The sequence below is a fragment of the Bicyclus anynana genome, chromosome 21, assembly GCF_947172395.1.
Source record: "Bicyclus anynana chromosome 21, ilBicAnyn1.1, whole genome shotgun sequence".
Lineage (NCBI taxonomy): Eukaryota > Metazoa > Arthropoda > Insecta > Lepidoptera > Nymphalidae > Bicyclus > Bicyclus anynana.
The window spans coordinates 2,563,767-2,852,124 of NC_069103.1; the positions used below are offsets into that span (position 1 = coordinate 2,563,767).

Genomic DNA, 288,358 nt, shown 5'->3' on the forward strand with positions numbered 1-288,358 from the left:
GTATGGAGTGTGATCCAGTCACCCCACACCAGTAATAAAGGGTTAAAGCCATAAAACCCTGCTCTAAAAACTCAACGAGTATTAAATTCGAAGCAAATTGAGTACAATAAAGCTACAATGCAATCGAACGGTTCTATGTGAAAAAAAATCTGGGTGACCGGAACGCCGGTAGCGGGGGAATAATAAATCTTAATTTGCCGTGTCGACACTATTCTTAAAAATAAATAAATAAATAGACTTTTAAGTCGCGGGTGTTAGGGACCCCACACCAGTAATAAAGGGTTAAAGTCATAAAACCCTGCTCTAGAAACTCAACGAGTATTAAATTCGAAGCAAATTGAGTACAATAAAGCTACAATGCAATCGAACGGTTCTATGTGAAAAAAAATCTGGGTGACCGGAACGCCGGTAGCGGGGGAATAATAAATCTTAATTTGCCGTGTCGACACTATTCTTAAAAATAAATAAATAAATAAATAAATAGACTTTTAAGTCGCGGGTGTTAGGGACCCCACACCAGTAATAAAGGGTTAAAGCCATAAAACCCTGCTCTAAAAGCTCAACGAGTATTAAATTCGAAGCAAATTGAGTACAATAAAGCTACAATGCAATCGAACGGTTCTATGCGAAAAAAAATCTGGGTGACCGGAACGCCGGTAGCGGGGGAATAATAAATCTTAATTTGCCGTGTCGACACATCCGAGTCGCTCGGCCAATCAGTTACCCGACTGACACCTCGTGTTCGCTCGGATTTCTGTGACGCTCCGTGTTTTATACATTCTGTAAGTAGATTGCTTCAGACAAAGTATATTATCTGTTTTATAGTAAAACTAGAGGACGACGACTTCGTCAGCGTGGAATTTAGTTTTTCACAATTCCTTTGGGAACCATGGATTTTTCCGGGATGAAAAGTAGCCTATGTGTTCATCCAGAGTAAAATCTATTTCCATTCCAAATTTCAGCTAAATCGCTTCAGTAGCTGCAGCGTAAAAGAAGAACAAACATACATACGAACTTACACACAAACTTTCGCCTTTATAATATTAGTGTGATAGTGTGATTAACAGACCCGGCAGACATTGTTCTGCTATTTAATTTTCTTTCATAATGTAAATTTGGCCGCATCCGTGGCGCAGTGGTATGCGCGGTGGATTTACAAAGCGGAGGTCCTGGGTTCGATCTCCGGCTGGGCAGATTGAGGTTTTCTTAATTAGTCCAGGTCTGGGTGGTGGGAGGCTTCGGACGTGGCTAGTAACCACCCTACCGGCAAAGACGTACCGCCAAGCGATTTAGCGTCCCGGTACGATGCCGTGTAGAAACCAAAAGGGGTGTGGATTTTCATCCTCCTTTTAACAATTTAGCCCGCTTCCATCTTAGACTGCATCATCACTTACCAGCAGGTGAGGTTGTAGTCAAGGGGTAACCTGTAAAGAATAAAAAAAAACCCTACCGGCAAAGGCGTACCGCTAACCGATTTAGCGTTTCGGTACAATGTCGTGTAGAAACTGAAAGGATCGTGGGTTTTCATCATACTCCTCAAAAAAATTCTTAATTATCAATATGGGGTGTAGAAGAGTGACAAAAACTTGATGACCTGTTCTTATGTAGGTATATATAAAAGAATCATACTAAAAATACGACTAGGTAAGTAGATACACATATTTTGCAAGATATTTTTAGTTCCAATCGTACGGGTTCCAACATAAAATTCTCCAAGTTGAGAAATCAGTGAGAGCACACAAACACTGTCAGTCAAAAACAACATTTATATCGTAACAGACAAACATACTCGTAAACCTAACCCTAAACCCGCTAATCATCATTGCAACTGTGCGGTAGGCCTAATCTCCAATACCCCTTTCCCATAAAAACATAACCGTTGGCCATTATCATGATAATTCCAAGTTGCAATATAGTGTTAAATTTTAGATTTGCTAAATAATATAATTCTGTGTTATATTCCTGAAATAACTCCACAAAGCGCAGCTTAACTCGCTTTGACAACATCAGCGAATTCGTAGCGATCCAGAGTGAAATTAGTTTGAATACAGGTAAGGCTAGATTTAGATGGCCGAACAAACGGTGCGATTGGCAAATATATAATCACACTAATATTATAAAGGCGAAAATTTTTGTGTAAGTATGTTTGTTACTCCTTTACTCTGGAAATACAACACTGATTTTGCTGAATTTTGGAATGCAAAATATATTTTGCCCTGGCAACCTCATGGTTCTCGCAGGATTTGTTAGAACAGAATGTCACGCGAACAAAATCGAGGGCGTCTGCTAGTTAAGCTAGAACTTTCGCCTTTATTGCGATAATAAAGGCGAAAGTTTTCTGTGTATGTAAATGTCTATGTTTGCTATTCCTAAGCCATTTTTTCCTGGAAAAATGTATCCATAAACCTTATTATTCTAGAGGTGATATTTAGCTTCTGATTCGATCGCGCAGGGAAACTCCAAGCATAGCTCGCTCCATCGCCCGCTGAGTGACTTTGAGCCTTCTAATAAGGCCTATTAGTTAGCGACCAAGTCTCGGATCACTTCTCTGCGTGATCGAATCAGAAATGAGGAGATCCGCTGACGGACCAAAGTCACTGACATAGCGCAGCGAGTCGCGAAGCTGAAGTGGCAATGGGCGGGCCACATAATTCGAAGAGGCGATGGACGTTGGGGTCTCAAGGTGCTGGAATGGCGACCCCGCACCGGAAATCGCAGTGTTGGTCGACCCCCACTAGGTGGACCGAAGACATCAAGTGGGTTGCAGGGAGCCGCTGGATGCTGGCGGCTCGAGACCGTTTTGTTTGGAAGAGAAGTCCATGCAAGAGGCCTATGTCCAGCAGTGAACGTCCATCGGCTGATAATGATGATGATGATGATGATTTAGCTTACGACCGACGACCACGCTGCTCCAAAGTGGATTGAGAAGACTTAGGGTGATAACGTTAAATTTCTTTAACGACTCCCGTCACGTGTTATTTTTTAGCTATTTGTTATTTTGTTTGATAATGACCGGGAACAATGCATAGTTTATCTCCATCACCTTCACTTTTAGCTGAGAATTTTACTAAAATTCGTCATCATTAACAACCCATTTTCAGCTCACTGTTGAGTACGAGTCTCATCTCAGAATAAGAGGGGTTAGGCCAATAGTCCACCACGCTGGCCGAATGCGGATTAGCATAATACACATTTGTACAAAATTAAAAATTCTCAGGTATGCAGGTCACGATGTTTTCCTTCACCATTTGAGACACGTGATATTTAATTTCTTAAAATGCACGTAACTGAAAAGTTGGAGGTGCATACCCTGGACCGGATCGAACCTACGCCCTCCAGATCGGGTCATATCCACTGGAATATCACTTAAAAGAAATGTAAGCTCGAAGCTCAAGAACTCATGATCCTACATAGGTCGACGACTAGACCAACAAGGCTATTTCTTTACTGCAAATTTTTGCGCGATATCGCAAGTACATGTACACCTAGCCGTAAACGCAATCCGAATGTAGGTAAGCGTGGATATCGAAATAATACCTGTCTGAACTCAGCGTCGTGGCAATCGCTTTCCTATTCCGCTATCGACTGCAGTAATAAATATCTCTGACCAACAAATTTGTTAAAGGCCGTACCACACACGACACTTTTAGCATTAGAGCGATTTCAGATTAGCGTTTTTCTGTACGTCATTTCGGCGTACGCGTTAGTTGACGCGGTTATAAGCTCGTCAGAATGCATGTTGATTCTGACTCATATTAACTGATGCGAGCGTACATGCCTAGAGCCTTAAGTATGGACGCGAGTCGGTTGATGGCTTCATCGAGTACATACGCGATTGTACGTATGATTGATTGATTCTGACTCATATTAACTGGCGAATATGCCAGAGTACGTACGTATGTATGTAAGCGAGTCGGCACATAGGCTCTGGCATGTTCGCTAGCACCAGTTCATATACTCTTATATCTCAGAATCAACATGGATTCTGACGAGCTTAAACGCGTGGGAGCTTCGCGTTTGGCGAGCGCATAGACAAGCTTTCATAAACGAGCTTATTTACAATCAAATTAAATGGTTGCCATTATAGTCTATAATCCATATTAGAAACCTTCACCCGTCTGTTTTTTGATGAAAAGAGTTTTATTATCAAAAGTACTTTAAAAATATATTGCGAGTAGGTTGTCTCAAAACTTCTGGCCAAACTATCATTAATCAATGTTTACTTGGCGACTGAGTAAATGATTTCTTATGATATCCCGTAGACCATAAAAAACAAATACGTTTTATGCTTGGACAACTGAGGGTCTGGAACCTCGAAATCTCCCTCTGCCTTAGTAGTGGGACAATAGACCAGTGACGCCAACATGCGATCATGTCAAGAGAAATAGACAAAATATCGTCCAATGGCGATGGAATTGCCTCAGCCCCATCTTATTCGTACCAACGCAATCAAAGAGATAGGCGTTATTTACGATTGTACCGATTTTTTTCTATTTCTCTGTGAGGCTGACTTGTTATAAGTACTAAAGTAGTCACTCTAACTAGATTATCAACTTGAGGAAGATGGTTTATCTAATCTTTCTATCATGACTATTTTTGACGGCCTCCGTGGCGCAGTGGTATGCGCGGTGGATTTACAAGACGGAAGTCCTGGGTTCGATCCCCGGCTGGGCAGATTGAGATTTTCTTAATTTGTCCAGGTCTGGCTGGTGGGAGGCTTCGGCCGTGGCTAGTTACCACCCTACCGGCAAAGACGTACCGCCAAGCGATTTAGCGTTCCGGTACGATGCCGTGTAGAAACCGAAAGGGGTGTGGATTTTCATCCTCCTCCTAACAAGTTAGCCCGCTTCCATCTTAGACTGCATCATCACTTACCATCAGGTGAGATTGTAGTCAAGGGCTAACTTGTAAAGAATAAAAAAAAAAATTCTTCGAATCATCATTTTAATCAAAACATTTTTAATTTTACCAGTTTACATCAATTGTTTCCCTTCACTATGAAATCCAGTATTCACATAAAAAGTGTTATATGAAATGGAAATTTTTAATACTTATTTTCCAGTATAATCCAATCTCACCAACGTGCAGTCCTTGCTAACAGAAAACGGATATAGGTGACCTCAGCGGAAATAAGAGTGAGCGAGCGAAGTATCAAGTGAGTTACTGATTGGGTGTTGCCGACCGGCTGTGCGGACACGGCAAATTAAGGTTTATTATTCCCCCGGTAGGTCAAGTACTTATCCGCTTTACTAGGTTCTTTATGTCTATACTAGCAAACGCCTTCTCTTCTTTAAGCCCAACAACCAGCATTGAAGGAGTGCGGTGGGTCTCCACTCTTAAGGTCAATATCTATAGGTACTAATATTATAAAGCTGAAGAGTTTGTTTGTTTGATTGAACGCGCTAATCTCAGGAACTACTGGTACGATTTGAAAAATTCTTTCAGTGTTAGATATTAGATAGCCCATATATCGAAGAAGGCTATAGGCTATAAATTATCCCCGTATTCTTACGGGAACGGAAACCACGCGAGTGAAACCGCGCGGCGTAAGCTAGTACCTCATATAAGAAGAGAGTGATGCTCTAAAGATACCTATAGTGCCTATAGTACACCTATCATATATATCTACGAGTAAATAGATAGATAATTTCAATAGACTTGTAATCGGATAGTAATATATGTTAGATTGTGGCTGTTAATGTTTAATTACCTTAATTTACTGTCAACAATTAGTATTTCGATTGGTTCTAGCTTTCATTCTGAATTATACTGTAAATTAGCGGACGCCCACTACTTCATCCGCGTGGAATTCAGTTTGTTCACAAATCCCGCGGGAGCCATGGATTTTTTTGGGATGAAATGTAACCTATGTATTAATCCAGAGTCAAGTCTATTTCCTTTCAAAATTTCAGTCAAATCGCTTCAGTAGCCGCAGCGTAAAGGAAGAACAAACATACTAACACATCAATTTCGTATGTCAACTAACGTCAAAGTTAGTCAATTAGCGTAAATTTTGACGACTATGTGGCGCAGAGAGTAGCAACACTGACTTCGGCATCCAAAGGCGTAGGTTCGATTCCACAACTAGAAAATAATATGTCAATACCCAAAATCAGAGTCCTAATTCTATCTATTCCAATCCATTTTATATCTGTACGGCAGGGGTATTTTGACGGCATCCGTGGCGCCGTGGTATGTGCAGTGCATTTACAAGACGGAGGTCCTGGGTTCGACCCCCAGCTGGGCCTATTAAGGGTTTCTTATTGGTCCAGGTCTGGCTGGTAGGAGGCTTCAGCCGTGGTTAGTTACCACCCTACTTCATTATTTATTCGTATTTAGTCCGTAGGTGAGATTTTAGTCAAGAACAAAAAAAAAAGTTTTCATACTTTGATGCCCATTGTCTTTTGATAGCTTATTTGTTGCTGCAGATTCAAAAACAGGCTAAGCCAATGACCCTGGATTGCGCGCCTTAATGCGATCGATCGATTAACGGATTAAGTAGGTTTCGCCGTTTATTGCCCCAGAACAGGATTATAGAGCCGAGAAGGAAATAAGCGATGCGGTTTGTTTGAAAAACGGTGTACGGCTTACCTAAGTTATAGTAGACTAAGAGAGGAGTCTGTGAATTTATTCTGAGCCGTGATAGCTAAGTGGGTATGAATTCGTCAAGGAATTCCTTAACCCTAAATCTAGTAGTCACAAGTCCTGGACTTTGCTTGGTGTTTTTCTCTCTACCACGCGATGGACCCGGCTCTTGCACGGTGAATCCATGGAATGCTAAGATATTCGTCTCTCTGCCACCGATTCCGGAGAGTGTGGGTTCGAATACCGCCCGGGGCATATACCTCCAACTTTCAGTTATGTGCATTTTAGGAAATTAAATATCACGTGTAACAAACGGTGAAGGAAAAACATCGTGAGGAAATGTTCATACCAGAGAATTTTCTTAATTATCTGTGTGTGTAAAGTCTGCCAATCCGCATTGGGCCAGCGTGGTGGACTATTGGCTTAACCCCTCTCACTCTAAGAGGAGACTCGAGGCAGCAGTGAGCCGAATATGGGTTGATAATGATGATGTAAATGCCAGACATACCTCATACAAATATTACCTTACTAGCGGACGCCCGCTACTTCGCCCGCGTGGATTTCAATTTCACAAATCCCGCGGGAACTGTCGCGAACTTTTTAAGAATAGGTACTCCTAATTTTAAAAAACTGTCATCATCCCTATTACACGTAATACATAAATTAGTACGTATGTTTATCAAAGTGGATGACCCAGTTTTACCCAATCAATTCATCACATAGTAGTGTTGGATGTAAATAAAATTTATATCCAACAACGTTATTGACCCCTGGCCGGCGTAATAAGCTCATTCGCAGTTAAATTGTTACAAAATCAGCTGCGATTTGTTTGCCCTGGCCGGTTGGGTGCATTATTCGATACTGTTCTCGTGAATAATTTTGTTGGCGCTTTAATTCACAAGCCATTTTCGCTGTGTTAATTAATTTCTAGCTGCAACCGCTGGAAGGTCATCATCAAATGACGGCAGGGCTTGGGGACGAGAACTAATTAAAACTATTGGAACTAAAACCACATAATGCATAATAGTACAAGCTAAAATGCGAATCAACACCCTCCGGATTCCCAAAGGCCCAGAGGAGGTCATATCCACTGGGCTATCACGGCTCATCTTTGTTGGTATGTCGTAATCATATTTTCACTGTATGTTACGATAGTTGCCTTGAAAACCTTCAGTAAGGGTCGCCGCACAATGTCCGGTGGCGGCCATAAATCTTCATTTGCCGTTCACGCATCTATCTATACCAAACTCTGGTTACGATGTTATATAATATTTTATATACTCTCATATTATAAAACAACAACTTTATGATGAGTGGGAGACCTTTATTGGGTCAGTGCGCTTTTTTATATATGTCGGCGAGTGAGTTATTTGATCGGTTAGCAAAATCCACGTAAATTATTATGATAATATTAGAATCAGGTTTTCATGTAATTGGGATTTAATTATTTACTGATTAAATTAATAAGACTGTAAAAGGTTGATCACGCGACTTTCGTGCAATAGCAGCGCGTCGGTAGCCGCGAAAATAGCGCGTAGCTGGTACGCTTGACATAGTGAGGGCACCCTGCCCCCACTGTAGTCTGCTAGTTGAGCAGTTGAGTTGTAATTGCGTCTTTGAAATGGATAGTCGTCTTCCATTTATTAAGAATAGTGAAATGGTGATAGATATGTATATAAAAACTACTTAAAACTTGAGCTTTTACATTAAGTCCATACTTAATGTAAAAGCTTGAGTTTTAATTTAATAATTAAATAAAAATAATTCTTTTTTTTTCTTTTAATGCTTTAATTATGAAATTGAAAAATAAAAAAGAAATTTACGAGAGCCTAAAATTAGAGAGTTGTTTGATTAAGTAGTTGAAAATAAATGGTAATTCAAGGTCGTTATGCATTAGGAGCAGCCTTAAATCACATTCCCGCTAACGCGTGTGTCGCGCTTGTTGCCTTGAAAACTTCCAGTAAGGGTCGCCGCACAATATCCGGTGGCGGCAATAAATCCTCATTTGCCGTCCACGCATCCGATCCACTACACCCAATTAGTTGCCGTCTGACAATCCGCTGTATTGTGTCGGATTTCTGCCACTATATGATTACATCATAAGCATAATTTATTAAATATTATGTAACTCAGGTTACGATGTTACATAATATTTAATAAATTATGGTTATATATATTTATTTTATTCTTTACAAGTTAGCCCTTGACTATCATCATCCTTTGACCATCTCATCTGAAGGTAAGTGCTGATGCAAACTAAGATGGAAGATATTAGTGGGATAAAGGAATAATTTCTGTTTGGATGGTTAGCCTGGAGTCAAGGGAATATTGAACTTTTTGATTGTGATTGAGTCGGACATTTTTACCCCCAGCCTGCTGCTTGGTCTGAGTCCCCTTACATATGAGGACCTTTCTCCTCATATGTAAGGGGACTCAGGCCCTAGTAGATAACTTTCAAATGGGTAAAAATAGCATAAATATAATAAAAATTTCGTAAAATTGCGTAATAAATTTCTTTTAAGGTTACATTTCGTAGGCTTAGACCACAAATCCTACGCGAAAGCTTGTATGGTTGTTACTCTTTAACGCCGCAACTACTGAACCGATTAGGCTGAAATTTAAAACGAAGATAGATAATATAATGCATTAACATATAGTTTACTTTTCATCCGTAAAAAATCCATGGTTCCAGCGGGAATTGTGAAAAACTGAATTCTACGCGGACGAAGTCGCAAGCGTCCGGTAGTAGACAATAATTTATATTCTTCCTTTTATCGAAATATGTGACTTAAATGATCGCTTTAAGTGCAAAAAATATTCTCAGAAGTATTCTAATTCCCTTACCCTCAATTCCATTACTTAACAATGCAGCCCCACAAGAGTGTGAGAGGCGTGAGTGTCGGCCATTAAAGCGAAATCCCCCGAGGAATTTAACAGTGTCTCCAGAACAAAGCATTCAATAAGAAAATGACTGCGGAAGAGTGTTTCACGGGCCACAAATTTTCCCGTGAAAACAATCGTAAAACTGGTTTTTATTACTGAAACATTCGCCATTGATTCTAACCCCCCCACCGTTTGAACAATAAAAATTCTGACTCAATCAACTCGGGGTACTTTATGACTTTATAGGTGAGCAAATTTATTGTGTGCCTACCCCCGTTATAATAATGTTTCATTTACACCTTAATAGAGAACGTTCTAAATCTTATAATGACCTATTTGAAGATTGTTGTGTGTATTGCTACATAACTTGGTATTTGGTTCGATTTTCAATATTGTGTGTTACTATCACAATAATCACACTAATTAATATGTTAAATACGGGCGTCCGCTAGTATTTTATAGATTTGCTGAAGTGTGAAAAGCTTTCGGTTGACTCTATCAGAAAAGTCGCCTGGATATTTAGCGTTCTGGTACAATGCTATGGAGAGACCAGTCAGAGATACATATTTTTTTACTTTTTAACCTGTTTTGTCACTGTCCTATGAGCACGACATGTCTTAATATTTGTGATAACCTACGTTATACCTATTTTATAGTTATATAGATATTAATACAATCATGCCTGATAGAAAGCAATGATGAGGTCTAGTACGATTCTTTTCATCATAAGTAGATGATCACAAATGTAATAAATCGAATCAAGAAAGTTCTTTGAACAAACGATCAAAACATGTTTGACAAATTTGCTTTTTGTTATAATTTGCAGTTTTGTTTTGTGAAATCTTAATTTGATATTGCTTGAAATATTTGTCAATCATAAATCTATGAAAAATCAAGTTTGACAAGTTGTTTGCTCTTTTTGTCAAATGAAACGAGTTTGTCAAATACACGTTTAGTAGTGGTAGTAGTAGTATAATAACAACCCATAATCGGTTCACTGTCAAAAGCGGATTGGCAGACTTCATGCACATAGAGAATTAAGAAAATTCTCTGGTACACAGGGTTTCTCATGAACCTTATTCCTTCTCCATTTAAATTACGTGATATTTAATTTCTTAAAATGCACATAACTGAAAAGTTGCGGAGGTACATAACCCAAAACGTATTCCAATCTATGCTTTCCGAATCGAAGTTAAAGATCATATCCACTAGGCTATCAAATCAAATACTCGTTTAATTTGACAAAAAGTTTGATCGTTTACAAGTCGCTTAAGAAGCCCATAATAAACATTGCTTGTAACTTTCACCATCTCACAAATAGAGCATAAAGCCGACAAACGTTTTGATCTCTCTACATTCCATTCGCAACGACTACATAAACATTGCGACATACGCAGTATAACAGCGACTGTCCTTCCCCAGTGTTGTTCATTTCTCTCCTCTTTCAAGGGGCCGACGTTAAAGAGAAACTTAATTGGGGGCTTTCCGAGACTCGGGCTCAATGAAAAATTACGAGCCAAACGAGCAAACGCCCGGGAATGTGGGGCTCATTCGGAGAGAGGAAATTCTTTTGAGTGCGTCACTAAAACTTACAAATGTGTACACACGAGTGTCACTGTTACGGGAGTTTACTTCATTAAAAATATATGTCACTCTCTCGTGACTATTGTTACTATAGTAAATTACTTTGGAAGCCGAAAATATAGCGAGATGAGGCTGAGTGTGAATTCTTCTACTTTCTCGCTACACTCTTTTTTTTTTTTTATATATTCTTTACAAGTTAGCCCTTGACTACAATCTCACCTGATGGTAAGTGATGATGTAATCTATGATGGAAGCGGGCTAACTTGTTAGGAGGAGGATGAAAGTCCACGCTCTTTTCGGTTTCTACACGACATCGTACCGGAACGCTAAATCACTTGGCGATACGTCTTTGTCGGTAACTAGCCACGGCCGAAGCCTCCCACCAGCCAGACCTGGACCAATTAAGAAAACATCAATCGGCCCGGCCGGGGATCGAACCCGAATCCGTCATTAAATCCACCGCGCATGCCACTGCGCTACGGAGCGTCTAAATATATATACTTCATTAAAAATATATGTCACACTCTCGTGGCTATTGTTACTATAGTAAATTACTATAGTAAATTTTGACGGCCTCCGTGGCGCAGTGGTTTGCGCGGTGGATTTACAAGACGGAGGTCATGGGTTCGATCCCCGGCTGGGCAGATTGAGATTTTCTTAATTTGTCCAGGTCTGGCTGGTGGGAGGCTTCAGCCGTGGCTAGTTACCACCCTACCGGCAAAGACGTACCGCCGAGCGATTTAGCGTTCCGGTACGATGCCGTGTAGAAACCGAAAGGGGTGTGGATTTTCATCCTTCTCCTAAAAAGTTAGCCCGCTTCCATCTTAGACTGCATCTCTTACCATCAGGTGAGATTGTAGTCAAGGGCTAACATGTAAAGAATAAAAAAAAATATTAAAAAAATAACTTTGGAAGCCGAAATATAGCGAGATGAGGCTGAGTGTGAATTCTTCTACTTTCTCGCTACACTCTTGGTCATGGTCGTGGTTAGGTGTAGTGGCCTTACTATCCGTCGTTATTTCTCCCGTAGTGTAGTTCTCCTAACACAGTTGTGAAGCGAAACATGGAGGGAGGTTTGCGCTGGACTGACCAAGTGAAAACAGTGACTTGCCACGTGTTCTTGTGCCTTCAATCTTTCTTCACACACAAGTCTCTCTATAAGTGTGTATAGGAAGTGATTTTATTAGAACTTGATCAAATGGGACGATACAGAGAGACGATAGAATATATTCAATATATCTCGTTGTCATTGCGTGCTATTTAGGTCTACCAGTGATAATAATCAATCAACCTGAGGTACATAGTATTGTGATGCCAATTCTTCGTCATTTAATAAGAGCTGAAAGTTCGTCAGTGTTCCTACCATATGTATGATTATGGGCTTGATAGTGGCTTTAGACCCTAAATCTTATCATTATGAACCCATATTCGGCTCACTGCTGAGATGAGAGGGGTTAGGTCATTGCGCACCACGCTGGCCCAATGTGGATTGGCAGCCTTTACACACGCAGAGAATTAAGAAAAAATTCTGGTATGCAGGTTTCCTCACAATGTTTATCCTTCACCGTATATGACACGTTAATTTCTTGAAATGCACACAACTAAAAAGTTGGAGTTGCATGCACCAGATTCGAACCCACACCTTCCAAAATAGGAGGCAGATGTCATATACACTGGGTTATTATGGCTCAATTTTAAAAAATCTTATTTTAATTAATATTTCTTTCGAACCTAGACGTCGGACTATTAAAAAACTTGACATCTCCTGCTAAGTAGGTATAATATAAGAGCTAAGTTCTGCGATATCTTTCATAGTCAAAGCTATATTGCTTACCTTACTTCGTTCGTTTGTTTAGTTTCTTTCTTTTTTTATCTTGCGGAAGAGTTCTACTACAAATGAATAGTTAATAGTGCCGCAAATTCGATTATAGAGCATTGTTAATGCAAGCACAAAGCCTTGGGTGTTTATTAAAAAACCAAGTTTCCCCCTACGTAAATTGATTATGAGCTTTGGAGTGGTGGTAATTGTTTAACTGGTCTGGGATTAGGCAAGCCGTTATAGCGCTTTCGGTCCCTCCCTTAGGGCAGCCTGCATAACTTATGACGGCGATTAGCCTAGATGCATTAAACTGTTATGCACACTTAGGTACAATTACAAACTATATTGTACACTAGCTGATGCCGCGCGGTTTTACCCACGTGGTTTACGTTCCCGTAGGAATATGGGGATAACATATAGCCTATAGCATTCCATGATAAATGGGCTATCTAACACTGAATTAATTTTTCAAATCGGACCAGTATTTCCTGAGATTAGCGCGTTCAATCAAACAAACAAACGAATAAACAAACTCTTCAGCTTTATAATATTAGCATAGATAGAAGTTCATACCGTCCCTGTAGAGCGAAAAGTCATTAACTCGAAAATCACTGTTTTATTAACATTTAAAGTTTTTGAAAATTAAAATACTTATAACTTTTTGGCTATTAAATGTCTTTATGTACATGGCCTTAATTAAAAGTTACTATATCAGATTTTGTTTTATACTAGCAATATAAAACAAAAAAACGTTTAATAACTGAGGAAAGCAAAAATATATTTATTTATAAATTAATTGTTGACCAAAGTCAGTTAATTGTTGACAAAAGTTAGTGATTTTTTCACTCTTAAGTAAAGAAAACAGCTACTGGTTTACCTAGTTTTGAACTGACTGTTATATTTACGAAATTTGTTTGACCTATTAAATAATACTACTAATATTTGTTATAAATTACCTACTCGAAGATGAATTAGGTAAATAAAAAAATTAAAAGCAAATCAAATCAATTTTTATTCTCTTCCATCATTTACATTATTTACAACAATTTTATCACAATATTCACAGTCAATACATAGAATTTATTCTTAAAACTATTTAAAAAAATTCTCCTAAATTCTTCTAAGGGTCTCTTCACACTGGCGGCGTAACGCGACAATTTGATAATACATTTATTATTTACAACGACATTCAATGCATAATTTTTCATACAATATCAGTATAGTTCAGATTTTCGTGTTTCAAATTGTCTATAACTCGTGTCATTAATGTAAAAAGATACAGGCAAATGGACAAGATAACCTACAGCCTTATTATGTTTCTCAGTGTACCATTCAAACAATGAGTCACTACATCGATTTTTGCCATATTTTCGTTTTTGTGATCATCCACTATAGTTATTTCTATGAAATCACCTTGAATATGTAATTTTACATCAAGTGGCAAGATGTTTTGTTTTAACAATCGTCTAACATGAATACTTCAACAAAATTACGTAAATTTTCGTTAAAATTACGTTACCTGCTATACCACTATTAGACAAATATTACGTAAAATGACGTTTAGTGTGTCATTTCGTTGAAAACACAATGTTAGATGATTGCAAAAACAAAAATACGATGAAAAACGATGTAGTGACTGATTACTTGAGTGGTACACTGAGTTACACAATAACCCTGCTGTTCTTTAGTGATGATAACTACATGATCGAATCGAAGCAACAAACAATACCAACACTATAATAAGAATTACCTAACATACCGGCTTTTTAATAGATCAGACACCTTTTTTTACATTGCTAATTCCATGCATTCCCAAATTAACAAACAAACAGTATTGTCAGTTAAAAGCTTATAAATGTTTTTTTTTCACAAATTTGGTTTTAAATCAAACTTTGTTTTTTTTTTTTTAATTTTTATCTTTGCCTTGTCGCGTTATACCGCTTTTGTACACAGTATCCACCGTAAGTGAAGCTAAGCTACATCCGCTGAATTAGCATGATTTATTATTTACAGACTTATGTAGGTAAATAGGAGTTCTATACACTAGTAGTGAAGCCTGCGAATTCGTATGCATTTTCGTTGTTTTCTCTAAGAAAATATTTTTTTACGACCGTTTTCAGAAAAACAATCTTAAGCCTACTTAAGCTTAGATTAATTTTGAAATACATAAAAATCGGTCCAATCTAATAGCCAAGACTTGCCTAGCTTCCATTAGAACATTGAATATTGAAAAAACAACTTGTATTTTACATGAAAAAATATTGCACTACAAGAAAACAATGCATTGCAATGATTAGTTAAATTTTTGCGGAGAAACAAAATAAACTTATTCCCATAGAATTTGGCAAAGTAAAACTATTTTTAAGCGACTTCCAAAAAGGTTCTACGTTCGGCTGTATGTATGTTTCTTTTTTTGTTCAAATGCTTCGCTTCACGGTGGATATTGCCACATTACTCTGTGACGTAACCCGAAATTTAACTAACTATTCTATACACAACTCTCTGGTCCAGGAATCTCCTCAGCTATGAGGTGTTCTCTTCTACTTAACGCGGTAGTACTCACTGTTATTGGCTTACTTGAGATGTTACTTGTTGATGATATTGACTGCAAAGAAGAGAAGAGATTAATTAACTTACCTGTAAACACATTGTAGGGTAGGGGTAGGGTATATATATACTACTACTATATATATTACTAGCTGATAAGGAGGATTAATACAGGGATAATAAGCCTTCCTCGATAAATGGGCTATCTAACACTGAAAGAATTTTTAAAATCGGACCAGTAGTTCCTGAGATTAGCGCGTTCAATCAATCAAACAATCAAACAAACAAACAAACTCTACAGATTTATAATATTTGTATAGATACTAACTCGCCGCTCGTCAGACCAATCGCCCCTTGTGTGAAGAGGTCTTATTAGTAACTTTATCTACCTTAGAAATTATACCAAAAAAAGTAAATACTAATGAAAGACAAACAAAAATTAAACTAAAAAACGAAACACAACTTTAATTAACAACTGGAAAAAAATTACAAATAAAACTAAGTAGATACTATATCTTCACATTACTGTGCAAAACTAAAATGGACATTTCATTGACGCCCAGCCGTGCTCTGTCAGTATTTTCCGCGCTTCTAGTGATATTTGACGTTATACCTTAAAAATCTAAAAAAATATGCTGAAAGACAAACTAACGCCAAATCACAAACGAAATAATGAAAAGAAATAGACAAAATTCAACTAAGAACCAGACCAGAATTAAAAAAAACATGTACCACTTTAACCACTACATTAGCTCGCCACTCCTCGGACCACTCGTCAATTGTGTGAAGAGACCCATTTTTGACAGGCCGCACTATTTTTGAATACAGGGATAAAATATAACAGTTACCCCCTGATGATATAGCTTTGTATTGTTGAAAGAATTTTTCAAATAGGACCAGTTATAGTTTTTGAGTTTATTCGTTATATATAGTGTAGATTACTACTACGTTAAACTTTATAAATCAAACAAAATGCTACTAAAAAAAAGTAAAACTAAAACACCAATTAACTACAACTTGAATACAAAATGGAAATAAATAGACAAAATAAAACTAAGAGACTAGAATTTAAAAAAAATACGTACAGGCCCTACAGTTATTGAATACACGGATAAAATATAGCCCACCCCCCAATAGACCCCAATCTTTTCGATTGTTAATTATTATTTTATTTCCCCCTTAGAAGTTATACTTTAAAATACAAATGCTTTTGAATTATTAATTGATTATGAAATACGGCTAGAACTCACGTGACATTAGGTCGGAATATGCCCGACTAGTTTCGATCCCATACGATATTACGCGCTATTGAATTAACTAAAACTAAGCCTACAAACAAAAACAGAAATAAAAGACAAGCTAGAATAAATAAAATAGACAAAAATCAACTAAGAGACAGACTAGAATTAAAAAAAAAACACGTACCACTTTATCCACTATACTAGCTCGCCGCTCGTCCGACCACTCGTCACTTGTGTGAAGAGGCCCATTTTTGACAGGCCCCGCTCTTTTCGCTGGAGGGCTCCCGTCTAAAAGCGTATTGATATTTTTTAAACGTTTTTTACATTCATTCAGTTCTGCGAACGCTTTTATATTTTTTTAAAATGCTGCGAAAATGCATTTCAGTTGAGTTTCAGTCAAACTTTGTATTGACTTTATTAAATTTTTAGTTACAGTCAGTTTGCAGCGGATTAAATAGGCCGGGAGTCAGTGGACAGGGTTTTTCTCAGTGTTTAACAATGCATGAACTTTTTTAAAAAATATATAGAATAGTATTCTGTTATTTTCTTTTGAACTACATTGTATGAGTACGTAAGTTTAGTTTTTTTATACGATTTGGGTAATAGTAAACTTTAGACTTTATTCTTTACTAGGTTTATTAATTGCTTCATTTCTAAATGTATCAAAGGACGTTTAAAATTGTGTAATTTGGGTTCTACACAAAAACCAGAGACATAAGGTATTTTGAAGTCTTTTTTTAAAATATTATTTAGGCTCAGTATTAAACTTTTGATTTTAACTGCCATCCATTAAGTAGTAACATGACTTGGCGTTTCAAAAATAATCTAAGACTAAAAATCAATTAATTTAGACTTGAACTCTTGACTTTGACTTTAATGCTAGTGATAAATGACCGAGTTTGACGGCTTACCGTGATTTTTGAGGCACTGGGTGTAACACCATTACAATCACCACTTTCCTACAACGGGTTGCAAGATTTTACTAAACATTTCTTGGAAGAACATTACTTCATAGCCCAACCCAGGGTCTAGTAATTAAAAGCCACATAGACTAACCACTAGGCCAACGAGGCAGTATAAAACTCAAACGAATTATATAGGGAGCTGCCTCGCTCGATTTTACCCTTCTGTCAAAGTATAAGATCAACGATCTAACGAATTTATGAAAACTGTTTCTGTAAGAATTGATGTTTCATTGATGTAATCGTTTTGGTCGTGTAAAGAGCTCCCTAAACAGCCGGTTTGTGTATATATATAGTTGAATAGCTAATCAAACGTGTAGTTTACAAAAAGATGAAGGTACATTTAGATATGTATTTCCAACTTATCTATATCAAATCTGTAATAAAAACAATATGTAAAAAGAATCGATTCATCAGCCGGAACAGCAAAACATTGATCGTGTTTATTGGTCTATGTATAGCTTTTTGTATTGCGAATTAAATTTATTTGTGTGTAGTATAAGGACACAAAATATATTTTCGATGTGTGAGTACAAAAAACGGCAGACAATGTAGTTGGTTATTTTGGGTGCGATGCAACTCCATAAAAAGACATACCAGGCGGAGGGTTCAGTACAATGTCCGGCTGCGCTTGCTTGTGCGGCTTGAGCGTGTAGGCAACGACGTACTGTCCGTCGCCCGCGTTCAACTGCAGCTCGGACGCGTGCTGTTTGCTTGTTGATCGGGTTCTGTTGGGACAAAAGAATGGATATTTGTATTTTAAATGCAGTGTGTTGGTTTTTATGTTTTCATGGATAGAGTACTAGGCCGATTTTAACAATTCTTTCACCAATGGAATGCTACATTATCAACAAGTATGCTATGTTTTATCTTTATTTATCCACGGGAACGGGAACTAAAAGGGTGAAACCGCGGGACGTCCAACAGTTACAAATAAAATTAATAATTACCAACTAAATCCTAAAAAACTAACCCAGGATTTCAGAATATTTTCATTTTATTTATATCGGATTTTATGATGATACGAGTAATGTTAATTTGTATAAAATTACTTTTTTTATAAGAGAATGAGGTTGTATCAAATACCTACCGAAAAATGTCGACCAGCTCTCGGAATATAGGAAGATCGATGACATCAAGCAGAAAACAGGTATCCGTGGGATGCAGAAAACTCAACAGTTATGAAGTTTAAAGGTCCTATAAGGATACATAAACCAGCATCGATTGTTGCTCAGCAAATAATTTTTTTTTTTTTTTATAGGTTATGACAATTAAAATTGAGTTTTACAAAACATGGATTAGTCGAGTTGTTGTGTCATAGACCCACTTATAGGTTACCTCAACATGCCACGGAGGCGTAATTTACTCGAATAGATACATTAAAAGACTAATTAGGGAAAAAACTGATTTAGATTTGCGTTTATAAATATAGATATAGATCTATCACACAATTACATTATGAACAGAATTAAACTAAAATAAAATAAACATAAAAACACAGTATAAACTAAAAATAAAAAAAAACATTTAAGAGTTATCCCTTTTGTACTGGGCTAAAAATTATTTTTCTAGTTTATTTTTGAAAATAGGCAATGTGTCACCGGCTATATCATGATGGTAACAGAGCTACATCATATAATTTTTTTTTTTTTTTATTTTTTACAAGTTAGCCCTTGACTACAATCTCACCTGATGGTAAGTGATGATGCAGTCTATAATGGAAGCGGGCTAACTTGTTAGGAGGAGGATGAAAATCCACACCCCTTGAATGATGATGATGACAGAGATTCAGTTAATGTCTCACCTCCTTCTTCTCAAAACTAGCGCCGTCATCAAAGCTATGCTCATACAAAGAGAAATTGTCAACACGATCGCCCAGAACGCTGCACTCGACATGCCCGCCATCAGGTTATGGCTCCCATCTGAGAAAATAAAGAAAAAATAAGCCAAACTGTTATTAAAAACAAACAAAGAGCCGTGATAGCCCAGTGGATATGACCTCTACCTCCAATTCCGGAGGGCGTGGGTTCGGGGACCTCCAACTTTTCAGTTGTGTGCATTTTAAGAAATTAAATACCACGTGTCTCAAACAGTGATTCGGAGGGTGTAGGTTCGAATCCGGCCCGGGGCATGCACCTCCAACTTTTCAGTTAGGTATGTGCATTTTAAGAAATTAAATATCACGTGTCTCAAACGGTGAAAAAAAATCGTGAGGAAACCTGCATACCTGAAAATTTTCTTCATTCTCTACGTGTGTGAAGTGTGTCAATCCGCATTGGGCCAGCCAATAAATCCAACGCTAAATAAGCCTCCGTGGCGCAGTGATATGCGCGTTGGATTTACAAAACGGAGGTCCTAGATTCGATCCCCGGCCAAGATTGAGATTTTCTTAATTGGTCCAGGTCTGGCTGGTAGCAGGAGGCTTCGGCCGTAGCTAGTTACCACCCTACCAGTAACGACGTACCGGCAAGCGATTTAGCGTTCCAGTACGATACCTTGTAGAAACCCAAAAGGGGTGTAGATTTTCATCCTCCTCCTAACAAGTTAGCCCGTTTCCATTTCAGACTACATCATCACTTACCATCAGGTGAGATTGTCTAAGAGTCGAGGGCTAACTTGTAAACAATAAAAAAACAGACTTCCCAAAATGTAATATCTAAACCACATAAAAATTATATTTTATCTGATCACCACAAACCATCACAGTTTATAAAAATAAAAGATATTTATCGATGCGTTTATTGTTATAAAATTGACAACTGAGCTAAAAATAAAATCGGCCTTTGGAGTACCATTAATAACGATGAAATCTAACTAATTTTAGAATACAATACCAAATAAATTGGATCCGAAAATATTCAATAGAAATATTCGATAGTCCATGCAATGTACTAGGGTAACATAACAATACAAGAATAAATTGTTATGGACTAATGGCCTGGAGTGGTCACACTTACACCATTTTGAAAAGCAGAAATATTTCAGTAAATGCTTCTACCTATAGGTACGTATGGTAGGCAATTATAGAGGTTGGACCATGATGGCTTTTGCGAGGTAGGAAGTTTTAACATATGAACTAGATTACTCTTAAAACAGTACGTAATAGCAGATAGCAACATCATTGGCAAATTAATTGCAGAATATTTAAAAGGACAATTCAGTTATCCATATTTTTGCATTTTATCTATTTAACACATCGATCTCCTATTAAAAGTGGATGCACAAAAAACGTCCCCACTCAATGAGTGACAAACACAACTTCTTGGCACTCAATTCAAGTAGTCAGATGCAAATTCAACCTTAAACTCAATCCTTAATGTTGAATTTGCTCTTAATTTGGGATTTTATTGAATATCTCTACTACATAAAAATAAGTCGGGTTTTTCTTCCTGACGCTATACCTCCAGAACGCACGAACCGATTTCCACGGTTTTGCATTCGTTGGAAAGGTCTCGGGCTCCGTGAGGTTTATAGCAAATAAAATTCAGGAAAAGGTAAGGGTAGGGTAAGAGTAAGGTAGAATTGGGTAGGGGTAGTTGAAAGTTTACATCGAGTTTCACGCGGACGAAGTCGCAGGCGTCCGCTAGTTGGATTATATTTAAAGGCCTTTAGGTATAATTTTCTTTACCAATAATTCTAAAACTGTCAAAGTAAAATTGGCCAGTTTTTAAGTGAAATTTTCTACATGATTGTGCGTCCTTTTATTATAAGAGGTCAATGGTTTAACTATAATATTTTAACTGTAAGCGCACGCAGCGAAAGATCTCATGCTGACTAGGGTAAATTTTTGCTGACTAGGGACATAATTTCGCACAATATTCTCAATAAAATATAAAAAGAATTAGTACTTGGACGATTGAGGGTCCCTAAAAGACTGTTACCTCTGAAAATCACCACGGTCCACAGTCCATACTAAGCCTTACCTATACCTTTCTATAGTAGGAAAATAAACTGACAAAACTTTCCCCAATAAATGACAAAGATCTAGCTACCCCTGCCTCCCAAACTATTTTACTAAACAAGTTAAATTCATACGAGGAAGGAGGCATTATTAGCTATTAATACACACATAATACGTTCCCCATACAATGAATACGGCCGATATGAACTAGATTATGCAATATGGGGGAAGAACGTTAAATTGATTTCTCATTAGCCCCATTGCGCTGACTGGCAAATAGGGCCGAGACTCAGCTAAAGCTTTATCGTTCTATTATGATATAAAGCGGGCTTCGAACGCGGATAGAGGGAAACGAATGAGCAATAAGAATTGCTCCATAAGTGATTTGTTATCGGGGAAACTCTACTTAATATAGTAATTAATCCATGTTTAATATCGTAATTAATCCATACCTACTTAATATTGTAAATGCGAATATGAATTTGTTTCTTAGTTATTCATCATTCTAACCTAGTAGATACAGTCTACTATCATCTTGTAGGTATAGCGGTAAGCCCATGTGCCTTTGGTAGGTATGTAAAGTATTAAGAATATTATAAAATGTACATATTGAACATACTGCGGTATAATAAGTAAAATATGATGAAATTTTTATTGTGAATTGTCACTTCAAAAATGTAAATAAAAATGTAAATAAGTTATTAGGAATAATATTGTAAAAAAAAATCGCAAACTATTATATATACTAATTCAATGTCTAGATAGTTCAATAATTTTAAAATCGTTCCATGTTCCACATTCTAGCAAATAAACAATGATTTGGCTTGATTTGATTTAGATCTGAAGATCTTTAAGTTAAGCGGTGGAGAGGTAAAATACTGAGATTATATTAAAAAAAATCAAGAAGTCATTTGCAGCACAGAGAGAGGCTGTTGGTGTTACAGAACGATGTTGATAGTAACAGAGTTTATCATTATCCTAAGCCCTACAACCCGCTTGGGAGCCGCATATGGACTAAGCTCCGTTTCTGTAACCCTCCTATACCCGCTTTTATTAGAAGGGAGGCCTGGTTAACCTTCCTTCAACCTCTAGACTAATTACATAAGGACCAGTATTTTCATAACATATATAGTCATTTTGTGAGGAAAACGAGCATAGATTAGGTCTACTTATACTAAACCAGAAGTTGTTGATGATTTTTTACACCATTCAGCTACACAATAATGTATGTTTACGGAGCTCTTTTATCCACGAACACGATTACAACTATGAAACATCGATACTATAGAAACAGTTTTTATAATCGCAATAGATCGTTGATCATTACTTTGACAGAAAAGTAACGTCTAGCTAGGCAGGTTTTTACGTAATTAGTCTAAGTAAAACCTTGTATAACCACCATAGTCTAAACTCCATAATTGGCTACTGTGCTAACTCGTAAGAGCCAGATCTGACAAACTTTCAATGTTCACAAACTTTCAATGTTTTCAAAATTTCAATGTTCACAAAATGAGGTAGATCTAGCTATCACAGTCTCTGACTCCACAATGTAACTGTGTCACAATTTTATAACTAAACTTTATAGTGAGAATAATTTACTTTACCTCAGTTCCCAACTTCGCGTTCCGCTATCATAAATAACTATTACCCTATATACCGGCGATACAAACGTTGATTACAAACATAACTAGCAGACATAAATAATGGTTAAACAACAATTTAATTGCACACTGCCAGCGTAATATCATGAGGTTTAATTGGTTAATTATTACGCCCATAAACCACCGGTTAACGTTAACCTATCGATCAAAATTAACTACTTAAATGATAAGCATTCTCGTCGAGTTTGGCTTTAGTTTAATGCTACAAAATTTTATTCAAAAAAGTTCAACCGACTTGTCACTCAAAAATTAACCTAAACTAAAATGCATAAAATAACATCTTACCTATGTGCTACCTTCTGATCATTTTGAAGGCGGTGCCAAGCCAGTAATGTTTTAATTCAAGCCGTTCAAATTACGATTCTATGGTTCTTTCAGAAACGGCTTTAATTAAAACACGACACTGGATTGGCACCGCCTTCAACCTCCTCCTTTTTGGAACTCGGTTAAAAAGTGTCTGACTTAACCTGCAGCTCGATTACACTTTACCTGTTCTTCTTTCAGGGTCCTGGTAAGAGAGTGCCTGGATGACGATCTTCTCCGAAGAACCCTTGTCGTTCCTGGAGTACACGCTCAAGCGAAGAGCACCTCCACCCGTCCATAACACGTCGGCTGGCACGAGGAACACTGCTAGCCCATCTAGGATGACAGATGTTTGATTAACACTTTGATCAATCAGATAGGTCTTAAGATAGGTCTTAAGATAGATCTTTTACCAATATTTTAATATAGTTTTTTTTCAGATAGGATGGGTACGGTGACAGTTCGTTTCACTCGTGAAAGTTTGCTGCGATTCACGATAATAGTACGTAATAAGAACGTCATAAGGCAACTGTCACATGCTATCTGAAAAACACTTTAGAGTCAAGTGTCCCCACTTTCTACTTGCTAAACGGTTGTCTATGGATACTGGAAAAATTCACGAGAGTAGGATTTATAATGAAATTACAAGAAAAACTATCACAGCTAACTAGCAATTACTTACTATTTAAGGCGTAATAGTCGATCAACTTAAAAAACGTAGTTGGAAATCGAAAATTGCATACGAATCCCGCTGTTAATTAAAAATTGTCAGTAAGATAACTCAGAGTCTGTGAAAACTAGAAAGATGAAATTTGACGTGGGTATATGTATATTAATTTCTTCCTCAAAATAGTAAAAAGAAAATTAAAAAAAAATAAAGTTTTTGGGGTTCCTTCCCTACAAAATGAGAATATTTTTTTAACGTTTATCCCATGGTGGGTTGGTTATCAGTATTTTTGTATTTATAAGAGACTAGCAGACGCCTCCCGGTATCACCCGCGTGGTTCCCGTTCCCGTAGGAAAACGGGGATAATATTTAACCTATAGCCTTCCTCGATAAATAAGCTATCTAACACTGAAAGAATTTTTCAAATCGTTTCAGTAGTTCCTGAGATTAGCGCGTTCAATGAAACAAACAAATTCTTCAGCTTTATAAATATTAGTATTAGTATGTTAGTATTAGGATTAGTATTAGTATTTATAAATATTATTATTCGTATATTAGTATTAGTATTCGTATTATTATTAGTATTAGTATTAGTATAGATTAAAGTGCTAACTTAGTCTACGAAACTGCTACGCGCAGTGTAGCGCGTAGCCTGAAACGCACTTACAATAATAAACACATTGCCATTTGGTTTAAAGTAACTTGTGTTATGTTTTTTACTAAGATTTGAAGTTTATTATTGGATTCAAGTATAAACTTTATATTCTCCTAACGGGCGCCCGCGAATTCGTCCGCCCATAGACCTCCTTTTTCGTTCCTATCGCAAAATCCGGTCTTAGCGTATACATTCGAACTATAAACTACCTCCCTGCCTTATTTCATTTCGTATTTATACGCGTATTATAAGATAGTTGACTACAGTACTTGTTATATGGTAGGATCATAGACTAACATTGGTTTACAAAATGATATATTTTTGTCTGTCGTGGGCTCTTTGTCTATATAGAAAAAATAGTAATAGGCTACGAGCATATAAAAATAATTCACATGCTTTAATGTAGTTATTGACCTCAAATTACTATTTTTGAATTAAATTAATTTCATCCAGTTTGGCTAAATAGGTTACAATTGAATTTGGCTAGTATCTAGCAAATGGGTTTCATAATAATTTAAATTAATTAATAGATACTAAAACAATATTCGGAATGGAATTTAATTTTATTGTAAATTGTACTATTTATATTCGTTATCAACCCAGTCACTGCTCACTGTTGAGCTCGAGTCTCCTCTCAGAATGAGAGGGGTTAGGCCAATAGTCCACCACGCTGGCCCAATGCGGATTGGCAGACTTGACACACGCAGAGAATTAAGAAAATTCTCTGGTATGCAGGTTTTCCTCACGATGTTTTTCCTTCACCGTTTGGAACACTTGATATTTATTTTTTTTAAATGCACACAACTGAAAAGTTGGAGGTGCATGCCCCGGACCGGATTCGAGCCCACACCCTCCGGAATCGGAGGCAGAGGTCATATCCACTCACGGCTCTATCTAAATTGACTATTATCGCATACAAAATTTAAAATAACATGAATTTAATCGTAATTATACAAAACAACTAGTCATTACGCAATAATAGTAATTGGCGCGCTGTCGCCGGAACTAAAGCGTGTTGTTTTAATTGCGAATGACCTTTGTGCTAACATTTATTGCATTTTGACACGCATTTCCGTTCGGTTACACTTTTATGCTTATTTGATAACACTGAAAAAAAAAAACCAACACTAAATATTGTATTCTGTCTCTATTAATTAGTACAAGATCCGGCATAATAAATATATACCCTCATCTGTTATTTATTTGGAATTAAAAATATTCACATTGACACAATCATTGCAAATACGTTGCCTAGTAAAATTGCCGGATAGTGGTAAATGTTTGTATTTATTTAATCTATTTCCCCTGGAGCCATGTAGTACCTCGATCCTATTTCTACGATCGCAAACGCTTCGACAATCTATACTAATATTATAAAGTTGAAGAGTTTGTTTGTTTGATTGAACGCGCTAATCTCAGGAACTACTAGTCCGATTTGAAAAATTCTTTCAGTGTTAGATAGCCCATTTATCGAGGAAGGCTATAGGCTATATATTATATTATAATTCTTACGGGAACGGGAACCACGTGGGTAAAACTGCGCGGCGTCAGCTAGTTAATAAATATTTATGGGAATGAAATTAAATAATGATAAATAAAATGTCAAACGTAGCTTATCATGATAGTAGGGTTTTTCTTCCAAGCTATCGCAAAGTTATGTCTGGCAAACGACTGCCATATAGCTACTCTAGGCTTGTAGCCATGTGGCACGTCGATTCTCTTTTTACAAACGCTAAAGCTTCGAAAATAAATAAATGTATGGGAATGACATTTGCTATCGACAGATCACTTGGTCAAGTTATCGAACAGATCTGTCATTCTCATACAAGTTATCGCCGCGTTGGCCGCTTTTAAATTAACGTGTTTTTAATAAATAGTGTAGGAAATAGTAGTGTGTGACGGATATGGCGTCGCTTGATCTCGTGTTGGCTTCAGTGTGCTCGTGGCGTTCGAGCCGTCCACATCTCTTGTTGTGTAATTCTTTATGGTTTACATAAGATAGGCGGGGAGAGTGACTTGAGTTGAAAAGGGGAGTGTTAGTATACAGTCAAAAGTACCTTTAACCCTACACACATCGTTCACAAGTACGTGACTTCACTCGAGGTCATTCTCTGCCATTGTAGGGTCTTATTTTGGTTACGGTTTGATTTGTTAATTAAGTTGTCCTGACAAGTGTTGTAAATCATAACCTTTGTTCGACATTAGTTTTCTTATATTTGTAATCACTTTTGAGTCCTATAATATACATTCTTTTAATTTTCGAACCTTCAGCGTTTGTAGAAAGAGACACGACGTTTCTCATGGCTAAAGGCACAGAATTCAACGCGACAATTTAGATATAGATTGCATGTTAGTTTTTATACAATCAGTGCCCGTAATTATGAAAGTTAAAAATACCTTGTTGTAGGTCATTAGGCGTAGAATACAATTTGCTTCAACGGACCTCATTGGAGTAATTACTACCAACTCTGTAATTAATTATATTGGAGCGACTCGGCGTAAGGGAGGTGTTTCACGACGTGTGAATGTGCGAATGAAAGCCTCAGTAGGTACAAAGATATTTTATAATATAGATATGCTTCGTGCCTACAAAATCACTGCAAAAAGTAATTCGAACTTAGCTACTCCACTGAGTGCACACATACATAATTTTGTATTTACTTACATTATATATGTAAACTAGCTGACGCCGTGTGGTTTTACTCGCGTGGCTCCCGTTCCCGCAAAAATATATAGCCTATAGCCTTTCTCGATAAATGGGCTATCTAACACTGAAAGAATTTTTCAAATCGGACCAGTAGTTCCTGAGATTAGCGCGTTCAATCAAACAAACAAACTCTTCAGCTTTATAATATTAGTATAGATATGTATAATTTTTACACTTTCTGAACAGACAACTTGACGTTGTAGACAATATTTAAGTATTATTTGTTTAAATAACTTTCGATGTATATTATGCGACTAAATGAAATTAGGACAATTATGCACATTATGTCCGCCTCAGTTTTGACGCGCTAGTCTATCTGTAGTATAAAATATCGTTGCCTCATATGCTTCCATAGTTTAAAGTTTAAAGTTTAAAAGTTTTTTATTTGAGCAGTTTAAAAAGTACATAAAAACAAAAAGGTGACGGTGATCCCACAAAAGTTATAACTGTGTTGTGGTAATCAACGCCCTTCTACAGAGGTACATGACATGCATACTCGTACAAGCTTTGTTATAAAACATATTTTTTTATACAATTTGTGAAAAAGTGGTACGTGATTGAGTGTGTTAGTGTATGCGTGTATGTGTTTTGTGTGTGTGTGTCTATGTGTGCGTGTATGTGTGTGTGTTCGTGCGTGTGGGTGTGGTGTACAGAACCAGTGTAGTTTACGGAGATCATGATTGTGTGAAAGAAAGGTTACTTGTAGGACCTTAAAAGTTCCTCTGTTTCGTCATAGGAAAGACATTTAATCCACGATTTACATTTGTTTTTACAATTGGAAAAAGTCAAAGGGTAGATGTTGAGTAACTTATTAATTTTATTATAAAGGTTGCTACTTAAGTGGACATAATGACGGCTGGCGATAGCCGTACGGTGTGGTTTAATAGGACAAACATTATAAGTTCTGGCACTGCGAATGGATCTAAGAGTATTTGGGTTATATGACAGTTCTGTGTGCTTACGAAGTACTGTTTGAAGTATAAACAATTGGCGAACAGTAAGTAACTGACAATACTTGAATAATTCGGTAGTAGGATAAAGGATTGGTTTCTTTAGCATAACCTTCAGGACGGCTCTTTGAGCTCTTTCGGCATTAATCATGTGTGTTTTTGCGGAACCACCCCAGGAGGTTATACAGTACGCTAGAATTGACTGAGCAAGGGCGAGATAAACTGTTATAAGACACTCGAAGTCGACTACGTTTCTAATATTTTTAAAAACAAACATCAACTTTCTGACACGAGACGAGACAGTTGAGATATGCTGTTTCCAGGTCAATGAGCTATCAAGTAGTACACCGAGGTACTTAATGCAAGGGGTTCGATTAAGGGAATCGCAAGAGCATGAAAGTTCTGAGCCATGACATTTGTGGGCCCGGATAGTTAAAGATTCTGGGGCTTGAGAGAGTGAGTTAGAGGCAAACGTGACGAACATGGTTTTGTCAATATTTAGTGTAAGAAGGTTAACTTGCTGGACTCAAGAGAGGTTATGGGTTCGAACCCCGCCCACTGAACTATTATCCAAATCCAAACTAGAGACTAGACATAATCCTAGACCTTATAAATAATTGGTGTGGAGGTGTCGATGACACTTCCATGATATGCGGGCGACGAGAGGGGAAGGACTGTGCGGGTATGAAATCGTGCGCGCGGGGCATCGTTACCCCGCGGTCCAACGCGAATGTTACGAACGAATTTGCCAAACTATAACTCAGACACTATTGAAATAATTAAAGGAGAGATTTGTCATTTAACCTAGTGAGAAAGTGCCTTAATATAGCTTTAGAAATTAATTTGGTACACGATTAATTACTATTGATTGGTGTGAACTGTGAAAATATAAATTAACAGATCCCATGATGGATAACTTCCTGTTTATATTTAATACATAATCAATGAATATTAACTTAGTCCGGGAGAGAAGCTCAAAGTATCTATACGTGATTGAATCAGAATCGAGGAGATCCGTAAACGAACCAAACTTATCGATTTATGAGTATAACTCACGAAGTTGAAGGCTTCGGCCGTGGCTAGTTACCACCCTACCGACAAAGACGTACCGCCAAACGATTTAGCGTTCCGGTACGATATCGTGTAGAAACCGAAAAGGGGTGTGAAAAAAGTGTGTATGTTTAAAGGTGTGGATTTTCATTCTCCTCCTAACAAGTTAGCCCGCTTGCATCTTAGACTGCATCATCACTTACCATCAGGTGAAATTGTAGTCAAGGTATACTTGTAACTAATAAAAAAAAGAGTCCCATTTTTAATCGCAATTTTAGTAGATATTTAGAAATGTTAGTCAACCAGCTAGCTTCTATACTTATATTCTAAGAGGTAAAGTTTGCAAGTATGTTAGTTTGTTATGTTGTAGGGGGTAATCACTGGTTCTACCGAAACGATTTTGATCGAATGAATACCAATAGAACGCCACGTTATTTGCGAGTGTCATAGGCTATATTTTATCCCCGGGAACGGCGGCTAAGTGGGTGAAATTGTGGGGAGTTTGCTAGTCTTTAGATGAATCGTTATAGATAAATCTTAAGAATTTAATCGCTATCAAGTAGTTACATCAAGAGTTACACAAATTGAAGAGATTCAATTCGGAGTGCGCGCAAATATTTGATCGAATTGGCGCCAATATTTGCTCCAGTAAGTAACGTGTTTGTCACGGTGTTAGCGTATTGTGTCACTACTCGCTATTGAAGGGAAACACCGGCTTTTGGCAGATTTTCGAGGACATACGATGCTATGCTAATATTATTTGCTAAAATATTTTTTACCGTAACATCATCATCATCATCATCATCATATCAGCCGATGGACGTCCACTGGACATAGAGGCCTTTTATAGGAACTTCCAAACAGCACGATACTGAGCCGCCTGCATACAGCGAATCCCTGCGAGCTGCGACTCGCTTGATGTCGTCAGTCCACCTGGTGGGGTGTCGACCAACACCGCGCTTACTAGTTCGGAGTCGCCATTCCAGCACTTTGGGACCCCAACGTCCATCGGCTCTTCGAACTAAGTGAACTCGTTGAGCTATGTCGGTGACTTTGGTTCTTCTGCGGATCTCTTCATTTCTGATTCGATCACGCAGAGATACTCCTAACATAGCTCGTTCTATCGCCCGCTGTGTGACTCTGAGCCTTCTTATGAGGCCCATAATTAGCGACCAAGTCCATAGGCCCATAGTTTTACCATATAGTTGAAGCTAATTGAGAATTTATACAATAATAAAAGATATTATAGGTAAAGAGGTAAAATTTGATTTTTTTGTTCGTTATGGACAAGCTCTGAAACTATTCGAACGTATTTTTAAACTTTTAACCGACTTCCAAAAAGGACTCCTCCTTTTTGGAAGTCGGTTAAAAGTTTAAAAATACGTTCTACGTTCTGCTGTGTGTATGTTTTTTAAGAATGAAAAGCTACATTGCCAGAAAGTAGCATTAGCTATATTTAAAGCCCGTAAACCCAGGGGAATGAAAAATACACGGTTGAAATCACGAGGGTCTATTAGGTTTAGATATAATATTTTCAGGTAAAAAATCGGTTTTAAAAATATTTATATTAATTGAGAATGAATGAAAATAATGTATTTGTCACTGTGAGTGTATTGTGTCACTTCCTGCTATTGAAGGGAAACACCGGCTTTTGGCAGATTTTCGAGGACATACGATGCTATGCTAATATTATTTGCTAAAATATTTTCACCGTATAGTTGATACTAATTGAGAATTTATACAATAATAAAAGATATTATAGGTAAAGAGGTAAAATTTGATTTTTTTATTCGTTGTGAACAACGTATTCATAAACTTTTTAACCGCCTTCCAAAAAGGAGGAGGTTCTACGTTTGGCTGTATGTAGGTATGTTTGTTTTAACAATGAAAAGCTACATTTTCTCTCGCAAAATCCATTCTTAGCCGGCCTATACTAATTATGAACTACCTTTCTTCAATTGTTCAACTTCGTAGGTCAAGCAATTTTTGAGATATCTCGATGTTTCGCTTTTATATACTCAGAGGCACAATTATCCGTCTACTTTAATTTACGTGAGACACGAGATATTAAAGTGGGTGGATAATTGTGCCCCTGAGTATAATACGTGAGACGCGAGGTATTTAAGTGGGTGGATAATTGTGCCTCTGAGTATATATTTAGATTAAAACACTCTGTTAAAATATCGACCTAATTTTATTTTAGCTATCACTGATTCTTAATTGATGAAAATTACGGATACATTATTTTTGAGTCACTCGGTAAATATATATAGTACCTACTATAGATACGTACTCATACCTAATGTTACAAGTACCTACTTGGTAGTATTTATGAAAACCAGTTAATTACTAAAGAAACAGTAACTTACTTGTCTCATTCGCAGTGACATTGAACCTTATCCTCCCAGTAATAGAGTCCAAAGCTTCTAGGACCACCAATTGCGGTAGACCTCCGTCGTATCCAGCCACACAGCGGACCTCCAGGTAGTCATTGACCTCTTCCTTTGCTGAGTCATCAATCCAGGAGGAATCGTTGCCGGTGAAAACTGTGCAGTTGCGCGGTGGAGAAGGGCGAGCTATGACAAATCAATACATATCTTATCTTCTATACTTATAATAAAAGTGGACAAATTCTATACATTACTTCGCAATTTGAGATTTTATTTATACCATTTGTAACACCAAACGTTACCGTGGCATAACGTTCTACTAGCGCCATCTAGAACTTATAATAAAACTGTAAAAGGTCAAATTCTGTACATTGAAGCTATTTTGAAAACTTTTGTTGGGGGCCGTTATATAATACTAAAAATATTTATTTCGATTTTTTGTTTGTCTGTCTGTCTGTGTTATTTTTTTTGTTTTTCGGGCATCACGTTTAAACTACTAAATGAATTCAAATGAAACTTGGCACGGTTTAAGATTATAATACAGAGAAGGTTATAGGATATTTTTTATTGCGAAAATAAGATCAAAAGGGGGTGAAACAAGGGTTGAAAGTTTGTATGGAAAAACCTCCAATTTTAGAGTTAAAAAAATAGGAAATGTAATATGATTCAAGAATTTTTAAAATTTAACCCCTACAGTGGTGAAATAGGGCTTGAAAGTTTACATAGATTTCCACGCGGACGAAGTCGCGGGCGTCCGCTAGTACTTAAATAAAAGTGTCTGTCTGTGATTACACAATTGTGATCCTACAAACAATAGACATTTTAATCGACTTCTAAAAAGGAGTTTTTACGTTTTACTAGAGGACGCCTGCGAGTTCATCCGCGTGGAGTTTTTCACAAATCCCGCGGAAACCATGGATTTTTCCGGGATAAAAAGTATGTGTTAATTCAGACTATAATTAATATTATTTATAATTAATGTAGAATTGAGTTATGTCACACATCGCACGATATTGTCCTGACGATTATAATAACAAAAAAAGTCAAAGTTTAACATTTTTTATTAAAAGTAGATATTTGTTGACGGTTTAAATACAACGGTAAAGTTATCTGTACTAATATTATAAAGCTGAAGAATTTGTTTGATTGAACGCGCTAATCTCAGGAACTACTAGCCCGATTTGAAAAATTCTTTCAGTGTTAGATGGCCCATTTATCGAGGAAGGCTATAGTCTCTATTTTATCCCCGTATTATTCCCCTACGGGAACGGGAACCACGCGGGTGAAACCGCGTGGCGTCAGCTAGTACTTTCTATTCTCTCCTGCACGACCTGGTATTTTATTTTCAAATACGTGCGATACTTATGTCGTCGTAACGTTTTTAGTAGGTCGGCATCTGTCGATGTCGGTGATTTTTGAGGATTTTTGGGGGGCGGATATTATAGAGGCGTTAATCTATACTTATATCTGGTTCATATCATGGGCGTACCAATGGGTAGTAGAACTGTATGAAAAAAATACAACCGCCATGCTTATATCTATCGCCAAAAGACTGTGTTCCGATCCAAAAGGCATAGTTTTCGGTTAAAATCAGGCCAAGGAGGCATATCTACGTCACCTATAACCACTTGACTCCTAAATGGACGACCGGTCGCCCATCGTATCCGTTACGTGACATGTAAAAAAATATAAAGTAAACTAAGGGCAATAGGCGAGCACAGTATCGTGATCCGCGCGATAGAGGTATATAAAGATTTTTTAAATGGCTCACAACGGTAGATTAAAACCGCATTCTCTGACTGTCGTCTTCTTCAACGCAGACGGGCTTTTCGATAAAATACTTGCGGGCAGTGAATGGATGAAGAAAAAAAAACGCGTCATAAATGGTCCATTCGTTTACAAGATACAATGCCACTTACAGATATACATACCAACACATTACACTGACACCGCTCTTGAAAACTAACTCTTTCCCAATTAGTCAACCTAGTCAAATTGCCAACAATATTCTTTAAATTAAATTACAAATCGACAAGGATCGTTTCGAAAGTACAAGGTTCTAATAATAATAAAGCTGTTATACCTAATTATTGATCGAACTATTGTTGACCTTCGAGACTCGTGAAAGGTTCTGACCTATATAATTTAATAACACTTAAAGGTTAGAGGCTAAAATTTAAGAGGAATATAAATTCCCTTTGGTATTTTACTGATTAGTAAAACCATTTGTTTTAGTAATAACTTCAATATTTTGCTAAGCCTAAAATACTAAGATTCAATAATAAGAAAAGTAAACTCCAATAATTTAATAGTAATAATAAAACATACTTTCAGTAGAACCTTTGGAAATCGGTTAATGAACTTTTTGTAAAATATTTATCACCTTTATAACTCAAAAATGATGTGTTTGCTATACGGAACCAGTGAAGAAAAGTCGTGTTTGCTCACTAAGTGAAATAAAAATATTCAACTCCTTTTGTTTTTGTCCATAGATAAGCGCTAGAGATTTCAATGTCAAGTTGTTTGAAGAAGGTCTGCCGATCCGCATTGGGCCAGCGTGGTGCACTATTAGCCTAGCCCCTTTCATTCTCATAGAAGACTCGTACTCAACAGTAAGCCGAAAAAGGGTTGTTCATGATGATGATATTTATAATTTACACTTATATATTTATAATTTACACTTACACACACACACACACACACACACAAACACACACACACACACACACACACACACACACACACAAACATTTATTTTTTAATGTTAATATAGGTACCCGAAATTGTATTGTAGCCTTGTATAATATGTATATTCTTGTAATCTTTGTGGCCTTAGTTTTAAGCCTATGTAATCTAATAATTATGTACCTACTGTTACGCTGTTGATTACAAATAAATCTATAAAATTAAATAAAATAAAATAAAATAAAATGATGAAACAGTGAGGAATCTCACCTGCCGGCACGATCTGAAAGATACAGGGATGCGATTGCTGGCCGACGGTGTTAGTTCCTCGACAGGTGAGCGCGCCGTAGTCTCTCTCGCTGGCCGGCGTGTACCGCAGCTCGCTCGTACTGCCGTTTAGTGTAGCTGGTAACAGATTGATCTGAGTATCATATCAGTATTATAGATTCGCAGTTTGGATCGTGATGCAAGAACCAGCTCATGACTAAGGGCCCCGTATGGGTTTGAAACTAGTCGGGCATACTCCGACCTAATACCACGTGAGTTTTAGCCGTTTCTTATAATCAATTAATAGGCTTATAGATGTTTATTCTCAAAAGAAACAGCCACGTAGTGAGATTTTTGACGGCCTCCGCGGCGCAGTGATATGTGCGGTGGATTTATAAAACGGAGGTCCTGGGTTTTCTTAATTGGTCCAGGTCTGGCTGGTGGCTTCAGCTAGTTACCACTCTACCGACAAAGACGTGCCGTCAAGTGATTTAGCGTTCCGGTACGATGTCGTGTAGAAACCGAAAGGAGTGTGGATTTTCATCTTCCTCCTAAAAGTTTTCATCTTAGATTACATCATCACTTACCATCAGGTGAGGTTGTATATATATATATCAAAATATTAATACACAAGTATAGGAGCGGTTTTTACACCAGTGTAAAATCAGCTTAAGGTCAGTGTGCACGGAGCAGTGAACATGCAGTAACTTATCAAACCCCGTTTTTTTGCTGGAATGCTGCAGCAAAGTTCTATATTTGATAATTGCGCCTATTATTACATCTCGCAGAGAAACGTTGAAACTCTCGCCACTGTTGTAGTACTGCAAAAGGGGCGTGACGTCACCAGGATCGGCATGCATAGAGCAGCGTACGTTTGCAGTGACTCGTGGAGCACCGCATCGAACATATGAGATGATGTCACACCAGTATGTTCTATATTTGAAAATTGTCCTAATTACCGTATCTCGCAGGAGAAACCTCGAAACTATCGCCACTTGCTAAAATGCCAAAGCAACGTGACGTCACCTGGGTCCGCGTGCACGGAGCAGCGAATATGCAGCGACTTATGGAGCACCAAGTATCTATTACCACGTCATACCACAGCACATTCTATATTTGAAATATGCTCTAATTACCGTATCTCGCTGGAGAATTTTCGAAGCTCTCGCCACTGATGTTGAACTGCCAAAGGAACGAGATGTCACCAGGATCCGCGTGCACGGAGCAGCGAATATGCAGCAACTCACGGAGCGCCAAGTATCTATTACCACGTCATACCACTGCAAGTTCTATATTTGAAATATGCTCCAATTACCGTATCTCGCTGGAGAAACGTCGAAACTCTCGCCGCTGTTGTTGAACTGCCAAAGCAACGTGACATCACCAGGGATCGCGTGCACGGAGCAGCAAACATGCATCGACTCATCAAGCCCCAATTATTTCTTACTACGTCATACCACAGCAAGTACTATATTTGAAATACACCAGCTACCGTATCTCGCTGGAGAAACGTCGACACTCTCGCCACTGTTGATGGAGTACCTAAGTAACGTGACGTCACCTGGGTCCGCGTGTACGGAGCAGCGACTTGTCGAGCTCCAATCATCTGTTACTACGTCATACCACAGCACATTCTATATTTGAAAAATGCTTTAATTACCGTATCTGGCTGGAGAAACGTCGAAACTCTCGCCGCTGTTGTTGAACTGCCAAAGGAACGTGACGTCACCAGGATCCGCGTGCACGGAGCAGCGAACATGCAGCGACTCGTCTAGCGCCGCGCCGACCACCTGCGGTGACGTCATGCCGCATACCGGCGCGTCTGTATGGCAAATAAATAATGACCCGCGTTTAGCCGCTAACAAACGTTCGGGGATTATGTGAAATTGCTTTTTGTTTTATTAACTAGCTTTTATACATGGCTTTGTTTGTGTTTATTTGATTTTCAGGGTTCGAGACTTCAGAATTAAAACGGATATAAGGTAAGAAGATTACTTTGGTGACCGTCTTTCTGTCTGTTCCTTTAAACCTACTCAGATCTACAGTACCTTGAAGCTGTGACAAAAACAAACTAAATAGATACGGCCTTTTATACCACAAAAATAGTTATGTAATAAGGATTGTAGCATGAGTAGTTTTTGTGCAATGAGGCGAAACCAGCACAATAGATAGCACGAATGCTACAATGTCTAATTACGTGCAGTGGCATACAATACTTTCTCTACATGATAAAAGAAATTGTAACAGTGTAGTACGATTTACCCGTGTGGTAAATTGTCATTGCCACCAGACGGCCTGTAGTAATGCATAGTTTTGTGATACTGTTTGAGGTTTTATATTGAGGAGATTATGAAATGGGAGTAGATTTTGACACTCATCAATCAACGGAATCAAAATTCATAAGTTACTTCCCGGTAACCTAGAACGTTGATGAATGAATGAAAGATGAATGGGAGCGGCAACAAAGGAACGACAACCCCTTCCCGAAGTCATGTTCACATCGGTACCGGGACGGTCGGTGAAGCCGGACATCGTAATCCAGGCTTCCCTGATGTCATCCATAAGGATTTCATCCTACAGTAAAAAAAAACTTAGAACTTTAACCTTGAAAGCGGGTAACAGGGGCATGCTGGATGCAGGCGACTAAATATCATGGTTCAGAAGTCCTTACAAGAGGAGGAGGTAGATTTTGAAAGCCATAACATCAAAAAACAAAACAACAAAGGCAATCTAACAACAAACAACTAAATAATAGCATTTCAACAATGAACCATCCCGTGCGATTCTACAGCGGAAGCGCGCAATTTACCTTGGCCAGATTATATGCACCTCACACGATAGCGTTTGGGATTTTGAAAAGGAAATTTATTCGTACCCGCGAACTATAAAGCAAAGCTCTATGAATTAAGTTGATGCCGCAAAACAACAGATTGCGGAGGTAATCCACACAATCAGAATAGGCCAAGAGATGGGACGTTTTTCCCAAAGCGAAAAAATATTCAAGATTAAAATAAAATAAATAAATAAATAAAATTTTTATTAACCAAAAATACAAAAAACCATAAGATTGCCTGTGGTCTCCACACTAGATTCTAAAAATAAGTTTAATCCAAAGAGTATAAATAATCGTATCCAAGGAAAAATAGTTTAATCTTCAGTTAAAAACGCGAATGTCACTCATCACGAAATATCGAAAATCACTTGACGAACAAAGATGAAATTTGGCTGGGAGGTACTGTAAAGTTAGTAAATTCCGTTAAGAACGGGTTTTGCGAGAGGGCCGGATTAAAGAGATTTAATAGCGGGCGAAGTCACGGACGTCCGCAATACGTCTTGTTTGTTATACATTGTACTTCTCCGAAAAAGCTGAACCGCTTTTTATGAATTTTGTGTGCATAATAATTATGATAGGTCTGAGAATGGGCTAATATCTTTTTTTCATACCCCTAAATGATAATATTGTACCTACCCAAAAATTATTCTAACCATGATTTATTAATTTCTCGCAAGACTAACTACTAACCTACCGAAATTTTTTTTTATCTATAAAAATAATTAATATAATCAAAAAATATTTTTAAAGAAAATTAATACGCTTATCGTAAATCGTTCACCAGCTCCTGCACTACAGTAATATTAGACAATAATTTCGGTGATTTACTGTTGGCACCGGCTTCCTCAGCGGCAATTACTATGCGGCCGGTCCGCAGGAAGGAAACGGTACGTCGATCCGAACCGCAATCATTTGAATACCTACTTGTAGACATGTCGGTATTTATTGCTCTGTAACTCATACGCCGCTTGTAAAGGGACATTTTATTATAATGTCCCGTCTACACTTCGTGATTTCAATCCCGACTTGAAAATGTTTTCTATATTGTCCGCTCTGCCATAAGTGATTCAACCTCGGACTTTTTTGTATTGATCAGGATATTTCACTGATTACTCTATTGGCATTAAATAAACAAAATAATTTTGATAATTTTCTGTTGGCACCACCGGCATCGGCAATTACTATGCGGCTAGTCTGAAGCCAAGATAAAGGTACAGTTTTGATGCACTAGTGTCTTATCTTTAGTATTAAATATCATTGGTTCCAAGTTTCATGATACCAAACCCAATTTTCGTTCTATAATACCCGCTCCACACTTTGTGATTAAACTCCCGACTTCTCAGAAACACGACTTTATTTACTGAATTTTGATCATAACATTTCAATAATTATAAGTAAAAATTATATCTTCATGAAATATACTGTTAACGGGAGCCGTGATAGCCCAGTGGATCTGACCTCTGCCTCCGATTCCGGAGGGTGTGGGTTCGAATCCGGTCCGGGGCATGCACCTCCATCTTTTCAGTTGTGTGGATTTTAAGAAATTAAATATCACGTGTCTCAAACGGTGTCCTGCAAACCAGAGAATTTTCTCAATTATCTGCGTGTGAACTCTGCCAATCTGCATTGGGCCAGCTTGGTGGACTATTGGCCTAACCCCTCTCACTCTGAGAGGAGACTCGAGCTCAGTAGTGAGCCGAACATGGATTGATAATAATGATACTGTTAACACTGCTTTCCCTGCGGCAATTACTATGCGGCTAGTCTGCAGCGAATGGAATCGTACGTCGATTCGAACCGCAATAATTTGAATACCTACTTGTAGACATGTCGGTATTTACAGCCGTTGTAACTCATATATAATGTTCCGTCTACACTTTGTGATTTCAACCCCAACTTGAAAATGTTTTCTTGCACGTTGTACGTTGTAAACTGTGTAATTTGACTCCCGACTTTCCAAAAACACAATTTCATTTACTGAACTCAGTATCATAACCATTGGCGTGGACTTCATAGATTCAAAAATGCTCTGCCTACAACAGAATACAAAGTTGGACAAGGAATTTTCCAATTTTCACTTACAGCGCATACCCTAGTTAAAAACCTTATACACGCCACTGACCATTACATTACATTGATTTATAATATATTTCTTTAATGCCCATTCTACAATTTCTACTTCGGACTTAAAACACGTGAGTTTATTTTCTGAATTTGTCAAACATTTCACTGATTTATTCATGTAAAATAATTTCGATTACTGTCGGCACCGCCTTTCTAACGGCAATTACTATGCTGCTGGTATGGTTTACTGAACTTTAATCATGACATTTCACTGATTTATCTGTTAACATTACTAAATTTAAATTTTTGCTTTGTTTTACTGCTAACACTGCTTTCCTTGCAGCAATTACTATGCGGCTAGTCTGCAGCAAAGAGAATCGTACCTCGATCTAAACTGCAATAATTTGAATACAATCCTGTCACCGGGCTATCAGGATACGACTGTCTTTGAGAAGTGTAGATACTCCACTTGTTATTTGGATTCTAGTTGTTATTTGGAAAAACTTATTGTCTCGACTACACTTTAAATTAATGTCTCGAATTGTAACCTTGTTACGCGACTTCACTTGAGATTTAATAGAAAGAAAGAAGAAAGAAAAAACATTTATTTAAAAAATTGTGCCATACACCATAATGCCTAACTAAGCACTAATTGTTGTGTCTGATGCTTCAACCACCTGATCAATTGAAAATCAAAACTAAAGTAGTTGAAGCATCAAAAACCACTTCGTCATGTTTGGCACAACCTTGAAAATCGAAATATTTCACTGATTTATCTATTTAATGACATTGCTAAGTAATTAGAACAATGGATTAATTATGGGGTAACTGAACAGACGTGAAAAAAGATTTTATTAAACAAAAGGCATGTATGAGGTCAGTGTTTCAAGCCAATCCTTTAGAAGTAATCATCTATTCAAAAACAATAAAATCAAACTGCCATTTATATGTATATTTGAAATGTTGCTATTCGTAAAAAATAATCCAACTCCATTTTCTAACCATAACAATTTATTCTGATTGCAACAATTTCAATGATTTACTATTGGCACGGCACCCCTTTGTGACAATTACTTACTTACTAAGCGGTCGATCGTACCGACAGTAGTTAAACGTGTTGATCTCCTACCGCAATTATTTGAATACCTACTTGTAGACGCATTGGTATTTATTGCTTTATTAACTTACTAGCGGACGCCCACGACTTCGTCCGCGTATTTCACCACATTAAGGATTGAATTTGAACAATTCTGTATTTTTTATTTACTAACTGACGCCGCGCGGTTTCATCTGCGTGATTCCTTTTCCCGTAGGAATAAGGGAATAATATATAGTTTATAACCTTTCTCAATAAATGGGCTATCTAACACTGAAATAATTTATCAAATCGGACCAGTAGTTCCTGAGATTAGCGCGTTCAAACAAATAATCTATTCAGTTTCAACTTTTCAATCAACTTTTCTATTAGAATAGATACTTTGCTTCGACAGTTTACTATAATGTCCCCTTTACACTTCACGATTTAAGTCGGAGTTGGAACTTTAAAACAAATTATTAACTGAACCTCTGTCGAAACTTATGCAAGTGTTCCGATTATGATTGCTAAAAACTTGTTCAAAAATTTTATGTTAATATAATTTAATAGGGAAGTTAAATAGTTTTAATCACTAGTAATTTATTATTCATTATTATAAGTATTTTCCTACTAATATTATATACGCGAAAGTTTGTATGGATGTTTGGATGTATGTTTGGACTCTTTTGTTTGTTACTTTTTAACGCCGCAACTACTGAACTGAATTGACTTAAATTTGGAATGGAAATAGGTTTTACTCTGAATTAACACATAGGTTACTTTGATTCCCGAGATTTGGGAAAACCTGATGATTTTGATGGTATGAATGTTTGTTACTCTTTCACGCCTCGGCTACTGAACCGAATAGCATAGCATTTTTATATTTTATTATTGATTAAAATCTCAAATTGAAACAACAAATACTGACTAGATATACCTACATTTAAATACTGCTGAGTCAGTTCAACGAGTTACATCTCAATAACACCTGTGTAGCTATTTCTTAACAATCTGGAATGATAAATGGATAGGACCGCAGAGGAAGGAAACGGGTACGTCGAACCCGAGCCACAATCATTTGAATACCTTTACGTACATCGCTATATAGCAACTATAGTCGTTACTTTGCTGTATCATGACATTTTTAGAAGCTTATAAATTGTCCTATTTTGTATTTAAAATTTTAAAAATAAATTAGAACTACTTCTTTCTCTCGATTTGATTCAAATAATGAAAGTTAGAACAAAATACTTTACAGAAAATGCATTGATTTCTATTCATTAAAAAATACTTTTTATTACATGCATTTATTGTTAAAATAGGAGGGGTGGAGGCTAAAATCGGTTTTCCAATTTAAGTTTTCTGTAACAGTATAGTATACTGATAAACGGTTTCATTTTAATTTAACCCTTAAAAGCTACAAGGGTGTTTTTACACCCATGTGACTTAGTTTTGTGTCTATAACTTTTTTCGCTTTTAACGCGGTGCCTTGAGATTTCGTATATTCTCCTAAGCCGACAATGACCCTATAACACGCGGTAAAAGAAGTTTTGCACTAGCCCTGGTTTAGAGATATACTCACAACCCGGTGTTTTACACCCATTGTAGTCATAGTGGGGTATTGACTTACAGTGTAAGTAATGTCAATAGTCAATAGTCAATGTCAATTTCAATTAGGCTTAGTTTACAAGCACTTTTGAAAGGTCAGGTATATTTATTGTTGATTCTTGTATTATAAGAAATGGTGATAATAATTAGTCGAAAACTTAAAATGAAATGTACATGGGAGTCATGGGAGCCCACAACAAACTCAGCCAGGTTTTTTCTTTTTTAGTTTATCACCATTTAAAAATAGGTGTAGCCAGTCATGTAATACATTTAATTTCTAAGCTTTTTTGTTGTTTATATATTCATTAACACTATAATAATATACGACTTTTATATAAGCTTGGTTTTAAAACTTTCAAATGAATGAAATGAATGAATTTTTAGTATTTGTGATTCAAACAACACATATCATAATAATTGTTATATTAAATATATATTGTTATTAACGTGTAAAGGGGCCATTATAAGTCGTATCCGACATTGGATATGCAAATAAGGATATGTGCTGATTACACAGGATATGTTATGGGCTATGTTTTATGAGATAACAATTTAACAAGTTAGACGTAAATCTTGATAGAGGCAAGTTGAAATGTACAACTTTATTCGCTTATGTACAGGGGGATTTTATTTTCTTACAAGTTTAAATTTAAATCTTTTATTATTTTGCAAGTAGATAGCGCAAAGTTGCCTGACTATACTCGATTAGTTGACCTACCTACAGTTTTATAATGTAGGTACCTAATTTTTACTCAACTAAGTTTTAGCGAAAAGAAAGATTTGTGATGCTAGAAACTCATTTCAAACTAATTGGGATTTGATTTATGTACATTGTTTGCACCCACGTGCGTCTATGACTTTATGAAATGGTTTGTCGTTGTTTATTGGCAGATCTCATTGTGCCATTTTTTTGTTATAGCCCTCAATCACACGACAGTTTTTTTAACGGAGGTTTTAAAAGCGTTCAAATATAGTATGTAGGTAAATGAAGGTATATTTCCAACGCCCAAAATTGAAAATGCAACACTGCTCGAAAAAAAGCGTCGTATTTTAAAAACGCTGTCGTGTGAACTTTACTTTACTTGGGAATGCATTTGTTGTGTTTGAACGCTTTTTAACGTCCGTTGAAAAAATTCTCGTGCGAATGAGGGCTTATGGGTCGGAAATGCACTTTCGAATTCAGTTAGTCATAAACGTTACAACTTATCCATAGACATACATTAGACTTTTACATTATATAATTAGTATTCATATGTACTATTTATATGCATATTATAAAATCAGCTATCTTAAAAAGTACAACATAACATGGACATTACTTTGGGGTTAGATAGTGATGCGTGTATTGTTTAAGTGTATTTATTTAGATTAAATTTCACAGTACCCCATACATGAAACACCCTGTATATAGAAACGCGATTGCTGAAAAATAAATTTACATGTAATCCCATAGGCGTTAACTGTGCCGCTTGATATTAAAGTCGTAAATACAAATACACGCCCATACAGCCGTTGTTTTGCTTAGCTGTTGATTATATAGATTGTAACGAATGTAAGGCGTTGTAATATATTACATTTAAGCGTATAGCTGGCATATAATTATAGATGCATACAATTAGTTGTCAGGCTTTTTAAACGGTACCATCACCATAAAACCGCATTGGAGTATATTATCTAGCTCCATATCTCCGTACCTATATAAAAGGCTTAGCCTATAGTCATCATTATCAAGCCATATTCGGCTTACTACTGAGCTCGTGTCTCCTCTCAGAATGAGAGGGGTTAGAACAATAAATAGTCCACCACGTTGGCCAATGCGGATTGGCAGACTTCACACACGCTGATAATAATTAAGAAAATTTTCTGGTATGTAGGTTTTCCTCATGACGTTTTCCTTCACCGTTTGAGACACGTGATAAAATGCACACAACTGAAAAGTTGGAGGTGCATGCCCAGACCGGATTCGATCCCACACTCTCCGGAATCGGAGGCAGAGGTCATATTCACTGGGCTATCACGACTTATAGCGAACAATAGGCTGATAATGATAATAGTGATGAGCAAATAAATTCAGGGTACTTATAACTGTAACTATATTTTTCATGTGCAACAAAGAATTTGTCTATCTATACTTAATTAAAGGTTGAATAAAATATTCTTTTAATATCGCATTATCATTATTTTAAACCCAATTGCATGTGTGTTTTAAGAACTATCACAGGAAATGACGGTGTAAATCCCAAGAGAATAGATAAGCTGACACTGAATTGCAACGAATTACACTTCTCTACTATATCGCTTCCTATGTTAGTGTACACTTACACTAACATAGGAAGCAATATACTAATATTATAAATGCTCTCAATAAAAGTAAAGGCGGATTTATATTTGTCTGACGTGTCGTGTCGTGACGCATCAGAACAGAATCGGTATTGTACATTTTGTATGACAACGTTTACACTTATTGTGACATGTCGTGATGGCTTCTGATGTGTCATACAAAATGTATGAAACCTATTCTATTCTGATACGTCACGACACGACATGTCAGACAAATATGATTCCGCCTTAAGTCTGTTTGACTATCAGTATGTCTGTTATCGCGTCAGACCAATTACCATAGGACCTGCTTTGCTAGACGTTACCCCTCTGTCCAAAGTATATGATCATGATCTAACGTCTGCGTCTATAGAATCATCGTGTTAAAATTATACTTGTGTGTATTGTGATTTAAATTTATAGTTGTGTGTAGTGTATGGATGTTCCGTCACTTTGAAGCGTGTCTCACACAATCTATTTCATCTACCAAAATAAATAAAAGGTGGATCAGATTATTGCTTTCATTGCCAATAACTTCCACTAACAGTTCACAGAAAAATCGCAACACGGTCCTTATTCGACGAAAAATAGTCCGAACTTAGCCAACCCTACCTTGTTTATTTGTGTTTAATATTTTCAATGTGTGAGTTAATAAATAATAAAGTAAACCTGGTCATCCTCAAAAAACGACAGACAATTTTGTTGGTAAAGAGTGCGATACAAGTCCTAAGGTAATTGGTCTGAGATTACCGCTTAGCGCTTCACTACTGAACCGTTTTGATTAAAAACGGTAGGATTAAATGGGACCTTGGAGCAGAACATAGGCTACGTTTTATATCTTTCTACTCTCTACTCACATTGCACCCGTAAAGTGACGCTGTCACTTGACGTTTCACCCCGCGCGTTCGCAGCGCGACACGCGTACCGGCCCGCTTCTTGGCGCGTCACACCTTGCATCACTAGTGACCTCGTGCTGACGATTATACCCGACGTCATGTTCTGCGTCACGGCTCTGTCCTACAAAAATGACACTATTAATTTTATTTTTAAAAAGTATACCATTAAATGAATGTTTTTTTTATCTTAAAGGAATACCTACTGGGTATATCTCATCATAGCCAAAGTTGTTAATATTACTTTTTAAAATACACAATGTGGTTTTTATTGATAGAGGGTAAATTCAAAAGAAGATTTAATTTTAGAACTGAGCCCACGCAGACAGTTACAGGCGTTCGCTAGTTTTTAACCAACTTCAAAAAAAGGAGGAGATTTCTCAATTGGAGCGTACTTATATATATTTTTTATGTGTCTTCGCACATAACTTCATCGTTTATGAATCGAATCTCTTGATTCTTTTTTTTATTAGAAAGGAAATATTTCGAAGATGGTACCATGATAAGGAAACCAGAATCTGATGATGGGATCCTGGAGAAAAAGTGGTCAACTTTTGAAAATCCTAGGGGCGGGCAGTGCGTTTCCTAATTTTTTCATAAAATATTTTAAAGAACTAAAATTTCTTGTAGGACTGGGGTCGATCTGATGATGGAGCCGAATCACAGACAAGGAAACTCGTCAACGGCTTACAGCAGTTATCTTGTCTTATCTAACGGTCTAATACGAGTATAATATTTATTTCACACTACATTGTAGCAATGTGGTTAGACCCACCACTCTCAATAAACATCCCCTCTATTATAAGAAGGGAGGTCTAGCTATGTAGGGGGCGGTAAAATAATAATAATATTTCTCATAATACTCGTTTTTTGATTGATGTCAATTGACAACTGACAAGTTTTTACCTTTAATATGTGTCATAGAACAATGCAATTATATCAGCAATGCCTCAATTGAACTATTAACAGAATTACTCGTACTTCAGCACAATGATCGATTAGCACTCACATTATTGCCGCACTGTAGCGGTATTACGCCCTTGGGATTAAACTCATTTGTTACCTTTGTACGACGTTATATTGTTACAGCTATTTTTTAAGCGAACCCTCTCAGATATGAAAGAAAGAAAAATTGCTTTTATGGTTATCGTTTTGATAGTAAAAGCTGAAACTAACTTAAATTGTTTATATATAACATACATATCTTGAATTGTTTATATAACAATATTTTACTATTTTGAATTTGAACAATCTTTTAGCTCATTTACTGTTAAAGAGCCTCTTTACTGTTAAAGAGCAGGTCATTTCAATTTGGTACAGTCATTAATCATCATAATCATTAGCCTATTTAAATAGCCCCACTACAAGGCCAGATCTCTCTCCTAAAAAAGAGAATTTAGAGCTTTTAGATTAAACTCAGCATGCTGCTCCAATTTAGGTTGCTAAGCTTAGAATGATGTCGTTCGGGTTGAGCGAGCTGAGAGTCAGCATCACTAACGGACTGTATGGGGGGACGAGTTCATTACTCACATTGTGGTACCAAGAGATCCTGTGTTCCCGCGGGTTGGCACGCACGCTGCACTCGAAGTACACGTCGTCGCCCTCCTTGATGTCGTGGGGGTTAAGCGTGCTGCCGAGGGTCAGCATCACCAACGGACTGTCTGGGGGACGAGTTCATTAATAGACTCTTACACTATAATATTTACATATGTATACGAACATCATTATTAGTGCCAATATGCGTTGTCTAATGTTATCATAACAATAGTGAAGTGAACTGAAGTTCTGTTCACCTTTTTAGTGAAAACCCATGGCCTAAAGCGAGGCAGCGCTAAACAAAGTATATTCAGTTAGAAGAATGCCCTATCCTTCGGCTGTCAAACCGAGATATCTATACTAATATTATAAAGAGGAAAACTTTGTTTGTATGTTTGTTTGTAATGAATAGGCTCAAAAACTACTGGACCGATTTTAAAAATTCTTTCACCATTCGAAAGCTACATTATCCACAAGTAACATAGGCTAAATTTCATTTTGGAAAAAATAGGGTTCCGTAAGATATTTGGGTTTTTCGGACACAAGGTGTAAAAAATCAACCAGAAAAGTTACTTATTTTGCGTACGCTGCCTAAACTATAAAAGATAGAACCATAAAATGTTCTAATTAATTGTAGATCTTAAAAATATCTACAAAAAAGTTCGTGACACACTATATATGTCGAGTGAGGCACAACAACCATTTTTTATTTAAAAATTTTGAATTTTTTTTGGACTACATTTAAAAGCATTTATTTTACTTATGCTATTAACCCTTATCAAAATAAATGATTTCATCACTAAGTACAGTTTATGTAGTTAATATTTGGTCTTTGAATTATTAAAATTAGACGTTCGGTTTTGAAGTTAGGGCGATATTAAAATATTACGATTTCTGCTGCATGGCCCGTTGCGAAATAGTGATAGTAGTAGTAGAAAGCTCACATCGAGTTTCACGCAGACGGAGTCGCGGGCGTCCCCTAGTAATGTATAAGCCTGATGTGCCGGAATTTTACCAGAACTGTAATTTATAGTCTATATACAAATACACCGAAATACACCGATTTTTGGCTGTAGCTTGACAAGCATAGTAAAGTATAGAGAACGAGATCTATCAGAAAGAGCATAAAGACATTATTTTTCCTATTCGCATACCTTTTTAATCTAAAGCTAGTATATCCTACACGAGCATACCAAGAATGTAAATCGTTTGGCTCTACATATATGCCACTACCGAAGCCGCAGTAGACAAAGCCCGCTCATAACAGTCTCCTTTATATCTCCAACCGCAAGCATGCAGTATCGGCCAGTAGACACTGACTCGGGCGTGTAATGCCGTGCGCTTCGCCGCCGACGACAATTACGACCGCATGTAGGGTTGCTACACATTTAAAAAGCACGATAATAAATAATGCATATCTACTGTTTGCTTTAATGCTATTACCATAGATTTCTACCAAGCATTACAATTCTTCAGGGCTGCATCTGTGCCAGTACCGAAGTCGCAGTAGACAAAACCCGCTCATAACAGTCTCCTTAATAATCTCCAGCTGCAATTATGCAGTATCCGTCAGTAGACACTGACTCGAGCGCGTAATGCCGTGCGCTTTGCCGCCGACGACAATTACGACCAAATGTAGTTTTAATGCTAACACCATATATTTCTACCATGAATATAAATAGTTCGGCGCTACATATATGCCACTATTGAAGCCGCAGTAGACAAAGCCCGCTCATAACAGTCTCCTTTATATCTCCAACCGCAAGCATGCAGTATCGGCCAGTAGACACTGACTCGGGCGTGTAATGCCGTGCGCTTCGCCGCCGACGACAATTACGACCACATGTAGGGTTGCTACACATTTAAAAAGCACGATAATAAATAATGCATATCTACTGTTTGCTTTAATGCTATTACCATAGATTTCTACCAAGCATTACAATCCTTCAGGGCTGCATCTATGCCAGTACCGAAGTCGCAGTAGACAAAACCCGCTCATAAAAGTCTCCTTAATAATCTCCAGCTGCAATTATGCAGTATTGGCCAGTAGACACTGACTCGAGCGTGTGATGCCGTGCGCTTCGCCGCCGACGACAATTACGACCAAATGTAGGGTTGCTACACATTTTAAAAAGCCGATGATACCTGCTATTTGTTTTAATGCTAACACCCTATATTTCTACCATGAATATAAATAGTTCGGCGCTACATATATGCCACTATGGAAGTCGCAGTAGACAAAGCCCGCTCATAACAGCCTCCTTTATTTCTCCAACCGCAAGCATGCAGTATCGGCCAGTAGACACTGACTCGAGCGTGTGATGCCGTGCGCTTCGCCGCCGACGACAATTACGACCAAATGTAGGGTTGCTACACATTTAAAAAAGCCGATGATACCTGCTATTTGTTTTAATGCTAACACCATAGATTTCTACCAAGCATTTCAATCCTTTAGGGCTGCATCTGTGCCAGTATTGAAGTCGCAGTAGACAAAACCCGCTCATAACAGTCTCCTTAATAATCTCCAGCTGCAATTATGCAGTATCGGCCAGTAGACACTGACTCGAGCGTGTAATGCCGTGCGCTTCGCCGCCGACAATTACGACCGCATGTAGGGTTGCTTACTCGTTTTACAATTATTCGTTATTCAATGACATGCTAGCCCTTTAATGCGTTATCATCTAAGGTCTAAGATGGAAGCGGGCTAATTTAGAAGAAGCACAAGCTTATTTTATCCATACCTCTGACGATTTCTACGCGGCATCGTACCGGAACGCTAATACGAGTTTGTCAGTAGAGTGGCAACTAGCCATAATATAATTCTCTAAACTGACGCGAGCTTGAAATCGAATACAGGACCTTTCAGATGAAAACCACAGCAATACCAACAGCGCCAGAGAGTCGTTAAATTGAGGACATTTTGAATTTGGTTCTCAAACAGTGTCGATCCTTATGCTTTAGCATAAGACAGATTTAAGCAAAACAGCATGCAATATACTCCTTTCTACCTTCACGTTTAATTCCATCCGTGATAGCTTCACTAACACAATTTATTCAGACATCTGCAGCGAGATTTGTCCATATTATCGGGGTGGCAACCCTACCAGTGGCTCGCGTTTGACGTCCGTCTCTTTGATCGCACCGATTGCAGCTCTTGATCCGAATAAATTGAATCTCACATAGCGACGCTCCATGTACTGTTTTCTAGTTGACTAGAATCTATCAGTCAAAGGGATGCGACGGAGAACAAGTGCCACTTAACGCTAACGAAATGTGGACACTTGTTGAGAGAGTTGAGGGTAGATGCAAAAAGCTCAATGCAGTTGGACGGTGAAATGTCAACCGTCCACTAAAAGCGCGCACGATAAGTTCGTGGCCAAAAACGGAACTAATCAAAAGAGCCGCCTCTTGTCGTCTATCTCTATCTATCTCTTGGCGGGTAAAAGAGATCACTGAAGCTGGCAACATTTGCGCTGCCAGTTGCGCGTACACATATGCTGCGCGCACTCTATATAAGAAATGGTTCAATTTGAGAATGACTCGTCAAAAATCCTAACTCAAAATATTTAATGTTCTATACAAAATGTTGGTTAGTGGTTATTAATTTCAAGCACTATCCCCGGGGAATATTGAATAGCTTAGTTATATAACAAAAGTTATACAAGTATAGTATAGTATAGTAGCCGGGGTTATAATACGGGGTTAAAATATATAGCCTATGACATTCACAAATAACGTGGCTTTCTAGTGGTAAAAGAATAGTCAATATTCATTTATTTCAATAAGGCTTTGTTTACAAGCACCTTGGAAACGTCAAGTATTAATATTATAAGATAATGGTGATAATAAATAGTCAAAAACTTGATAGCGTCATAGTCCAGTGGAATGACCTCTGCCTCAGACTTCGGAGGGTGTAGGTTCGAATCCGGTCCGGGACATGCACCTCCAACTTTTCAGTTGTGTGCATTTTAAAAATTAAATATCACGAGTCTCAAAACGGTGGAGGAAAACATCGTGACGAACCCTGCATACCAAAGAATTTTCTTAATTCTCTGCGTGTGTGAAGTTTGCCAATCCGCATTTGGCCACCGTGATGGCCTAACTCCTTTCATTCTGAGACTCGAGCTCTCTCTCTCTCTCTCGAACTCGAGATTAATGATGATGAAAACGTGAATTTCAACTACTTTAAGCGACTTAACGTTTTGACACGATATGAAAAGACTGATGGAAGTGGGCTTCTTTAGAACAGGCACAACCTTTTCACCTGTTCCAAAGAAACCCACTTCCATCTTAGACTGCATCGTTACTTACCATCTGGTGAGATCAAAGCTAACCTGTAATAAATGAAAAAAAAAACGAAAAAACTTAAGGACCCAAAGTAATGTTTAATAAAAGGAGTACTAACATACTACATTCAGCTTGAGCTGATCGTCGATCACTTTCCCGGGGAGAGCGGTGTTGGATGCCACGCACTTGACAGTCACGCCGTGGTCTTCCGGCGATGGACTGAAGACCAGGGTACTGACTGACCAGGTCTCGTTTGAGTGGTCAGTTACCTGTGGGTAGATATATTCATCATTATCAGCCTATTGAATGGCATACTGCAGGGTAAGCTCTACATCCTTCTAAATAAGTAAATTACCAGACCAACAAGGCAGTTATAGCTTGGCTAGTTCGATGACACTCCCGTGATATGCGGGGGACGGGAGGGGAAGGACTGCGCTGGTATGAAATTGTGCGCGCACGGGACAGAGAGAAGGACTAGGCGGGTATAAAGTCGTGCGCGCGGGGCTAGCTACCCGCTCCCGGCCCCCGCGGACCATCGGGAGTGTTATGAATGAATTTGCCAAGCTGTAGTCTTGTAGTTATAATATAATTATTTTAACTGCCTCATTGGTTTGGTTTCAAACTACGAGATCCAGGGTTCAACGCCTGGGTCGACCTATGAAATAGAGCATTTTCTTCTTCCGAGGAATGTTCAGTAAATTATTAGCTCTTGGGAAGTGTCACCCATGCCTCGGAGAGCAAATTAATCCAATGCCAGTTAATGAATTTTATTATAACTGACAAACTTGGGTGCCAAGATTTTGATTTTGTTTAAAATTTATTTTGATTTGACGCTGTGTCCTGTTGATTAATCCTATTGCTTGGATAAGAAATCAAAAGTGCCAATAAAAACTCTTTGACTCATATTTCCCCGTAAGTATGTTGTGTTTTAAAAGTTCTTGCCAATTCTGATTTTGCACTGAATTACCCCGCACCAGAAAGCGCAGTGTTGGTCGACCCCCGCCAGGTGGACTGACGACATCAAGCGAGTCGCAGGTATTCGCTGGATGCAGGCGGCTCAGTATCGTGATGTTTGGAAGTCCCTACAAAAGGCCTATGTCCTGCAATGGACGTCCATCGGCTGATATGATTATGATGACTGAACTACGCAGATATTTCGAAGCAGCAATCAATCAATCAATTTATTTATTTGCAGATATATGCATTATATATACACAGGTGGTCGATGTAGATGATAAATGTATCTTGCCATGCAAATTATTTATTAAGTATTTAATGATTCAAATGACAATTTCACCATTTAAAATTTACATCTTTACAATAATTTTATAAGTAAACATTTTATAATTATATTACTAAAAATAGTTAGTGTGAAAATTTTAAATATGTAATATTCAATTATAATATGAAAAGATTAAACATGTGACAAAAAAAAATATTGTATATGTACCTAACCTATATATAAGAAAAAATTAAAATATGTATGAAAATAAAAATAATATCAACTTAAATATTCATTTACACTGTAGAATGCAAAATAAATCAATTCAACATCAAGTACTTACTTTGTCTTTCTCGAAGCTTCTATTGTCTTTGTACCAGGATATCTGCGCTGGAGGCCGGCTGCCTTCAGCGATGCACCGCAGCGTCGCCGCTGAGCCAGCTAGCAGTTGCTGCGGTCGACTCACCAGCGATATTGACAGAGGTGCCACTGATGGGAACATAACACAGAGTTATAACACATAACATAACAATAACAACAACAAAAATGGAATGTTGAGTCAACTATTAATAGTCGTTTTAGTCAATGGTCTGATAGCGAAAAGCTTTGACCAACACCTTGAGAAGCTAGCATAACAATAACTCTGTGTTTCCTGACACGTACAATTTGAGCACCTTCAAGGAAAGTATGAATAGGCATCTTCTAGGCAAGCGTGCTTTATCTTAGGCCTGTTGCTTTTCATCAGGCATGATTGTAGTCAAGCGCAAGAATATACAACTTACACAAAACTACGCAGAACAATTGAATATTGAGTCAACTATTTCATGTTCCGATAGTCATTTCAGTCAATGGTCTAATAGCGAAAAGCTTTGTTGACCAACACATCTGCTGGATTAAGGGTCGGTTTTAGAAGGTAGTGATTCTTGAGACGGCGCGTATTGTGAGGAGGTTTTTCACTCTGGAGCCCTGACCACCGGTTGCTTGGGCACTAAAATGCCCCGCAGCGGAAGGGTTAATTTTTTTTTATAATTTTTAATAGTGTTCTGTATTACTTATTTTTTGTATTTTATCAATATTGTTTAAAATTATAAAAAGAACAAAAAAATAAATGCAAGAAAAAAAATTACACAACAATATTATGGCACATAAAAACGCACTCATAGTTCAGCAGAACAACATATAACTCTGTATTAAATGTTCTGGCAAAAATCTTAAAGAGAAAATGAAATTCATAGAACCAGATCCTACAATTCCAAATTAATTGCTCTATGTGAATCTAAAGTATCTAAAAACTTCGCAAAGACAAACAAAAAGAACATCAAAATTGGTTCAGTAGTATAGGAGGTATGTGATATAGGTACACCTATTCTAATTATTAAATATTTAAAGAACTATGACACCTCCTTAGATAATATCGAAGTTGTAATTGATAATTGTTGTATCAAAACCCAGACAGCGGAGTATTATAGTATAGCGCCTGTAATAAGTTATACTCGGTTACAATCGTAAACCCGAGCGGCCTCTCCGATCGGCGGGCGAGCGTCTCTATCTGCATGTCGACGCCCGCCGCCCGCCGCCTCTACCCTTCAGCATACCTACCATCAACTATAATAGCGACTCAACTGCAGACCTAAACTGAACTGCTTCGATTTTTCGTACCACGAAGTCCTTTATCCGACCAATTGACGCTGTACCGAAAAATAACCTAAACTGAGTCGCTAACGGAATCCATTCATACGCCTTCTCGTACTATGAAGTCATCTTGTAACCTAAACTGAATCGTTAAGCTGTCAAACTGAGCCGACCAAATAAAGTTACTTATATTGTGGCTGGAACTGAATCGTTTTCACGTATTTTACTTATAATTGATTAAAAATTAATAAATTAGTATTAGTATTAGTACATAAATAATTTCTGGAAGCTTGTAGTGATGTTTGATAAATAATACTTTTCGATTTTATGAAAAACGAGTGAAATAAATAGTAAGTACGCGTAAACAAAGACGACGCTTCATTTGGGAACAAAAGGATCCTTTGTTCGATTTATAGTAGATGTCTATAGAAATGGTGCTAATTTTATATGCCGTATGTGCGTAAACAAAAAAGTGCGTAATGTGATGCAGTGTATTTAGTAAAGTAATTAAAATGCAATGCGTGCAGCAGGTAAGTGCAGTGTATTAATAAAAAATAGGTACATTGTGCTTTCTGTGCCAGACAAAAGTTTCATAAAATAATATATTTAAACAACTTTTTGACAAAATATTAGGGTCATTTGAAGCCAAATGTTCTGGCTTGAGAAGTGTAAACATAGATGTGGCGAACTACCTCTAAGTCTCGTGTTTCTCTAAAAAAAATACCACTTAAAATTCTTGTATTGAAATGGATGGTAGGTACTTATGTTTGTCCACCTACACTGCTTAATAAATCGTAACTAATATTATACTAACAGCATACATTGTTTGTTAAGTAATTTAACTATAATATTTAAGATAAACTAACAATTTAAAGTTAAAACCAAAATAAATTCAAACTTCGCGCTTTTCTTTTGACTTTTTGTAGCGTTGTCTCTCTCAAACATATTGCTATTCAACCGCAGATCAGAGACAAATGTCGATCATTCATTCAATATAGACGATTCAAATGCTATTCAGTTTAGGAGATGTCATGGTACGAATTAAAAACGATTCAATATAGGCACCGAAGTTGAATAGCGTCGGATTTGGATCGCTAGGATAAAGTTGATAGTAGCCCTCCAGTGCGTTCCGAACCATCGAGCTATGCGTGTGCGCGGTTATGCTTGCTCCCTTACGTACTCGGGAAAGTCCGTAGCGTTTGTTTCTCGCATATGTTTACCTCTGTTGTAAATGTTCGGTTTTATATGTTCAATATCGTGTAATAGTGGGTTTTATTTGACATTAAACGTCTGTTTGTTTTAAAGAACTGATTTTCTTTGTTTAAAACCCGCCATAATAGGTTACTTCTTCTCGTAAATACATACTTACATAATTTTGAAAACTTAACCCTTAATTGGTAGTTAGGTAAAAATTTTTTCATCATTTCGTTAGCTTAAGTTCAAATTGAATTTTTCATGCAATTTTTACTTGATCCATCGAGAAAACTACACCTACATTTTATAATGTTTCATTTGGAACATTTTTTAATTGTTCTTCGTTCGTATTTGCAATTCTAGCGAATGGACGCAATCCGCTTAAAAAGTCTCATCCACCCAAAAAGCTCGTACACACAAAAAAAGGTAGGAAACTTTTCCGTTTTGTTGTCTACGGTTTTAAGGTTTTATTACGAAACAATGTATTTTAATTGCGGTTTCCTTGTTTTTTCGACAATTAATAATAATTGTTTCACTTTCAAAATAAAAAGTCAGACATGTGTTTTTGACCCGTATGTAGATCATTATGTAAGTATGTGCCTTCGTATATATTAGTTCCAGGGTTCGACTACTGGGTCGGGCTACGAAGTACTAAGGCTTTTATATGTATATAGAAATTTTCATTAATAATCCTCAGTCCGAAGTTGGAAAATTGGTGGTGTTATAGCTTGAAAAATTTGTTCGTAACACTGCCCATGGTTCGCGGGGGCCGGGAGGTGGTAGCGATGAAAGATAAACCCACAACTGATGCACCCACTTCCAGCATCTGCCTCGCGCGCACGACTTCACACCCGCGCAGTCCTTCCCTCACCGTCGCCCGCATATCATGGGAGTGTCATCAAAAACCTGTCAAGCTATAGATATCCCTGTCTCGGAGAGAGCAAGATAGAGAGCAAGAGAGCAAATATAGTTTTAATATGACTGTATTTCAGATCCATGTCCAATGTCCATTTTCTCAAAACTACTGACTCGATTTGATTTATATAACAGCATATTTACACACCTGAACTGGGTCCTAACTGAAAATCAGTGCTGCATACTTTTTTTTTTTGTGTGTAGGAAGTATGTGGCAAAATGCTGAGTTGGGGCCTTTTTCTAGGTTATGCCGCATATTGCAGGGCGTTCTTCTTTTATTACTCTAGCTATAAGCTATAGAATTTAATACTTAGGTATTGTAATATGTGGCACTACTTAAAAATAAAGATATATATATTTTTTTTAAATAGAGATATTTTTCTATTTTTTGGGAATGTTTTAAGTTATTAAAATAAACATATAGATAAACAAAATGTTATAATAATTATGTTAAAAATATTACTGGTTGACGCCCGTGGATTCACCCACTTAGTTCCCGTTACCGTTGAAAAACCGGAATAAAATATATCATAAGACACTTACAAAAAACGTAGCTTTTTTATTGCTCAAATTTTTTTCAAAATTGGTTGAGTAAATCCAGATCCACAAACTCACAAACTTTATCTCTTTATAATCTACTAGCTGACGCCGTGCGGTTTCACCCGCGTGGTTACCATTCCTTTAGGAATATGGGGAAAATGTATAGCCTATGGCCTTCCTCGATAAATGGGCTATCTAACACTGAAAGAATTTTTCAAATCGGACTAGTAGTTCCTGAGATTAGCGCGTTCAATCAAACAAACAAACTCTTCAGCTTTATAATATTAGTATAGCAATCTATACTAATATTATAAAGAGGTAAAGTTTACAGTGTTGTAACTCGACTAAACCGATTTTTTATTTTTTTTTTACAACTACAAAGCCGCGAAATTTGTGAATGTCAAAGAGTATATTGTATCTCCGTTTTGAGGGAACTAAGCGGGAGAAACCGCGAAACATCTACTAGTAATATTAGTATAGATGTCCTTACGATTCATTTCAAGTCTCACAGCTTTCTCCTGAGGCGGTACAAGGTTGGTGTTGGCGGCTCTGCATTTGAAGGTCTTGTTGAGGTCCTCCCTCCTCACGTGTTGCAACTCCAATCGGTTGACGACCACGTGGGTGTCGGTCTTCTCACCGATGTACTGCGTGGCTGATAGACCGTCTATTAGCCATGTTACCACTGGTTCTGGGCGACCTGCGGGTAAAAGAATGCTAAATTAAAGACTTAACGGTAGGTTGTGCAAATTATTACGTAATATGTAATATGATTCCTGTTGTATAATTCAAATAATTTACATATATATTTTTTTATCCGTTCTGTATTTTAAATTAAGTATCATAATAGTTTAGTGCAGTTGTTTAAGGTATAAAAATGATTATCGTAATTAGAAGATTTCCTCACCAGTAAAATATTAATATTGTAAATAAATTTTAAACTTTAGATTTAGACAGTTGCATGCGGTTTTTACCTATAAAAAGATTTTGCATTTTATCTTTCTGCTCCTTGCATTTATGTTTTTATAATTGTATTATTTGTATGTCTGTTGGTAGACCAAATGAAGAGAGAAAAAAAAGAAAAAAGTATAATCGCTCGGACTCATCACCGAGGGGTGGTGGTTCGATCCCTGCCCCTTTTGACTATTGTAGTATCTACTCATAATGCAGTCTTTTCCGACTAGTAAGAGAGGAATAGGAATATTGGTCATATTTAAAAGACATAGCAAATATTCTTTAAAAAAATTAAAGTAAATTTAAATGTATAACTTCATGATTAGCAATCCATATTTGGTTCACTTTTGAGCAGTAGTTTCCTCTCAGAATGAGAGGGGTTAGGCCAATCGTCCACTACGCTGGCCCAATGCTGATTGGCAAACTTTACACACGTAGAGAATTAAGGAAATTCGCAGGTGCGGATTTTCATTCTACTCCTAATAAATTAGCCCGCTTCCATCTTAGATTGCATCATCACTTACCAGGTGCGATTGTAGTCAAGGGCTAACTTGTAAATAATAAAAACAATAAAAAAGGTATTCAATCATATGATACATTTATAATAATTATTGTAGAAAAAGCTTGCGTTGCGATTTAGTTGTCTGGAACTTTGCCAATACTGCAAGTGAAAAGCTGAATTTTCCTACTATGCACCCAACACCATACCCTTTATTGTTAACGGCTAGTAAAATAAAAGTTTAATACTTTTCTTAACATTTTCCAGCTAAACTTTACAAACTCACTCTAGTGGAAAACTAGAAAACATCTAATACGTAATAAAACTAAAAAAAAAAATATTAGCCACTAGCCGACGCCTCGCAGTTACAACCGCGTAGTTCCTGTTCCCGTGAGAACATGGAGATGAAATATAACCTATAGTACTAACAAATAACGTGGCTTTCTAGTGGTAAAAAGAATTTTCCAAATCGGTTCAGTAGATCCAGAGATAACCCCCTACAACACCACAAACTACCTCTAATTAGTAGAAATATTTATTACTATAAAAGAAAGTTATCGACCGCGCCTATCTGTCTGTCTGTTCGCGTAAAACACAAATGCAATTATTACCAATAAATAGAGTGATGCATGAGGTTTTGGTATATTTTTTTATTTTATTCTTTACAAGTTAGCCCTTGACTACAATCCCACCTGACGGTAAGTGATGATGCAATCGAAGATGGAAGCAGGCTAACTTGTTAGGAGGAGGATGAAAATCCACACCCCTATGTGTTTCTACACGACATCGTACCGGAACGCTAAAGCGCTTGGCGGTACGTCTTTGTCGGTAGGGTGGTAACTAGTCACGGCCGAAGCCTCCCACCAGCCATAGTATTTATCAAATTTAAATCGGATGTTATTGTTGATGAAGTGTCGGAAAATGTCAAGCCGCCTGGGAGCGAAATAAGGTTATCGAAAGCACTGCATAATCCCTTTACGATAGAAACAATGCATATTCGTCTACCAAAAGTGGGCTATCGAATAACTCATTTTTTTTCCCAAAAAAATATTACGAAAAATGATATATTACATCGGTGTTTTCGCGGACGAAGTCGCGGGCGTCTGTTACTAAGGAATAAGTTATGAAAATAACAATACACGCACCCGGCTTGCGCGGATCTGAGATTGGTGGCACAGGGAACGCACAGCGCCGTAAGCTCTCGAAACTTAATAACACGTATGCTGAATAGCGAAAAAGAGTGGCAAGCATACGCGCAAATAATGAAAGAAACAATGAGGAGAAGAGAGGTTCGAGAAAAAGAAGAGAGAAAATTCGTAAGAGGGGGGCATGAAGTAATGCATTGCGGTCCCGTGCCACCCTTGGAGTAGAGGAGGTTATTTTAGTCCGTGCAAGTCGGACATGCCCTGTCAACAGGCAGGAGTCCGCAGGGATTTTTTCCTCCTCAAGGAAAAAAAAAAAAAAAAAATACACGCACCCATTTTGTTGCTGTCATTATATACGCGAACATGTCACTCTATTACAGCAAAATATGACTTAATAAAAGGAAATGTGAGGAGTATGAGCATTATTAGAGAGAAACTTTGTTACTACGAGGAAATATATATCTTAATATTATTTTGTATAATAATAATCTAACTTAATATACAGTATAAAATATATTAAGTTTAAAGGCAGTATCTTCATCGTACGGTAATAATGTGTTGAAACGTTAGACTATTAGTCTAATTCACATGTGCTCTTTAATAAAAAAAAAGTTCTCTATACTACTACCTATAAAAATAGTTGAGGTGTCATAGTTTTTGAAAAAATTGTAGACCCGCTCACAAAAATTGCAAAGTTATAAACTATTAACTAAAAATAAAAAAGGGGTTCGGTTTTTGACATAAAACTCAAACACTATTTAAGATAATATTTCCAATTCAATAAAAGATCCAAAAATAACAGGAAATTTCCTAACAAAAACTGTTATTATTTATATGTATTGAGTATAAAACCTCGTCTTCTGTAGTCGCATAGGCAAGCCACTGTAACAAGGTATACTCCTATATTACGCGGACGAAGTCACAGGCGTTAGCTAGTTCGTTATAACTTGCACATAAACAAAAACTGCTATAATAATATTGACCCAGTGACTGATGCGTCATCACAATCCGGCACACCACCAGAGATAATCCTTTCCGGGCACACTGAACTTTATATTGCATTATTCTCTAATAGCTCTTAACCGCTTTGTTATAGGGACCAAAATTGAACACAAATTATTTATTTCAGGTTCAGGGCTTTCGTACTGTCCCCAGTTTAGTAAGCATACAGTTAGAAAAATGTAGCCACGTCGTAAAACGAAAAGTATTGTGCCGAGTTGTCCTTGCAAAACGTCGATAACATTGTAGAGTCTGGGGACTCGCCGGTAGTTCTCCACGAACTAGCGAATAGCAAAGTAAATCAATTATTCCCTAATCATAATAAACTTCCACAAACTATACCTGCTTCTATAAAATGATCATAAAGTGTGGATTTATAATTTTCATTTTATAATTTTTGTTAATTTTATATTTTTAAGGTTTTTCGTTTTATTACAATTAAATGAAAATGAATGATGAGGTACGCACTTGCCTAGAAAACTCACTCTTATGTCTTGTCTTGTGGGAGTTGAAAGCAGAAAAAACAGTCTCTGATAAATCATATCGAATTATGAAAGTTGAAGCGAATCGTTTGGTTATGTATTTATCAGTCTACGTATGTATGTTTGTTTATTTGTGGCGGTCTAGATAACAAACGCTAAGACCGATTTTGTTGATTCTTCTGTTAATCGATTCGTCTTAAGTTTGAAATTTTCATTTCTAAATTTACATGCTGTCAGGTTTTTTTTAATATTAATTGACTATTTTTGTTGACAAAGTAGCAGCGTCACTGTACAGTAGCTAAACTGTGCACTGGCGCACCGCCAGACGCCCGTACTGCGGACTTTTTCAATGAAGCCATCGGGATGGAATATCTCTTCCAATGTTTCCATAAAAGAGTCATGCGATAGAAAAATCGAAGTGTGGTAATTTCAGTTAGCTAGGTGCGACGTGCCAAATATTATTTCCCGCTAGTTCTACTGAAAACTGTTTTAATTATTTACTCAAATATATTAAATAAAACTTTACTTTTTACTGTACACCAAACATAATATAAAGGATATAAAAATTTGCACAAATTGTGGTCCTGGCATATTTTCTAATATTCATTGACCCCGTTCCTAATATTCATTAATTCTAAGCTTTTCCACCGTTTGTGTGATTCTTTATTAATCTTAAAATAGTACCTATCTATTAAAAAAAAATATATTTAGTTGCTCTTTGAGAAAACGCTTGTAAGTTCATTTGACAAATATGAAAATGTATACATTTGCCCAAATTAAATTATTAATTTAGTTCAATCTAGATTTAGGTAAGAATCTTCTCTATAAGATCATTTAAAAACCTAAATCATAATCAATCTATTACCAACTTAGAAGATACGATGTTACAGATAGACACACACCCATGTACATTGTACAGTTACACCCCTCGTTTGAATCAAGTGTTGAAAGTAGCGAAGTTTGTATTATACTGAAGCAAACCGTGCCAAATGTGCCTTTTGCTGATATTCGATGTTTACGAACTCAGAATAGCTTTATTAACGATCGTTAAGTGTTATGTAATGATGTTAATTTTCTTCAATTTTTTTTTAATTTTATTCGCGATATATGTGGACCGATGACATCAAGTAGGATGTAGGTAGCCGCTAAATAACTATGTCATTTGGAAGAGATTAGCAGTGGACGTCCACCGGCTAATAAAAATAATGATGGATGATTATGATGATGATGATGATGCGAAAGTTTGGATGGATGTGTATTTAGTAGTCAGTCGCTTGGTCTGTTTAATCTGATTAATTCGTCTTGGTAATGATATCTGGACGTGTGAAACCGCAGATTTCGGCAAGTTTAATAAAAGCATTTTACAAGAAACACTATTATTATTATCTATTAATGCAAAAGTAAGTTAGTTTGTTTAATTTCAACCAATTTCTGGAGTCATCTTCACGATTTCACATAGGGATAAATCACACTTCACATCACATCGTTTGTGTGTAAGTGTGTAAGTACGTTTGTTAGTCTTTTACGCTGCGGCTACTGAAGCGATTTGGGTGAAATTTAGAATGTAAATAGATTTTACTCTGGATTAACACATAGGCTACTTTATATCCCGGAAAAATCAATGGTACCCACGGGATTTGTGAAAAACTGAATTCCACGCGGACGAAATCGCGAACGTCCGCTAGTTGTATCCTAAAATCGAGCATATAGAAATCATTTATATCCTATTGTGTTAATATATTAGATCCATGATAATATTAAGCCTAGTATCTAATTGAATTTTCAATATCATAGCAGTTTATAGTACTGCAGTACAATTGCTAATTTATAATGTATTGCGTAAAGCATGCCTCGTTTAACTATATTCGCGGCACAATACAGTGACCGTTTTGATTTTATCGTAGTATTTTTTTATCAATCATGATATGCAATCATAGACAATGGTTTTTGAATATTTTTTTAGCAACTCTTGCATAAAAATATGTGCAAACTTAAAAAAAATAACTGACTTTACATAAATACAGTTAATGTTGACGTTCAATCAATAAGTATCTAAAGTCAATTTTCTGCGATTTTTTTTAACATTTAGCATTTTTTCGGGATAAAAAGTCTATGTGTCAATCCAGGCTATAATATATCTTAATACCAAATTTCAGCTAATTCGGTTCAGTAGTAGCGGCGTTATAAAGTAACAAACATCCAAATATCCAAACATTCATACAAACTTTCGCGTTTATAATATTAGTAGGATTTTAAAGATTCATTTAATGCTAATTTTTACGGGCCACTTCTCCTTGTTTGGAGAGGGAATATTTTTCAAGTATTTGGTAAATATTATAACTCATTCAATATGAAATCAAATTTTAAGATTTCAAAACGGCCTCCATATCGCGTTGCAGTTATAAACAAATCGTCAATGCACTTGGATATTTCAGTTGTCAAAACACTAATAGAATATTTGACAAATGTCAGCAGAGGCGGCGCGTACAGCTCTGATTGTGCAACGATTTGTGTGACGGATGGAATGATTGAGGCTTTGTATTGTTTGCCAATAAACTGTATAGGCCATAGCTAAACAATGGTATTCATTGTTAAGCTGTACCTTCATTATATTAAACACTAGCTGACGGCGTGCGGTTTCACCCGCGTGGTTTCCGTTCCCGTAGGAATACGGGAATATATAACCTACAGCCGTAGTCGATAAATGGGCTATCTAACACTGAAAGAATTTTCCAAATCGGACTAGTAGTTCCTGAGATTAGCGCGTTCAACCAACCAAACAAACAAACAAACTCTTCAGCTGTTTTTTTTATAGTCTTTACAAATTAGCCCTTGACTACAATCTCACCTGATGGTAAGTGACGATGCAATCTAAGATGGAAGCGGGGTAACTTGTTAAGAGGAGGATGAAAATCCACACCTATTCTGGTTTCTACACGACATCGTACCGGAACGCTAAATCGCTTGGCGGTATGTCTTTGTCGGTAGGGTGGTAACTAGCAACAGCCGAAACCTCCCACCAGCCAGACCTTTATAATTTAGTATAGAAGTATAGAAAACAAGAACATATTACTTACCACCTCGGACTTCGCAGATTAATATCAAAGCTGATCCCTCTTCTAAAGGTCCCACCACACCGGACACGTCGGCCCCTGACTTGTCGTACAAAAGCATCTGATGAGGAGGCACTGAAACAAAAGTAGCTTTAAAACTTTATGTCATAATTAGCGGACGCCCGCGACTTCATCCACGTGGTATTCAGTTTTTTTACAAATACCTCAAAAATTATGCATTTTTCCGGGATGAAAAGTAGCCTATGTGTTAATCGCCGATATTATCTATCTTCATTTTAAATTTCAACCAAATTGGTTCAATGGATGCGACGTTAAAGAATAATAAACATCCATACAAACTTTCGCATTTATAATATTAGTGGGAAACTATAGCTAAAATTTTTTACACATACTTTTTTTATGTACTTAACATAATGTTATAGAGGAAATATTTGATTGTTTGTTTGTTTGAATTTATTAGAATTTAAAAGTATTGGATATATTTAAAAATTCTTTCAACATTAAAATGACGAAAATAGGTATATTTTATAGCCCTATTCCCAAGGAAACGGGATCTACGCAAAAACCTCAGGGGTATCTGTTAGTATAAAATATGGCCTATATCAGGCGGACTATAATCATTAATCCACAAACCGTAACACACTTTAGTCCACAAATACACAAGTGCGCTCATTATATAAGGAAGAACCACCGCCCATTATTTTTGATTAATTTGAGAACAGTAGAACTTATATACAAGTAAGAATCTTTTTTTTTTTTATTCTTTACAAGGTAGACCTTGACTACAATCACACCTGATGGTAAGTGATGGTGCAGATGGAAGCGGGATAACTTGTTCGGAGGAGGAAGAAAATCCACACCCCTTTCGGTTTCTACACGACATCGTACCGGAACGCTAAATCACTTGGCGGTACGTCTTTGTCGGTAGGGTGGTAACTAGCCAAGGCCGAAGCCTCCCACCAGCCAGACCTGGACCAATTAAGAAAACCTCAATCGGCCCAGCCGGCATACTTAGTACTAACAAGCATTTACTTTCCAATAAATAAAAAAGTTACAATATTCTTAAATTCAGTAAGAGCTCAACGTCTAACAACAAAAAACAATCACACACACAAACATAAAACATAAACATACACACAAAAAAAATCCGTAAATAGCTGAATTTCACTAAAAAAACATCACCAAAATTTTCCTCGTGTTATCCTTATTCCACGAAAAAACAGACAACAGTTGTTTTTACAGAAAAAATTGCACCATTTTTGACAAAATATTACCGAAGGCTTATTAAATTTACCATAGCTCAAACAGCGCGCTTATGGTATAAAAGAAAATGAGCTTGCAATATAAATATACTTAACCGCAATGAAAACAGTGGGGGATGTTTCAGGGAGGTACAAAAGAGTCTTCTTATTATTTCACCGAGTACTTCAATAGCGCTGATCGGCTTTTCCGATTATAAGATATTACATCGTCGACAACGTTATTGTTTTGTTCTAGTAATTTTACGCCTTAACTTCCTACGTTATGACATTTTTAACCGATTTTAAGAAAAATAAGGTTCTCGATTTGCTTTTTTTTTATTTTTGTTTAGTCGTAAAACCAAACGACTAAACCAATTTTTGTGAAAAACGTATAATTACTGATCTGGAAGTGGAATCAGCCAAAAATATTTCAAAATTCATTAATACATTTAAAAGTTATGAGGTAACAAAAATTTTAAATAACTTAAATTTAAAATAACTTAAATTATTCATTTAATTGTAATTTTTTTTAAGTTCTTTGTTTTTACGTAATACAGTATATCTCTGCAATAGCCTCAATAGCTCAACGGTAAGAGCGGTCGGACTCATCACCGAGGGGTGGTGGTTCGATCCCCGCCCCGTTGGTCTATTGTCGTACCCACTCCTAATACAGTCTTTCCCGACTAGTTAGAGGGGAATGGAAATATTGGTCATATTATAAAATATATGGCAAATATTCCTTAAAAAAATACGTGTTTTCGTTTAGAAGTAGTGATTATACCTAAAGGCATTAATTAAAAAATAATAAAAAAACTATAAAAATACAAAATAATTGTTGTAATTCTGTTTGTTTAATTACATATGAGATCAACACTCCATAAATAATTTAGGTAGCTTAAATGTCGAAGTTAATTTATAATATAATTACTTGAAAATTTAATTTAAATTTTGACCTTCTTTTTGTTTTTAATTAATCAAGGCAAACATTCTTTATAATTATTTCGAAGTAAGACGTGAGTTTTCATAAACTTTCAGAGAAATGAAATAATTAATAAAACTTTTTCATCTTGAAAGGGCAACTGGGGGAGATATACAACGTGTCCCAAAATTCAACGATAAGCGGGCGCCAAAAGATTGACCTGCTCATGAGCACTTAAGGAAAAATAATAAAAAAAATATACCTAAATTTTTTTTTTAGTTACAAAATAAATTTTAAAATTCTTTGAAAATTTACACCTTGTATGATATTTTGAACTACCGCAGCTACAATTTCTTAAATATGCTTAAGATTTTTTTTGTATCGGAACCTAAGTAGTACTACTATTCACCACAACTCTTAAAAACACCACAATGCCCGCAGTTTTTACACAAAAAAATATCAAAATATTTTTTTTCCCTCAAATTTTTAAAGATTTTTACTTTCAGTCTACTTTGACTCATGGTCTTGCAAAAAAAAGTATGAACACCGCTATGGCAAGTTATTTTCAAAGTTGACGCAACTAATCAAGATTTCAAAATAGTATAATACCCTAGGATAACTAGTCACAAAAAAAAAATATGCGTACCATTTGTAAACAAGAACCAAATTTCTTAATTGTTCTTGTTGTTAGTAATAAATTTTACTATGTTCCAAAAATGTGTTTGTTATTTTAATTACACAACATTAAAGTAAATGTTCGAATTGTTTTCCACCGGCATTAATACAGGCACGACATCGCCTTAAAAACGACCGTTTTATTTTTCGCGCATATCTTCTAGCATTGATATGTGCCGCAGCCTGAGTGATTTTTTGCCGAAGCTCGTCCAATGTCGTAATCGGTTTTGCGTAGATCCTGTCTTTGAGACAACCCCAATAAAAGAAATCCAGGGGGTTTAGGTCGGGTGATCGGGGTGGCCATAGGATAGGACCAAGTCGCCCGATCCAACGCCCCGGATACTCGTGGTCTAGGTATTGTCTCACAGGACGAGCGTAGTGAGCTGGGCAACCATCATTTTGATACCACATATTTTGAAGGTCGCTTAGGGGGACGTCTTCTAGTAATTCTTGCAAATCATTTTGTAAAAAGTTCAAATAACTGTCCCCATCTAAGTTTCCTTGTAATTCAAAAGGCCCAATCACTTTTCCATTTAAAATGCCCGTCCATAAGTTGACCTTAAATCGATATTGGGATTTGTCTTCTCTCATCAGGTGCGGATTCTCATTGCTCCAGCTGTGTAGGTTGTGAAGATTTAAATAGCCATCTTTCTTGCAGGTTGTTTCATCCGACCATAGTACTTTATCCAAGAACTGAGGATCTTCCCGATGCTTTTGAAGCATCACTCGGCAAAATGCGATCCGCAGTGGATAGTCCCGTGATAGTAACGTTTGTACACGTCTGTAATGATATGGGTGTAGCCGATGACGTTTTAGTATTCGATGTGCTGAACTTTTTGGGATTCCCGTAGCTGCTTCTATGGCACGCACTGAGGTAGTTGAATCAATGTTTATTTCATTGAGAACTTCTTCATCGCATTCCGATCTAGGTCTTCCAGCGTTTCTTCTAGCTGACGGCAAACGACCCTCCGAAAACGCTTGATGCACATTCATAAATACCCGATAATCTGGATATCTTTGAGCGTTTGGGTACCTTTCTCGATACAATCTGCTAGCAGCGTTAGCATTGCACCGACATTCTCCATAAATGAGATGCATGTTAGCGTATTCCATCGGCGTGTATGGTTGCGGCATGATAACGCTAAACAGTCCAAAATACACCAAAAGTCCAATTCACAAAACACAGGCACAGTCCAAAATAATGCCAGGTCAGTTCAGTTTGCAGATCACTTAAGTCCAGTCCAAAATGCAAAGCCAAAAGTCGTTAGTACGAGAGCCACGTCAATTGAATACGGAAAGTTGCGCAGTAAACAAAGGAGCAGAGCGTACTGACTTGCTGGGAACAGGATTTTCTTTACCTGCATCATTGTCATTCAACAAAGAACATCTGTCTATCCCTCTCTAACGTATACTTATCGCTATCTTTCTCTCTCTCTCTCTCTCTTATTTTTAAATGTTATCGTTCGTTCCATTAAAATTCTAGGAAATTGCAACGTATGACTCACATCATTTTGTGCATAAAGTAAAAGTGATTTCTAGGAGCAAAAACATTTTAGAAATTTAGTTCTTGTTTACAAATGGTACGCATATTTTTTTTTTGCGACTAGTTATCTTAGGGTATTATACTATTTTGAAATCTTGATTAGTTGCGTCAACTTTGAAAATAACTTGCCATAGCGGTGTTCATACTTTTTTTTGCAAGACCATGAGTCAAAGTAGACTGAAAGTAAAAATCTTTATAAATTTGAGGGAAAAAAAATATTTTGATTTTTTTTTGTGTAAAAACTGCGGGCATTGTGGTGTTTTTAAGAGTTGTGGTGAATAGTAGTACTACTTAGGTATCCGATACAAAAAAAATCTTAAGCATATTTAAGAAATTGTAGCCGTGGTAGTTCAAAATATCATACAAGGTGTAAATTTTCAAAGAATTTTAAAATTTATTTTGTAACTAAAAAAAAATTTAGGTATATTTTTTTTATTATTTTTCCTTAAGTGCTCATGAGCAGGTCAATCTTTTGGCGCCCGCTTATCGTTGAATTTTGGGACACGTTGTATTTAAATGACAAACTTTTCATTAATCTTAGTACCTAGTAGGTTAGCGAAATAAATATATTATACTCAGAGGCACAATCATCCGCCCACTTCAAGATACTCGCGTCACATTAAAGTGGGATGGTAATTGTGACTCTGAGTATTATGACGTATTTATAAGTTTCCGAGTATTAATAAGTTTCTGAGGTTCTATATCTGGTTCTATTGAACCGATACTGAATTTTTTTTTCCAATAGAAAGCCACATTTGTGAGTATCATAGGCTATGTTTTGTCCTAATATTGAACAAATTAAAACCGAATACCTTTCAAAGCCACCACGGACCAAACTCCATACTTACCTAATGTATCATGAGATATCCTAATGCATCAAACTTTCACTTTTTATACTATAACGAACTGTTACAAGTTCCTCAGAATAGAGGTGTAGTATAAATAAGAGGGTATTTGATGACTTGAGCTCAGTTGTTTGTTAGGCAGCGTAGATGCAGTCACGCTGCCAGTCGCGTTAGTGATTTTATGCAATAATGTTTTTTGTTCTAATTATTGTTTATCATACTTGTTTAGTGTGGGCATGGAGAACATGTCGGTCAGGGAAGGTGAGTGTTAATGCATTCTAAAGGGATCCCTTAAACCTACTCCCAAGGTCACAAGTCCTGGGACCTGCTCGATGTGTTTCCTCTACCACAAAATAATGGTATGGAAGGTCTCAAACGCAACGATCGCAATGACCAGTCGTATTGGCCCAGTCTGCGGCCAAGTGCTCTGCGCGGCCAAGTTCATAATTATTATGGTCTCATCAGTTACGAGGTCGTCTCGAGGTTGCACGAGGTCCATAATTCCATGGTATCTACACACCTATTACATCGGTTCAAAAGAGCAAATCCCGGTTGAGTGAAATGGCGTCCCACAGGCATTTTAATTATGAACTGTCATCCCGGACCTTCGCCTGACGTTTGTAAAAATCCCGATGACAGATACAATCTGCCGGAGACGGGTCGAGTTTACGAGGAAATAGGGACTTTTTTACCTTTTGACATTGATGTAGCTTTTTTGGGATAAAAGAGATTCGCCAGGTAATAAAAGATTCGTGCCAATTATATTAAACGTGTATTTTTAATTAACATCTTTTATTCATACATCTCATGATTAATAAAACATAATTCTGACATGAGCCGTGATAGTCTAGTGGATATGGACTCTCCGGGGCATGCATTTCCAACTTTTCAGTTGTGTGCATTTTAAGAAATTAAATATCACGTGTCTTAAACGGTGAAGGAAAAACATCGTGAGGACTGCATCACAGAGAATTTTCTTAATTATCTGCGTGTGTGAAGTCTACCAATCCGCATTGGGCCAGCGTGGTGGAGTTTGGCCTAACCCCTCTCATTCTTGGAGGAGACTCGATCTCAGCAGTGAGCCGAATATGGGTTGTTAATGATAATGATAACATTGAGAGTTAAGATTTGAACTAAAGGGCCATATCACACATACCAACTCGGAAAGGGGTGGTCTATGAAACTCCTTACTGCAAAGTCATGCTTAATTGTGTAATAATGTAGTCGCTTCAATTCGAGACAAGCTCTTTGCATAAAAGCAGTGGATGAAACAGTTCAGAAAGCAGAATCTACTGAGAAGAGACGGAAATAATATAAGGAGACGAACAAGGTCCCACACAACCTTGGGCCCAACCTGAATAAGACTGAAAAAAAACTAAAATAACAAGACTAAAAAAATATTTTTAAATGACTTTCCCGCGAAGTACAGTATTAATACTATCGAATTATACACAGCATTCATAACTTTATCTAATACATATTTTTTTATTACTGTTACAAACTAATCAGTGGGTCCATTTTGGCACATGTCCTTTTCGTTTGAAGTTGGAAGCCGATTCTAATTCTAGAGCAGGGGTCGCCAATTAGTTACGCTCGGGGTCCATTTTAAGAAATGAAATGACCTTCGCGGTCCACACTATTTTTTAAAATTACGGAAATACATACATATCAAAGAGAAAAGTGTCATTTTTTGTTGCTAATTATCTGTCTGAAGTAGGGAGTGAAATTGGTGCACGGTATTGATATTAAGTCGAGATCGAAATTTATACTGCGGGAGATACCTATATTTTTTCGGTCCGTACACGGTCGGCGGTCAAGATGAGGACCGCGGTCCGTTATTTGGTGAGCCCTGACATGGTCATGACAATGATGCTCTAGAAACTTGAGAATCATTGTCTTGACGATTAAGCAAGATCATCTTAGGGAACAACATCTGGAACAAAATAATATTTTAATGCAATGTAGACACACCTTTAGGTAAGTAATTTAATTTATAATGGCGCGAACACATCATTGCAGAGTTGCTCGCGAAACCTTCGCCAACAAAAGATTCCAAGCAAATTGCCCCTTGGCACGAGTTGTCTAATGGATTTCAATGGTGCGGCATATATGTGGACTTAACCTTAAACCACACTAACGACTTGTTCGTGTCTAAACTAAAGACTATATATACATTAGTACTTTAAAGTAAATAATAATCATAGTATTTGTAGAATAAAAATGATAAACGAGACAATAGATTGGAAAACGTTATACTTTTATAACCTAACACTATTGAATTCTTAAATGTGTTAGCACTATTACGAGTATCTTCGTTTGCATTTAGTGTAGATAAATAAATTGAAAATTCCAAACAGACACTTAAATATATTTTTTTTTTATAGTAAACACAACATTTTGCTATTTATCAATTACTAGCACTATCTCGAGGTTTTACTCGCGTAGTTCCCATTTCTGTGTAGCCTATATTAAAATATAGCCTATATTACTATATATAGCCTATATTGATGATTTAGCTGTCTATTGATGAAATAGTTTTTAAAATCGGTCTTATAGTTTTGAGTTAATTTGTTACATACAAAATTCGAATCTTTCCTCATAGTAATATTGGTTTAGATGAGACAAAAAGTCGCTAGTGCTATTTTCCCCTTACGCTGCTTACTTTCCTACACTAAACCGCTTGGTTCTGAGTAAAAGAAATTTACATCACTAGACTCCTTTGCCTGTCTGTCGCTTTGAATAGGGTAATTTGTGTGAAAATCTCGACGCAGTTGCCTCTGCGTTTGCTAAGCCCCTCGTTTGCTCTGTCGTCTAGAATGCATGTCCTTTGATGTGCACCGAGATGTTTGGTCATGAAGATTACAACTCAATTAGTAACATAAAGTCTCGTTATGTATAACTATTTGTAAAGTGTATGGTTGTGTGTAAATAATTGACGTTGACGTAGACGTTGTAGGAGCATCCCCAGGGGTTCATTCAGCCGCTGAGTGTCGACTTTAGCCCCTATTTGTTACCCTGGGGCGCCCCTACAACGTTTATGAATACCACTGGTAAGTATGTAACGATTAAGGACTTTATTTCTTATATTATGTTGAAAAAAAAGTCTTTTATTTGGACGATTCAGGGTTTGGACTTTTGAAACTTTTAAAAAGTAACCATGTCCTAAACTGCAGTTGCTCTTACTTACATAAGGTATGAACATAGATTGATAAACAGGGGGTTTAAAAAATATTCTATAGCATCTGGTTTCTTTGGTACAACGATGTTGAGTAATGTTTGTCTGACCATTCTAACGTCTTGTTAAATATAGAGTCAGCGCGAACGGACCATCAAATAGCGACCGATCGTAGAGCGGTAATATGAATATTTGTTCAGAAACTGCCACATTTTATATCATCTTTCAGAGCAGTTCTTAAGAAAAATAAAAATCTACAAAAAATACAAACTGAAAATGCATTATATTACCATACAGAATCACCAAAATAAATTTGCGCACTACAAAATTTATCACCCTGTTTGCCGACAAAAGCCTACCTATGAATGATATATGAGTCAAATCTAGAAGTTCCTCGTGTTCTTGAAGTTGAAGTTTTCAAGAACTCGACACGGCATCGGTACCTGCCCTCGTCGTCCAGCTGCACCGAGCTGAGGGTGAGCGAGGCGGGACGGGCCACCGTCGCGAAAAACGCACAGAGATCGAACGTATATAGTTTTGACCATTTTAATGCCATTTTGTGCAGCCACCGATGTCCAGATATGTTCAGAAACTGCCATATTTTATATCATCTTTCAGACCAATTAAAAAAAAATCTAATAAATAGTACAAACTTTAAAGCAGTAAAATATATTCTATTAACGATACAGAAGCACCAAATGAAGTTTGTGCACTACAAAAATTATCACCCTGTATATCAAAAACCTACCTATAACAATGAGTCGAATCTGGAAGTTCCTCGTGGGGGAGTTCTTGAAGTCGACACGGCATCGGTACGTGCCCTCGTCGTCCAGCTGCACCGAGCTGAGGGTGAGCGAGGCGGGACGGGCCACCGTCGCGAAGTACGCGCGCGGACCAAACGCGCCCGGGTCTGACCATTGTAACGCTTTGTTGAACGATCTTCCCCGGACGTCGAAACTGTAACAACGATAGATTTTTGTTATAAAACTATGCGTTTTTAATCAATATTATCAACCTATTTTAATGGTCCACTACACGTCCAGACTTCCCTCATAGGAGTTGGAATATGTAACTTAGACAAAACGTTTACAGGCTTAGAGTGATAATAATAAATCACACTAATTGCGAAAATTTGTGTGTGTGTGTGTGTATGTTTGTTCCCCCTTTACGCTGCGGCTACTGAGGCTATTTAGCTGAAATTTGGGATGGAAATAAACGTCATTTTGGATTAATACATAGGCTACTTTTCAACCCTGAAAAATCCATGACTCCCGTGGGATTTGTGAAAAACTTGAATTTCACGCGGATGAAGTCGCGGGCGCGGGGACCTCATCATCATCATCATATCGTCTGATTTGATGATGATGATGAGGTACTACGAATAACACCTAATCAGGTAAATAGGCCCGATTTCGAAGACATCAAAATTCGTCGATATATAGATTTTCGCCATCAAACACCAAACTAAAACTTGTTAGCACACACCTAATGAACCGTTCGCGTCGCACTAAACGGATAAGCGGAAGCCGAGTACAGAGGATCCAATTAGCGCTCAGAAAATTCTCTTAACAACGAAACGCACTTAAGACGGTTCAAGCGAGTTCATTAGCAAGGCTCACCACAATTTAAATGGGTATTTTTTTCGGGAACTTTCCGTCACATGTTCCTTTTAGTTAACCGCTTGCTTCGCTCGATGTTTTGAACTAAGAGTCTTTTATTTATAAATATACCTCTGTGATATATATGATGGCCATATATATGATATATATAAGTGATATATATGACAGTATGAGGGCTAAAAGTTTGTCAAATCACCTGGCCTATTCACTAATTGGATCTTAACAACTTATTATAATAAACATCAAATAAACGGAGAAATATCATCTACCTACTGTATTGATATTCGCGAAGGATTGTCAGTGGGCACCGAATGACATTTGTTACATAGAATCTCAATTTTGTTTATTATGTCAACTAATATACGTCATAGTTAGCGAATTAGCCTGCTGGACTCTTTGAACCGGAACTCAGAGCCGTGATAGCCCAGTGGATATGACCTCTGCCTCCAATTCCGGAGGGTGTGGGTTCGAATCCGGTCCAGGGCATGCACCTCCAACTTTTCAGTTATGTGCATTTTAAGAAATTAAAGATCACGTGTCTCAAACGGTGAAGGAAAAACATCGTGAGGAAACCTGCATACCAGAGAATTTTCTTAATTCTCTGCGTGTGTGAAGTCTGCCAATCCGCATTGGGCCCAGCGTGGTGGAGCCTAACCCCTCCTATACTGAGAGGAGACTCGAGCTCAGCAGTGAGCTGAATATAGGTTGATGATGATGAACATACGTCATAGTTAGTGAATTAGACTGCTGGAATTTTTGAACCTGCCTTTCTAAAGCCACTACGGTCCAAAATTGCAATCGCAATTGGCGACTAACTACTATACTTGAAGAAGCGTGAGCTTGACAAACAATTAAAGTATTTTGATTGAAAACCTAATAATTTAATTAGATTAGATTAGCCTACTAGCTTTAAAATATTGTTCATTTTGAGGACGTTCCGAGAGAGCTTAATAACTAGACGCACAACTAATTGTTATGCAACGAATTATGCTAAAAATGAGTATTTTTTTTCAGAAATTTTCAATTTAATAGCAATTTTTTTCTATTATTATTATTTTATAATATGTTTAGTAGTTATCGCATAACACTACAAAGCTATAAAAACTTGTATTTATAATTACAATATAGTCAGCGATAGCAAACACAACAAAAATTCTATCAAAAAAAGTACCGATAAAATTTCCCAATTCGATAATGAAAATGTCCATAGAACAAATTTAAAGACAACAATGGGGAATAAACTGGCGAAGTATTTTTTGATAAAAGTGCGTAAATTGCCACATGGTCCGCGCGTAAATTCATTTTCCGAACCAAGTCGTTGTCAAATTCTAGAATAAAATACAAGAGGCGCCCGGTGAAGTTTTTCAATTTCCGGACAGGGACTACGTTTTCCCAATTTTCCGAGCTCCTTTCAAATTTAGGCCTGTATCACATTTATCAATGCCGATTCGCCATCTTTGTATGAGAAATTTTATTTTATATTTTAAATTCTTTTTTTATTCAATGACAATATAGCTTTTGACTGCTATCTCACCTGATGTTAAGTGATGATGTAGTCTAAGATTGTAGCGACTTGGAAGAGGTACAAGTTTGATGTACTTACAGAGGGTAAGCTTTTTGTTTGGGTAAACCTCCGGCTTCCACGCGAATGGATCAGGGGCCCATCAACTGATCAGAGTGGGCAACCGGGCATTCGTAATACGGTTCTACACCGCGAAACGAAAGCCTTTAAAGAATTGATTTGGCTAAAATCTTTGTCGTGTAGGCTACAATTACATGTCTCAACGCAACGCTAACGGCCTACGCCGTAGAGGCGACTTGTATCTAGTGTAATTATCTCTTTTTAATTAATGTTAGATTGTAAGTTAAAATTGTAAAACGATACTAAAATAAAGGCTTTTTATTTTTATTTTTTATTTATTATTATTTATTTATTATGTATAATGTATGATTTTTTAACTTGAATTTCATACCTGCTTAGCATAATCCTGTCTTCCTAAGTAGTGGAAAGTAACTAGGTACTCGTAGAAACTGATAAAACTAACTTTTCAAACTTAAAACTTAGCATACTACTATACTACTAATATTATAAACGCGAAAGTTTGTATGGATGTTTGTTACTCTTTAGCGTCGCTACTACAGAAGCGATTTGGCTCAAATTTTGAATGAAAATAGATTTTACTCTGGATTAACACATAGGCACTTTTTATCCCGAAAAAATTCATGGTTTCCCGAGATTTGCGAAAACTGATGATTTTGATGATATGTATGTTTGTTACTCTTTCACGCCTCGACTACTGAACTGAATTAGCTGTGGTATTGCGATATATTATAGCCTGGATTAGCACATAGGCTACTTTACATGGTTCCACAGGGATTTGTGAAAAATGAATTCCACGCGGACGAAGTCGCGGGCGTCCGCTAGTTTAGAATAAACTCATCTAAATTCGAAATGATACATGTGATTCAAGCCTTACAAGCCAAGAAGCTTGCGAGATGATTTGATTGTACACCCCTGCTGTTGGCAGTGATTTAACAATTTAAGTAGGCTTTTTATGGAGGCATTATCACCGGGAAACATTCGCCATTATTGTCGCTTTGATACTAAATAACCGCTCCCCCGGCAAACAGGTGCTACGGTTTCAATTCTCGTTACGCGGGGAGTAAAGAATAATGACCGGAAGCTTTTTTTTCTTGTTCAACTAGCATGATAATCGCACCTTTGTGAAAGGGTTGCTGTTAAAATTAATTACCTAATTTGATGTAAAGGTAAACGATATAAACTCAATTAAAGTTTTTTCATAATTTCTGGCACAGTTATGCTCTGTGGTTTATAATAGTCCAGTATTCGTCAGTTTATTTATTCGTATGACGGCCTCCGTGGCGCAGTGGTTCTCGATGGATTTACAAGACGGAGGTCCTAGCTACGATCCCCGGCTGATGATCCAGGTCTGGCTAGTCGGGACGGGCATGGTTTCCCGAGATTTGCGAAAACTGATGATTTTGATGATATGAATGTTTGTTACTCTTTCACGCCTCGACTATTGAACCGAATTAGCTGAAATTTGGTATTGAAATATATTATTGCCTGGATTAACACATAGGCCACTTTTTACTCCGGAAAAATCCTCGAGGGATTTGTGAAAAACTAAATTCCATGCGGTCGAAGTCGCGGGCGTTTGCTAGTTTCACATAGTTGTTTAGTTCGCAAAGTTTTATCATCATCATCATCATCATCATCATATCAGCCGATGGATGTCCACCGCAGGACATAGGCCTTTTGTAAGGACTTCCAAACATCACGATACTGAGCCACCTGCATCCAGCGAATCCCTGCGACTCGCTTGATGTCGTCAGCCCACCTGGTGGGGGGTCGACCAACACTGCGCTTACTAGTCACCATTCCAGCACTTTGGGACCCCAGCGTCCATCGGCTCTTCGAACTATGTGCCCCGCCCATTGCCACTTCAGCAGCTCGTTGAGCTATGTCGTTGACTATGCGGATCTCCTAATAATAAGTTTTATAATAAGCTTCATTTGCTTAGGATATTATCTAAAGTTAATTCTTCACTAAGAATCAATAATGCCTCACTTTGCACCGACAGTTAATTCAAACGAACGGACGAACGAAAGACTATCGTTAAGTTAAGAACGACTATCACACTTGATTTCCTTCGGAACTCTGTATTGTCCTTAAACTGAGGGCAGCGCCATTCACTTGTAAACATCAAATTACTTCTCAAGAGCACTCCCTACTTCCATTAGACCTTTGTTGTGAAAAAAATTGTATCTTTTGTTAGAGCCTGAAATCGCTTACTACCATTAGGGTTGTCAATATTGATCTCTATAATAATAACTTCAAAACATTCTTAATTTTTTGTTTCCAACCAACGTCAATAAAGGAGGTTCTAAAATCGACGCGTTGCTCATAACTTACCAACTAATTTTGAATTAATTTTTGTTTGAAAATGTTTACTGTTTATTTAGTTCCATGGAATTTTCACAAAAATCTGTACCGCACAAAAACACGTTACAAAGTATTTTTTTTTCAAATCAAGCTGGAAGGATGACAGACTCCATAATACTCTTTGTAAGGCTTTTTAGCAGAAGTGATTCTGGTACACACTAAAAACAGAAAAATAAAACCTTAAAAATAAAAAAAATTAGCCACAAATTTAAATGAAGTTTTGTGTTACTAACTCCCCAAGTTAGTAACTATGTATGTAAAAAAATCTTGGAATCTTAATTTGACCCACATCCCGGTCTTCGATTAGGATGAAATTTTGCACACGCTCTGAGTTCTGATGTGATGATATGGATATCAAATGAAATGGTTTGCTGTCAGGAATACGAAAAATATAGTCACGTGACTTAAATTTAATATTTGTAATTTTTAGTGCGTGCTAAAAGCGTGTTTTTTATTTTTTTTTAACTATTTATAGTTATTTTGTTTTGAGTAAATTAACATTAGTAATAGGTAGGTATTACCCTCTATGCTGTTTTAAAAGTATGGTTAGGAGTACAAAAGAGAGACACTAACTAAAAAAGAATATCATTGTAACGTATGTCCAACTAAAAGAGAATCACCTGTATATAGGTTTTCCGCCGCTCTTCCTAAACCAGAGCACCATGTATACGCGGTCCTCGTTAGTGTCCGGCGTGACGTCACACGGCAGCGACGCCGTCCGGCCCAATACCGCGTCCACTTCCACTGTCGACACTGTAAAGATAAAGATACATTTATAAAAGTTATATTTGGTGGTAATATTATTTTACGAGCCGTGATAGCCCAGTGGATATAACCTTTGCCTCCGATTCTGGAGGGTGTGGGTTCAAATTTGGTCCGGGGAATGCACCTCCAACTATTCAGTTGTGTGCACTTTAAGAAATTAAATATCACATGTCTCAAACGGTGAAGGAAAACATCGTGAGGAAACCTGCATACCAGATAATTTTCTTAATTTTCTGCGTGTGTGAAGTCTGCCAATCCGCATTGCACCAGCGTGGTTGACTATAAGCCTAACTCCTCCCATTCTGAGAGGAGACTCGTGTTTACCATTGAGCCGATTATGGGTTGATAATGATGATGTATAAAAGTATAGAATAAAATATATACATAATATTAATTTATGCCAACCCGCATTGAACCAATGTGGTGGACTATTAACTTAATCCCTCTCATTCTGAGAGGAGACGCGAGCTCAGCGGTGAGCCGAATATGGGTTGATAATGATGATGATTATATTTATTTTTAGTAGTACAGTTCTTTGTTATTTTTTGGGAACAGCACTTCTTTGACTGGCTAAAGGGATTTTTTCTTTCATAAAAGTTGACGGACCAGGCAAATAGTCTACTCGACGTTAAATGGAAAGTAAATATAAGAATAAAAAGGGAATGTTTCATCTTAGATCATGTCCCACAAAATGCACTTTAAAAACTCTCTAAAGTGGCCAGCAGAAATAAGAATGACTCCAATTTTTTTTTCATGCACTTCTTTTCTATGAACTTGGGTAAAAAAGAAAAACATTCACGCAATAAAAGGACGTCCAAAGATACCTAACTCACATTTAATTTCCTTAAGTTTGAACGCTATGAAAAAATGAGGAAATTAAGTTCCAAGGGCGAATTTCCCCGGTTTTACTGCCGACATTTATACCGGCTTAGTTAATTGGACTCGTCTGTTTGCTCTCCATCAGTGTCGTCGTTCGGGGCACACGGGTCATGTGCCCAGTGCCCATTGCAACACAAGGGCCCATTATAATATTTAAAGAAAAAAATATTTGCCATATTCAACTCCGTAGCTCACACACTGGACTTAGTTTGAGTCTTTTTACAGAGCTATTATTTGTTTTATATTCATAGACAGATAATTATATTTTTTTATTTAATTTAAATCATAATCAAATTAACAATTTATTTAAGTAATTCTTATACCAAAAACAAATAAAATTAGTACTTTCTGATCTTAACATCAATCATCATTATCAACTCATATTCGGCTCACTGTTGAGCCCGAGTCTCCCCTCAGAATGACATAGACACGTGATATTTAATTTCTTAAAAAACTAACTATGGAGTTAAACATGGAGAATTAAATTATTAATAAGAAACGTAGTGTTTTTTTTCCATTAGTGTGCCCATGGGGCTTTCTTATGGTTGAATACGGCCCTGTTCTCCATACATAATTTATTAGTGTCTTGCTGGAAGAATTTAAAGCAAGATTCTTTTAAGGTGCCCCTCTGGTGGCTTTTGTTAGCACAATTAGGTAAAAAGGCAAATAAAGGAATATGAAATATATTTGCGTGAATTTCGACTTTAACATGCTATTCTGATTCTGTTTCTTGCTTGCATAATTTTTCTTTTTTCTTATATAATTTGAAATTGGTAATTTTAATTGATATGACTAATACTTTTGTCAATAAACAATAATATTTTTATAGTAGGACCCGATATTGAATCTACAACTTCATATGTTCCTTAAGTTATCCTTAGAAGAACAAAGTAGTATAATCTATAATAAAGCTGATAAATATTTTTTTTTATTCAATATAAATTAGCCCTTGACTACAATCTCACCTGATGGTGATGATGCAATCTAAGATGGAAGCGGGCTAACTTGTTAAGACTAGGATGAAATCCACACTCCTTTCGGTTTCTACACGACATCGAACCAGAACGCTAAATTGTTTGGCGGTACGTCTTTGTAGGTAGGGTGGTAACTAGCCACAGTCGAAGCCTCCTACCAGCCTTTGTTCTTTGCCTAGATAAATTAGCTAAGGACTTATCTTAGGAATTTTATGTTTTCGTAGCTTAAAGAAACTTTACAGTTGAGTTAAGTGTTGTTTTAATTTCAACTCGTTACCACTATACTCCTATGTTTAAGTACTGAGATAAAAGGTCTTGATAGACGTACTAACAGACAGTCAAACCAGGGGCGTAGCTACAGCCTTACAGCCTTATCAATGATACGGGGTCCCCGAACTATAGGGGCCCCTTAAGTGTGAAAGAATAAATTTGTAAAATATAATCTACAATATTTCATTTTTATTTTTTTTTACTTTGTGGTGAAATACTTAGTTTGCCGCTCATCTATTGGGCCCCCAACTAATATTGATACAGGGCCCTTCAAGGCACGCTACGCCACTGAGTCAGACAGACAGATAAAAGTTTTCCGTTTTTTATGGTTCGGATACCAAAAACTATTACTAAGCAAGACAACAAAACAGTGAAATACCGTTATACAATAACATCGAATAACATAACATAAAACGAATAACACGCGCGGTTTCATTTGTGACTTAACCCGTGTTCAAAACCTAATCGCACTCCGCTACATTATTAGGGTCACGATTATTTACGGTTTAAATAAAATTGCCCCTCCGAACAAATATTGTACTATTGGACAAAATGTTGTAAAAGTATTTTTTTTACATTGTTATTGCATATAATAGCTTGAAAATAAAATGAGATTGAATGAAAAATGTACGTTTGAGTCAGGATAGCCAAATTTAATAAAAATGAATTTACTATTTAGTAAAAAAAAACTCGAAGTACTTATGTATAAGGTATAGAGGGTAATATCCAGATCTACTGAATCGATTTTACAAATTCTTTTACCAATAGAAATGTTTTTTATGAGTGTCATATACTATATTTTATCGCAATTTTCTTACGGGAACGGGAGATACCCGGGTAAAACCGGGGGGATCAGCTAGTACATATAAACAATGTAAAAGCTATCTCTTTTCCAAATTACAGCCAATCGGTTTATGAATTTAAGCGTGAAGGGGTAACAAACATAAACACTTACATTTTATGTTGCTTTTATAATATTAGTCATCATCATCATCATTATTAACCCATATTCGGCTCACTGCTGAGCTCGAGTCTCTAGAACTAAGAAAAGTCTCTGGTATGCAGGTTTCCTCACGATGTCTTTCCTTCACCGTTTGAGACACATAATTTAATTTCTTAAAATAGGTACACACAACTGAAAAGTTGGAGTAGCATGCCCCGGACCGAATTCGAAACCACACCCTCCGGAATCGGAGGTAGGGGTCGTTTCCACTGGGTTATCACGGTTAGTAAGTAAATAGGTTTTATGCCTTTACATTAAAAAAATAAAAATAACGTTCAACAGAATTGTTTTTGGAACACAAAATCGCATTTGATCGTTGTTTATTTAATTCTAATAGGCTTTGGCTTTCATTTCGTAACTTCAAAGTTAACAATTTTGTTTTGAATTTCACACAAACAAAACTAAGCTTTTAATCAAATCCTTTGTGTCTACGTGTCAAATACGTTCATGAATATTTGATATAAATATAATTTCATGAAGGTTTTCTATGTACCTACCCTCAAAATCTATCTATAATAGACACCCGTGACTTTGTCCGCGTGTTTTTAAATTGTTTTTGTTCAAAAATCCCATGGAAACCGAGTAGTCTGTGTTAAACCAGGGTATAATCCAGGAATTCAGACGGCAGAGTGTGTCTAATGAGTTATCATATGTATTGGTATTCGCGCTATAGTAACACGAGTTTGAAAAAAAAAAAAAAAATTGTTTACGCCCCACGGACGATGGAACGAGCTATGTTAGGAGTATATCTGCGTGATCGAATCAGAAATGAAGAGATCTGCAGAAGAATCACTTACTGACAAAGATAAGAGAAGAACCCACAGCAAGCTCAGCCAGGGTTTATTGATGTTACTGATTAAAACTGGAACCGATGGATTAATGTGCTCTCCAAGACACGAGGGTGCAACACACCTATTTGCATGGACTGAGAAGTTTACTGAGAATCTATACTAATAAAAAAAAAGAAAAGAAGAAGAAAGGAAAGAATATTATAAAGCTGAAGAGTTTGTTTGTTTGGTCTGATTTAAAATTTTTTTCAGTGTTAGATAGCCCATTTATCGAGGAAGGTTATAGGCTATGTTTTACCCCCGTATTCCTACGCGGGTGAAACCTCGTGGCGTCAGCTAATTTAATATATTTTCTTTGTACGGCTTAGGACTCAAACTCAGGACTCAAACACTGACTACTGGACCACCGAGGCACACAACTAATACAAAAAAATAACATAAAACATTTCCAAAAAGACCCACCGTTCGCGTGTTGAAGGAAATTTCAGGGCCGGTCAATTTGTCAGTACGCCCGCTACTATGTTTGCCTCCCAACTTAATGTAATAGCTGTGTAGAAAATATTTACCCGGCCCGCTAATTTTTCACTACCTTTACTTAATTATTTCAATTTATTGATTCGTACAAAGAAATCAATTTAAATGGAACTATATTCTAAATGTCGTTGCAGCGTCGTCATTCCCAAAGTGTCGGAAAGGCGACCCCGCACCGAAAAGCGCAGTGTTAGTCGACCCCCTTTCATTACACCCCTTTCATTACACTCCCTAAGAAAGCCAATGCGAGAAAGTGCAATGAATTTAGAACAATCAGTCTTATGAGTCAAGTTCTAAAGGTATTTTTAAACATCATACACGAACGGATTAGATCCAAATGTGATGAACAACTTGCAGACAGTCAGTTTGGTTTCAGAGCGGGAGTGGGTACAAGGGAGGCTCTTTTTGCAGTACAGGTTCTGGTGCAAAAATGCAGAGACATGCAGCAAGACGTTTTTCTTTGTTTCATCGATTACGAAAAAGCCTTTGATCGAGTATTGCATGACCGCCTTATTGCTATATTACATAATGTCGGCTTAGATGACAAGGACATCCGTATAATCCGGAATCTTTACTGGAATCAACAAGCTACGGTTCGAGTCGATAATGAAGAAACAGGCTATGTTGAAATTAAAAGGGGAGTTCGCCAGGGCTGTATTTTGTCACCTACGCTATTTAATTTATACTCCGAGTCAACCATAGCAGAAGCAGTTGAAAATCTGGACTGTGGAGTAAAAATTAATGGCAGAAACATTAACAATATTAGATACGCTGACGATACAGTTCTTATTGCCTCATCTCTGGAAGAACTTCAAAAACTTGTAACCAGTGTAAATGATTACAGTGAGCAAGCTGGTCTTAGGATGAACATCTCAAAGACAAAATTCATGGTTATATCAAAAAGAAATATTGATAACCCTGAAATCGACGTAGCCGGCCAAAAAGTGGAGAGAGTGCGCAAATACAAATATTTGGGTACGTGGCTTAATGAAACCTGGAGTAGCGATCAGGAAGTTAAGACTCGCATTGAAATAGCACGAAGTACTTTTAACAAAATGAGAAAAGTTCTCTGCAATCGCAGTCTTAAGATTCCTCTGCGCATTCGACTCCTGCGTTGTTACATCTGGCCCATACTTCTATACGGATGTGAAGCCTGGACAGTAAAAGAGGACATCAGGAAACGTATAGAAGCGTTCGAAATGTGGGCTTTTAGACGCATGCTGGCTATCAGTTGGACTCACAAAGTGACGAATGCCGAAGTTCTGCGACGCGTCAATCAGAAGCGTGAACTTTTGCAGACCGTCAAGACGAGAAAAGTCGCGTATCTAGGGCACGTACTACGACACGAGAGATAGGAGCTTCTACAGCTCATCTTGATGGGAAAGGTTGCTGGTAGAAGAGCCGTTGGTCGCAGAAGTCTTGGCTGAGAAACATCAGAGAGTGGACCGGGATCGCGAGCGCCGCACAATTATTTCGCCTCGCGAAGGATAGAGACGAGTTCAAGAATCTGACTGCCAACCTTCGCTAGTCGGAGAGGCACCTTAAGAAGAAGAAGTCGACCCCCCACTAGGTGGACCGAAGACATCATGCTGGATGCTGGCAGCTCGAGATCGTTGTATTTGGAAGTCCATGCAAGAGGCTTAAGTCCAGGAGTGGATGTCAAAACGCAACAGATGTAAAAGTATTTTAATAAATAATGATTTCTCTGAAGCGAATACGAATGCGATTTTAAATTTAATATTTTATGGAAAAAAACCTGCCATAATAAGACATACTCGTACCGCATTTTAGGAGGGTTTTAAGTCTCTTGACCCATGCTCCTACCATAAGTTAGTTTATATAATAATTTATTTATTTTGCTATAATCCGCGAAAAGCCGACGAACCCACGCGACAACGTCACCCAGGTCCGACAAAATACTTTCTACGTACGTTTCACCCCGAAACCGGAGTATTTTAGTCTGGAGATTGGATTATAGCAATAGAGCAATAGAGCAACAGTTTAACGGTAAGAGCGGTCAGATTCATCACCGAGGGGTGGTGATTCGATCCCCGCCCCGTTGGTCTATTGTCGTACCCACTCCTAATACAGTCTTCCCCGACTAGTTGGAGGGGAATGGGAATATTGGTCACTGGTCATTGGAGACACGATTTCTCATGATATTCCTTAAATACGTTTTATTCTTGTACAATTGAGGGTCTAGATTATAACTAAGGGCTGAGGATGAAACCTGCCGTCCAAAAATAGCTTTAAATAGTGAGCTTTGGCCGGAATAGATTTTAAGCGTCTCAGAATAGTGCCATGTAAAATGTCATGAATGGTTTGAAGAAATGTATTCAACCCATTCACGACGCAAGATTTAGATCAATATCTAAATGATGGAAGTTCTACCATAAAAGTGTTCCAATTTCAGATTGCGTCCTATTTAAGTTTTGAATCGATATGTTAATTCAGGGCATACTAATTTATCTCCGTTCTAAATTTCAGCGGTACGTCTATGGTAACTAGCCACGACCGAAACCATCAGTACCAAACTTGCGATTAAACTGTGAATCGAACCTGCTATAGCTTGGCAAATTTGTTCGTAACACTCTTGAAATTCCGCGGGGGCCGGGAGGGGGATAGCGATGCCCCGGGCGCACGATTTCATACCCGTGCAGTAATTCCCCGCCCGTCGCCCGCATATCATGGGAGTGTCATCAACACACTTGCCAAGCTATAATAGAGTTGATATATGGGAACGTGCCTTCATCACCGCACACAATTCCGTTTTCCCTACCACCTACAATATGGGTATATTCAAGTCAAGAGTTCGGTATATATGGGTATATTCAAGTCAAGGCATCTTCTAGTTAAGCGCGTTCCACTTTGGCCTGCATCATCGCTTACTGTCAAGCATGATTGCAGCCAGGCGCTCGCCTATGTAACGTATAAAAAAATACAAAATTTATTCGTATTCGCACACTTTAGCCCTATGACCGTAAAGCCGTAACATCTTCCGAAAATTGTTTATCTATAACTCTGTCGATATAAGTCATATCGTTCGCGTACAGTGTTTGTACCAGATTGGGGTCGCGTGATCAAAGTCGTTTAGGCGCCGGTCAATTTGGCATCGCTCGCCGCTACCTAGATTTGTTTAATTTTACTTACATAATGGGCATGTTTTGGTGCCTATAACATAAATGTGCCAATAATAACCCAGCAGTATAAACACTGTACGAAGACTAATAAATCTTGACTGCATCAATATTACCGGTTATTTAAACATAACGTTATACACAACAGATCCTATATCACGGATAGGGGATGGGAAGCTTAGATCGATCATGCTGCTGGTCAGATAACTAAAATGCGATACCTAGTCGGTAAAAAAATATTAAAATAATTAACTAATAAATCATTTGATATATAAATTTTATAAGGAATAGATTTTCTTGGTAATCCAACCAATGTATCGGTGCTAAAAACTTAAAATCTCGAAGAGACTGTCCACCACCTGTCTTCAGAGGATCCTCGATTACTTCGGCCACGTTCCCAGGAGAGAAGGAAATTACTTAGAGAAACTAGTCATCACCGGCAAAGTGGAAGGTAAGAGACCAAGGACGTAGCCCGATGCGTTGGTCCGACCAAATCCACGCCACTCTTGACACCAAAGTACACGAGGCTCTGCAAGTCGCAAAAAGCCGAGCCACATGGCGCGACATCATCAAGAAACAAGCTTGTATTAGGGGACTCTTAGTAATGAGGAATACGACGCAAGGAGGAAATTTTCTTGCATCATAAAATGAGAAAGATGGCTAGACCGTCGTGTATAAAAACTGAAAGTCTGTCAGCCGATGTTCCTACTGCAGGCAAATACGGTGTTGGCAACTATGGAATTTGTACTATTGTAGTTTTGTAAGGTTATAAGTATTAAAGATATAATTCCTGAATCGTCGAAACCTACGGAAAATAACATCCACAATTAAATTTAGAAGGTCTAAATTATTGGTAAAGGATTGCCGCATTGTGTAACTAGGAAGATGGTTTCTAAAGAAAATATTACTCTAAACTTTGAAACCTGGTGTATAGTACGAGTATTTAAGTACTTACCTATGATACGAAAATGAAAAATAAATAATCTGCTTTTGTAAGCTTTTAAGCTTAAAAAGAGTGAAACAGGGGAAGAAAGTTCTCTATACAGCTATGTGCTGCAAAATAACTTCTTACTTGGTGACAAGACATGTATCCACCAAGGATTCATCACACTGAACGACTGTACGTAACCAGATTGCAGTGACATCTGGAATCGATTACGGAATTTGAATCCATCTCACGGAGACTCTAAATCGGTCAGCGAGTCAGCGGGGGAGCGCCGACGTGACTGCACCACGGCCGTGCCATTATTGGAACAATACACATTCAAATTCAGAATACCTTCCTATGCTCCGTTTGACGGCGAATTTTCTTTGAACGTCTTCGAACGTTATGTTTGCCTGGTTTGATAAATTTAATAGAGTGAATAAAGTACATGTAAACTTGGAGCTGGTTGTGTATATAAGTTGCAGTGCATAATTATGCCTATAATATTATTTTTAAAAAGTAATGTGAAACCAAGCGAAGCCTTAAGATATTGACAGTGTTCGACGCTTTTCAACCTGTATCATTAATGTCAGAATGAGGCTCTATGAGAGAGACTTACGTAGTCTTATAGAAGCTAAAAATTTGTCAATTTGCTCCTACTACTCCAACTGCTCCTATAAGTAAGTTTGTTCTGTCCGGCCGATCCAACGGCGACATCCCGCAATAAGTGATCACTAGTTGAATTCATGTCATTTATGTGATCTTTATTAGGAATTTTACTTGTATACCTGTACTATTACGAATTCTGTGCTTATGGTAGAATAAATAGTTATTCTTATTCATTAGTTATATAATATCTATTAAGTAAGTATGACAGATTATTCTTCTTTCAGTCATACTACTACAAAAAGAATAACTGCCTTCTGTTTCCAAGTCTTGTATCAGTCACTGTACAAGCTCAGACCAATAACCATAGGACCTGCCTCGCTAGACGTTACCCCTCTGTCAATCGTCTAAGATCACGATCTAACGGCTTTATAGAAACTGCTTCTATAGATGATGAGAATCGATGTTTCATTGTTTTGTTAAATTACACGTGTGGGTATTACGATTTAATGTATTGTTGTGTGTAGTGTAGAGACACAGGATATATTTATTGGTGTTAAATATATTCGATGTGTGAGCTTACCTCGTCCGCCTCAAAAAACGACAGACATTTTTGTTGCTGAATTTGAGTGCGATATAAGTCCAAAGGTAGTTTGTCTGAGAGCACAGAAGTATAAGGAAAATGTCTTTCTTCTTTCAAACTATTGACTGAAACGTCTCGCCAAATAATAAATAATTAGCTATTGCTTTTTTGTTGTGAGTCAAAAAGTAGCCCAAAAACTGAAGACAATAAAAAAAGATTCGGACAATCCACACAAATGGAATTACACTTAAAAGATAATTCCCCGCCAAGTGGGGAGCACATTAATAAAGTTTGCATTCTACTTTCGCTTTTATCCCACGTTTTTTATTTGCGGAGAAGGGAAGCAAGAGAATAAAGAGATTCTTTAAAAGCGATTCAAACAAAACATTGTAACAAGTTAGAGGCAACTTAAGCGTTAACTAACTTGTTGGGAAAATGGCTTCCCACTTGAATCGTTCTGAATCGATTACTTGACATCCAATTGAGAATTCGTTTCCTTATTGGTGACTATTGATTTTGGAGAGAATACAATTTTTGGGACGTTAGACATTGAATACTAAACAGGGATAATTTGTGTTTCATTGACACTTTTTGAGTGGGGATTTAAATTTATCTTTGTGCCGAGGGGTTGTTTATTTGAGGTTCGAGTATCAATGTGTCTGATGTCTCAAATAGATTTATGTAAGAAATAGAGTCTTAAAAAAGTGTTTTTGTGAATTCTTTCTCATAGGAAAGACCTATACCTATATTGCATCATTGAGTAAGGAGACGTTACTTTATCATAAAGTGGTAATTGTAGGGGGTAATCTCTGGAACTATTGAACTGACTTTGAAAATTATGTTTTTTATCCCCGTATTCTTACAAGAACGGGGACTACGTAAATATTTTTATTTTCAATAGAAAACAAAAATATTTTTGTAGAATTATAAATATCTAATCATTTTTAATTTTGCTAATTTTACTACTCGTTAAAGAGTTTTCGTCTAGAAGCTATAGCTAGAGTGTACGTCTGTCCGTGTGTTTTTCTGAAACAATATTATATATAAAGTAGCTATAATACTTGTTGAACCGACCCTACCAATTAATGTTAAGACGAATTCCACCACTTATAACAAAGCAAAATTTCGCAGAACATGCAAGGAATACACACATCTTTTTATGCTTGATCAGTGCAACTGAAAGTACTGTATAAAGTCTCATGTGTGTAATTTTACGGACAATTTTGTGTGTAATTTTTCGGACTAAAACATAGCAACTAAAAGTTCAGTTTATATAGTAATTCAGCTTATAAAGTTTCAATAAAACTATTTCTTGCCTTTATAATATTTATATACTTGCCACGCTCGAATGCTCAGGCGAGTCTAAACAAGGCGTAACATACAAAAGAATGGCGTGACTCGAGGGCTTATTCATAAAAGTAGACCATTATTCTAACTGCGAAACTTCTATTGAGTTAACAACTCTGTGGTGCGAGTGCTTTCCCAGAGTGTTCTCAACAATACACGCATCTTAATGGACCGCGTTTCTAAACCCTAATATAATTGGCATCAATAGAGGTCAGAAATAATAAAGAATGGGAGAGAAATGAAATTTACCATACATTGATGCCTCAACTGCTTTACTTATAACATAGTCTAACCCAAGCGATATTTTAAAATTTGATGTTTTAATGATTCTTGCTTATGTGATTCCCATTATCCCCTTTTCCCCTAGCCTAAGTAGGTAGTAAGCATCCCACCATTCTGTTATGTTGGGTTAAATAACTATAATATATTTGAAGGAGTCCTTCCACTGGTGTTCTGGGGGGGGGGGGGGGACAAGCAATGCCGTAGCAGGTCTAAGATAACTTGGAATCGTTCAATAGAAGCTGCAAAGATAGAGGAAAATACTTCTCACACTTCCATGACTGATTAGCCACTTAACATTCAGTAAGATTGCAGTGAAGGGCTAAATTATCCGAAAAATAATTACAATTTTTTTTAAAATTACAGCCTAAGATATAACTTTAAGTTATGTTATGTTTGACTCTCTTACAACCATTCAAAAAATGTTACTAATATTATAAACGCGAAAGTTTGTATGGAGGTTTGTTTGGATGTTTGTTACTCTTTAACGCCAGAACTACTGAACCGATTTGACTGAAATTTGGAATGGTAATAGATTTTACTCTGGATTAACACATAGGCTACTTTTCATCCCGGAAAAATCCATGGTTCTTGAGGGATTTGTGAAAACTAAATTTTAACGCGGTCCGCTAGTTTTTACATACAACCAAGTATACCCCAAAATACACACGTTCAAAAAGACGGCAAAAGGTATACAAAAAAACAAACTTAATTATGTATACAAGTGTATTTATCCGTCAAATAAATAAGTCTATTTGCCGTAGCTAATATAAAAGGCCTTTCTAAACGTTTGATAAAAAATTCAATTCTCGCAAAACGGAAAAGCGTTTATGGCTGCGCTTTTTATAAAAGTCCCTTTGAAAATGGCACTCGCTAATGGTTGTTTGGCCTCAGTGAGAGGTGTAGAGACATTTGCATGATTTTAATTAAATTCAGCTCTCGAAAACTCGAAAAACTTTTATAGACGTTAATGGACTAATTTAATGATGAAAGTGCCGAAACGGATCCTAAGAGAATTAATTTACTTAGCTTCCACTTTGATATAATTGTCCTAATTGTGCTGGCACGTATTTATACGAATTATATTACTAGCCGCCTGTGATTTCTTACCTTTTTTTTTTTTTTTTTCATCCTATCTCAATAAGAAGTCTGTAATATAGCACTTTAAGGTGTCTTACTTAAATCTACTGATAACAATTCCAATAAAATTCATTTAGTAGTTTTTGTACTACAGTCTACATTGTTTAGGTGCCGTTTTCTATCTTTTTTGTATTCGTCTGATTGGAATTTGTTTTTAAATTTAGATACCTGATTCCCTTTTATTCCGTTAACTTTTTACTAAATGTTAAATTTTTTTAAAAAAAATATTTAAGCACCTCCTTCAAACCGATCAAAAGAAAGAACATAGGTACAATGCTATTTTTTAACTGCTTTACAACCTTTACTATACTACGTATTACTATACTAGTAAATATGTGCCTTTGTTTGTTAATTTGTTTGTCACGCTTTTATATCTAAACCACTAAACCGATTTTAAAATACTTTCATCAATATAAAGCTAAAACAGCAAGTATATAAGGCTATATCTAGTAAGGCTATATATCTTTCTCATATTTCCATGAAAACGGCATATAATACTGTAAAGAGTTAAAGTTTATGTTATTACCCCATAAGTAATCTCTGGATCTACTAAATCGATTTTGAAAAATCTCTTACTACTGGAAGGCCACGATACTTGCGAATATCACAGGCTATATCCCCGTATTCTCACGGGAACGGGAAATACCCGGGTGAATCGATGAGACATCCATTAGTCAGCTATATTTCGTTGACTATCAAGACTGTATAGGTGCAGTTAACGTTCGTTAAGTGTTGATAAGCTGAAATAGGGCACGGTTCGTTAGTGATGAGGCACAAATTGTCGCTTGCACCGCCTGCGCCGTAACTAGGTAGTTCGATAGTGTCGCACTGATCTCAAATTTGAATGAGGCACCCACAATCATTGCTGCGGTAAAAATGAATATTCCAAAAATCTTGTGTTGCAGATACTGCGAGCTTTGCGTATTTGGAGATTTAAAAAAATTACATTTTAGATTTCATCATATTGTGTGGAAAAGTGTTAAAAGTTCCTCGATTAGAGGTGATATTAACATTCATTAATTATATTGAAGTAAAGGGGGTAGGGGTAGTGTTGGTATTTGATGACTTGAACTCAGTTGTTTGTTAGTCAGCGTAGATACCGTCACGCTGCCAATTACGTTAGTGGTTTGGTGCAATAATGTTTTGTGTTGTACTCATTGTTTATCACAAATTGTTTAGTGTGGTCAATTCTAAAGGGATCCTTTAAACCTACTCTCAAGGTCACAAGTTTCACAAAATAATGGTACAATCACTTTCGCTGCTACTTGTCACATCACAAAAGATGACTTTATAGAATAAGACCGTCTTTGAATGTTAGAGACAGACATTTTTTCTAAAATGTTTTTAGGCTTTATATATCTATTATTTTCGTATAACCACGATTTTATCATAAACTAATTCTGAATGAGATTTTTGTTATTTAAATGCATACTTTTCAAGGATTTGTAAATGGCAGGCATTTGTTGGTTTTTCGCACATGTAGCAGATTAAATATATTTTTCTTTGTGTATATTCAAGCAAGCTCTTTTTCCCCTTTTGACAAGCACGGCATGAACACGTAATTGAAATATAATTATTTCAGTCATGTGTTTTAAAAAAGATAAGCAAAGCTCATACGTCGCTATGATGTGCACGTTAGACTCCGCGCCACGAAAGAAGTCCCGTGGCTAAAACCTGGACTAAATTTGACAGCGCGTTACACAAATGACAGTCCCTCTTCACTGTGGAGCCGAATTTCTAAGAACGGCCCACTGTGGAGCCATCTTAAGCCATCTTAAAAGTCGAGCGTTCCAAGGTCACGCGTGTTTAAAACGCCCGATTGCATTAAAATGTATTATAGGAGCTATTTTAATATATTTTTTTGTTGGAATTGTTATTAAACAAGCTAATTTTAATTAATAAATGTAATAATACAGTAAAAACAAGTAATTTTCAATAAAATATTGAAATACGAACGCGCGATAGTTGCCCGACTGTCGCACAAAACCCGCTATAATTTAAATTTTACCTTTATTTCTAGTTTGTCTTTGGTTTTTTACTTTTTTTATACATTATTTTACTCTACCAAAGAATAAAACACTCATAATGAACAAAGATTTAAAAAAAAAATTATTTTGAAATCGTAAGACCGCCTTTACCAAATGTCAATAATCGACATTAAGACCGCGTCTACGGGACTTGTTTCGTGGCGCAGAGTATAACAACGTTGTAAATGATTGCAAGCGTTGATGATATTGCCCCCTCCTGTACCTTCAAATATATTACTCTTATGAATGTAAAATTGTGTTAAAACAAGCCCTTTCCCCCCTTGTGACAAACACGGTTATGAACACGTAACTGAATTATGTTCCGGTCACGCGTTCTACAAAGCTAATTCATTATACCTACTCGTACAGCGTAGGGTCGCGCAGATTTTAATTAATTTACGTTTACTTTTGATTTTGACAAGGGTTTCGCTTAAATATCGGAGGTTTAAATTGGCGAAAATGTTTCTTTTTTATCGTATAACTAGCCGACGCTCCGCGGTTTTACCCGTTCCATTGAGAATAAGATAGAATATAGCCGATGACATTTACAAATAGCGTGGATTTCTAGTTGTAAAAGAATTTAACATATTATATCACCACGTAAGTCAGAGTGTAGACAGAGATCTGCAGAACATCGTCGATGGCAGATCGTAGACGCGGCGCTAATGTCATAAATGGCGCTCATAGTCATTTATGTAAGGCGCTGTCAATTAAAGTTCAGGTCTTAGCCGCGGGACTCCTTTCGGAGCGCGGAGTCTAAAGTGTTTTTCAGATAGCATGGATACGGTGACAGCCTGTATGACGTTCGTAATACGTACCTACTATTATCGTGAATCGCAGTAAACTTTAAAGAATGAAACTAACTGTCAACCGCACCATCCCGCATTAAACGAACTGCAGTACCGACAAATACGTTGACAGTATTTAACTATACTGTATGTGTAATTTCTCTTTGTTATTTTAGCAGACTCAAAAGTGATTACAAACATAAGAAACTAATGTCAAACAAAGGTTATGATTCACAACATTTGTCAGGACAACTTGATTAAATGTAACCAAAATAAAACCCTAGAATGGCAGAGAATGACCTTGAGTGAAGTCACGCACTTGTGAACGTTGTGTGTAGGGTTAAAGGCACCTTTGACAGATATCTAACACTCCCTTTTTCCACTCAGGTCACTCTTCCCGCCTATCCCAAGTAACCCATAAAGAATTACAAAGCAAGAGATGTGGACGGCTCGAATGCCAAGAGCACACAGTAGCCGTCCGTACCGCAAGTCGTTGCAACGCGGCGATAACAGTTAATATGAGTTTTTTGCGGGAAATAATACTCATACATAATGTAATACCATAATTTGAAAAATATTGTGGATATAACAAAAAATATAAATATTTATAACGCAAATATTCAGTCATCCCGGCATGTATCCAGAGTAGGTATTAATTTGTCGGTAATCCGGGAATGGATTGGTATGAGATATTCTTTTATATCCCTCATACAATTTCAATATCACGCATTAATTTTAACTCTTATTATTTTTATCAATCAAGCAAATAACGTATTTTCAAACTTTTTAATTGAATCAAATCATCATCATCGTCATCATCATCATCATCGTCATCATAATCATCTTCATCAGCCGATGGACGTCTACGTCTACTGCTGGACACAGTCCTCTTGAAAAGACTTCATAACACCAAACTTCAGAAATATATATATACGGTCGAATTGAGAAACCTCCTCCTTTTTTTTGAAGTCGGTTAAAAATAGGTGATAATAATTTAAGTTTTTTATACTTATTAAATGATTATGAAACACGGCTAAAACTCACGTAATATTAGGTCGGAGTGTGCCCGTCTAGTTTCAAACCCATCGGGGCCCTTAGTCATGAGCTGGTTCTTGCATCGCGGCACGCTCACGAGTTTTTATACTTAACTAGTTTTACTTTTTCAACTAATTGAATTTTTTCTTCTTAAATGTGTACTTTTATTTTTAAATTATTGTAATGTATTTGTTAACAACTGTGTATATTTCGGGAAATAAAAGGCTTTATTATTATTATTATAGTTTTAGTTTGGCATACCTACAAAATAATCAAAATAGCATATTTTATGAATCGGCACACTGCTGAGCTCGAGTCTCGTCTCAGAATGAGAGGGTTAAAGCCAAATAGCTCACCACGCTGGCCCAATGCGGATTGTCAGACTTTGCACACGCAGATGATTAAAAAAATTCTCTCAGGTATCTGCATACCTGAAAAACATCATAACTGAAAAGTTGGATACCCCGGACCGGATTCGAACCTACGCCCTCCGGAAGGCGTAGGTTCGAATCGAGGCGGAATTTTTTTGTATTTAATGACAAGTGCACTTGCGTCCGAACTCACCTGATGTTCATAACGATGCAATCGTCTCAAGCATACTTGGAAGAGGTAGAAGTTTAATGTAGGTACCTAAAACATTTGCATTTCTACCCTAGTGTGTAATATGTTATGTTGCTAACTAGCTGAGTAGCTAAGATGCGAAAATTTTACAAAAATATTTACATTTTTTATCAACTTTAAGTAAACACCTACTGCTACTGAAATAAATGTAGAATCTTTATATAAAACCTGAATGCCGTTTAAACAAAGTATATTTTATATTTTGTTTCGAATATTTTATTACAACAATAAATCTGCTAGAAAAGCAATTTAAGAAAACATAATGTTTCTCCTCACAAAAAGGACTTAAATGATTTATGTTATTTTTAGTAGGTACAAGTACCTACGTCGCGGCGAAATTACGAAGTTTTGCGGGAAACGTCGAAAACTCCGAAGTGTCCCGACTTGCCGCCGCTGTTTTCTCTACCTTTGTTATAGTATAAGAGACGGAGATAAAACTGAGAAGCATTGTTACGCTGCAAAGAAGGACAATTATACGATGTTCCGTTGCAAAGAAGGAGAGGTATAATGGCGGTAGAGATGCCACGTGTTGGATTCAGAAGAATTAATGTGTTAAAAACGCGAGGGTAGTTATTACTTTTTAGTCTTGTATCAATCTTAGGCGTAAAATAAGATAATTATCTGCTTGCCAAGTTGAAATGTTAGTTTACGAGTAGGTATATATAAGATATCCATTCCGTCAAATTGAAAAAATGCTGATTATTTTCCTTCGAATTGGCTTAATCGAAGTTCATAAATTGAATGAACTTGACTGTTTGTGTTAGTCTATTTTATCTTGGAAAACATCATCAGATACAAAATAAATTATCTTGGACTGCATCATCAGACAAAAGCACGGTCAACGGCTTCTTGTCCAAAAAACCATCACTTATGTATTTTAAAAATCAGTATTACTTAAAAACCGTAAAATTTTGGCTAACATATATTCCGTTATTTTAATAAGCCTTGGCCTTGATGTCAGTTATCGCCCTGTAGAGTATGGCGTTCTATGAAGGGGACACGCTGTATATAATTTTTAATTGTAAATTGTTACTTGTATTCCCTAGACGATTTTATTTAAAAAGCAATTTATTTATGTATCAACTTATATAAAGATTTTCCCTGCTCTCTTAGAGTATAATCTAAGCAGAGCTTCTGAAGCGAACGTAACTTTGTCCACTCTTAATACAAATTTCACAAGCACGCTTCCTTTCTGAAATGAACTTACCTGGCAGTCTTTGAAAATTATTTTTAACATGCTTCAACCTACTTTTTGAATTATTATTAAAAATTGCGGAGGATTTTATTAATTAAATAAAAAATCTATTAATTAAATAAATTCATGACTGCGTTTTGAACGCCAATGTGAGGAAAACTAGTGGTGCTATAAAACAAAATTAAAAAGCACTATCTATTTTTTTAGCAGCACCTTCAAACTGATCAGTAGGTAGAACGTTTATCGCTTTTTAGTATGGTATCTTTGTTTTATCTAAATATTGGGATAAATTGTTAATTATTGATGATAATGTAACTTAGCTATCCATTAGTGAATTAATTTTTAACTTGTAGTAGGTAATTTGGGAACCTATTCGTAACAAACAAAAAAAAAATCTTTCCTAATTAATATTTATTTATTTATTTATTTGGTTCACCAGTGACTGTTGCAGCATTTACACAAATACAATCTAAAAAAAACACAAACACAAGGCTCTGCACAATCAAATGAAGGTAGACACGGCATGCACATTTCCGTAATACTAAAATAAATTAACGATTACATAAAATTAGTTTACATAAGAAAAAAAATACATTTACATATTACTGTAGATATAGTACTGTAAGCTACAAAACAAATTTGCAGCGAATTGCTACTGCTGAATTTTTGAAGTCTTACTGTATTGTAGAGTAGGGAACTTAGAAACTAAGGGGCTCCATATTAAACAGTACTACGGTCACAGGTTCTCAAACTTCTTACGCACACTGACGTTGAGAGTTGAAGAACTATTTGCTTACAAATTAATAATCACACTAATATAAAGGCGAATGTTTGTGTGTTAGTGTGTGTGTTTGTACCTCCTTTACGCTGCGGCTAATGAAGTGATTTTGCCCAAATTTGGAATGGAAATAGATTTTACTCTGCATTAACACAGAAGCTATTTCTAATTCCGGAAAATGCCATGGTTCCCGCGAAATTTGTAAAAAACTTAATTCCACGCGAACGAAGTCAGAAGCGTTCGCTACTCTTAGGTAAAGGTTAAACTAAAAGCCATAAGTCATAGAATATTTATAGTAAATTAATTTTGAAGTTCAAACCGAAACTCAATACCATTGCCAATTATTTCAAGGACACTTGAAACCTGCTACCTTCCAAAGCCTCCATTAACTATTGTCTGCCGAACTTACTTATAGTAGAAGCATGGACTGACTTTCAGGCTTTCTAAAATTATTAAATTTTAGAAAGCCTGAAAGAAAACAATGGGAATTAAAAAAACATTTTAGATTACATAGGTTGTGTGGAAAAGTGATAGAAGTTCCTTAATTACGGGTGGTATTAACATTAATTATTTATGTTATTGTAGAGGGGAGGTATCAGTGTTGGTATGAATAAGAGGCTATTTGATGACTTGAGCTCAGTTGTTTGTTAATCAGCGTGACGGTGTCTACGCTGACTAACAAACAACCACGTTAGTGATATTTTCCTTGTTTACTATTAATGAAAATGACTTTCAATAGCGTTCTTAACACATCAAAAAAACTAAGAAGTTAACCCTTGACGGAGTTTTATCTGATATTACCTAAGTGAAGAAAAATAAGATACAAGCGGGCTTACTTGGAAGAGGTAAAAGTTTATTCTACAGCATACTATGATGGTTTGTTTCTACGCGATATCGTACCGGAACGCTATATCACTTGGCGGTCTTTATCAGTGGGATGAAAGTAAGCCACGGCCGACGCCTACTACCAGACAATTCATCATTAATAACCCATGTACGGCTCACTGCTGAGCTCAAGTCTCCTCTTAGAATGAAAGGGGTTAGCCCACCACGCTGGCTAAATGCGGATTGGTAGACTTCACACACGCAGACAATTAAAAAAATTCTCTGGCATGCAGATTTCCTCACGATATTTTCCCTTCACCGTTTGAGACACCTGATATTTAATTTCTTAAAATGCACACAACTGAATACTTGGAGGTGCATGCCCCGGACCGGATTCGAACCCACACTCTCCGGAATCGGAGGCAGAGGTCATATTCACTGGGTTATCACCAGACAATTATTGAATACAAAAAAGAACCGAGCTGGGAACTGCGCCAGTAGTCGTCAAAAATATGTCACGCCTTATTATGGATAGATTAATTATTTATAAAATTAATTAATTATTCAGCTCGCTTAGTCGACCGAATGTTGGAAACTTTCCATAAACCTTCGTACACAGTAAAAAGGTACGGCTGATCAAAAATTCAAATGGAGCACTTCGTTAAATTTTTGGGAAAATTTTCCCCAAAATCATAACTACGTTAAAATAATACTCACGGAACAATTCTCGTTCCATTAATATCTAAATGAATTAATTCAGGGCTTAGGCGGAGTTGGATTCGTATTCAAAGTAGGCGCGTGCTTAAGGTTATGATAATAATAATAGTGGACTAGGCTTTCAGGCTGCGTCATCGAATCAGCCCCTGTAGCCAAGTAGCACGTCAATTCTCTTTCTACAATCGCTAACGCATCGAAAACTACAAAAATGTATGACAGATCTTGATCACGCGACCTGTCGATAGCAAATGTCATTGCCATACATTTTTCTAGTTTTCGAAGCGTTAGCTATCGTAGAAAGAGACGCGCCACTTGGTTACAGGGCAGAAATGAGGAGATCCTTAGATGAACCGACACCGACGGAAATAGCTCAACGAGTCGCTGAAGTGGCAATGGGCGAGGCACATATACTAGGCACAAAAATTAAGGGAGCAGAAAAAAAATCCAAATTTTTGGGGGATTTTCAACAGGCTGTAACTTATACAAAAATGGTCGTACAGCAAAAAAATAAAAAGCAAATTGTAGCTCTAAGTGTTTAGTTTTTGGATCTGAGTTTGAAAATTTTTTTTTGAAAATATTTTTCGAGTAATGATAAGAAAACCACCGAAAAAAAATTTTTCGAATTTTTTTTGGTTTTTTTTTTAATCTACGGACGTGGAAAAAATTTTTTCGACTCAACCTCCATATGGACCCAATAGCTTGTTTATTCAGATTTAATTTCATTTTTTTTAAATCTCGATACGAGCATTTCTAGCTGAGATATCGATGTTTGAATGGAAAAAGATCATTTTATGACATTTTCAGAGCGAAATTCTTGCTCCTTTAATTTTTTCAAAAATTCGATCAACTGGGAAAAAAAAACGGTTAGCTGGATTGAATTGAAACTTTGTAGGGTTTTTGTGGGTATATTGAACAGTAAAAGGCATACTTAACGTCAGTGGTTTCCGCTATATTTTTGATTGGGCGCTTGATTTTCCAAAAAACGACAAAAAGCCCTTTTTTGGATGCTTTTTCTAATTCATGTAATGATTGAAAAAAAATTTTTTTTTCAAAATTTAATTGCCAACCCTTGTAGAGAATTTATTCAAGTTTTTAAAACCAACCTAAAAATTTCTGTGCGATCATTGGTTGCTGAGATATTGGTAATCAAAGACAAAATGATCTTTTTCCATTCAAACATCGATATCTCAGCTAGAAATGCTCGTATCGAGATTTAAAAAAACTAATTAAATCTGAATAAACAAGCTATCCGGTCCATATGGAGGTTGAGTCGAAAAATTTTTTTCCACGTCCGTAGATTAAAAAAAAAACCAAAAAAATTTCGAAAAATTTTTTTTCGGTGGTTTTCTTATCATTACTCGAAAAATATTTTCAAAAAAAAATTTTCAAACTCAGATCCAAAAACTAAACACTTAGAGCTACAATTTGCTTTTTATTTTTTTGCTGTACGACCATTTTTGTATAAGTTACAGCCTGTTGAAAATCCCCCAAAAATTTGGATTTTTTTTCTGCTCCCTTAATTTTTGTGCCTAGTATAGTTCGTAGAGCCGATGGACGTCCTAAGATACTAAAATGGTGACCCCGCACTAGAAAACGCAGTTTGTAGACTGTTGCCCAGACGATATTAAGCAAGTCGCAGGGATTCGCTGGATGCAGGCGGCTCAGGATCGTGATGTTTGGAAGTCCCTACAAAAGGCCTATGTCTTATGGTGGACGTCCATCAGATGATGATGACGCTTTCAGACTGGTAAATCTAAGTAACTGAATGAAACTTAAAATAACTACTTATGCCTTGTGCTCCAGTCGTTAAACTTGTGGCTTCGGTTCCTGAGATTCTAGGTTCAGTTTCGCAACTCTCTGAGCTGCTATGTCAGTGACTTTGGTTCGTCTGCGGATCTCCTCATTTCTGATTCGATCACGCAGAGAAACTCCATAGCTCGCTCCATCGCCCGCTGAGTGATTTTGTATACTTGGTCCATTACTATTACAAAATTGATGGTCGAAGGCAAAATTAATAATCAACATTGTATGGCTTACAAAACTAGATATGTTTACCTTCAGCGATGTGTCGTCTGTCCATACATAAAAGTGTATTATATGTGTCGTCCTTAACCAAACAACAACTCCGGAAACAACATCGTAAAACCTTCATCAAATTTAAAACCACATATGAAAATAAATAAATTAACGTGAAGTAATAATTTATTATAGCAGAATGCGTGACCGATACATAATTCCATTAAATATGAGATAACCCATGTCTGTCACTCGGTAGGTTTACGAAGGATCTTCTATTTTTGTAATAATGTAATATTTACGCTAAGGTTTCATAATTATCAACCCATATTCGGCTCACTGCTGAGCTTGAGTCTCCTCTCAGAATGAGAAGGGTTAGGCCAATGCGGATTGGGAGTCTTCATACACGCAGAGGTTTAAGAAAATTATCTGGTTCCTCACGATGTTTTTCCTTCACCGTTTAAGACACGTGATATTTAACTTCAAAAAAACTGCTAAAACTCAAGTGATATAAGATTGGAGTATGCCCGACTAGTTTCGAACCCATACGCGGCCCTTAGTCATGAGCTGGTTCTTGCAACGTGGCACGATCCAAACCGCGAAGCAGCGGTGCGGCTCACGATAGCTTAAATTCTAAAATGAAGCCTATGATAATTTACAAATAACATGCCTTTCAAATGTTGAAATGTTAAAAATGTTAAAATGTTAAAAATCGGTAAAGTAGAGATTATCCTGTACAAATTCACAAACCTCTTTATGTTTAGTATATAGATAGATAGTATAATATATAGATAGATCTTATTTATCTATATCTCTCTCTATCTATAGATATATAGAGAGAGATAGAAATGAATACGAAGCCTGTTGTAGACGAATTTCGACACGCGAGTGGAGCCGCATGCAGTAGCTAGATTGGAATAAGTGAATTTAGTTCAATTTGAGTATAATCATAATACCTAATCTAATTATTATATTCAGAAGGTTTACATTTGTGATATTAAAAACTTGCAAAATGTCCAACTTTTTCAGAGTTTGAAACTAAATCTGAAACAAATTTAATTAAAAACTGAATGATGGATTATGATGTATTAGGTAAAATTAGAAACAGTTGGTACGTGAACAGATTATTTTATCTAATAGTATTATTTATAGTCTGCGACTTCGTCTGTATCCATTTCGTGTAAAGAAAAGTTTAAGTCCTAAAAATTAGATCCTTATCACCAAGTCGTCTACAGAGCCAGACTTTCCTCCATAAAGAAGAGGGAATTTGGATCCAACACGCATATTCAATTTTGATATCTGATCAATTTTGATATCTAATCAATCAATATCTGATCAAATAGGTAACTCAAATACAAATAGATCAATAAAAGAAGGGCAACTGTACATAGAATACCATTTTTAACACGCTAATATTAGCTTCACTTGTAACTATGTATGTAAGAAAATCTTTGAATCATTCTACGATTCGCGTGAAATTTTGCACACGCTCTGAGTCCTGCTAGGCTATTCTCTAAGGATGTTTTGTATAACCCGCTAGTGTGTGTTTCGAATTCACCGCTATCTTTCTTATTCTATAATATCGTTTTAAACAGAGAGAGATAGAGGTGAATTCGAAACTCAACTTGCGAGCTATAAAAATATCGTTACAGGATAGCCTAGCTGATGACAATACATGACTAGCTAAAAAACGTCATTACAAATCCAATATGGTGGCCTCCCCAAGATGGCGGACTGACTGTTTGAAATCCACCCTCATGAATGGATGTCAAATAAAAGGGTTTGCTGTCAGGAGTACCAAAAAAATAGTCACGTGACTTAAATCTAATATGGCGGACGTCCAAGATGGCGGACAGACTATTTGAAATACACCCCCAAGATATGGGGTATCAAGCGTGTTTTTTAGTTTTTTAAACTATTCGTGTTATTTAATTTTCTATTCGCGCTCTGGTTGTATTTGAGTACACTACTAAGCTCCATAGCTCTCATCTCTAGGACTTGCCATATACTAAAATGCCGTTAAAATAAGCTATTGATTACCTATTATGTATCTTTAAAAGTACTACACTCCTTTGTCATTAATAAAGAAAGCTACTCATGATTTATGTACAATCCACGGTCACGCCTTATGCAATTAAAAAGTTTTTTGATACCATTTCTAAAATTCCTCAGACCAATTATAGAAGGACCTGTATCGCACTCATAGTCACGAACAAAATTGTCTGTCATTTTCTGAGGAAAACGAGCTTAGATTTGGTATATATCTTATACTAAACTAGAAGTTTTTGCCCGTTTTTTACACCATTCAGCTACGCAGAAAGGTATTTTTACGGAGCTCTTTAACAGACGAACACGATTACAACTATTAAACATGGATACTATAGAGACAGTTTTTATAATCGCATGAGATCGTTGATCATATACTTTGACAGAAAAGTAACGTCAAGCGAGGCAGGCATACAATAATTGGTCTGAGTAAAATTCTAAAGTGTCCCACTCCTCCCCTGCTTCCTCAATTGTGTCTAAACTGCCAAGTTCTTAGATGCGAGTAACTTCGCGCTTTTCATAATATAAATTTCACAAGTCCATGAATGGAGTTACAGCGTCATATCGCCGTCCAACAAGTTCACGTTTGCCTGAGAAATGTTTGATGTCTTACTTCTGTTCAATTCTAACTCGTTTGTAATTCGCCTTAATTAAATATTATATGCATACTGTAGTTTCGGAGATAAGAGGAAGCTTGGTAAACTTTCGTCTATTTTCTTGAATTAGACGCTCCGCAGTTTCACCCGCGTAGGGTCCATTCCCATAATAATCATCAACATCATCATTCTCAACCCGTATTCGGCTCTCTGTTGAGCTCGAGTCTCTTCTCAGAATGAGAGGGCTTAGGCTAATTGTCCATCACGCTGGCCCAATGCGGATAGGCAGACTTCACACACGCAGATAATTAATAAAATTCTCTGCTATGCAGGTTTCCTCACGATGTTTTTCCTTCACCGTTTGAGACATGTGATATTTAATTTCTTAAAATGTGTGTGCATTTTTTGCAACTGAAAAGTTGGAGGTGCTTGCCCCGGACTGGATTCGAACCCACACCCTCCGAAATCGTTGGCAGGGGGTATATCCACACTATCACATACGGGGATTTAACAGGGAATACGAAGATAAAATATAGGCAATGCCATTTACAAATAACTTTGCTTTATAGTAGTAAAATAATTTTCTAAATCGGTTCAGAGGATCTGGATATTACCCCCTATAATACTACAAACTTTTGTAGTATTACAAACTTTACCTCTTTATAATATTAGTATAGATCATCAAGCTACTGAATGCCTATCTTGGTGGAAACCATTGCCGAAATATGATTTCATTCAATGATCAGTAGGCCATTTGAGTAATTTCACTGTCTAATTAATCGGGTTAATCGGGTTAAGCAGAACATTTGCGTTTGCTTTAGGAAGCTCAATATGCATTTGCTTCATTTACAATCAAATAGGAGAACCGTATAGCTACAAATTCTCATTAATTTCCGCCACTGTTAGCATTATTAAGTTTAACATTTATGCATTGATACAAAATAGCCGTGATAGCCCAGTGGATATGACCTCTGTCTCAGATTCCGGAGGGTGTGGGTTCGAATCTGGTCCGGGGCATGCACCTCAATTTTTCAGTAGTGTGCATTTTAAGAAATTAAATATCACGTGTCTCAAACGGTGAAGGAAAACATCGTCAGGAAACCTGTATACCAGAGAATTATCTTAATTCTCTGCGTGAGTGAAGTCTGCCAATCCGGATTGGGCCAGCGTGGTGGACTATTGGCCTAATCCCTCTCACTCTGAGAGGAGACTCGAGCTCAACAGTGAGCCGAACATGGGTTAATGACGACGATTGATACAAAAATATGCATGAAATTATTTCAATTTTCATATTTCATCATCATCATTAACAACCCATATTCCGCACACTGTTGAGCACGAGTCTCCTCACAGATATAGTATATAGCCCACCACGCTGGCCCAATGCGAATTGTGCCATCGTGGTGACCCAAGACGCTTATCCAATGTTGGGGGGCTGATCTAATCATTGTCAATTGTCATCATCATTATCAACCCATATTCGGCTCACAGTTAAGCACGAGTCTCGCCTCAAAATGAGAGTGGTTTAGGTCAATAGTCTACAACGCTGGCCCAAGACCAGCAGACTTCACACATTTAATTAAGAAAATTCTTAAGTATGCAGGTTTCCTCACAATTTTTTCCTTCACCGTTTGAGATACTATTATATATATTTATTTTCTTAAAATGCACACAACTGAGAAGTTGGAGGTGCATGTCCCAGACCGGATTCGAAACTACACCCTTCAGAATCGGAGGTAGCGGTCATATCTTATCACGGCTCATGTGACAGTATCGCCCAGAAATTACTGAATATTTTGGAACCTTTTGGAAGTCGAAGATTTCATTAAGAACCAGTTAAAGGTTGTAAAGGCATATTTTTGGAAACATTCAGGAATAAGCTTGTCGTTTTTAAATCAATGGAATTAAATAGCAATTTTTAAAAAAAAAAAAGTATTATTCAAATCGGTCCAGGCGTCTTCGAGTAATGAGAACTGTATATTTTTATTTACGATACATAAAAAGAAAACATACAGTCCAATTGTGAACCTCCTCCTTTTTTCCAAGTCGGTTAAAAATAGAATTGAAATAGACTCACGCTAGTTACAATACCAATGACCAAACCATAATAATGCACAATGTTTTTTTTAATCCAGTTACCTTTCTATATGATTTTATTTATTAAAAACCAAAACTGTTTCACGTATTTTGCATTCGTTATTAAAACGGGGGTAGTGTAATACGATACACAGTAATGTATACAGCTCACAAAGCTCTATATTTGAAATTATGATTTACGCTGCAAGCTACAATTTTCAATCTTAATACATTCAAATGAATGCGATCGTTTCCGTGTAAGCTTCTCGGAATCAGGTTACGAAAAACAGCAGCCAGTGCTATTTCAAGCTCAAAAATAAATTTATACTAATATTACAAAGCTGAAGAGTTTCTTTATTTGTTTGTTTGTTTGCTGGAACGCGCTAATCTCAGAAACTACTGGTTCGATTTGAAAAAATAATTCAGTGTTATATAGCCCATTTATTAAGGAAGGTTATATTATCCTTCTATTGAGAGAACAGAAACCACGCGGGTGAGCGCGGCTTCAGCTAGTTTTAAATAAAATTTAAATATCTAATCGTGTTTTTTAAACCCTTACATAAAAGATGGATAAAAAAATTAGTTTTGGGTTATAAGTTCTGGTAAGAAAACTATCTGAAACTCAGAAACGAAGTATAATTTTGGAAAAACATACATACAGCCGAACGTAGAACCTCCTCCTTTTTGGAAGTCGGTTAAAAAAGGAGGTAAGAGTAAATCCCTTTTTTTAATCACTAAAGGAAGTCGCAATGTAAATTGTATTCCATAGACATTATTTGAAAAACACCAAGCTAGTGAATAACCCGGCAGTTTTTTTTAATTCTTGAGAGTTCAACTTCAAAGATAAGCTATTATATTTTTAGCAGACTCAAAAGTGAATTACATAAATTAGAAAACCAATGTCGAACAAAGGTTATGATTCACAGTATTTGTCAGGACAACTTAATTAACAAATCAAACTGTAACCAAAATAAGAGCCTAGAATGGCAGAGAATACCTTGACTAGCCTCAGAGACTTGTGACTCCCGATGCAGGTTTAAGGGATTCCTTCCGACATGCCAACACTCACCATTCACTGCTCAAGCCTTAAAGAATTACACAACAAGAAATGTGGACGGCTCGAACAATAATACATTGTAATCTTTGGGCTCGAACGCCACGCGACTACTGATACGGCGAGCGCCTTATATCAGCAGTCGCTCGAGCCAACACGAGATCGAACGACGTCATATCCGTCTCAGTCTACTATTTCCTACAATATTACTATTTCATCATCATCATAACAACCTATATTCGGCTCATAGTAGATCACGAGTCTCCTCTTAGATTGAGAGGGGTTAGACTAACCCACTGGCTGTCCACCACACTATCCCAATGCGGATTGGTAAACTTTAGACACGTAGAGAATTAAGAGAATTATCAGGTACACAGGTTTCTTCACGATGTTATTCCGTCACAGTTTGAGACAAGTGATATTCAATTTCTTAAAATGCACATAACTTTTATAGATGAACATTATCATAATCACCACAGCAAACATGGCATTTAGATTTCAAGTGATCATTTACTAAAGTTTTAGTATTATTGCCATAGTTGCCTTGAAATTTAATGTAGCATTGTTTTGGTATCACTGCATAGTTTCGCCCCAGCTACAGTTTCAACGGATTGTGGAATATCAATTAAGGGAATTCCTTCAAAAGTGAGCACTTCTGAAGGTAATGAACAAGTACTCTTAAATATTCGACAGCAAATGCAAAGCTTCCAGCGTTATCCAGCTTTTGAAGTGTATATTAATGTTATGTATGTTGTACCTATATGATTTTGTAATCATAATCATGTAATGCCGTGATAGCCCAGTGGATATGACCTCTGCCTCCGATTCCGGAGGGTGTGGGTTCGAATCCGGTCCGGGGCATGCACCTCCAACTTTTCAGTTGTGTGCATTTTAAGTAATTAAATATCACGTGTTTCAAACGGTGAAGGAAACCATCGTGAGGAAACCTGCATACAAGAGAATTTTCCCAATTCTCTGCGTGTGTGAAGTCTGCCAATCCGCATTGGGCCAGCGTGGTGGGCTATTGGCCTAATCCCTCTCATTCTGAGAGGAGACTCGGGCTCAGCAGTGAGCCGAATATGGGTTGATAATGGTATATGATTTTGTACAGGAGTTTGGTTTTGTTAGTACAGTGGAACCCGATTAATACAATTTCGCAGGGACCCAACTAAAAACGCGTCTTATATTATACGGGATATTATGAGTGGGAGATAGTGAAAAATATAACGACTTTTGACGGCCTCCGTGGCGCAGTGGTATGCGCGGTGGATTTACAAAACGGAGGTCCTGGGTTCGATCCCCGGCTGGGCAGATTGAGATTTTCTTAATTTGTCCAGGTCTGGCTGGTGGAAGGCTTTGGCCGTGGCTAGTTACCACCCTACCGGCAAAGACGTACCGCCAAGCGATTTATCGTTCCGGTACGATGCCTGCGCCACGGAGGCCGTCAACTAAGTAAAGTCATTCAAATAAAATAATATCTATTAGCGCAGTTTTCACAACTTTCATAGTTCTGCAGGCTAATTCTGCTTTTTTTAAAAAAAGAATATTTGCCATATGTATTAAATATGACCAATATTACCATTCCCCTCCAACTAGTCGGGAAATACTGTGCTAGGAGTGGGTACGACAAATAGACCAACGTGGCGGGGATCAAACCACCACCGGTGATGAGTCCGACCTCTCTTACCGTTGAGCTATTGAGGCTTGATTTTTTTAATTGTTCATTCATTTTTAAGACAGTCTATTAAAAATTAAGCTAGAAAATATTTAATCTACTTTTAAAGTAAGCATTCAGTAGGATAGCTACCAAAGAGGTGTAAAATTAACGTCTACACAGAAGCTCAATTAACACGGGAGTAGTGTAAACCACATTGGTCTGCAGTTTACGTTAAGCTAGAAACACACTCACAACTGATATCGCTTTTAAATCAGATTGGTTCTAGCTTTGCAGAAAATCAATGCAAAATTATAAATTGAATGCAATGTTTGAATTGATTTAAAAAAGGTTACAAAGTTTAGGGATTTTAATAAAAACTCGAAAAGAGTTATCTATAGTTTTTTCTTTTATCAGAAACACGAGAGATTTAAAACTCAATTTTCTAACGGTTTATAATTTGCTTTAACTGTTTTAAGCAATAGATAACTGAAAACTATTGATTATAAAAAAAATACAATAACTTAACTTACATAATATAAATAATGTAAAAATGTTAAAAGGAAAATACTTATAACGTATTTTTTGTTAACCTATCCTAACCTTGGACTTTGGTACTGGATACGAAAAGTAAAAGAAATTATGAGTAATAATTCCCAGACTCGAGCTTACTTGGACCTCGAAAAGCACTAAAAGACGATTGCACGTCGTAGAGTCAACATCTCCTGAGGATGCTCCGGTTTCGGGGAGTAACGTACGTAGAGAGTATTTTGTCGGACCTGAACGTTGTCGCATGGGTTCGTCGGCTTTTCGCGGATGATAACAAAATAAATAAATCAATATATAACCTCGAAAAGCACGTTTAGCCATAATAACATGAAGTCAAACACTATCCCTTAGCCCACCAACGCACAACATTGCCCTGTTGTGGATCTCAACTACAAATATCATCCTCTACAAGGAGTCCTGGCCCTGTAGAGAGGCATCCAAAAACACGTTTATATTATTATAAGTATGTATCCACCTTAAACATTTAGGGTAAGTTCGTATGGTACGGAATTGACCGGTCGGTTGTCGCCAGGTGCCGATGGCTTATGCAATTGTGGACCTCCGAAGTTAGCCGCTTGTCTCAATTATGTGTACGAGACTGTGCCTGATAGAGCAATTACAATGGCTTATTAGTTTGTGGTATCAATCATCATCATCATCATCATCATACAGTGCTATAACCATTGCTGTAATGGCACAATTCTAGAATTCTTCCAAGAAATAATGATTATTTATCCATCATCATCATCATCTCCTTACTCTTATCCCACTTAAGTGGGGTTGGAAAAATATGTCAATCTTTTCCATTCGTAAATATTACTCGTCAACTCATCATCCACTCCTTTTACACACATGTCCTCTTTCACACAATCCAACCATCTCTTCTTTGGCCTTCCTCTCCTCATATGTCCTTCCACTTGCACATTCAACAATATGTATCCATCATTTACAGAAAATAAATAAAATGCATAGAGGTAAAGTTTGTGGTGTTGTAGAGGGTAACCTCTATATCTACTAAACCGATTTAGAAATTTCTTTTACCAATAGAAAGCCACGTTATTTGCGAATGACAATGACTATATTTTAGATTCGTATTCCTATGGGAACGGGAATCTCGCGGGTGCCCGCTGCCATCTTAGATTGCATCATCCATTTACTATCAGGTGAGATTGTAGTCAAGGGCTTGTAAAGAAAAAAATAATAATTAAAAGAATTTTGATTTTGCGTTGCAGATTTATAACTTTACTGTGAAATATCAGTTTCCTAAAGATAAAGTCTAAGTAAAGTCTTATATGGATAAGCAGGTAACCTTGTTCTGTAAAGTTTTTTAATGACAGTAGGTGACTTTGTCATGTTTGACCTGAATTCTTTAGAGCACGTTTGCATTCATTTGAATGAATTAAAATTGAAAATTGTAGCTTGCAGCGGAAATCATAATTTCAAATTTTAAGCTTTGTATGCGAAATAGAAATTCCTTGGGTGTCATTATTTTGTCGTTCCTGTATTATTCTAATGAGATGAATAATTAAAATTTTCGTACACATATAATATTATGTTTATTATCTCTGAAACTTTCACAGTGTACCTACGCTTTGTTGTAAACAAGACATAAAATGATATCTTTGAGATATTTATTTTTCTTTGTCACTAGGAATTTTATTATTATTTTACTAAACAAAACATAATTGCATTGCATTTGCTTAAAAGTCTCAGAAAAAAGTTCAAAATCCCTTAGCGGGTAATGGAGCAAGCTTGCTCAGTATATCTCTGCGTGATCGAATCATAAATGAAGAGATCCGCAGAAGAACTAAAGTTACCGACATAGCTCAAAGCGTCACAGAGCTGAAGTGGCAATAAGAGGCAAAAAGTCTCGGAAGCAAATGAATCATCATATCAGCCGATGGACGTCCACTGCAGGACATAGGCCTTTTGTAGGGACTTCCAAAAATCACAATACTGAGCCACCTGCATCCAGCGAATCCCTGCGACTCGCTTGATGTCGTCAGTCCACCTGGTGGCGAGTCGGCCAACACTGCGCTTACTAGTGCGGGGTCGCCATTCCAGCACTTTGGGACCCCAACGTCCCTCGGATCTTCGAACTATGTGCCCCGCCCATTGCCACTTTAGCTTCACAATTCAGTGAGCTATGTCGGTGACTTTGATTCTTCTGCGGATCTCCTCATTTCTGATTCGATTACACTAAGATAAGCTCCTAACATAGCTCGTTCCATCGCCCGCTGTGTGACTCTGAGCCTTCTTATGAGGCTAGTCCTAGATGGTTTAAGACTGTTGTCTTATGATGTCTCAACAAAAAGCTTAGGTATATACGAGTAGGTATTCAGCAACGAACGTCTATCGGCTTTTGACAAGCTAGGCCAACCTCGTGCATGACCCAGCGGACTTCGTATTACCACAGTAAAGATATTACAACCAGTATAGTAACTCGGCCGTATTTTTGAAATAAATACCTACAGCCGCGCGGTACGTAAACATGTCATAGGGCTGCCCGCCTGCAGCATTTTAATTACATTTGCTAACTTTCTGTTTCCACTTAGTTTTGTGATTGTAAATAAACTTTTTTTATGTAAACAAATAAAATACTTTGTAAATTGTAGTAAAATGGGAAGTGATAAATAAAAATGCGTGTTTTTTGATTGGTTGATTTAATTAAGGTTGATACTACGTCAATGATCTCGAAGGATTGGTCGTATTCTTAAACATATTTATTTCCGTGATGCCATCTAGGTATTACCTCCACACTACGTGAACAAATAAAAGAGTCGTCGTCATCACTAGACCCCTTATGCAGTCACAACCCCTATAGGTGGAAAGTTCTCATCAATACAAATTAAACAAGCCCAACAAAAAATAACTGCTCTAAATCGTTGACGAGTTCCATAGTTCATGTTTCGGCACCATCATCAGACCGACTCCTTATACCTTCATGAAATTGTAGTGATTTAAAATAGCTAATGAAACAATGAACAAACGCACTAATTGTCCCTACGATACGATAGTTCCCCTAGATTTCTCTAGGATGCCATTATCAGATCCTGACATGAAAAAAATGGGACTAACCTGAAAGAATACTCATCCAAACAAAAAAGAAACGGTTTACAAATGACGGAAATATCGCTGTAAATACGATACGATCCTTTTTGGAAGTCGGTTAAAATTCTTGTCACCAATGCCAAACTGAGCAAAAGTTTTATGAGCTTGCACATTAAAGCGCATAAAATCCGCCATTTTGATTTTTTAAGAACTAAGTTACCCAGTGACACTCGGCCTATCTGGATGAGTCTAATGACATATCATTTATCAGTATGTGTGCTTGGCAAATTTGTTCGTAACACTCCCGAAGGTCGGCGCGGTCCGGGAGGGGGGTAACCATGCCCAGCGCGTACGACTTCACACCCGCGCAGTCCTTTCTACCCGTCGCCCGCATACAACAACAAGTCATAACATTCAAACACATACTCCTCCTTTGGGCTTCGCCGCAGTCGGGTAACAAAACACAAATGCTCCGAGCACAGTCACACAAAACATTGTACAAGCAGTCGAGGTTTTAACACAAGCTTATCGTACCTACTGTATCGTGATTCATGAACCGCGTATAACTACCTATTTCAATCGTGTCAATCACTTTCCTTTACTCTATTCACTTTATTTACTAATCCAGATACCTACCTTTATTCTGGAGATAAAAGAAAATACCTTTTTAGAATTTAAACTATCGTGAGTGTTATTCATATTAATTGATGATGAAACACGGCTAAAACTCACGTGATATTAGATAGATATTCTTGCATCGCGGCACGATCCAAACAGTTTGGATCGTGCCGCGATGCAAGAACCAGCTCATGACTAAGGGCCCCGTATGGGTTTGAAACTAGTCGGGCATACTCCGACCTAATATCACGTGAGTTTTAGCCGTGTTTCATAATCAATTAAAGGAAATACCTTATCCATTAAAAAATACAAGATTATGTACCTACCTACTAATAAGTAAATTTATTTTAAAGTCTTACCTTTCAGAGTTTCCAGGTAACTTAAAAAAAGTTATCTCTGGATGGGATAATTTTGAATTGATGCATCCAAAAACGGCACAGTATTTCCTACTGGTCATAATTAAAAAAATCTAATACTATTAATACACTTTACTCTGTTAATACACCGTGCGTTCGTTCGTCACCGCGGCACAGTCGCGACGGTCTTCACCCTACGATCACCCCATGTTCGAGGTGCGTAGGTATAGCTCGCGTTTCGACCTCTAGTATGAAGTCCAACTACTGGTTGTAATATCTTTACTGTGGTATTACCTTAATTAATTACATTGGCTTGCATGCAAAATTACCCTCTCAGAGATTTTACATATTATTGATTCTCTTTTTAAAAGTGCTATAATTTATGAAAATTAAAAATTATTATATAGGTCTAGCCAGTTTTGAAATTCGAATTGTAGCGAGACTAAAGAGTGTTCTAACTCCGAAGAACAAATAGTTCACAAAAATTTCGTCCCCATCTTATTTGACGGCCTCCGTGGCGCAGCGGTATGCGAGGTGGATTTACAAGACGGATGTCCTGGGTTCGATTCCCTGCTGAGCCGATTGAGGTTATCTTAATTGGTCCAGGTCTGGTTAGTGGGCGGCTTCGGCCGTGGCTAGTTACAACCCAATCGACAAAGACGTATTGCCAAGCGATTTAGCGTTCCGGTACGATGTCGTATAGAAATCGAAAGGAGTGTTCATCCTACTCCTAACAAATTAACCCGCTTCCATCTTATATTGCATCATCACTTACCATCATAATTTGTAAAGAATTAAAAAAAATCCCCTACGTAAAGTTGATACTGAAAATCCTTTCTTAGCTAGTCTCCGTATCATAACGGAAAACTACTCTGTCCTATTGGCTAGCTTCAGAAAAGTCGACTAGGTGTTACCAAAACCATCAAAATGAGTCCAACCGTGAAGCCTTTGTTAAAATAATGAACTTTTCACACTCAAAATAAACCGTCGAACGACGATATAACACTATAACCTTGTTTGCGAAAAGAAGAAAAGTTGCGATATGAAGGGTGTGCGAAGTTACTCTCGCTTCATAAACTGCACAGTTTAGATACTGGGGGGTAGGCGGGGGAAAGGGGGAGCGAGGCACTTTAGAATTTTAGAAATTTTCTCACAAAACTTCGTAATTTCACACAGCGCGACGAACCGGGCGCAAGATAAATCATCAAAAGTTTCCACTGTTTATAACAATAGAAATTTTAACAATTTTGTATGTTTATAAAGGAAGGATATTCTGAGGAGGATGATATAGTAGGACGCTTTTACATTTTAGCAGCAATTTTCAAAGTTAATGATAATGAAAAAAGTTCTTACAGGGTCTTATAAAGATATCGAATAGAATAGTGATGTATATCATCAAGTGGGTTACATGGCTTATGGTTGCCTGCGGCTCAAGATCGTGATGTTTGTAAATCCTTACAAGAGGTCTATGTCCAGCAGTGGGCTTCCATCGGCTGATAATGATGATGATGATGATGATGAAAAAAAATCGATTGTCTGTAAAGTCGGTTTACTGACGATAGTTGAACGTGACAACGTCATAAGGAAATACTGATGGAATTGGTTGCATTATTCAAAAGAAAATATTGGTTTTTCTATAATACTGTTTAATAATCTTCATGGACCAGAACACACTTTCTTGTAAAAAAAGTTGGTAACCCAAGAGCGAGGGAACGACGCATGACGTCATCTTATTTCGAGAGTGCAACCGGCTCCATCGAATTATGACGTTGCCAAATTTTAAAGTAACTCATAAGTGAGTGAAAATCAACACGCATAGAAACATTAGTACATTATTACCGGCTCTAATATTAAAATGTACATTTGATAAAAGTTCGTTTATGTCTCGCAGGTACGACGGGGAATAAACCTTAGTTATTAGTATGAGGGTAAAAAAATACTAGAATTACTCAAAATAGGCATTCAAAGTTTTTCAAAAGAATTTTATTGCCAGTTCCAAAAACCAAAAAAGAGCTTTTCAAGCAAAAAAGCCGTCGAAAATGATTATATGCTGTGCAAAAAACATTCAAAAAGCATTCCGCACAGCGTTTTTATCAATCGCTCCTATGCCCATATTTTAGCTGCATTTATCACGGTGCATATAAAAAAGTACGCGAGCATTTTATTACAATCCGAACACAATTCGAACGCGCCTTGATTTAAATAAAGCTTACAATAAAAAGCTCGACAAAAAGAGTGAACAAATACAAACTGTCGTGTATGTACACATGATTAAACCAATAAAAAACACTGGGAGTAAGTATTATATCGGCTGGACGCTGGATGTGGATAAATGAATTCCCCCAAAGGTAATAAAAGCGATGCGGTGGTATAAAAACTCGGACAAAAATAATTCTGTTCATATCGCTTGCGACATAGATTGATGCGCGAATGAGCGGGAGCGAGGCGGCTACCTGCTCGCACCTTTAAGCGGCGCACTCATTACTAAACATTCCGATTTTTATTTCTTACCTTAATTGTAGTTACTTATTCTACATCACGTTGGGGTCCCGAGGTGTTAGAATGACAACCCCGCACCAGAAAGGGCACTGTTGGTCGACCCCCCACTAGGTGAACCGAGGACATCAAGCGATTTGCAGGAAAACGCTGGATACTGGCGGTTCGAGACCACTTTGTTTGAAAGCTCATGTAAGAGGTCTATGCCCAGCAGTAGATGTTCATCGGCTGATAATTGATGATGATGTTGATGATGATTCTATATTAGGGAGATAGATGGACTTTGAATGTAAAAAAGAAAGATAGAAAATACACTTTATTGTACAACACTAACAACATATTAAGAATACAATAGTTAAAAAAATACAAATGCGCGATAGGCGGCCTTATCGCTAACAAGCGATCTCTTCCTGGTGGAGGGTCGACCAATACTGCATTTTCTAATGCGGGGTCGTCAATCCAGTACCTTAGGACCCCAACGTCTATCAGCTCTTCGAACTATGTGCCCCGCCCATTGTCACTTCAGCTTTTCGACTCATTGAGCTACGAGTATATCTGTGACTTTGGTTCTTCTACGTATATCCTCATTTCTGATTCGAGCACGCAGAGGCAATGGAACGATATATGTTGAAAGTATCTACTCTGAATATCTGATATCGTTCCATTGCCCGCTGTGTGACTCTGACCCTGCATGAGGCTAATTGTTAACGACCAAGTCTCGGAACTTCGTTCATTATTGGCACGTACTGACAGCACTTTCATTGACATATCCGTGAGAATACGGAGATAAAATTTAGCCTATGACACTCACAAACACGTGGCTTTCTGGTGGTAGACTTAGACTTCACCTCTATAATATTACGCGTAAGTATAGATTAAGAAATAATAATATATACCTAAATATCTAATTTCGTCGCTGCATTACTTAAACATATGTTTGGTAGTGAATACGTGGCTTTACGAGTCCCATTGACAAATATAACAACGAATAATCAACTCTCACCGGCGCGGCGGCAGCGCAAACAGCAAATGAACTGTCTGCGTCAACTTTATATGAAAATGAAATGAGTTTGTTTCATTCAGTTAAATCATTCAATTATAAATTGACGAAATAAAATGTTTTGGTAATATGCACACTTTACTTGTCACGAAATTTTTAATTAATAAACTGTCTCTCTTACTTTGTTGTTGTAAATGCTTTCGGAGTAAATTACTTACAACTGGCAAACGTTATCACACCTTTGTGAGGCAGGAGTCATACATCAGGGCCAGGATTCACAAAGTCGGTTGCTTTCAGTGAAAGCCACCGAACTTATCACACTTTCAATGACTTTCCGCTTTTGCTCTGCAAAATGTTACCCTTTATATACAATAGTTTCACTTACCATCAGGTGATCCATCTGCTTGGTCAGATAATTTTGAAAATAAACCTACTACTAGTATTATAAACGTGAAAGTTTGTATGGATGTTTGTTACTCTTTAACGCCGGTACTATTGAAGCGATTTAACTGAAATTTGGAATGGAAATAGATTTTACTCAGGATTAATACATAGGCTACTTTTATACCGGAGAAATCCATGGTTCCTGCGGAATTTGTGAAAAACTTAATTCCACGCGGACGAAGTCGCGGGCGACCGCTAGTAAATAATTTAACGCTTCACTGCACTCACGCCTGATAGTAAGTAATGATACAGCAATTCACCCTTGACTTATCATCATTATCATTAACAACCCATATACGGCTCACTGTTGAGCACGAGTCTCCTCGCAGAATGAGAGATAATAGGCCTTAGCCCACCACGCTGGCCAAATGCGGATTAGCAGACTTCACACACGTAGAGAATTAAGAAAATTCTCAGGTATACAGGTTTCCTCACGATGTTTTTCCTTCACCATTATAGACACGTGACCTATAGATAATAGATCTATATTACGAAAGTAGGATACACAGAAGCTAGAAGGACGATCCATTTAATTGCAGCATGGGAATGAAGAACTTATGCAAGCGAACTATACTTGGAGTTTCTCTGCGTGAGCGAATCAGAAATAAGGAGATCCGCAGACGAACCAAAGTCACTGACATAGCTCAGCGAGTCGCGAAGCTGAAGTGGCAATGAGCAGGCAACATAGTTTAAAGAGCCGATGGACGTTGGGGTCCCAGGGGCTGGAATGGCGTCCCTGCACCAGAAAGTGTAGTGTTAGTCGACCCCCCCACTAGGTGGACCGACGATATCAAGCGAGTTGCAGGGAGCCGCTGGATGCTGGTGTTTAAGACCGTTGTGCTGATAAGGTAAGGTAAGATAATGAAGAACCAAACTCATTTATCTATGAAACTAAAAATTCATGTAACAATTAGTAGATGTCATAGAAGTTATTAGACGAGTTGGTCCTAACTCAGAGGCAGGTAAGGTAACGTTACGTAAGACTTAATTCCGTTTAATGTGCCCCGAGACCACCTCTCAGGGGTTAATGAGTAGGATACGGAACTTTGCAAGCCGTATGCGGTTCGCTGGTTTGGGCAACTCTAAGGGGAAACAGGTAAATATAATTCTATGCTATATGTTATATACGATAGTCTTTTTAACATAAAAAATAAAGTTTAAAAACTATAAGCCGAGTACTTAAAAAGGGGTCTAAAAAGAACGAAACAAGAAAATATTTCAGATTGAAATAGGGAAATGCATTGGAACAAAAACGGTCATGGTAGAGCCGTGTTCCGTCAATTTGAATTAATACGAATCTTTTGCCGCCTTTTTTATGAAAATCGACTTAGTAGTTTAGGCACTACGGTGGAACGAACATACATACATAGACTGCCAAAATCATTACCCTTCCTTTTGGCTTCGCCGTTGTCGGATAAAAATGACTTCAAAGACGTATTTCATTTATTTTGATTGTAACACAAAATTGCTTAACCGATTTTCATGTAAATAAAATGGGACCAATCTGGAAGTGTACTCTTTCAAACAAAAAAAAAATTCAAAATTGGTTAATAAATGACAAAGATATGAGGTAATAAACATTAAAAAAGAATACTTGTCAAATTGAGAACAACCTTCTTTTTTTGAAGTTTGTAATAAATGGCTCTGTTTGTCTAGTGGTTACCGTGGCTTAGGATCACGGGGGGTTGAGTCCTGGGTTGGGCTATGACATATTGAGCTTTTCTTCTTCCCAAAAAATTGTCAGTACAAATTCTCAGTCCGGACTTGGAAAGCTGGTTTTGTTACATTCCGCACAAGAGAACTTAAATAGTAGGCGTCTTCAGATCTGCATCGTACGTATCGGACGCATAGCATCTAACGGCTTTTTAATTTAACGGTAGATAAATATGTTTAATACGATCCGTACGATGCGGATTCTATACAAAGAATACTAAAATCCGTTAGATGCGATGCATCCGTTACGTACAATGCGGATCAGTAGACGCCTGCCATTACATGGTACAAAGTCCAAAGCTTATGGTAAAGTAACAGACGCCCGTGACGTCGTTCGCAAATCCCGTGGAAACCGTGAATGCTAAAATAATATACTCGTACAACATAATATGTTTGAGGGTGCGTCGATTTTCAAGTTTAATATTTCTTGACCAGAGTCATCACTATAATAGGCACCACCATATACCTGAGTACGACTAGTATATTTAAATTGATATCTCCAAGCTTCAGCCTTCCTGACATAAAAGTCACGACAGGCTTACTAGGCTAGACAAATACTCAAAAAAAATGAAAATTAAACCCATCAACTGAGTTACCTTATAGCAGAAAAAGCCTTACCTGTAAAAGACAAATAATAAAATATTAGTAATCGTAATCCGTCTAAAGCCTCAACAGCTCCACGGTAAAGTCAACTTATATACTATGATACTAACAAATAACGTGGCTTTCTATTAGTAAAAAAATTATCTAAATCGGTTCAGTAGGTCCAGAGATTGTGCCCCATAACCCCACAAACTTTATCTAAAACTTCTTCGATTTCAACCGATTTTCAACAAATATGTCTAAGAACACTCGTCCATATTTGTCTTAATAACCCAAGTGTTCTTACATAGGTGAAAAAACCCAACACGACGACTGTGAGACGTCACTATAGACTCGATGTGATGTTTTTTTTTCTAATATTGTGATATGGGTATCAAATTCAAGGGCTCATCAAGAGGATTTCAAAATGGTATATCGTGGCCAAATTAAAAAACGTTTCTATTTTTGTCTGTATGTCGGTCTGTTTAAAGGGGCTTAACTGTAGAACGGCTGAACCGAATTTCAATGGAATTGTACTGGTAGATATAGGATAGGCTACTTTTGATCTACTTTTATCCCCGAAAAATCCACAGCTCCTGCGGGATTTGCGGAAAACTGAATTTCATGCGTACGAAGTAGCGAGCGTCTGCTAGTAATAAATTTTAGTGTAGATACATAAATAATATGTAAAAATAATCACTGGTCAAGTTACTCAGTTTTAAATAAGACAGTTTCTTTGTAAGTAACAAGCTAATGCAGCGCGGTTTCACCCGCTTAGTTGTTGTTCCTGTTGTTGTTGTTGTTGTTGTTGTTGTTGTTGTTGTCTAAGCAAACAAACAAACAAACAAACTCTTCACGTTTACTATATTAGTATAGATAAGTAGGTAAGTCTTAAACTTAAATGTAATCACCATAAAAAATCTAATAACCAATTTCATACATTATCCAAAATGGCAGTCAAAATTGAGTCTCCAAGGGCCATCAAGCACATCTCACCTCATCCCCGGAGAGAGCATCAACCCAGGCTCCTAATCACCGTGAAATGGAACATCGCTCGTTGCTCACGGCCCCGGGGAGACTTTTTCTTAAAACGATATTTACATGAGGCCTCACAAAGTTGAGGTAAAAAGTAAAATTATGTAACATATTTTTTGCTCCGTTGAGTTTTTATTCGATTTTTTTTTCTTTCAAAGTTAGCCCTTGACAATCTCACCTGATAAGTGAATAAATAAAATGAATAAATGATTTATTGAGCAAAAAACATTTTTATACAGAATAGGTTGAAACGGCAGTTGTGCTAAAATCTATAAAAGATTTTGTGTTACAACCACCATCTCTTCACGAACGAAGATTACAATATTTTTAGCTGCAGTACAAGTACAATTAAAAAGTATTAAAATTAATTAAATTAAATAAACTATTAAAAGAAAAATTAAATATAAAACAAAAAAGTATTAAATTGTGATTTAGTTTATAAGGTAGCTTATACAATCAAATTTATACATAACTTATAATTTTTCCAATTTATATATAATTTGAGTTACAAATACAATTAAAACTTAATATATGTGCATTTGTAATTTATACCAGTTTTATTTTAATAATTTAAAGGTAGCGTATGCGTATGTGTGTGTGTGTGTGTGTGTGTGTGTGTGTGTGTGTGTGTGTGTGTGTGTATGTGTGTGTGTGTACATGAGAGTGTGCGTGCTAGTAAGTTTAAGTAATTATCTAAGAATCTTTAGCAATTTTTCAGTTTCATCGTAATCTAATGTTTGAAGCCAGGTTTTAACATTGATTCTACAAGTATTGTTAGTCAATGAACGCAATTCCATTACTTTGCTAGCTACATTGTACAGATGCTTTCCAAGAAATGATAAATGCTTTTGAGCAAAGCTGGTTCTACAATGTTTAACATCACAAATTTTGTCTTTCCTCCGTCTGTATTTAATATTATGTTTAAAATTATTTTGTTTATGCTGACACATTATAATATTAAGTATAAACAATTGCCTAACTGTTAGGACTTGACAATGGCTATATAGATCACGAGTAGGGTAATCAAAAGCCCTACATGTAGCTACTTTTAGAACCAGCCTTTGAGCTCTTTCAAGAGGAAGCATATGAGATGTACAAGCTCCTCCCCATGCAGTGATACAGTAAGTTAGAATGGACTCACACAGTGAAGTATACACACATTTCAAGGTCTTATAATCAACCACACTCCTTATGTTCTTAAATATAGCAGTTAACTTCCTTACTCGTTGAGTGACAGTATTGATATGTGGTTGAAAGGATAGCTGGCTATCAATTATCACTCCTAGATACTTCACTGTAAAAAGTGATGATGCAATCAATCTAAGATGGAATCGGGCTAACTTGTTAGGAGGAGGATGAAATCCACACTACGGTTTCTACACGACGTCGCACCGGAACGCTAAATCGCTTGGCGGTACGTCTTTGTCGATAGGGTGGTAACTAGTCACAGCTAAACCTTTTTTTTTTTTTATTTTTTACAAGTTAGCCCTTGACTACAGTCTCACCTGATGGTAAGTGATGATGCAGTCTAAGTTGGAAGCGGGCTAACTTGTTAGGATTAGGATGAAAATCCACACCCCTTTCGGTTTCTACACGACATCGTACCGGAACGCTAAATCGCTTGGCGGTACGTCTTTGCCGGTAGGGTGGTAACTAGCCACGGCCGAAGCCTCCCACCAGCCAGACCTGGACAAATTTAAAAAATCTCAATCTGCCCAGCCGGGAATCGAACCCAGGACCTCCGTCTTGTAAGTCCACTTTGCATACCACTGCGCCAGTGGTATGCAAGCAGAGTAAGGTAGAGTTGATATTATTATTTTTTCAATGACAAATTAGGCCTTGATTACGATCTCACTTGATGTTTTTTATCGAGAAAGTTTACAATAGGGTACGGGTTAGATAGGAGTAGGATAGGGGAAGAGTATGGGTAGAGTAGGTTTAGGGTAGGGGTAGGGAAGGGAAGTCGCGGGCATTCGCTAGTAATATATATTTGTTCGTTATCAACTTTTATTAATCAAGTAGGTACATAAATAGGCTAAACTTATTATAAAAATAAAATATAAGGAAATATCATTCTAATATCATAACTACAACTACAAAATTAAAATAAATTAAAATTAAAACTAATACCTAAAAATATTTATCAAAATTTGCCGCCCTTGGTAGGGTGCCCATCACGCAGGCAGCATTCCCGCGTTGAATTGCGATTGAAATTCTTTGCGCGAGAAATCTGCCCGCCCGAGGGTCGCCTCTCTGAGGCGTTTGCCGATCTCCTTGTGGAGAGTCAGAGCGCTCCTGCCCCACGGACCTAGTGTCTCGACGCCAAACGGGACGAATTCATATTGGGCGCCGAGACAACTGTATTTAAGAAACTTTAGACGCTCACGCATGTCTGCCGCCGCCCCGCCATGTCTGCCGGTCGACTGGATGTATGAAGCAGCTAAAGTGTCTGCACAGGTGGCGTCCCACACCAGCGCGCGACCCATACTCCAGGGAATTAATGACATCCCGTCGGGACGCTTGCCATCAACCCATATTCGGCTCACTGCTGAGGTCGACTCTCCTCTGAGAATGAGAGGGGTTAGGCTATAGTCCACCACGCTGGCCCAATGCGGATTGGCAGACTTCACAAACGCAGAGAATTAAGAAAATTCTCTGGTATGCAGGTTTCCTCACGATGTTTTCCTTTTGAGACACGTGATATTTAATTTCTTAAAATACACATTGAAGTTGAAGGTGCATGCCTCGGACCGGATTAGAAACCACACCCTCCGGAAGTATATATACATACTAATATTGAACTAGTAATGATCAGATACGATGTTTTCCAATTAACCGAGCTATCTATGCGCTAATACGGTATAGGCAGACAATACCGTGATCGCTTCATGCAGCTCTAATCAGCTGAATTTTGTATTTGCTCCATGGTTACGGCGCTCGGCATTCTAATCAGATCAAAAATGATTTTCACCATTGCACTGTGTTTAAATTAACCAATCAATGTATATAGATTCATTGGTATCTATGTATAAACATAATTCTAAGCCACTAGCTGACGCTGCGTGGTTTCACCCGCGTGGTTCCCGTTCCCGTAAGAGTACGGGATAATATATAGCCTAGAGTCTTCCTCGATAAATGGGCTATCTTACACTGAAAGAACTTTTCAAATCGGACCAGTAGTTCCTGAGATTAGCGCGTTCAAAAAAACAAACTCTTCAGCTTTATAATATTAGTATAGATAATACACAACTACTTTTATTGCAAACAAACCGTATTATGTACTTCCAACCAAAGAGCAAGTCCCAATTTTGTGTGAAGGCTGGTCCTTTATTTCGAGTGTCAACTAAGCAGAAAAAAATATTTTTATCTTAAAATAACATAAAATATTTAAACCCAAAATTAAAAGAAATTGGATCCCGCACTTTTTTAAAATTAATTAAAAAAAATGTATTTTTTTCATTAGCTGAAAACATTAATTAACAATTTTTATCATGGCAGCATGCTTATAGCTCACACCCTGACAGATTGTCAGCGATCTTCGCGTAGTAGCGTTCGTTTATGGCGATTTTAAATTTCTTTTAATTATTTAAAAATTTAATTTCTTAAAATGCACACAACTGAAAAGTTGGAGGTGCATGCCCTGGACCGGATTCAAACCCACACCCTCCGGAATCGAAGGCAGAAGGCATATCCACTGAACTATCACGGCTCTCACCGGCTGCACGGTTGTGTGCATTTTAAGAAATTAAATATCACGTGTCTCGAACGGCGAAGGAAAAACATCGTGAAACCTGCATACCAAAGAACTTCCTTAATTCTCTGCGTGTGTAAAGTATGCTAATCCGCATTGGGTCAGCGTGGTGGATTATTGGCCTAACCCCTCTCATTCTGAGAGGAGACTCGAGCTCAGTAGTGAGCCGAATATGGGTTGATAATGATGATTGATTATTATTAGTCTTTTATGATATCAATTTACATAATTCTTGTTAGTGTAAAATCTTGAAATACAAATTCCAGGACCCTCATCTGTCAAAGTACAGACTGACTCAGTAAGTAAAAGCATTACAAACAAAGACACTTTCACGTTTACAATCAATATGGATAGAGAAACAGAAAAGTGCATCTAACAAAGACAAAATCAGCCAAATTAGGGAAAGAATTGAACACAATTCCGCACAATAATATGGCGTACAATCCATCGTTTTACAATTTCGCCCATTTCTATTTTCAAGCCCACATTGAATTTTAATGCAATCCTATTTGCCGTGTTGCAGTTCCAGCTTTGTGCTTTTTGTTGCCTCCTTTGTTACCCAAGTTGCATTTTACTCTTTCTAATACTTTTGAATTTTATTCGGATTATATTCGGCGCGCGTTCTCGACTGCAATGCCTCTGTGCTATTCATAAATATGTAGAGTTAGATTCTTGTTTGAACTGTGTTCGAAATCCTTTATATGGTTACTTTTGTAATACTGCAGATATCACGGTTTTTTTATTAAATATTTATCAGAGTGTATTGTGAAAAGAAATAATCAAAAGCTCGCGGCAGTCTATATGTCACCGTTAGATTGTAAGATACGTTACTTTATAATTTCACTCGTAAAAATAATCTGCCGTCATATTGTGAACTGAAAATACTGATTACAATTTAACGAGTTATTTTTCGGTATATTATAATCTATCGCAAGTGAAATCGTTAAATTGTCAATCAGGATAATAGAGAGATAGTTACAAAAATTTTACAGCGGGCATAATTAAAATAGTTAAAAATTACAATGGACAAATTAAAGAAAAAGAAAGAAAATTGGAGGGGTGGCCAGTAAGACTTCTAATTTTTTGAAACATTTAATTTTAAACACTGTTCCTCCATTAGTAAAATGTCGTTATTGTTAATTATAAGTATAATTTAGTCAAATCTATAGTAAGATTAGGTTAGAACATGACAACCCGGGTGCGGGTACTTAGGTCACTCTTCAGGTATAATATAAATAAATATGCGACGTCGCAATTCTTGAAGTATTTTATTTGACTGACATATTATGTGTTTCAGTCCTAACTAGACACAGTTAGGTCTGCTGACCGACCAATGCTGTAAGACCGACCAATCAGGGGCAAATTCGGACAGTTGACGTTTTAAGATTCTGATGAAACCTGCAATACCCCAGAATTTCCTATTTCTCTACGTGTGTGAAGTATGCCAATCCACATTTCATTACGTTATTTTTATCTTGAGTGGTTTTTTTTTGTAAAAAATCCACTCAAGATCTTACATGAAACAGTATCATACACCATAAAATTATGTACCTCACAACCTTTCGCTGTAATATTTGGATTGTGTAATTTCTCGTTGTTTTTGTAAAAGGCAAAAACTCCAACAAACATTCCAAGTGACAGAGGTTCACCTCAAAAACATGTAATGTTTGTAGATGTACCGTAAAATTGTTTACGAGGCCGAAATGGGGTTATACTCTCATGCCTCGTACTACATTACAGAGAGGTATCATGGTATTATGATCTTGGATGCGTACTACACTTCACATAGGCCTAGAATAAGAGTGACGACTTTTTGTTTTATATGCACAGATTAAAGAATAATAGGAAGATAGAGCGCGATAGTGTCGTAATCGCTCCAAATACAAAATTCAAAACGGAATATATTCTGGAGTCAGTGCGACACGAAGCGTCGCATCAGTAATTTTCAATATTATTCAAGAAAAATTGCGTCTTATGTTTTTAAATATTTTAAAAACTGTTCACAAAAACTAAAAAAATAAGTTGTAGTGCCTATTTTTTTATTGGTAATTATTGATTATTATAATAATTTACGTAATTGTTGTTACTGTTAAATTTATAAATACAAATTACGAAAAAGTTTGTATATGCGGATGTTTTTTATGGGTTTCACTGTTTTCATCACGCTGCTTGTAAAGACTCGTTCTGGATCGCATTCTTTTTTCTGTGTTTGTATGAAATAAAATTAAAATTCATTGTGACAGGAGACTCGAATTCATTTCAGCAGTGAGCCGAATAAGGGTTGATAAAAATGATGATGATGAAATTAAAACAACAAAAAATAAACATGTTAGTATTATTAGAAGGTTAGGTAGGTCCGGTGGAATAAATAAATATATAAATATATTACGATAATGCATCGCCATCTAGTCCCAAAGTAACCATTTTAAAAATTCTTTCACCCATAAAACGTTGCATTTTTAGGAAGTGAACACCATAGGAAAATGAGGATAAATTAAATGTTACTTTATTGCCGTTTTTCAACGGCACTTTCACTTTTTTATGAACAACTGGAACTATGCGGTAAAAATCGCGGGACGTACTTTATAAATAAACACCTAGACACTGGAAAACGCCTAAGTCTAATAAGCTGTTAATATGATGAATAATGGATAGATAAGCGACATTTTGTCTTGCGACAAGTCGCGAACGTGATTTTACGTACACCGTGAACAGAATGTTTGCCTCGCGCTGAAAAATATTATCTCACCCCAAGGAGAGTTTGGGGAAGTTTTATTAACGACAGTTTGCAGTAGATTAGGTTTTTGAACGTTTCTTTCTTGTTTGTTCGCAGTTTGGAGTGTTTACAGCGTGTCCTTAATGGGCGTCTTGTGATTCAAGATGTGCACCTTATAATAAGTTTTGTTGTTTTTTGTTTAGCTTTTTTTTTTCTTTACAAGTTAGCCCTTGACTACAATCTCACCTGATGGTAAGTGATGATGCAGTCTAAGATGGAAGCGGGCTAACTTGTTCGGGCGTCCAATCTACTGTTGTAGAATAGCCTGCCAGAGTCAGACCTACCTTATTTTATGAAGGCTGATAAATAATTTGTCAGAAGCTGATGGTACGTTAGCCAATCATGAAGTTTCATCCATGGTGACATTAGAAACTTGTTTTTTATTCTTTACTTTCAAGTTTACTCTTGACTACAATCTCTCCAGATATTAAGTTATGATGCAATGTAAGATGGCAGCGGGCTAATTTGTTAGGTGTAGGATGAAAATCCACACCCCTTTCGGTTTCTACACGGCATCGTACCGGAACGCTAAATCGCTTGGCGGTACGTCTTTACCGGTAGGCTGGTAACTAGCCACGGCCGAAGCCTTCCACCAGCCAGACCTGGAGAAATTAAGAAAATCTCAATCTGCCCAGCCGGGGATCGAACGCAGGACCTCCGTCTTGTAAATCCACCACACATACCACTGCGCCACGGAGGCCGTCAAAAGGTTCATTTAGTAGTTATATATTTTTTTTTATTATTAAAGAAACAGAGTTATTTTTAGTTTTATTGGATTCCATCTAAAGGCTGTTTAACTAAATATAAACCCACGAAGATACAGTTAGTATTCCAGCTTTTTTCCTAGTTTCCGATTCAAAGCCATAATGTTTTTTTACAAGAAATTCCTTATCTGCGATCACACCTGAAGTGATGAATTGATGATGCAGTCTTAGATGGAAGCGGGCTTACTTGGTAGAGGCACAAGTATATTCTACCCGTACCTCCAACGTTTTCTACGAGACATCGTACCGGAACGCTAAATCGCTTGACGGTACGTCTTTGCCAGTGGAGTGGTATCTAGCTACGGCCTATCCCTACTACCATACAATCATAATCATTATCGCCTCCTCTATAAAGACGAGAGAATTTAGAGCTGAAACATATGTATTTAGACTGCTTGATGATGATGATGATGATGATGATGATGATGATGATGATGGCTTAACATACTCTCCCAGGCATGGTAACACCACCAATTTCCCACGTTTAAACCACTGAACCAATGAGGCAGACTAATAGATCCATTCTACAATAATGATAGTATAGTAGTATATTATTTAGTCATGCTTGTAGATGTACTATATATTATTAACATGTGATATTGCTAAATACTAATGGACCAAGAGTCTGCAATAGCCAGATATACCTCATTATTTTATGAAGGTTGACAATTTGTTAAGACTGTGGTGACTTTGCAAGGTAGTAGGTTTCAAGTATGCAAACACTATCTCCAAGTATCCCAGTATTATAAACGCAAAAGTTTGTATGGATGTTTGGATGTTTGTTAATCTATAACGCCGCAAGTAATAAACCGATTTAGAACGAATGAGATAATTGAACCGATTTTGAAAATTCTTTTACCACTAACAAAACACGTTATTGAGTGCCATAGGCTATATTTTATTCTCCTTATTTCACGGAAAGGGGAGTTACGCGAGTGAAACCGCAGGGCGTCGGCTAGGGATGTAGAAAGTATCAACACTTTTTGTACTTGTACAATTGAAGATTTAAACCTGCTACTTTTAGCTGGAAGGCTTTGGCCGTGGCTAGTTACCACCCTACTGGCAAAGACGTCCTATCCAGTGATTGAACGTTCTAGTACGATGTCATGTAGAAACCGAAAGAGGTGTGAATTTTCATCCTACACCTAACAAGTTATCCCGCTTCCATCTAACATTGCATCATCAGGATAAATTGTAGTCAAGAGCAAAATTGTAAAAAATAAAAAAAAAAACTTTATAATGTCACCATGGTTCATACGCCACGATTGGCTAACGTACCTTCAGCTTCTGACAAATTATCAGCCTTCATAAGATAAGGTAGGTCTGGCTCTGGCAGACTCTCATTCTACAACAGTAGATTGGACGCGTTAATGAACGTTTATTACCTTCAGGTAATAAAAGCCTCCAGCTTCAGCCGTCTCCTTCAGCGCTATGTAATTAGACGCGAAGACTGACATAATTGAGATAATAATAAATAAACGTATACGAGTATATTATCTTAAATTAACTAATAATATAAAATTGAGACATTAGCTGTTCATCCGTAATTTGAAAATAATTAATTAGGCAACTAAAATATTTTATCCTTCCATACATCCTTCATATTTTTAGAAGTTGGTTACTGGGAAATTACCGGATATGCTAACTTTTGTCCCCATACATGTGCATTTTACTTTACATTACGACACATGTGCGTAATGAGATACATTACAATATTAAAATTGTTCAAATAACAGATACTTTACGAGCAAATTTGTTATAAATAATATTACATATATACATACATACAAGATAAGCGCAAAAAATATAACCTTAATTACCTACTACTAATTATTTTACTACAAAAGCAGTAGGGTAATTATCACCCCAATACCACCGAATTTGGGCAGCGTGGTAGTTTTGAGCTCTAAATATTTGCTTCTTTAAGCAAGATGTGGCTCTGTAGCGAGAGTATACTTACTAGTGAGTGATAAGCCTTAAGTAGCCATAATTGTTTTTAAATCCAAGAAACTAGTTTCTTTCATCTACTTTAATTTAAATTTCCTTGTTGTTCCCATTTTAAATTAAAAAGCAAATTACTTTGCTTCCTCTTTTTTTTAATGAAACGATCATAAAAGCTATGTTTCATAAAAGCAATTTAACACTTTAATAGCTATATTTTCAAACTAAAATAATAAAAACTGGAAACTAAATTATATTTTATTGTATAATTTAATCTCTCTGCCTTGAAGTATTTTCTCGTACATAAACTTTTTGACTTAACTAATAAAACTACTTCACTGGAATTGGCTTTCTCTATGAAAATCGAGTAATTAGAGTTTTCCTAATTGCCTACAAGGAGCCTTTTTTTGCCTTTTCGCATTATATAGGGTAGGGGTAGGGTAGGGGTAGGGCAGGGGTATGGTAGGGGTAGGGTAGAGTAGGGATAGAGAATAAGTGCACTTATGTCAAAACGAAGCTTGACCGGGTCCGCTAGTAACTAATATTTTTTCCCGTTTTTATCTCATTTTAAATTGGTCCTTCGCTCTTATTAGTTGTAGCGTGATGTCATCTAAATATATAAAAGTGAAAGGTCACTTTTATGTATTTTTATACATCATGAAATATCAGAAGTCACTTAACATACGACGATGAAATTTGGTACAGGGTAGTTTATATAGTCCTAGTAGACATTTGCTATAGACTGGATTTTGCGACAGGGCCGAATTATAGAGGACTAAGGACGGACGAAGAAGCTTATTTCTTAGCTAAATTATTTAACTCAAAAAGATTATTTCAATTCGAACCACAGAAAATAATTCCGCTAGTAACCTACACCCTTACTCGATAAATACAGACACAAAAAGATTATTTTAATTCGAACACAGAAAATAATTCGAGAAATTAGCACTCCTCAACTAAACAATTCTGTTTCAAATAAATTATAGTTTTATTTTAAGGCTTTTTTCTTTTAAACCAAACCTTAACATTTATGCATCTCTATCTATACTAATATTACAAAGCTCAAGAGTTTGTTTCTTTGAATACGCTAATCTCAAGAACTACTGGTCAGATTTGAAAAATTATTTAATGTTAGATAGCCCATTTATCGAGGAAGGCTATATATTATTCCCGTATTCCTACGGGAACAGAACTCACGGTGTCAGCTAGTCTAAAATATAAAAAAGAAAGACAGTATTGTAAAGTAGGCACCTTGTGAACGTTTTGCTGTACAAAGAATACGTAATCCAGTTGGCTGAAACCTCTCAAGTTGCATAACAAGAGTATAACGTAAGACATTTTGTAATACTATCCGAGGAACGCTGAAGCCTGTTCATAACGTCAGTGCTGCGATGTGTTGGTACGCGTACCATTACAAGCTATTATTTAACCAAAACAAGCACTTACACGGAAAACTAAAGGTACTGTTACTCATGCTCTAAAATAGCATGTTAAAAACGTGCTATTAAGTATGCTCCATACGAGCATGCTTATCATCAGTTTACATTTGCTAGCAATAAGCAAGCTATTTTTAAGTATGCACCTGAATAGGCATGCTCAAAGCAAACATTCCAATTACACATGCTAATTTGTATATATCGCTCTCTGTCTATAATATCGTGTTAGACAGGAAGATAAAGGTGAAGAAAATAAAGAATAGCAATGCTGATCGACTAGCATACTCAATAAGCAAACCTGTTCAGACGCGCTAAAAGCACGCCCTTATTAAATTAGGTAGGGAATTTTAAATAAATTTATTTATTTTCCTTTTTTCGATGGTAGAGTTGCCAAGTATTGCCTGAAACATCTTTTTTTTTGAAACTAAATTGCTGTGTTAATTGCCTAGTTTTTAACTGACATTACTCCATGTTCCTCTATTGAATCTACATGAAGCAACTTCAGTGTTTCCAGGAATTGCAGTAAAGAGTTGGATGTAAAACCCATGGCTTAACGTACTCTGCAAAACCATTTTACTGGATTCCCACCAACTTTCCAGCACGTGGCTGCTACTGAGAATGCCCCGGAAGAAAGAATAGGTACACAATATTATTATAATCCGACTTGGAACTCGAACCCAAGACCTCATCACACTAAATACCGTAATACTGCACCAACGAGGTTCCACCAACTAGTATATTTTCAAAAAACTTTATTTCCACCAATCCACACGGACATTTGAAAAAAAAATGTTATTACAGTCCACCCAATTCACTAGCACCCTACAAAAGCCCTGTGTATTGAAGTGAGTGGGAGCTGTCAACATTTTTCGTCTTCCGAAGGGCCCTTGTGACGTCACGGGCACAGGTGCTATACCAAAGGGCCCTCTTTAAGTGTATTTGAGGCCCTAATTGCGAGCACCGCTATAAAACCGACACGCTTCCGTCAAATGTTGAGAAGCTTTCATCTTTATTAACTAGGATGTATTTACTGCAACTGCCTCATTAATCCTGTGGTTAACTGGTAGCTACAAACAATGAGCTCCAGGGTTCGAATCCCGGGTCAGGCCAACAAAAAAAACCGTTTTTGGGATTGGGAAAAATCTTAATAGCAGCCTGGAGTTGGGAAGTTGGCGGTGTTGGTACTCCCACGTGCTTTATATTTCACCGATCGTGTAGGTCTGCCGTCTCATCGGACTATGAGAGTGAGGGAATAGAAAGTACACCTGTGCTTGGGCACACATTTGTGTACTACAATATCTCCTGCGTACATGGTCAATCTCAAAAATGAGATTGGCCGCTGAGGCCGAAAAATAATAAAAAAAAAGGTCGGGAAGCTTATTATTTACTACTAGCGGACGCCCGTGACTTCGTGCGCGTGAAACTCGATGTAAACTTTCAACTACCCCTACCCTACCCCTACCCTACCCCTACCCTATCCTACCCTACCCTACCCTTTTTCTTATTTTCCGCGCATTTTTTTATTTTTTTTGAGTCATAATAATCTTCTCCTGATAATAACAAACACTTAAAAAAATTGTGCAGCCGTTCACGCATGATGGCGTGACCAAGGGATATATGGAATAATTTTTATATATATAGATTACTGCAATGTTAAATCATCATCAACAATAACAACCTTTTTAACGGCCTACAAGAAGTCCAGGCCTCTCTCTGTATAGAAGTATGGATATGGATCTTTAACCCAACAGGCTGCGCCAATGCGGGTTGGCGGGCTTAGAGTAATAATGACCGGGACCGACGACATCTTAACGAGCTCTTCGAGGCATGGGTAACACCAACAACTTGCCAACTCTGGGATGAGAATACTTACTGAAAATTTCTTAAAAGAAGAAAAGAAAGCTTACTCTATCTTAAAAAAATAGTTTCAGATATCCACGAGAACAAGAGAAAGAAAATACAGTTAAATAAATCTGAACAATAACTAAAATACTTCAATAAATATTCTTACAATAAAACCTAATGTTTACCAAATAAATTACGTCTACAAAGTTTGAAACAAACTTTTGTTTATATAGGTAATTGAAAAACAATATTTATTATATAAAAATTAAATTGGATATGAAACTAAAATGAAAAAGATTGCGATCTAGCACAAGTTAGCAATAAAAAGTCAAATTGACTTCGTTGTAAAATAAGTAAACATTTTTCCTCAAGTGAAACCTCTAAGGGCGTAACGAGAAGTAGTTTTAGAGTTCCCTCTCGAAAATAAAAATTTAAAAATAGTCCAGTAGTAGCATAAGACAATAAGACACTTGAATCTTGAAGCAATGCTGGAAAAAGGAAAGAAGAAACTGTAGGTATACCTCGTTATATACGAGACAATAGTAATGAAATTGAAACTGAATGTATTTTAATCATAATATTAAATAGGTGTAATAATATAACACATTTTCCTTCTGTTTGTGCGCACTTCTCCGAAACTACTGAACAAATTTACGTGCGTTGTTACAGGTAGATTAAGCAAAGCTTGGATCAATAAATAAGCTTTGTTTCATCAAAATCAGATGTAAGGAAAAAAAGTAGCCGGAAAAAAGAAATGCGCATAAAATCGCATACGGAGACGCAAGCATTTGCTAGCTAGTTTGCTAGTAAACAATGTTTTTATCGCACAAAAACAAAAGAGCATGCGGGTCGGTTGATGTTTAATAAAACTATATAGACACCGACTGTTACGTTTAATCGCATTTTAATAACTTATACAACAAATAACATCTCTATACTATTAAAAAAATCAAAAATATAAAAAATTCATTTAAAGTTTTAACACAAAACTTGTTTTTTTTTTAATATGATTTCTTTTTGACGTACTTTAATTTACTTTTATTTTCTGTATTTGTCTGTTCTTTTGAAAGAAAATAAACATACTTTTATGGACTGTCTGTCAACAAGTTTGTATTTTAAAACAGTTTTTAAATAACTGTCAAGGACGTCTTAGCCCTACATCCATCCTTCACAAGTCCAAGGATTTGGTCGGAGTTTTTCTCCCTACCACACGATGGACCCGGCAACCGCACGATGAATCCATGAATTGCTAAAATAACCATCTCGTAAGACAACTAAGTATCTTTCAAATATACGGAACCATGTACACGAGTGTACAACTCGCACTTCACTTCCATTGATATCTCGCCGAACGTCGGGAGAAATTTACTTTTCATTACGACAGAAGTTTGTTCGCAAACATTTTCCACTCGTTCCGTTTCACGCAAAACTTACGCGTCTCAAGAAACGCTTCTGTGAATAAAATAACATTTCGTCAAACGAAATAAAGTGGAATCAATAATAAACAAACTTTGGCTGGCCGCACATTTCATTATGATCATGATATCACATTTTTTTGTGTTTTATCATCACCATCATCACATCAGCCGATGGACGTCCACTGCAGGACATATGCCTTTTCTAATGACTTCCAAACATCACGAGCCGCCTGCATCTAGCGAATACCTGCGACTGTCGCAATGAATGTCGTCAGTCCTCCTGGTGGGGGGTCGAATATCCATAGTTCCCGCGGGATTTGTAAAAAACTAGATTCCACGAGGACAAAGTCGCGGGTGTCCGCGTCCTGTTATAAATTACTGAAGAAATAGATATAGACAGAATAGATGTTTTAATTTAGAAGTCCAACCAAAGTCCAATGTGACAACTATTCTTTTAAAATTCATTTTGCTCAAAAGTTCCAACGCAAATTGCGGGTGTCCGCTAGTATATATATTAAAAGAGCTATCCTTTAGTCTATTTTAATTAAATTTTCCTCATATACTGATAATTAAATTAAAAAGGAATATAAAAACCTGGCATAAAAGTAACAAAGGTTCATCAGTCTCCTCCTATTTTCAGCAATATTCGTTGAAGCCTGTTTGATGTACGATGCCAGGAAATAATATCAAGTTTATAATGAACCTTCCAGAAAATCCCGATAATGTTACAAACAGTGTAAAAGTCAAAGAGTTTATTAATTTTAACTGTAGCTGAATTTATGTGCAACTAGCTGACGCCGCGCGGTTTCATCCGCGTGGTTCCCGTTCCCGTAAGAATACGGGGATTATATATAGACTAAAGCCTTCTTTGATTAATGGGCTATCTAACACTGAAAGATCTTTACAAATCGGATCAGTAGTTCCTGAGATTAGTATTAGCTTTATAATATTAGTATAGATTATTTGTATACCACATTTATGTGGTAAACTACAAAAAATTGTACATATAATACAAAATAATACAAAAGGCAAGCTTACGGCATAGTAATGATCTCTATTAGGTAACCATAGCCTTGGAAAAAAAATTACAATATTTAACTGATTTTGTTATAACAAACCTCGGTAACCCTTTTTCTGCCAATATACCTATATTTGTAAAATAGTGATATAAAAATGGGGGTAGGGGAAGGCCGGTGAAAATCAGTTTCCAACCTATTCTCAAGCCTATGGAATATACACGAAAAATTCATAAAAATCGGCCAAGCCGTTTCGGAGGAATTTTATTATTAACACTGACACAAAAATAGAATGTATTTACTCGTATAAGATATAATATTGCCCAAAATAATGTACGAAAAAGTTGTGTCACTTATAAAGATAAGCTTCCCTTTGAAGTTGTTTTATATTTTTCTTTTCATTTTAGTTTGTAGTTAAACGAAATTGCTCGGCGCAAATACAAAGTTCGCTCAAAAAGCAACAGTCATAAAGCAAATGATGTTAAATACTATTAGATGTGTTACTAGGTCATGAAAAATGAGGTAATTTCCACATCTCAATGTTAGCTGTGAATGTGGGTTCTAATCCGGTCCGGGGAATGCACCTCCAACTTTTTAGTTGTGTGCATTTTAAGAAATTAAATATCACGTGTCTCAAACGGTGTAGGAAAACATCGTAAGGAAACCTGCATACCAGAGAACTTTCTTAACCTTTCTCTCTCTTTTAAGAGTTCTCTGCGTGAATGAAGTCTGTAAATCTACATTGAGCCAGGCATGGTAGACAATAGGCCTAACCTCTCTCATTCTGAGAGGAGACTCGAGTTCAGCAGTGTGCCGAATATGGATTAGTAACGTAACGTGGATTAGTAATTCCACGGGCACGGGAACTAAGCAGGTGAATCCGTGGGGCATTAACTAGTTTATTATAATCTTAAAATAGATTCGTTTCATAGGTTTCATTCTATAAATGTTTAATGTGTTGACGCAAATCTAAAAGCAGTTTAAAATAAACGCATGTAATCCAAGCCTACTGTCATTGTGAAAGTATGCGAGTCAATGCAATAAAACTGCTTACCTCGGCGGGAGCGCTTAAAACCAAGTAAAGCAGAAAAGTAGGGAAGAAAATGAATGATTATGGCAAAAAAGGGGCCATCAAAACGAATGATAAACGACCTTAATCTGAGCCCCATCCTTGTTTTATTGCCTCGGACGATTGTAAAAACGTATTAGTGGGCGGCCCACTATTGTGATCGGGTCGTCTAGGGCCCTCTTTATGCCCAGTGGGACGATTTGCCTAATTTATGGAGCCGTTATAGTCTAAATTGCGCGAATAGTTTTTGTCAGTTTTTGTCACAACGACCCGCGTAACCACAGAAACAGTTTTCTGATACTTATCATGAAAGTATTTTTGCAGTTACTGGTGGTTGGACCTAATAAATTCAATTTTTTTTTATTCTTTACAAGTTAGCCCTTGATTACAATCTCACCTGATGGTAAGTGATGATGCTATCTAAATGGAAGCGGGCTAACTTGTTAGGAGCAGGAATCCACCCCCTATCGGTTTCTACACGACATCGTACCGGTCGGTAGGGTGGTAACTAGCCGCGGCCAAAGCCTCCCACCAGCCAGACCTGGACCAATTAAGAAAACCTCAATCAGCCCAGCTGGGGATCGAACCTAGGACCTCCGTCTTGTAAATCCACCGCGCACACCACTGCGCCACGGAGGCCGTCAAAGAAAAAAATCATTTATTAAAAGTAGGCTAGGTTTTCAAGCATTTTTGTAACATCAAGTATGTCGGTTTGTAGTAGCTAGTGACTAAACTCTAGCACTGGGGTTCCCCCATCGGTCCATTAGGTGGAAGGACGACTACAAACGAATTGGAGTCGCTTGTTACAGACAGCAAAACCGTGGGTTATAGATGTATCTATAAAACGCCTAAGTCCAACAAAATATGAAATTATTTTAACTTTAACACTAATATTTAAATTGGTACTGTTTTAACTTGTAACTTCGCAGATGGTGCAAAATGAAGTCAAAAATATTTAGAAACATACGAGTTCTTTTTTTATTCTTTACAAGTTAGCCCTTGACTACAATCTCACCTGATGGTAAGTGATAATGCAGTCTTAGATGGAAGCGGGCTACCTTGTTAGGAGGAGGATGAAATCCACACTCCTTTTGGTTTCTACACGGCATCGTACCAGAACGCTAAATCGCTTGGCGGTACGTCTTGGCCGGTAGGGTGGTAGCCACGGTCGAAGCCTCCCTCCAGCCAGACCTGGACCAATTAAGAAAATCTCAATCGGCCCAGCTAGGGATTGAATCCAGGACCTCCGTCTTGCAAATCCACCGCGCACACCACTGCGCCACGGAGGCCGTTAAAAAATCTGTACTTACCAACATTTTATCACTATCGAATAAATTGTTTAGGAACGTATAGAGTTAAAACGTTCTTTTTTATTTACATTGAAGATTGATAAGCAATACAAACAAAAAGCGTGACAAACAGCAAAAATGACGTAATATATTTTTACTACCCGATATAAAGATATTATAAATGTTTTCATTTCGGTGGAAAACTGCCGTTTCGATACGCCATTTAATATGTATTGCCTGTTTTACGGGTAAGCCGATATTTTTTTCCATACACTGCTCACATAATACAAGGATATTAATACACGATTCCATGACTGAACCCAAAAGACATAATTTATGTTACATTAGCGGATGCTCGCGACTTCATCGGCGTGAAACTCGATATAAACTTTCAACCCCTATTTCACACCCTCGTATTAATATTTTCACATGTTTTATATTATTTAATAAAGAGTAATTATTTTACAAAATATAACTCAAAACATAACTTTAACTCAGGGGTTTACCCCTTAACCCTTTAGGGGTAGAATTTTAGAAAAATCTTGATTTACATAATTGAATTGAATTATTTAACGTAATTTTCTGGTACTACCAATTTTTACATAATACGTAACTTGAAAAATTAAGGAATTCCAATACAAACTTTCAACTCCCATTGCACCTCCTTTTTTATTTTATGTTTGGGATAAAAAGTATAGCCTTTTCCGTATTATGGTCTCAAGTCGTACCATGTTTCATTTAGTAGTTTCAGCGTGATGTCCAGTCAACAGAAAATACGGACAGACAGACAGACAGGCAAAACATTATAAAAAAAATATCATTGGGTTTAGTATCTATTTATTTTCATTATCTGGATATAAATGTTAATTGTAGAGGATAACATCTAACATATTTTTATTGAAAGATTCATAAAACAATAAGTAATCTTGTTATTACATAAATTAAATTAAAATAAATTAAGGCTAAGAATTAAAATAATAATAAAATCTAATAAACTCTCTTCTTGTTTGTTTGACCCGGGTTTTAAAAGTAGTCTTTACGTACATTAAATGCCACAGTATACTTAATTCCATCGATCATTTAGCATTCCACGATCGATTACCATAACACATTCCGAATGCCCGGGCGCGCTATAAATGGAAATCACCATAAATTCAGCAAGTCGAGTGGATTCTGTGGTTATAATAAAAATCCCTTTAGACAATTTTCCATTATCTGGACGTCTATTGTCGAGCGCCGGTCAGCGTTTTATGGCTGGGAGCGGTGTCGCCGTAACTTCTTATTAAACCGTCGGGGACCCACCGTCTTCCCACTAATTGATTTAGGTACCCATCATGACAGTTTCTCTTTGTTGTTTCGGATTGTGTGAGTGCAAACGTCGCCAACTAGGGAGCCTTTTAAACCGACATCATAAAAGTGTTAGCTTTACGAGTGTTTGCGAACTTTTTGTTCGTTTTATTTGTAAGTATTGATAAGTATTCCCTTGTGGTTTTTAACTTTCTGAGGAATTTCAGTGCTTGAAGACGAAAGTCTTCGATCAGTGCGTGTTGTCAGTGATGAACTACGGATCCGAGATTTGGTCGCTGAGTATGGGCCTAAGAAAGCTCAAAGCCACTCAGCGGGCGATGGAGCGAGCTATGCTTGGAGTTTCTCTGCGTAATCGAATCCGCAAATGAACCAAAGACACTGACGTAGCTCAGCGAGTCGCGAAGCTGAAGTAGCAATGGGCAGGCCACATAGTTCGAAGAGCCGATGGACGTTGGGGTCCCAAGGTGCTGGAATGGCGACCCCGCAACGGAAAGCGCAGTGTTGGTCGACCCCCCACTAGGTGGACCGAGGATATCAAGCGGGTTGCAGAGAGCCGCTGGATGCTGGCGGCTCGAGACCGATGTGCTTGGGTCCATGCAAGAGGTCTATGACCAGTAGTGGACGTTTATCGGCTGATAAGGTAAGGTAAATTTTTGTTACACTATTTATAACTCAAGAACGGCTGGAACGATTTGACTGAAAATTGGCGGAGAGGTAGCTTAGACCAGGAGACGGACATGGGATGAGTAGGGGTAGGGTTTCACGCGGACGACGTCACGGGTGTTCGCTAGTAGATTATTTTTTTATACGGTTGCCGCAAAGTTAAGTGTTTGGTGATCGGGGTCATATGACATCACAACTTATGCCGAGGAAAACATTAAAAAAATACTTTTTATATTTGAATGGTTAAAGGTCTGGACCCTTAAAACCTGCTATCTTCCAAAGCCTGTATATTTGGCTACTGTATACCTTACTATGATAGGAGCATGTGCTGACAAACTTTCTAAATTGAGGAATGTCTGGCTACAGCAGGCCTTCTGTCCTTAAGAGTGTTACGGGAAGTGATGACGTACGTATCAAATTACCATCACTCGCCGTTTGAAAGAGACTTCCAATTTATTTTAATTATTTATAAAATGTCGAGCGCCCTCTGAGAGGGCAGCCGAGGGGTACGTCAAAAATAAGGTTTTCAGAGGGGCTCATTAAAAGGACTAGGGTTTCTTGTGGGGCCCTTATTAGACTGGGAGACAAGAGGGCATTTGAGACTCTCGACGACCATGGGATAAAGGGACCCCTTTTTGTCGGCTAACAAAAAGCGAACTAGCGGTGTCATTAGGAGAGCACACGTCTATGTATGGGACCCAAAAACATTACGGATTTGAACTCAAGACTTTGTCTTTGTGATCTACTAACTTTGATACTTTGCTAAGAAAGTAGTAATTGTGTGCATTTATTAGTATGAATTAAATTGGTGACAGACCGACAGACGAAATTTTTAAAATGGTTTGTAGTTATGAGTGACAATAATTGTGAGTGTATATTATAAGCACTTGAGTTGACATATTTTGAAACCGCTGGTAGACATTTGAATTTTATTTATATATGTACACATGTATGTATTGATTGTTATCTCTTATGGCAAGTGTCCACTGATCCGCATCGTACGTATCGGACGCATCTCATCAAACTTATTTTTACGGTAGATAAAAGCCGTTCGATACGATGCGGATTTGTACTGTCATTATGGTATTTATTTTATTGTAAAATTCAATATTACGAGATCGAATTTTAACCTCAGTAATTGAGATGAGAATGCTATTAAACGCCTACTTAGTGATCAAATGAACCTGCAGGCCATTTGATATTAAATAATCACTGTTGCCAATGGTCCTATTCATTACCAGAAAGACACGTTGCTCACATTTGATGAATTTTTGGAGGCATAGCTAAGAGTTAGAAATTTAATCTAAGGCCTTTTTTAGTGGCTAAGGTCAACGTCATAGAGGTTGGGATAAATGAAAACCTTTTTTCCTTAGAGATCTTAAGTTTCTTCGTAACAAATCAAGACCCAGCGGTAACAATGAAGAAATCTAATGAATTATTCGTAAAATGTAGGCGGAACAGCAAAATTTTATCAGAGTTAAATTATTCGACTCGGAAGCCATAAAGAAAATTTTCTATAACGAAGATAAGATTTTCGAAAATTAACGCGCAATTGTTTAATGCTTTAAAATCGCTTTAGGAGATAAATTTTGTTAAAGTACAGGGGAGATAAATAAATTAGGTCGCTTCTTGTTCTGTGTTTCATTATTATTTTATGTTATTAACAAAGATTTATTGATTAATTTTGCTATTTTTTCAAAAAATTTACAACATCAACTGACATTAAATCTATTACAAAAAAACATAATATGTACATACAGCCAAACCAGCCATAGTGTTAGGTATACACATAATAGTGTAATTATACATGGCAGTCTTGATACCTTTTACGTACCGCCAAGAGATTTAACGTTCCGGTACGGTGTCGTGTAGAAACCGAAAGGGGTGTGGTATTTCACCCTCCTCCTAACAAGTTGACAGCTTCCATCTTAGATTGCAGCATCACTTACCACCAGGTTATATTGTAGTCTAAGGCTAACTTGTAAAGAATCGTGCGAATGTGGGCTTAGGCGAACAAAACTTACGGTTGGACTATCCAACTTATGATTTTAAACTTATTTCGTGGTTGTTCATTATGAATGTTATTTAAACGGGTACATACCACGATAAAAAGACGAGATTTTTAATGTCGATATTTCGACCCAGTTGCATGGATCGTGGTCACGACCGAACTGTTCCGTCGTGACCACGATCACGATCACGTTTTTTTAATGTCGAAATATCGACATTAAAAATCTCGTCTTTTTATCGTGGTATGTACCCGTTTAAATAACATTCATATCCAACTTATCTATTAAAAGGTGGTGAAACTGGCTCTACATAAAATAACAATACACATTTTATGGTGTAGGTACCTATCAGCGGATCTGAACCTCACCTAATGCATGTTGTTTGCAAATTAGTTCATGTCAAACAATTTGCTGACTGCAATCGCTTATTTTTGTTTACAGCAGAAACACAAGCTCGCCCATAATTCGTTTCAATCACGCCATAGCAAGGCTATTTCCAATATTTTTTGGCTCGACAATAGCGAAAAATGGAATGCTTAAGGCTTACGGTTGAGATAAATAAAATTTGAATTTAAGGGATTTGAACTTGCAAATGTTTTTGTGTGACACATTTGTGCTCGTTGGTGAAACAAAATATTCCAAATCTGTTTTTTTAATACAAAATAACAATAATAACTAGCGAAGCCCAATGACAAAGTCTTCGTTGAAATAGACAGAACATTGCCTAAATATGTTAGGTATACACATAATAGTGCATAATGGGGTTGAAACTAGGTTAAAATATGTTGATTTTTTATGATACTTTCGGGTAAATAAGGTCAATGTTAACTAATTTATACATAAAAAGCAAAGACTGTCTGGACATTTGCCAAATAAATAAGATTATAAAATTTCAAAATCTTTTAAAAATCTTTTATCCTTATTCGATGAAAATTTATAGGTACAGCTGTAAAATGTGTAATGATCGCAGATACCCTGTTACTCCTAATTTATATAAAATTTAAAAAACTGTCATATACATGGCAGAGCCTTTTACGTACCGCCAACTGATTTAGCGTTCCGGTAGGATGTCGTGTAGAAACCGAAAGGGGTGTGGTTTTTCACCTTCATGCTAACAAGTTAGCCTGCTTCCATCTTAGATTGCAGCACCACTTACCGTCAGGTGAGATTTTAGTCAAGAGCTAACTTGTAAAGAATAAAAAAAAGCGTTGATAGCCCAGTGGATATGATCTCTGCCTTCAATTCGGAAAGCGAACGTTCGAATCCGGTCCGGGGCATGCACCTCCAACTATTCAGTAATATGCATTTTAAGAAATTAAAAACCTCTTGTCTCAAACGGTCAAGGTAAAGCATCGTGAGGAAACCTGCATACCTGAAAATTTTCTTAATCCGCATTGGTCCAGCGTGGTGGCCTAAGGCCTAACCCCTCTCATTCAAAGAGGAGACACGTGCTCAATAGTGAGCCAAATGATATGGCGTGATAATGATGATGAGGGTAATAATAACAATAATAATTAGATTAGAATATATTAGATCACGTTGTAGCTATGAAAGTAATGTTGTAAAATCTATAATTGTGAATATCTTTTAAATAGTTAAGCATTTACATAACCTAAAATTGTAATAAAATGTAAGCATGATTTTAATGTATTAACGATAGGTTTTCCTGATTAAATAAATAAATAAATAATGAACATTAAGTTTTAAGATCAACACAATAACTTCGCTGTTCACACCATCCTTTTGTAACACGAAATGGTGAGAACATTTTCTTCCACATCATTATAAATTATTCTTTGTGTAACGCGTGCTTATTGAGTGTGTTTTTCAAGTGTGTGAGCACTTCAAACGATATTATAAAACGAGCGAGCTGATAAACGAGGTACGCTATCTTTTGTCCAAGTCGTTTAAGGAACGATCAAGAATGAAGCGGCGAAAAAATCCCCCCCGTCATGCATACGCACGTATTAAACGCACCCTACCTACCTATAAAAAGGCTTATAGAACGACAGCATGCGAGAGCCAAACTCACTTTTACTCCTCTAATTCTGAGAGAAGTCTCGTGCTCAACAGTGAGCCGATTATGGGTTATTAATGATGAATGACTGCATAAGAAGCCTTGGCTTCGTATACTATTTTCTAAAATAACACATTATATATATTTTCTAATTATGACTAAATAATGTTAAAGTTACATAAAATATTTTCATCAAAAAATGTGTTATTTCCATCTCTTTCATAATTCATGGAATAAGGGGTAAAATGATCCCTAATATTATTTCAGATAAGTTCACAGCAGTTTAAGCACAAAATAAACGCCGAAATAAGAAAATTGTTTACAAGTTGTTAAAAGCTAAAAATCGGCAACATTATCTAGGTTCCCTAAATCATTGAAAGATAATGTGTAATAAATTATGATCCCTAAAACTGAAGCATATCTTTATGTTATTATAGATAAGTTGACAACAGTTTAAGCGCAAAATAAACGCCGAAATAAGAAAATTGTTTACAAGTACAAAAATCGCCAACATTATCTGGGTTCCCTGTGTCATTGTAAGTTCTATCTGCGTGATAAATTATGATCCTTAAAACTGAAATATATCTTGATGTTGATAAAGATAAGTTGACAACAGTTTAAGCGCAAAATAAACGCCGAAATAAGAAAATTGTTTACAAGTTGTTAACAGCTAAAAATCGCCAACATTATCTGGGTTCCTTAAATCATCGCAGCAGTTATCTGGGCAGTAAATAACCCGCCCGTGTATTATCTGCGGACGTAATCGGTGATGATTCACGTTACTCCTCCGGTTAAATACAGTGCCCTTAAAAAATATTTGCTCTACCCTCCACAAATATAAATTGGGCGGAGTGTTTGTTCTATGTTAAACGTATAGTGAGAGTACATTCTTTAATTTAATATGAAACGTGTTTTCTCTGATAACAATAATAAAACTGTAATTTCTTACTTAGTTCACATATTCTATGATTTTTTTTTTAAATTAAGTTTTAGTATTAGAGGCTCGCTTCTTTTTCTGTTAAAAATGTAATCAACATTAAACAATCAACAATTTAACAAAATTAATAATCAAAAAATAGAAATTAATTGATAGGAGTACAATTAGTGGCCTTCTTCAGTTCAGACACGAAGATTAATTATTTCAATTAAAACAACACGATGTATATATCCGACAACAGAAAACTAAAAATTTACAAAAACAAATTCATGTTTTACTCTTTATAAATAAAATAGTATTTTCCTCTTTCAATTTTCGTTAATTACATTTCAAGTCCATCAAAAAAATAATAAAGTCAAAATTATATTGTACAACGTTGTTTTTAAAAATTTTTCCTGTTAATCTAGGATTACAAAGAATTGAAAAATATAATAGACGGGCACAATTAAAAACTAACTTAACATTGACATTGATTCAGATGATAATGATTATGACTAGGTCCGGCGGCACTGGGCACCTTCACCAACTGCGGGCATAACATTTCTCGGAAACATTTTATTCTATTAGACCTAGTCGACCCGGTGAACTTCGTACCACCATGCAATTCACATACAATAGCTTTAGTATGTTAACTTTAAAAATAGATATACTCGTGCTATCATGGACTTTAAAATAGATCAATAAAAGAAGAATACATTTAACCAATACACATTTTAATAATATATATTTTTTTATATCTTTAAAGCCTAAGGGAATAGGCGGTGTTTACCTACAGCTACCACGCTTGACATTTTCAAACTCTTCCAATAATTATCGCCATATTTTAACAAATTTTTTTAGCTTCATCAAGAAAATTTCTGTCTAATGGTAAAAATCGTAATAAAATCTTTCATTAGTCTTTGAGTTTGCGAACATACACACAGAAATCTGCGGCGAAAGGCTTTGTTTTATAATATGTATATATATTATATATCAATTCCATCAAAAATAATAAAGCAAACATAATGGCGTTGTTTTAAAAACATTTCAGTTATTAATCCAGGATCACAAAGACTAGCAAAATAAAACAGACGGGCACACGTCGCAAATGGGTAGATATCGTGAGCGCGAGCAGTTACCCTCTCACGAACTGACCATGTGGAACTGAATAGCAAACCTAATTGCGAGTTAACTGAATTACATTACCACACGAGCTTTACAAATCAACGAGCGCTTGTTTGATAAGAATGTAGTGCTTAGAGTACTATCATTAACAAATATCTCAACATAAGGTGTTTTTAAACATGATATTATATTACTTTAATAGGAACATGGCTATACCTCTCGAAATACAACTTTGGAGTATGCTCGAATAGTTTTGAACTCGTACGGGGCCCTTAGTCATGAGCTTTTGAGTCTTGCAACGCGGCACGATTCAAACGGTGACGCGACGGCGCGCGCAGCTGCTCGTAGCGCGCGTTGAGAGAGGGGTAGGTAAAAAGAGTGAAGGTTCCGTTACAGTCTCCGAACAATCCTGAACGTTAACGTTGTATCACGTGAGTTTTAGCCGTGTTTTGTAATATGAATTACTTATGTAAAACTCATTATAATTTAATTTTTTCCTTATCTAAATAACTACTATATATTCATCACAAGTATTGCCTTTGCCTTTGAAAATAACATAATATAATGATAAAATACTTTATGCAAGTTCATGATGAGGATAAAACTGGTAACCAAAGTTTGTTAAAGGTTTTCTCGAGGATGAAGTCGTGGGTATCTGCTAGTTATTTACTTGCATTATTCTTTTCTCTTAAAAGTTAGTCCATGACAACAATCTCACCTAATGGTAAATGATGATGCAATGCAATGTAAGATGGAAGCGGGCTTACATGTTAGAAGTTGATTGAAAATCCACACCCCTTTTTGTTTCTACACGACATCGTACCGGAACGCTAAATCGCTTGGTGGTACGTCTTGCCCGGTAGGATGGTAACTAGCCAGGGCCGAAGCCTGCCACCAGCCAGACCTGGACCAGAAAACCTTAATCGGTTCAATTTTGTCCAACCGGTAGACTTCAAAACTGCACTTTTTCAGCATTCAATTTTATTTTATGGTTTTAATAGTAAATATTTAAAAACACTATTCGGTAAATATGAGTATTTAAAAGCGTATAAAAATATTACCACTATAATATTACGCAAATAAAAAATATTTCCACTATAAAATAATAGACGGAGAGCCCGTGAACCCTAGACCTTTGTCATTCTATAAAGGCTAAAAGTTTGTCAGCTCATGCTCCTACCATAACCGGTAAATACGGTGGCCAATTATGCGGTTTTGACCGTGCTGGCTTTGGGAGGTAGTAGGTTTCAAGGTTTCTGTATTATCATGGGAAAAGTTTCTAGTACCTTGTAAGATACCAGAAGCAATAGAAATTAGTCGCAACCCGAATTTTAATCGGCATCATGGATGGTTGCCTACAGCGTGGAAACGTTTCTTTCATTGTCACAAATAACAAACTTGGAACAAGATAGCGTCAGTTCGGTTTGCTTACAAGAAGACGAGTCAAATGAAGATGACATTAATGAACCGTCGGAGAGTGTAACTTTACTCCCCACCACTCAACCTCCCCTCAACCTTGCGAGCAGCTGCGCGCCGCGCCGCCGCTTCGCAATTTCAAAAACCAGCTCATGACTAAGGGCCCCGTAAGGGTTCGAAACTAGTCAGGAATACTCCGACATTATATCATGTGAGTTTTAGCCGTGTTTTATAATCAATTAACATATATTTTTTATATTTTTATCGGCATAATATAAGAAATAATATCCCCATTTGCCAGACACTTGGCTTCATGGTAACCCTTCGCTAAGACTCTTGAAGTTTCAAATTAAACAGTGTTTTTCGAAAGCTTGTTTCGAAGCGAAGTGACTGGCAACTGGGAATATAATTTTTCATATTTTAAGCGAGGCAAACATGAAAAAATTACACTTTATACTTAGACGGTTGAGGGTCTGGATCCTTAAAACCTGTTACCTTCCAAAGCCCTCACGGTCCAAACTCTATAAATGGATACCGTATGTGGTAGGAGCATGAGCTGACAAACTTTCAGTTGTCAAAAATGACGAAGGTCTGGGGTTCACGGGCTCTTAGACTATAAAGCAGATAAAAATTCTACAGCGCGAGTATCGCAGTCATTCAGATTCCGCACCGCAGAGCTCCATACAGAATCCGTGTAAGCGCTCCATGCACGGAGCGTGTGAAACGTTTCATATATTGTGTCAGAAATTTAGTAAGCACTTGAAACTTTACGTACCATTAACGCGAGTAGAGCATACTTTTGTTGAGTTTTATAAATATTATAGTAGGTACTATGGACTCAGATTCTAGTTGTATAGCGAGATATTGGATGGTGAGAATACAAGGTAATATTTGTTAATAAGTTTCATTAAAGTACATTATGATATAAATGCGGTAAGTTGAAAATTATATTGCAAGCTCGAGCCGTAGGCAAGAGCTTTAGTAACGAAGCATAGGCTGTAATTATCAAAGCGCACGTATATCATACGACTGTTTATAACAAATTTGTGAGAAAACACACTTTGAACACACTTTCTGAAAATGAATTTACATCTTTGCCCGTTTTTCATATGATGACATTTTGATACGCTTGTAATTTTTGCATAGATTTTTTTTAGGCAAATGTTTTTAAGGCCAGTTTTACTAATAAAGTAAATTAATAAATCTTTTTGCTAAGATTTAAAAAAGAACCGTCCGTTTTTAGAAAGGTTTTATATTACATTACGATATTGGAATTGGTGAAATAAGCGATACTTTACGAGAAAATGTGTTATAAAATAAGTTAAATGAATATATATGCATTATCAGCCTATTTCCAGTTGTGAGCCGTGATAGCCCAGTGCCCAGCAAAGTGCAGTAAAAAAATGATTACACTAAGTACTCCAAAACAAAAACCCGTCTCCTTAAATATACATTACAAAAAAACCGTTATGCGATAGCTTCCATCCCCGCATCCTATAATAATTCCTCAAACGTTTTAAGCCCTTCTCGAAAATTAAAGTAAAAATGGGGGAAGAACACTGACATTTAAAAAGTGAAAGGGTACGAAAAAAGCGAGTCTAAAGCCGGGTTACAAATGAGAACAGAATGTCGACGCATTATCCTGCCTATCTTCCGGGAACAGAAATGCCGCCTTCGCTTCCTTACTTTCAGTAAAAGTATTTTAAAAATGTTTGCGACGCGATTAAAAAATTTAAGTATCAACCCCCGTAGAGACCGTCTGGGGTATCATTTTCATCTTCATCATATCAGCCGATGGACGTCCACTGCAGGACATATGCCTTTTTAGGGACTTCCAAACATCACGATACTGAGATACCTGCATCCAGCGAATCCCTGTTACTCGCTTGATGTCGCCAGTCAACCTGGTGGGGGGTCGCCATTCCAGCACTTTGGGACCCCAACGTCCATCGGCTCTTCGAACTATGCGCCCCTCCTATTGCCACTTCAGCTTCGCAACTCGTTGAGCTATGTCGGTGACTTTGGTCGTTAGTCTGAGGTATGTGTTGAATGAACATATACCTCTGCCAAGTTAGTTAGTTTGAATCATCACGTACCATCAGGTGAGATTGTAGTCAAGGGTTAATTTGTAAAGAATAAAAAAAAAAATTAAAATCATCATTCTTTATGATTTACAATGTTTATTATCATTACATAAAATTATTATTATTCCATATTCTTGTTTCATTCCAATGTTAAACGTAGTTAATTTATATTCCCTACGGAATATTTTAACTAAAATAATGTTCGAAAACCTATTATTTTTGCCTAAATTTCTATACTAGACATTTACCTCTAGGCTACACTGGATACTTTTAATAACATTTGTACAAGTGAACAAGGCCTGTAGTTATATTATTTTAAGGCTAACAAAACAAAAGGAATACCTTTTATAAGTAAAGGCTTTTATTATAACTACTAACCTCTCCTTTACCTAGCTAATATTTCTAAGCCAGTATTTCTAATAAAACTACATTTAAGTTCGTTAAATAGAAGCAAACCTTGTGTTAATTCTAGTTATTTACTAGAATTTTTAATATAATAAAAATAAATAAATATCCTAAAAAAAACGGCTTAATTGTTTTAATTTTTCTTAATTAAAACAAAAAGTAATTTATGATGGTTATTAATAAATAGTATTTAGGTTTTGTTTTGCTACTTTCCAAAATGAACCAAATTTATGTCATTTAGCTCATAAAGTCAGGCGGACATTCAAAGTAAAAAATGGAAACATAAAGGAACTCCAAATCTTCTAGACAGAAGTCCAACTTAGACCACATTACCATAATTGTAGTCAAGTACGCGACTGCCCTGAGAAAAATTATTACGTAATTTGTATACGACTTTGACTACAATACGGCGGTCCTGGGTTCGGTCCCTGGCTGGGCCGACTGAGGTTTTCTTAACTGATCCAGGTCTGACTGGTGAAAGGCTTTGGCCGTGGCGAGTTACCACCCAACCGGCAAAGACGTACCGCCAGGCGATTTGACGTTCCGGTAGGATGTCGTGTAGAAACCGAAACGGGTGTGGATTTTCATCCTACTTGTAACAAATTAGCCCGCTTCTGTCTTAGATTGGATTATCACTTACCATAGATTAGATTGTAGTTAAGGTTAAACATATTGCCATCTACAAACGTCGCAGTGTCTGGTTTGCGTATTTAAAGTATGCTCCAGTAATTAATCTTCAGATCTATGATAAAAAAAGATAAATTTGAATTTGAATTCAAGTCACCCCAAATATAATGTGAGCAAACAATTTTTATTAATAATGCGCAAACCAAACAGCAAGCGTCTGTTCTCAGGGAGATAACCGGGCCGCTCTCGACTCATTTGTAATTCGGCATTAATGGAACTTTTCCCTTCGCTTTCTCAATGTCACTTTTTATCCTTCACACCCTAATTGTTCTACAAGAGCTATTTCAGACGGGGTAGCTGTAGCCATGCTTTTTCGGACTATACCCATGCTGCAAGGGATTTACACTATCGTGAGTGTTCATCATCAATTTATCAGCCTACAAGCGGACGCCCGCGACTTTGTTAGCCCTTAGACCTCGTTAATCCGGACCTCACGCAAAATTTGTGGTTAGCAGACGTTTACTACTATCGTGAGTGTTATGCATAATCATCATCATTATCAGCCTACTAACACACGCTCACGAATTTGTTTGCCCTTAGACCTCGTTAATCCGGACCTCACGCAATATTTGTTGTTAACAGACGTCTACTACTATCGTGATTGTTATGCATAATGATCATCATTATCAGCCTACTAACACACGCTCACAAATTTGTTTGCCCTTAGACCTCGTTAATCCGGCCCTTTCGCCAAATACGTTGTTAGCAGACGTTTACTACTATCGTGAGTGATAATCATAAACATCATCATGATCGGACGCCCGCCACTTCGTTCGCCCTTAGACCTCGTTAGTCCGGCCCCCTTTCACAATCTATTGTTAGTATTTACTAACTGTTAACTACATCTCTGCCAAATTTCATCTTTGTATGTCAAGCAGTTTTCGAGATTTTGTGATCTCTACTTTACTACTCTACTCCTAGTAGAGAATTTGTACTAAAAATATTTAGTAGAAATTTTCAGTAAAAAAGCTCAGCGATTCAGAGCTCGACTCAGGAGTCTAACCCAGGACCTCGTGATCCAAAACACATAGCTATGTATGGCTTGTAAATGTAAAATAGGCCGATAAGAATGAATAACAAGAAAACTAAAATCTTCTAATTTCTAACTAATTTCTACCTAATCAAAGTAATTGTGATAAATTAATTATTGTTTAACTTAATAGTTTAAGTGCCCAAAAGCACATTATAGTTATCCCAACGTTAACTGAAAAATCCCCAACAGCTCATCAAACTGAAAGAGCCTTTACTAAGACCTACATTTTTAAATGTGATAAATTTTATTCAAGACAGAAAAGACTAAGCCTGAGTCATTAATATGCGTGTCGATGAAAAAAATATGACAAATCACATCAATCACGAGGATTACTTATCACAAAGTTTATCATACATTAGACCAAATTTGGAGAACATTAGGTATTTTTGTAGACTCAGAGAGACTATAAATCATAGCGCTTACGTATACCTAAATCATTACATTATATCAAAAGGTACCATTAATAGTAACTAGCGGACGCCTGCGACTTCGTCCGCCCTAATACCTCGTTAAATCGGCCCTTTCGAAAAATCAGTTGTTAGCGGACATTACTAATTGTAAACCACCTCTCTGCCAAATTTCAACTTTGTACGTCAAGCAGTTTTTGAGATTTTGCCTATGAACCCAATACAGGGTCAGACCTCTTTCATCATAGGATGGGATGAGAGGGGATGTGGACTAAGCTCCATATTATCCCCTAGCAATTCGGATTTCTCGCTCGCTTAGTTTTATAACGTTACATTCTTTAACAATCATTATCAGATGCTTTTTTTTTTATTATTCTTTACAAGTTAGCCCTTGACTACAATCTCACCTGATGGTAAGTGATGATGCAGTCTAAGATAGAAACGGGCTAACTTGTTAGGAGGAGGATGAAAATCCACACTCCATTCCGGAACGCTAAATCGCTTGGCGGTACGTCTTTGCCGGTAGGGTGGTAACTAGCCACGGCCGAAGCCTCCCACCAGCCAGACCTGGACAAATTAAGAAAATCAAATAATAATCAATAAATCTACCCAGCCGGGGATCGAACCCAGGACATCCGTCTGTAAATCCACCGCGCTTACCACTGCGCCACGGAGGCCGTCGAATCGAATTTCTCGCTCGCTTAGTTTTATAACGTCACATTCTTTATCAATCATTATTAGATGATATTGATAATGACCAGAACCAACAGCTAAAGACATCCTTAAAAGGTTTCCTGTCGCAAAATACGTTCTTAGCGGACGTCTACTAACTATAAACTACCTCCATGCCAAATTTTTCGTTCATTGAAGCGGTTTTCGATATTTCGTGATAGAATTCGAAAACTTTTCGCTTTTATTTATAAAGATAATCTACCGCTAGGCATGCTTTGACGTACAAGAGTGACGTACAAGAGAATGCATTCTCAACAAATAATTGAATTTAAGAATACAATAAGAGTTTGCTATAGCCAGACATACCTCATTTTATGAATGTTGAATGTTAACTGAGCAAACTCCCTGAACGCGATGTTTGTAAGAATTCAAAGTTGAATGTATCTAAATTTGTTCCACAGAAGCAAACAATAACAATTTTTGTTGCATGAGTATTTCAACTAAGCAGCACGGCTGATTGAAGGGGAGATGTTACAAAATTATAGACCACCGGGGCAAAAACTTTACTTTTTATTAAATACGACAATACGGCTAAGAAATTCTACTAGGACTAGTAAGACTATACTGCTAACTCAATGTTTTCATAAAAATTAAAGCAACCGACCTAAAATCACCTCAAGTACATGTACGTTCGGCCTTTAGTACAATTTAAGAAATCTACGTATAACTCCGACTAGTAAGTTAGCTTGCTTAGGAGTCGGAACATATGAGGAGGCATATGAGATGTCGGCAGCATATTTGTTTACCATCAGGAGTAATTGTTGAAAAGGTCATCTGAAATATCCTTTTTACAATAATGTTCGATCCCCAACTTGGATCCCCAACGCTGACGATATCAAGCGAGCAAGCAAGTCACAAGGAGTCGCTGGATGTAAGGCTCAGAACAGTGGTATTTGGAAGTCTTAGAAAAACACTATATTCATATAAGCAGTAGATCAGTTGTTAGCGATGATGATCACAATATCTACACACATCTACGCACTTTAATCTCTGTGACCGCTTTTGGTCGTGTTGCTCTTTTGTCCAGATTTAAGCATCACAACGTTGCAGCGAACGTTTTCAACATTAAATTAATGTAAAGTGAAACGGGCTCGCATGTGGTCCCGCCGTTTAAAATAAGTACGCAAAACTTTGCACACCATTAGAGCGACATATTTTTATTTCATACGTCCCTTAATGGATATACATTTGAAGCTCCTCATTTGTATACTAGGACGGGGACAATGGACGCGGGGACGTTTGTTTTTAAAACATTTACCCCCACCCGGAAAATGGAAAAATGTTCGTTGTTCATTGCACTTCACGTATGTTAATATTTTTTTATCGCTATAGTGACGAGCAAATAGACATAATTATCCTCCAACTTTTCAGTTGTGTGCATTTTAAGAAATTAAATATCACGTGTCTCAATCGGTGAAGGAAAACATCGTGAGGAAACCTGCATACCAGAGAATTATCTTAATTCTTTGCGTGTGTGAAGTCTGCCAATCCGCATTGGGCCAGCGTGGTGGACTATTGGCCTAACCCCTCTCATTCTGAGAGGAGACTCGTGCTCAGCAGTGAGCCGGATATGGGTGTGTGTGATAATGAACATTACCAAACGACATGCAGGAATTTTCATATTTTATAATTCATTTTAGTTCTGAATTATGATCTCTTGAACATCAGCAATCACCAATTACAGAACAATGCAATTAAAAGGCGAAGATAAACAAATATGTATACATATTTAAATAATACTCAATAAAGCTGTCAAAATAAAAATGCATTGCAATAAATATTATTGATGGAGGGATGGAATCCATTTGTAATATCGTTTAGGGGTAAGTGAATTGAATATTATTACGGTTTTCCTCAACAACCCCTATTGAATAGGACTGCACTGAGGCACCCCATGGTATCCCTCCCCTCTTGTTCGCGAAGGATAAACAATTTACATAACAGCTTCATCGACACTGAGGGGATTTTCTTATGGGACTTTTAAAACTCAAATGAAATTCGAATTGTATCTACGTACTAAAGGTATAAATGAACTAGTTTACGCCGCGCAGTTTTACCCGCGTGGTTCCCATTATAATTTCCCGTAGGATTATGGGGATAATATATAACTTATAATATATATCGAAATCTCTTCTACAATTTAACTTACTAAGCTTGAGCACAAGGTTAAGTATACAGTGTGTACTTTAGTGTGTACTTTGTACTTATATATATTATATAGCCTTATATATATTATTTATTATATAGCCTTCCTCGATAAATGGGCTATCTAACACTGAAAGAATTTTTTTTGGACCAGTAGTTCCTGAGATTAGCGCGTTCAATCAATCAAACAAACAAACTCTTTAGCTTTATATATTAGTATTGAAGTATTGATATTGATATTGATTTGCAATTTCGAAAAGGGCATATGCCAAATATTCTGTACATACATCTCACAAATATAAAATCTAGTAACATATTTAGATTAATTTTAAAATAAATAATTTTAATAATTTTCGAAGACTAATTAACACTTAATTGTAACACAATAGTGTTACAGAGAACATTATTACTAATAAAAGCTCGCCCATAATAGTTGTTTACAATTTGATTTGTTTACGATAATTTGTTATTGCTATTTGTCGAATTTCGTGGAATAAACAACTCGCGTGTGGTCGTTTCCGAAATGGTCTGGAATCATTCGGACGGGTATAAATACGCAACGAACGCGATACTCGTGGCAGTTGACTTCGGAATGAAGTGGAGTAACGTCGAAGTGATAAAAGCGATACAAGTGAACTATAGTGAACTCTACTACGATTTTGGACTACGAATTGCTAACGTTTGGAATTGTATATTGATACTCGGATTAAGGAGTGGAATAAAGTCTTATATGAGTCACCAGGTGTTTCATTCCAAATCTTCGAACCATAGTTCGTAACAATATTTAGATAGATACTTTTAGAAATTATTCACTGGTTTGGAAAGAAATTCCTTTTTTTTTTATTCCTGGAAAATTCTCAAGTATGCAGGTCCTCACGGTGTTTTTCCTTCACCGTTTGAGACACGTAATATTTAATTTCTTAAATCTTAAAATACACATAACTGAAAAGTTGGGCGAGCATGCTTCAGACTAGATTCAAACCTTTGAATTGCAGGCAGATCTACTGGACTATCACGGCACGCATCTCTTATAGATAGAGTATGTTTAAATGTAACGAAGTAAACCGAAGAAAATCAAGTTATCAAAACAACAGCCGCTTATTTACCCGAAGTAAAAAGGTATTAAGATAATTAGTGAAAAGCTTTGAGAACAAAGCCAGAAGAAAACGGCAAAGGTTCTTTTGTAAGGAAAAATGTGGACTAGAAATTAGAAAAGCAGGTATGTAGGCCGGCGCAATTGTTATTATACTGTTATATTACTATGCTCATACTGTGACATGTGCTATCTTCGCACGGGTGTGCAAAAAATGTATTTTTATAATCTATATCTATATTTTTATAACTATTCAGTTGTGTGCATTTTAAGAAATTAAATATCACGTGTCTCAAAACGGTGAAGGAAAAACATCGTGAGGAAACCTGCACACCAGAGAATTTTCTTAATTCTCTGCGTGTGTTAAGTCTGCCAATCCGCATTGGGCCAGCGTGGTGGACTATTGGCCTACTCATTCTGAGAAAAAACTCGAGCTCAGCAGTGAGCCGATTATGGGTTGATAATGATGATGACAGTTTATATTTTTATAAATTCAAAAATAGAATATGCCTCAAACGATAACCAACGTCAATTTTAAATCTAGATTTTTTTACGTAAGCTCTTTCCAATTCCTATTCAATGGTTAGAAAAAGATTCGCATTTCGGCACCACGTCGCGCGCCATTCAGTGCGGGATTATCGAGGAGCCACAAAGGACACAAAGGCAGTTTATCAGTGCACGTCCGAATCGAAATCTCTTCTACAATTTAACTTACTAAGCTTGAACACAAGGTTAAGTATACAGTGTGTACTTTAGTGTGTAGTTTGTACTGTGTGGACTTTACTCAATGTTACTAACGAACGACTTACGTGTATCCTATTAATATTATAAACGCGAAAGTTTGCATTGATGTTTCTATGGATGTTTGCATAGTTCCTGTTTCCGTGAGAAAACGGGGATAAAATATAGCCTACGACACTCACAAATGACGTGGCTTTCTATCGGTTCCGTATAATCTAAGATTACCCCCTACAATACCACAAACTTTGTTTATTATACCCCTTAATTTTTATTCTCTCATTTATTTATTTCTCCTTTTTTTTAAAATTTTTAACAATGTTATACATAAAATATAAAAAACATTATTAAAAAACTTAACCCTCCCGCTGCGGGACATTTGAGTGCTCAAGCAACCGGTGGTCAGGGCTCCAGAGTGAGGAACCTCCACACAATACGCGCCGTCTCAAGAATCACTGCCTTCTGTATCCGAATCTTGATTGAATAGTTAAGCAAAAGCTTCATAAGGTGTTTGTCGAAGCTTTTCGCTATAAGAACATTGACTGAAACAACTATCGGAACAATAATAGTTGACTGGACTATCACGCCTATATTTATATAGTTATAATAAATCACAGTTATCAAGCCTAACGATTACATAGTTTTGACAAGTCGGTCAGCTGTCCTCTCGTCTAGTTAGCGATTTGGGTCAGCTCAGTTAACTTTCCCCTAAGCCACGGGAATATCGCCCCGCTTGAACTGGTTGTTCTACAAGCTACATTTTTGAGCGTATTTTTGTATACCTAATTGTCGAAACCAGGTGACCCACCGAATATTATTCGGATAACCATATACAGAGCAACATTTAGCAGACACGCACGCTAAACCTCACAAGACAGCGATACTATTTTTTGCGTTAAGTCCCATGTACCTTAATTACATCGACAACTATGGCCTATAAACTGGTACTCATTAATGCTATAAATAGCCATTGCGATAGTACCTACTCTTTCTGAGAAACTGTCACAAAGGGCTGTATTAAAAAGTATCTACTATCTAGTCCACAAGCGAATTTTGAGCGTCAAAGTCACTTTAACAACAAAGGAACCCTCATGTAAGCATGTAGGTTATTTTTTCCTACCCATGTAACAAACTACAATACCAAAGGTGCTCTTGACGCGTTGCCTGTCTTGAGTAATTAATTATCCGCACCTAATAGGTAAATAATCTAATTTAAAAACGAAATACCGCAGCGGGATGTTGGTTCCAAATAACCGTATTACTTCGATGCTTATGGGTATGTTTTGCTTACATAAATTAGTAGAAGTACGAGCTGACAAACTCTCAACTTATACATAGAAAATAATGAAGGTTAATAAAAGTTTCTTAGTCCTTGACGCTGACGCAGCGTTGCAGCGTATCAACTTCAAACGTTCACGGGTCCTGGCCGTAGAGTAACGGAATCATTCCTATTTGAACGAAGTGGGTCACGATTCCATTAAAGTATCAAAACTTTACCGTAATTCCGTACATTTGCCACAGACGGACGGTAACTATTATAGATCAAAGTGTTTCATATATTTAATTAATAGTAAACGCTTGTGATTTTGTACAGTGGCCTTTGTTTTTAAGCGATCTCTTATAGGTATTCATGAATTTCTCTCACGCTAAGCTAAGGCTCAAAATAAATAGGCTTTGTTTCAATTACGTTAAAACGTGAGCAAAAATAAATTTAAGGAAAAACTAATCTAGTTTAAATTAAATGCTAAAAAATATGTAATTAAATAACAAAACGAGACAATAGATAGCTATTTGCTATTTAATTACTTTTGAGAAAACAACAAATATACATGTAAATCTAAAACAAAACCTCTAATGTATTTGTTTATAGGAAGCGAATATCACTTTATATAGATAGATAGATAAAAAATAAATATTTTGACAATTCCTTTATTACGTACACACGTAAATAAAGTGCATTTTCCTGTTTACGCTGTTACAAATATGATATTAAATACTGGCTTCATTAAATATGACTGACGCGTGATTTTGTACCAGCATTCCGATAAAATGCTTTATAAATAAAAGGTTTACGATGTTCGTCGTTATGAGGAAAATGTTGAAAACCATAAATCATATTTAAATGTTTTGTACACCTGCATTATACATTTAATTTACTACTCGTATAAGAGACTGGAAAGCGGAATATAAAGAAAGGTAATTTTATTAATAGTACGTATAAATAAAATTACCATACATTGAATTAGAACGAAGCGAAGAACGAAACGAAGAAATGCAAAATCGAAGAGTCGATGGACGTTGGGGTCCCAAAGTGCTGGAATGGCGACCCCGCACTAGTAAGCGCAATGTTGGCCGACCACCCACCAGGTGGACTGACGACATCAAGCGAATCGCAGGGATTCGCTGGATGCAGGTAGCTCAGTATCGTGATGTTTGGAAGTCCTTACAAAAGGCCTATGTCCTGCAGTGGACGTCCATCGGCTGATATGATGATGATGATAAAGAAAAGCAAAATTTTAAATTCTTTTCTCCGTTAAAAATCAACGGATTTTCATACAGTTTTTGTAGGTGTATTAAATTACATAATATGCTATATCATCAAAATCGGATGTCAGAGAAAAGTTATCGGAAAAATGAAGAATTTCACGCAGACGAAGTTAAAAGAAAGTCCGCAGCTTCGCTCGCGTCTAAAATTAGTTTTTTCTTGTTTTTCAGGAGTATAGTTTTTTACAACTGCTGTGTGTATCTAGAGCTTCGCCAATTGTGTTTTCTCATCATGAAGTCCTAGATTAGTCTAGCGAAAATTTTACTTTTCTATCATTGAAGAATTATTTAGTAGCTCCGAGCTACTAGGAAAGTTAGTGGTGTCATCCATATTATTTCTATATAATATATATAAAATGTCGTATATAAAATACTAATGTTAAAAAACGAAAGCTTTTGTGTGTAAGTGTGTAAGTATGTTTGTTACTGTACTGATGCAATTTGGGTGAAATTTGAAATAGAATTAGATTTCACTCTGGATTAACACATAGGCTGCTTTTCATTCCGGAAAAATCCACGGTTCCCGCGGGATTTGTCAAAAACTGAATTCCACGCGGTCGAAGTCGCGGGCGTCCGCTAGTAAAATATATAAAAGTAACGTCGTCAGTATTGGGTACATCCATTGAATACTCGAAGAATCTATAAAAGTCCATTCTATCTGAAGAGAGCAAAGTTATGAGCACGCCCAGATAATTATTTTGATTTGATTGACAAGTAGGGATGTTTTTTAACAGCCAACAACATCGATCTCCTATTAAAAAGTAGATGCACAATCAGCGACCAAAAAACGGCCCCACTGAATGAGTGCCAAACACAACTTCTTGGCACTCAATTCAAGTAGTCGCATTTGCAAATTCAACCTTAAACTCAATCCTTAATATTGGACTATATTTAAAGGCCTTTAGATATAATTTTCTTTAGCAATAATTCTAAATCTCTCAAAGAAACATTGGCCAGTTTAAAAGTTATTTTTTTCTACATAATTGTGCCTCCTTTTATTATAAGAGGTCAATGAGCCATTATTAATATTTCTGCCTCACACAAAACTATCGTGCTTTATGTGAGGCCAACCTAGATCAGGTGAGATTGTAGTCAAGTCAAGCAACTTGTCAATGAAAAAAAGAGGCAGAACACAATACACATTGTGGTAATGAATTTTCATCGTCACGTTTTCACCGAAGTGCGAATAAATGCTTAACAAAAAGACATTTTTTGCGAGCCTGTTACGCCGGGGATGGGAGACGTTGGAGCGACGTTAGTTTGATATATGAGGCGCGGCCTTTGTGCCTTGACAAAGACTTTGGGACCCGCGCCGACAGCCTTGAGATGTAGTAATGACGTTGTGTGTCGCTTACTGACTTTGTAGTGAGAAATATTATCACCATGACACTCGTATTGGTGTTTTTTAGGATGTGTGATTGAGTTCACTGCGTAAATCGATGGCTTTGCTTCATAAGGTCCTAGGTTGGAGTCCTAGATCCTGTTTAACATTGAGATTTTATTTTTTACGAAAATCTTAGTTGCAGCCCAGAATTGGGAACTTAGTAGTATTATATCCTTGTCCTGGAAATTATCATAAATATATGACATTGCTAGAGTGTGTAAAAAATGTCACATCTATACTTCTATTATTCTAATCTTCTAATCTAATATATAAAGCTGAAGATTTTGTTTGTTTGATTGAACGCGCTAATCTCATGAACTACTGGTATGATTTGAAAAATTATTTTAGTGTTAGATAGCCCATTTATCGCGAAAGGCTATAGGCTATATATTATCCCCGTTTTCCTACGGGAACGGGAACCACGCGGGAAAAACTGCGCGGCGTCAGCTAGTCACTTATAAGATTGTACATCAAAAGCGGTCTAATCTAGATAATAATACAGAGTTATTTTTCTTATACGTTATCCTTTATAATCATAATTATTCGCCAACTTGCGCCAGCAACTTTGGCCAGCAGTGTGGTTTGGGTTTCAAAAACCCTTCTATAAGAGGCTAGGGTTTTGAGCTCCAAGAACCCTTCTATAAGAGGCCAGGTTCTGATAGTCGTGAGAGTTTGAAGAAGGAAAGTTCGATATTTCACCAACCCAGTATTATAATCCAAGAATGTACTTATTTATAACTTCTATTATTATTATTATTATCCAATTTGTCTTACCCGCTTTGGAGGAGTCGATAACTAGTACTTCTTGGCTTTACTTTAAAAAAAAATAGAATATTTTCATATATTCTCAATATCATTTTTATTCCCGTTGGTTTTGGAAAGTTTGAAAAACTGTGTTAGAACTTGTTATGACAATAGTCCAACTGTTGGGATTCGAACCCGTCATCTTTCAGCATGAGCCCGACCTTTTTATCATTGAGCGTATATATAACTGTATGTCTTTCTTTATGTACGTATAAAATCAGCGTATATAAAACTATATGTCTTTCTTTATGTTTAAAAGTATCACGTCAAAAACATACGTCACATAAACTCGTAATATGTAGTTTTGTAATAAACATTTAATGTTATTCAACTGCGTCTGCGACATTGCAATATGTAGAGATATGAAAAGCTGACACCTACTTTATAATCCGACGTTTCATTGGCGTGAAATACTCACAATTGCTCTATCGGAAAGATTAATGGCTCAATAAGTGCAGCTAAAAGCGTTATTTGTCTTTTTGGAGCTTTTCATAGCGCGTTTGAAGTTACCCTCTAGTAAAATATCATTGGTGCTATCTTTTGAGCTTGGATTTTTATAAGGCGTTTGATTATGCATTTAATTTTTTTTACTACATAGTTAAAGTACGCGACTTCCAAAATTTGTTCGCGAGATTTTTTTTATTCTTGAAGAATTACTTTACAAGTGCCTTGGACCACATTCTCACTTAGTAAGTGATGCAATCTAAGATGGAAGCGGGCTGACTTGTTAGGAGGGTGAAAATCATCGTACTGGAACGCTAAATCGCTTGGCGGTACGTCTTCGCCGGTAGGGTAGTAACAAGCCACGGTCAAAGCCAGCCAGAGACCAGTCAGACCTGGACCAATTAAGAAAACCTCAGTCGGCCCAGCCGGGCATCGAACCTCTGTCTTGTAAATCCACCACGCATATACCACTGCGCCACGGAGGTCAAAAAATTCTGTTTTATATGCATCCCAAGAAAAAAAAAATGAAAAGTATAGCATGTGTTAATCAACTGAAATAACGTATTTACGTTACTGGTCGTTTTTTTTTTCGCAGAAAAAACGAAGTCATACGATTGGTAAATGATCCCTAAAGCTGAATAATGGGCGAGGCTAAATAGTTCGAAGAAGGATTTATAGAAGTTTGTATCTCAATCACTGCTAAACAGTTGAACCGATATCGATGGAGTTTACACAGAGTTTTTTTTTTTATTTTTTACAAGTTAGCCCTTGACTATTATCTCACCTGATGGTAAGTGATGATGTAGTCTAAGATGGAAGCGGGCTAACTTGTTAGGAGGAGGAAGAAAAACCACACCCCTTTCGGTTTCTACACGGCATCGTACCGGAACGCTAAATCGCTTGGCGGTACGTCTTTGCCGGTAGAATGGTAACTGGCCGAAGCCTCCCACCAGCCAGACCTGGACAAATTAAGAAAATCTCAATCTGTCCAGCCAGGGATCGAACCCAGGACCTCCGTCTTGTAAATCCAACGATAGCAGACGTTCCTTCCGCGGTTTTTATTGAACGGAAACTATAATTAGTTTCCGTTCCCGTGGAAATATGGAGTTTAAAGATAGCCTGTGACATTCACAAATAACGTGTCGTTATATTTGAATTTTCAAAATTTATTTTTTTTATCCAATGATTACCCCCCATAAACTTTACATCTTTATAATATTAGTATAAATAGATTATAGTCTGATGAAGTGTATATACTACTTTTTATACCAATACTACTGCCACTTAGTTCCGGGATCAAAAGTAGCCCAAAGTTGCCTAAAAAAGTTTTGCTCAAAGGTCCAATTTATCCGTACCGAATTTTATTGAAATCGGTTCAGTAGTTTAGTTGTGTAGGTATGTGTGTAGACAAAGGTAATAGACAGACAAACTGACAAACTTACTTTCGCATTTATAATCATCACCATGATTATCAACCCTCTCCTCTCAGAATTGGAGGGGTTAGGCCAATAGTCCACTATGCTGGCCCAATGCGGATTGGCAGATTTCACACACCTAAAGAATTGAGAAAATTCTTAGGTATACAAGTTTCCTCACGATGTTTTTCTTCACCGCTTGAGACACGTGATATTTAATTTCATAAAATGCACACAACTGAAAAGTTGGAGGTGTATGCCCCGGATCAGATTCAAACCCACACCCTCCGAAATCGGAAGCAGAGGTCATATCCAATGGGCTTTCACGACTTTGTTTTATACTAAGTAGTAATTAGTATGGATTCTCACAGAAATGAGATACGTGGGTGATACGGGGTACAGAGTGATATAAAAATGAAAGCTAAATATGGTGCATATATTTCAATGGTATCGAATAGAAACACTAGTGGCCCCTGGGACCTCACTCCTACGCTCCACGTATACGCCAACCGGAGGCGTACACGCGAATGAAAATTGGTTTCCACGTGTACAATTTACAAGTGATATATGGGACGGGACTTTTTTGTAAAACAACAGTTTTAATGGAAACATATAGGTGTCTAGGGTTACGTGCTGGCAAATGCTGGATATTAATATGTTTTAAATTATTTCAAATACTCGTGTTTTAGTGTTAATTTTGTTTTGTTTTGTTAAGACAATATAATGGTAAGACTACGCTGTCCGTGCGTTGGTCTGTCACCTGTCTCATGAACCGTAATAGGTAGACAATTGAAAATTTTGCAAATTATCTATATCTGTTGACGCTATAATAACAAAATCCCTTCGTGAGTGAGTCCTACTCCGGTTATCATAATCAATGTATTAAAATTAAATTAAATCGTACTCGTCGTATACCTCATCACTGAGGGTCACGACCCTCAGAAGCAAGCTTGTGATGAGAGGTCTCTTTCTTTTCAGAAATTCGGATCACTTTTTGCGGTGCTTAATGACACGTAACATATCCATAGTATGAAATATCGTTGGTTTTAGTAATTTCTAATCAAATAGTATCCAGGGGTTGGATCCAAGTCAAAGGATGCAAATGCTATGCGTAAAAGTATTATAATAAGAAGTAGGAATTAGACAGTGGTGTTCACTTCATTTCAAAAAGAAATCGAGTAGGTACTCGGACCCCACGGACCTGTTTTGACAACAAACGGCTCAAATACGCAAAATTCAAAAATTCAAAATTCGTATATTGTAAGTAGTATTCATATATTTTGACACGTCAGTTGACTATTTGTAAAGATTCTACCACCGATTTGGCAGGCTTGTTCTGCTGAGAAGAAACCGGCAAGAAACTTAATAGTTGCTCTTTTTAAAAAAATAATCATATAGACAAGCTCGTATTAAAGAATAATTTTATCGTTTATTTAATTTTAACGTATTAAATGAAGTCTAGTTAAAAACATTGTGCGCGTAAAACTATATCATAGTCCCTTCCACAGTTTCCAAAATAAATCGCCCAGAACACCGATCCACCGCTTCCATGAAACCAATTTTTAATTAAAAACTAAAAGGTAAGTACGCGGTCGGTGCCATTGTACCGCCGAACAAACGCTTAGAAAATAATTGTATGCACATAATTACTTGCACCGAGCTTTGTGTGGACACCCAAGAACAAAGCAGTGAGAACGGTTAAAATCTTTGTGCTTGGAGGAAACGCTGGAAGAGCCTGTATGGTACAGTAATTATATTTTCTGACTTTCCCGGTGCTTTCTTTGTTGGTGAAAGCTTTAGTGCGTGAAATAGCCACACTGATTTATCTGAAACTATATAGCATACGCCTCGCGATTTCACCCGCGTAGTTCGCGTTCCTGTAAGTAAAATATAGTTTATGATACTTACAAATGATGTGACTTTCTATTAGTTAAAAGAATTGTTTAAATCGGTACAGTAAATTATCCCCTACAACCTCACAAACTTTACCTCTTTATTAGTAGGTAATTGGTAGGTATAGATGTCCTCCATTTTATTGTCTCGCGTATGAAGTCGCCGACGATTATCCATACTAATATTATAAATGCGAAATACGTCTGTCTGTCTGTTACCTTCTACTGATAAACCACTGATCTGACTTGCATGAAATTTGATATAGAGATAAATAGAACGTTTTGCAACTTTTTAACTTGACAAAATTTGAAAGGACTTTTGAAAGTGAAAGTGAAACCGTGACCGTTATTCCAATAATGCTGGGCATATTTCAATCAATTTACATAAAACCTTGACAAACTGTATACCTTCACTATACGGCACTATACGACTGTGTTCGTCCTTAGTTTTAGATACGTTTGTAAAATGATACTAAAAAAACCTTGGCTGTTTGTTGTGGGCTCTTCTCGGACCAAGGCACGTTTGGAACCCTCGTAACTTTAATTTTAAGTTTTCGACTATAATTACCACCATTAGTTTAAATTAAATTATGACATAACTTGACCTTTCAAAAGTTCTTATAAACAAAGTCTAATTGAAATAAATAAATTATGATTTTGATTTTTTTTAATTGATTTCTTCGTCCACCAGCGGTTTTCACTAACAGATCATTAATAAGTTGGTGATACTCATTAATGATCTATTAGTGAAAACCAATCACAAATTCGCTTTCAAGTTTATCGGGAACAGACAAATAAACACTTTGACTTTGTTTTACAATATCTATTAATATAGAGCTGTCTAACTAACAACAATATTCCCCAATTTCATAATCATAATTTTCTGAATTGCCTTCAATGGGTATGGAAGCGGAAACGTCGTATTCATATCGAAATCGTTCAGATAAAATGCATTATATCCAGTGACGCAGCATCCGTGTGTAGTGAGGAAAACGCAGGTGTTTTATTATTCATTCCTAATGGCGTTACACGTCCCGATTCGCGCGGCAAATGAATAGAACATGTATAATATACATATGTGTTTGTGTATGTAAATGCATGTGAATGGTACATGTTACACACATTAGTTGTGCATGTAACAACAATTTGAATTTAAAATAACTTAAGTTGCCCAATGTGTCTTTAAATCATGACGTCCCGGGTTCCAATACTGATCTTTTCTATCTTCTAAGAATGTTTTAGTAAAATTCTCAGCTCAGATGGGGGAAATTGGTGGGCGTAGGTTTAAATCCGGTCCAGTCTATGCACCTCCAATTTTTTTTTTAGTTTGAAGAAATTAAATGTCACGTGTCTCAAACGGTGAAGGAAAGACTTCGTGAAGAAACCTGCATACCTGTGAATTTTCTTAACTCTCTCCGAGTGTGAAGTCTGTCAATCCGCATTTGGCCAGCGTGGCGGACTAAGACCTAACACCTCATTCTGAGAGGAGACTCGTGCTCAACAGTGAATTGAATATAGGTTGTTAATGATGATAATGATGAACTATCATTAATGATAGTTTGGCCAGGAGTTTTTAAGGCAACCTACTTCATCTATTAAACAGATGGGTGAAGGTCGTTTCTAATTCGAATCTTGTACTAATAGTGAGCCAGTATAACAAGAGTGAACCCAGCCGTGGTAGCCGTATAACCAGTAATAGCCCAGTGGATATGACCTCTGCCTCCGATTCCGGAGGGTATGGGTTCGAATCCGGTCCGGGGCATGCACCGCCAACATTTCAGTTGTGTACATTTTAAGAAATTTATTATCACGGATCTCAATCGGTGAAGGAAAAACATCGTGAGGAAACCTGCGTACCAGAGAATTTTCTTAATTCTCTGCTTGTGTGTAGTCTGCCAATCCGCATTGGGCCAGCGTAGTGGACTATTGGCCTAACCCTTCTCATTCTGAGAGGAGACTCGAGCTCAGCAGTGAGCCGAATATGAGTTGATAATGATGAACAAGACTGATAATAATATAATCAATGTACCCAGTTATAAAACCTTACTTTATTATGAGGTGAAATAACGGTGCATTATTGAGTTGCACCAGGCAGCACTCGACTCGATAGAATCACTTCGTGAATTCTTCAAAGAGGGCTTAATTAGGGTTCCGTGGAATTAATGAGCTGAGTCGGCGCTGTGCTTGCGTGAGAGTGCTTGTGATAATATTTGTTAAAATCTCTCTCTTTGATCCTTACTTTGAATCATAACTAAATTATACCTTTATACTAATACTAGCTGACGCTCACGGTTTCACCCGCGTAGTTCCCCTTCCCGTGGGAATACGGGGTTAATATATAATATAGCCTGTAGCCTTCTTCAATAAAGGGGCTATATAATATTAAAAGAATTTTTCAAATCGGACCAGTAGTTCCTAAGATTAGCGCCTTCAAGCATATAAACAAACAAACTTTTCAGCTTTATATATTAGTAAAGATTGTAAAGAGGAAAGACTTGACTGTCCCTGATCTACTATCCCTGAGTACTATTGGATATATTGTATCCCCATATTCCGATGGGAGCGGGAACCACGCGGGTAAAACCGCGCGACGTCTTCTAGTATTATAATAAAGAGGTAAAGTTTGTGGTATTGTTGGGGATAATCTCTGAATCTACAAACCGATTTTCAAAATTCTTATACCACTAGAAAACAACGTTATTTGTAAGTGTCATGTATTATATTTTATTCCAGTTTGCTCACGGGAACAGGAATCACACGGGTGAAACCGTGGAGCGTCGGCGAGTACTAATATAAGAATCTCGACATTTTAGACATGATTGTAAATATTTTTTTTCATCGTGATACATTTTTTAATTTTTACATTATTATAAAAAAAGCAATGCTATGATAATGAGTCCTTTACTTGTCACCACCACTTTCTTGTTACGAATACGAATCCAGGACATTGTGATCCGAAACCATACAGACTAACTTCTGGACCCACGATCACTACAACTGCAACTGCAGTCTCATCAATAGAATATTGACTTGTTAGAAAATATTCCAGTGTATCAAAACTGTCCATATTCTCAATACAAACCAAAAACCTTTACATCGGTTGCAACAACGGATGTAGAAACATTTTCGTCAGCGAGGCAGTCGGGCGAGCTGTCCCTCGTGTGACGTCACAAAAGGCTTCGCTCGTATATCAAACCAGCGCCATCACTCCGACGTCTTCCTTCCTCAACGTTACACCGCGTGAAATACAACCTTTTTTGTTCAGCTTTGGACGAAAAGCTTTTCTAAAAATCGCTATTCTAAAAAATCTAAAAGATTATTTCTCTCTAATAAAAGAAAAAAATTGCGTATTTTTTTTATTCTTTACAAATTAGCCCTTGACTACAATCTAACCTGATGGTAAGTGATGACGCGATCTAAGATGGAAGCGGGCTAACTAGTTAGAAGAAGTTAGTTCATACATATTGTGTTAGAGTTTTTAATCTTTACAAGTTAGCCCTTGACTAAAATCTCACCAGATGGTAGGTGATGCAATCTAAGATGGAAGCGGGTTAACTTGTTCGAAGGGGGATAAAAATCCACACCGCTTTCAGTTTATACACGACACGCTAAATCACTTGACGCTACGTCTTTGCCGGTAGGGTGGTAACTAGCCACGGCCGGACCAATTAAGAAAACCTCAATCAGCCCAGCCGGGGATCGAACCCAGGACCTCAAGGACCAGGACCAGGACCCAAACAATTATGTAAATCCACCGCGAATACCACTGCGCCATGGAGGCCGACAAAAACCGCCGTACCATGTATTTTCCGGCATAAAAAGTAGCCCATATGTTGCTCTATAAACTTTTCTGTCTTTCAGTGAAAGTCCTATTAAAATTAGTTTAGTTTTTGAGATTAGCTCGGACTTAACAGACAAACAAAAATTTAAAAAAGCTTGATTATGTGTTGGTTGTGTCACACACAACTTTTTGCGGTAAAAGAACTGAGTTTCGAGAATTGGTATATTTTTACAAATTTTGTTTTGATGGCATATTTTAAAACATTAAAACCCACTTAGAAAATAGGCTGATTTTTCAGCTTTTATAACACGACGAAGATCTGACTCTTACAGACTTTGGACCATTTCGCTAAAATAAATTTATTAGCTGAGAAAAATTATACAAAAGCCCAATGTTTGTCGTCGCGCTCGTCCGAGATTTTCCAGTTCTTTTTTCCTCCCACCGGAATTCAAAGTCCACTTAAACTCAAATAACTGCTCTTTTTTTCTCTTTAAAGAACGAATTTCTCGAGCTATTCACATTTAACAGCAGTCGGGCCTTTAATTGGGCAAAGTTTTTGTACGGAACACTTTAGTGCGTCGACGATTAGTATATATTGGTTAACGGAATGAGTATTTAATGTAAAATTAACAAAGCTAAGGAAACACTAAAGCTGACCCTTGAAAGTGGTAAAATTAGATCTTACGATTCATCATATTAACAACCAATGTCCAGCTCACTGTTAACCACGAGTCTCTTCTCAGAATGAGAGGAGTTAAGTTAATAGTCCACCTTGCTGGACCAATGCAGATAGGCAGATTTTACACTCGTAGAGAATCGAGAAAATTTTCAGCAATGCAGATTTCTTCTCGATGTTTTTTCCTTCATTTCATATTTATTATATTATATGGACAACATGAGTAAAAAAACTAAAAATGTAAAGTTATCCGATTCTGTATTACACTTAATGTCTTTTCGACACGGTTTCAGTATTTTATTTCAATATTTTCGTGTTAAGTATCAAAAATTTGAATCAAAGGTTTTTTTATTTTACTGTCACACTACTGAGCTAGAGTCTCATCTCATTGGTGGAATGAGAGGGATTATGCCAATAGTCCACCACGCTGGCCCAATGCAGATTCACACACGTAGAGAATTAAGAAAATTCTCTGGTGTGTAGGTTTCCTCAGGATGGTTTCTTTCACCGTTTGTGACACGTGATATTTATTTCATAAAAAGCATACAACTGAAAAGTTGCACGTATTATATTTTTATTATAGCTTCTCAACTTCGTTCGTAATACTCCCGATGTTCCACGCGGGGCGGGGGGCGTGTAGCGATAAATGAAAAATCCGCGACTGATACACGTCACTTCCCGCAAGCAGGATTTTACATTTGCGCAGTCTTTCCCCCTGTCGCCCGCATATCATGGATGTGTATCAACGAACTTGCAAGACTATAAATAGTCGTTATTCTAAAACAATTGACGATTACATACGTGAATTCGCACTGTTTCGCTCCATAACAACGCATAACCTATTTCCGTGTGACCGTTTCCTGCTAACTATTTCCCCTCACATGGCTTTGTAGATAACATCTACAATACATAACTCGTATTTCATAATAATCATAATATTAGGAAACATTTTAATACAGTGTTACTGTTTCGTGGATTTTCTTTGCGTGGTAGGTTTAACTGGCCGGTTTTGACGGCTTCCGTGGCGAAGTGCGGATGGATTTACAAGACGGAGGTCCTGGGTTCGATCCCCGGCCTTTTTAATTGGGAGACTTCGGCCGAGCTAGTTACCACCCCACCGGCAAAGACGTACCGCTAAGCGATTTAGCGTTCCGGTACTATGTCGTGTAGAAACCATAAGCTGTGTGGATTTTCTTTTTTTTTTTTTAATTTATTTTGTACCAATATTAGTAACACACAAAAGTAAAAAGAAAAACAGTGGACAAGGAAACAGTGTAAATCAACCTCCTATAAGTACCTGGTACTTCTTTTTACGCATTTGTACTACGTGACGATTTTTAGCAGTCCACTCTACTGCAAGCTGAATAAAAAATTTCCATTTCGAAAATGTACACAGAAGAAACTGTGAGAAACAACTTTATAGAAGAAATTGTTCATAATCAAACCTAAATATCGCATCTAACTTCTAGTCCAAGAATCGATTTAAATAATTCAAACTTTAGATTATCGTGTGGCGTTATTTAAATTAATTTATCACAAAACATGGCTAAAACTAAACGGCTAAAGTAATCTTGCCCTGCGCTGACCATGACCCGCATGGTCAGCTTTTTTTTTTACTATATATGTATAAGCTAGCGCTTGGTTGCAATCATGCTTAACAGTAAGCCTATGGTGGTGCGCGCTTGTCCAGAAAATGCCTATTCACTCTTGACTTGAATATATCCATGTTGTAGGTGGTAGGGAAAACGGAAGCTGGAAGGGCATTTCATAATTTCGTAGTGCGGATCGGGGACGAAGAATTGAACAGTGGTGGTGTGGTCAGTATTGGTCATAACTTTGTATGGACGGCAAAAAACACAACACAGCCCCTAGTCCTCAGCAGCCCCGCTATTCCTGACTCTGGCAGTGGTTACGGTAACGGGCAAGGGGTGTTGTCCACCCCCACCAAGTAGACGAGTGAGACGATATCAAGCGAGTCTCAGGGATTAGCTGGATGCAGGCAGCTCAGCTAGGCTATTCTGTAACGAAGTTCTTATAACTCGCAAGTGCGAGTTTCGAATTCAACTCTATCTCTCTCTGTTTAACACGATGCTGTTTCGAGTTGCGAGTTTCGAATTCACCTCTATCTGTCTCCGTTTAACACGATGCTGTAGAATGAGAAAGATAGCGGTGAATTCGAAACTCGTACTTGCGAGATATTAAAAACATCGTTAGAGAATAGCCTAGCTGAGCTACTGCTGGATTTACAAAACGGAGGTCCTGGGTTCGATCCCCGGCTGGGCATTTTGAGATTTTCTTAATTGGTCCAGGTCTGGCTGGTGGGAGGCTTCGGCCGTGGCTAGTTACCACCCTACCAGTAAAGACGTACCTCCAAGCGATTTAGCGTTCCGGTACGATGCCGTGTAGAAACCGAAAGGGGTGTGGATTTTCATCTTCCACCGAACAAGTTAGCCCGCTTCCATCTTAGACTGCATCATCACTTACCATCAGGTGAGATTGTAGTCAAGGGCTAACTTGTAAAGAATAAAAAAAAAATAAAAAAATAGCCGTGCAGGATTGTGATGTTTGGAAAGCCAGCTGTGGAAATCCATCGGCTGATAATTATGATGACGGCTAAAAATCACAACTCATCGGAGTATACCCAACTACTTTTTTAGTTTAGTTAACTTCTAGTTTCTTAGTTTCACTTTTATCAAACTAAAATCCAATTACTATAGACACATTCTACACGGAACCGTGTTTGGTGAACTAGTGCAAAGATGCCCAGCCATACGTGAGCAGATAAACTGCCTTTGTGTCCTTTGTGACTGCGCCATAATCTCGGCTCAGTGTGGAGCTGAGATGCGACTTCTTTTAAAATTGTGTTAAATTTCAATGGGTTCATTTCAAACATATTGTTGTGGTACTGTAATATAGCCTACGTATTATATGTGGGTTACAACCGAAAATCAATGCCATGTATTAAGCCTTTGTATGAATGAACTCTTTATAAATACTATTTGGGGTTTAGCAGACACGTTGAGGTAAGCACTTACTGTCTGTAACTCTTAATAATCGTGAATTGGATACATAAGGACTATTCACTTTTGTATGTATTTAATAGACAAGAATTATCATAAAATACTTTTTCACCGAGTTCATACTAAAACCTATCTGATGATTTTAAACTTGTGGTTGTTTTAAATATTGGATAGAAGCAGGCGTTACTTTGCGGAAGTTCATCATGATTATATAATGATTTATTTATTTTGCTATCATCCGCGAAAATTCGGCGAACCCATGCGACAACGTCACCCAGGTCCGACAACGTGCAATTGCACGTTGTAGAGTCAACATCTCCTGAGGATGCTCCGGTTTCGGGGTGAAACGTACGTAGAGAGTATTTTGTCGGACCTGGGTGACGTTGTCGCATGGGTTCGCCGAATTTTCGCGGATGATAGCAAAATAAATAAATCATTATATAATTGTGGTTGTTTATTACGAATATTATTTAAACGGGTACATACTAAGAGGGCGCCGCGAAAAACCTAATAGCAAAAGCGATGTCTTGAGTGTGGTTTGCCTAAATAGACAGGAACGTGAGGTTGTTGAAAAAAAAAGAGCCTGATTCCATCTTAGATTGCATCATCACTTACCATCAGGTGAGATTGTAGTCCAGGGCTAACTTGCAAAGGATACAAAAAAGAAAAAAATAATAATCCACAGCATCTACATGTATATAATCTCTCAAAGCAAGTAGGTCACACTCTTCAATTCATTTTATTATTATCACAAATTTAATAAAAGCACGACCAATTCAGCACTTTAATGAACTGAAATTCTGATGGAAGACTCTTTGTAAAAATAATGAAATGATCTCAACGGCCCTTCGTCACGGCCTCTATGAATGGATGAAATTATAATTAATAAGTGCCTGAAATAAAATCACGTTGGAACTGTAATTTATTTATTTTTATCTCAATTACAAAGTTTAATTATTAATTAAAGCACACGAGCAGAGAAGGGGAGTGTTGATCGATCGTCAAGAAATTCCTTAACTCTACATCCAGTAGTCACAAGTCTTGGACTTTGCTTGGTGTTTTTCTCTCTACCACGCGATGGACCCGGCACCCGCACGGTGAATCCATGGAATGCTAAGATATTCGTCTCATAATATAATATTGACGTAAATTATTCACCTTATTATAATATAGGCAATGAAAAATGAAAATAAAAAATTATAATAACAATAATTCAACCAACTTCAAAAACAGTAGTCAGTATGTTTTACATACTGAATGAACTAAAAAGCGAAAAATAATATCATTTTAAGTAATTTATATCATATTATGTACTAACTGATGATCAGTTTGAAGGCGGTGCTAGCCCGATGATGTATTTATTCAAGCCATGTAAGAATATCATAAAGATTTAGGTTTTTCAGCCAGTGTTCCTTCATGTATTTCTTTCAGAAACGAGTTAAATTAACACAACACCGGCTTAGCAAAAAAAAAAACAAGAATCCAGACTATCTCTAGATAGTTCTGTGGTAATAAAAAAGTTAAGTCTCTCTTTTTAAAAAAAATATTTTCTTAGAAAGAGATTTTTTTTTATTACCACAGAACCATCTAGAGATAGTGGTGTGGTGGAATTCTTGGTTTTTTTTAAGATTTATATATTTTATTTAAATTTTCTGGTAAACAACTCCATGCTCTATAGTATGTGTACTTATCAGTAGCGAGGAGTGGAATTTTGTAATAGGTAACTCGTCCAGTGGCATGCACAAGGGTTTTAACTAGGATAGGCACTATACTTTTACGCTTTTACGTTTATTGTATTCTGTTGATTGTAGAAATGCTGTGATAATAAGATATACCAATTTCGAGCGTACAAAATAAATTACAATAATGAATATGTAGGAGTATATATGGATTTTATAAAGGTAACTCGATGGGAACCGAGTTGTTAGTACAAAACGCCACTGGTACTTATGACAAATTTTTTAACATACAAATTTAGTATTTTATAATCGACTACTGAAATAAAGTGAATGTAGAATATTTTTCTATTTTCCGTGTAACAAGGACATATCCGACAAAGTATTCTCAACGCACGTTTCACTCTGATACCGCGTTGACTTTGCATGTAAGTAAAGCCATCGTCCTGCGTCTGCTGTCATCCTGTTTATGTAAAATCACAGACATATTATTCGTAATCCTACTTCCTACTAATATTATAAAGGCGAAAGTTTGTGTGTAAGTGTGTTTGTTCCTCTTTTACGCTGCGGCTACTGAAGCGATTTCGCTGAAATTTGGAAAGGAAATAGATTTTACTTTGGATTAATACATAGGCTACTTTTCATCCCGGAAAAATCCACGGTTCCCGCGGGATTTGTGAAAAACTATATTCCACGCGGACGAAGTCGCGGGCGTTCGCTAGTAATATAAAACAAAAAACATACATACAGCCGAACGTAGAACCTCCTCCTTTTTGGAAGTCGCTTAATAAACTAGCTGAAGCCACGCGGTTTCACCCGCGTAGTTCCCGTTCCCGTAGGAATACAGGGATAATATATAGCTTATAACCTTCCTCGATAAATGGGCTATCTTACAATCTTGAAATCATTTTTCAAATCGGACCAGTAGTTCCTGAAATTAGGGCGTTCAAACAAACAAATAAACAAAGCTCTTCAGCTTTATAATATTAGTATAGACAATAAATACAAGTCAATAATTAAAAAAATAAAAAATCCGTCTGCCTAACCTGCTCGCACCTCGAGTATTTTGTATAGCGATTAATAAATAACGTTTTTCTAATTCTTGGTGTTCTTAATATGACCATTATATACCATTTTAAAATCCTCTTGATGAGCGCTTGAATTAGATATCTATATCGCAATATTCGAAAAAAAAAAATTTTTACCTACCTAGTCTAGCGTCCGATAGCGTCTCACAGTCGTGTTGGTTTTTTTTAACGTCACCTATCTAAAAACACTTGGGTTATTAAGACAAATCTAACGATATCTTATTACGTAAATCCGTTCAGCGGTTTGCAAGATGGGAGGAAATAAAGAATATTACATACATACAATCTTATAGGTATACAAGATACGCGCGAAAAACATAACCCTTCTTGCAGTCAGGTAATAAAAGTACTAGATGACTTAACTTACTGTCTTAAAAGGAAATAGGCAATAGGCAGGTCGCCTGAACAGATGTAAGGATAGAATTATGATCGAAAAAGTGCTGAAATTGGCCGGTCCAATTACCAGCGATACAAGAGTGAGAGGACGCCCAGTTGCTAGATGGACAAATGAAATAGAGGTGACAGTGGGAGTTAAATGGTCAGCTGCAGCTAAAGACATGGAAAGGTGAAAATATTGGAGGAGGCTTTTATCCATATAAAAACTCAAATAAAAAAATTAAAATTGTAAATGTGATTTATTTTTTATTTATTTAGTACCAATACTAGTCACACACAAAAGTAAAAAGAAAAACAGTGGACAAGGAAACACTTAATAAGAGAGAGAGAAACACTCTATAAGATATCTTTGCCAGTGACCCTTGGCAGTGGATTTTCTTTCTTATAAGAATTTTTCAGTAAAATTTGTTATCCCGGAATGGAAATTTATTTTGTGTTAGTATTCTTACTTGCTTCCTATCATTAAAACAAATCCAAAGACGTATTTACTTCAAAAAACATAGAAAATAAATATGAAATGAGAAAAAGTAACGAGTTTAGAATCAAATCCGAAACTAAAAACTATACAAACCGCTACGCTAGAGAGGTCAAACAACATAATCAAACAGGAATTGAATACCGAAAAGTTATTGAAAAGGTATTCCAATAAAAAAGGTAACCGAAAACCGAATTTATTAGCTCAGAGAAGAAAACTAAACAATGGAGCAATGTTATTGTTTCTGCCATCTAAGAAATATTTGTTTTCCCTCAGGGAGTGGAAAGTTCGCACAAACTTCACTAACGACTTCTTTTTCGAATTTTCCACGAAGCTGTTTAACAGTAGTCAAGTCTTTTATTGTTCCCTGAAGTTTCTTTGCTAATCGCTTTCGTGCGTTTAGTACTTAAAAATGATGATATGTAAAAAATAGAACGGATAATACTAATATGTTTTATTTAAAAATCCAGCGGAGATAGCCCAGATCTACTGGACACTGTTTTCGATGCAGATGGCGTGCAGCTCCAATTTTTCAGGTTTGTGCATTTTAAGACATTAAATATCACTTGTCTCAAACGGCGAAGGATATCGTGAGGAAATCTGCATACCTGAGAAATTTCTTTTTTCCACGTGTGTGAAAAGTCTGCCAATCCGCATAGGGCCATCGTGGTGGACTCCACTGAGACTAGAAAGGAGACTGGTGCTCGTGCGTGCAGAAACCTCAATAATTTACCAGTAACCATAAACGTAATGTAATTTTACCAGTAACCATAAACTTTAGACCGAAACACATCAATGGTGCTTGTCATTCCTGGCGAGGTATATCCTTCTGTTGAATAAAAGAGAAGAGTACCATTACCCTGCAATATGCCATTGAAAAAAATGGTGCGCATGAGCAAAAAAATTTTAACTCTTTTGAAGTCATAATTTTTTTTCAACTACCCAACACTATCAATTTACAATAATGTAAATAACCTATGAACAAATACTCAGTTATGAACGTGAAGGCGTTGTGAAATACCTTTTTTTTCTGTCAGAAGTACCTATAATATTTTATGAGATAGATAGTACGTCTAATATTTATTCACAAGACTTGTATTAGCAATACATATTTCTGATAAAAAATACAGCCCTTTTTATTTCTATTCTTATTTTTTAGTTGCTTTTACCCATCTACGAGATAAAAACTTTGAAATGTCTACGGTATAATACGTGAAAGCGATACGATAAAATGGGGTTTGAAGACGTTTTAGGTTTGTTTAATTCTATAATTTTATTGCCGTTCCAGGCCTGCCGTTCAACCTCTTGGGTTATAGCTCGGCCGAGATTATAGCACCATTTAACTTTATCCAGAGCAATTCCTCTCTGTCCTCTTAGGCTAATTATTCTCGTAAGTTCATTCGGACTTTATTTCTCCCGTAAATCTGGGTCTGGCAATTTTTCTTTTGTAGTTTTTAACGTATTTTTATTACAAATGAGCACACGTTTTCTTTTGTGTTAGATACTATTGTTATCGAACTAAATGAAAATCCATTCCCTAACTTAACCTAACGTAGTGGATAGAATTTTTAAATTTTATGTTTGAGTTAATATTAAAAATAACTCTTAAGCCAATTTTGATAGTGTTAGAGTGATGCCCCATTAGTGAGTCGTTACGTCGTTGCAGCGTTGACTCTGCGTCGTTTTCCATGTAATTTTAACCGATTAAAAAAGGAGAAGTTTCTTAATTGGTCTGTATGGTTGTTTTTGTATGTATGTTACGCGATTACTCGAAGACGCCTAGACCGATTTAGATAATTGTTTTTTAGAAAACATAGTTTACTGCAACAGTCTTCTTAGCCAAACTTACTCATAATTAATCCTACTATTATTACCCCCCGGCTGAGGTCACATAAGGAGCCATTGTGTAAGTACCACACAATCAGAAAAAAAAACTTACTATTACTATGACCTTATTTTGGAATATTAAATACTAGCGGACGCCAGGGACTTCGTCCGCCCTTAGAACTCTTTAATTCGGCCCTATCGCAAAATCCGTTCTTAGCGGGTACCTACTAACTATAGACTACCTCCCTACCAAATTTTATCTTTGTACGTCAAGCGATTTTCGAGATTTCGTTACCTTTCGTATTTATATATTATTCCCAGTTCTCAATTCCGAAACTTAATTAATTTTTTATTTTTTGCAGTGTCCTTAATCCCCTTCAAAACTCGGCCTTACTTTCAGACACAAAAAATATTGCCCCTTTTGAATCATTCGGTCGGGTAGTTGCAAAAAGAATTTATATTTCAGCCCCACATCGGGCGCCATTCTGAAGCAGGATTATCGAGGAGTCACAAAAGACACAAAGGCAGTTTATCAGCGCACGTCTGACTGGATACTTTCCTTTTACTAGATAGCTTGATCCAAACTTGTCCCTTACGTGTCTTTGAAGATACAATTGTGTTGACGAAGGGATACACAATATGCTACGGTGGAAATCTTTTGGGCGTGCAAAGTTCAAAGCAAGGCCGTGCGGTGCCAAAGTAACGTACTATACAGAGAACCAGAGATCAACCAAGTTAATTAAAAAACTATGTAATGTTTTTATTATTCTTTACAAGTTAGCCCTTGATTACAATCTCACCTGATGGTAAGTGATGATGCAGTCTAAGATGTACAGACCTGGACCAATTAAGAAAATCTCAATCGACCCAGCCGGGGATCGAACTCAGGACCTCCGTTTTGTAAATCCACCGCGCATACCACTGCGCCACGGAGGCCGTCATGGTGAGCTCGAGTCTCTTCTTAGAATGAGAGGGGTTAGGCCAATAGTCTACCACGCTGGCCCAATGCGGATTAGCAGACTTCACACACGCAGAGAATTAAGAGAATTCTCTGGTATGCAGGTTTCCTCACGATGTTTTTCCTTCACCGTTTGAGACCCGTGATATTTAATTTCTAAAAATGCACACAACTGAAAAGTTGGAGGTGCCTGCCTTAGACCGGATTTGAACCCACATTCTCCGGAATCGGAAGCAGAGGTCGTATCCACTGTGTTATCACGGCTCAGTCTGACAAAAATACTTATTTATATATCATTTTTAGTATGTTTTAAAATCGTTGAATCTTTTTTGGTTCGTCTCTAATTAAATAGTGATCTATGCTTAGCTAATACTATTTCGACGTCACAGCGTTATCGATTGTTAAGGCGGCGTGAAAATCTTAAAATAGCACCGACACTTGAATAGAAAATGATAGCTAATAATAGACTATACAACCTTTGTCACTTACATATAAGCGTTCGATGAACTGTTGCCTCACTGTCTAAAAATGCCTCATTGTTTTAGTGTCCGTGGTCCTGGGTTTTTGGAGTTTACTCCTTAAGAATAATTTTTTCACATAAAGCCCCCGGTAAGATAAAAATATGGGCAGTAAAATTCGATGAACGAATGACAGCGTTACGTTTTTTGTGCGCAACCTATTCTTTCACTTTTCAGGCGTCAGTATTGAGGCGTACACAGTGTATGCTGCGGGGATATACACTTATTTAGACAGTCGATCTGAAGAAGTAAACTGCATTCGTGCGTTGGAGCAGACACACACTTTTTTAGTTATAATATATATTATAAGAGTTTCTCAGCCCGGAGTAAGGCAGTTGGTAATGTTACACCGCTGTACCTCGGAGAGCACGTCAAGCCGTCAATCCTAGTTTTTCATAATAATAATATGCTCCCGACCGACTTTTGTTTTTTGTTTTTTTTTTTTTTTCGGTCACGGCGGCTAATCTCATGGTGAGATTAGCCATGTACGCAGGAGATATTATAGTGCACAAGTGTATGCGCAAGCACAGGTGCACTCTCGCACTCTCTCTTCCCTCACTCTCGAAATCCGATGGGACGGCAGACCGACACGACCGGTGAGAGATCAGGCGCAGGACCGACGGCTTTACGTGCTCTCCGAGGTACGGGGGTGTACTAACACCGCCAACTCCAGGCTGCTATTAAGCTTTTCCTTGTAAGAAAAATCCCAATTTGTTTTTGTTGGCCTGACCCGGGATTCGAACCCTGGACCTCATTGTCCGTAGCTGAACTAGCTAACCACGGGACCAATGAGGCAGTTTTTCATACTACATAACTAGTCGTCATCATCATCATCATCATCATCATCATATCAGCCGATGGACGTCCACTGCTAGACATATGCCTTTTGTAAGGACTTCCAAACATCACGATCTTGAGCCGCCTGCATCTAGCGAATCCCTGCGACTCGCTTGATGTCGTCATTCCACCTAGTAAGGGGTCGAAAAACAATGTGCTTTCAAATTTTTGGCCTCCGTGGCGCAGTTGTATGCGCAGTGGACTTACAAGACGGAGGTCCTGGGTTCGATCCCCGGCTGGGCCGATTGAGGTTTTCTTAATTGGTCCAAGTCTGGCTGGTGGGAGGCTTCGCCCGTGGCTAGTTACCACCCTACCGACAAAGACGTACCGCCAAGCGATTTAGCGTTCCGGTACGATGTCGTGTAGAAACCGAAAGGAGTGTGGATTTTCATCCTCCTCCTAACAAGTTAGCCCGCTTCCATCTTAGACTGCATCATCACTTACCATCAGGTGAGATTGTAGTCAAGAGCTAACTTGTAAAGAATAAAAAAAAAATGCGTGGTCGCCATATTAGCACTAGCAGAGATACTCCTAACATAGCTCGTTCCATCGCCCGCTGTGTGACTCTGAGCCTTCTTATAAGGCCCATAGTTAGCGACCAAGTCTCGAAACCATAAGTCACTGGCAACCCACACTAGCATGACGAGGAAAATACTAAAAAATACAGTTTATAAGTTTTAAAAACCGCTTTCTCCCAAAACCAAAGTCCAATTTGGGGTTCCCTATTCTTACTCATGTTAAGAGCATGAGCTAAAAGACTTTCATGTTAAAACTCTTACTTTCACAAGGACTCGTTTTATTATAATTTAAGATAATTTTATTTAAACATTGTTTTATCATTTTAATCGCACGGGAGCGGCGCGACGTGTGGGGCGAGGGAAACGGACCGTTTACTATAATCGTCCATTTGCCAGGCCATTACAAGCGGGGCGCAAACCGAATTAAGGACCACGGATTTGAGGCACGCTGACATGCCTTCGAGAGGGCGCAGTTTATTTATTTTTTTTATTAAGAATTTTCGGCTTTTCTTTTTCTTCAAATTTCTTCTTTTTTTTCAATATAACGTGTAATATAATTACGTATAATCGCAAGATCGAGAACACTGTAATTTATGTAATATTTAGAAGCCACGTTACAATAGTTTTAGTTTAAGATGGTTATCATTTAGTCTACTTAAATTGGTTATTTTTATTTTAGATTTATAGTAGGTCGATATGGACCTACCTTCTAATATCTCTAATTTCTTAATATTGGCCATAAATTGACGGCCTCCGTGGAGCAGTGGTATGCGCGGTGGACTTACAAAACGCAGGTCCTGAGTTCGATCCCCGGCTGGGCCGATTGAGATTTTCTTAATTGATCCAGGTCTGGCTGGTAGGAGGCATCAAGCCGTGGCTAGTTACCACCCTCACGGCAAAGACGTACCGCCAAGCGATTTAGCGTTTGATTCAAATTTGTAAATCCGCCACTGTGTTCAACAGTGAGCCGAATATGGGTTATTAATGATTATAATGATAATGTTTAACTGCCGATCGGCAGTTTTCTTGGAAAACTATTTTCAATGTACTTTCTCGTTTTGTGTTATACACGCCACTATGACAATAATAATTATTAATAATGTTAATTATGTTGGCCGCTTTTAAATTTACATGTTTTTAATAAATAGTGTAGGAAATAGTACTCTGTAATGGATATGACGTCGCTCGATCTCGTGTTGGCTTTAGTGCCTCGTGGCGTTCGAGTCGTCCACATCTCTTGTTGTGTTATTCATATGGGTTACTTGGGATAGGCGGGGAGAGTGACTTGAGTGGAAAAGGTAAGTGTTTGATATCAGTAAAAGGATCCTTTAACCCTACACACATAGTTCACAAGTGCGTGACTCAACTCAAGGTCATTCTCTGCCATTCTAGGGTCTATTTTGGTTACAGTTTGATTTGTTAATTAAGTTGTCCTGACAAGTGTTGTGAATCATAACCTTTGTTCGACATTAGTTTTCTTATATTTGTAATCACTTTTGAGTCCTATAATATTTTAATTGATAATGACACAGTTTTACTTCAAAAAATGTATCCAAAAACATACCCCGACCGCAGAGAACGCATGGACCAGCGTGTGGCGCGTGAAATGGGCCGTTTAACGTAATCGCCCATTTGCGAGTCCATTTCAGGCGGAGTGCAAACAAAATTATACACTATGGATTTGAGTCACGCTGCGGTCTGTGGCCAGCGCCCATGTTTGGACTTTGATTATATTTCTGTTAATACCCGCTTAACCGACTGACGAAGATGGGTTTTGTTTTTCAAGCGTATTGCCCGGTTTAAAGATATTTATTTCTCCAAAATTATTTATTATTTGTTAGCATTATATGATATTATGAGCATATTGTGTTGTGTGGCATAATGCTGTAATAAAGATTTTTTCTTTCTTTCTTTCAAAAATAAACGTACTGTTCACATATCGTAATTTTTGCAGACATCACGCATTATTGTAACAAAATTTTTATTACATTATTTTTTCAATATTTTGTTCAAGTTTGTGAGGATGTAGGATTTAAACGATTTCTTGAATACTTTTATGTTGTTTAACTCTTTAATGGAGTTTGGCAGATTGTTATATAACTGAGCACCCTCGCATAATATGTTTTTATTTCCATAGGTTTTTGTCCGTGATCGCCAAATATTGATTTTATATTTATTCCTGAGATTGAGTTTGTTAGTCCTATGCTTAAATGTTATAGTAGAATGTAGTGTGTTGGTCATGATTTTTTTAATTATGAGACAGGTATTATATGTGTATAGTTGCGTGATATTGTATGTATTAACACATTCGCTGCGGTACGAGGTCAATTTACCGCGTATGTCTAGCGTATTCAAGAGTTAGGAGGTCGATGGACCTCGTGCCGGACCACATAAAGTTCTAGTGTGAGGTCAAAAAACCTCGTACCACACCAGAGGAAACTATAGAAAAATCAGTTAAAGTGTTTTTGTAACTAGCGGACGCTCGCGACTTCTTCGGCGCAAATTTGTTTGGAATACATATCTATTGCCAATCTCATCATCATCAACCCATATTCGGCTCACTGGTGATCTCGAGTGAGCCGAATATGGGTTGATGATGAATCTCAGAATGAGAGGGGTTAAGCCCAACTGCCAATCTAATCTAATACTATCAAAGAGCTGTGATAGCCCAGTGGATATGACTTCTAGCTCCGATTCCGGAGAATGTGGGTTAGGATCCAATCCGGAGTATGCATCTCCAACTTCTCAGTTGTGTGCATTTTATGAAATTAAATATCACGTGTCTCTAACGGTAAAGGAAAACATCGTGAGGAGAACTAGAGAATTTTCTTAATTATCTGCGTGTGTGAAGTCTGCCAATCCGCATTGGGCCAGCGTGGTAGACTATTGGCCTATCCCCTCTTCTGAGAGGAGACTCGAGCTCTGCAGTGAGCCGAATATGGGTTGATAACGAATAGTAATAACTAGCGGACGCCCGCGACTTCGTCGGCGTGCATATTTGTATGGAATACATATCTACTTATTTTCATCCTACTCCTAACAAGTTGGCCCGCTTTCACCGATTGCATCATCACTTACCATCAGGTGAGATTGTAGTCAAGGGCTAACTTGTAAAGAATAAAAATAACTATTCAGTCATGTGCGAACCCTTCCCGACTCTTTGCTGTCAACTTCCCGTCTCGTCCCGTCCCGTCCCGTCCCGTCCCGTCCCATCCCGTTCCGTCCCGTCCCGTGGAAAAGCCATAGAGCTACATTATCAAGGCAGTCAATAGTTAATATCATCGTACCCGTATTTCTGTATACAGATTTATGATATACTAATACTTACTTATACTTATACTTTCTACACTTTTAAGTTTAAAATCCGTTAACTACTAAAGAGAACGAAATGTAAATAAAATTGTATACTTTCACAAAAATTAAACCTTTGACTCAAATACATTGTAAACACCAGTTAAGTTAAAAGGTTTAGTTGAAGCGACGTCAACAAAATACAAACGAGTTTAGTAAAAATAAAAATTCACTCCGCCCATAAAGACCCTTAATTTGAATTTACGATTCCGTCGTAAAAATTGCATTAAAATAATAAAAATGTTTATTAAATATTTAATTTCAAGTCTAGACGTGACTCGTGAACGATAGCAGAGCCACTAAAACAATAAAAACAAGTTTAAAAACTGTAACCAGACTACGGTTCAAAGAAATTCGGTTCGGTTCGCTTTTTCGGGCATCTGCAACGGGGATCCCTCTATGAGTTTCCTAGGTTGATCCTAGAAGGTAAGATACCCGGAAAACGTGCTCCAGGAAGACAGCGGAGAAAGTGGATAGATGATGTCAAAAAGTGGACCATATTAACATATACACAGCTTAAAAATATTGCAAAAGACCGGAAGAGTTTTCTACACATGACCGCCAAACTTCAGCTGGAAGAAGGCACCTAATGATGATGGTTCAAATAAAAAGTTAAAAATCTTTTGGCAGTTTCACATTCAATGCCGATACAATTCATTGCCGTATCTATGCCATGTGTTTTTATTTTTTATTTTCCTACTGTGATTTTATTTATCTATCAAATTAGAATGTTTACTTTTGTATAGACATCTGCGTTCGGTTTTGTTGCGCTTGTCGGCTATGTTGGTTACGGTCAAAATAATACACATCTTTCATCATCATTTGCAAACCATTTTCGGCTCACTGTTAAGCACGAGTCGCCTATCAGAATAAGAAGGGTTAGGCCGATAGTAATCCACCACGCTACCTCAATGCAGATTGGCAGACTTCACACACGCAAACAATTAAGAAAATTCTCTGGTATGCAGGTTTCCTCTCGATGTTTTTCCTTCACCGTTTGAGACACGTGATATTTAATTTCTTAAAATGCACACAACTGAAAAGTTGGAGGTGCATGCCCTGGACCGGATTCAAACCCTTGTCCTCCGGAATCGGAGGCAGAGCTCACATCCACGGGGCTATCACGGTTAGGCGTATCCTATATTATAATCAAAACCCTTCTTTTATAAATTAAACCCTTCTTTTGAATTGCAGTAGTCTATACTCAAATATCACAAACGTTGTATTTTGTATTGTAATTTTGTTATGCCTTTTTACACGACTATGCGTGTCGATTACGTTTAAAACTTCGACAGCGGGTATGCGCTCAGCCGTCCAGTCCTTCAGAGTGAGTTATTATATCATTTGCAAATAACATTCCGCCCTCGCCCCTTCCATACCTAAGACATTATCGTGGGCATTTGATATCTCGAGGTTCCTTATCTTAACTAATGTGTCCTACTTTGCCAGTTTGGCCTTAATAGATTTGGTAGGTCAATGAGCGAAATCTTGGGAGTTATAAATGGAAACTTAAGCTGATATGGTTATATGTCTGCGTTAACTTCAAAGGTATTAGGACATTTAGTTACAATTATGATGTATTCAATATTCATCCATACTAATATGATAAATGCGACAGTAAGTCTGTCTATTCGCCTTTTAATGGCTGAACTGATTTGTATAAATTTGATATTTTATTATTGATTTGATTTTGATTATTTTATTTAAGAAAATCTAAGGTACCCGTAGGATTCCCTTAAAGTTTGATCTTTAACAGTAGTTTTAGAAGGGTTGCCGCGAAGCTAAACGACTGGCGACTGGGGACAAGAATTCTCATATTACACAGAGGAAAATGTTAAATACGTTTTATTACACGGCTGAGTATTTGGACCCTTGAAACCTTCCAAAATCCTTCCTGCTACCATCCACAGTCACCACAATCTTAACTATATAATTAGCTAACAGACTTACAGTTTAATTCATAAACGTTATGGGGGCGCCCCTAGGGGATCGTTCACCCGCTGAATATCGAAATTAAACTATATGCATTTGAGAATTCGACACACAGCGGGTGAATGGTCCCCTGAGGCCCTACAACGTCTATGAATTCTACTTTTACACTATAAACTTCACGCAACTTCGTTCGTAACACTCCCGATGTTGCGCGTGGGCCGGGGGACGTGTAGTGATGAATGAAAAACCCAAATGCACGTCACTTCCCCGCACGCACGATTTCACACCCGCGCAGTCTTTCCCCCTGTCGCCAGCTTATTATGGGAGTGTTATCAACGACCTTGCCAGACGATAGGTGTACAAACTCTCAGCCTATACACGACAATCAGATGAGATGTTTGGCTATCACAGACTATACAGTGTTTCTTGCTACAAGTAGTGCTTCTTGCTACAATATAAACTACAAAGTCCCATATCTGTATGGTGTTTTTTGCCTTTTAAAAGCAAAAAACACCTTTTAAAAACTAGGTCAAAAATGAATAATAGGCTACTTGCATTTTTTGTAAACAATGTTTAAACGGAAGTATTTGCTATGTTTTATTTTGTCCCGTCAATAATAACCACTAAAAAATTAAATATAAAAGAAAAAATATCAACGTAAATTTTTTGCAGCCAAAACACAACACATTAGCAAGCGACGTCATTCATAGAGATAATAGCGTGATTGGCGTTTGCAGTGATGTGATATATCACGTCACCGCAAGCGCCAATCACAAACCGATGCTTTGTAGCGAATGACGTCACAGTTTATAATTGGCGTTTGCGGTGTAAAAATACAATTTTATAAAAATATTACAATTACGAGATTATTTTTACAAAAAAAATGTGATTAGTGTTTCTAGGCATCTAAACTGTCTATATGCAAAAAATCCTCTTATTTTTGTACATCAGGCGAGTAGCCTATTCAACATAAGAACGTGATATTTGAACATTTCAAATACAGCTCACCAACGTCACTGCATCTCAGTCGTGGCAGGCGATTTAACTGGATATCGGATTTGAAAAACCAATTAAAACGTCTGGCAAGCTTACCTACTCGGTGAATGAAAAAAAATTCAATGCATAACCTCGCTATTATGTGCATTTAAACGTCGTCACCAAACGTTTTTTTGATTTTGAACTATGACGTTTCATTAAGAATTCAATAGTCCGATAATAGTAACTGTTTTTTATATTTTCATTTTTATACCGTTCAAACCCGGCTGACTATGGCTATAAAATATTGCTTTAAATTGTAAGGACAATGCCCTTGAATCATGATATTATACTATTATTATTACGTCATTCCCATACATTTTTCTAATTTCCGAAGCGTTTGCGATCGTAGAAAGAGAATCGACGTGCCATTCGGCTACAGGGGCTGGTTTCACTAGTGGGCCATTAAGACGACTTTTATAAACGTACAAGCTTATTTTAACTGGATTAAAATAAAATAAAAAAGAATTACAATCATACTTATTCAATAAAAAAGTATCTCGACCGTGAAGTCAAATATTCTCTTAATTAATTAAAAAAAATCTCATGAAATCTCAATAATGCTGTACGCGAAAATCCACTCCGTTTAATTAATGAGAGTAAGAATATATGTACTTTTTTTTCATTCACATACTCGTAATATTTCAATTAACTTATCAAGCGCTGGCAGCGCTGTGATTAAAGCGGAAATCTCCGTGTCATCATATTCTAAGAGGCTTTGTATGGCGGAGGTTTTATATGTCATGATATTAAAATTTTTGTAAAAATGACTATTTAGACCTTAGTGCCTGTGCATAGCACGTTTTTTAAACGCGCCGTTGACGCGCGTTTTAGAAACGTGCGTCGATGGCGCGCCTACTGAGCCGTTTGTTGTCGTTTGTATACACACGCGCGTTAGCATCGCGTTTGTATCGACGTAGAAACAGTACATCGCTGTATCGATTTAAACGCGTGTTTGAATTTATACAGGTTTGCAAAGGTCTACAGGCTGCGTCTGACTCGCGTGCGTATCGCGACTGTATCGCTACAAACGATCGTCGACGGCGCGTTTAAAATACGTGGTGTGCACAATCCCTTATAGTGACACTATAAGGGCTAATGCACATCACGTATTTTGACTTTGGATTTTCTGCGAATCGCCTCATCTATACTAATATTATAAAGGTGTAAAGTTTGTGGTATTATAGGGGGTAATCACTGGATCACAAAATCTATTTTGAAAATTCTTTTACCACTAAAAAACATAGATCTTGTCCCCGTATTCTCACCGAAACGTGCACTACACGGGTAAAACCGCAGGATGTCGGCTAGTTGAAGATAAATTCGATTCGATCACGAAATAAAAGATAAAGAAATTTCAAGTATAACTCGTTCCATTGCCTGCTGTACGACTTTAAGCTTTCTTAATGATCCAATATGCTATGGAATGGAAAGCGCGGTGTTTGTTGACCTCCCACTAGAAAGACTGATAACATCAAGCGAGTTGCGGGGAGCCTCTGGATTCTGGCAGCTCGAGACCGTGGTAATTGGAAATGCATACGAAAGGCTTATGTCCAGCTGTGGATGTCCATCGGCTGATAATAATGATGATTTTGATTTATACTGTGTATACACAGTTTAATCAATAATATACAGATGTAGCGTACGGAACAAGACGGTGTCGTACCTCGGACGGATACGAAATTCAAAAACGAATACGTTCTCTTGTCAGTACGATACGAACCGTCGCACCAGTAATTTTCAATATTATTCAAGAAAAATGGCGTCATACGTTATTGGTTATTATTGACTAGCTGACGCCGCGCGGTTTCACCCGCGTGGTTCCCGTTCCCGTAGGAATACAGGAATAATATATAGCCTATAGCCTTCCTCGATAAATGGGCTATCTAACACTAAAAGAATTTTTCAAATCGGATTAGTAGTTCCAGAGATTAGCGCGTTCAATCAAACAAACAAACAAACAAACAAACTCTTCAGCTTTATTATATTAGTATAGATTATTATATTAATTTACGTAATTGTTGTTAGTGTTAAATTTTGAAATACAAATTTTGAAAAAAGTTTGTGTATGCGGATGTCAAGGAATGACTTTTGTTTTTTTTTTATGGGTTGCACTGGCTTCAGCACATAGTTTGTAGACTCTCTCTGCTCTGTGTGCCTAGTGGGAGTTTTCAATATTTTCATACTGTTACTATCGTGTTGACGGAAACGCAAATTTATATGGAATTGAAACAGTTGTGCAGTAGTGCCACTAGATGGCGCTGTTTCAATTCCTTAGAAATTCGCGTTTACGTTACGTGACGGTAACAGTATCAAACTGCCACTAGGTCCTCTGGTTACTGTGTGTGTAAATTATTAGTTTTTTTGTATGTTTTTTTACAAAAATATAAATAAATAAGTATAAAGCCTCGTGTGCCGGAAACCTTTCAATACGGCAAAAAATGAAAAAAAACTACAAATCCACAGTATTCCCGAATTAAATGACATTTCAAAAACTAACAGATCCATGTGGCGTGTCACCTGTCACGGTAAAGCCGGGCTCTGATAAGTTGAACTCCCAACTTTCGACAGCCGTTTTATTTTAACTTTAAGTTTATTTTTCGGCCTAAAGATAAAAATACTGTGACCCCTGAAACTGAGCTAGCGTATAATAAAATATACGTTCACACTATCGAACTAGCGGTTGCTGCAACATTAGATTGTAAAAGGGTAGTTGACCCATATCAAGTCTTTACTAATATTATAAAACTGAAGAGTTTGTTTGTTTGTTTGATTGAACGCGCTAATCTCAGGAACTATTGGTCTGATTTGAAAAATTCTTTCATTGTTAGAAAGCCAATTTATCGAGAAAGGCTGTGTAGGCTGTATATTATTCCCATATTCCTACGGGAACAGGAACCACGCGGGTCAAACCGCGCGGCGTCAGCTAGTTTTATATAAACAAGTTAAGTATTTCTTAAAAAACTTTTTATTTCAATTTAAAAATACTGCATTTTTTTTAAATTTTCGTCGTCGTTTCATCAACGTTTATTCGTTCAAGCGTAAACTGTACTAAAACTTGTAGATTGTATGAGACTAGCCTAACATCTATTAATACGGGCCGAGGACTTTTTTTTGCATTGATCATAAGACTATATTTATAACTGTCGTGAAAGTGCACTGTATCGTAATACTTCAGTGAAATATTTTCCAGAATCGTACCCTCAGCCGTTGATGTAGTGGACAGGTACCTGCGCTAATTGGCCTTAAACCTATTCCTCCGGTTGATGGGTACAAGATAAGCATTAATTCTCAATAACTCCGAGGCAAAGTGGTTGGACAAAACATCGAGGATATTTATTTGCACATAATAAAAATAGCCCACGATCCGTGGAACATTTTTACAATTGATTACTATCCAGAGATTCGCAGAAGAACCAAAGTCACCGACGTAGGTCAACGAATTGCGAAGCTGAAGTGGCAATGGGCGGGGCACATAGTTCGAAGAGCCGATAGACGTTGGGGTCCCAAAGTGCTGGAATTGTGACCCCGCACTAGTAAGCGCAGTGTTGGTCGACGCCCCACCAGGTGGACTGACGATATCAAGCAAGTCGCAAAGATTCGGTGGATGCAGGTAACTCAGTATCGTAATGTTTGGAAGTTCCTACAAAAGTCCTATGACCTGCAGTGAACGTCCATCGGCTGATATGATGATGAATGATGATGACTATCTAGTTAATTTTCCGTGAGTACCATCATCTTGACGAGGCGCTCAAGTTTTATATTTACGAAAATTCTTGATACTGGTAGCTAATTGGGAGATAATGTACCACGAAATTTGCATGACATTGTGGCTGTTAAGTTCTATGACTATTAATTAAGCATTAGTAAAAAACAGCCGGCTAGTAACAACTTTTAATAACCTCGTTATTGACACAAGTTGGGAGGAGGGCAGTTTATCAGAACTGTAGAAAGGCGAGACATTATTTAACGCATCTCAATGTAATGATTAAAATTTGAATAGCTGTTGGTAGGTACACCTCATTTACAAGATCTCCCACTCAATTCACAATCCCAGCCGAACAAGTTTTGTTAGTTTAAACAGATTTGTTGGGCGACTAGTACAAATGGCGATGCGACGAAACTAGGGGTACAGAGGGGTAGAGGGAGGAGAAGAGGGGGAGGACACGTGAAAAACAGCGCGGTTGTGTCGGAGGTCGCCCCGTTTTGTTACCCGTCACTGGTAAACCCTGTTTTGATGTCTGTCGAAATGTTACTCTGTTAAGACACTACTATTGTGGGAATAGATTTTTGTGAAATATTTTTATTGTGTGATTAATTTATGTAACAAAAATTCACTCTAATTATAACAATAGGTCTTTAACAAAAATAAATACAAATTTAATGTTAATTAATCCATATTCTATATTTATTATCTTCCTAGCGGACGCCCGCGACTTCGTCCGCCCTTAGACCTCTTTAATCGAGCCCTTACAGTAGTAATGCTGTATAAATGGAGTAATTTCTTCCATTTTACCAACATTTCCCTTCACTGCTCTGCTCCTATTGATCGTCGCGTGATGAAAAGTATACTATAACCTGCCCAGGAGTATGAGGAATAATTGTACCAAGTTTCGTTAAAATCCGTCGAGTAGTTTTTGTTTCTATAACGAACATACAGACAGACAGACAGACAGAAAGACAGACATACAGACAAAAATTTTACTGATTGTATTTTTGGCATCAGTATCGATAACTAATCACCCCCTGATAGTTATTTTGGAAATATATTTCATGTACAGAATTGACTTCTCTACAGATTTATTATAAGAATAACGAGCAAAAATCTCTGACTGTCGCCGATAGCTTCCTTGCGATTGGAAGAAGCTTTACTGGATCCGCTAGTATTAATATAAAATCGAAAGATCACTCATCACTAGATATTGAAAACCGCTTAATGTACAAAGTTCAAATTTTAAAGGTAGTAGTATAAAGTTGGTGGACGTACGTTATAAACGGATTTTGCAACAGAGTCGGATTTAGGAGGCCTAAGGGTTGACGAAGTCGCAGGCGTCCGCCAGTTAATATTCTGGAATAAATCAGATATTAAACTTAACCTTGGAGACTTCTATTGATCATCATAACCGAACTATATAATGGTCGTGAAAGTTTTCCATAGCTTGCGTAGACAAAGAAGTCAATAGACTTTGATTCTGTGATCGTAGTTAAGTTGAAAGATGAAATAAATATGCAAGCGTCAAAACCAAAATATCTTATCGCCTTTTAAAGAGTACACACATAAGTTGCTCTCTTCATTCAGGGAATGTAATGGAAGCTTTCTATCTATTTACTTCTCGGTCTACGGTAGTTCGCGAAGTATTGAAAGGTGTGCGAGGGTGTCAAAAATATCGGCGCAGTAATCGTTTTGCTTACGTCAGTTTACTTTATCAACCTATTAAGTCGGCCTAGTTTCCAAAGACCTCGTACGACGATGGAGTTCTAGTCAAAGAGATCTACTTGAAAACAGAGAAGACATAACGATTGTTGGTGCTTTCTAGGACATTACATTGACGTTTTATCGGTAATGTTACAAATATCATCAGCATCATCATTAACAACCCAGTTGAGCACGAGTCTCCTTTCAGGCTGAGAGGGCTAAATAGTCCACCGTGCTAGCCCAATGCGGATTGGCAGACTTCACACACGTAGACAATTAAGAAAACTCTCAGGTATGTAAGTTTTTTTATAATATTTATGCCCCGGACCAGATTCGAACCTACACCTTTCAAATCAGAGATCATGTCCACTGGACTATCACGGCTACGTTAGAAATATATTATTAATTCATCATCGTCTTATAAGCATTGACGTCTACTGCTGCAGGAATTTTGTAGAGACTTCCAAATACAACGATCCTAGGTACCTTACATGTCGTCGTATCCTAGGATACATTGAATGTCATAGAAGGTCCACCAACACTGCGCTTTTTAATTTTGGGACCGCCATGCTAGAATCTTAGGGCCCTTATGTCCATCGGCTCTTCGAACTGCCCCGTCCGTTGAGATAATCCGAACATACTCATAGCTAACAACATAGCCCGCTGAGTGACCTAAAGCCATCGTTCATGTCTCATAATTTAATGTAATAAATTAAAAAAAAATACAACCGACTTCAAACATAAGAAAACCTACCCACGAAACTAAAAAGCGAAAAAAACCTAAAAAAGTTCCTGCCCTTACATTTTTTTTTCATCAAATTTAAAATTTGGAAAAAAAATGTACTTTCCAGTACAAAAATGTCCGTCAAAATCGAACCACTCAATAAAAACTTACCCGTGTTCATACATATAAAAATATACAGGTCGAATTGATAACCTTCTCACCGTTTTTTGTCGGTTGAAAAAATGTAAGACCACGGGTTGGTTTTATATTTCATACACAGAGATAACTATTCAAAATAATTATTTGGGTTACACGTACCCCACAAGCGCGCTGAGGGATTAATTTTTAATTAAAACTTAAGCCCTAATCAAAATTTTGGCATATTCTGGGTAAATATCTCCCACACCTTGTTTGTTGAGTTAATTTTTGCTAATATTAGCTTTCCCAAATAGGTATAGCATCAAGTTATATTATAAAGACTAAAACTATTATCAAATACCAGTAGGCGTATATATACCAATAAATCGATTAAAACTTAATCGTAATATTTCGTCTCCCAAATTTTTTTTTATTTTATTCATTATTGGCATTCATTCAGATGGCAATGATAATTTTATACTGTAGATAGATTACGTGATTAATCACCTCAAAAAGTGATCCGAATTTAGGTTACGCAACTGAATGCACCCATGCACAGTTTTGTCTTTAATTCCGTTATATTATGTATGTATATATAAATAGTTTTTACACTTCCTAAACACACAACTCGACATTGTAGACGGTATTTGTTAAAATAACGATCATTGTTTAATACGCGGCTAAATGATATTAAAACAATTATACATATTTTGTCCGCCTACGTATTGATGCACTAGTATCCTATCTCTACTATTAAATATCACTGACAGATGGTCCGTTCCGACGACCGCGTGGCACAGTAGGTGGTGATCCTGCTTCCTGCATCCACGGACGTGGGTTCGATACCCACAACTTGAAAATATTCGTGTTATGAACATGACTGTTTTCTAATGTCTGGGTGTGTATATACATTGTATAAGTATTTATATGTAGTATATAAGTATATATGATAAAACAGCTTCTATCTTAGCATTGTATTGTCCTTATATATTTATTTATTTATTCGATGATAAGTAATTGAAAAATTATCTCCTTTAAACACTTCACATAGCTAGCAAAGAACACGTCCAACAAAATGCCACCCAGTTGGCATTTACCTGAATACTAATAGTTTCTCTGTGATTTGGTACACAACAAAAGATAAACTGCAAATGATAATGAACTTCAGGTGAGACTGCAGTCAAGCTCCATAAAAAACGACTCTACCCATAAGAAGAAAATCTTTAGCACACAAAATACGACCTTAAAACAAGGCAGTTTAAGAACATTTTTCTCTAGCGCAATTATTTGTGGACATTTAAATTTTGACTTAATAATATTAGGTGCACTTGAAAAGTATGAATTACCTCCATAATGCATTTCTTAATTTCAGTTGAAATTAAATTAGCACCTCATACAGGACTACCCTCTTTACATGCGAGAGTCGCCAAAACTCGCGGAATAAACTTGCAAAAGTAGGTGACACTAAGTGCACTTATATGCATAAAATCACAGTATAGCAAACGTACAGTAAGGCACGGGTTATGAGTAAAAGTATATAAACACATCTGCCGTTTATATTAGAATTTATCATTATTACTAACAAACAAATTAGACTAAGGTCTAATAACTTAATTTAATTTGTCTGTCTGCGATTTGTAAACTAACTTATTGTGGCAAAATTTTGATCGCAGTGATATTAGATATCGTAGCTTGACGTTCACCACGTTCTTATATTATGGAGCTTAAGCGCTCTTATTCTTGACTGAATCGCAACATTACATAACTTTTAATCTATTAAGTAATTTAATGATTAAATGTAGGTACTTGTTACAAACAAAACAAGCGTGGCGCGACTTTTACGACTACCCAACTGTATATTTGTTAAACTGTGGCGGTATTTAAAATTTTCTCTGCGGGTAAAAGACAACCGCGGCAACTGCAAGCTGTGACGGCCAGATTTCCATAACCACTGCATTCTTGGTATCCCACAGCCTAGTTGGCGAAACGCCAGGCAATTACACTGTCTTGTCAGGGGAATTTTTCGGGTGATGGGAGTTGAAACATCTTACTTTTCGCGTGGAAAACAATGTTTAATTGTTTGTCGGAAATTGCCCTTTTGCTAACACCGTACTTTGAGTTAATTGAACGAAATATAAACGTCATTTTAGACAGCACCAATGATAGTGTCAATCACACAGATTAATCAATATACAGATGGAGCGTCGGAACACGACGGCGTCGTAGCCGCTCCAAATACGAAATTCGAAAAGTAATACATTATCGAGTCAGTACGACACGAACCGTCGCATCAGTAATTTTCAATATTATTACAAAAAATGGTGTCTTATGATTTTAAATATTTTAAAAACTGTTTACAAAAACTAAAAAAAAAAGTTGGAGTTTTTTTTATTGGTAATTATTGATTATTATATTAATTTACGTAAATGTTGTTAATGTTAAAATACAAATTATGAAAAAAGGTTGTATATGCGGTTGTCAGGGATACGCGTGACGTTTGTTTTTTTTTTAATTGGTTTCATCGGCTTCAGTACTTTGCTTGTAAAGACTCACTCTGGTGGCCTAGTCATGATTATCAGCCGATTTTAACGACCCATTTTAAACCCAGGCCTCTCATCTTACAGGAGAGGGGTTATAAAATTTGGACCAACCATCCTCGGCTCACTTCGGCTCTCCACGGCTAAAAACCCAAAAGGCATCCGAAGGCAGGGGTCATACTCCCTGGAATAAGACCCCTGCCTTCAATTTGGAGGGTGTAGGTTTGAATCTGGTCCGGAACATGCACCTCTAACTTTTCAATTATGTGCATTGTAAAAAATTAAATAACATTTATCAGTTTTCTTAAACGGTGAAGGAAAATCATCGGGAGGACATCGGCATACCTGAGAATTTTCTTGATATGAAGTCTACCAATCCGTATTGGGCCAGCGTGGTGGACGATTAGCCTTATCTCTCTCATTCTGAGAGGATAACCGCGCTTAACAGTAAGTCGAATATGTTGTTTGGATTTTACACGAAAAATTCTAAGCATTAGGTGGGCAATTGGTTGTTCCGTCATCCTACCCTAAAAATAAAATATAAACTATATTTTTGGCAGACTCAGAATTGGATTTCAAAAATAAGAAAACCAATGTCGAACAAAGGTTAAGATTCACAAATATTTGTCAGGACACCTTAATTAACAAATCGAACTGTAAACAAAACAAACCCTAGAATGGAAGGGATTATATAACAAGTCGTTCCCGCCATGCGATCGCTACCCCTCTCTAACTCCCTACTCTTTACGGAAACAACTCGCGCCATCTAGCGTCAACACAAGCCAACTCGAGATCGAGCGACGTCATATCCATCTCAGACAACTATTTCCTACAATATAATATACGCTACAAAAAAAAAGCATATATAAAAAGTTTGTATTAGTATACAAAGCAGTAAAATTTGCAAAGGTAAACTCGTTCAGTAACACAAACATCTACATCGATGACACTGGGAAGGCTTGACAAGACAAAGGATTTGGCGTGATGCCAATCCCCGAAAGAAAACTCCACAATTCCTATCTCTAAAGCAGGCTTTACACGATCCGGTGGAAACAAGAAATGTGTGTCAATTAGATCGCTCCATCGCCCCCACATAACTTTAGAAATTCATTGTATAGTGACTGATATTCCATTACAAATGCTTGTACCTACTACAAATAATGTACCTACGCCATTATTAGATATCATTATCGCCAACTGTTTATTGTAGATTTTTTGAGCTATAGTCGAATTTCAGATTTTCCCAAATAAACATAGCCAAGCCTAAGCACAGAAACATATTTTATTTTGGAATAGACTTATCTTTTATGTTATTATAAATTTATAATGTACCTTACTGATTCTTAACAAATAAGTATCGTTTCTCAAATTGTTGGCACCCAAAAATTATTTCAGCAGCGTTGTCAACGGCGCGATGACAGTGCGGCGACTGAGCTCAGATTTGCCAATTAGCATAGTATTAACATTCCACTTGCGGTCCGCGTATAACCTACCTACCTCTTTTTTCTTCTAACATCATTGGTGTAGGTTGTGTCAAGGTTATTTGATGATTTTTATCTGATATGAAACATCACATACGAAAGTAGTAATTTATTGTTGCATCGAATTAAATTGTATCGTGTGCAGCCAACTTAACAGGCAACGAGGCGGCCGATCAAAGATTGCTCTGTTTTAAAACGAGAATGCAAAGTTTTGCTGTTTGAAACCGATAGTAGCTTCCGAAATAAAAATGCAAATTGTTCCACTTGCTTGTTGTTTCTTGCTGCGCGGAACTTGTGCTGCTCTTGTGCGCATCGGTTTAATGACATCCCACTTTAAAGTTTGAGAAACTTCGGCATCGAAAAATTATTTTGTATTTATTTTATAACTCAGACACTTTAATATGTACTCGTAGTCAGAGACGTAGCTAGGCGTGGGTGAAGGGGGATCACACCTAAGATCTCGCACTAAACGGAGCCCTATGGAGTGTGTGTGTGGAGTTCAAGATCTTATCTGACAGTAGCGCCTTTAAAAAGACTGCTACCGTCTTATTTTTTTATTTTATTTATTTTAAATACAATTAAATACAGTCAGAAAAATTATGTACTACACGCTTTTTCACTGTATTTTTTATTAAAATGGACAAGGTAGTGGTGCAGATTTCTGCGACGCCTAACAGTGCTATGGTAGGATGGCAAGGGTGGAACGAGATCAAATAGTGTCTGAATCAAATTTCCTAAATACACGAGAAACGTGATAGCTCAGTGGATATGACCTCTGCTTCCGATTCCAGAGAGTGGGGTGTTCCAATATGATCCGCATTTTAAGAAATTAAATATCCCCTGTCTCTAACGGTGAAGGAAAACATCGTGAGGACACCTGCATACCAGAGAATTTTCTTAATTCTCTGCATGTCTGTTAATTCGCATTGGGCCAGCATGGTGGAATATTGGCCTAACCTCTCTGATTCTGAAGGGAGACTCGAGCTCAGCAGTGAGCTGAATATGGGTTGATAACGACGACGAGTATTCTGTAGCTCGAAATATATCCACCGACAATTACTCTAAATTTTAACTATTAAAGCTCTTGTATTATATTTTAATATTATAAAGAAGTAAGGTTTGACTTTTAGTTCCTTTGTTAACTCAAAAAATACTTGACTAATTTTTAAAATTATTTCAATATTTAAAATTTACATATTCATCAAGTAAAATAAGCTATATTTTATTTACGTATTCCTATTATATTTTTGTATTTAATTTACGTATCTGTCTTCTTTTAATATTTGTCGATGTTCGTTAGAGGCGCTCCGCACGTCTCGATACCGTCCAAACGTCACCTTAATGGCTCCACGGAAGATCAGCGCGGTGTCCCCACGGACACTGCAATATGCTGAGTGGTGACCCTTTTAGGATCACATCATGCAAGTTGCAATGTATTTAATTTATTGTTTTTTTTTTCTCTCTTTTCTTTGTATGATGTGTATTCTGAATAAACTTTTCTTTCTTTCTTTCTTTCTATTAAACGGTATCTTTGCAGGTAAAACAACGGGGTGTCTGCTATCCAATTATAAACATCATTAACTTTAAGACCATACGAGAGCTTAACTTTGCCTTTTTAGTATAAAACCGCAAATACCCGAAGCATTTGCATTTAACTGCATTCAAAATATAACAGGCAGCCTGTTTAAATTCCACTTTAAAGAAAATTTAATGTTAAGTAACCACAATATCCTGGAGGACATTTTGAGCAGATCGTTTATTATTCAGTGCGCGCCTCGCTTGAAGGTGTACCATTTTGACTTTTAACTCGCACTTTATTGTACTAGATCCATGTAACTCGCTGTCTTTATAACGTTTCAACTGTGCTAACTATGTTTAAGGGGATTGCTAAAGGAACATGTAGATGGTGCCTTTATTTTTAAAAAATGTAATGTAATTCTCAGGACCAGAGATTTTATTTATTTCAATACATATAAATAGCTGCCGATTGGCCTTATCCACAAATTTAAAGTCGCTCTGCGAGCTATGGAGAGGTCTATGTTAGGAGTCACTCTGAAGAATAAAATCCGGAACGAGGAAGTCCGTAGGAGATCGAAGATAATTGTTGTAGACGACATGAAGAAGGTAGTGGAAAGTGACTGGATGAGGAAAGCGGAGGATCGTATGTGGTGGCGCGTTCTCGGAAAGGCCTATGTCCAGCAGTGGACGAATACAGGCTGTTTATGATGAAATAGCTGCCTTGTTGGTCCAATGTGGCTTCCGATCACGAGGTCCTAAATTCGAGTCTTGGTTCGAACTTCCAAATACTAAGCATTTCTTTCTTCTAAGATTTTTTTTAAACTTTCAGCCCGGAGGAAATATGGAGATGAGAAGACATATAGCCTATTTTTATCTCGGGATTCCTCGACGTTTTACATATGAAAATCCTAAATGACAAAATTTTAGGTATGTGTGTAACAATATTATTTCAACATTTAACATTCATCATCATCATCATCATCATATCAGCCGATGGACGTCCACGTTAAGCTATGTCGGTGACTTTGGTTCTTCTGCGGATCTCCTCATTTCTGATTCGATCACACAGATATACACCTAACATAGCTCGTTCCATCGCCCGCATTGTGACTCTATATTTTTATATTTTTTCAATTATGATTATGTAAAGCAATATATTTTTATACGATACTTCAAAATTTTGCCTACTTCTTCTGTCAAGTTAAATAAATGTCAGACAAGACATAATAATTATTACGGTTTAAAGTTTTCCTTTTTCATAAAAAAAACGGGGTTTTCATATCTCCCGTAATATTCTTGGAGGACATGTTCGAGAGGTTCTTTTATTATTCAGCTCCGTGCCGCCACTCGCAGGTGCGCTGTTTAACTTTGTACTCTTTCTTCATTGTATTTTATTGTAGCGACGCGGCGAAGCACTTGATGCTTCAACTTTGTGCTAACGAACTCGGCGAAACTTGAAGCGGTTTTTTTTATTACGAATCTTAAGGTTTTGGGTACACAGGGATCAGGATTCCATACATGTTTGCACGGAACAGTGAAAATGTCATAATAAAAAATACTGCGAACCAGTGGCGGATTCAGGTTTTTAATTCGGGGTGATGGACGACAAACGATCGATCAGGTCAGTATCAAAAAATCACTCCTAAAAATAGTAATGTAACTGTAATAAATAACTTTACTTAAAAAAGTTAAATTATCATTTAACGGCACCAATTTGAAATTAAAATGTTTTCTACTATATTACTTCTACTAAGTAGTTGTAAATTGTCTCTGAAAGTTAAAATTATACTAAGTTTATTTTAAATTACTATATTAATTATTATCGGCTCCAATGGGCCAATCAATTAAAAAGAAATCACTTACCTAGATCCTCAGCATCCTCGCTCCATTCCCCGGTGCCGCTGACGAAGCCTGCCGCCATCACAACCAGAACACAGCCACGCAGTACAGCCTCCATCGTCTCACCACTTACACCCCACATCGTCACATTTATAATTCATATTACATTATCACTGTTATAGATATCACTTTTAGGGGTAGAGGGGCTATTGGGAACTTTCAATTACCGTATATTTTTAATAAATTAATCAATGCGTAAAATAAATATAATAGCTTTGTTGACGATGCTTGTATTATATTTTAAACGATCGTAGAATTTTTCCACGAGACTTATTTTTTTAGATTTGATATCACCACAATTTACTTTTACTGACTGATGTCTCAAGTACCTAGGAGCAGCTTAATTTAAGTTAAAATTCTTAAGATTTCTGATAACTATAAACTACGTACTTTTGAAATTAAATTAACCAACATTATTTATTTATTTCAATCATGGATTTAAAATATTTATTTCTATGAACGTAGTATTTGATATCTGTGATTTTTCCCATGCCGACTCAAGCCTTATTGATGATCTGAAAGACCTGAATTGCTAGTATAACATTATTCTAAGCCCGAGAATGCAGTAAATATCTGAGCCAAAGTTAAGACATATTTTAAACTAAAAAATATTTTCTTTTAATTTTGACGTGAAATTACTAAATATTTGTCCTATCTATTACCAATATAATGTTTAAATATCCGTGCACTAATTTTACTGAGCCTATTAAATATGTATTGAATGTCTATTGTTATTACCTCTATAGTGTTATCGTTTATCTTCTATTAGGTATATAAATTTACATTTACATAGATTGCGTATCAGCAGATTATTAAACTATTCAAATTGTATTTTGCATTAGAATCTACTATAATTTAGTATTCCTTCAGGAACGTCGTGGTGTGTGTATATGTGTGTTTTTAATTTTGGTTATTTACCTTTAATTTTTGAACTTTAAAATAATTTAATATTTCTGAAAAATCTGTCCTGATCATCATAATCATAATATTCCATTTGATACAAAATACTTTTCAGTAACCATCTCGGTGAATGGTCGTAAATATATAATTATAATCTACTAATATTGGTTGTCGAATGTCACTGATTTCTTAAAGACTATTCACCGTATCTTTTAAATATGACCCATATTTTCCCATTCCCCTCCAATTAGGGTGGAAAAGGCTGTATTGTAAGTGAGTTCGACAATAGACCAACGGGCGGGGATAGAACCACCACCTCTCGGCGTTGAGTTCGGCCCCTGTACATCTGAGTTATTGAGGATTAAATACATATCTAAATTAATTCACTTACGAAAAACCTCCTCAAAAGGAGGTCAAAGTTATTAAACCGTCCGTTAAGTACAGTTTTATTTCGAATAAACCAACGGGCGGGGATAGAACCACCACCTCTCGGCGATAAGTCAATCCCCTGTACATCTGAGTTATTGAGGATTAAATACATATCTAAATTAATTCACTTACGAAAAACCTCCTCAAAAGGAGGTCAAAGTTATTAAACCGTTCGTTAAGCACAGTTTTATTTCGATCTTGAAAACTTCCTTAATTAAACTTGTTAAATGGTTTGAACTTTACAAATTCTATTTTAATTTATTGAACTACAATATTTGAGTTTTTAACGGTAATTATCTTTCATAGCTTGCGTTTAATTTTGGGTAACTATCTGATTTTACAATTTCGGAATTGTTAGAACTTAAACGCAGCTGTTTTGGATTGTTTCAATTGTGTCTGCTAATTAGTTTTAATAAGGTAATGTGTTTATTGAATGTTTGTTTTTGTGGGCCAGTTGTTAATTTGTTTGGTTTACAGATGGGTTGTAGATTTGAGCCAAGTAATCAAAATTTTTTTTTCTATAATACGCTTCTGAAAAACAGCCTTGGCTGGTGGGAGGCTGTGGCCGTGGCTAGTTACCACCCTACCGACAAAGACGTACCGCCAAGCGATTTAGCGTTTCGGTACGATGTCGTGTAGAAACCGAAAGGTGTGTGGATTTTCGTCCTCCTCCTAACAAGTTAGCCCGCTTCCATCTTAGATTGCATCATCACTTACCATCAGGTGAGATTGTAGTCAAGGGCTAACTTGTAGAGAATAAAAAAAAAGCCCGAAGTTAGAAAGTTGGTGTTTATGCTATAAAACCACGTTACGGTGCCGGTTTTAATCATGATGATTTGTAGGTGAAAGAGAAATTTCTATAGCTATTGCATTTTTTTTTTCTTGTTGAGTAAATGCCGTTGGCTCCGTACGAGATTACTACAACGACACCGATAAGCATTGCCTGATGAGACCCGAAGGCTGAAATAAAGACAGGCGTCTCCTATGAGACTCGGACCTTAGAGGGCCATTCGGAAGGGGCAACTGTTGAGTTTCTTGCCGGTTTCTTCTCAGCAGAACCTGCCTTCCTAACCGGTGGTAGAATCTTTATAAATAGTCAACTGACGTGTCAAAAGTGCTTGTAAACTGAGCTTGAAATAAATGATTTTTGATTTTGATTTTTGGGGTAACCGTGACTAGCTATTGTAGCCTGCTTGCATTGGAACAGCGTTCCGATGTTCTAACTCCGTATTCCTCGCTTTTTCTCTCTATCTTTGTCTCTAAAGACGATGGCATGTGACCTACAGTGGCCTTTAAGATTTGTTCCATTCTATTTAAGATTTTCGTTCAAGATTCAATTATAGTTCTTCTATTCCCGGAAGACGGAATTTTAGCTTTTGCCTTTTGCCTTTGTCTAAGTAGTAATAAGTTGATGGCACTAAAGCCTTTGTTTTAAAATAAAGGAACGTTAAAAGAACTCTTTGTTAAATTATATAGAGTAATAATTCATTCGCACGAGAGTTTTTTTTTTTCACGGACGTCAAAAAATCATTCAAATATAGTATTTATATAATAAGTAACATGAAGACCACCACGCTGGACCAACGTGGATTTTCAGACTTCACACACATAGAGAACTAAGAAAAATTTAACGATGTTTTTCTTTAGTGTAATATGACGTGTCTCAAATATTTAATTTCTTAAAATGCACATAACTGAAAAGTTGGGGTGCATGCCCCGGACCGGTTTCGAACCTACGCCCTCCGGAGTTGAAGGCAGAGTAGTGTTGAGAACTGTTGAGTTTCTTGCCGGTATCTTCTCAGCAGAACCTGCCTTCCGAACCGGTGGTAGAATCTACAAATAGTCAACTGACGTGTCAAAAGTGCTTGTAAATTGAGCCTACTTGAAATAAATGAATTTTGACTGATTTTTTTTTTTTGGGTGCTACAGAAACGTTAGAATAATTGACCGTTTGTGGCTAGCATAACGTAGAAAGACTATACAACGTAGTATAACATTTATATTTAATATCATTATTTACACGCAGCACTCAATTCATCAGGCCCGGCGATGTCATTTATTATAATTGTATCGAACATGATACTCTCGTTAAGAAAGGTAAAAATAAGTTGTAGTCCTTCGTTCTACCATATCGCATTATTAATCTTATTAGATCCTTCCAAATATACATCAATTAATTTGCTAAATTGGTATTGGGTATCGTTATTATCCTTAGCATGTTCTGTTCAATATACTCGACATTCTGTTGATCGTGTAACATCGACAACTTTTGTCGGTTTTGTTTTAACTTAGACCGCATTAATGCTTCCAATCAGGCTTAATTGTAGTCAAGCACAAGTCTATATTGCATAAAAAAAAAAGAAAAAAAAATTGTTGGTAAGGTTTATAGTTATCACGATCAAGGGTTTATACCCCTTGCCCCAACTTGTATCTGTAACGAGTCATCAAAAACTGTTACTAACTAGCAAATTTTGATGGTTTCGTTCCTCAAAAGGAAAAAAATGGTACTAGCAAGGTCGAACCTTTCTCCTCTTCAAAAGAAGGGATCAGCAGTCAGTGCTGGTTCGATCCCCGCCCCGTTGGTCAATTGTCGTACCCACTCCTAACTCAATATTTCCCGAGTAACTGAAGGGGAAATGGGATTATTGGTCATATTTAAAAAAAAAGATAAAAAGATATTCTTATCAAAAAAAATAAGAAAATAAAAGCCGTTTCTACTGGTAGGAGAGTTTATTAAGATCACACCTTCAATGAAATTTGGCAAGTGTGATGATATTTGACTTTCTAATCATCACTATCAGATTTTAGTGATAATCCGTGCTCTCGTAAATTTTGATTTTGGTAGTACTTTTCCAAATATAATATTTGTGTGATGACCATGGTTGTTTTCCGGTTTCTGAGTGTATTTATACATTGTGTAAGTATATATATATATATATATATGTTTTTTCATATATGTGTTTTCATTGTGTAAGTTTATATGTTGTGTATAAATGTAGGTATATGATAAAATCAGCAACACAGGCTTCGGGGCTATAGCTTGGCAAATTCGTTCGTAACACTCCCGATAGATAGGGGGTAGGTAGATATGCCCCGCGCGCACGACTTCATACCCGCGCAGTCCTTCCCTTTGCTCCGCGAGCACGACTACCCGCGCAGTCCTTTGCCCGCATGTCATGGGAGTGTCATCAACGAACTTGCCTGCGGTACGAGGTCAATTGACCTCGTACATCTAGTGACTTCAAGAGTTACGAGGTCAATGGACCTCGTACCCACCACACAAAGTTTTAGTATGAGGTCAAAAAACCTCGTAACACGCCAGAGGAAAGTATAGAAAAATCAGTACGTGTTAAGTATATTTTTCTATTATTTATTCAAAAACGTACGAGTATCTACTCACTTTACTTATCAATCGCTAAACATCTAAGTATTTTTTCTCCCTTAAATCGTGACATACACTAGTAAGTAAACAACTAAGCTGGGAAGCCTATTTGTTTATTTAAAACCAGTTCCCAAACACCCCGACCCATTTCTGCCCACGGCTTTGTGTCAATCGCGACGCGTAGTATGCCTGTAATGGGCACGGTCTAAATATGCCGATGAATAATTCAGCGCCCTTTAGACTCGACCACCTGAAACAAAGTACAAACCCTTGTTAGAGCGTGTATTTAGAATGGTGTAAATTGCCAGGATTTCACCTGGGGTGGAATTTTTGTGAAAATTAACAAAGAATGCTGTGGAATTCCGTGACTCCGGATCCTCGTGTTAAAAGGCAGCGTTTCCCAAAGCGTCTGCCGCGGCACACGCTTGTGGCGTGGGCTTTTAACGGATCTACCGCTGTGGGTATGAAAGCCCACAATTATAAAAAAAATACACAATATTTTTTTAAAAACAATATTAGCTATATATATTTAAATAATATGTGAAATATTCTTGTTCCTGTGTTAGGAGTGGATACGACAATAGTCTGCCGGGCGGGGATCGAACCACCACCCCTCGGTGATAAAGTAAATAAAGTTGTTTGGTGTAAAATTTATCACCATCAAAGTTTGGCTACTAAAAGTAGAGACTGAAAGTGTAAAAACATAATATAACAAAATGCAAGTATTAAACTGAGGTTTTCCAGTTGCAATGCAATCCGATTTTTTTAAAATGCCGAGCGACTTCAATGTCTAAATTACCTAGCCTATTTTAATAACATACTAGAACTAGTTTTCCCTCCTTAGAGGAGAGGGGATATGGAACTTATACTCACCACGATTCAATGCGGGTCAGCGGGCTTAGGCTTAAAAATGTCTTAAGGATCATTTTCGCTGCTGCATAAAACCGAAAATGCAGTTTTATAAAAAATCACGCGAAGACCATAGATTTTTTCGGGATAAAACTACACCGTGACCGCCTCATCAACCAGTCAAAGTCCCGTTAAAATCGGTTCTGTGGTTTCTGTAAATAACTATAAGCAATTTAGGAAACTGTTACCTTGAAATCACAGGCAGGAGCCTTCAATTTTATTTATAAGTATTGATTAGTTAATATTGACTAAATTTTCGCGAAAGTCTCTTAAAAATTAGTTAGTTAAATATTATCAAAGTCTTATAAATCCATGCAACCAATCAATAAAATGTCAGCACATGCAATTACAATGAAATCTCACTGCAAAATATAATCCGTCGAGAAAACAAGAAGCGTTGGCTACAAAAAGTGGCGTAAATGCATAACAGCAACAATTCCTCCACACCTAAGATATATCTATTAAGCATAGAACGGATATTGCAAATATTTTTATTACAACATGCTTTTAGCGTTCAGCTTGGCGTTATTTTTGTGTTATAACAACAAGCTAAAGCTAGTAAAATGTCACTAAAATGATTAAAATGAGCCGTGATAGCCCAGTGGATATGATCTCTGCCTCCGCTTCCGGAGGGTGTGGGTTTGAACCCGGTCCGGGGCATGCACCTCCAACTTTTCAGTTGTGTGCATTTTAAGAAATTAAATATCACGTGTGATCGATCACTCTAACAGTGAAGGAAAAAATCGTGAGGAAACCATACCAGAGAACTTCTTTAATTCTCTGCATGTGTGAAGTCTGCTAATCCGCACTGTGCCAGTGTGGTGGACTATTGGACTAACCCCTTTTATTCTGAGAAGAGACTCGAGCTCAGCAGTAAGCCGAATATGGGTTTATTTATTTACTTATTTATTTATTGATAACGAACGAAAATGAGTAGACTAATCAAATCATGTGAATATCGAAATTAATAGCTTAATGTCAGGGATAGGGATGTCAGGGATAGGGATGTCAGGGATAGGGATGTCAGGTTCGAGCCCTGGCGAATATTCAAAATTCTGAAGTTAAATTACTTTTGTAAACAAATCTATACATTGTTCGTGTGTTTAAGCCTGTCATGACTTAAAAACAGCACACATTCGAACGAATCAGGCAGCTTTCATAAGGACTTCACCAAACTTAGATTTCATTTGAACCGATATAACTATTTTTATATTTTTATTTTTATTTTTTTTAGTTTTTAACGTTTCGATTGGAGCTATTTTTATCAAAATACGTATGTATTTTATAGTAAATCTATACCTACCAGGTACAGAATAATTAACATTGTCTTTGTCCTATCTAAATCGTAGGAGATAAATATCTTCGCGCCCGGTTCACGGGAAGGCACTTTCTATTTATTTTAAAAGGAATTTTTCCCGGGAAAAATTTAACAAAAGCTTTCAAGAAGCAAATCCTTCATCAAAGCCGCTCAACGACCCGCACGGAGTGCCGAACGTTAATATAGTTTACAAGACAGGCCCTGTACAGCTTTTAAGAAAGATCTTACGTGATGATATTGCATAGAACACAATGGGGTAGGTGGGGCTCAGATGAGGCAGTGCAAATCAGTCAATTGAGCTAGTCAAGCAGTTTTGAACCTTGGCGATAACTATACTACACTAATTATAGAACCGAATACCAGCGTCGTGGGTACAGTGTGCAGTAGTGCCACTAGATGGCGCTGTTTCAATTCCATAAAAATTCGCGTTTACGTTAACGTGATAGTAATAGTATCAAATTGCCACTAGGCCCTCTGGGTGCTTAATGGGAGTTTTCAATATTTTCATACTGTTACTATAGCGTTAACGTAAACGCGAATTTATATGGAATTAAAACAGTTGTACAGTAGTGACACGAGATGGCGCTGTTTCAATTCCTTAGAAATTCGCGTTTACGTTAACGCGATAGTAACAGTATCAAACTGCCACTAGGCCCTCTGATGTACTCACAACAATATTATTGGCACAACACATTTTCCAGTATTAGCATTAAATAGTTCTAAGATATAAAAGTATTAGTTTTAGGTTATTATTTAGTTATGTGTTGTGCTATTTCTATTCTATTCTAATACTAGCGGACTCCCGCGACTTCGTCGACATGTGATTCAGTTTTACACAAATCCTCCACATAGCTTATATGTAATACATAAGTGATATACTCAATAATTTCCTCTATCTTTCAGTTATATTATAGCTTGCACTATAGCTTGTATGTTTGTATGTAGTACACGGCATATGCTGAGCTGTGGCCCTTACTTTTTAAGGGTTACAGACAGACATGCTGTCATTAGGGTAGGGGACTGTCTGTAACTTTTACATTTGAATCAATTTATTTTCTTTCTTTCAGTGGAACTTAAGATAATCTTGAAAATTCTTAGTTGAACCGCTACTATACCGCTATATTTTATATATATATTTATATAGCGGTACTTGCAATTTTCAACCTTGACCTTATAAAATGAGAAATTAACTTAAATATGACGTAATTAAAATTGAAAGATGGCGACTCACTTTGAAGGAAGTAAATATTTTATTTATAAACCAATCAACTTAAATGTTCGTGGTATAACGACATAATTATTATTTCGTAAAAGCTGTCCGTATAATTTTTACAAAACGCGGAATAAATAAGAAGATTATATTTATACTTAAAATATCAAAATATCAGGTGAACGTGGAATATTTAATTTTTTACCTCGCGCGTGTATTTTCAACCTCACGAATAAAATTACTTTCACACGAGATTTCGTTTTTGAACCGTGAGTATAATAATTAAGGCGAGACCATTGATATACATAACTTTAAATATTCACTGAAAAGAAATATTTTGAATAGAAAAACTAGTTTTTCTGTTTAGTTATGAATCATGAGGAATTCTTTTTGACGTCCTCCGTGGCGCCGTCGGTGGATTTACAAAACGGAGGTCCTGGGTTCGATCCCCGGCTGGGCATATTGAGATTTTCTTAATTAGTCCAGGTCTGGCTGGTGGGAGGCTTCGGCCGTGGCCAGTTACCACCCTACCACGAAACCGAAAGGAGTGTGGATTTTCATCCTCCTCCTAAAAAGTTAGCCCGCTTCCATCTTAGACTGCATCATCACTTACCATCAGGTGAGGTTGTAGTCAAGGGCTAACTTGTAAAGAATAAAAAAAAGGAACTATCTAATGAGGGTCTTGTGCAACGACATATATTGTACCTCCGGTACATAGTCTAGATGATCACTGTCATTCGCACGGCTCACGGAACTGACAGAAGATTATATGAAAACCTGTCAACTAGTTGCTCCCCGCTTACCATTGGGAACAACTTTTATGCGTCGTTTTCATGAATACGTAAATGTAGTCTATAGAATAAAATGTCGTTGGTCTTGTGAGTTAATTTTTTATTAAAAAGCTTACTTTATTAATAACTAAACCACTGCAAAAAGGTATTTGTGTTTTATAGGTAGTTGTGTTTGTGTTTTCGTGAAATTTAACCTTGAACTTAAAAACGTCCGATGTAGACAATAGACTTGTACGCCTTAGCATGAAGCCATAACTACTTCACGGAGATAAAGTTGACTCAAATATAAATACTATGTTTCAAACCACCCCCCCCCCCGCTCCTAACGTTATCGTCCAACAAAGTACTGCCCTTTGTCCAACAACCTGAGCCATACATGATTAGCCTCTTGTGCCTATAAATACATCGGTAACCAATAACCATGCAATTCAAACTGAAACACACCAATGTTGCTTAGCGACAAAAATAAGATAGGCACTAGTTAGAGCCCACCGATAAGATGAGAGTCAATAGCTCAACGATAAGAATGGTCGGACGAACCACCAAGGGGTGGTGGTTCGATCCCCGCCCCGTCGGTCTATTGTCGTACCCACTTCTAGCACAGTCCCGACTAGTTGGAGGGGAATGGGAATATTGGTCATATTTAAAAATATGGCAAATATTCTTTAAAAAAAACTAGTGCTTATCCAGGCCAGCTCTTTTTCAAAAAGCTGTAAAACTACTAAAATATTATTGTACTACCATCACACCTAGTACAACATTTTTGCTAAATTATATATTTTTAATTTATCAAAATACTTCACTATTATTTTTATAAATTAATTCGTGAATATTTGTATATATATGAAGATATGTGATAATTATGTGTATCTGTGTTTCTAAAAAAACAAATAAATATCTTCAGTTTTCATATATCAACGGTCACAAAGTAATGATATTAAAACATATGATATTACACGCAAAACGCCCTAACCATCAAAGCGACTTATAAAGATAATTTTAAATACGTATAACAGATATTTTTACCTTTGAAAATAGCCAATCAAAAGGCGCCAATGTTGCGGCGGTACGAACTTTTAATTAGGTTAATTACTTTTTATGATATTCCGCATACATTAAATGGAATTGTGTAGTGTACATTTTACTATTCATATCATATAAACTAAAAAAATTGTCGGTTTGTGTCAAAGAGACCAACGTAGTTGTATCACTAAACCAAACATCATAAACATCCTTATCTCCACCGTAAAAGGTTGACTCAGAAGAAGAAGAAGCTTGGCAACTTCGTTCGTAACAGTCCCGATGTTGCGCGCGTTCCGGGGGGTGTGTAGCGATGAATGAAAAACCCACCACTGACGTCACTTCCCCGCACGCACGATTTCACACCCACGCATTCCTTCCCGTCGCCCGCATATCTTGCCAGACTATAGACATCACTGAATGAAACGGCGATCGGGATATGAAAGTGCCTGCCCTCGCGATCCTTTTACATTTCTAGGACGCAGTTGGCCTCGCTGGGGTTTAGTGGGTATTATGTTTTAGCGAGTCCCACATACCCAGACGTAGAATGCACAGATCTGCCTGTGCAGACTCCTACCGGCGTGCGTAAACGCATTTCCCAGCGACAAAAAAAAAGTTGTTGGGAAGGTGAGTCAGTGCCTCGGAGAGCACGTTCAATCGTCGTCGTCGATCATTTTAATTAACATCTGATGTAGATTTTAATCCCGCCAACCCGCATTAGTGCAGCATGTTGAGTACAAGCTGCATATCCCCTCTCCTATAACGAAACCTGGCCATGTAATGGGCTGTTCAAATGATGATATGTAATTAGTTTATCCCGCGACTTTGCTTGAGTTAATGAACTCGTGGGTTACGTTAAATAATGTCAAAGTCATGAGCGTCCACTAGTAAATAAATAAAATGGAAGGTAATATAGACAAATGAGCCACGCAATCACAGATAAAAAAGTCAAATGTAGCATATAATTTGTCTTTCCAAATAGACTACAAATACTTGTTTACGGTAAAAAAAATTAAACACAGTCATCTAAAACTCATTACGACGAAAATCATAGGACACGTAACTAGAACGTAGGGTGACCATGGATGCCCACACTAAAATATATCATAGAAGACCATGTAAAAAAGATAATAATCTACAATCACATTTGCACTGCTCGTAAAATGAAAACTATTAATTTAACCAACTTTCGTCAAGTCAAATTATCTGAGTTTTATAGAAAAACTGATAATGATATTTTTGTGAAACAGGCATTAATTTACAGATGCTCATGATGTACAACCATTTCATGTATTTATAAAACCATTGGTGAATACCAATTATTCGCATAGTATTTGTTTAATTTAACATACAGAGGCATCGGTAAGAATTTGTTTCATAATTTATGTAGTGATAACAGACCATCACTTTGTAAGGCGTCTTTGCATTGCTCTCTTATCTTCAATCTAAGATCTAAGAATAAGTTTGAGATTTTTTATAGCTTCTGTGCCTCATTCATCACCTGTTCAAATCTAAGAAAAAATGCAATAAAAAGATTCAGAGCTCTCTCCCTCGATCACTCCAGGATCTCTCAGGAAAGTAAGCCTTTACAAACAAATAAAAATACTCCAATCGGTCTTATAGGGATCGAACCCTACAAATACATAATATATAAAAGTATTAATACATAATATATAAAAAATCACTTGACCTATCGAATTGAAACCCTCCTTTTTTAGTCTGATAAATTATTAGTATAACGCAATGATTTTAAAGTCATTGTGGACACTAATATAAAACATTGATGATGAAATACAAAATCGTGGACACCCTAATGCGGCTAATATCATGTTACATAAAATCTACGTGAACTAACACGGAACCAACGTGGAAAAATTACTGCTTACAATTTAAATATTTTCTGTCAGGTACTTTTAAAACCTCATTCTACATTTTGCCTCTGCGAAAATAAGTTCAAATACTTGATTCTCTTAAAGAGCTTACGTCCAAGTATCTTGCATATTTTATTCCATAAATAATTATGGTTTTTTTTTAAATATTAAGGTGGGTATTATTTATTCGTATATTAGAGACGTGATAGCCCACTGGATATGGCCTCTGCCTCCGATTCCGAAAGCTGTGGGTTCGAATCCGGTTAACGGCATGCTCCTCCAACTTTTCAGTTGTGTGCATATTAAGAAATTAAATATCACGTGTCTCAAACGGAAAAGAAAAAACATGAGGAAACCTGCATACCAGAGATTTTTTTTAATTCTCTGCGTGTGTGAAGTCTGCCAATCCGCATTGAGCCAGTGTGGTGAACCATTGGCCTAACCCAACTCATTCTGAGAAGAGACTCGATTTCAGCAGTGAGCCGAATATGGGTTGATAGTGATGAATTGTTTATATTAAGCTAATTGTCTAGAATAGCTCAACGATTAAGGGTCTGAAAATCATGTGTTAGATCCCTACCCATTACACTATTGATGTAATAACTTCGAACTCAGTCGCTACTATTTGAAGCCTCGAAGAGACAATGCAACATTATGACATATTATTTAAAAAAAATCTTTTAAGCGGGCTATAGACCTGCAGTTTAACTGTACAGTCGAACTATTCAGTAAATGGTCTGTGTTTCAGTTAAATTTTCATTCAGTTAAAAATGCAAAACTGTTTTTTTTAAACCTTTGATTAGATAATACCGTTTAGTTAAAGAATGAGTTAAAAACCATGGTGACCTGCATAAGTGCTGCAGTAGTACTCGTATCTCCACACGTATGCTTTAATTTTTCCTAAAAAATGAATTTTTTGCACTATACTCAACAAATGATTCCAATAAAAGAGGCAAATAATCACACTGCAACGAGATTCTACTTAAGAGTGTGCAATATGTAATTTGGTGGTTACAAATGGTTCTGGATCTCAGATTCTGGAAAAGTTAGGAGCCTGATATTTGGGTAAATGATATTCAAAGTGTTAGCTTCGTTATGACTATACAATTTGTAAAACTTTTTTCGATAGTTTATTTTTTTGAAAAATACATGTTTTGCTCACATTTTGCTTTCAATCTCAGGAAAAGCAAACTTATTTTCTTAAATTTTTGTTTTGTAAAGAAAATAAGGTATATATCTTGAACATGGCCATTTTGTTTTTCATTATGTTGTTTAATTTACTTGCAATTAGGTAAAAATGGTTTTGGCGCTCACGTCATAAAATTTGCGTCGCGCGTCAATCGCTCCGTGCTTTTCACTCACGTGAAAGTCATAATTCGGCGTCTCGCTTGCGCTTCGAATTTTATCCATATCGTACCGACGTGCTGCGTGCTCTTGAATAAAATTTCATTGCGGCAAACAAAACCAAATCAAACGTCAAAGAGTACCTGAGCTAAGAAGCCTTAAGACACCAGTTTTAAGAAACATTTCATTGCTTTCTCATTCGAACAATAGATAAGAAAACAAACGTAAAATAAATACCATTTCTCATATTGTTCTTCAGTAGAAAAGAAACTCCTTTCGCATACGAAAATTCCCAAGAAGAAGCCAATAAATGGCAACGTCCATTGGGAATTATAAAAACATGGAGTTGATATTTCAAAGAAAATAAAACGGTCTGCCGACTTTTGCATACTAAGACAAAAATGGCGGCGATATTTGCTTGGGGATCGTTTAACCTCTTTCCACTAGAGTATTGTACCGGGCTTCGATCGTTTCTTGGATTTAGAACGAGCCTACAATAGCCAGACATATCTTATTTAAATATTGTATAGAAGCAGGCGTTACTTTGCGGAAGTTCATCATGAATAGATAATAATTAAAATTTGATATAACACCATCAACTTCTAAAATCCATAACAGTAGATTAGGAACCAAACCAAGGACTTTTTGATCCGTATCCACATAGCTACTGGATCAAATAGACAGTTCATTATATAATACTTACAATAATAAAAATTCTCGTCTTTATTAACTTTCTTAACTTAAAAAAAACTATTTATGAACTCAATAATGTAGCTTGATTACTTTGTCTAACATAAATGTATCAAATGTTAATGTAACAACCATATTATGCGCAAGAAAAGCGAACCTTTGTCAAATTTCCGAAATATTTACAATAGTTTGAATAGTAGGAATTATTGAGTATTCACAAACCCCGCATAAAGGTATTTCATTTCAGCTAGGGCTGTCAAAACTCTCTCCTTGAATATTCAACTCAATATTATTATGTAAAAAAAGCTTTGTTCAATTTCAAAATTAATCCATTTCAAGTAGGCTTATTTTACAAGCACTTTAATGTTTTATTTGTATGGTGATAAGTAAAGACGATAACCTAAAGTTATCAGGTTTTTAAACGCTTCTAGGTCCAAAAAGAGCCCACAACAATCTCAGCCAGAAATGAGAGTTTTTGGTATCATCTTTTTCAGTATTTTCTATTGAAATAGTATTGATATCAGGGATATATCAATATATGTATACTACTTAAATTAAACAATTATATCCCTTTCTCAATCCTCGAAACCTCATTATTGTACAATGCGAGTTAAAGTTCCTAGTCGCTTATTCAGTCGAGGCCTAAAGAAATACACCATCAAAAATATTCTTATATTGATATAAAACTATAAATAGCATTATACTTCTTATTTGCTGTCAAAATAGTTTTTTTAATTTATTCACAAGATACCCACACCTGAATCTATGAAAGTCGATATAATTAAAAATGCTAGTTATAATAAAAGCTAGTAAGTTAACTGCGAGTTAAAACTCGTAGTTATTTTTTCAGTTTTCAGAGGCTTGAAAAAATAGACCATCAAAAATATTCTTAAATTGATAAATATCGTAGAAGTTCTGGCGCAGCCCTAGCCGAAGCACGTTAATAATACAAAGGTTTACTTGAGAGTAGCGTTGAGTTACATTGGCTTTTGGGAAAGTGATCCGATCTGAGACATTACTTTGATTCTCGAGCTTTATTATGTGGAAGAGTCTTAATTAAATCTCCAATAGAGAAATAACTAATTCAATAGTAACTTCTCATTCTGGCTTTATAGTTAGACTTAAGTTCTGACGGCCTCCGTGGCGTAGAGCGCGGTGGATTTACAGGACGTAGGTCCTGGGTTCGATCCCCGGCTGAGTTGTTTGAGGTTTTCTTAATTGGTTCAGATATGGTGGGAGGCTTCGGCCGTGGCTAGTTGCCCTACCGGCAAAGACGTACCGCCAAGCGATTTAGCGTTCCAGCACGATGTCGTGTAGAAACCGATATGGGTGTGTACTCCTACTCGTAATAAGTTAGCCCGCTTCCATCTTAGATTGTATCATCACTTACTATCAGGTGAGATTGTAGTGAAGACTTAAGTTATTATTAGCATTCTAATTCTTATTCGCTGTTAAAATAGTTTTTTTTAAATCTATTTAAAAGATACCTAACCACGCCTAAATTAATATGAGATGATTTAATCAAAAAGGGACAAGGTTATTAGAAATGAATACTAGTGCATTTGAGACCGTCTTATTTATAACTCCTAGGAGTAATTCCCCGCTTGGATTTTTTTACCCCGATTCATGCAGAAGAAATATATAAGTTTACCATGTGCATCTGTCTGTACGTGTGTTTCTTCGTTACTAATAAAATATTGGTTGTTTATTTTTCAAAAACATGTGTTTGTATATAACTTATTATTAAATGATAAATACCACCAATCTAATGATGATCTAGTCCTAATTTTGTTACAAAATTATTCTTAAAACTGGTGAAAATACCATAACTTCATAACTATTTGAAAAGAGATAAAAAATTACAAGCATTACGTAGCACAACTTCGTAGCACGAAGAAGCGTAGTAAGGCGGTCTACGAGCATCTACGAGTATCTACGATGCTACGCTGATGCTACATAGCTCTAGCTAAATAAAATTTTAATAACAATCATATCAAAAATTCAAAAAAAAAATTCATTCATTCAAAAAAAAATTACTGTATAACAGAATATCCCTGATGTTGACTCACAGCTGAGATCAATAAATAATGTATTTACATTTTTTAATTTCATTAATAAATGTGACCCAGTATTTAAAAGATACGTTTTGGTACGATCTTGAGTAAAAATTCAAAAATATTAGTTGATTGAAATTAGTGCACTAACTTTTATTTAGTATTAATTAGTAAACATCAGATGAAAATCGAGCATTGTTTCGTCTTCTAATAAAAAAAAAACATATACACTACCGTTTATATAATTACTGTTACTAACAAACAGTAAAGTTAATCCATAATATTTTAAATACCAATCTTAAATGAGTTGAGATTTTTTTTTTAATGAATGTTATATACGAATAATATTATATACGAAACATACATCAGGAACTGAATGGATTTTAATCAAATTTGATACACTGAACCAAGTGTCCAATTAACACGCTCGGTTTATCTCATCAAACCTTTAACGAGATGAAAAAAAAAACCGTCACATATTTAAAATCACGGCTTAAAAAAACACTGTGTCACCCTCCATATAACAATGCAATCAAAAAGCTTACAAGTACCAACATGCCTGCTACGTTATGCCGCATTAATACATTAAACCACAAGTGATGTGCTAACAAGATAATTACAACACTAACCTATCCCAACTGCGAATATGTTAATATACATTTCGAACTGTGATTAGTATGAGTTCGATATAACAGTACTGCATTCCCATCACTAGACCACTTTAATGTTTACGCGCGTATTTTAAGTTTATTCATGCATCGTTGACATGCGTGCTTTCACGCCCGCGGTCGGCGGCCGACTGACGGCTCGAGCCTTCGTGATCAGCGATGCACGGAGCTACCTACCCTACCTTTAGTGGGCTGAGCCACCCCATCCCCTTCCCAGGTAAACTCAGCGTTGGAGGTACATATAAATTACTGCGATCCAAATTAGCGCGTTGACCGTGCGAAAGTTCTCGTTAAAACTTGTCAAATCCGTTATGCGAATGTCTTGATTCGTTTGTTTTATTTGGATGAAATAATTACTTTCACGTTAAGTTAATCAATCTCTGAATTAATTTCATTTGACTGCTGTATAAGAGATTTTGCGAATATCCTTTTTTGTGGGAGACATTGTGAAATTTATATTGTAATTTTATAGAATGAGAGCCTGTAGTTGCCAGACCTTTGCTGTTAAATAAAAGTTTGTTCACCCATGCTCTTACTTGCTTTTAGACTGCATTGTCACTTAACATCAGGTGAGATTGCATTCAAGAGGATTATAACAAATAGTCCATTCGTGTGTACATACTTTTCAGTTGTGTGCATTTTAAGAAATTAAATATCACGTGTCTGAAACGGTGAAGGAAAAACATCGTGAGGAAACCTGCATACCTGAGAATTTTGTTAATTTTCTGCGTGTGTAAAGTCTGCCAGTCCGCATTTGGCCAGCGTGGTGGACTATTGGCCTAACCCCTCTTTTTCTGAGAGGAGACTCGAGCTCAGCAGTGAGCCGAATATGGGTTGATGACGACGACTGGTCCGATTTGAAAAATACTTTAAGTGTTAGATAGCCCATATAACAAGGAATCCTATATACTATAAGTTATCCCTGTATTCCTGCGGGAACGGGAACCACGCGAGTGAAACCGCGCGGCGTCAGCTCTTATTATAATATTCTAGCAGATGCCCTGCGGTTTCACACGCAATGGAACCCGCGGTAGTTCCCGTTCCCGTGGTAACACGGGGATAAAATATAACCTATAACCCTATTAATTGATTATACCTATAACCCTCATTAGAAACATGGCTTTCTTTAATAATACTTGTAATCTATACTTACATCATATAAAAACCTTTTTAACCTTTCAAAATATTAAACCGACTTCAAAAATATATTACTCTAAAAAGAAATAATATCGTAAACAACAAATTACAGCTTTCTAGTAGAGTATCTGCGCTTAACCGCGGACAGACGGACAGACAGACAGACAGACATGGCGAAACTATAAGGGTTCCTTGTGGACTACGGAACCCTTAAAACTGCACTTATAAGATAATTTTGTTGTCCGAGTGTTTTTCAAGACACTTCGGAAATGCGTAGAATTATCTAGTGGAAAATCTTTACTCAGATTTACGGCCCCAAGAAGTTGTAAAAAATCAAACTTCTAATTTTACGTAAAAAAAATCTGTATATCGCTTTAGCCCGCCGACCTATATCGGAGCAGCGTTGTGGGTTAGCTCCATATATGGTGTCCTTTTGGGTCGTCCAAATATGGTGATTAAAAAAACCTAACTTTTTATTTTTTTATTTCTTACTTATTAATAGATTATGAAACACGGCTAAAACTGACATGATATGGTCGGAGTATGCCCGAATAGTTTATAACCCATACAGGGCCCTTAATCATGAGCTGGTTCTTGCAACGCAGCACGATCCAAACTGACTGAATAATCAATTAATATGAATAACACTCAAGATAGTTTAAATTCTAAAATATTTCTTTCTTCTTACGAAAGATATAAGAAAGAATTAATCCACATTTAATGACCATCACTTGTTGAATGTAACCGTATATAAATGCGACCAAGCGCGTAAATTTTGAGCGCAATAATCTGTCATTCTGAAATATTCAAAGTCTCGTCGAATTCCGACCGAAAATCGGTGCTTTTAGCGGAATATTCCACATGGATTTTCAGTCCATTCCAATAGTTCCACAATTAAAAAGACAGACTGAAGTCTAAAGATTTGGGTTCGATTCCTTAAATAGCTGAACTGCTGACTATTGTCCTATATTATCTTAGACTAGCTGACACCGCGCGGTTTCACCCGCGTGGTTCCCGTTCCTGTAGGAATACGGGGATAATATATAGCCCATAGCCTTCCTCGATAAATGAGCTATCTAACACTGAAAGAATTTTTGTAAATCGGACCAGTAGTTCCTGAGATTAGCGCGTTCAATCAATCAAACAAACAAACTCTTCAGCTTTATAATATTAGTATAGATTTTTCGTTTAATTAGAGGGGTCAAAATATTGGTAATTTTTAATTAATATCTAAAAAATTGCCTGATCGAGTTTACTGTAATTATTTGACTGCCTCTTTTGTGTCACAAGGACTGTGTATTTTTTTTTTATTACAATAATTTAATTCCCAGTAGCATGACGTCCGTTATAAATATTCTCGTGAAGAAAAAAGACATTATTGTCATTGAGTTATGTGGACTACTGCATATTGTCGACCAATGGCAGCGAAATTTATTTATTTATTTATTTAGACAGGCCAACAACATTTATGCACACATAATAATTTAAAATATCACTTTCTCTTTCATTGCGACGGAAAGAAAAAGAGAACTATATTTTCTTTACGTGACATCTTAGGCTACTAAAGTTTTATTATATATAGTTATGAATAAGCTAGTGCTTAGCTGCAATCATGATGGTAAGCGATGATGCAGCCTATGGTGGAAGGCGCTTGCCTAGAAGATGTCTATTCAGTCTTGCCTTGATACCCATATTGTAGGTGGTAAAAGTTGGGAAGTTTGTAGTTTTTCACCCCCATTCGTGGTAAGGCACGCTAAGCCGTTCCATTATAATTAGCATGCAGTACAGGACCAAATAACCCTAAACCCACAAATCCGCAATACAGTTTCTTTTTAAATATTAAAAACTTCAAATTACAACATGTTCCGACCGAAAATCACGGCTTAAAGCAAAATATACAACGTATATTTTCGGTTTATCGATAACGGAAGTGGGGAAGATTAACTCCGGCACGAATTCCTCATAAACGTTTGAGGTCATCGATAACAGCATGTGGGGGCGTCACTAGCGATGTTTGATGATTACAGCCGCGTATCGCGATACCACGTTTTTAGCAAATTAATTTACGGTATGCAGGTGTGTGAGGGATTGAATACTGCGCTTTCTAGTGTAGAGTCGCCATTCCAGCAGGTGGACTGACGACATCAAGCGAGTCGCAGGGATTTCCTGGCAGGCGGCTCGGTATCGTGATGTTTGGAAGTCCCTACAAAAGGATATGTCCTGCAGTGGACGTCCATTGGCCATATATACGAAATGATAATGATTATGATGATGCAAGTTGTTGTCGGCGTAAACCCGACGATTCGCCGTAAGAACTTTAGGAGTCTTATGTGCTTTCTTCTCTGTTTTATGTTTCATGAGACAAAATATGGTAGAAAAGTTACGTACATAAGTTACAACATTACTAGCAGATTCATCGCGGTTTCACCCACGTAGCGTTTCCTTGGGAAGCGGGCATAAAATATGGTGATAGAATTATTAAAACCGGTCGAGTAATTTTTAAAATCGTACCAAACATACAAAAATCAAAATATCTGACCTATTTTTAATTATATACGGGCTTTTGCCCAGCAGTGGTTTAGCCTAAAACGTTATAGCCCAGTGGATATGGACAGTGGACCACTGCCTTCGATTTAGACGGCGTTTGAATCCGTCTTTAACGAAAACCGAAACCGAATAGGTCCGGGGCGTTCACCTGAAACTTTTCAATCATGTGCATGTTAAGAAAATATATCTCACGTGTCTCAAATGGTGAAACACCTCTAATTCTGAGAGGAGACTCGTGCTCAACAGTGAGCTGTATATGGGTTGTGAATAATGAAGCGGGGTCTGTAGCCAAGTTAAATACATATCATTTCTCTTTCAACAAGCTTCGATGACTAAAAAATCTATGGGACTGATACTGATACTCGTAGATATGTCAACTATCATAACCGAATCTCATCGTCATATAAAATACTAGCCGACGCCCGGTGGTTTTACCCGCATAGTTCCCGTTCTCGTGAGAATACGGGGATAAAATACAGCCAATGACACTCACAAATAACGTAACTTTCTAGCGGTAAAAGAATTTTCAAAATCAGTGCCGTAGATGCAAAGATTACCAACTTTTCAATATTAGTATAGATTACAGCAAACTGAAATACACCGTAACTAAACATTGTATAATAATAGTACGGGCTGTTGAAATATGTATTACATCGGTTACAATGTATGGTTTTAATTTAATTTAGGCTCCGCGAGCCAACTTCGGTTTGGCGCTCACACTACGTGAATATTTAATAAAAATAGTTTTACAAATAGTCACAAATAAAGTAAATTTAAATCAGGAGTTTTTAAGCTACTATTCGCAATATAAGATAGAGATACATGGAGAAGGATGGAGGAGGCCTATGCCCAAAAATGGGCGTTCCAATAATAATTAACTACTGACATAAAACACTGACATAATATTAACAATGACGAAGAATTTTTCTGACATAAAATATTTACTAACATTTTAAATTGACATTGACATGTTTAAAATTATTATTAAACTTATAATGTACAAATTGAAATTGACATGTTTAAAAATTAATACTAAATTTATAATGTATAATGTTTTGCAATTACTTTTATATTATTCGAAATAAAGGCTTTATTATTATTATTCGCAATATATTTTAAACGTATTAAATTCACTCTTCACCCAATAGGTAGATGGGTGAAGGTCGTTTCTAATTCGGATCTTCTACTATTGTGGACGAAGCGAATCATGGTGGTGGAGCGAGCCTATAAATTGGTGGCGTTAGCTATCACGGATAGCGAAAGCTTTAGCGTTCACTAAGTTCTGTGTTCGCTATAGAGAGCAACTTTACTAGTATAGAGATCGTTACATTATCACACAAAGATTTTTGTCGGCCTCCTTGGCGCAGTGGTTTGCGCAGTGGGTAACAAGACAAAAGTCCTGGGTTGGATCCCCGACTGGGCCGGGGATTGATTGAGGTTTTCTTAATTGGTCCATGTCTGGCTGGTTTAGCGCAAATTTAGCGTTCCGATACGATGTCGTGTAGAAACCGAAAGAGGTGTGGACTTTCATCCAACTCCTAACAAGTTAACCCGCTTCCATTTTAGATTGCATCACTTACCATCAGGTGAGATTGTAGTCAAGCGCTAACTTTTAAAGAATAAAAAGAAAGTACTAAGACCGCCAACTCAATTTGCAGCAGCGTGGTGGGTCTAAGATGTAGCTTATACCCACCACGCTCTTCTCCTATGAGAATTTTAATAAATCTCATTTGAGATTCTCCTATGAGAGCTTCTCTCATAGGAGAGAGGAAGCCTTTAAATAAGCCGATAACGATAAAGCGCGTCCAAACCACTGAAAATGAATTTTAGTAATAAATATTTAATGTGCTTTCCGTGGAACCTTTTAAAGTTTTAAGGCTTACTAAAGCCTGCTTTTAAATATAAATATGTTTATAATATTACGCCTTTCGCAAACACTATTCTCGTAAAATATTTAAAAGATGTGAAATACATAATGTTTATTTTAACTGATGGTTTTGGGGCAAAGGTATGCTTACCTGTAACGAATTAAGGCTTAGGATGATATTAAATACTGTTAGATGTGTTACCGGAGGCGCCTATTCTATCGCAGCTCGGAATCAAGGTTAGGATTTCCTCCTTATGTTACCAACGCATACTGAGGTATTTCGGGCACATTATACGGCGTGGTGACTGCAGCTTGGAGAAATTAGTAATACCAGGCATCACTGACGGGAAAAGACCGAGGGGCCGCTCACCAACACTATGAGCTGACCAGCTGAAGGAGGATAAAGGGACGAAGTTCTACACAATAGCAACGATAGCCACAAACAGAAGCCGATGGAAGGCGTGGACCCGCAGGAGGCTGGTATTTTACCACGACCACGGTCTTCAGTAATGAAGGAACGACTATAGAGAGAAAGAGATGTGTAACTAGCCTATGAAAAATCAGGCGCTCAATAGAGGCAATTTAAACACAACTCAATGTAAGTTGTGATCAACAACGTACGTTATTTAAACAAATAATACCTTGGTATCGTCAACAGTGTCGTGTTGTGGGTCAGGAAGTGTAAAAACTATATATAGATAATTATATAATGGAATTAAAGACAAAATTGTGCATGTGTGCACTCAGTGTTGTAGCCTATTCTTAGTATCACTTTTTGCGGTGATTTTGTAGGGACGTAACGGATCTATAGTATAAAATTATCATTGGTATTAAGTACATAGTTACTTGTACCATAATATTTTGGTTTTACTTATAACATATATACATACTATCTACTATCTATATTTAATAAGCTCGTCGTAAGCGGTCGTAAGCGATTTACAGTAATACAAATAACAAAGTACAAGGTTTTGGTCAGAGCAGACATAATACAATACAATGATGTTCAGTTTTAACAGTCATCATTCATCATCATCATCATCATCATCATCATCATCATCATCATCATCATTAACAGCCGATAGGCGTCCACTGATGGACTTCCAAACAAAACGGTCTCGAGCCGCGAGCATCCAGCGGCTCCCCGCAACCCGCTTGATATCCTCAGTCCACCTAGTGGGGGGTCGACTGCGCATTCCGGTGCGGGGTCGCCATATTTACCAAGCACCTTGTGACCCCAACGTCCATCGGCTCTTAGAACTATGTTGCCTGCCCATTTCTACTTCAGCTTCGCGACTCGCTGAGCTTTATCGGTGACTTTGGTTCTTCTGCAGATCTCCGCATTTCTAATTCGATCACGCAGAGAAACCCCAAACAAAGCTCGCTCCGCGCGCCCGCTGAGTGACTGTGAGCCTTTTTATGAGGGCCACAGTTAGCGACCAGGTTTCGGATCCGTAACTCAAGTAAGTATTGAAAATTATAATATTGAGGTTTTTAAAATTTGTGATGCATCAATCTTCCCCCGGATCCTCTGTACAGAGCAGACGTGCCTAATAGATGTATTTTATTCATATTTTTCGAAAAATATAAAGTCAAAAATCAAATAATATTCAAGTAAATAAACGCGATTGTACCAGGAGGGCATAGCTGACCAAGCTGCCATATTATATTTCTATAATATACTATAAGTATATCATAGAAATATAATATTTAACATAGTTTAAAAAGAAAACCAAGTTTATTAGGCAAAAATAAATACGACGAATCGCTTCGAGAAAAGGTTGGTACTGTCCGCTTCTGTTGTCTCGTCTTAGTGGATATTTAATTGTATTCTTTTTTATTCTTTACAAGTTAGCCCTTGACTACAATCTCACCTGATGGTAAGTGATTACGCAGTCTAAGATGGAAGCGGGCTAACTTGTTAGGAGGAGGATGAAAATCCACACCCTTTTTGGTTTCTACACGGCATCGTACCGGAACGCTAAATCGCTTGGCGGTACGTCTTTGCCGGTAGGGTGGATAAACAAGAAAAGAGTTTACTCCCGGCTTTTCTCAGCAGAACTTGCCTTCTGAACCTGTGGTAGTCTTTACAAATTGACGTTTCAAAGTGCTTGTAAATTAAGCCAACTTGAAATAAATGAATTTCAAATTTTATTAAAAAAAATTACTGAATTCAAAAAACGCTTTGTCTCAAGTGTGTGTGTAGCCATTCAATTTGTCGCAACCCGAGCAAGACCCTTCTCAATACCTAATTGACACTGGCTTATCAGATAAGCTAGATCTACTTGCTCACATAGCTCTACATAGTAATGGCGTTTTCTATTCTATATGATCATATTATTTTTTCTCCCATGTATTTATTAGTTCTTTTTTTTAATTTTTAACAATCTCAATATAAATATTAAATACAAAACACTATTAAAAATTTATAAAAAAAAAATCAACCCTCCCGCTGCGGGACATTTGAGTGCCCAAGCAACCGGTGGTCATGACTCCAGGGTGAGGAACCTCCTCACAATACGCGCCGTCTCTAGAATCACTTTTGTATCCGACTCTTGATCCAACAGTTAAGCGAAAGCTTCTTAAGTGTTGGTAGAAGCTTTTCGCTATACGACCATTGACTGAAACAACTATCGGAACAATAATAGTTGACTCAACATCATAATTATTATTATAGCTTGGCAACTTCGTTCGTAACACTCCTGATGGTCCGCACGGGCCAGGGGGCATGTAGCGATGAATGAAAAATCCATGACTGATGCACCTCACTTCCCCGCACGCACGATTTCACACCCGCGCAGTCTTTCCCCCCCATCGCCCGCATATCATGGGAGTGTCATCAACTAACTTGCCAGACTATATCAGCCTATTTCAACACGGCACACTATAAGACTAGGCCTCCCTACTTAGAGGAGAGGGGATATAGACCTTGGACCTACAACGCTGCTCAAATACGGGTTGGCGGGGGTAGGATGATAGCACTCCTGATTTTTATAAGTTATAGATTCACGCTTGACCTAAATAATATATTTTAGGATGTTATTGATTCAGTTATGATTAATGACCCCATTAAAATTTTCATTTTCATTTTGAATCCTAACTGTATTTTTTTTTAAGTCAAAATTAATTTATTTAAATTAGGTTTTGTTTACAAGCACTTTCAAAACGTCAGGTAATAATATTATGACATATCTAATAATAACAATAATAATAATTAGTCGTAATATAACAATAAAATATTATATTTATACGGTTTCACACTCGTGGTTTCCGTTCCCGTAGTAATATGGGAATAATATATAGCCTATAGCCTTCCTCGATAAATGGGCTGTTTAACAATAAAATAATTTTTGAAATCGGACCTGTAGTTCCTGAGATTAGCGCGTTCAAGCAAACAAACAAACGAACTTTTCGCTGAAACAAATTCAGTTTTCAGCGATATTTTTTGAGGACCTAATGTGGCTTCAAGGTCTAAAGCAAGTTTCATCCAAATCGGTCGAGCGACTTAGCCGTGAAAAGACAACAGAGAGACAGACTTACACTAATACTAAAAGTATGTATCCAAAAGGTATCCAACAATGAAAGAATTTTAACAGCAATAGGCTAATTAACACTTTTTTTTAAAGTGTTTTAAATTGTTTATTAGTGTTCAACTAGATTGAAAAAAAAACTATATTTTTTGAGACATGAATAGAATAAAAATTTTAATTTTTAGATATTTTATTAACAATAGGAGCCAAAACGCTGTCGGCCATGGTGGTCTATATTTGAACTGTTCATGACGTCACGTTAACAAATGTAGTGGTAACCACAATTTCTCAAAAATATTACTTACATAATAACTAGTAGTGGCTAGTTACCACCCTACCGGCAAAGACGTACCGCCAAGCGATTTAGCGTTTCGGTACGATGCCGTGTAGAAACCGAAAGAGTTGTGGATTTTCGTCCCCCTCCTAACAAGTTAGCCCGCTTCCATCTTAGACTGCATCATCACTTACCATCAGGTGAGATTGTAGTCAAGGGCTAACTTGTAAAGAATAAAAAAAAAAAAACTGAACATAGAAATAAACAATGAAAATGCTTAACACTCGAACATAACAAAAATTGCTATAGCGGGTAGCGATGCCCCGTGCGCACGACACCCGAGCAGTCGGTCCCCCCCCCCCCCCTCTGTTGATGTCAAGGACTAATTTGTCATTGAATAAGAAGACCTTCACGACCTGTCCGAGCACGTTCAAACGGTACACAATTCCGCAAACGTCTTTAAACATTCACTCGCTCGTGAGTCGGAGTGCATGTTACAAACAATTTTACGCTCTGATACATTTCAAAAGTCTACAGTGTTTTTTACGAGAGGGAATGCTCTTTTCTACTTCCTTACAACTGTTCTCCATGACAGTGAAGGGAAGCGTTTTAAAATTGTACTACCCTCTTTTGAAACAAGGCGAAGTTCTGACGAGCAGGTTTTGATTAAATATATATCTATACTAATCTATACTAATATTATAAAATGAAGAGTTTGTTTGTTTGTTTGAACGTGCTAATCTCGGGAACTACAGGTCCGATTTGAAAAATTCTTTCAGTGTTAGATAGCCCATTTACCGAGGAAGGCTATAGGCTATATTTTTTCCCCGTATTCCTACAGGAAGGGAACCGCGCGGGTGAAATCGCGCGGCGTCTACTAGTTAATATTATAAATGCCCGTTTTTTTGTGTCTGTCTGTTATCTTTTCATTTTAAAATATGATAATATGATGGATTAAATCACTAAAAGTATTTTTTATAATATGTTTGTAGTTTATGAACCTAATAGCGGAAGCCCGAGACTTCGTCCGCGTGGAATTTAGTTTTTCACTAATCCCTCGGGAACCATGGATTTTTCCGGTATAAAAAGTAAAAATGTGTTAATCCGGGCCATAATATATCTCAATACCAAATTTCAGCTAATTCGGTTCAATAGTCGAGGCGTGAAATAGTAACAAACATTCATATCATCAAAATCATCAGTTTTCGCAAATCTGATGACCTTGATCTGAAATCAAAAACCATGCATTTTTTCGGGATAAAAAGTAGCCTATGTGTTAATCCAGAGTAAAATCTTTCCCATTCCAAATTTCAGCCAAATCGCTTCTGTAGTAGCGGCGTTAAAGAGTAACAAACATCCATACAAACATCCATATAACTTTCGCGTTTATAATATTAGTAGGATTAATAGGAAGTAGGATTCATAACATCATAGCATTAGGGTTTGATGCTTGTTTGTGGTGAACAAGGTTATGATTCACAACATTTGTCAAGACAACTTATTAACAAATCAAACTATAACCAAAGTAACAACCTAGAATGGCAGTGAACGACCTTGAGTGAAGTCACGCACTTGTGAACGTTGTGTGTAGGGTTAAAGGATCCTTTGACTGTTAACAAACACTCCCCTTTTCCACTCAAGTCACTCTCCCCGCCTATCCCAAGTAACCCATAAAGAATTACACAACAAGAGATGTGGACGACTCGAACGCCACGAGCACACTGAAGCCGTCCATACCGCCAGTCGTTACAACGCGGCGATAACAATACAAACAATATTATTATCGTCTAGTACATGGAATAGAAAACTTAATTTAAAAAAATTTTAATAAAAAAAATTCAACCGACTTCCAACTCTAAAATTAATCTAAACTAAAAAGCGAAAAATAACATCTTACCTATGTGCTACCTTCTGATCAGTTTGAAGGCGGTGCCAAGCCAATGATGTTTTAATTCAAGCCGTTTAAATTACAAAATTTCTGTAGTTCTTTCAGAAACGGCTTTAATTAAAACATAATACTGGATTGGCACCGCCTTCAAACTGATCAGAAGGTAGCACATAGGTAAGATGTTATTTTTCGCTTTTTAGTTTAGATTAATTTTAGAGTTGGAAGTCGGTTGAATTTTTTTTATTAAAATTTTTATTTTTTAATTTTTAGTGTTAGCATACCTACTGAGTGTGAACAAAAATTAACAAGCAATTAGCTAAAACGTTATTTTCTTCCTACGAACCGTCAAGGAGTTCCCTTAACTGTCCTTCGTCTTCATCACCAGACCCCTAACACAGTCACAACCCATCTAAGTGGAAAGTTCTCATGAATACAAATTTATCAAGTCCAAACACAAGTTAACTACTGCGAACCGTTGAGGAGTTCTCATAACTGTCCCTCGTCTTCATCACCAGACCCTTAATACAGTCACAACCCATCTAGGTGGAAAGTTCTCATCAATACAAATTGATCAAGTCCAAACACGAGGTAACTACTGCGAACCGTTGAGGAGTTCTCTTAACTGTCCCTCGTCTTCATCACCAGACCCTTAATATAGTCACAACCCATCTAGGTGCAAAGCTCTCATCAATACAAATTAATCAAGCCCAAACAAAAGGTAACTGCTGTAAATGGTTGACGAGTTCCATTGTCTGTGTTTCGGCTCCATCATCAGACCAACTCCAGATCTTCATAAAATTGTAGTGGTTTAAAATATCTTATGGAAATACTAACAAACACACTAGCCGTCTTTACAATTTTCCAAAGTTCCCCTCGATTTCTCCAGGATGCCATCACCAGATCCTGACATGAAAAAAATGGGACCACCCTGGAATCAAACCCTTCAAAACAAAAAAAGAATTTTCAAAATCGGCCCATAAATGACGGAATTATCGCTGGACATACATAAAAAAAAACAAAAAAAAAAAAAAAAAAAAGAACATACATACAGCCGAACGTAGAACCTCCTCCTTTTTGGAAGTCGGTTAAAAATAATGTATTTATTCAATTTTTCCAAACGTAAAAATCGCTGTCGTCCATTTTGTAACGTCACGATGTTACTTGATTTCATTAGAAGGAATAGACATCAAACTAATTTATTAACTAATAATTTAATCAAACATTCCGTTTGGTTAAGATTTAGTGTAAAACAGTTAAAATATAGACAAACATGGCGTATAGCTAAATTGAAAATTTATGTATTTATGTCTCAAAAAAACTATAATATTTTGTTATAATCTAGTAGAACGCTAATGAACAATTAAGGCCCTTTAAAAAAAATTAAACTAGCCTATTGCCACTTGATCTTTGCGATTCGTTGAGATATGTCGGTAACTTCGGTTCATCTGCGGATCTTCTCATTTTTGATTCAATCACGAAGAGCACACAAGAGTAGCTCGCTACTATGGATAGAAATATAACAATCGGATGGGATAGTGATTGATTGATTCATCGCCCGCATGAAATGCCTTTGTTCTTGAATAATTTTCCATCTGGAGTCAATATAACAACGGAAGTAATACTTCCTCGGGTGAATCACACAGAACCCTACTACTAAAGTATAATAATTATTATACCATTTATACAGCTACAAATAAATTATTACGTTCCCTTTATTACTGACGTAGTAAATAAGTCAAGGGGACCTCTTTTCAGAACAAGATCATTACTTAAAGTATATCTCTATGAAGAGCAGGAAATATGGCGTGTACGGAACCTCTTATGGAGCTTGTTCTATGAGGAATGCTTCACAATTTAACAAAGTCGCTTCCGACTTTAATACTGCTTCGCTGCGAGAAACGTGGGCTGTACAGTGTACATTGCTGCGGTGTTATTATTTAAATGCACAACTTCAACGCTGACACAGCGATGAATTGAAACAATTATTTCATTTAGTGACAAATTGTCTACAATCTCTATTAAGAATTAGTAAAGTGGAGCACACTACCTCGGAAGAATTTTCCATTTTAAAGTTTAACGGTTGCAACCATGCAACGCTACTTGTTACTTCGAACAAAATTCTCAATCAAATCTATATCTCTTCTACATAATATTATATATTCTTTTTATTCTCCTTGTAGTGTTACTTTAGAGAAAACATACGAATCTTTAGGTTGTAACTGAACACCTTTGTCTCACGAAAAGCCATTCTGTTAAACTAATATTCGACCAGTCGACAATAGCTAGGAAATAGTGAATACATTTGTTACATTATAATAGGCGTATGTAATAGTGGAACCTACGACTAAAGATTGATAAAATAATTCGTAGACCAGAGATTAATAGAGCTATCCCTCCAAATTGATCTAACGTAGTAAAAATCACAATTACACCTCACTGTATAAAGTGGTATAAATTGCGCGCTAAACATTACACGCATTCTATATTTTGGTTTTGTTTAATGGTCTAACATAATAATCGTAATAAGATACTGTTTTAATTACGAACTTGAGAATAAATGTATCTTCTTTGTTCTTTTTAACATGGTCACGCATATTGGATATCCGATTTATTGAATTTATGTCTCTTATGACGGCGTTTAAAATGTCAAGCTAACGCTTTTTAGGGCGTAAAAATGTGAAGAAGTGTTGGTATATTTCTATCAATACTCGACATACACATACATCATACACCTGTAAAGATAGAAAATATAACCTGCTTTGTTATAAATAAATGAATTATTATTATTGCATAAGCAAGAAGTTTTCAACATGTTAAGTATGTTTTAACGGCGTACACAACGACGAGATCGACGATGATTTAGAGAATAAGACACTTGAACGTGTTTCAATTTACACGGCAGCACAGGTCGGGCGTCAGAAAGAATTTCATGCATCGCCGCGTTTCAAAAGTCAAGACTGATGCCCGCTTTGAGATGCAGTCTCCCGCGGAAGAGACCCCCCCCCCCCCCTCCCCGTGCGAGGTGTTATCTTAATCTGGCATCAAGACGGCGTTCGTTGCCACTGTGAGGGCGCTTCCAGCTCGTTGAAGTATGCAGGGACGACTGTTGATGTAACATTTATAGATATACCTTAACTAGCCGACGCCTCAAGGGTTCACACGCGTCGTTTCTTGTGAGATTACAGGGATAAAATATAGCATAAATATGACACTCACGAGCGTGGCTTAACCTCCCCCCCCCCCCCCCCTAAGATTATCCCTTACAACACAACAAACTCTTATTATTCCCGGTTTAATTCTAGTACCTCATTGATTTCTCATTTTTGATTGGTTATCTGGAGTCTTTAAAGCTAATGTGCGAGCTTTAAAGCCGCCAATTGTACATTAAGATTCTTGTTTGTTTTCATTTCAAATGGGTTCCAAACGCGCCTTGGTCCGAGAAAAGCCCACAACAAACTCAGCCAAACTTACGAGGCGCGTTTAGAAACCAAGAGAATATCTTTGAGTATTAAATCAATGGTGGTAGGGGGTAATATTTCTACGACTTTGACTCGACCCCTTTTAGTGACGGCCTTTTACATTTCTAATGCTAGCTCTATCCTTCATTGTTGGTGATCACAGAGCCACCAAAGAAAAGTTATTGACTTTAATAGCTAAACGCTACAAGCGTTAGCTTTTAAGGTCCATTTATATCTACAAACACAGTGCGTCACAGACAAGTAGCGTGGCAGACACCTACAGACACCGTCTATTCACACTGCCCAGCAGGTAACTAGAGACATTTAAAGTCCTTTTCATGAAAGAAGTCTCCCAGACAAATTGAACAACTTTTTAGTGTTGTAGGTAACTTATTTTTGGGCTCATGATAAAAGAGCGTCTTATAACATAAAATATTTTATCAATTATAATAAATTTAAAAAACATTTTCGAAAACGATTAGTTCCCTAGTTATTAAAAACGGTAGCTCATTAAAAAAATAATACTAGCCATATCTTTTAAATTATGATTGATCTTCACTTGCATTAAGTTCGTTTTATCATCAATTATTACAATATCTGTTTTATAACAGGTGACAGGTCCAATTCTGTACCTACATTGGAGGTATTTTAAAAATTTGTGTTCGAGGGCATTACATAATCGATACTGAAGCCAAAAATATTCTTTTTTATTTTTCTCTGTCTGTCTGTCCGTTTTTTTGTTGACCGGGCATCACGCTGAAACTACTGAAAGAATTCAAACGAAACTTGACACGATATGAGACCATAATCACGAAAATAAAATCAGAATGGGGTGAAATAGGGGCTTAAAGTTTGTATGGGAAAGTTTTTTATTTTTCAAATTACATTTGTAGAAAATAATATTATGTGTAGGTACTACCAGAAAAATACTGAGAATAATGTTATTCAAGATTTTTTAAAATTCTACCCCTAAAGGGTTAAAAATCAGGGTAAATAGTTCTAATAAAATTAAAATAAACATGCGAAAATATAAATAAAAGGGGTTGAAAGTTTCCATCGATGTTCACGCGGACGAAGTCTCGGGCGTCGGCTAATTACTTGACTTTTTTTAATTCCTAGTATGTACTACACATTACTTGCATACATTTCAGACAATTAGATTTTTTATTCGATAAGGCAGCAGAATGAATCACAAGTCCATTGTCCGTTCCGCAGTAATTAATCCCGGACAAAACGCTAAACAGGCTCCACTGTTATTGAATTATGAATTTTATCTCACAAATCACGAGATTAATCTCGTGCCCGGCCTCAGTAGTGAGACGCGGAAGTTTCTCGAAAATCCCAACTTTGTTTTAAAGTCATTATTCATCCTTTTGTTGCGGCAGCGGTGTTACTACAAAATTTTCACGACAAAAAGAAATTGTTCCGACAAATTAAAACGCTTTGTAACGTAAGGCGCCCGCTCGCCGATAAAGAGTTTCCGATTTTAATTATTTACCTACGGTGTTAAAGTGCAGAGTGGTTTTTTTTTCGAATACTTTTAGCAGACTCAGAAGTGATTACAAAAATAAGAAAACTAATGTCGAACAAAGGTTCACAAAAGATTCACAACATTTGTCAGAACAATTTAATTAACAAATCAAACTGTAAGCTAAATAAGACCCTAGAATGGCAGAGAATGACCTTGAGTGAAGTCACGCACTTGTGAAAGGGGTAGGGTTAAAGGAGTCTTTGACTGTTAACAAACACTCCTCTTTTCCACTCAAGTCACTCTCCCCTCCTATCCCAAGTAACCCATAAAGAATTACACAAAAAGAGATGTGGACGGCTCGAACGCCACGAGCACACTGAAGCCGTCCGTAGCGCAAGTCGTTGCATCGCAGCGATAACATTACCTACTGTGACGTGACGGGTAGCAGCGACAGTGATTGTACCATTATTTTGTGGTAGAGGAAACACGTCGAGCAGCTCCCAGGACTTGTGACCTTGGGAGTACGTATAAAATATCCTTTCAGAATGTATCAAAACTCACCTTCCCTGCTTGATATGTTCTCCATGCCCACACTAAACAATTTATGATCAATAATTACAACACAACATTAATGCACAAAATCAATACCTCGACTGGCAGCGTGACGGTGTCTATGCTGACTAACAAACAACTGAGCTCAAGTCACCAAATATCCTTTTAATTATACCAACACTTCATCCAACATTTAACAATACATCCTCTCCACAATTACATAAATAATGAATGTTTATTTACACCCATTTCTACACGACATCGTAACGGAACGCTAAATCGCTTAGCGGTACGTCTTTGCCGGTAGGATGGATTTAGCGTTCCGGTACGATGCCGAGTAGAAACCGTTAGAATAAACTTGTACCTCTTCCAAGTAAGCCTGCTTTCTTCATATACTGCATCGTCACTTAACATCAAATAGCAGTCAAGGGCTAACTTATCACTTAGTAAAAAAATAGAGCAAGTGTAATTTAATACGTATGTTAATATCACATGCTTGTTCTCTTAAAACATTAAAAGAAAGGAAACTTTATGAAGGAATAATTATTCATAAAGTATTTTTTGAATCGTAATCGTGGAGGAAACTCCGCGACAATATTTCACGCCCTTGAAAGCGTCCACAGTTTGTTCAGTAAGTTTGTGTCTCGAAGCCATTTGTCATCCCTTTGTTAGCGATTGTGATGCTGGATTTTTCACGATGGGACAAATTTCGCGAATAAATTAAGCGTCATTAAAATGGACGGTTGAGGATCTAGGTCCTTGACACCTGTTAACTTCCATAGCCACAACAAACTCCTTATTTGGAAGTCGTACTTATCTAGGTCCCAATGTGCTGGATTGGCGACCCCACACTAGAAAGCGCAGTATTGGTCGATCCCCCACCAGGTGACCTGACGACATCGAGCAAGTTGCAGGGATTCGCTGGAAGCAGGCGACTCAGGATTGTGAATTTTGGAAAATAGGCAAAAGGCTTATGTCTTGTAGTGGACGTCCATCAGCTGATATGATTTTGATGACTTTTATCTATGACAGAAGCATGTGCTAACAAACTCTCAGCCATCCTAGAATGAATTTCGTCTAACTATTGTAGGTTCTTGTTTTATGCTTCTACAGTTTGTTCAGTAAGTTTGTGTCTGAAAGCCATGTCTCATCCGTTTGTTTGCGATTGTGACAGATTTTTCTCGATGAGACTTACACGAATAAATTAAGCGTCATTATAATGGTATCGTCAGAGCCTGGACCCTTAAATTCTGCTTCCTTCCAAACCCACAACAAAGTGTATCATTGGATGTCGTACTCACCTATGGCAGAGGCATCTGCTGACAAACTCTCAGCCATCCTAGAACGAATTTCGTCTAACTATTGTAGGTTCTTCTTTTAAGCGTCTACAGTTTGTGTCTCGAAGCCATTTCTCATCCCTTCGTTAGCGATTGTGACAGATTTTTCTCGATGAGACTTACGCGAATAAATAAGGCGTCATTATAATGGTATCTTCAGGGTCTGGACCCTTGAATTCTGCTAATTTCTAAACCCAAAACAAACTCCATAATTAGACGCCGTACTTAACTAAGGCAGAAGCATGTGAGGGTCAAGCTCTAAGCTGTCCTAGGACGTAGTATGTCTCGCTATCACGCAGTCCCTCAGTATATTCAGTAAGTAAGATAAAGCATCATTATAATGTCATTATAATGGCACTGCAGGGTCTGGACCCTTGAAAAAAGCTCCACAATTTGATGCCATACTTCCATATGGCTGACAAAGTCTCAGCCATTCTAGAATAAAGAAAGTCTAGCTACAATAGTATCTCGGTCGAACCGTCCACAGTGTGTTTAGTAAGTTTTTGTCTCGAAGCCATTTGTCATCCCTTTGTTAGCGATTGTGACGCCGGATTTTTCACGATGGGACAAATTTCGCGAATAAATTAAGTGTCGTTGTAATCTTACGCAATAAAAACGAGCGAAGTTTCGCCTCTGTTGTCTGGCGAGTGTGGTTACATTCATTATGCGGAGGTGACTTCCCGCAATCTGATTTACTTGAAATATGCTTCTAATTTCTTATACCTCGCAAATTTGGGCATAAAATTTATGTTTAATTTTAATTGGGCTTTAATATCTACATACCGAGCTTGGAGTTACTCTGCGTGATCGAATTAGAAATGAGGAGTCCGAAACTTTTTTATCGAAACTAAATGAAGGCGGCGAAAAAGCGAAGTTTCAGAAAATTAAGAATCCGAAAATATCCCGTTCTCCTGGGATTATGGGGATAAAATATGTAGCCTTAAATGTCACAATAACAAGGCATTAGTAGATCTAGGGATTCCTCCATCTACAACATCACTAACTTTACCAATTACCACTTTATATTGCTCGTATTGGTATAGTTAAAATCTTACCTATGCTACCCCATGACACTGTAGCGGGATCTCTACAACCAGAAAAATATTGATTGATTGTAGTATAAAAAGTGTAAACCACGTTATACGCAAACAAGAAGGTCTAATACAACTACAGCCATTACTACAAAGGTAACCGAAGAGTTATTGCGCATTCAATTCAGAAACTTCAAGCCAGGGGTATTTAACCGTGAAACTTTTGCTATTATATTGTCGATATGCCAACCATTGGGTTTTCATTACCTGAACCCAAGGTGGGCGAGCCCTGCTTTGATCCCGGCCCTTTACGACTTGGGCACCTTAAACTTTCATGAACATACACTTATTGTTTGGCTTTACATCAATTTGAATGTTTAAGCTATCTTATTACTGTGTTGACTTTAACAAAAATAATTGGATGATTCAGGGTCTGGACCATTGTCCGCTATCTTCCAAAGCCTCTACGGTCCAAACTCCATAATGTTCAATCGACTTACCTCCCCTTGCCTACCATACTGCCTCAATGGCCTGTGCCATCCTGGCCTAGGGCCTGGCCTAGCCTATTAACCTATGTGCGGCTATTTGGGTGCTATAATAAAAACAAAAGAATATTTGCCATATCTGGTAAATATTTGCCATATCTTTTGACGGCCTCCGTGGCGTAGTGATAAGCACGGTGGATTTACAATACCGAGGTCCAGAGTTCGATTCGACTAGGCCGATTGAGGTTTTTTTAATTGATCCAGATCTGGCTGGTGGGCTTCGGCCATGGCTAGTCACCACCTTACCGGAAAAGGCGTACCGCCAAGCAAATTTAGCGCTCCGATACGATGTTGTGTAGAAATCGAAAGGGGGGTGGATTTTCATCCTCCTAACAAGTCAGCCCGCTTCCACCTTAGATTGCATCATCCCTTACCATCTATTCTATTAGCATGAGCTGACAAACTTTCAGCCTTCATAACATGAGGTAAGAAAGAAAGAAAAAAGAAATCTTTTGAACTCCCAAATCTAACAAAAAAGACCAGCGTTAAAGGTTAGTAAAAATAAATATTAACATAAAAGTTAAAACAAGGCACTGCCGAAATTATTCAACATAATATTTACACGGCCTATTTAGTATTCAATATGATTTTGTGCTTGAACAAGAATTATTTTAGCGCCGAGAGAATCGGCACACTTGGCCGATTCAATTACATAAAACAATTATTATTGTAAATGCCACAATGAGTGCTGTGCTTTTATCTTATCTTATACTAGCGGACCCGGTCAAGCTTCGCTTTTATTCATGTTCACTTCTACCCTATCCCTACCCCTAACCTACCCCTAACCTACCCTACCCTACCACTACCTTACACCTACCCTACCACTACCTTACAACCCTACCCTTGAAATCATTTTTCATTGTTTATAAGATGTATTCTGCTATTCGGGGCGGAGACAAATCCAATGAATCAAAAACCATGAAAAACGGTCCAGCAGATCTGAGTTATAAGTGTTGTAACAAACCCGACTTTCTTTTATTTACATAGATAAGACATATACAGGATGTTGCGGAGTATTAACCATAATATCAAGGTCTAGACAAGTCCATTTATAGGAGCCGAATTTAACTTTTTTTTTATTCTTTTACTAGTTAGCCCTTGACTACAATCTCACCTGATGGTAAGTGATGATGCAATCTAAGATGGAAGCGGGCTAACTTGTTATGAGGAGGATGTCAATCCACACCCGTTTTGGTTTCTACGCGACATCGTACCGGAACGCTAAATCGCTCGGCGGTACGTTTTTGCCGGTAGGGTGGTAACTAGCCACGGCCGAAGCCTCCCACCAGCCAGACCTGGAAGAATTAAAAAAACCTCAGTCAGCCCAGCCGGAGATCATTTAAGACAATTTAAGAATATGAAGAAAGAAATATGTTTTACTCCGAAAATATTCATTTTAGAACACATATTTTTTAGACAGTTTTAATTAATTTTCCTTAAAGAAGAAACCTTAGAGTTATGGGAAATACTTCCGAGCATCCTGTATATATACCCGCAATATTTTACCTATTCTAATATTTTCGTAAACTTAAGGTTGTATAGAAGAGATGGCTATGAAGTGGCTACTTCTTATATCGTAGATGCCCGACCCGAGCATCGAACCTTGATCGACCATCCGTCCATCCGTCCGGTCGATTTTATAGCAATGCACTATAAACCGCACATTGTTGTAACTAAAGATACCTAAATAATTATCTAGTGATCTAGAATCCAAATATTTTAATAATTAATTAATAAATATTAATTAATTATGATTGATACTATGATTGATTTGTTTGATGTTCGTGTATTTTTCGATAATTATGCGAGTATAACAGACAGCTTATTAATTTATTTGTTCGTGTTATACCTAGTCCATAGATTAATCAATTATATACAGATGGAGCGTACGGAACACGAAAGTGTCGTAGCCGCTCCAAATACAAAATTCATCAACGAATACATTCTCTAGTCAGTACGATCCGAAGCGTCGTATCAGTAACTTTCAATATTATTCAAGAAAAATGGAAATATTTTTTATTATAATTCTCTGTGTGTGTGAAGTCTGCCAATCCGCATTTGGCCAGCGTGGTAGACTATTGGCCTAATCCCTCTTAATCTGAAAGGAGACTCGAGCTCAGCAGTGAGACGAATATGGGTTGATAATGATACCTTAAGAAGAATGAGATTACCTCAATCTTTGTATGTAACAACAAAGATCAACATGCACTCTTAAGAGCTGAGCAAGTAAACAGAACAAGCAATAAATCACGTTAACAGTTTTCCGATAAGGACTGGCCTCTCGATACACTGAGTCCTGTTTTATTGTGCACTATTTTCTCCCTATCGCCAGAGAAAGCAACGGCACGGAAACTGAGATAAAGTCGCCGTAATATACAGCCTTCGTGGCAACGCTTTGTTAGCTTCACTCAGCTCAAGTGTGGTTAATGGGAAACGCGTCTAAGGTTGCGAATGTTAATAACATAAAAATGAAAATTTTGGGAATCCCCCGAAGGTCATGAAATTATTAATTTATAGATTTTGACTTTTAGTCATATGATGACTTACAATGAACATACACATCGTCTGTTGATAAAACATAGGCGTTTTTTCGTGTAAAAGGAGGTACGCCCATATTTAGGAAGCTAAAAATCGGAACACAGAGACACAGAGGTAGGGTAGAGGTAGGTTAGGGGTAGGATAGGGGTAAGGTAGAGGTAGGATGGGAGTAGGGAAGGGCAGGGAAGTAGCACATTAGTCAAAACGAAGCTTGACCAGGTCCGCTGGTATTCTAATAAATATGAAGCAAATGCAATTGCAACGCATTGGTAAATAGGCGCAAGTAAACACGCAGCAATGAATTACCAGCACTCCCCGATAACGAGTGGGCACTGGGCCCTCGCCTCGATACTGTGGGCCCTATTTCATTGCGCCGCTATTTTCTCTCTGTATCCAGAGGACGCAGCGACACGGAAATTGAGATAAAGTCGCATTTGTGCTGCCTTCTCACCAGGGGCGTAACTTGTTTAGCAGGCCATGTATCATTTGTCGCACCCTTTTGCGGACTGCGACGAAAGAATTTTCTCGAATGGTCTGAAGATTAAACAACCTTTTGCAGACTGCAAAACAAAATAATTTTCTCGAATGGTCTGAAGATTAAACAATTTTTTCGTGATTCTAATTTAAAGTTTAGTAATAAAAATCTTGAGTCACGGTGTTTGTGGTCGCACTCTTCTGGCAACCTGGCTCGTCCAATTTTAGTGTTATTTTGTATATCTATAGGTATTAGGTACACAAAAACCCTGAATTAACACAATGGTTCTTTTATCCTGAAAAAAATCACGGCTTCTACTGGATTAGTAAAAATCTGAACTTCATGAAATACAAATAAAAATGAAGCGTTTGAAAACAATTATGAAATCATCTAATATGTACCATATTCTGACTTATAAAACAATATTGAATTTAATTGAAGTTCCAGAGTCCAATTTTTATGTACCTACGTACCTGTGTATATACGAGTATGTTCAACGTTTATGTATAAAAGAAGGCTCACATTCACACAGCCGGCGATGGCACGATCTATGCTAGGAATATCTCTGCGTGATCGAGTCGGAAATGAGGAGATCCGCAGAAGAACCAAAGTCACCGACATAACTCAATCGAGTCGCGAAGCTGCGTGGCCAAGGGCGGAGCATATAGTTTGAACAGCTGATTACGTTGGGGTCCTAAGATGTGGTCCTCCCTACCCGGTGGACTGATGATATCAAGCGATTCGATTGATTCGAGTTTGGAAATCCATAGAAAAAGCCTGTCATGCAGTAGACGTCCATCGGCTGATACGATGATGATGATGACAACACTTTACTTTATAGATGACGAAGTTTTTGGCTTTACTCGTGATATCCCATGACATGAGAAACCACCTTAAAGTACAACCCGCAGAAAAGTGTTTGGCCACAGATCAGGAACCTGAGCTGCTCCCTTCACATGCCCATTCTTGTCACGTTCGCTTAACAATAGTGGCACGTAATTGCTCCACTGTGCACTCCGCGCAGTATTGTCACGTCTCGTATACAGCTATATGTCGTTAACTTTTCATTGACATATATAAGTTATATATTATCATAAAATAAGTAAATTATTTAATCATCATTAACAATCCATTCGGCTCACTGTTGAGCACGAGTCCTCTTAGAATTCAAATCAGAAGTGTTAAGCTAATGTGTTATGCGGACCTATGCGAATTAGCAGACTTCACACAAGTAGAGAATTTAGAAAATTCTGATATAATATATACATGTATATGGACGCCCGCCATTTGAATTGCCCGAGTAGAAATCAGTTTTTCACCAATCCCAATTACTATTAATTACAATAAAAAGTAGCTTATGTTTTATTTCAGATTACAATTTATTTCCATTCCAAATTTCAGCCAAATCGCTTCAGTAGCCGCAGCGTAAAGGAGGAAAAAAGTTACGCACACACACACAAACTTCTCCCTTTATATTATTAGTGTGATGTGATAGAGTGAAGTGTGTTTTCAATATGACCAATATTTTCGATTCTAAATCATCGTGAGTGTTATTCATATTAATTTATTTTGATACATGGCTAAATTAATATGGCCAATTATTTCCCTCAAATTATTCGAAAAAGACTGTAAAAAAGGAGGGTACGACATGGTCCAGCGGGCAGGGATCGAACGATGACCACTCGGTGACGAGTCCACCCCATTTATTCTAGACCCATTGAGACCTTTTAACCTTGTTTGACTAACATAATTATATCCATAAAATAAAAGCAATTCCACAAACTCTATTGCGAGCAAAGAACCATTGAAAAATCCTGTAAGATCTAAATTTATTTGAATTCAATTCAATCAGGGAATTTTGTTATAATTCGTTCTCTCTTCAATAAAGTTAATACAATTTGTATTACATTGAAATTGAAATTTGTATTTCTCAATTAGGAATGAGCATTTCGGGGCTTAAAAAGGGTCCAGTATTCTTGTCCGTCGTTCGGTGCGCTTCAAAAAATCCATTACAAACTACCAGGGATCCAAAATTGAATATTTCATCGGGGTTCGTTTGTGGGAGATCCCGGCAAACTAAATGAGCGCGCCTCATTGGATCCTAGATCCACAGACCTACGAAGACTTTTTTATATTTAATGATAACGATGTATTTGGAAGAGGTTCAAATTCTGACGGTTTCTACGTCGTTGTACCGCTTAGCTATTCGCACGAGCGCTTTTATAGAAGATGGACGTCCACTGCAGGACATAGGCCTTTTGTAGGGACTTCCAAACATAACGATACTGAGCCACCTGCGACTCACTTGATGTCGTCAGTCCACCTGGTGTTGGGTCGACCAACACTGCGCTTACTAGTGCGGGGTCGCCATTCCAGCACTTTGGGACCCATCGGCTCTTCAAACTATGTGGCCTTCCCAATTTCCATTGCCACTTCAGCTTCGCGGCTCGCTGAACTATGTTAGTGACTTTGGTTCGTCTGTGGATCATATCATTCCTGATTCGATCACGCAGAGAAACTCCAAGCATAGCTCGCTCCATTGCCCGCTGAGTGACTTTGAGCCTTCGGTCAACGTCCATCGGCTTTTCGAGCTATGTGCCCCGCCCATACTACTTCAGCTTCGCAACTCGTTGAGCTATACCGGTGACTTTGGTTCTTCTGCGGATCTCCTCATATCTGATTCGATCACGCATAAATACTCCTAACATAGCTCGTTCCATCGCCCGCTGGAAAATATACCTAACTAAAAACAGCAAAATCATATAGATATACTCCAACCCAATATCCATGAACAATTGTTGAAACACCCTCGGGAGATAAAAAGACTTCGGATGAGAATTTTTAAATCTCATTATCTGGCCGCGGGAATTTATTATTGAATTATAGTTGAGTGCCGCTAAATGGAATTTGAAATACAAGGACATCGGAAAGGAATGTCAGAATTTCTCTTATTATTCAACCTATTCATTTAATGATTACGAGTAATATTGTAAGTAAATGTACCTTTTCAAGGAAAATATGGCATGTTTTTTGAGCAAAAAAAGCTCCTTCAGTTACTTGTGAATTTTGTGTGTTTTTCATACAGTTCAATCCTTAAATATTAGGGTGGTCCACCCCAAAATTTTTATAGGGTAAACAACGCTGCTGGGTCAGCTTTATTTACAATTTAATAATCAAGGTACGTATACTTACATAACTATAGCGTACTTACGAGTACACAGTGGCGTGCACTTCATACATAAACGCAATGCATACCCTGAGGATTCGTTAATTACCTGTATGGGAAGAGGAATTTTCCATTTTGTACGTATTATTTGTACACTGTGTACGTATAGTGCATACCCTACTTATAAACCTTATGCACGCCACTGCGAGTACATAAATATTACCTTTGAAAAATCGATGTTCCCTCATTGACCCGCAGACATCCACAGGCAAGTGTAACTGAGCCTCAAAATCCCTTATTTTGTAGAACATTATAGCACTGTGAAAGCTAATGATCCATAAAAAGCGATACTATATTCCAATAATAACTGTTTCGTGAGGAAACCTGCATTCCTGAGAATTTTCTCAATTCTCTGCGTGTGTGAAGTCTGCCAATCCGCATCGGGCCAGCGTGTTGGACTATTGGCCTAACTCCTCTCATTCTGAAAGGAGACTCAAGCTCAGCAGTGAGCCCAATATGGGTTGATAATGATGAACTGTCAATAACTGTATATAAATAACTGTTTCTAAAATCCAGTCTTCATATTTTTAGGTTCTCAAGTAACATAAAACTACATGTAAATTATTAACTCGGTTATGAGTAATCCGCGTGTGTTTAACGAATCAAATGTTCAAGGAACATGTTTTCTAAAATGAATATTTTCTGAGTAAATAATATTTCTTTTGTAAATAGATCTTAAAATGTGTCCCATATATGCATCCTTATAATAATAGCGTATTTATATTTTAAAATGCAACGTTGTCGCTTTGTGACCTAAAGGCGTGTGTTACGTGGATAGTCGGTATTATTTGAATTACTTTGTATGAGAACTTATTTTCTTTGTCTATTCTATATTCTTCTATACTTATAATAAAAGTGGTCGAATTCTATCATTTATTCGCAATTTGACATTTTACTTAAACCATTTGTAACAACAAACGTTAGCGTGGCTTATCGGACGACAGCACCATCTAGAATCTATACTTATAATGCGAATTCTGTACATTTTGTACATTGTATCAGACATTATAATAATCGATACCGAAGCTAAATATTTTTTTTCGATTTATTGTCTTATTGTCTGTTTTATTCGAATTTGCACTTTATTTACACTTGATGCCAACAATAAAATGTTAATAATGAAGTTACCATGGAAACGGCACACCGCTGTAACTTTACAGAATGCAGGGGCTGATATGACACCAAAGCTATATTTCAAAGATTTATCGCTCACAGTCCTCACGCAGCTTTACACAAGATACCGTCAGAAATAGAAATACGATTTATGATGTTGTTAGGAGGCCAGGTAGAGTGGAGTGTGGCAGGCGATCTTTTGTATCGGGCAGCTTCTTACCTTTGTTGCCAGTCTATTGAATTACCCTCCGCCCTCCCGGTGATGTTTTGGGAGGTAAATTACTGTTAGAGGCAGAGAGATGTAATCTGTAATGTTGTTTCATGAAATTGCTATTGGATGGGAGTTTATTAACGAATATCACTATTCAGTATTGCTGTGAATAGTTTGTTTTTCGTTTATTTACTTTAGTCGTCTTTTGTCCAGTGATTAGGCTATGTGACTATTAAGACTTCCTGGGATAAAGTCCTTGGGAATATAAGCTGATCTTCAGTTGTTGCGGAGAAAACTGAAAATCAGCGCTGTGCACTATGCACAGTATAAGGCTGAGGTTGCGGTCAATTGCAATGTTACTAGGTAGGCAAGTAATATATTTTTTTTTAGTAGATACCTATTGTAGTTTCTAGTATTTACAATAATTAAAATTGAATGTAGTAAATATAAGATTGGCAAAAAAGGTTTATTATTATTACTAACCGACTTCAAAAAAAGGAGGAGGTTCTCAATTCTGGCTAGATTTTTAGGAGGAAGTGATAACTTATAATCAATAAATATTTATTTTACTTATTTTTAATGCTAGCATTTGTGTTTCTTTTGTGAGAAATCTTTACCCTCCATATTGACCCCCAACTAATTTTGATACAGGGTCCTTCCAAGGCACGCTACACTGAGAAAAATTCACACGCAGAGAATTAAGAAAATTCTCTGAAGTGCAGGTTTCCTCACGATATTTTTCCTTCACCGTTTGAGACGTGTGATAGATATTTTATTTCTTAAAAAATGCACACAACTGAAAAGTTGGAGGTGCATGCCCCGGACCGGATTCGAACCCACACCCTCCGGTATCAGAGGCAGAGGTCATATCCACTGGGCTATCACGGCTCTCACGGCACAGTAAGCTGCATTATTAAGTATACGACATTGTATTGTACGTATGCTGCACCTGCAGTAAGTAATAATGTGTAATGTAAGCTCCTTACGTAAATAACTCATTTAAGTAGCTTATTTTTCTCAGTGTAGATATCTACTGCTAGATATACGAATCCAGCTAACCATGGGACGCTTTTAACAGCCCACTACAGGGCCCCTTCCTTAAAGGAGATATGGAACTTAGGCCCGCTATACTGCTTTAATACGGATTGGCGGGCAATATGTAGTGCATAGAGTAAAGGTACTGTTACACATGCTCTAAAATAGCATGTTAAAAACGTGCTATTGAGTATGCTCCATACGAGCATTCTTATCATCAGTTTACATTTGCTAGCAATAAGCATGCTATTTTTAAGTATCGCTATTTTTAAATTCCTAAATAAGCATGCTCAAAGCAAACATTCCAATTACACATCCTAATTTGTATCTATCGCTCTCTGTCTATAGTATAGTGTTAAACGGGGAGAGATGAAGGTGAAGAGAATACGGAATAGCAATGCTAAAAGCACACCCCCTTCCACCCGCGGAGCAAGTAGCATGCTAATAAATCGCACGGCTGTTGATTCTTGAGCAAGCTCGAATTAAGCATGCTCATTATTAGCAATGTTGCGATACATATGCTAATAAGGAGCAATTGCTCAATAGTAGCATGCTTTCGTGCTTGAAATGAGCTTAAGTACATAATATTGGCTAGTATAAAAGCATAAAACCATTAAGCCTTGGAAGTATTTAAGTTTGATATATCACCCGCAGCGAACGTTAATAGCAAACTTTAATATGTTATTCCCCGAACACTCATAAATAGCGGCCAATTACCTACATAGTGCACAGCTAAGCGGCTTGTTGAAATGCATTCAATTAATTAAAAGAGCTTCGAACAAAGCATTTTAAAGTAACTGAAATAATTACGAAATGACTGAATGACTGAAATGACTCCCGAATGGCCTTCTAAGCTCCCGAATGGTCCTCTAAGCCGAGGTCCGAGTCTCATAGGAGACGACCTTAGAGAGCCGTTCCGTCCTCTATCTTTCTTTCAGCCTTCGGGTCACATCAGGCGATGCTTCTGCGCTCGCCCAACCCCCCCCCCCCCCCTACTCAGCCAGAAAAAAAAATTACGTATGTGACTTTGTTTGTAACACACACACCTAAACAGCAAACAAGTGTTCAGTGTTCAGAGGGCCTAGTGGCAGTTTGATACTGTTACTATCGCGTTAACGTAAACGCTAATTTCTAAGGAATTGAAACAGCGCCATCTAGTGGCACTACTGTACAACTGTTTCAATTCCATATCAATTCGAGTTTACGTCAACGCGGTAGTAACAGTTTGAAAATATTGAAAAGTCCCACTACGCACACAGTGTTCAGAGGTCCAAAAATAGACATTTTATAAGAGTAGGTACCACCATTACATTTTCAGTATAGTTGTGATAGCCCAGTGGATATGACCTCTGCCTCCGATTCCGGAGGGCGTAGGTTCGAATCCGGTCCGGGGCATGCACCTCCAACGTTTCTGTTATGTGCAATTTAAGAAATTAAATATCGCGTGTCTCAAACGGTGAAGGAAAAACATCGTGAAGAAATCTGCATACAAGATAATTCGGTTAGTTATATTAAAAAAAAAAACATTAAGTAAACTCACCTTAAGCCTGCGAATTTGCATTATAGCCTGCATGGTGAGTATGAGCTCCATATCTCCTCTCATAAGAGAGATTGACTTGGAGGATGGAGCCAAAAAAAGAATGGTCCTAGAAAGAGCCGTTGTTGTTGATGTTAATAATGAAGTTTTTTTAGTAAGTTTTGAAAAACATTAAATAAAATAACCCTAAGCCCGTTAATCTGCATTGGAGCCAGCATTGAGAGTCTGAGCTCCATATCTCCTCTCATAAGAGAGGTGATTTGGACGACGGACCGGAGAGAGGAATAGTCCTATAATGGGCCGTTAAAGTTTTGATCAAGCTTTTTTAGTCAGTTTAGAGTTATAATTCGGTTAGTTATTAAAAACATTAAATAAACTCAGCAACACGTAAACGTGTTAGCAACAGAAAACGTCCGCGACATTGCTAGACGGACAACATTACATCTGATGTACTTAAAACGGGAAAGGAAATGGACTTTTCGACTTACAGTCTCATAAACATGCGCCATAGTACGTGCGCCCGTGAATATGGTTCACAGCAACAATAAAACTGCTGTAAGGGACCATGCACAATGCACATGTTCCGCTTCAAATGGTCCGCCTGGCAAGCTTCTGCGATGTGTTTACGACGGGCTGCGATCTATGTACGTTTGCGAGAACTAGAACTGGCCTTGTATTCATCGACAGGTTAAATCTTCACTGCTATATCCCTAAAGTGCTTTTAGAGTATGAAAGTATCAGCTATACCTGCTCGTAGCTTATTCGCTTACCTAGTTTACAGAAAATGAATGTTACCGTTACAAAATTAAAAGGCAGATGTTATGTATTTTGAAATTAGTCAAGTATTTTTAAAATTAAATGAAGCAAGAACAGAAAAACTAAACTAATAAATAAGTACAAAATTGGATGTGTTTGGTAACACAATTCTAAAAGCAAGAGGTAAAGTTATAGACAACTACATACAATTCTTATATAAGATTATAAAAGACGACTACTTTGTCGACTTTTAGGTTTTCTTACATTTTATATTTAAAATATAGTAATTTTAAATATAAAATTATAGGTTACATATTTATAATAAGGCGTCTAAACTTACCTTGTAAGTTCAATACAATTGTTCTGTTGAATTTACAAGGTAAATTATAGTATTACGCCTGTAATGCTTAGCCTAATCTACTGATTTTTCGGAGAAATTTTTTATATAAGAGTGCAGACATACTGCTTCAACAAATTCATAACTATTGAGTTCTATTAAAAACTATTGATTTTTTCTATGTGTAAACGCAATTTAATTCACCATTTTTAAAGTGAAACTTGAACGCAGATACTTCAACAGACATAGTTGTTTACATATTTCATGCAATTCTACACGGTCCTTTAGGACACAACAAAATAAGGAAGACACTCAGATTTTAAGAGTGCAAACTTTTATTTCACGTTTCATTTCCAAGTTCCCCCTTTTATCTTAGCGTGCACAATAAAGTGACGTCACGCTGTGCTGTGGGCTGCATTCGTACAAACAGATAAAGGCTTTCCTATAAAAGCGTTCATCAAGGGAAATTGACGTTTTGTTCTGCTAAATTTACAGGAGACAATGAATGTTAAAAAAAAAATTTAGTGTTGAGGAGCAAGCACGGGTATATTTCTACCTTACCTTACCTTATCAGCCGATAGACGTCCACTGCTGGACATAGTGTTACGAGGGCCTACAAGTTCCATCTAACAAACAATATATATATATATATATATATATATATATATATATATATCTACACTAAACTATCTATACATTATTATAAACATTATCTGTTATTTGCTGATAATAATTCTTCAATGTCATGATTACAGTTTTTGGTTTATAAGATACTGATTTGACTAAACCTAAAGATTCTATCTTTAGCTTTATTATTAATTATTTAAACTCAGATTAAACTATTTACATTTTATAATTAATTTAAATATTATAATAATATTAATTTCATAATGTTAGACTAAGCCGTAAAACTATATAATTAAAAAGTAGTTGTAAGATACAGAAACCATTTTGAATTGTAAAACTGTTTGAGTCATAGTCTGTAATTATTTTGTCGTCTGGTAGTCAGTCGAGCGCGATCTTTGTTGGTAATACACTTTGTTCGAACTATACGAAGATTTTCATTGCTGAATACACATTCCTGACGTCACGCTGCCCGTCTCAGTAATAATAGGCCTCTTGCATGGACCTCCAAGCTCAACGGTCTCGAGCCGCCAGCATCCAGCGGCTCCCTGCAACCCGCTTGATATCCTCGGTCCATCTAGTGGGGGGTCGACCAACATTGCGCTTTCCGGTGCGGGGTCGCATTTCTACTATTTCTACCATTCACAGATAATATTGTAATTAACACTAACGACTTTTCTATAAGCTTGCGTTTAATAAAAACTTTGAACTTATTGAGAGACATTCCCGTGGTGGCAGTTTATTATAATAATAACTTGAAATAGTTTTAAAAAACTAAAAAACTTTGTGGTGGATTTTAAACAGCCAGTCCGTCATCTTGGCGAGGCCGCCATATTGGATTTGTAATGCCATTTATTAGCTAATCATGTATTGTCATCAGAACAGAGAGCGTGTGCCAAATTTCATCCTAATCGAAGACCGGGAAGTGAGACAAATTAAGATTCCAAGATTTTCTTACATTCATAGTTACAAGTGAAGCTAATATAAAGCGTGTAAAATATGCATTATTATTATCCTTAAAGGAATTACGATATTTTCGTAATCTTGTGTGCAACAATTCTATTTTTATTTCTTACTAGCGGACGCCCGCGACTTCGTCCGCGTGGAATTCAGTTTTCACAAATCCCGCGGGAACCATGGATTTTTCCGGGATGAAATGTAGCCTATGTATTAATCCGGAGTAAAATCTACTTCCATTCCAAATTTCATCCAAATCGCTTCAATAGCCGCAGCATAAAAGAGGAACAAACATACTTACACACTTTCACACTTACACGCAAACTTTCGCCTTTATAATATTAGAAGGATATCAATATATATTAGGCAATCACACCTTCTTTTAAAATGTTTTCGTTTGAACGGCAAATTCCCAGGACAAGCTCACTAGATTTAGTCTAAACCTGAGCTCTGTACCGCCTGACTGCATTAGGCAAATACCTAATTCCGAGCACATTTTCAAGATGTTTGCTTTTCACATGCAGCGCACCGGGCGGTTTAAGATGGCTTGGTTTGGTTATCCGCTCTCTTCTATTATTTTTGGGTTTCAAGTAGACTAGCTGTCACCTCTAATGCATCGGGATTACGTTTGAATCAAAAGCTTGTGGATGGTGATTCGTGCTTTCTAGGTAGTGTTTTGTTGGTACTGTGATCTGTGGTGCCTCAGATCCTGAAGATGAAGTTCTGGATACGAAGAAATTAATAATCACACTAATATTATAAAGGCGAAAGTTTGTGCGTAAGTGTGTAAGTATGTTTGTTCCTCTTTTACGCTGCGGCTACTGAAGCGCTTTGGCTGAAATTCGGAATGGATTTACATTTTACTTTGGATTTTACTCTGGATTAACACATTGGCTACTTTTCATCTTGGAAAAATCCACGATTCCCGCGGGATTTGTGAAAAACTGACTTCCACGCGGACGAAGTCGCGAGCGTCCGCTAGTATTAAGTAATTATCTTCAGAATAAGGCATGTAGTCCAGTCATTTAAGCTTAAATTAAGTAAGAATCTCGGAATTCGAGATACCCAGCTGTAAGTCTGTAAATATCTGTCTTGTATATTGACACCCTAAAAGTTGTCTCAAAACCTACATATTATTTTAGGGTGATAGGCTGATAGGGTATACGCAACTATTAAAGCAGATGATTAGTGTTGGGCCTTTTTAAAAGTGCCGGCTAACGAAAAAAAATGGCACAAATGGTTAGAACAAGCTATTTGAAGTAATAGCTAATATGGCATGAAAGTTGTAAGAGGACTCTGAACCAAGTATTATAGGTTTGACGATTCGTTATTTCCATGTATTTTATCGTTTTATAAGTGCCCACCAACAAAATAAATGATACGTTTTGTTATAACTATGAATCTTTTGACGCAAACGGATTATTCAACGAAGTCTCAACCCTCCATTAGTTTTAAATAATGATAAGGATGATAGGTGCATTCAAATTCATACAAAACAAATTTCCTAAAATCCAATATCGCAGATGCATCCAAAAGGATCCACCAAACCGAACTCTTCCATTGAGTGCAGCTTAAGGCAAGTTGTTGTATTCCTTGCTGCATTTCGCGACGTTACGAAGAAATTCAGTTCAAGTGGCTGTAGCACCGAGTTTAGAGCCGGCAAAGCCTTTTTACGGTATCAGTTCGCTGCGAACGCCCACCGAAAGCCTACTTTAGAGATTTGTTGCTGTTTTGCGGAATTGTTCCTTCTAGTAACCTATACAGATATAAATAGATAGAAAAGTCTAATGTTACAAATTCTAGATGCATAAAACATTACAGTAACAAAAAAAAATGATACCTATAGATCGAGAGGCTGTGCATGCACGGTAACGGTTTTTTTTTCGTCGTCATCATCATCATCATCATCATCATCCATCAAAATCCACACCCCTTTCGGTGTGGATTTTGATGGATGATGATCCACACGACTTCGTACCTGAACGTTAAATCGCTTTGCGGTACGTAGTTGCCGGTAGGGTGGTAACTAGACGACCGAAACCTCCCGCCAGCCAGACCTGGACCAATTAAGAAAACCTCAATCGGCCCAGCCGGGGCTCTAGTCCACACCCTTTATCGACTTAAATATAAAACGTATTTTTATTTATTATTTATTTTATGTATAACTATTTTAATATTAATAATATTCGTTTAGATATTTAAACGAACCTACCTATTCTTTATACATTTTCTCCATTATTCTCTTATATATATTTTTTTTTCATTATTCTTTATTCTTACACAAATAATCATGGATTATTAATCCATTATCATTTGTGTATATTTGCACATCCAGTTTTTGTTACTTTATCCAAAAATCGTCCGAAATAGGTTGCATTACCAATAAGACAACCATTGCACATTTCTTTTACTTTTATTATCTTAGCCAGGGTTTCTTAAAGTGGGGTACGCAAACCCCTAGGGGTTCGCCATTTGACAGCAGGGGTACGCGACAAGATTTACGTAATGGTGGCCTGATAACTGATACAGAGTCAGAATTAAGGTTAAAATTGTCCAAAATTATTTTAATTGTCCATAATTACTTTTAACATAGAATCCATTTGCGACAAAAAACAAGGACACCCATCACATTACTATTACAAAGACATTTCTTTTGGTACTTTATGTGTTACCTTTTATTCAAATAAAAACCTTATTTCCCTCAACAGTCAAAAAAAATCAAGTGTTTCATTAGTTAGTAAGGGGTTACGCTGTCACTTGGAAATTTTAACAGGGGTTCGTGCAGCCGAAAGTTTGAGAAACCCTGATCTAAGCCGTTCTTTCTATATGGCTGACGTACTTCCGTGTGTCTCGATTACCGTAATTTCTTTTTTGTGTGCAATAAAGAATAAATAAGAAACACCCTCTATACATAAGTGTTATACGAGTAAGTACCACTTAAAAAACAACGTCTTTACATTGGCACAAATTGATAGTAGATTTACAAACCAGACTGCTTTATTAGCGCTCGACTAAAGACGGCTTATTAGAAAGAATGAGGTGAATTTCCAAGTGCAGTTCTAGCAAAGCCCGGTAAGTAAATAAGGGGTGCAGTGAATCACAGTAACAGTTTTCCGATAGGGAATGGGTTCTTACTATATTTTTATTATGCCAGGGAAAACAAAGTTGCTTGGAAACAGATAAAATCTTAACTTTAGTAAGTACCTACTAACTTTTGTACTGAAATAGTTATTTATGTCGTGTATTGAAGGCCACTGTAGCATTATTAAGCAATTAGGCAAAGCCAAATTGTACGATAGACAGCACGAGTGATACAATGGGTAATTATGTGCAGTGACATACAATAATTTTTCTGCGACCATGATAAAATAAATAAAAGAAAATATAAAGTTTTCATGTTGAACTTTATTTAGGGATTGTAATAATTGTTTACGTTTTGCAATGGTGCAGTTAGTAAAATTTAAGTTTAAAAGAATTTCAGCTATTTCAGTTAGCGTTAAATTTTTCTCAATATCACTGTAGTGACTTTTATTATGATTCATTTTAACGTATTATTTAAATACAGATAAAATTAAAATTGCGTATAATTAATGGTACCTAAGCGTCGTTTGCCGCCTTTTAATCGCGCATGCGCCATGCCATGCATATGGAACCCTGTATTTTTGTAGACAATGCCATGAAATTATTTCAAAATTTAAAACGAAAATCACTGTAGCCCTTGTGGTAATAGGGTAATGAATATTATTACCCAAGGACTTTTAGAAATTATTGTGTTATGATTTGAGGTTTTATATTTACTAGATTACGAAATATGAATAGAAAATTATCTACGTTTTGCATCTCTTTCAGAAAGCGTCTATGTATATCTATTTTTTTTGTCATTTAGAAATTAGCCCTTGACTGCGATCTCACTTGATGTTTTATGATGTGCAAGAATCAAGCCGATTTTGGATTGTAAACATTGCAAACACAAATATGAGATGAACTTCACAAACTCAAACTTTTTGATGTGCTTGTCAAGAGAAGGTTCTTATGACAGAAAAAATTAAAAAAATGGCAGGGGTAGGGTAGAGATGGGGTACGGGTATTGTAGCGGTAGTTGAAATTTTACATCCACTTTCACGCGAACGAAGTCGCGGGCGTCCGCTAGTAATAGTGTAGAAATCATGAAACCGCTTGTTTACAAAAAACTGGTTAAAAAAATCATAAACTCAAATAAACGAGTACCAGGCAGTAAAAACAAGTAAGAGATGTTTTAATATTCCGAACTTCGCCAGAGTCGTTGCTCAAATCTCGAGTGCATATTTTATTTATCACGGCTGCAAAGTGTCGCGCCGAGTTTCGCGAGCCCACTTAATTATGCAGATGTAGTTGATCGTACCCATTTACTTCGGACGGATATAAAATTGTCTCATTCTTTTGTCATTAAGAAGTTAGCCCTTGACTGCGATCTCACTTGATGTTTTGTGATGTGCAAGCATCAAGCTGTTTTGGAATTGCAAACATTGCTAACACAAATACGTCATTTTTATCCGTAAAAATTGTATGGTTTAAAAATAGGTCATGATTATAAATATAAGTGACGTCCTAACAACTTCACAAACTCATAAACTTTAAGTATAATCTATATAATACATAAAAATGAATCCGTATTTCCCTTGGTCACGCCATCACGCGTAAACGGCTGGACCGATTTCACAACGGCTGGACCGATTTTTGATGTGTTTGTCAGGAGAAGGTTCTTATGAAATAAAAAATTAAAAAAGGGTTGGGGTAGGGTAGGGCAGGGGTATTGTAGGGGTAATTGAAAGTTTACATCCAGTTTCACGCGGACGAAGTCAAGCGCGTCCGCTAGTAATAGTATAAAAATCATGGAACCGCTTGTTTACAAAAAACTGCGTAAAAAATCATCAACTCAAATAAACGAGTACCAGGCAGTAATAAACAAGTAAGAGATGTTTTAATATTCCGAACTTCGCCAGAGTCGTTGCTCAAATCTCGAGTGCATATTTTATTTATCACGGCTGCAAAGTGTCGCGCCGAGTTTCGCGAGCCCACTTAATTATGCAGATGTAGTTGATCGTACCCATTTACTTCGGACTGATATAAAATAGTCTCATTCTTTTGACCTCCTTTTTGCCTCACGGTAATAATTGTTTAGTGTTCCAATCGGTGCAGGAATAGCTGTGATGAATTAATAATGTACTGTAAACTCGCTGGAACATATTGTCTTGCAATTTTTATTAGGTATTGTTACTTTTTACTTCTTTTAAAAAGCATGTAAAAATAAAACAATTTTTCATACTACAAAAATATACAAACCTATAGAAAATACATATTTATAAATAGGTGTATACAGTGGCTAATCCCGCGTATACATTTCTTTAATAACCTTCTAACAGTAATAGTTAGCATTTAATGGTATGATTATGTATCTTTGAAAACATTCTTTATAAGATTAAAAATTAAAAAGTTTTATTTGGAACAATTTAATAACGCATACAAAATATGAAAGTTATAAACTGTCAACGCCCCTCGTGAAAACTACACTTCGTGTTCAATCCATATTCGGCTCACTGCTGAGCTCGAGTCTCCTCTAAGAATAAGAGGGGTAAGGCCTTAAGTCCACCAAGCTAGCCCAATGCGGATTGGCAGACTTCAAACACGCAGAGAATTAATAAAATTCTCTGGTATGCAGGTTTCCTCACTATGTTTTCCTTCACAATTCGAGAGTCGTGATATTTAATTTCATAAAATGCATACAACTGAAAAGTTGGAGGTGCATGCCCCGGACCAATTCGAATCCGGTCCGAGGCATGCATCTCCGTGCAACCCTCACGCTCCGGAATCAGAGGTCATATCCACTGGGCTATAACTGCTTGCTGAAAATTACACTTAAATTGTTTCACGTAAGATGTAACGTCCAAACAAAATAATAATGTTTATATATTAGTATTAATACCACAATAAAACTGACAAATACGGAAATAAAAGAAAATTAGGTGAAATGAAAAAATGTCTGGCGGTATAACTGTATTCAAAATAGGGTGATATACCACACAATTATGTCCTTATGTATGTTTGTATGTTATATGTTATTTACTAAAGTAAATAGTTTTGTTATCACCAGCAGGCGACATGTAGCGGGTTCAAATATTTTCGAACAATGTAGTTGTCCGAGCGAAGTCATCTTCTTCAACAAATACGGATAAGAATGTAACAGATGTATAGACGTACTGGATGTGACTTTTTAAATAGGTCTATTTTCCACTGCAATTAGATTTCACATACCTACTTACCTTCCTTTTACACAGTAGGTACAGGATGTTTGAAAACCCTTATAATTGAATTGTATTATAGGGTAATCAATGCCAGGCCGAGGTGTCCGGTTCTTGCCAAAATCAGAGGCGAAATTTAGGACAATTCAGCTGTACCTGGTGCAGGCTTCAGCACAGTACCAGGCAATATCCTGGTTCTGTTATACCCCGGACGCCGAGAGACCAATGAAGGTGGCCGTAAGAGGCCTGCCGTACAAAACTCCTAACGAAGACGTTGTTAGGGGACTCCAACAATTAGGATTCCCAGCCCAGAGCGCCCGTGCAATTCCACCGCCAAAAGACAAGCACGGGCACAAAGGCACCTACTTTGTTACTCTGGTTTATTTGAGCAACGAGGAAACCCAACGGAAGTTTTATCCATGCCTCAAATGATGGATGGTAAGAAATCTGGGGGTAAGAAACCCCAATGTCACTGGTGCCAGATTTTCGGGCGCGCTTCAGCAAATTGTCATCGCCCCATGAAGAATGTGCGATAAGGCTTGTAGGGTAATGAGGAAAGAGGCAAGGAAGAGGGGTATCACTCTCCCCCCACCACGCCCCTGAGCAAGACATCCCTAACAGGCCAGACGCGACCAGATGTCCCAAAGAACGCAACAACAAGCGCCATCCGGACCCCAGCGTGCTGCCGAAACGCAGCCGCTCAAGACCAATGACCAGACGGCGCCTAGTACTCTGACGCCTCCGGCAAACCCCCCGACGGAAAGAGAGAGGGCCCTGCGCAGCAGACGTCGACGAAAAGGCACCCGCCGCCCTCCACCAGAGCCCACAGTAACCGCCGCGCTAACCGAACAAACTCGACCGGCCCCTGAAGCACCAGAAAATTCTGCCCAACCCGACCGTGCCCACGACGAGTAATCAAATTGAGTTAAAAAAAGAGCTATGATGATTTTCCTTATCATATTATCAGCCGTTTGACGTGCATTATTATTATTAGATAAAAAACTTTGTTTTTTGCCAAGTGCGAAAACGGCCTAGAAAGAAAAAGAAGAAGAGAAGAAAATTTTATTTGCACATCACATAAAAATAACAAGATACACATACAAAAAAAGTAGTTTACAAAAGGCGGCTTTATCGCTTCGAAGCGATTCCATCCATGCCAACGTAACGCATGCCACATCCATTGTATCTACATCGTGCAACTTCTATTGGCTATCTGGACATCTGTTGGCATTCTGTAGTGTTTACATTTCATTTCTCGGGGCGACAAACGGCGTAGTCAGAAGGATGCGCGCGCAGAGATCGCAATTCTGATAGCTTTGAGCTCCTAATCGAGATCCACGCCAGCTCGCTTGAGACCCCTCTCGACCCCGCCTTGTTCTGGTTACAAATTAGTTTTTAAAAGCGGCCAACTAACTTTGTTTACAAACTTTTTTTAGGGCGGTATATTTACCGGAAAGAGCAGTATCGCGATTGTGGAAAATATTCAAAAGTTTTCCCTTTGAAATGAAGTAAACAGACGTATTTTTTGTTTGAACTCTCTACAGAGTTTGGTCTGTTTTACGGATTTTACATTTTTATCGAAATTATTTTTAAATAAAGTAAAAGTATTCGGCAATCTTTATTACTATCCTATTGTAATGATAGAGGAGTCCGGGATGCAAAATATGCAGTTACTAATGTGTCATGGAAATTTATTAGATTTGGTAGATTAGATGATAGAAAGTATAAATGGTTATATGTTTTTTCCACTTACTGCGGTGGGGAAAAAGGCAACAGACTTTAAAGACAATTTTTATTATTTTGGCTTACTGAAATCATCAGAAAACATGAGCGATTATTTATGAGATTCAAAATAAGTAAAAAATTAACCGCGCTCGTGGCTCTATAACAGAACTGTAAAGGTTATATTTCTAAAGATAGTTTTTTGTGGTTGCCCTAAACGTACCCACCTATATTAAGGGCTCATACTTGGAGATTGGAGATACTCAACAACATGCAAGGTATAATCTCTTATGTTTATCTGCCGCGCTCGAGTAACTGCAAAAATCCCCTCTTCGGCTCCCCTACTATAATGATTCACTATAGACCCAGCTGACTAACTCACTAACTTTGACATATGTTAATTGACATTTACGAAATTGAGATTGTATGTTACAAATGTCACCCGGTGCCTACTGACAACCCTTCTTGGATATCATACAGTAGGTAGATGACATTTCTCAATTGATTTAATGTTTATTTTAATAGGTGTATAATCTTATACTATAATACTCGTGATAACCCAGTGGCCTCTGCCTCCAATTCCGGAGGATGTAGGTTCGAATCACATGCACAGTGCAGTTTAAGAAATTAAGTATCACGTGTCTCAAACGGTGAAGGAAAAACATCGTGAGGAAACCTGCATACCTGAGAATTTTCTTGATTCTTTGCGTGTCTAAAGTCTGCCAATCCGCATTGGGCCAGCGTGATGGACTATTTAGCCTAATCCCTCTCATTCTGATAGGAGACTCGAGCTCAGCAGTGAGCCGAATACGGGTTAATAATGACTATAATACTAACGAACCCATTCAACTACCCCAGTGGCTTGTTGACAGCCGCTAACTTACGGTAACTTACCCCAATGACAGACGCTAGCAACCAATTGCAAGAAAGCCATTGGTGATGAACAGAAATTTTACTCACTTTTTTACATTAGATATATGTATATTTATGTCTGTTCTTCCCAAATTATGATACATGTATGTATGTATGATTTGCATGTAGTTTAAAAAAATAACAAGTTTTTTTTATATTTTATAGATATTTATCTAAAATCAATATGATAGATTTACAAATGTCTAAATCATCATAGTCCATGTTTACTCCTCCTCACTCCCCGAGGTGTCAAGTTAATTTTACATTTACATGTTACATCTCTATAAACTCGACTACTTAACCTGGGTTTCTGAGGTAAACCGCAATCTTGACATACAAATAAACTTCCTTTTTCATCTAATTTCTGTTTCACCAACTGATCTAAGAGATATCTATCATCATGACGAATGTTTTCGTAACCATCCTTTCTTTTATTATTCGTCAGACGTGGATAAAACGTAGTAAACGTTTCACTTGTCCTGTTTTTTTTATTATTATGTTTAACTTCATTATTGATTGAAGGGCTTTTCAGTAAATGTTCTCGTTCGTTTAATATAGACTTCGTTCTTGAGAGTTTCTTAGACCGGCTTTGTTTCAAATTCCTTTGGTGGCAATGTAAATCTTTTTCTTTGGATTCTGTATTTGTTAGCATAACTTGACCCATGTATCCAATAGAGAATTGTCGGGGAAGTTCTTCAAATACATGATTCAAATTCAATAAATAAGATTTGTGATTGACACTGTTAGCTGGAGGTGTTTTTATAGCATCATAGTTACGATTTATAACAGGTCTTTTAGCTTTTTGTTTTATATGAATGTATGACCTTTCTTTTACATCAGACAATTTTTTCCAAATATTTTCATATATTTCTTTATCTAGAATATTGGGATTGGAAGTGTTTTTAGCAGAGCTGGGTTTATCTGATGTATTTTTAAAAGTATTTTCTGTCGGCAGCGTTTTTCGTGTTTTTCTAGCACTAATATTAGAGTTACCAGTTTCTTCATAATCAGCTCTGATCTGAAATATTAATATCAAGCATTAGTCACTATCCATTTTTTCTTGTACATGGAAAGTATTAAATACTATTCTCTTTTGCCTTACAGATATTCAAATTGTAGTTGTTAGGACACCGGATGGCGAAATATTATTTATTACATTTAATTATTTTAAAGCTTAATTGTTCAGTAAAAAAAAATTAAAAATTCTAAATGACTGAGAGCAAGTTCACAACACACTCAGACTATGGGTATTTGCTAACACTGTCATAATATAAATGTTTTGGGTTTTTAAATGGTAACTCTGAATCTCCTACTTTTGGTTTGGCTTTGATAAAAGATGGATAAACCTCTGTAAAAACTAGTAAACGCTTCACAGTTCTGGGTCCCGTGTTGAAACGGGACTATGATATATAGTATATGATATGATACACTCACAAATAACGTAACTTTATATTAGTAAAACAAAGGAGATGGTCCAAAATTTTATGAACCCCAGGATCAGTCAACGTGCCCTGGCGAAAATAAAAGATTTTTTTTTAAACTACTTTTGATTACACAAATCTACGAATTTACTTTAATTCTTTCGAAATAATATTCATCCTCTCCCAAGAAATGCAACACTATTAGTGGTAATGATAGCGGATTGACGACGTTTTCAATGCAGTAGTCGATTTGACGTTTGTTGTCAATTGTCATATCATAGTTACTTTAGAGGCGCCATGTTGATATAACTGGAAAACTGGGGTTTTAATTTTATTTATTTGTTTTTATTTTGTTACTAATTCACTTATTTAAATTTTAATAAAATCTGTGTATTTTTTTAATTTTAATGACACGGGGTACAAGAGTGGACCTGAAATGGAACATCTCATTTCAAAATCGGGTTCTTCCAAATATTATCCCTCTCAATACGCAAACTTTACTTCTTTATAATATTAATATAGATTTTCATTTACCGAATAGGAAACGTTTCATACAACTGTTTAATATCATTCAAAATCATCATTATAAACCATTGCAGATATTCCCCTATTTCAGATTCAAATTACAGCAAACAATTTCACTCGATTCTGTACCAGCAATACCGATAATAATCATACTTCAGAATAATAATGGCCTCGGAATATTGTGAAGTTCGAAACACTCACCTCTTGTATGCCACGGGGAACAATAAATCCGGAAGTAAGTCCGAAACACAAGGGAACTAAAACAACGAGCACATTTCTCATTTTCCACTATTGCGAAATAAATAGCCACGAATATATCTGTTGCAATAAAATTGCTTCCGTTTATTATTGCTCCAAGATGGTCTTCCTCTGATGAGTCTCGAATATGATCTAACATGACAATGGTTGTATTTTATTGATGTTTTGAAGTTTGAACAATGGTGAGTGATTACAAACAACGATACCGATCACTCTATTGTTACTTCGATCGGTCTTGTTATATGAAGAAGTAGTTTAAGATTTTATTCAATTGTCTAAGTATTTTACCATCATTATCAATTTATTTAATGGTCCACTTAAGGCCAGCAGCATCTTTAACGTATTTACTATCTTTAACGTAAAGCGATTCAGCGTTCCAGTACGATGTCGTGTAGAAACCGAAAAGAGTGTAGATTTCATCCTACTCCTAACAAGTTAGCCCGCTTTCATCTTAGACTGAATCATCGCTTACCATCAGGTGAGATTGTAGTCAAGGGCTAACTTGTAGAGAAAAAAAAACGTATGTTAGTTGATATATCATCAACATCATTATCAACCTATATTCGGCTACATATTACTGAGCCCGAGTCTCCTCTCAGAATGAGAGGGGTTAGGCCAATTTAGTCCACCACGCTGGCCTAATGCGGATTGGCAAACTTCACACACGCAGAGAATTAAGAAAACTCTCAGGTATGCAGGTTTCCTCACGATGTTTTTCCTTTACCGTGTGAGACACGTGATATTTAATTTCTTAAAATGCACACAACTGAAAAGTTGGACGTGCATGCCCCGGACCGGATTCAAAGCTACACCCTCCGGAATCGAAGGTATAGGACATAACCACTGAGCTATCACAGCTCTCAAATACAAGTTATACAGGGACCCAAACATTACCACAATATACATAATATTATAATAGTACACTATTTGTAGTGGCACCGCCTTCAAAATGATCAATGCATTGGGCAAAGACAAAGATAGATATATACGATGTTATTTTTCGGTATTTAGTGTAGTGCCTTGTAAAATATTTGTGTTATAAAGACGTCGGTTAGTTTAATAAATGGTTAAAAATATGTCTTTCTGTTATAAAATAAAACCGCAAAATGATTTAAAAAAAGATATATTAGTAATTTTTATTTACAACAGTTCTTACTCTTGTCGTCTTTGGACATTTTCTGGCCTTTGGTTTTTCTTGTATGAATTAATCGAAAATTCCCAAGATAGCCCTGAATTCTTTGATTACTATTTTAACGTCGATTCCATTGGCGCCAAGTTCCTGGACTTCAGTGAGGAACACTTCGTTCTGCCAGAGAGCTTCCCAAATCTGGTCAAATTCCTCGCTTTGGAAATTCTCCATGGCATTTCTGAAGTCATCGGAGGTGGCCATTTTCTCGTCGTACAGGGCTATGAGTTTCTCCTTAGGGAACAGTTTGATGGAGTCCTGGATGAAGGAAGACATGTCACGACCGCTCGCTGATTGACGTGCCATTCTTTTGCTGCCTTTGATGCTGTCTGTAATAATAAACAAAAATATTTTTTTTATTTATTAAGAGATTTTTTTTATTTATGAAGAGCCGTGATATCCCAGTAGATATGACCTCTGCCTCCGATTCCGGAGGATGTGGGTTCGAATCCGGTCCGGGCATGCACCGCCAACTTTTCAGTTGTGTGCATTTTAAGAAATTAAATATCACGTGTCTCAACCGGTAAAGGAAAACATCGTGAGGAAACCTGCATACCAGAGAATTTTCTTAATTCTCTGCGTGTGTGTAGTCTGCCAATCCGCATTGAGCCAGCGTGGTGGACTGTTGGCCTAACCCCTCTCATTCTGAGAGGCGACTCGAGCTCAGTAGTGAGCCGAATATGGGTTGACAATAATGACTTGAAAACTAGCATTACAGGAACGACTTAATTCACTAGCTTAATTCTATTTAACTACCTAAATAGACATACGTTTAAAAATTAATACTATACTCTACTACTTTCTAAAGCAGATGGACCAGTCAGCAATTCTTGTGAGTTCACTCACAGTACAAGAGAATATTATGACGTTCAGAGTGCGAAGTGCGCACGTTAAGGGAGCTTTTTTTGCTTTTGTACGTCCACTCGGTACCACCAGCTACTGAGGCTTGCGTCTCCGCGACACGTAATGGTCTTTCCTCTTATGAGTTTAAAAATATATAAAGGTGGGTACAGATTGCTGCAATGCAACATGTAATGCAACATGCAATGCAAGAATTTGACGTCCACATTGCTGCAATGTATTACGAATGCTCGTGGTTTGGACGCCTCGCGCGCACGAACTGCGCCTGGGTCGCGCACGCTCCGAGCGTTACAACTCGTGCGCGGTTCGATCCGAGATTTGTCGGTTTTTGGAACGAACACAAAGGGGCGCGCAGTGTGCGAAGGACTGAGCCGACTGATTCGTAGTCAATGCGCGTACCGCGCGCGCCACACGTCCAAGGCAGCAGGGAACATGCAATCTAAGGCAGAATATTACATTACATGTTGCATTGCACCAATCTGTATCCACCTTTACACAAGTGCCAGTTCCCTCCTAACCCACAGTTCATTGTATCCGACCAGGCCTAGTTTAATAGTAACAGTGAATAAATTAACGGATAGTATGGAGACAGTATAACCCCATACAGTCTCTAAAACAAATAACGAATTAATTTATTCTCTACGCGCTCCAACATAATGGATTAAATGCTACACCAGCTGACTTATTCACAATTTGGTCTTTGTTAACAACATAATGAAGTAGAGAACAAGTAAATTGACAAAGTGTCATCTACATAGTATATGATATACACCAGTAAGCACGGGATGACATTTGTAATTTGTATCATAGTATGTGGATTTTGTCAATTTTTTATTCTGATGGTTTGATAATAAAGACCAAAATAAGAATTAGGCCAGCAGAAGACGCCTGTTCCCGAGAAAATACGGAGATAAAATATGGCCTATTTTACTCCATGAAGATGATGCTTACAAATGATGAGAAAAGTTTTAAAATCAGACGTGTAGTTATGAGTTAAATCGTAACAAACAAACAAATATTCAAATCTTATCTCTTTATATTGTCTTTTTATCGTTGATAAATGAATTGTCTTTATATAATGTAATAAGTCGTTATAGGACAAGACGTTTTATTAACAACTCCAAGGAATAACAGTATTTAAAATGAATTTCTGTTTGAGCGTTGCCAAAAGAAAACGTTTTGACAGACAGCTAGATGGAGAATGATCTCAAACGGATTTGTTATTAAACCACGGAACCCTACATATGGCGCGTATGACAACACGCGGTAAAAATGAGACTATAAAGAATTACGTATAGGCTTCAAGCTTCAAGATAAGCGTACTAAAATCACCTGAAATCCCATGCAAGAGATAAGATGACATACACTCAAAAATAATATATACCTAAATGTTTTGTACTTGGTAACAGAGAGTCGTGATAGCCCAGTGGGTATACCTCTGCCTCTGATTCCGGAGGGTGCAGGTTCAAATCCGGCCCGGGGCATGCACCTCCAACTTTTCAGTTGTGTGCGTTTTAAGAAATTAAATATCGCGCGTCTCAAACGGTGAAGGAAAACATAGTGAAACCTGCATACCAGAGAATTGTCTTATTTCTCTGCGTGTGTGAAGTCTGCCAATCCGCATTGGGCCAGCGTGGTGGACTATTGGCCTAACCCCTCTCATTCTGAGAAGAGACTCGAGCTCAGCAGTGAGCCGAATATGGGTTGATAATGATGAATGATGATGAACAGCGGTTGCCACTTTGTCCACTTCCCTTAATCCGACCTGGTACTCACTATCCATAGCGGAACATGCTAATAAAAAAAAATAAAAACGCCCCATACATAATGATCGTTAGATTTGTATGTGCGTTCAAACAAAATCTATACTTCTATACTAATATTATAAAGCTGAAGAGTTTGTTTGATTGAACGCGCTAATCTCAAGAACCATTGGTCCGATTTGAAAAATTCTTTCAGTGTTAGATAGCCCATTTATCGAGGAAGGTTATAGGCTATATTTTATCCCCGTATTTCTGCAGGAACGGGAACCACGCGGGCGAAACCGCGCGGCGTCTACTATAGGATTATAAGTATCGATTGGTAGGCAACTTACCAACAGCCTCGTTGATTTCATTTATGAAGTACAGGATGTCGATGTTGTGGCTCTCCAGGAACTCGACCATCTGAAAAAAAGGTTCCTAATATAAAAAATATAAAGCTAAAAATATAATAATTTATATTCAAATTCAAATTTATTTCAATTAGGCTTAATTTACAAGCACTTGTAAAAAGTCTAGTTATGTCATGATTTAATGGTGGTAATTGAAGTGGTAACTGAAAATTACAGTTACGAGGGTTCAAAGCGCCTCCGGTCCGAGAAGAACCAAGGTTTATTTTTTTTTAACACCATTTTACAAACTTACTCATCTAGGACTAAGCACACAATCGTTTAGTGCAGTGCAATAGGTGTTAAAGTATTTGATATATTCCACCATTTACCACCGACGAAAAAACGAAGGACGATTCTCAATTCGACGCGTTTTTTTTATGTTTGATCACGCATATCTTTTCACTGAGTGATCTAATTTTGATACTTTACAGTTGGTCCCATATAATTTGAAAAAAAAATCTAACCCTTAATGTAGAAAATCCTAAAGGTTGAAAACTAGGGGATGGTGGATGGGATACTCATTAATTGCAATGTTTACCACGCATATCGTTTTATAGAGTAGTCTAATTTTGATAATATTTTTTATTGATTAGGGTTAATATCCTAAACCTTAACCTCGAAATTGGTCCCATATAAGTTTGAAATAAAATCACCCCTATTTTCCTACACAAGGAGTGAGAAAATAGGGGAGATTTATTGCTCATTCACTTAGTCTTATGCTAATTATTTTTTGAAATAAGAAAGGATTAGCGAAATGTTTAACTTTAACCCCCCTTAAAATCAAACTTTTCCGGGGGCGAGGTTGAAATTTATATGAATGTATTTTTAACACTTATTTATTTATTTAAATAAATAAATAAGTGTTAAAAATACATTCATATAAATTATTCACTTAATATGAGGTACACTAAAAGTTGAATTTTTTAGTAACCTGAAAAGAACATTAATGTATAGTTTAAAAAATAGTTTTTCCTTGAGGTTATATCTCTGACATACCTACGCGTTTAACTTATATACACTATAGGTAGTAAGTAAAACGGAATCCAGAGGGGCATTCCAAATGCCATGTGTATTCGAAGAATATTACACCAACTCTATACTTATAATAAATCTGTAGAGTCTGTAGAATAATTCTGTACATGAAATATATTTCCAAAATAACTATCAGCGGATGATTAGTGATCGATAACTAATAAAAATGCAATCAGTAAAATTTTTGTCTGTCTGTCTGTATGTTCGTTATAGAAACAATAACTACTAGACAGTTTTTAACGAAACTTGGTACAATTAATTCTTCATACTCCTGGGCAGGTTATGGTACTTTTGGAAATGTTGGAAAAACGGGAGAAGTTACTCCATTTTTACAGCGATACCATTGTAAGGGCTGGATTAAAGAGGTCTAATCTAAGGGTGGACGAAGTCGCGGGCGTCCGCAAGTAATAAATAATAACTCACCGCCCGGAACTCGGGTATATCCTCCATTTCGTAGACCAAGTTCCCGAATCTGGGTGACATGATGTAATCGATACCGGCTTGAAACTCGTCATACTGAAGATACTGCGCGCCTAGTTCATACAATTCGTCAAGGGCTTCCTCTTGGATGAGGTCAATGAACTCTTCATAATGCTCGTGGAAGAGTTGCCTTGGCTGAGGCGCCGAGTATCCCAGGGCGAGCACAGCGAGGAAGGTCACGAAGATCTTCATTGTTGCTGATTGTTAGCTTACAATGGTCAAGTAGGATGGTATCACCGTTATATACTGCAGTGATATCTGATTGATATCATATCTCGGGATTGACATTTCATTGAGATTTCCTCTCATAATCTTATGAAAGGTAAGCACGGCTTCGGTTGCTTGCAGATATTTGGAAGCAATATTTAGGTAGCTACTTCTAAGTGTCACTCAGTGCATTGTTAAATCTGGAAAAAAACAGTGTTGATAACTTATTGAAAAATTACATAATCATTGCATTTTTACATGGCTTTTTTAGGGTTCCGTAGGAAAAGGAACTCTTATAGTTTCGTCATGTCCGTCTGTCCATCCGTCCGCGGTTTAGCGCAGAGACTATTACTACTAAAAAGCTGTAAATTAGCATGAATATGTAAATTTAAAATTTACATATTCATGCTAATTTATAAAAATATTTTTTTTAGGATACCTCCCCTACATGTAAAGTGTTTATGGATTTTGCTCGTGGGGTATCGATATCGGTATTTTTGTGCATTACATAGGGATTAAAGTGCTTACTTAATCTACGGAACCCTACACTGCGCGTGGCCCGACACCCACTTGGCCGGTTTTAAATAGTAAACGTCCATCGGTTCTTCGAACTACGTGCCCCGCCAATTTCCACTTCATCTTCGCGACTCGTTGAGCTATGTTGGTGGCTTTGGTTCTTCTACAGATCATTTTTGAAATTTTATGTAGTCGAAGATAACATCGCAAATAATGCTTTGTTAAAAGGTTTGTCATACCTGCTATCTACCCTGGTCGGGCTAGTTGCGGATTTTTTTTCCCCTAAGTGATTTGATCTTTTGTAAATAGTATTAATCAAAATTAAGATAATACTAGCGGACGCCCGCGACTTCGTCCGCGTGAAATTTAGTTTTTCACAAATCCCGCGGGAATCATGGATTTTTCTGGGATGAAAAGTCTTTGTGTCCAGAGTAAAATCTATTTCCACTCCAAATTTCAGCGAAATCGCTTCAGTAGCCGCAGCGTAAAAGAGGAACAAACATGCTTACACACAAACATTCGCCTTTATAATATTAGTGTGAAGTATGATAGTGTGATTAGTGTGATTACATTGATTTATAATTTTATTTAAAATTAAGCCTGCATAAATTTAATCTTTTGAATCGAAGGATTATGTTTCATTTTAGTTGAGTTTGTCATCTTATTTTATGGAAACTGTTTTCTATAAGGAAACACCGGAAACGAAACTAATAAACGTCAGAATTTCGCAGAATTAATAAATGGACGATACTTCAAGGCCTACCTACTCGTATAATAAAAAAATTGGTTTCTCAGAGATTATTTTTTTCTTTAACGTGGTTTTTACTCACGGGCTTTGCACCGACTTCAAAGTAATCAGTAGGTAGAAATATATAGGTATATTTAGTGTCGCCGCACACGGGCCACACGCGACAGTAACAAACGCCGCTACAAAAGGCAAGAAGGGGCCACAAAAGTAGCGGAAGCGCGCGACAGCCACTTGTGGCAGGTATTCGATACTTGTGGTCGGTGGCTGCTACTTTTTTAACCCATACAAGCAGTATCATAATCGCGAGTGGCGTATGGCGCGTTTAGTGGCCGATGCAGGCCACAAGAAACGAGCAGCGTCGGTTGTAGCGTGTGGCGGCCACTGGCGTCAACCGTGTGCGGCGAGCCCATATAAAATGTATGAAAACTATTTTAGAATTTAAACTATCGTGACTGTTATTCATATTAATCGATTATGAAGCACGGCTAAAACTCACGTGATATTTGCATCGCGGCACGATCCAAACTCAACTCTGGATAGTGCCGCGATGCAAGAACCAGCTAATGACTAAGGGCCCCGTATGGGTTCGAAACTGGTCGGGCATACTCCGACCTAATATCACGTGAGTTTTAGCCGTGCTTCAAAATCAATTAATATGTATGAAAACTACAGGAAATATGCCGGTAGCGGCGTTTTATGGTTGTGGCCGGTGGCCCGTGTGCGGGAGCCCTTATTTTCAATTTTTTGTGTAAACAATAAGTGTATACCATTTTTTTCCTTACATGGCAAAAAAGGTAAACAAAGATCCGTCGTCACGACATTCACATATTTCTCACAAACCGTCCGTTTAAACTAAATCATTTATATACACATCACTTCATTTAACGCGCACACCGCGAATTACATAAAAACTGCTTGTAATTAACTATTATATCACATTTATTTCACTAAAAACGAAATCACAACAAGTTTTATTTCTACAGATTAACGAAAATGTTGCGAATTTGACATTTCGTAATGCTAGATTGTCTATGAATTGAAGAGACGGGAAAGATACATGAAATTATAACTTGTCGATAATTATGTACATATTTTTTAATTTTAATATTTATGTCCTTTGTGGCTTATAAATAAAATAAATGTGTATCTTTATTAACACAGCACCAAAGAATATATTATACTCCATGGAGAAGAAGTAAATCTACATACATGAAAACGTTGGACATAGCAGCGACATTATTTCCGCATACGAATATTTTTTCATAAAGTCAGTGGCAATTTTAAATGGAGATTTTTGATTTTAAAATAGTTGAAGGACCTAATTGAGAAAAAACAAATAATAATTTAAAAAAATATATACAACCGACTTCAAAATATTAACGTACCCACGAAATTAAAAAAGGGAAAAATAATATCATTATATTTTCTGCCAAGCCAGTGTATTCAATCTATTAATTCAAGGTGTACCCTATCGTAAAGATTTTTGTTTCTCAGACATTATTTTTGTCTGTCATGTGTTTTTTTCAGTAACGACCTTAGTCAACATCAGACGGGCTTGGCAGCGACTTCAAAATGATCAATAAGTAGAAAATATAATAATGTTATCTTTCCCTTATTAGTTTCGTGGGTACATTAACATTTTGAAGTCGGTTGTATTTTTTCATAATATTTTTTTTTTATATTTTTAATATACCTAATAAATAAATCAATCCATATGAAATTCAACCTAAAATCCACCCATCTGAAAGTCGGAATTTTCGGTTAGTTATATTATTGTTAGTCATACACTACTCAGCAATCAGTAATAATATAACAACCAAACAACAAATAAATAACAAGACTAACAATTGCAAACGAAACAAATAAGTAATGATGATACGGAACAAACATTGACACGACCTCACTGTGAGCATGGAAGCGACAATGTGGCACTTTTTGCTCGCAGTAAACTCATCCTAAACCAAACTTAACCGATCGCGGCGCGAGTGCTCCCGAATGTTTATAATTATATAGCACGATCAAAAATTATTAAAAAACCGATAAACCGATTCTTCAACCACTTGCAAAATTTTTAAATTAAGAATAAAGAAAACAATACACAAATACGACTTGAATATTATGATTGCTGGATCAGAAAAATAAATAAAAGATTTGAAATACTAATGGAAAAAAATTTATTACTTTTGTTTCGCAACATGGTGAGATTTTTATTTTTCTGGTATACGTAAATCGTGATAGTCAGAGTTATTAGGATATTATATAAAGAAGTTTGAGAGATAGTGATGTACAAGGGGCCGAAACTTTAGTACAAAGGTTTTTGAATATATGACATTATGCGGTAAGAAATTTAGTAGGTTCTAGAGCTAGAAAAATGTTACGAATTATACTTAGAGACAGACAGTAAGTATACATTAATTCCAATTATGTTCTACATAGTCATTTGGACTAGTGGTGTATAACCAAGGTAAAAAAAGAAAGAAATAATAATCTTTAATTCAATAGAAAAATATTTTTATCGCTTTTTTGTTTTTCTCAATTGTTTTCTTCAACAATTTAAAAATTAAAAATTTCCATTATAAATTGCCACTGACTTTATTTCAAAAATATTCGTATGCGGAAATAATGTCGCTACTATATCCAACAAAATGAAATGAAATGTTAATGTTTTTTAACTTTTGTATCTTTTGTATCTTTTGTAATTTTTAAAAATGTAAACTGTAAAATTTTTGTAATTTATGTACTTGGAAATAAAGGCTATATTATTATTATTATTATTATTATTACTATATCCAACATTTTCATGTATTTCATGATTCACTTCTTAGACTCCTTGGTGTATATATTCTTAATATGATATTTAATTTCCTAAAATGCACACAACTGAAAAGTTGGAAAACGAAACGAATATGGAACGTATTCGTTTTTTAAGATGACGTTTAGTAACGGATATTTTAGTTTAGTTATTTCAGATATAACGATACCTACTTGATATCGTTACGATGCCCGCGGTTAACTTCTCAACCCTACTGATTGTCTTTGGTTCATAGTCAGCCATTATTGTTGTTTAAAATTGACATCTAAGAAAATTTCAAGTATAAAAATTCATATTATGAAATTCACTACACAGAGCAATCAGCATTAGACTCTGTGTAAGATGAATATTTGAATATATTATTACCCCTATTTTCTCATTCTTAGGGTAGAAACTTCTGTCTCATATTCATATGGGGCCAACTTCGAGCTATAGCCTATATAACAAAAAAGAATTATCAAAATCGGACAACTTTCCAAAAATCATCCAATTGCATTAAAGTGGGTTTTTGTATTCTTTACAAAATTATTATAATTTGAAAACCGTAAAATTTCGGCTACCTATTATTTCATTTGATTAGGCCTTTATGTCCCTTATGTCAATATGTTGTTTGTTTTGTGATGACATCCTGTATAATAACTATTTAGCATGGCACCGCTTTGAAATTTATCACTAGAAAGAACAATACTCGGTGCGATGCTATTTTCCGCTTTTTAGTGTACATGTTTGTGTAATAATGAAGTCGTTTCATAAAAAAACGACTGTTTCCTGTAAAAGTTAAAAGAATCTGTGTCTTTCTTTCAAATGAAACCAAAAAATACAGTCAAAAAATATTTATTAGTAAATTTTATTTACAACAGCTCTTACTCTTGCAATCTTTGGGTAATGTTTGGAGTCATACTCTCAGCATTAATCGAAGATTCCCAAGACAGCCCTGAGTTCACTGATTACTATTTTAAGGTCGATTCCATTGGCTCCAAGTTCCTGGACTTCAGTAAGGAACACTTCGTTCTGCCAAAGAGCTTCATAAATCTGGTCCCATTCCTCGCTTTGGAAATTCTCCATGGCTGTTCTGAAGTCTTCGAAGTTGGCTACTTTCTCGTCGTACAAGGCTGAGAGTTTGTCCTTGGGGAACACTTTGATAGAGTCCTGGATGAAGGAAGATACGTCACGACCGCTCACTGATTGACGGGCCATTCTCCTGCCACCTTGAATGCTGTCTGTAATAATGAAGAAGAATTTTCTTTTTTTTTTTCTTGTCTACAATATCACCTGATGGTAAGTGATGATGCAGTCTAAGATGAAAGCGGGCTAACTTGTTAGGAGGAGGATGAAAATACAAACCCCTTTCGGTTTCTACGCGGCATCGTACCGGAACGCTAAATTGCTTGGCGGTACGTCTTTGCCGGTAGGATGGTAACTAGCCACGGCCGAAGCCTCCCACCAGCCAGACCTGCACAAATTAAGAAAATCTCAATCTGCCCAGCCAGGGATCGAACCCAGGACCTCCGTCTTGTAAATCCACCGCGCATACCACTGCGCCACGGAGGCCGTAAAAAATGTTTAACCCACATTCAATTACGATAGTACGGAAAATCTAATGAATACATGTCTAGTCTACAAATATAATTGAGATTAAAAAACTAGTATGAGTATATACATTTTAACAATAAAGATAAGGGCATAGTTATTACTTCTTCTACGTCTTACACACACGCACGCACACTTACACACACCCGCACTTACACGCTCGTATGTAGGTACGCACACAGGCATGCACTCAAAGTTACTATTATAACAATACAGTTAAGCCAAAAAATGTTTTTTCTTATTTTTGTTTTGGTATCTTCTTTTAAAAATTGTAACGATTGTATTATAAGTTAATTCAGCAATGTTATATTATTGTACCTCATCATTATCAACCCATATTCGGCTCACTGCTGAGCTCGAGTCTCCTCTCAGAATGAGAGGGGTTAGGCCAATAGTCCACCACGCTGGCCCAATGCGGATTGGCAGACTTCACACACGCCGAGAATTAAGAACATTCTCTGGTGTGCAGGTTTCCTCACGATGTTTTCCTTCACCGTTTGAGACACGTGATATTTAATTTCTTAAAATGCACACAATTGCAAAGTTGGAGGTGCATGCCCCGGACCGGATTCGAACCCACACCCTCCGGATTCAGAGGCAGAGGTCATATCCACTGGGCTATCACATCTCATCATCATCTCATCTCATATCATCATCATTATTGTACCTATGAATACCAATTTTATGTTATTGTACCTATGTATGTATCTAAGGGGAGTCACTGGCCCTTAAGACACGGGCTTACCTAGTTTAAGGGCTAGGACGTCATTGTAATTCTGTACAGAGTATTTCAAATAAACATTTCTTATTCTTATTCTTATGTAATTGCTATCACTGTTCCACATGGCGATTAAACCTGGTGAAAGCTGAAACCTTTCTCAAGAGATTAACGATATGTGGAATGTTGAGTCAACCAGAGGGCCTAGTGGAAGTTTGATACTATGACAACCACGTCAACGTAAACGCGAATTTCTAAGGAATTGAAACAGCGCCATCTAGTGGCACTACTGCACAACTGTTTCAATTCCATATAAATTCGCGTTTACGTTAACGCGATAGTAACAGTATGAAAACATCGAAAACTCCCACTAGGCACACTGTTACTGTTCCGATAGTCATTTCAGTCAATAGCTTAGAAGCTTTCGCTTGACTGTTGGGTCCAGTGGCGTGCATAAGGTTATCGATCAGGGTATGCAATAATAATAAAATTATGCAAACTGGAAAAATCTGTATTTAATGATAAGCACTAAGAAGACAACTCTTATCGTATGCAGCACTTTAATGCATGTATGAAGTGCACGCCACTGGTTAAGTTAAGAATCGGATAAAGTAGATAATATTAAAGATGGCATGAGAAGGTCCTCACTCTGGAGTCCTATCCATTTATCTTCATAGGACTCCAAGAAAATAAACAAGCAACAGCTTCGCAATGGGTGGATTTTTTTAAATAGTGTTTGGCAATATTAAAAATTAAAAAAAGTTATGGATGGATGTACTTAAAGATAAAAAATGTATTCGAAGACATCCAAGCGGCAAGATAAGAGAAAGACCTAAACAAAATTCCGTAGAGAGATAATCAATCACATATTGACAACTTATATAAATATTTCGATAAACGGGTATAAGGTCTGCCATGCGTGAGAAATAAAAACGGCCAAAGTGCGAGACATATTTGCGTACTAAGAATTCCGTACAATAATAAAAAATAAATACTTAAGTAACGAATTCGTGTGTTCTACTGAAAAATAAAGCTGGATTTGAAGTTTATCCTTCAAACTTTACTTTGCCGTTTCAAAACTGTTGCATATAAATATAGCGATATAGTTTATGATCGAGGTCAGTTCTCACAAGTCTTTTTTATATTGTATCTAAATTTGTATCTAAAATTATATTTATTTGTGCTATTGACATTGTTTCACGTTAAATTTTATGATTCTTGATCAACAGAAGAGTTAAATTTGCATCTTAAGTGACCTAATTTGATAACATGATCCCTATGTTTCAATGGCTGTCTTGAAAGTTTTTCGTAATCCCAAGGAATCTCAGATTTCAGTAAATATACAATACATTCAACTCGGTACTTCCAAGCGTTACTACCAGAAAGGGTTGACGTTGCTACCAGACACACAGGCAGATGGGCATCGAAGTTATCTTCTAAGGGTTTCATAATGTATTTCTTTTTAGCTACGGAACCCTACATATGGCGCGTATGCCAACACGCGGTAAAAAATGAGACTCGCGAAAGAAATACGTGCGGGTAGACTTCAAGATAAGCGTACTAAAATCACCTAAAATGCTATGAAAGTGATAAGAAAATGTCACTTTTTACGCTCAAAATAAAATATATCTAAAGTATTAAGTATATAGGTACATCATCATTAACAACTCATATTCAGCTCACTGTTAAGCACGAGTCTTCTCTCAGAATAGGGGTTAGGCAAATAGTCCACGACACTGACCGAATTCTGATTGGCAGAATTCACACGTAGAGAATTGAGAAAGTTCTCAGGTATGCAGGTTTCCTCACGATGTTTTCCTTCACCTTGAGACATGTGATATTTAATTTCTTAAAATGCACACAACTGAAAAGGTGCGTGCCTCGAACCGAATTCGAACCTATGATATCCAAATCGAAGGCAGAGGTCATATCCACTGGGCTATCACGGCCAAACATACATTGCCTTGACATACATACAGACCTACATATCTACATACAGACTCCCATAACACGTTAGCAGTTTGCGAAGACGGCGTTCCAACGACTTGGGACCCTTAATTGCGGTTTTAACTCATTCATTAGATTCGGTATCGGCCGAAGCCTCCCACCACCCAGACCTGGACCAACTCATTCGGCCTAGCTGGGAATCAAACCCAGGCCCTCCGTCTCGTAAATTCAGCGCATTCCACTGCGCTATGCAGGCCGTCAAGTATCGGTTGGTAAGCAACTTACCAACAGCATCGTTGACTTCATTAATGAAGTACAGGATGTCAATGTTGTGGCTTTCCAGGAACTCGACAACCTGAAAATGGATTTAAAAAGTAATCAAATTAAGGTCATTAAAATATTTAGAATATTGTTGGTCACTTTTGCATCAATATGTGTTAAGTAATGTTTTTTTTTATTCTTTACAAGATAGCCCTTGACTGCAATCACATCTGATGGTAAGTGATGATGCAGTCTAAGATGGAAGCGGGCTAACTTGTTAGGAGGAGGATGAAAATCCACACCCCTTTCGGTTTCTACACGACATCGTATCGGAACGCTAAATCGCTTGGCGGTACGTTTTTGTCGGTAGGGTGGTAACTAGCCACGGCCGAAGACTCCCACCAGCCAGACCTGGACCAATTAAGAAAATCTCAATCGGCCCAGCCGGGGATCGAGCCCAGGACCTCCGTCTTATAAATCCACCGCGCATACCACTGCGCCACGGAGGCCGTCAAAAATGTTATAATACCTAATATATAAATAAATAATGATAACATGAAAAACTGCTTATTCTGACAGACAAGTAGTGCCCAGACCTTAAGCTTCAGGATAGGCTAGAATCTGGAACGTGTACTTTGACAATACCGGTAAAAATACCTGATATTCAGCTTTAAAACAAACTCATTCATGGTTGACATGAAGACATCCACATAGTGGATGTGGATTGAGGGAAGAATGGAGGCTAGAGGGGCATTCCAAATCTATACAGTGCGTCATCATCATCATCATCATCATATCAGCCGATGGACGTCCACTGTAGGACATAGGCCTTTTGGTGGGGACTTCCAAACATCACGATCCTTAGCCGCCTGCATCCAGCGAATCCCTGCGACTCGCTTGACGTCGTCAGTCCATCTAGTGGGTGGTCGACCAACACTGTGCTTTCTAGTGCAGGGCTGCCATTCTAGCACCTTGGGACCCCAACGTCCGTCGGCTCTTCGAACTATAGCCCCGCCTATAGGCACTTCAGCTTCGCAAGTCGCCTCGCTAACTCGCTTTATAGCGCGTAGGGAATGAGTCCCCAAACAATGAATAACATATACCCAGTAATCATTAAGGAATGCAAGAAATCAGTTATTAAATATTTATCGTTACTGAATTATGAAGAAGTAGAATCCTTATTAAAAATTATATCCTGAAAAACACACACACACACACACGACGGCCTCCGTGACGCAGTGCGCGGTGGATTTACAAGACAGAGGTCCTGGGTTCGATCCCCGGCTGGGCAGATTGAGATTTTCTTAATTTGTCCAGGTCTGGCTGGTGGGAGGCTTCGGCCGTGGCCGTGAGTTACCACCCTACCGGCAAAGACGTACCGGTACGATGCCGTGTAGAAACCGAAAGGAGTGTGGATTTTTGATTCTCCTCCTAACAAGTTAGCCCGCTTCCATCTTAGACTGCATCATCACTACAGTTAATAGTTATCAGTAACTTGTAAAGAATAAAAAAAAAACGTGCGAAACAATCTATTACAATAATTTTGTAATTTTCATTTAGAATCTGATACTTCTGTACTAGCTATGGAAGAGCGGAGCTTTCTAATACAGAGGTAGTTTTACTACTCCTAAAAGAGGGTTCCAAACTCGCACTAACTTATGTAAATTTAGAAAGTGAAATAAACGATTTTTTTTTTAATAACCAATAACTCACCGCTTGGAACTCAGGCAAGTTCTCCATTTCGTAAATCAAGTTCCTGAATCGGGTAGACACAAGGTATCCGAGACCCGCTTGAAACTCTTCAAATTCTAGATACTTTACGGCAAGTTCATCCAGAGCCGGTGCGGATTCCGTTTGGATGACGTCAAGGAAGTCTTCATAATGCTCGTGGAAGAGTCGTCTTGGCTGAGGCGCCGAGTATGCCAGGGCGAGCACAGCGAGGAGGGTCACGAAGATCTTCATTGTTACTGATTGTTAGTTTACAATGGTTTAGTACAGTGGTATCGCTGTTATATACCGTAGTGATATCTTATTGATACGATATCTTGGGAGAGTGACATTTCATTGAGTTTCCCTCTCGTAATCTGAACAAAAGTATTGTTCGCAGCTTCGCTTGAATGCAAGAAAAACCGTAAAAGCGTACAAACTCACTTCAAACTGACTTTTGCATTTTTAATCATCATCATCATCATTATCAACCCATTTCCGGCTCACTGCTCGAGCTCGAGTCTCCTCTCAAAATGAGAAGGGTTAGGCCAATTGTCCACCACGCTGGCCCAATGCGGATTGGCAGACTACACACACGCAGAGAATTAAGACAATTTTTTGCTTCACCGTTTGGGACACGTGATATTCAATTTCTTAAAATGCACATAACTGATAAGTCCGGAATCGGAGGCAGAGGTCATATTATACATTAATTTACTCTTTGGGTCAAATCCACTGGGCTATCACGGACTTTACACGGCATCTATACCTACTTATAATAAAACTTTAACAGGTACATTTTGTACATTCTGTACATTGAATACTAGAAGATACTTAGAAAATTTTTGTCGGGGGGCATTATATAATCGATACTGAAGCTAAAAATATTTTTTCGGTTTTTTGTTTGTCTGTCTGTCCGTGTTTTTTTGTTATTCGGGCATCACGCTGAAACTACTGAATGAATTCAAATAAAACTTTTGCTCGGTTTGAGACCATAATATGGAAAAGGTTATAGGATACTTTTTAGCGAAAATAAAATAAGAAGGGGGTGAAATAGGGATTGAAAGTTTGTATGGAAAGTCCTTCATTTTAAGAATTTTATAAAAATTTGTTCATAAATCATAAAAAAAATACGAAATATAATGTGATTCAAATTTTTTTTAATTCAACCCCTAAAGTGGTGAAATAGGGCTTGAAAGTTTACATTGATTTCCACGCGGACGAAGTCGCGGGCGTCCGCTAGTAATTATTATAAAAGGACGAAGTTCTGGCTGTAGCTAGCTCTTAGTCCATTATTTCTACCATACAGCGCGCTGTATAGTAACAGCGTTAGCTTTAGCGTTGTCTATATTCTGTGGCAACAGAAGACTGACACAATCGCCTAATCTATATCTACTCTCTGACTTATCAAAACAACTGTCTATCATTAAAGTTGGTATCGTAATGATTGCTCATGGGTTTTCATAAATACAACACTTGAGCTGCATCTTGGAACAAGATACGAGCATTTTTTATCGCAGAGAAGCGATTTGAATCGCTTTTTCGTAGTACTAGACTGTCGGTTGACTGGTCCCAATAATTACTTACCGATACTATAGCATTTCTTGATGAGTACTGTTTACCGACAAACAAAATAAAAATGAGGGTATAAACTAGTCACTTCACACCTAATAGTAATTATAATTAACTTGTTCTTAAATTAATGAAAATAAATTTGATTAATAAGCTTAGAACAATTGGATATGGTTAATATATTTTAGACATCATTTTATAAACAAACAATACATAATTTAAAATAAATAAGTTATGAAATGACATGCGTTTCTACCTTCATTTCTAATTTATTTGTTGGTAAACAGTACTCATCAAGAAAGGCTATAGTATAAATACTTGGGCCTTGCTCATGAGATTACCGCCATGGAAAATATCGAGTCAACTATTATTGTTCCGATAGCTGTTTCAATCAATGGTCTTATAGCGAACAGCTTCGACCAAGACCTTAAGAAGCTTTCGTTTAGCTGCTGGATCAGGGGTCGAATACATAAGGCAGTAATTCTTGAGACGGCGCGTATAGTGAGGAGGTTCCTCACTCTGGAGCCCTGACCACCGGTTGCTTTGGCACTCAGATGTACCGCAGCGGGAGGGTTGGTTTTTTTTTTTTATAAAATAATTTAATGAATATGCCTATTATTTTTAAAACAGCTGAGTAAAGTTCGCCGGTAAAAATAGAATTTTTAGGTACCAATTAAAGTACACAAAAACCGATCAACTCATGTTTGAACAGCGTGGTAGGTTCTCGCTCCAAATCTTCTTTCCTTAATGAGTCTTTGATATGTAGTGAGTCATGATCAACTTATCAGCCGATGGACGTCCACTGCTGGACATAGGAGAAAATACAATTCTTTTATTTTTTCATTTTGTTTAAAATTTTTCTGAAAACTTAATTAGTGTAACTAGACTTCTTTTAGTTCTAATTAATATTATATAAATAAATAATAATAATAATAATAAATAGGCCTCTTGCACAGCTTTCCAGCATCCAGCAGCTCCCTGCAACCCGCTTGGTGTCCTCGGTCCACCTAGTGGGGGGTCGACCAACACTGCGCTTTCCGGTGCGGGGTCGCCATCCCAGCACCTTGAGACCTCAATGTGCTGGAATGGCAATATTTATGTTATATATTTATGTTGTGTAACTCAATGACTGATTTAACACCCATAACTATTCATATTACAACCTATATAAAACCACACAACGATCTGTAACCTATTAAATTATTTTGCGCTCACCGAAGCGGTTTTGTGGCTTCTATATTGTCTGTGGTGTGGTAAACAATAATTAATCTATATTTTTTTAAATATAAAATGTCGGTAGTTCGAAAACTCTATGACATTGGTCATCAACGCTTACGCAATTCATTGAATTCCGACGAAATAGATTGTAGAACATATAAATTGTGTTGAAATATTTAACATAAGTTTTACGAAGTTAAAAATGAGTGAAAATCAACAAGACGATTCAACTATCTTATCAGCCGATAGAACCAGCGATGGCGGTTTCTTTATCGACGATTATTCTCATTTGAGACTATCCTACTATCAATATCGAGACGCCATGGTCCTTGACGTGAGTGACTCAGCATTCAATGATTCAGCTTACTCCACAAATGCTTCTAGCAATCAAAGTTTCGACACAAATGCTACTGGTTCAACTACGCTTACAAATTCTACTAGTGCTACAAATTCTACTAGTGCTACAAATTCTACTATACGTACGAACTCTGTAGATTGGAACGCAGAAGAAAGACGTAAACTTCGTGAGTACTACGTATCTCAAATACCTGATTTACCGCATCCATCGTATACCGTAGCATCAGTGATAGCATCGGCGTCGCATAGAATGAACCCGAAAAATCGTTTTGTGTACAACAACAGAATTGAGCAAGGCACGTCTTTGGAGAATGATATGGTTAAGTTTTCTCCTAGTCGCCGATCAACACTGAAGCCTGGTGATAAATTATAAAGCTTATTGTACTCGAAGCAATCAAATTAAAACTATTATAAAATTGACGCAGTGTTGTATGTTAGATTAATATTTAAAAAAACTGATTTTGAATCAATAATTTAAAAGTGTTTAAATCAAAGTTTAATTTTATCTGCAATTTTATTACATTACCAACATTGATCAATTATTTTTAAAATCCATACAATGTATTAAATAAAATAATATTTGTTTTTAGATTAATTGACGGCCTACGTGGCGTAGTGGTATGCGCGGTGGATTTACAAAACGGAGGTCCTGGGTTCGATCCCCAGCTGGGCAGATTGAGATTTTCTTAATTGGTTCAGGTCTGGGTGGTGGGAGGCTTCGGCCGTGGCTAGTTACCAACCTACCGGCAAAGACTTACCGCCAAGCGATTTAGCGTTCCGGTACGATGTCGTGTAGAAACCACAGGAGTGTGGATTTTCATCCTCCTCCTAACTAGTTAGCCCACTTCCATCTTAGACTGCATCATCACTTACCATCAGGTGAGATTGTAGTCAAGGGCTAACTTGTCAAGAATAAAATTTTAAAAAAATGTTTAGGTAATTGCATCAATATATTTTGTAGGATGAAAATTATGTTTATTACAATTTTATTATCTGATTGTTTATATTGAATAAAGTACTTTCTGCTGGCTCGAAATGTAGATTAAGTTGTGAATGCATGTTTTCAATAATATTTTTGAAGATTAAATGAATTTTTGGTAATAACTAATTGAAAAGTTTTATTCTAACATCTTTAAAATTACTTGTCACCCTATTTTCGTCGTCGTCATCAACCCATATTCGACTCACTGCTGAGCTCGAGTCTCCTCTCAGAATGAGAGGGGTTAGGCCAATAGTCCACCACGCTGGCCCAATGCGGATTGGCAGACTTCACACACGCAGAGAATTAAGGTAATTCTCTGGTATGCAGGTTTCCTCACGATGTTTTCCTTCACCGATTGAGACACGTGATATTTAATTTCTTAAAATGCACACAACTGAAAAGTTGGAGGTGCATGCCCCGGACCGGATACGAACCCACACCCTCCGGAATCGGAGGCAGAGGTCATATCCACTGGGCTATCACGGCTCTGCTCCTATTTTCGTGCAGTGTACAAAAAACGTACAAATAAATACCAATTATATTTATAGTTCTAGTAGTATTTTAATAACATAAACATTAAACACACTTGCTCGTATAAAACTAAAATAAAATATCAGGAGGGACGTTCGCCATACATAAAGGAGACTTACAGAGTCTGCAGGCCATTTGTATGGCTTGACTAAAGCACTAAATATATTGCAGCTGCTTGCAGCTCTCTTCATATTACAAAAAGGAACGGGATTAGGCAATTAAAATACATATATAGGGTAGGGTAGGTAGATATGATATAGTAGATTGTTAACCGAGGGTGAAAGAATCAATTCCCGAGGTATTTAGACGCACGAGCGTAGCGAGGGCGGATAAAGTCCGAGTAGGAATTGATTCTTTTACCCGTGTTAAACACTCTACTTTTCATTTCGAATATGAGGAAATTTCATTTCGATTACGAGGAAATTATAATTATTGTCTATTTATTTGGCCCGCCTTGGAACGTCGGTAAAGCAGTCGTCCAATTTGACGACTGCTTTACCGACGTTATGACTACTCCCCGTCCCCGCTAGGCGGCTCTTTCTAAGGAGAATGACTTACGTAAAAATCTCGTTACATCTTACTCGAAGAACCACTAATGTTATAGAATTCACTTTTCTTCTGGTGGAATACCTATATTGCTTATTGCAAGATAAAATTAGTGGTTCACATTTATATGGATTTTAAAATAAACCTTCAGATAGCACTATGCACCTTAAAAACGTCTTGTTTAATCCACCGTCTTGGGGAGAGAGAAAGGGAGAAAGCGTGAGCGTGAGCGCAAATAGTCGTTCGGAAATAAATATAATTTTAGACAAAATTCAGTTTAGATTTTTTTTATATTAAATATTATGGAACTCAACACGTTATTGTTGCGGCTTATTTCGATTAAGAAGTTTGCGCTAAATTTACACTGGCTGTTTAGAAACTCACATGGCCGTAGCATTTTTTTATAATTACTTCACTTTTTACATAAAAGTTTAAAAAAAATTAGAAGTTCTAATTTTAAAGTTCATTCCGGCCCTTAGGTGGGAAGTAATTTGTATGAGTTATTCCCTCCCTGTGTAGGGAAGCAGCATTTTCCACCCAATACTCAGATCAAAACAACACTACTTTCCGAGTATGAGAAATGAAAAATTATAAGATGCTATAAAAAATAAAAAGGAAATATACTAAATTTAAATGATATCTAAAGACTCAGGCGTGGTAGAATTCGTCCGAATCGACGATCATTGGTATAAAGTGCCCAGAAGGCCAGAAGGCTGGCAGTATTGCCACGTTGTATGGCAATACTAATTCTTTGGCCTAAATATAGGCCAGCCTTCTGGTCACGGAAGGCGTCGATTAAACGCTTTGTAATTTCTTTTTCTTTCTTTTTTTATAATATGTAGTTATAGATAGGTACGTAGTTTTAATATTATTGTAATATTTTATAAAATTTTAATACACCGAAAATAAAACAAAAAACAAAAACTTAAAAAAAATAAGATGCTCCCGTCCGAAATGTTTTTTTTTTCTTTTTTCGGCTACATCGATCAATTTCATGGCATGTGATCTCAGACCAATTATTGTATAGGACCTGCCTCGCTAGACGTTACTTTTCTGTCAAAGTATATGATCAACGATCTAATGCGATTATAAAAACTGTCTCTATGGAATCGATGTTAAATAGTTGTAATCGTGTTCGTCGTTTAAATAGCTCCGTAAAAATACCTATTTGTGTAATTGAATTGTTTAAAAAACGGGCAAAAACTTCTAGTTTAGTATAAGATATATACCAAATCTAAGCTCGTTTTCTTCAGAAAATGACAGACAATTTTGTTCGTGACTATGAGTGCGATACAGGTCCTTCTATAATTGGTCTGAGCATGTGATTAACCATAGTTTGGCCGCTTGACCCAGGAGATATTGTAGTGCACAAATACACACTTGTGCACTACAATATCTCCTTTTATATCTCCTTAGTGTAGCTTGGCAAATAACGAATTTGCCAAGCTATACTTAGTTGATTTGATGTATATTTTAATAGGTTGTTATTAATTGTGGTGAATAGGTCAGCAGATCTAGTGGCACTTTACCAGAAAGTGAAACCCTTAGAGGTAATATTACAGGATCAACAATATCTTAGTTATTTATAACTACTGGACCAACGAAACAGACGCTAAAAAAAGCAGTGAACACAAACAGAACGCGTCAAAGTAATTTTCGATGCTCCATTAAAAAATAACTATAAAATCGCGCCGTGTACATTTTTTGTGCTTACATAAATCTGTAAGCTATTTATAAACTCGGCTCCCGCGGAAATATATTCCGGGCCGCGACACAGTTAAGTTCAGAAATTAATATTAAAAAATAAAAAGAGCCCTGCAGTGCGGCTTTCCTCCGGGAAATCAGAATCGCGAGCTGTAGTGGTTACATGTTGTCTTGCGATGGTTTTTGTGGTGCGACGCGATAACAATGCGTCAATTTTCCAGGGAATTTGAACAGTTTTTTGAATGATCACGTTAATATTGGTTAATCATAGTTATTTCAATTAATGACCTAGATACAAAATTGTTATCCATACTGACATAACTGATATTATAACGTCAGAATGTTAAGTTGTTTTAACTACTGAATGGATTTTATAAGTTCTTTCACCATTGGAAAATCAGGTGAAATATACAGGATGCTCGGGAGTATTTTCCATAACTTCAAAGTGTTGGCGAGTCCACTTATAGGATATATAATTACTGCATAACTAATAGTTTTTTAACTAAAAAATGAAAACTTTTTATGTCTTCATACAAAGTAATTAAAATAATTCCGACTATCCATGTAACACACGCATTTATCTATCCTTGCATTTTAAAATACGTAAAGCTTGGCTACGTCATAATTATAAGAATGCTATAACATTATAAGATTTATTTACAAAAGAAATATTATTTACCCGCTAAAATATTAATTTTAGAACACACATGTTACTTGACTATTTTCAATTAATTTTCTGTAAATAATATTATTTCCAGTGATATGAGAAATACTCCCCAGCACCCTGTATAAGATATATTTTTGAGGATTTTCAAAATAAACCACAAATTGTTTTTCTGAAAATACAAAGTTTTGATATTTATCATGATTTTACAACAACAATTACAAATACAATATTACAACATTTATCGTATAAAAATTACACTTTTATCGCACCTAAAAAAAAAATACATTTAAAGTTCACAGTCGCAAGTTCAAGTTATATTCCTTCACTTATGTTTTATAACTTTAAAATGCACAAAACAATCTAACACCACGCGTCACTCCAACCGACTTCTTGAATTATTGAAATGTATTAATTACATAATATACATAAATATAATGAAATGTATATATATATATAAATCAATATATTATTTAATTACATAATAATTAAATAATATATTGATTTCAGCAAACTTGTTGAACGTAAAATACACAGAAACGGGATACTTGGAATGTAATAGAGATTTTCAAATACAAGCTAAAGCTTCATCCCACGTGAAATTTAATAAATATACTCCTGGCTAGTCATATTCTATGCAATCTGATAGTATCCACCCACAAACTAATTTGTTTACCTACCATAGCAAAACTCGCAGCAACAACTTTTAGAATTTAAAATATCTCGAGAATTTTTTAAAAGCTCAGCGCTCAGTGTTAATTTATTTCTGCTATGAAAAGTTTAGTAATGAAAATTAATTTCTTCGAGATTTAAATTCCACCTAACCGTGACCTAAGTATTCATCATCATCATATCAACCGATGGACGTCCACTGCAGGACATAGGCTTTTTGCAGAACATGGGCCTTTTTAGGGGCTGTGTTTTTGTTTAGTTGGTTGTTTAGTTATATTTTAGTGTCGTGATGTTTGGAAGTCCCTACAAAAGACCTAAGTATTAATACCTATTTATAAGTATTAATATTTATATTAATCAGTTTGGATCGTGCCGTGCGCAAGAACCAGCTCATGACTAAGGGCCCCGTTCGACACTAATCGGGCATACTACGACGTTGTATTACGTGAATTTTAGCAGAGGTTCATTAATTAAAATAAATTAATATTTATACACTCAGGGGCACAATTATCCACCCATTTTAATATACTCGCGTCATATTAAACTTGGCGGATAATTGTGTCACTGAGTATATAATAATTACTTTAGTGTTACGAGTAAAGCGAACGTCCTAGATTTATTATTGATCAATTTAACTCGCTACATAAAAGAGAAAATATAATAAATCTAATTCTTTATATTAATAATCTAAATTTTGAACGCAAAATGTTGTAGGTACTCCTGACATTGGAATCGTAGGTTGTTGAAGAGTAAAAACCTATTTACGTGACATAACACCTATCAGCTGAAACTAAAGCCCTGCATACTGCAACCAGACTTAAAGCGAATACATAAAAAAACCCGTCAATTGGGTGTCAGGCCACGGGCAGTGTAGGGTTCTGTAGATTACGTTAGCACTTTAATCCCTTAATGTAATGCACAAAAATACAGATAACGATACCCCACCCATTTTTTCCCATGGTATGGGATAGACGATAAAAAAATCATCGACCCTTTGCGTGTATGGAAGGAATCCCAAATTTTTTTTTTAAACTTTCTTTTCACGACTGAATAGACGTAATTTATATACATTCTATACGAAATGGATATTGTTTAGGTATAACTATATTAAATTTGATATGAGTCAACTATTCTGACCTGCGCTACTTAGGCAAAAAAGGCTTTAAATAAACATTGAAGTTTGTTATCAATTGGGATAGGAGTAGGGATAGGCAATATAAGCACGCTACCGCTATCCTAACAGGACAGTTGATTGATGGCAATGGCGCTGAGTGCACGCTCACAATCTATATGCTAATGAGACGAGGAGTTTTTAAGGAACTCTTATTATGTAAAGTAGACTCGCTTTATCCCGATCGGACGTTCCCAAGGCTGTGATGTAGGGAAAACAACGGTGCACGTAACTTTTAGTATATAGCCTGGAAAAATTATAACCTGGTGTAGTGTGTGCAACTTAATGTAGAAATGTTTAAAAAGTATTACGTTAAAATTCTTAGTTTCTTGCTGGCCCTGTAAAGTATTGCTGTTTGTAAAATTTAAATTCAATTGCATTTATATCAAGTAGGCTTATTTTACGTCAGGTTATTATGGTGATATATTATTATTAGTCACCTATATTCGGCTCACTGTTGAGCACGAGTCTCATCTCAGAATAAGAGGGGTTAGGCCAATAGTCCACCACGCTGACCCAATGCGGTTTGGCAGACTTCACACACCTAGAGAATTAAGAAAATTCTCAGGCATGCAGGTTTCCTGGCGATGTTTTTCCTTCACCGATTGAGACACGTGATATTTAATTTCTTAAAATGTACATAACTGAAAATACATACATACACATAATTAGGAGGTGCATACCCCGGACCGGAATCGAACTTACGCCTTCCGAATCGAAGGCATAGATCATATCCACTGAGCTATACAGGATGCTCGGGAGTATTTCCCATAACTCTGGGGTTATATTCTTTACCGAAAATTAATCAAAAATGTTCAAGTGTTCTAAAATTAATATTTTTGGGGAAAATTATATTTCCTTTGTAAATACATCATAAAATGTGTCCCTTAAAAGCATCCTTATAATTATGACGTAGCCAAGTATTACGTATTTTAAAATGCATGGATAGATAAAGGCGTGTGTTACATGGATAGTCGGAACTATTTGAATTACTTTGTATGGTGACATTAAAAGTTTTTATATTTCAGTTATAAAAAAATTATTTATGCAGTTCTATAAGTGGACTCGTCAACATCTTGATGTTATGTTAAATACTCCCGAGCAACCTGTATAAGTAAAGTCGAAAACTGAAAGTGAAAGTTACGAAGCAAAGGTATTCCTTTACCATCAGATGAGATCTGCGTGATCTAGCAAGTATTACTATAAAATAAATCGATTAGAATTAAGTGGATAAACGTTTTAAAGGTTAAAGAAAACTCCGAAGAAATCATTACCGTTAGAAATGTCTGCAACACTCGCAAATAAAGACGCGTTAAGAAGTTTGCAGCAGTTCCGAACTTTCTCTCCCCGAGGCCGTTTCTTTGACAGTTCACTTTAACTTGGGACCTTATAAATAGAACTCCTTAAGGATGAAATATCAAAATTACCTACCTGCTATTTTTTACTTGCCTGCTATTTTTATCTTTTAAACTCGTTGGTCCAATAGTTATGCCGCCCTCGGCTTCTGAAAACAATTAAGTACCTTCGTCTGGACTTGTATCGAACACAAATAGTCTGTCGTCTTTTGAGCGGGACAAGGTAAACTCACACATCGAAAATAT

General features: G+C 37.0%; 3 protein-coding genes across 3 annotated transcripts; 1 reads left to right on the top strand and 2 right to left on the bottom strand.

Annotated features, from left to right (window-relative positions):
* Window positions 1–15,255: 15,255 nt before the first annotated feature.
* Window positions 15,256–217,679, bottom strand: LOC112046945 (hemicentin-2-like). Its single transcript, XM_052888103.1, has 19 exons — window positions 217,523–217,679; window positions 205,705–205,936; window positions 200,940–201,121; window positions 78,730–78,862; window positions 73,272–73,480; window positions 64,129–64,239; window positions 57,466–57,672; window positions 53,038–53,183; window positions 51,591–51,741; window positions 47,180–47,310; window positions 45,614–45,773; window positions 36,518–36,679; window positions 34,861–34,995; window positions 31,885–32,091; window positions 23,673–23,822; window positions 19,426–19,543; window positions 18,219–18,349; window positions 16,844–16,947; window positions 15,256–15,476 (listed from the first exon to the last, which is right to left on the bottom strand). Exons 3-19 carry the CDS (start codon window positions 201,055–201,057, stop codon window positions 15,360–15,362), a joined length of 2,490 nt encoding a protein of 829 aa, XP_052744063.1. The 5' UTR covers window positions 201,058–201,121; window positions 205,705–205,936; window positions 217,523–217,679; the 3' UTR covers window positions 15,256–15,359.
* A 44,607-nt stretch (window positions 217,680–262,286) lies between these two features.
* On the bottom strand, window positions 262,287–277,799 carry LOC112047215 (uncharacterized). The gene is made up of 6 exons (XM_024084244.2): window positions 277,347–277,799; window positions 275,658–275,727; window positions 272,038–272,337; window positions 266,778–267,031; window positions 265,266–265,335; window positions 262,287–262,638 (listed from the first exon to the last, which is right to left on the bottom strand). Exons 1-6 carry the CDS (start codon window positions 277,593–277,595, stop codon window positions 262,328–262,330), a joined length of 1,254 nt encoding a protein of 417 aa, XP_023940012.2. The 5' UTR covers window positions 277,596–277,799; the 3' UTR covers window positions 262,287–262,327.
* A 2,411-nt stretch (window positions 277,800–280,210) lies between these two features.
* Window positions 280,211–281,403, top strand: LOC112047199 (uncharacterized). The gene has a single exon (XM_024084225.2). The coding sequence runs from the start codon at window positions 280,333–280,335 to the stop codon at window positions 280,858–280,860; it is 528 nt and encodes a 175-aa protein (XP_023939993.2). The 5' UTR covers window positions 280,211–280,332; the 3' UTR covers window positions 280,861–281,403.
* The last annotated feature ends 6,955 nt before the right edge of the window (window positions 281,404–288,358 follow it).

Coding starts and splice junctions, on each gene's coding strand:
- LOC112046945 (XM_052888103.1), bottom strand. CDS start 201,057: ATGTGGGGTGTAAGTGGTGAGACGATGGAGGCTGTACTGCGTGGCTGT. Junction 73,481..78,729: donor GGCGGAAAACCTATATACAG/GTGATTCTCTTT, acceptor TCGTTGTTACAG/TTTCGACGTCCGGGGAAGAT. Junction 47,311..51,590: donor GCTCAAGCTGAATGTAGTAT/GTTAGTACTCCT, acceptor CTCGTCCCCCAG/ACAGTCCGTTGGTGATGCTG.
- LOC112047215 (XM_024084244.2), bottom strand. CDS start 277,595: ATGAAGATCTTCGTGACCCTCCTCGCTGTGCTCGCCCTGGCATACTCG. Junction 275,728..277,346: donor ACTTGCCTGAGTTCCAAGCG/GTGAGTTATTGG, acceptor ATCCATTTTCAG/GTTGTCGAGTTCCTGGAAAG. Junction 267,032..272,037: donor ACTCAGGGCTGTCTTGGGAA/TCTTCGATTAAT, acceptor GCTAACAATCAG/CAACAATGAAGATCTTCGTG.
- LOC112047199 (XM_024084225.2), top strand. CDS start 280,333: ATGAGTGAAAATCAACAAGACGATTCAACTATCTTATCAGCCGATAGA.